General features: G+C 37.4%; 3 protein-coding genes and 1 long non-coding RNA gene across 14 annotated transcripts; 3 read left to right on the forward strand and 1 right to left on the reverse strand.

Moving 5' to 3' along the window:
- The first annotated feature begins 40,730 nt into the window (after positions 1-40,730).
- Positions 40,731-109,385, forward strand: Cmc1 (C-X9-C motif containing 1). Of its 5 annotated transcripts, none has more exons than XR_007211268.1 (5): positions 40,731-40,928; positions 66,499-66,588; positions 100,477-100,599; positions 100,631-100,742; positions 101,557-101,647. XR_007211268.1 is itself a non-coding variant. In XM_048348589.1 (5 exons), exons 1-5 carry the CDS (start codon positions 40,757-40,759, stop codon positions 109,132-109,134), a joined length of 456 nt encoding a protein of 151 aa, XP_048204546.1. In that variant the 5' UTR covers positions 40,731-40,756; the 3' UTR covers positions 109,135-109,270. The 5 variants fall into 5 exon arrangements, 4 of the variants coding, with proteins under 4 accessions (XP_048204546.1, XP_048204545.1, XP_048204547.1 ...); XM_048348589.1 differs by lacking the exon at positions 100,631-100,742 and adding an exon at positions 109,129-109,270 and having other exon boundaries at positions 100,477-100,573; XM_048348588.1 differs by lacking the exons at positions 100,477-100,599; positions 100,631-100,742 and adding an exon at positions 109,129-109,385.
- Positions 109,386-112,745: 3,360 nt separating this feature from the next.
- On the reverse strand, positions 112,746-139,791 carry Azi2 (5-azacytidine induced 2). 2 transcript variants are annotated; one of them, XM_048348581.1, is made up of 9 exons: positions 139,432-139,791; positions 136,973-137,052; positions 131,457-131,677; positions 129,857-129,982; positions 129,313-129,412; positions 128,145-128,293; positions 123,427-123,485; positions 116,250-116,368; positions 112,746-113,981 (listed from the first exon to the last, which is right to left on the reverse strand). In XM_048348581.1, exons 3-9 carry the CDS (start codon positions 131,670-131,672, stop codon positions 113,569-113,571), a joined length of 1,182 nt encoding a protein of 393 aa, XP_048204538.1. In that variant the 5' UTR covers positions 131,673-131,677; positions 136,973-137,052; positions 139,432-139,791; the 3' UTR covers positions 112,746-113,568. The 2 variants fall into 2 exon arrangements, with proteins under 2 accessions (XP_048204538.1, XP_048204537.1); XM_048348580.1 differs by lacking the exon at positions 136,973-137,052.
- A 41-nt stretch (positions 139,792-139,832) lies between these two features.
- Positions 139,833-219,046, forward strand: Zcwpw2 (zinc finger CW-type and PWWP domain containing 2). 6 transcript variants are annotated; one of them, XM_048348584.1, is made up of 10 exons: positions 139,833-139,997; positions 142,284-142,352; positions 155,520-155,864; positions 160,053-160,212; positions 185,270-185,384; positions 191,566-191,612; positions 198,892-198,950; positions 201,276-201,343; positions 213,196-213,317; positions 217,635-219,046. In XM_048348584.1, exons 3-10 carry the CDS (start codon positions 155,578-155,580, stop codon positions 217,794-217,796), a joined length of 1,020 nt encoding a protein of 339 aa, XP_048204541.1. In that variant the 5' UTR covers positions 139,833-139,997; positions 142,284-142,352; positions 155,520-155,577; the 3' UTR covers positions 217,797-219,046. The 6 variants fall into 6 exon arrangements, with proteins under 6 accessions (XP_048204541.1, XP_048204540.1, XP_048204542.1 ...); XM_048348583.1 differs by lacking the exons at positions 139,833-139,997; positions 142,284-142,352 and adding exons at positions 140,004-140,676; positions 144,193-144,318; XM_048348585.1 differs by lacking the exons at positions 139,833-139,997; positions 142,284-142,352 and adding an exon at positions 140,025-140,050.
- A 26,675-nt stretch (positions 219,047-245,721) lies between these two features.
- On the forward strand, positions 245,722-255,936 carry LOC125352287. Its single transcript, XR_007211157.1, has 3 exons — positions 245,722-245,731; positions 255,632-255,638; positions 255,801-255,936. It is a non-coding gene; the product is annotated as an uncharacterized LOC125352287 (long non-coding RNA).
- Positions 255,937-288,358: the final 32,422 nt, after the last annotated feature.

Here is a 288,358-nt window from a genome sequence, read left to right on the forward strand (position 1 = left end):
TCTGACAGCTTTTAGGATACTGACTGTCCTTGGTCTCTATTGATCCTGTATGAATTATAATGTGGCAGTAGGATTTTCTGTTCTGATCTGGCCTATTGGGTGTCCTAAATGCCTCTGAATAGGCCTTTTTTTTTTAGATATTTGGGAAATTCTCTACTAGGATTCTGTAAAATGTGTTTCCTATCCTCTTGAATATCTCCTCTTCCCCTTCCTGGATATCTACCAGCCTTAAATTAGGTCTTTGGACTGAGTCTTTAGCTCCTGAAGACTTCTTTCTTGCTTCTCAGGTATGTTCTGTCATTCAATTTGATCTGCTCTGTCTTCCAGATCTAAGACTCTGTCTTCTGCTTTGTTTATCTAGCCACTGAGGCTTTCCACTTTATTGCTGCTTAATTTTGTGTTTTCTTTTTTGAAGTCTTGTTTTAGTATTTCTAAGGACCTCTTTATATCACTGATTTGTTTGTATTTTCTTTCATCTCTTGTAACTGGATGGCTGCTTTTTCACTAGACTCCTTTATCAATTATTGAACTTCAATTAGCTTCTTATTTGTGGTCTCCATGAATTCTTCTATTATTCTTTGGTAGTCTCATCACACTCATGAATTGACTTGTTTATAATTTCAATCTTTTCATTAATCAAATTTATCAGCAATGCTTTTAGTGCATTTTGTGAAATATTATCTAGGTTCCTATTTTCCTGCCTGTTGTCTGGTTGTTTTCTTATCATCATTGTTATTTCCTTGGATTTTCGTATTTCTATTATTTCTGTGATGTGTTCTGCCCACTTGAAGCCCCTTTTGGTTTTCTTTTGGGAATCTGTGAACTTCTAAATAAGTTGTTTCTTGTTTTTTGGTTGACTAGGCAACTGGTGCTCTTTCCCTTTGTTGAGATTTGCTTATCTGGGTTCAGGTCTTGTAAGGACCATTGAGTGGAGATGTAGGGTTCTGTCATGCTGTGGAATTGTTAGACTCCCAAGCTGGTGTTGAGCTGGTCAGTAGAGTCCTAGTGAGGAGTCTCTGTGTCTAAATATGGTGCTCTCCAACTCCCCTTCCTGGTTGTTTCCCCTGGGTAGTATGGCACTTCAGGTGTCTCTTTTTCCTCCCCTGGGGTGCATGGAAGTGGCAGCAGGCTCTCAGTAGGGGTTGACACACTGATCCTTGTGTTCCTGTATATCTGGTGCTGTTTTATTCCTTCAGTATTAGAGTGTACCTCTGTTTAAAGTTTGATTGGTGGTGCTTCATCATTGTCTTATTGACACTATTCATGACGAGTTAACACTATACTTTGCCTTTCTATATAAAATGAAGTATAATTGACATGATATATAAAGCTTTGTAAAATTTAACATGGTATTAGTATATGGTAATTTTCCAAATACATGCTAGCCCTATCAATACATTAAAATGTTGGTTGTCTAAAAGTATATATTCATGGCTAGAAAGTCTGGTGGCTTATTTAAATTTTATCAAGGGAAATATAGACTATGTTATAGTGTTCACAGCCTTGATATACTAAGCAGTGGCTAGGTTGCTGAGGGACAGAAGAAAATATCCAGAGGTGGTATGTGAAATGTAAACTTTATTTGGATTTATGAATGAGAAGCTATTAGGGAAGTGAGCTTACTAACAGGAAGACCCTTCAAGTAGCCTGACCAATTTCAGCCAAATAGAAAAAAACATTTATTCTGGCTATTGTGCTCTTACCTGGCAGAGGTTAGACAGTGCTTGCTCACTCCACAGTGCTCTTTACTGCTCTCTTACTCAGAGAGTGGGGCTTTTCAAGTCAGACTACATAAGTAATGACATTTTAAATTAACTTGCTTATCCTTGTAATTCCAGTGTTCCAATAAATAGTTGACTTAATCCATGTGCAGGAGGAAGGTTCCCTCTCCAGAAGATGCTGTCTTTCTGAGTTCCCAGTATTCTTCAGAGACACTAACCTTATCTGAACATTTCCTTCAGGCCCACCTGACCAGCCTTCTCCTACTCCCTTGGATGAGCTCCAGCCTTGGGAAGTAGGAGGTGGCATTTAAGAAAAAGACAGTTGATTCTGATTGTCTGTCTTTGTCAGGGATCATACGTATGCCCACAACCTGATAACCATTTTTGACAAGCCAGGACCCAATGGTTCACAGCTGTAATCCTAGATACTGAGACCTGGAGGATCCCAGTTTGAAGCAAACCTGGGTAAGCAGCATTGCTAGATTCTATCTCCCATTAATCAGCACAAATGCCAGAATTGATACATGACTCAAGTAGAACACAAGCTATGAGCAAAATGAAAAGAGGTCAAGGATCCAGTAAATATTTTATTACTATCAAGATTTAAAGGAGTCAATGTCACAAGATACTATATGTATTCTTAAAAACATACTTCTCTGCCATTGCAATGTCATAACAAGCATGCCTTCTTTTTATAATTAATTTTAAAAACTAAGTCAAAAATTAATGCACAGATGGAATTCACATATAGACCATGGACTATTTCTATGTTTCATTTTTTATTTAAAAAAATTGAAGGCATTAACTTGAAGATTAATAGACACCAGTGTTCACTGATGGATCTGTTTTATTAAGAAGTGAAGAAAATAGGAAAACATAATCCTTTTTAGAAGAATGAGGAATAACTCAGTAAAGGATTCATTGCATTTTATTATCATCATATTAGTGTCTAAATCTATAGGCACAAAGTGAAATAGCTAAATTATCTGAACCAAATCTCAGTCAAGAGTTTGATCCTGACTAAACTATAAAGAGCATACTATAAAAGAATATACTAATTGCACAACCACATTTTTATTACTCTAGTCACAAAGAGTTGTGTATGTAGACCAACAGTTATTGTTCCACCCTTTTTAGACCCCTCTTGAAGTATTTCTTCTGAAAAGCGGCTGTTTTGATGGTATCAGCCGTGGTGGGAAAAGCCTCTTCCTTCAGTCCCTTCCTGTTTTGTCAGTTTTCTATCTAGGTGTCAGGTTTAAATTTGGAACATGCAATAAGCAGTGAATTTACCTCAGGCAAAAAAAGAAAAAGAAGAAAGAAAACCTCAGGCCACCATTTTAAAAACAAAATATAATTTGGAGTACAAAGTAATGTTACTTTTTTCTAGTTATAAGAATTATAAATGAATGGAATTTTATGCCTCTATCAGAAAGAATGACATTGCCCCATTCATAAGGAAATGGAAGAACTTGGAAAAAATTATACTAAGTGAAGTGAGCCAGAAACAAAGAAACATGGACTCTATGGTTTCCCTCATAGGAAATAATTAGCCCAAGTTTAGGCTAGTCACAGCAGAGGATCACAAGAGCCCAATAGCTACCCCCTTATGAACACATAAGATGATGCTAAGTGAAATGAACTCCAAACGAGTGTTATATCACTGTTGTAATTATTTTCAACATGCCATGTGAAACCATAGCTTCTTTTGTTGGTGATCCTCTTGTATCCCTATCCCCTTCCTGTGGTTGTCCCTGCCCTATCACTGTATCTCATCTGAGTACCCTGGATACTGTATATACTGGTATTAGAACTAGGGAAGGGAAAGGGAATATAAAAATTGAGAGACAAAGGATAAAATGACAAACAACTCCAAAAGCAATTCTTGCAAAACCATTTGGTGTAAACCAACTGAACAACTCGTGGGGGTGGGGGAGAGAACAGGCGAGAGGGGAGGGGGGAATGAAGGTAACAAATAGTACAAGAAGTGTACCCATAGCCTAATGTATGAAACTGTAACCCCTCTGTACCTCACTTTGACAATAAATAAGTAATTTTTAAAAGAGCTATATATAAAGTTAGTTTGCATAATGCCAATAAGTGTCATAAGTAAATGTTGCTCTGCTTGTATATGAATTACTAGACTGTGATTTGAAGCTTTATTTGGAAAATATTGAAACCAAAAGATTATAAAGTAAGAGTAATAATGAAAAGTGGTAGATTTTACAATGAAAGTCTGAAGTGAATTATCAACAGCAGAAACAATGCAAGAAGCTCCAAAGGAGTCATAAGAATGAAAAAGTATTCTATACAAAACAAGCACTTGTTGAAAAATGTGATTTATAATAGGATTCACGATTATAAAAATGCAATTCCTTCATAGATAAAGAAAAAGACTGATTAGACTTTCCTAATAACTGGTTCTAAGAATAGAGAAACCCTGGGAGATAGCCCTCTATGACTATGCATAGCAGCCTAAATCATAGGTTATATTACCACACTTATATTTCCAGTACAATGCCAACTTGTTTTTTATTATAATGTAACTGGCAGAGTAAAATGTGCAAACCTTTAGTGTATAGTATAATTAAACTTTGTACATTTGTGTAACCTTCAGCCAAATCAAGATATGAAACAATTCTAACAGCTTAGATCATTTTCTACCCTTTTCTTTATAAGTACTCAGGCACAATGCAACTCCTGCTATCATAATTTGGCTTGCATCATCTTGAATTTAACACCAACAGAGTGATGCAATATGTAATCTTTTGTGTTCTTTTGTTGTTTCGACATTTGCATTGTTCCTCTTTGGAGACTATTAGGAAGCTGCTACTTTAATTACTATTCCCAGGCTGTTTCTATCATGTCCTTTTCAAGTTACCAACTAATGATGAAAATTAAAAGTAGGCAGGAGACAAGCACCAATGACTCATACCTGAAATCTTAGCTACTCAAGAGGCTGAGATCTGAGAATTGCAGTTTAAAGTCAGCCTGGGCAGGAAAGTCCATGAAATTCTTATCTTCAATTACCTACCAAAAAATCCAGAAGTATATATTTGGCTCAAGTGGTATAGTGCAAGCCTTGAGCAAAAGTAGCTCCAAGACTGTACCTAGGCCCCTGAGATCAAGACCAGGACTGGCAAAAGAAGAAAGAAAGAAAAATGGAAGGAAGAAAGGAAGGGAGGGAGAGAGGAAGGAAGAAAAGGAAGGAAGGAAGGAAGGAAGGAAGGAAGGAAGGAAGGAAGGAAGGAAGGAAGGAAGGAAGGAAGGAAGGAAGGAAGGAAGGAAAAAAATGTAGTCAGGAGCCCCACTGGCTTAACTCTGTAAACCTAGGTAGCTCAAGAGGTTAAGATGTAGAAGATCGTGATTCAAAGCAAGCTCAGGCAGAAAAATCACATGAGATTTTTTTCTCCAACGTAGCCAGCAAAAAGCAGAATGGGAATCATGGCATAATTGGTACAGTACCAACAAAGAAAGCAAACTAAGCAAGCATGTGTTCCTGACTTTAAACCTCGGTGCCAAAACAAAAAAAGTAAACACTATTCACAATAACTAAGTTATATAACTAACCTAGGTGCCCAACAATGGATGACTAGATATAGAAAGTGTGGCATAAATATACTGTACAGTATTATTCAATCATAAAGAACAAAATTATGTCATTTTTCAGGAAAATGAATGGACATGAAGAACAGATATGTGAAATAAGTCAGGCTCAAAAAGACAAACATTGCAAGTTTTCCTTCATATGCAGAATCTAGATTTTTTTCCATACATGAAGGTAAAAGGAAGATTATTTGGGAACAGGAAGAGTACTAGCAGGGAAGGGGAGGGTTGTAGTGATGGTAATGCTGTAATAACCTGGGGAGGGGGAAGAAGCCCCGCTCCATGTTGTCATCATTGCCACACCCCACTGCAAAGCGTAAAAGGGGATCCTGCCCCATGTTGCAAGGACAAGAACCACCACCCCCAGCCTGCAGGCAGCCTAGGGATATAAGAGGGTGGGATTTCCGAGAGAAGGAATAAGAGGCGTGGGGAAAGCAAGGCGCCCAGAGGTGCCTCGTGGAGCTGAGCAGTGCCTGGGTTCCCCCAGGCCTGCGGACAGGAGAGACCAAGCCTGGGCCTGTGCACGGAGGAGGCCCAAGCCCAGACCAGCAGCGGAGGGAGGCCCAAGCCCTGCGCCTGCAGAGAATGGAGACCAGAGCAGCCTAGCTCTGGGCCGGAAGGGAGGAGAGGCTTGCAGAGCCGAGGCCTGCTGAGAGACAGAGGCCAGAGGAGAGCAGACAGAGGAGCAGAGAGGAGGGGAGAAGGGCCTGAGGCCTTCTTAGGAGTCTGGAGCCTGAGGCCTACAGAGGAGCCCGAAGCCTGAGGCCTGTGAGAAAATCCGAAGGCTGGTGCCTTGGTGCCTGTCAAAGCCAGAGTGGACGCAGAGAACTGAGGCCCATGGAGAGCCACGTGGAAAGTGGAGTACCTCGGACAGGGGAGAGGCCTATAAAGAACAGAGGCCTGTGGAGAACGAAAGGCCTGTGGACAGGAGAAGCCTGTGGAAAGGAAGAAAGGGAAGAAACTTGCCCCCTGGAAGCTGCAACTGTTTCTAGCTCTGAGGTAGCCCGAGGCAAGGCAGTTGCAAACTGACTAATAAAACTCATTTTTCACCTTTAACAGTGCTCAGTGGATTTTCTCGCTCTCCAGAATACAACAATGCAAGGGTCAATATTATGAACATACATTATATATGTTTATGAAAATGTCATAATGAATTGTTGGACAATTAAAATGCACTAAAGAAGAAAATTTGCATCTGTAATTTTAACAACAAAGTGGGCATTAAAAAGAATAGAGCAGGGCTGGGTGTGAGGTTCATGGTTTGGAATGCTTGTCTAGACAGCTCAAGGCCCTGAGTTCGCTGTTCAGTACTTCAAGAAGGGATAAAACAATAGAGTGATGTCTGCATATCCCTGAGGGAAAAAGTATTATGAATCTCCAATTCTATGTTAAGCCAGACTCAAATGGGAATGGGGGAAAAAATCATTTTGGAAGTGCATGGATTTTTTTTAAAAAAAGAAGAGTATTAAAGGTATTAGGATAGCAAGAGACCAGATCTGTGGGTTTCTTGAGTATAAACTAATTGCACACGGCATCCAGGTCCAGGAAGGGTCAATCTCATTAGATAAATACTCCTAAGGATTGGGGGTGGAAGAGAGTATTCTATTATTGCAGCTACAGTCTGTCACAGAAGACAGCTAGAAAAGCAGGAAGAGTTTCCTATAAGATAGCACTAAAACATAATAAAATAGGTTTTAAGCATACTCTCCAAGGCAAAGTAAAGTTGTATGAATGACTACAAGAGAACTAATGAGGCTCCATCTTCATAAGCCAATTCTAAGTTCTCAACTGATCTCACTATTTGAGAACAAGCTTTTATGCTTTCCCCAACCTCTCAATTTTTATTTTAAAATACAACAGTCCTAGTTCTGTCAATGTCTCGTATACAAGATTGTTTTCAAAACCCTCAATACTGACTCTTCTCTTCATAACCTTCTGAAAATATAGTGTCTCTAATATTAGGAAAGTTTCTGAATGAAGTCTGATTTGAAAAAAATTACAACAAACCTCCTCCTTGCTCTAGTCACGTTTTTCCCTTTAGTACAATCTAATGTCACATTAGATTTTTAATAGCATTGGAACAGCACAAAGTGACTTGGATTGCCTTAACAGTCAATTAATTTCAGTTGCTATTTTTCCACATAAATTACTTTTATACTTTTGTAAAAGAATGTGAGAAAAGACCAATTGAGACAGGTGTTTGATAGATGTAACATTACAACACAAGAGACCAGCACAGGATATGGGAAACCACAGGAGTGTGTCTCCCAGGTGACCTGAAAAGTGAGCCCCTGCTGCTGCTTACTTGTATAGCCAGAGAAGGGATGTGGCAAGGGTGTCTCCACCAATAAGACCTCTGTATCAACCACAGGATTGTGATCTACAATAATCACAAGTCTTCTGCTGAGCCACAAGGGGAAAAAATCTCCATCTAGCCTGGGTAAAAATGGCCACAGGGTTATCTAGGTTTCATGAATTGCTTACTCTGCTGCTTTCCAAGGCTTGTACAAACTGTCTGGAGTTGTTATGGAAATGGTCCTTTGAAGTTGCTGGAGTGTCTTCAGAGTGATTGCAAAGTGCTCAAAACAGCCCGACTGTTACAAGAGCAGTTCAGCCAGTTGCCAGTAAATGGGCTCAATAACAGCTCCTTACATAAGGCTTACAGGTACAAGAGAAGGGCTTACCCTATTCTCAACAGTTTTGATCATTGATAAGAATCATTATATGTATGTTTACAATAAGAATATAACCAATGCAGAACTTTGAATTCTGAAAGCATTTAACAGTGTCTAATAATGGTAAATAGTGCTTAACTCCTGCCTCAGGACTTCAGGGAGAGATGTTTCCACATAACCTGTCTTGCATGCATGTTTGCAAATTTATGACTTGTGGCATGTTTTCTGTTTTCCTTATTTCTGGGACTATTTTCTTGCTGTGTACTTAATTTCACTCTAATATTTTTGTATTTATTTTGCCTCACTCTTTTTAATCAATAAAAGAGATAAAACTCAGCTTTATATTTGTTAAAGTCTGCAAATTTATTCTGTATATGCTTTTGCTCATGAAGCAAGACATAAGCAGAGATGCTAATGAACTATGTTTACCTCACTCTTTATCATGACCAGTGATAAAATTCTATCTCTGGGAATTTCCAGAGATGACCAATGATTCAGTAATGAATTGTTGATCCATATTATCCATATTCTATCCATGTTATGATGTTCTATCCTTATATAGCAAATTGCTCTAAATTTTAAATGCTTGAAAGAACAAAAATTGCTTGTTGTTGTGTGTGTTTTGTTTTTAATGTGGTCCAGTGGCAATTGCATATCTATGTCATGTGCAGCATATTGGGTTACCCAACAGGCTAGTGGATTCACTTTCAAGGTGACTTCTTCACATGGTTAACAGGTTGGCACTTATTTGGGGACAGGTACACAGTTGAAGCTGTCAGCAAGGAGCCTTGTGTGGTCTTCTTCATGGGCTGCTTGGTCTTTACATCATGGCAACTAGCTTATAAGAGTAAAAAGTGCAAATCCTAATTTCTTAAAGCCCGGGCCTAGAATGGACCAAAGAACATCCTCTTTTATTTTCCTCGTTATGCTGTTGATCAAAGTATTCAGAAAGCCTGTCTAGATTCAAGATGAAGGAACATGGTTGCCTATTGCTTCGAAGAATGAAAAGCAATGACTTTTTGAGCAAGGATCACAGTTGTAACCCTAATTACTTGGAAACAGAATGGGAAGATTGCCACTTGAAACCAATCCAGGGGGAAAACGGTGAGACTCTTTCTTATATAATAAAAAGCTGGAGATGGTGGTTCATGACTATCAGTCCAGCTGTGCAGGAAGCATAAATAGGAGGATTGTGGTTCAGTCTAACCTGGACAAAAAGTGAGAACTTATTTTTAAATAACAGAGTCTTAAGGAACTAGAAGCATGTCTCAAGTGGTAGCATTCTAGGCTTAACAAACAAGTTTGTTACTTACAGTTTGGGAGCATGTGAAGTACAAGACTGAAATCCAGTGGCACATGGCTTCTGGTGAGGGACAGCTTCCAGGCCTGCAGGTAGCCACCATCTGGCTGTGTCCTCATGTGGAGAGAAAAGGGAAAAAGTTGAGAGGAAAAATCTGCTTAGAACTATGACTTGCCCACTCCCCCTCTTCTTATAAATCCATAGTCCAATTGACTTAGGTCTGCATACTTATTACATCATTACCACCAAATGATTCTATCTTCAGATGAAGTCATATTGGGGTTATAGCTTCAACATATAATTTAGAAGGACATAATTCAGCCCAAATTTATGAGCATTTTAAAACAATGCCTTTTCTATTTTTCAAGGTTGCTAGAAGTAGTAGTGTTGCCAAGATGTGTGCCACAAATAACATAGGTTTACTTTATGTTGTCCCTCAAATAGCACTTTGCTCACATTTACTGGAGGCTTCATCAATGGCTTCATGGATCCCTTTGAAATTTCATTCACACAATCTTTGAGGCTTCCGCAGCATCACCTGCTTCCCAGTCTGATGGCAACATCACATGTATAAGAAGCATCCTCTTTCTGGGTATCACTGTTGTGCAAAACAATTACACCAAAACCTACTGGCTTCTAAAATTAGTAAATTATACCTCCTTATGTTATAGGCCAGGAATTTAGGCAGAGTCCAGTACATGAGGACTTCCAGAAAGTGTGTTCTAGGGAACCAGAGATCCTATGAGGCTTCTTCTAACCTAGTCTTGAAAACCTATAGTGTCTCACTCCTACTACATTCTACTAGCCATGGGTGAACCACAAGATCAAGAGGTAAAGAAGGTAGGAGGGAACAAAGAAATATCATTCTTTGGGAATGATCTTTAGAAACTTGATGCTGTATATTGTGCACAATTAATGTGACACAAAGAAGCATCTTGATATTACCATCCTTTATTCATCAAAAAATTAAGACTATTTCACTTTTGGGGCTGGGGATATGGCCTAGTGGCAAGAGTGCTTGCCTTGTATACATGAAGCCCTGGGTTCGATTCCCCAGCACCACATATACAGAAAATGGCCAGAGGTGGCGCTGTGGCTCAAGTGGCAGAGTGCTAGCCTTGAGCAAGAAGAAGCCAGGGACAGTGCTCAGGCCCTGAGTCCAAGCCCCAGGACTGGCCAAAAAAAAAAAAAAAAAAAAAAAAAAAAAAAAAAAGAATATTTCACTTTTATCTACCCTGAACAATTTTTGTGTTAAGCAAATTATTTAAACTTTTGCATTTCATTTCCTCTCATCTGTTAGGTGAAGATAGTACTATGGCACAAGTTTGATGGAATAACTAAATTTGTATTACAAAGCACTTAGTTAAATGTCCAGCACATAGTAAATGTAAAATATAATAATACCTGTGTAATATTGCTAGTTCTTATTTCTATTATAGTCCTGTCAAAAGAATTTATAGTAGATGAGAGAATAGGAAGAGAAAAGGAACTAAGATCTAACAATTAAAATGATTTTACCTTATTGTTGAACTTTAGATGCAGTGATATGTATTTAATAAATAAAGTATGTTCTGGAGAAAGGTATAATTGGGTGATTTCATTATTGTGAGAGCATCTTATAATGTACTTATATCAATTAAGATAGCTATGACCATTAGATGATATAATTTTATGAAATCACCATCATACACACAGTTTGCTGTTGATTGAAAATCTCTAGGTAGCAAATGACTATATTTATAAATGGTATTTGTAAATGGTGAGAAGGAAATGGAAAGGGCATTGATGTGTATGAGCTCACTATAGGGCAATACTTAGCTAACTTTTTCAATCTCTAGATGTCTCATGTCAATTTTATTCTGGAAAATGTTTTCAAACACAAGAATAGAACGAAGACTCATATCATCTGCAAAGACTTATCTGGCTCACACCACTGTAAAGATGAAGGCCAGCTGTGGTGGTGCTGTGGTAACCAATGAACTGAAGAGGGTAAGGCTTGAGAATCACAAGTGCAAGGCTAGCTGGCCTATACTTTTAGGCTCAGTGCTAAGAGAACTGGCCTGACCTTTGAAAGGCATTACATTTGATCACCAGCATCCACTTTGCAGGGATGTCTAATAACTATTCCACTTTACAATTAATTCAGAATTTAAGAGAAACTTCAGAATTATTGTATTTTTTGCCCCACATTAGAAGGTCAGAATCAGTGATGCACACGTTTTTAATGAGCACATTTTCAAATCTGTGTGGTGTTCTTATAGTTACATGTTCTCCTCTTGATACTTCTCAAAACATTCAAAATATTATACTTTAAGATGTGCTCCATGAAAAGACATCTTATTTTTCTATATGCTGTACTCACATCTTTTCAACCATTTGTGCTTGTTTTTTCATAGGTCTTCTGCAAGACAGTTAGAAAGGTTGAATAACCCCTTTCCCGTATGGCACTCTCCTTTCTCAGGAGCTATCCCTAGAGTAGATAAAGGTTATTTTTCTTAGAGTCTCTTTTACAAGAACAAGTCTCTGGCCCTGGTCACATTGCATGGTCTTCTTTTCAACTAATCTCCCACACATTGCTTTTCTGAGGTTGCAAACATGTAGTACTGTTACTGTTAAGCATTCTCAGGTGTATCTGATTAACTCAGAAAATCCTTCTAGGAAGGTCAGAATAGGCCTGAAAGTTAAGTATACCAAATCAAAGAGTGGCCATGTTAATAAGTGAAGACTATTCTTATTCAAAGATTGGAGAATGCACACGTGTCAAGTTGAAAATTGAGATTAGAGAAAGGTTAAGTAAATATGAATTGATTAGACCATTTATAATGATGAAAAACAGTACCTGATAGACTTTTTAGAAATATTAGAATGTTGTGTTCTTTCTTTCAACTACTTGGTTCCTATCTCATTGTCCTGCCACCCCCAAATATAATGGCATTCTCTTAAGTGTAATACTCAAACCCAGAAAGAGTAGCATTTGAAGCCATTCACTTATACCAGGAGACATGAAAACTTTTCCTTCTAGATCTTCAAACTTATCTGAGTTCTATATAGAGCCACCCTGGGGGTAATACTTGTACCATATATCTTCAGATATATGGAGAGAAAAAATATGAAAAGTAAGTTTTAAATGAGAAAAGTAAAATAGCTCATTTCAATGTTTGGCTAACATTTTAAAGACTAGTAGGATTTTCATGATCAATTGCACAACTAGCATAGGACCAAAGCTAATACTGATGCAGGAATTCTTTTGCATGATGAATTAAAGCTTGAGCTTATCTTTACTTGAAAAGTGAAGCTAGTAAAGAGATCAAGTTCTACTTCTCAGTCCCTTTTTGCAGTAATGAACTCTACACATCAAAGCTAACTACTGAGATAGAAAAATCAGATCCCCCAAGACTTAGCAAGCCAGATTCTAAATTAACACACCTCATCACGAGGGAAATCAAAAGCCAATCAGAAAGCTTATGGTTTTATTGTAATTATATAATGTAATTAGTTACAATAGTAATAATAATAAGATCAATGATTATTATGATAATGATGATGATTTGATAACTGTTCAGAATGCTCACTATATTTAGTTAACATTTCAGAGGACCAGTCTAAAATTTCTGACTTTGCCCTATTGAAGTTAAAGTGATGGTTAAAATCTGATATACAAAGACTTTGTAGAAGACTAATTCATTTGTAAAATACTTCAATCATTAAAAAAAAAATTAAGCAGGAGGGGGGGCTGGGAATATTGCCTAGTGGCAAGAGTGCTTGCCTCCTACACATGAAGCCCTCGGTTCGATTCCCAAGCACCACATATATGGAAAACGGCCAGAAGGGGCACTGTGGCTCAGGTGGCAGAGTGCTAGCCTTGAGCAGGAAGAAGCCAGGGAAGGTGCTCAGGCCCTGAGTCCAAGGCCCAGGACTGGCCAAAAAAAAAATTAAGCGGGGAGGTGGTAGCTCACCCTTGTAATCCTAGCTATTCAGGAGGTTGATATCTGAGGACTGCAGTTTGAAGACAGTTGGGACAGCAAAGTCCTATGAGACTCTTATCTCCAATTAATCAGAATAGAGCTGAGGCTCAAAGTAGCAGAGCAAGAGCCTTGAGCAGAAAAGCTCAAGAATAGCACCTAGGCCCTGAGTTCAAGCCCCATGACCCACAAAATAAATTATTTTTGTTATCTTTAAGTAATTGTACAAAGGAATGCCAATTAACAAAGGAGTTTATAAATACAATGCATCTTGATCAATGTCACTCCTATTCACCATTCTTACCCATCTCTCCCCTAGCCACCCCAGTCTTCACTCTTGTTAATTTTGTAGGATATGCATTGAATCCTTTTTTTTTTTTTTTGCCAGTCCTGGGACTTAGCACTGTCCCTGGCTTCTTTCTGCTCAAGGCTAGCACTCTGCCACTTGAGCCACAGCGTCCTTTCTGGTCGTTTTCTGTATACGTGGTGCTGGGGAATCGAACCTAGGGCTTCATGTATGGGAGGCAAGCTCTCTTGCCACTAGGCCATATCCCCAGCCCCTGAATTCTTGACTATATTCTCCCCCTCCTCCTCTCCCACTCTTCATTTGTTTACCCCTTTCCACTTGGGCCCACCCCACCCTTTTCAAAAACAAGCTTCTTAGTGTTTATTTTCTTGAACTTGGACTTTGCCGTTCCAAGGAATTACACTATTTGAGTTATCTCTTGATTCTACCATATTTCCATTAGTACATTTGTATATATTTGCAATACCACCCAACGTATTCACTTGTAAGTTAATCAGTGAAATCCAGCTTTCACATATAAGGAAAAATATGCATCTTTTGTCTCTCTGGGCCTGACTTCACTTAACATAATTTTTTCTAGGTCTTCCCATTTCCTTACAAATTTTTATAAATGGAGATGTGCATCAATCTACTCAATTGTTTTCTGAAATAAAAATCAAAGTGCAAATGTGGTTAACATTTTAAATATGTCAATTGGAAGTACTCCTTGAACTCGTTTGACCAAGTATTTTTCCCCACTTTTAAAAATCACACCTGTGTTAAGACACGCACTCTTTTCCTCTATCTGGTAAGCACAAGGTGTGGGAACTTGTGCAATGGATAATTAATCTCTATTGCTATCTATAGTTTCATAGTTAACACTGTCTTAGCAGAAGTGTGAAAACACATTCACACCTTTGGAAATGGATGATTAACTAATCAAATGACAATATGAATGTTAGACAGAATTACAGAAATGACTGCAAGGCAGAGCTATTTATGATTATAACATTCTATTTAATTTTTAAGGGTGGATTATTCAATGTAATCTGTGCTCCTCAAACATCTGAGCAGAGTCTCAACTTTTAATTGTGTAACTCCTTGCAAAAGAATGAAGACAATTTAAGATTCTCCCTAATTAAACATTTTTAAATTCAAATGGTTTAAAAGAAAAAGAGTTCAAGATCACAAGCAAGAGTCAGGAAAGAAGAACTACATTTGAGTGAATAGTCAGTTATTTTTACCTCTGGACTCTGTCATTTCTGTTTAAAACACAAACTAATCTAATAGATAAGTGCACATTTAGTCTATCACATGAAGTTCTCCTTTGTTTGTCCGATGTATAAAATTCAAAATCATTGTTTTATTAATTTTCTGGGTTTATCTGTGTGTTCTAAAAATGCTCACTGGCAAAAAAAATGGAATTGCTGGGTTAATGCAGATCTAGTAATTGAAGGTTTAAAACTATTATCATATGTATATTGGATTAAAAGTTTTAGAATGAAAATATTTACTAACACTTACATTTTAAAGTCAAAGTGATACAGGCACCAATGGCTCACTTATATATAATCCTGGCTACTTCAGAGGCTGAAGATTTCAGTTCAAAACCAGCCCAGGTACAGAATGAGCATTCGCAATAAATTGCGTATCTATATTTTATCTTAGATACAATTTTACCTCTGACTGTAACTGTAAGTTTTGGGAACATTTGGTACCACAACCAATCATATGGGCCACGAAAGGATTATATTACAGCAATTTTACAGTCATTTCTTTAAACTCTAGGTAATGCACCAAAAGTAATAAAATATATTATAAAAATTATTTTAAAATATCTATCAGAAATTTGCTTAAATCCTCTTCCAATTTTAATAAAAGAAAGCAAACAATTGAACCACATCTATTTCGTAAGAATCCCCTTTGCTAATAATTACTGTTACTTGTTTGGTTAATGTCCACAAAAGATATATATTTAGCAAAACATATCACGGTGTTTTTACTTTTTTATTTATAGGAATTTATTTATGAATGTAAAAGCAGCCCAAACTAATTATCTCTCTGTCTATGTATAATATATAATACATATTGTAGATAGATGATAGATAGATAAATAGATAGATAGATAGGTTATATATCATATACGTATATGAAGAGGGGAAGATTCAGGTGATAGGATAAACTCCTTGATAGGTACTTAACAAGAAGCTTTTACATTTGTGCCAAAGTTCATTTTTCTAGGTAATTTCAAAATACTTTAAAAGGCATATCAAGCCAACAGAAAGATAGACTCTTGAGAATTATTACTTATAAATACTATAAATGCCATTTCATGATGAAAACAAATATAGAATCAAATAAATGTACCTACATTAAGGGCAGTAGAATTAGTTACAGTAAACTAATGCTGACTATAGTTTCAAGGCATTAGATTAGTGCATTTTGCAAAAAAAAAAAAACCAAAAAACTAGCAACAGAAGAGGAGGCACTGTTCTGCATAATAAGTGCAGTTCCTTGCATTATTTGTAATAGAATCTCCAGCATATTTCTTTTAAGTTAATCTTGCTGTAAGTAAAACTTTGACAGACATAAAAAATTACAGAAGATAGGTTATGAGTGACAGAGAAAAGAAAAGAAAATTGATTTAATATGTGTTTATAGTATTCAAAAGTTTCTAGATAAAGTAATGAAATAATTTTCACCACCCAAATAAATGCATAAAATGCAAACTTACCTTTGTTACTTGTTCCTTGCAGTAAAGCTATAAAATATCTTGAAAATAAACTATTTTCTACATATATTTTTTATGTCAGGCGAATTATTCGATGGAAACACAGGTAATTACAAGATTTTTTTTTACTGGTATTGGTGTAGGTTATTCTCCTCTAGTAAAGAAAATGAAACTGGGCTGGGAATATGGCCTACTCGTAGAGTGTTTGCCTCGTATACAGGAAGCCCTGGGTTTGATTCCTCAGTACCACATATATAGAAAAAGCCAGAAGTGGAGCTGTGGCTCAAGTGGTAGAGTGCTAACCTTGAACAAAAAGAAGCCAGGGACAGTGCTTAGGCCCTTGAGTTCAAGCCCCAGGACTGGCAAAAATAATAAATATATAAATAAATAAACTGTCTGGAGGGCATGAGTTGTAGGGGATTGTAATTCACATTCTGCAATTTGGAACGTTTCATTTCTCAAACAGATAAAGTAAGAAATTTTGCCTTGATTTATTACCTGTTTGGAATAAGATGTTATCATTGCTTTTGATCAAAATACTTTGTTTTCAGGAAGTTTCTTTGGGTGTTTGGTTTGTTTGGTATACATACTTGCTTTTGAACTCAGAGAATGGACTCTGCTCTTAAGCTTTTCACTCAAGAATAGTGCCCTATTCTTAGAGCCACACCTCCACTTCCAGCTGGAAAACTTTCTCTGGTAAATTGGAGATAGGAATCTCATAGACTTTCCTGCATTGGGTGCTTTTGAACTTCAGATCTCAGCATCTTGAATTACAGGCATGAGCCTCTGGTACCTAGCCGCAACCCATTTAAAAATTAAAGGGGTAAGTAGTAAAAGATGTCACTGCTCTATTATGTGGGCTAATACATGATTCCAAAACATTGTTAACACCTTATTTACTTCTGATATTAATTTACCCTTAATAAACTGTCTTCTAATTAAGGGAGAATTTCAACACCTTCAAGTGGTTTTGTTGTACCTCTATTACAAGTGTCTTCATCAATACCACTAAATCTTTTTTGAATGGTTTATATTCTGATGCCCTTTGATGGTCACCAAAATAAGATGCTGAATGGCTTAGTGGTATGGTGGTATGGCTCTTTGGTGCTATAGGTTTGTTTTTTCTGTAAAGCACAAAAAGGTAATCATAAAAGAGTAGGAGGAAAAGGAAAGAGACATGATGGCTTTTCCATGAACCTGTGTTTTCTTAAGAATGTAGAAAGAAGTGGAGTACTTTAAAATTCACTGTTTATTGTCCAAGAAGAAATGTACTATTTTCCTGACTTTTGTCACTGTAACACCTCTGTATATCACCTTTATAATAGCAATATTTTTTTTCAAAAAGTTCACTGTTCAAAATTTTTCATGCTTGAAATCTCTTGGGCCCCATTAAATAAATCCACCTTGTTTGAAGTCCTGCTGGTAATTTATGTAACAATTAAGTATCCTCTGTTCCCTGTCTGAATCAAGGATAACTCTGTCAATGTTACATATAAAGAAGGCCCCATCAGTGTCTGTCTACATCTGCAACTTCCCCTCTTATCCTTGTATTTAAGAGTTAGCCAGATTGAGCTTTCTTTGATTTATTTAACCTACTGGGACCTCATTCTTTCAAACATTGTTCATTTTCTTCAGTCTGGAGTATTTTTCTCTGTTCTCCTTTTCTCTGTTACTCCCTTTGATCCACATTTTCAATGGTTCTCTCTCTCTCTCTCTCTCTCTCTCTCTCTCTCTCTCTCTCTCTCTCTCTCTCTCTCCTTCTCTCTCTCTTTCCCTTTCTCTCTACTGGTCCTGGAACTTGAACTCAAGACCTAGGCCATGTCACTGAGTTATATTTTTGCTCAAGGGTAGCACAGCTTCATTTTTGGCCTATTGGTAGTTTATTGGAGATAAGAATCTCAGGAACTTTTGTGACCTGGCTGGCTTGGAACTGCAATCCTCAGATCTTGGCCTCTTGAGTAGCTAGGATTACAGGTGTAAGCCACCAGTTCCTGGCTTCAATCTCTCCTAAAAGCCCTTTGAGACTGCTCAACACCTCAGCCAGGGAGGGTTAAGGCATTTTTCCATTGTAGTATGTGCTATTCCTGCTACCTAGTTTCAAAAAGCCATACTCATCTATCAACTTCATTAACTAATAAAAATCTTGCTTGTAGATATAACCATTGTTAGGGCCACCAGCACTTTACTCACCAATCAGATATATTCAATAGTGAGCATGAGGTTTTTTTTTTTTTTTCATTTAATTAGAATGTCACAAAGGGGTTTCATTCTGATGTTTCTATATACGCATATAATGTTCCCCCCAAACTCCCAGCCCCTCTATCACTCAATTTTCATATTAGTATAAAGTACTGCAATCATATTTACCTCTGCTCATACTCTTTTTGTTCTCCCCTCACTTGTACCCACTTCCAAAGAGAATTTGCTTTATATTCCTGCTTATTTACAAGGAGTAGGTTACTCATGTGATAGAGAAAATGCAAACTTGGCTTTCTTAGTCTGGATCTATAATTCCACCTATTTCCCCACAAATGGCATAATTTCACTCTTAATGGCTGAATAATGCTCCAGTATGTCTATATATTACATATTCTTTGTCAATTGATTATCCGATTTTCTATTTTGGCTATTGTGAAAAGTGCCATTATAAACATATATAAGCAGTTTTATTGACTGTGTGTTGATTTCCATCCTTTGCTAGATCCCGATGAGTGGTGGAGCAGGATCATGTGGTGGTTCAGTTTTTAGTATTTTAAAGGAAAATTCATAATGATTTCCAAAAAAGCCTCATGAATTAATGTTCTGTAAAAAAGTGTGTGTTTTTCACACATCTTCATCATTTGTTGTTTGTTTTCAGCTCCTTGGTGGTCTTTGGGGACCCCGAAATCTGGGCATAACAGTTTGAGGTATTATTGGCCCCTTGTGTAAGTAAGGTCCTCTCCCTGAGGGCTACATGCAGATGCCCCCACCTAATTAAGTCTCCACCCAGTTACCTGGGTAACCTGCAGACCTGGAGGCAGTTACCTCCCCTTTCCCTGAGGTCACATCCTAATCCACCTGGCCACACCCCTTGCCCCTGCCGTAGATATAAGGCAGGGCTGGGTGGGGGTCTCTCTCTCTCTCCCTTCTCTCCTGCCATGGATCACCTCAGCTACAGGCTAGCGGTTCGGTAATAAACTTTCTCTCCTGCCTGAATACCGCATGTTGTTCTCCTTTACCGGCTACCTACTTTAAAAACTTAACAGTGTAAATCCAGAAAAGGCCTCGTCTCTCCTCCTATTCTCTCTCCCTCAACCTGCCCTGAGACTCTTGATCTCCAGGCAGGAGGTTCTTCTCTTGTTAGAATATACTAAACATTGCCAGAAACCACGCAGACATTCAGGTACAGAAGAACAAAGGAAAAGTTTATTGCCGGCAAAGGGGGCCAGCAAGACCCCTTCTCACCAGGAGAAGTGAGAAGAAGTATGGTCTACTGCTGGGGTGATATCTAAAACCCAGGAGGTCTTGAAGGCAGGGACCTAGGTGTGGACGTGCAGACCAGGGGCTTCATCATGTTGGCCTAGGATTTATGGCTGCTGTCCAAATGGTAGATAAGGGGCCTTGCAGCTGCCCAGGCCTGAAGGTCACTCTAAGGGGATCTTGTTGCCTTATATGGTCATAATTGCCCTAAAGGAGTGCCATCTCAAGAAAGAGGGGGTGGAGGCTAATTGTTTACTGCCCTTACTAGATGGGCCTAGTGTTGCTTAAGAAGGGAGCATGCTAAAGCTATATGGGAGAGGAGGTTATCAGGCTTACATTCTCTGTTTGACCAATTCCAACCACTACTTAAAAGCCTTCAGGACAAGATAACAAGCTCGGTCCATGGCAGAGGTGCCCTGACTTAGACCCTGGGACTCCAGGAGTCCCCCTACTTCCTCACCTGGAACAGCAGGACAGGCCTTGTAGTCCTACCAATTTTCCAAATTGTCTCCTAGAGACATCCCATTGGCTTGCCTAGAGTCTAACCTTAAGACTCTCAGGCTGACTGATTTACAATCAAAGAAAACTGATTTGTTTGTCGTCCACAATCTGGCCTCATTAACAATGGCCGCCATTGGCCTTAGTTTTGAACCTTCAATTTTACTCTTACTGATTTAAACACTTCTCCAATGAAATGGTAAGGGGTCTGATGTTTCCTATACCCAAGCCCTCCTCTTCCTCCACTCCAGAAACCCCCTCTGCTCATCCTATTCTGCCCACCAAGTCCTTCTCTGACATCTGCTCAAATCTGCCCCCTCTGCTCTCCAGCCTTGCTCACCAAGTCTTTGCTGTAAGCCTCCCACCTCTCTCCTCTAGAAAGAGAACTTTATTTGCCATGTAGCAATCTCCATTTCCTCCCTCCTTTCTCTCTATTTCTGCCTCTACCCCCACCCCCCCATGACCTTCAGACAAGATATCATTTACCATTGCATCATCTCCATTCCCACTGATAGCCCTTCGACTTGGCCCTTGAGAGTGAGATGCAGGCAGGGTTCCCTCTTAAAGGCTAGCCATTCTAAATCAGAGGTTCCATAAGCCCAAGTCTTATCTCCCTCCTGGCTCTTGTAACTAAGTTCTTTTTCTTTTTAGCTGGTTTGGATGCTCTAAGTAAAACTGTCTGCTCCAAGCAAACTTTTGTTGACCTTTGCCCTTTCTTCTCACTCCTTTTCCTCCACCCCAAAACCTCATAGCATACCCCAAACAAACCTATCTTTCTTGCTTTCGGAGGCTCAAATACTAATCCATTCCTTTCTCTTTTCTGAGACTACTCCAAAATCTGGATTCTTAATTTCTCTATTAAGACAAACACCTCTTGGAGGTTGCAGAAGGAGAAATTCCTCCCTCTCACATCTTCCTTATGGAATAGCTCTACCCAACTGCTCAAACATTCACTTTCAATACCATCATTGTGCCACATCCTCCCCTTTAAATGTCTACAGGTTAAAAGTGCTGCCCCCTCTCCTTAAAAACATGTTCAGCCACCCCTTCATCAAATTCTCTCTACAGGTCTTGAAGATTGACACAAAGGTCATGTGGTGGGATTTCACGTGACCTCCACTCTCCCTCCAAGCTTTGCCAAAATTGTTTTAAAGGTTTTCTTTTTTTTTTTTTTCTTTTCTTGCCAGTCCTGGGACTTGGACATAGGGCCTGAGCACTGCCCCTGGCTTCTTTTTGCTCAAGGCTAGCACTCTGCCACCACTTCTGGCCATTTTCAGTATATGTGGTGCTAGGGAATTGAACCCAGGGCTTCATGCATGGGAGGCAAGCACACTTGCCACTAGGCCATATTCCCCGCCCCTTAAAGGTTTTTTTGCTGTCAATGTTTATGCATGGAGATTCTCTTAAATTCTGTTTGTGTTTGCCTAATGCTTAAGTTTTGCCTTGTATTTTGTTTGGCATTGTCTGTTTTTCTAGCATTGACCATGTGGTTTTGTCATATTGGGCAAAATAATATCATTTTGCCATTGGAATTTCAGAAAACTTACACACCCAATTTTTCCTTTTTTTAAACCTAAGTGTGCTCCACTGAGCCAGCCGGCAGTGAAAAGGGAAATCCTGAATGGGGGGGGGGGGGCGAGGATTAAAGAAAAGGAAAAATACAAGATAACAGAAAAAAGACAAGAGGCAAAGATGGGGTACGGGAGGTCTGCATCTTGAGACTGTAACTCAAGACTGCAGCCAGGTTTATTCTTAACTTCCAGGATAAATGCAGTTTGAAAACCAGGAAACAGCATAGGCTTAAAATTCCAGAACATAAAAAGGCTTGAAGTTAGCAATACCCGGCATAGCTAAGACAGGGTGAGGTTGGTTAACATAAGAATGGACTCCAGAGCAATACCTGATGGTAGTTAAGACAGTATGAGTTTGGTTTACATAAGAATGGACTCATGGCAGACAAAGTAAAGCATTTCCGATTTTCCATTAAGCCATGTCCTTGCATGTCCTTGAAAACACAGCCAGAGGTCAGGAAGAATTTAGCTGCAAGTTTGGCTCCTGACATCTCCCCTGTCTTTGTTTAAAGAAGCAAGCCCACCTGTCTTAGGTGGGGTGGGTACCCCAGCCTGCCTTACCTGTCCTGGGGATCTTCTTCAAAGCAATGCTGAAGGCCCTTGTCTTAGGTCAGTCAAGCTGGCCCCGCCCTCAAACCCGTCTCTGGCTGCAGTTCCCCTCGGGGGAAAATTCATTCACTTGGAGCTTGACCTTATGCAGCTTACTGGCTAAACTCATGAAAGAATTTTGCAATATGTGTACAATGCAAGGAAGGCATAGGAAAACCATCAGCAAAAGTATCCCTGGGCCGAACAATGTCATTAGCAGCCCCTTAACATTAGTCAAAGAAGGGATATACTGTTGAAGTTGTTCAAACAGTTCTTTTGTTTCTGCCACTTTAGAGTCCAGAGGCAGAGCTTGCTCTAGTCCAGCTATTTGCCTATGGAGTTGAAAGAGATCTAAGGACAAATTATTATGGTGCCAAATACCTTTTAGATGTGCCACAACTTGTTCCCAAGGATAGCTTGACCATTATATTTATGGAGGGTCACACAAATAAAGTCAAACCCAGCATGACAGAGCACCCATTGCAAAGTTTGTAAAGCACAGATTTGTTCTCCCAGAGACAACACAGATTCATACAATGCTTCTAATTTTTGTTCTACCTTATCATTAATCCTGCCTTGAAAGTGCCGGGCTTGCGTATTATGAACAAGCTGATTAACATAGTGAGCTGTCTGCACACTTTGTGTAAAAGCCATAGTAGCTGCTGCAGCAGAAGCAGCTAAGGAAATAAAGGCTACAATGCCTGCTATCAATAGCCCTACAAATCGTCTAGGGTACATGAGCTCTTTTAAATGTTTTAACACTTGAATACCTGTTTCTTTATACCAAGCTTCAGATATGCTTACAGGAAGCATGATAAATGGGGGCCGCTTAATACCAATTACAGAATGAGTAAGACCACTATACAAGCAATTTGTAAAAGAACAGTACAAGTAACATTGAAATACATGGCTCCTATAGAAATATTAAAAGGTCCATACATAAAGGCATAAGGAGGTGTTACACAACTCATAATATTTTTAAAAGAAGAAGTGGGCCTATTTAGGGCAGCCCCTAACATCCAGACATGGCGTTGAGGGTGTCCATTCATCCACCATAGACCTGGGTTGTACTTGTTGGTGAGATTGGCTCCAGACCAGTCCATCAATTGAGAATTAGTTCCTGAAATATTGGTTATAAAAGGGTGTTCATGTCTACACTTTATGGGGTGCAGTTCTCCTGTGGATTCTACAATTTGAGAAGAGTTGATGCAGCGAGGTTTCATGAAGGACAATGTAGAATTAGCATGTACAGGAAACCCAGTAGGCAATGAAGTCATTCATATATTATATACTTGACTATTATCAGGAATCCAAATTCTATGATTTATGGATTGCATTACAGTACAGCCTGGAATATAACTGTTGGAGTCAGTTGTAAAACATAAAGGGGTTCCAATGCCAGAAGCTGCAAAGTCTCTCATTTTAACATGTTGGACAAAAGGATCTGGAGCTATACCGTATGCTGATCTGTTGACATGGACGAACACCTCAGCTCCTTCTCAAGTCACAGTGTGCACAATCGGTGGATCTGGCATGTAAGCCCAGTGGGTCAGCGCTTGTACCATTCTGATGAGTTTCCACAATCCGAACGCAACGCTCAGGTAGCCAGCGGGCATCATTTTCATCCTGTGAAAAACAGACATGTCCTTGACCCCATGTCAATATTGGATCAGGCCAGTGCCAAGCACTTGTTAATGGATCTTTCCACTTAACTTGGGCAAAAGCTCTTTTCTCTCTCTTTTCCCAGAACCGCTGTGCTGCAGAGTGGCCATTGCAGTCCAAATTTTAAAAATTTAGTATGAACAAGGCATGAGAAAGAATATTAACAGGAGAGAAGGGGTATAATTCCCCCCCCCCTTTTAATTTAGAAATTTGGTGTTTTAACAAACCGTTGGCCTGTTCAACAATTCCTTGACCTTGAGGATTATAGGGAATTCCTGTAGAATGAACAATTTGGTAAGATTTGCAAAAAGTTTGAAAAGCTTGTCCAACATATCCTGGACCATTATCAGTTTTAATATGTTTAGGAAGTCCCATAGTAGCAAAGCAGCGTAAGGCATGGGAAATACAATGTTTGCTAGCTTCCCTGACAAGAGGAGTAGCCATAATAAAATTTAGAGTAAGTGTCTATGGTAACATGGACAAAGCGGAGCCATCCAAAAGAAGGAATGTGGGTAACATCCATTTGCCAAACATGGTTGGCCACTAAGCCTCGAGGGTTAATGCCATTGGAGGGCACAGGTTGGAAGGTAGTACAATTGGGACAAGTTTTTACAATTTGACAAGCTGCCTCACGTGTGATATGAAATTGCTGATGTAAGGCACGACTGTTTTGATGGTGGGCAGCATGTGATTGCTTTGCTAAGTCAATTTGAGTGAGAAAAATTTGAGTAGCCTCATCCGTAATAGCATTGCCCTCATTTAATGGTAAGAAGAGGCAAAGTGAAGTAATTTGTTGGAGGGACAATGATGTGAAATTATGCCCATAAAATTGTCCCAAGCAATGGCCCAGAAATCACAATGAATATAAAGCCATTCTTGCTGTTGTAAAGTATAGGGTATGTAAATAACCTGTGGATCTCATCCAAGATACTTACAAGATTCCACACGGCACACATGGAACTAAGGTGGCTACCAGTTTATAATAGGGAGTTAACACTTTTGAAGGAGTAGGAGGCAAGGAAAGCCATAAAAGGGGTCCCTTATCCCAGAGGACCGCTGTTGGAGAAGGAGGTGTAGTTAAAATATATGTTTCCCAAGGGGCTGAGTAATCAATATAATTTACATGTTGGGAAGAAATGGCAGAATTTACTTTGCTTAAGGCTTTGGCTGCTTCAGTTGTCATTTCTCTGAGAGATGTAGGGCCAGGGTCCCCCTTTAATAGATCAAATGAGGGTTTTAATTCAGCTGTGAATAATTTAAGATAAGGGCGAAGCCAATTAATATCTCCCAGAAATTTTTTGAAAATCATTTAAAGTATGCGAAAGAGAAGTTTTAATCTATAATTTATGACTAGTAAAATAATAAGGACCTCAAATATGACCAAGACAGCCTGGGCTGGCTTTGAACTGTGCAAGGAGTCTTAGCCATAAAAGCCCTTTTTATTTCCAATTAAAGCAACAGGAGAACAAAAGGAGTAGAGTTTACTTACGAATGAATAACAATAAAAGTCTCAGCTTCAGTGGATCTGAAGTGGCTGTGTCTTCCATCCAAAATTAGCAGGCCAGCAGGAGAGATGGCTTGGATCTGGATAAGGCTGTAGTAGCATCTCAGAGTTCCCTGGATAGGCTGTCACACCTCCTGCTTGTTGCCTGTAAATTTCTACACAGACTGGTTAAGGGCATTTTTAAACAGATTTTAGAAGGCTTGGGCCTTTAACCATCTTTCTAGTTACAAAATCCACACAGATTGAAGGCCAACCAAGTCTGCTCTCTGTAGCAGCCAGGACAGTTTGTGAGTCATGGAGGGAAAAGACACCAAAGCTACCCCAATGCAACCCTGTGGTCGCCAAACACAACTCTGATGCTTTTAACCTTGGAATAAGTCTCGGTTGCATCTCTGTCATGATAGGCCTGCTATAAATCCAACTCTAATCTTGGGGCAGGCAGAGCCAGGGTAGTAGCCTTTGACAGCCTGGGCCTGTCAAAATCCTCACAGGACTCCTAGATGCCTGAGCAAACCAGGCAGTTTGGGAGCTGACTGTGGAGGCAGCTTTCTGTAGCCACAGACTGCCACGGTCCACTCAGCTAGCACACATGTCAACCTGTATCCTATAAAGCAAAATGTTAATTTTGAGTCAGGAAAATTTAGGTTAATAGTCACATTTGTGCAGTTGTTCCAAAATGACTCTGGTTCCTTGATCTTAAAGAGTTTATGAGAGCACAGTGAAAAAAGAAGAAAAAAAATGGAGAAGCAAAATCTTGGTCTACACTAAAGAATTGTCAGGACTAGATGTACACTTGACTCTTAGCATAGATAGACATAAAGAATAACACATTGGTTTTACATCACTGTACTTATATAACGTGCTGTATATTAGAACCTTTTGGAGTTTTTCTTAGACACATTTGCTTGAACCCAAACATATCAGTTTGGGTTTAAAACCTGTTTTTAGTTTTGTTTTTAAGTTTTACCAACAGACAGACATAGACAGACATACATACACATACAGACAGTGTGCACAAGCTTTGGGGCACGCTTAGAATTGTTCTTTAATTGGCCACGTAACATCAATAACAAGAACAGAAAACCTTTCTCTGAGTCTTTCAAAGCAGATGTTAAACAAATATCGATACCCATCCTATGTCACAGGCAGGCAGGCAGAGTTTAGAGGGAGGCAGAAAAAGAGAGAGAGAACTTCATCTGCCTGAGCGCTCATAGAAGTTAGGTATGTCCTGCAAAATATTTCAAATATGTAAGATTGGGCTCAAACTTGAGCAGCTTTCCTGAAGCAATTTAGACTGTCCCCCACTTGATGAGTGACCAGCGGAGCTGAACTAGAGATCAGTTGACTCCAAACACCCACAATTGCTGGTCTCCTTGACCTAGCCCAGTGGCTTTATGGAAAATCCAAGCTCCAGGCTAATGGTCACTCAGCCTGGTTGGGGTTTCAAATCTGTCGTTGTCATGGTGGATGGAAGTAAAGCGCTTGGTCAGGAGAAGTTACCTCGGTGGTGTTAGCATTTCCCTAGCCTCAGGTCCCTCCCCTCTGCATCTAGGAGAGCTGTAAGTCTTCCAGGACTGTCGGTGGGGGCTCACCAGTATCTACCTTCAAAGGAGTTTGTTGTTCTGGATGAAGCTGTGACAATAGAGCTATAACTGATATAAACATATTCTCAACATGGATCAATCTATCTTTAGTAGGCTCATTGCATAATTTCTCCTCAGTGTCTGAGCCATCTGAGTCTTCCTTAATATCTAGCCCATTGGGTTCAGGTCTTACTAATTTTCTCAGCTCTTCCTGGGCAGCAGCATACACTCCCGGGGCTGGGCAACACTCATCAGGTCCCTGTTCAGTTTCCCCAATCGACTGATCGAATTTAATCTGTTTATGTCTAGGATCTAAGTAATCTCGAATCTCGGACCAGATACCAAAGAAGAATAGCATCCACTGGGGTTTTCTCAGGGCCATTTGCATCATAATGTTCCTGAATCTTTTTCTTTTTTTTTTCTTTTTTTTTTTTTTTTGTTTTTCAATTTTCTGCCAAGTTTCTAAGTTATTGGTTCCTTCCTCCAGGAACTGGGGGCATGCTTCCTCAATAAAGTGAAAGAGACGTTTTAAGTGACTTTGGCCAACTTTCACTGCCCGGACATGAAGCATGCCTTTGGGGGCCCGCACGTATAGCATGCAGCCTATACTTTGTCCCATAATTTCTTACTCCCGACAATACTCTCTCTCTCCCGCTCTCCTTCCCAAGTGATTGGATGTCCTTACATGAGCGGGGGTCCTCTGCCGTCATCCCAGGAGTTCAGGTCCCTGTTCAAACGCCACATCCGCCAGGCCAGCCGGCAGTGAAAAGGGAAATCCTGAATGGGGGGGGGGGGGCGAGGATTAAAGAAAAGGAAAAATACAAGATAACAGAAAAAAGACAAGAGGCAAAGATGGGGTACGGGAGGTCTGCATCTTGAGATTGTAACTCAAGACTGCAGCCAGGTTTATTCTTAACTTCCAGGATAAATGCAGTTTGAAAACCAGGAAACAGCATAGGCTTAAAATTCCAGAACACAAAAAGGCTTGAAGTTAGCAATACCCGGCATAGCTAAGACAGGGTGAGGTTAGTTAACATAAGAATGGTCTCCAGAGCAATACCTGATGGTAGTTAAGACAGGATGAGTTTGGTTAACATAAGAATGGACTCATGGCAGACAAAGTAAAGCATTTCTGATTTTCCATTAAGCCATGTCCTTGCATGTCCTTGAAAACACAGCCAGAGGTCAGGAAGAATTTAGCTGCAAGTTTGGCTCCTGACAGTGTGCCTTAAAACATATATGAATATGTGTGCATGTGTGTGTAAACATGTTCAAAATTATCTCATTGTAGTACATAAAAACTATCATAATGATGTAAAAAGTAATATTTTTCTATTTTTGGTACTGATGTTTCCTGAAAGTATTTGTTCCTTGACTGCAATTATAAATCTTGTATCAAAGGAGTTAATCATCAAGGGTGCTGTTTGTTAAAGGGAAACATTATTTTATCAAGGTAAGTAGTAAAAGGAATGAGACCCAGCTCCTCCCTTAGACAGCAGTGATGAAGAAAACCAGTAAGGAGAAATGTAAATCAAAAGGAAAGTTAGGAAAGGGAAATTGAGGAAACAAGAAATGGTTTCCTCTGGATAAGAAGGGATTTGGAAAGTAACAATTATCTTAAAGATGTGTTCCATGTTAAAAGGTAGAAATTAAGACAAACCCTAGAAAGTTTAAGTATGTAACAGATGGTATGAATATGTCTTGAAAGACAGAGCTTTGGTAAAGTTGGTATGTAATTAACTTGGCTATGATTTACACTAAAAACTAGCATCTCATTCTTTATGTCCCATCTGTGTGAGCAATTGTTTGTGTAAACCAAAGTTCATTTCAGTGTTTGTTTATGTCAAAGTCCTTTAAATGAACACCTTTTAACTCAAGTGCCATTTTATCCCTGTTTAATATGTAAGCTGCCTTGCATACAGAGCCAAAAGAACACCAGCGCCTGCATTTTTTGTTGTAATCACGAAGGTTTAGTGACACCTACAATGTCTTAACCTCAATTAGTATCCTAAAGTATTATATGCAATTAAGAATAACTATATTTCTATTTGATCTCCTTGCTGTTTTAATTAGAAATTTTTTAAAAGTTTTTTTTGTGGCAAAGATTGCAGTTCAAAGCCAGCAGGGCTGAAAAATCCCTCTGAGACTCCATCTCCCAACTAACCAGCAAAGAGCCAGTCTGGAAGAATGGCTCAAAAGACATTTATCTCTAATTAACCAGCCAATCGCTCGAAGTGGTACTGTGACTCAAAGTGGTAGAGTGCTAGCCTTGAGCAGAAGTGCTTAGGGACAGTACCCTGGCCTTGAGTTCAAGCCCTTTAAATGCCAGCTGGGAGGGGCCATCCCAGCAACAAGCACCTGGACCTTCAGGCCAGTCCTGAAAACAAGGGACCGAGAGGAGTAAGAGGAGATGATGTTTTGTCCTAAATGGTGCCACTCTACATTTGCTTTTCCAAAATTAATCAGAGCCAGGAGATTAAGAAAAATATTTAAGAAGCTTGCCCATCTAATGTCCATGCCTGTCTACCTTCTAACTGGACAAGAACTTACTTTCTTGCCTTTGTTACCTGCTATTTCTATTTCCCATCCACACTAGGTAGCCTAGAAATCTATAGTCCAGTAATATGATAATTCCTCCTTTCCTGTAATAGGCCAAACTGGGATTACACTCCAAATGGAGCTTTTCTGGCATGTGCCGAGGGTATATTTTCCTGTGTCATTTATATCAATTAGTCCTGCCACCTTGTCAGCTTTTTGCCTGATCTCATCTTTTCCAATTTTTTTCTTTAACAGAATAACAGCCCTCACTCAGGACACTACCTGGGATCATGTCAAGTCACTGCAGGCAAACAACCAGAGGCTTTGCTTACACTTCCCTGCCCCCATGTCAGCAGGAAGTAGCCAGAAAAGACCATGATGTCCCTCAACTTTTTATACTCCTTCAGGGTTTCAAATGATGGGAATATGCTTTGTTCTCATAACTCCTGTTGCTTCCCTCTCAGCCCATTCATTTTACATATCCAGAGACCCTATATGAAGGACTTTTCTCTCCCTTTTAGGCCCATTCTTTCTATGTACCCAAAGGTGGAATATGAAGGACGACCCCCCCCCAACACTCAGTTTTCCCAGGCATATAAAGACACACCTTGCAAAAACCCGGGTATGCTCAGACCTGCTTTGATGTGCAGGCAGGGCAGTTCACCTAAGCCCAGCTGTAAATAGCCCATTGTGGGTCCAAGGAAAAGCCACCAACTTCCTAAACCTAAGGGCTTTTTCATTAATCTCTGCCTTCTTGCTTAGGCTCCGAATAAATCTGATCCTAAATTCACAACCTCACACTGTCTCCAAGCCCATGGGAAGACTGTGTCCCTTGCTGCTCTATCTCAATAAACAGTCCTCACCTGTGGAGGATTGAATTTAGACTGCTTCCTGCCTTTCTCCTCCATTTTTGTAACATAACAGAGATCCTCAGATCTCATCCTTCTGGACAGCTAGGATTAAAGATGTGAGTCAGTCACCAGCACCCAGCTGTTACTCCTTGTCTTATCTCTTGGAAGTAAACCTTCTAGTCAATGTGACTGTATACTTCAGAGTGGAAAATGGATATTCTTCAGGACTGAGAACTTGTCCACTTAATCTCCTAGAATTCCACATTGGGCACTTATTTACTCCATTTCAGTGTTCTTTGGCCCACTCAAAGGAGACATTCACTTCATTTAACTGAAAGATATCACTGCTTAATACCACTTTTATTTCTGAAGTGTAATCCACAGATTCCTAAGGGGATTCATAGATCACAAATAACTACTATTGGATATCTAGTATGTATTGGCCACCAGTTGTGTGCCATGTGCTTCTTGTATTTAAATTTTTTCTCTTTAAAAAGTCAATGAAAATACCCAACTGTTAGTGGCTCACTCATACAATCCTAACTACTCAGGAGGCTAAGATCTAAGCATCACAGTTGCATGCTAGCCTGGGAAGAAAAGTCCATGAGACACTTATCTCCAATCAACCACCAAGGAAAATAAAAGGCCAGAGCTGTGGCTTAAAGGATAAAGCACTAGCTTTGATTGTAAAAGCTTAGGGACAACGCTCATGCTGCCCTGGATTCAAGCCCCAAGACTAGTCTAAAAAGTATTTTCTTGATTAGTATTAGGGAAAATATTCCAAATTTACAATTATCATTCTAATTTTTTAAAAGAAAGTATCTCTAAATTGTTTCCCTGTAGTGGAAAACAAAACATATACACTTTTTTTTTTGCCAGTCCTGGGGCTTGAACTCATGGCCTGAGCACTGTCCCAGGCTTCTTTTTGCTCATGGCTAGCACTCAGCCACTTGAGCCACAGTGACACTTCTGGCTGTTTTCTATATATGTGGTGCTGAGGAATCGAACCCAGGGCTTCATGTATACAAGGCAAGCACTCTTGCCACTAGGCCATATTTCCAGTCCATATACACTTTTAAAAAGCTGAAACAATGGTTTATTCTGGGGCAAAGAGGGGCAAAGAATCAAAATCAAAATAGTATTACTTTATGCTGCCATTCACTCTTTTCTGTGTTGTTACCAGCAAATACTTGAAATGACAAATTGTATTATTTACATTGAGCTACTTATATAAATAAGAAATGTTATAATTATTAGTTATTAATTAATTATCAACAAATAAGAATAATTATAGTCCAAGTGTAAAGAATATCTCTCTTTGGTCCATGTACAGTTAAACTTTAATTTAAAACCTGGCATGTTGGTTTAGTGGTCATTACATATATCTGGTACAATAGGTTTTCTTTCTTGTTTTTAACCTGTTTGAGGACATAGAGCAGACTATCACTTATACTTAAACTCAGCCTGCAAACTAAAAATAATCTACAAATCCAGAAAGGTATATTTAATCATAAAACTAAATAGTATATGCAATCTTCTATGTCTAATAATGTTCATAATTGGATAGTTGCAGTATAATTAGTGAAGAGTTGGCTTATTTATCTTTTCTGAAGATCCAGCTAATGTTGCCCTCTTATTGGCAAGTTGACGAGGCTGTCATTAGTAACATTTCACAGATGAATTGTGATTGAAATCTTTTATTTGTTTTCCCACTCAGACTTTTTTTTTCCATTTTATGATTTCAGAGTTTGAAACAGAAATAGAATAAATTCTTTCCTTTTCTTTGTCTCCCAAAAGTTGTAGCAAATTAATGAACTGAAGATTAAAAAAAAAAATCAAAGCAAGTGAAGAAGGGATGACCAGTGAGTACTAGGAGGTAGAGAAAGGAGGGAAGGAGGTCCAGACAGAGACTTGACTCCAGATTACAGCATCTGTAGCTGAAGTAGCCATTCATATAGTGGCAGCCAGTTTCCCAATCCAGGAGTCAGTGAACAATTTAGAGCAAACAAAATGCTTGTACTATTCTCCGTGTGTGTGTGTGTGCTCATGCTCACGTGCACACACACATGCGCACATGCACACATGCGCCCACAGGAGTCCTAGAGCTTGAACTCAGGTCCTGGGCACTGTCCCTGAGGATTTTTGCTCAAGATAAGCAATCTACCAATTGTGTTACCACTGCATGTCTTGCTTTTTGGTGGTTATTTGGAGATAAGAGTCCCTAAAGATTTTCTTGCCCAGGCTGGCTTCAAACCATGCTAATCAGATCTCAGCCTCCTCAGTAACCAGGATTATAGATATGAGCAACCAGCACCCAGTGGGTAGTAAAATTCTTGAAAAAACTAGAAGCCAGGAATACAAATGAGTGGAGAGCTAGCGGCTTAGTCTAAATGGCAAGAAGCCAAAGAAGGGTGAAAGGAGCAAGGTGAGAGCATTAATATGGAAACCTAGAACAAAGCTGGCTACATGGACTTTTGAATATATGGGCTATGGACTAAGAAATGAGGCTAATGAAAATGCTCCCTGGGAGTGTTTTGTTTCATATTTTTGGCAAGTTTAAACAGAGTAAAAGGAACTTAGTAAGATTTGAGAGTGATCATATATCCCCCACCATAGCTTCCTTTTGCTTTTCAAGTTTAATTTTCAGATTAGGTCTTGTGCTTTTGTCTGGGCAAGTCTCAGATCACAACCCTTTCACCGCTCCCTCCTGAGTAGGAGGAATTACATGCTACCAGGCCTGGCTTTGTATCAATCACTTATGATTCCAGATGGCACATCCTGCAAGAATGACCATGGCTGCAATGGCTCATAGACATAGTCCCTCAGAGACCTGAGAGTTTCGTGACTTAGCCATAGGACTGTTTCATTTGTCATTCATGCCTTAGGACCCCTGGCTCTATAACATAGAATGAACATAGTGGAATACTAATGTGAACACGTCTTTACAAAAAGTCAACGCATGTTTGGGGGAAACACTTATTTTGAGTCTGACTGATAAAGAAAGCAAGATACTTTGGGATTGCTTTCTTTAAGAATACCACTAATAAGAAAGCATCAAAATTTGATAGCAGTTCTTTAGGTTTTTTTACCCACTGGACAATCTATTTTAACCATATTTATGGATTGTGACCATTACCTCACATCTACTTAATGCAATCAAGCTTTATAAATGAAAACGTCCTATGTCAATGTCTAGTTGGTAACTTGATGATTTTTTAAGGTACACTTTAAACATAAGCATTCATATAAAATCTCCTGGAAGTTGAATTGATTTCTCTCCCTTCTAGGCTCACCCATATCTTATACCATGTTGTATCAAAATTGTGTATTTGTTTCTCTGAGTATTTGAGACACTGTATGAGTTCCTTAAGAGGACATAATAAGTTCTCTGACTCAGGGGGAGAAGTCAATGTTGAATTTAGGTTGTCTTCTTTCAGATTAATAGTGCAAATTTCTAAAGTTGCCATTGACCACTGACTTTATTTTCTATACTGTAGCAAAGAGTCCACAAGCTATTTTTCAATACAGTTAGCTATCTAAATAGCATATTACTGGGCTGGGAATGTGGCTTAGTGGTAGAGTGCTTGCCTAGCAAGCGTTAGCTCTGGGTTCAATTCCTCAATACCACATAAACAGAAAAAAACAGACGTGGCCCTGTGGCTCAAGTAGTAGAGTGCTAGCCTTGAGTGAAAAGAAGCTGAAGGACAGTGCTCAGGCCCTGAGTTCAAGCCCCAGGACTGGCAGATAGATAGATAGATAGATAGATAGATAGATAGATAGATAGATGATAGTTGGTATAATGCCAATTATAATATATCTTATACTATAGTATTAACCTTTTAGCTTTTTGAGAGAGAAAATCTATCTTCAGAGAAAATTTTTGTCAGTTTTAAAGAAGGCCACCCAGAAAACAATACTCAGTAAAAACAAAACATAAAAATATAGAAAGCATTCTACAGAGGTGAGAAATGATTTTTTTTCACACTTTTTTTTCTCACTTGGTAAGTGATAGGGCACACTGCTAAATCTCCTCTGTTCATTTGAAGGGTGTCTCACATAATAATATGTTGAACATATGATTATCGGGATTTCAGTCCTGAGGGCAATTTAGTTCTTTCTAATCAGTTTTTGAATATCTGTGTGCAATATAATATCTAGTTCAAATGAACAAATATAAAACGTAATTTTCATAGTAACAATAGGTATAATTCATGAATGGCTTACTGAGTACCAGATCCCACTAAATGTTTGTAATAGGTTCTCTCTAAGGCTCAAATAAAGGGTGTGGTCTATTTTTACAGGTGAGAAACTAAGGCTTCTGAAGATACATGCTTGAGCAAATGTTACCTTTGACATAGGAAAGTAGATACAAAGATATACACAAGATGGGTGGTAGTGGCTCATTCTTGTAATCCTAGCTACTCAGGAGGCTGAGATCTAAGGTCTTGGTCTTGGAGCAGGAAAGTCCCTGAGACTCTCCAATTAACCAGCAGATAATGGGAAGTGGCACTGTGGCTCAAAGTGGTAGATTGCTAGCCTTGAGCATAAAGAGCTCAGGAATAGTGCCTAGGCCCTAAATTCAAGCCCTTCCACTGACATAAATAAATAAATAAATAAATAAATAAATAAATAAACAAACAAACAAATAAATAAATAAAGATAGAAAGGAAGGAAGAAATATACAATATTAATAAATCTCATAGTTATGAAGATAGCATAAAAAGCCAGACATGAAGGTTTCACACAATATATTACATTGTTATAAGGTTTTAAGACAGGCAAATCTAATCAATACGCATAGAAACTAGGAGAATGACCTAGTACTGGTCACTCATGCCTTTAATCTTATCCATTCAGGAGGCTGAGATCTGAAAATTATAGTTTGAAACAAGATTGAGCAGAAGCATGAGACTCTCATCTAGCTAAAAGAAGTAGAGTGGTAGAGTGCAAGTTTTGAACCAAAGCCAAGTAAAAGCACCCAGACCCTTCACTCAAGTCCTAGTACTGTCACAAAAAGAAAAGAAAAGAGTGGTTACTTTTGTGATGTACTTTTCTGATGTGGGATTTTACTAAGATGGACTGTCAGAAGTATTCTCTTAACATGAATGGCAGTATATAAGTGTATACATACTTAACAACTCATTCAGTTGCACAAAGATGTATGTTATTTACTATAAATGTGCTATAGCTCAGCAAAAGTATTGCTAAAAAAAATGAATTTAGCTCTGTTTTGCAGCAAAGGCTTTTCCATTAGACACTGTGTGCAATCAGATCAAGCAGTAGTTTATTTTTGTACTTGGCTTATTTCACTTAGCATAATGACTTGCATGGTTTTGAGAATGATAGGTTTTCATTCTGTTTTTGTGACTCAATAATGTTAAGGCTTGTCTACATACCACATTTTCTTTATCCATTCACTCATTTATGGAGCCTTAGGTTGCTTCTGTATCTGGGAGATTGTGAATAATGCTGTAATAAATATGGAAAGACATGTCTCTGACATGGTCATTTCTTACCCTTTGAATTGCTAGATATGATAGTTTTTTCAGTTTTTGAGAATCAAAAATGTCTTCTCTGATCAATAAGATGTGGAGAATAAGGGATGGACAGGAGCTCATTGAAATGAGTAAGCGGGTTAATCCAGAGAGAAGCAGTCCTTATTGAACAATGAAGAAAAAAGAATAAGTGTGCTACTGGCTTTCAATGGTGATTTGGGATTCAGAGAAGGATTTTAGGCTTCCTAAAGAACTAGTGTTGCTATGCGCTGAATTGTGTTACATAAAACTCATATATTGAAGTCCTTATCCCCAGTACCTCAGAAATTGAACTGCATATTTAAAAAATGTCTTTAAATAGATCATTTAAAATAGAATAAGATCATTAAAATGGTCACTAGGGTGGGTCCTTACATCGGCTGTTCTTACAATAAAAGATTAAGACATTATGGATGGATACAGAAAGGAACATGACAGAAGAAGAGAATGTGACATTTTTCAAGTCAAGGAAAAAGACCATAAGAGAAAACAACCATGCTGACACTTGATCTCAGATTTTAGTTATTAATTGTGAAATCATGTGTCACTAAAACTGCTGTTGCAGTAGTTTATTAGGCAGGATCTGAAAAGAACCTGAACTAAAATACATAGAAATAGTAATGTAAAGAATTGGATAAAACACTGGAGAAAATCCCCAAACTCATAATTAAGTCTGTTTCATCAGTAGAAGTTCATCTAGGATCTGAAAAATGCTCCACTTATGGAGATATATGTGGAGGCAGAACCACAGTCTGTCAAGCAGATCATTCAGTTGCTTTCAAGAAAGAAGTCATGACCAAATTAAGACATTTTGGGGAATGTGTCAATGGCTATCTTAACAGTTTAAAAAATGTAAGTTTTAGTAGAGTTCAGCTTTTGAAAATACTGTATTATCTGGAATTTTATATTAGGGTGACATGAGCTATGGCAACTATACATTTCTAGTGGTAACCATTATAATGCATCTGATGACTGAAAGCAAGAATTTTCTCTAAGTAGGAGGTCCTGTCCCTATGGCCTTCCAGAGTTTCATCCCACTGACAGCTTTAGAGACAGGAGGGTGTAACAAACATGACAAGAAATGTACTCACTACCTTATTATGTAACTATACCCTCTCTGCACATCATCTTATCAATAAAATTTAATTTAAAAAAAAGCCAGAAGTGGAGGTGTGGTTCAAGTGGTAGACCAGCAGCCTTGAGTAAAAGAGCCAAGGAAGAGTGTGAGACTCTTAGGATAAAGTTCCAGTACTGACACAAGAGAAAAAAAACAAAAACAAAAGCAAAACCAAAAACTGAGTGGAGGCACTTGAAAGATTTGACATGGGCCAAAGAAGTGCTAGAACAAATCATGTGTTAAACTGGCAAATCCAATAAATACAGGATCTCCAGGTGATTAGATAAAATTTATATAAACTTGGATAATTAAAAACTCAATTGGGTCAAATAATATTTTTTAAATTGTCAAAGTAATGTACATGGTTGTGGCCTAGTGCCTTGAGTTTTACAAATTTTTCCTTTTAAATGCAAGACGTTTTCAACAAAATAGTGTTTGTCATCAGTATGGTACTAAACATTTATAATTACTGTGTAATTATAAACAAAAATACATAAAGCTTTGAATATAATTATGTAGTATAAAAGTTAAGGTTGTTCACTATGATGGCATCTTAGAATTAAAACTATTACTAGGGCTGAAAAGAGAAAAAAAAGGTAAAAAAGTAATGTACAGAGGGGTTACAGTTACATAAGTAGGACAGTGAGTACCTTTGTTATCAGACTTTTTACCTCCTCTTTCATTTTTCTCCCACCTTTCCCCCTCCCCAATTCCTTACACACCTTCTCCCGAGTTGTACAATTAGTTTAATTTACAGCATATTGTTTTGTAAGTATTGCTGTTGCATTGGTTCACCTTTTTACCCTGTCTCTCCATTTTGGTGTTCCCCTTCCCTAGTTTTGATAAACACACATACATTACCCAGAGTACCAAAGTCAGTTACAGTGACATCAGGGTAAAACCTTGGGGAAGAAAGACAAAAGAAAAAGGCATAATATCATAGGGTACACTGAGAATAACAACAACAAAGATAAAGTACTTATTTCCAAATCTTGTAGCTCAGTTCACTTAGGAGCACCTTATGGGATCATATCCAAATCATTTTGTAAAGGAGTTTTCTGCATAGTTAAAAATGAATTGATGGAGCAGGACTATTATAAATATCACCAGAGCACATGAAACCTCTAAAGTTTGTAAGAAAACTTCATGAGTTTGGGTGCTGTCCCTGAGCTCTAAGGCTCAAGGTTAGCACTCTTATCACTTTAAGCCACAGATTCTCTTCTGGCTTTTTTGGTAGTTTACTGAACATAAGAGTCTCACAGACTTTCCTGCCCATTCTGGCTTTGAACTGTGATCCTCAGATCTCAGCCTCTTGAGTAGCTAGGATCACAGGTGTGAGACACCAGCATGCAGTTAATGAATACTTTTTTAAACTTAAGTTTAAAAAAATGAAAAAAATATAAAATTACATAGTAGATAATAATGTTGCAAATTATAGTTAAGACAAAACTAGAGAAGAGGTACTTCAATGTGTAGATGCATTTCCAAGAATATCCTTAAATTTATAAAGTGAAGTCCAGAAAAATGTTAGAACTTGTTTAAGTCATAAAACAATAGGTTAATCTTCAGGATTCAAGAGACGGTATCCAGACCGCTTTGACTGAAGTTCTTCAGAGTTCCCCAATAGGATTTTGCATGAAGATATATTCTAATCATTTGAGTTTAGATGATTGATATACCTTTAAACAACTACTTTACTTCCCAATTGCCAGGAGGTAGCAGGCTAGGCTTTACAGAAAAATCCCTCTAGACTTTCAACAATTCTGGCAGTTCTAGCCCATTTGACACATTGGCTCTTGTCTTGGTGGGAGCATGGACAGCTTGTCTTTCTTGAAAGCTGGAACTCTCATTCTCCCCCCCCCCCCCCCCACACACACACCATGATGGAAAGGGAGTTGTGGCCATCGTGCTGAACTGAACCAAGGGAGTGTCTACAGCCGGGCACTAGACCAGATGAAAGAAGAGACTGGAAATGTCCCACAGAGAGAGGAAGCTGACCCTTTAAAAAAGGGACTAAGGGCACCTGAAATGAAGTGATTTTTTTTTTTGTGTGTGTGTCTTTGTTTTTGGTCCTAGTTCTGGGGCTTGCACTTGAGCCACACCCACATTTCCTGACCCACCTTTTATAGACTGTGTCATTGCATTTAGATTTGCTTTTGCTTTCTAAAATTAAACTCTGGACCTCCAAAAAATAAATAAAATGGGCATCAAAGTGAATTTTAGGTTTCTAGGACCAAATTTCCTGTCTAGATATGTAAAACCTTAATTCTTCACTGTGGTATCTCAGTCTACAGATGCAGCTCTAGGCCCCCAAAGGCTCTTCAACAGAAGACCGGCTGAATTGAGACCCACTTTCCAGGCCCCTTTCCTCTGAATGAGCAGGTGCTGGCAGGGGTGGGGAGGAGGGACTGAGTATGGGTCAGGGGAGGGGACCGTTTTGGAAATACAAACCCCCTGCAGGGGCGAAGCAGCTGCTTCTTGTTTTCACACACATCTGCTCTCTTTCTAGACTTGAGCTAGTTAAACGTGGATTTGACAAGAACTCACTTCTGAAGGCTGTTTGGAAAGTGGAAGTAGACCTCAATGCCATCCAAAAGTTCCTTCTACTAAGAACAGCATAAGTGGGGTTTCTACGTGTTATGTGGTTGGAGGGAAGAGATTCCACAGCCCTCCAAGAGTCCACCACTCAGAGACAGTCTCAAGCAGAAAGATGGATTTATTGGGTAAGCAAAAAACGAACTGACCAGCCAGGGAAGCAGCACAGACTCGGGAGTTGAAAGTGCAACAGTTAAAAGTGGGCTGACTGGCCAGGGACACAGTGCAGACTTGGGAGCTGCCACCGTGACCCCCCGAGCGGCCCTCAAATTGAGGTTTATAAAGGTAAAAGCATAGCACAGATGTAGGGGGTTGACACAGGGGGTAGAGCAAGCAACAAACAAGTCAAGCAAGCCATTTACAGAAGCAGAATCCTGGGGCCAGACCGACCCAATCTATTCCCCCCAACATTTCCTACCAGGCTTCCCTAGTCAAGACAGAGTCAGCAGTACTCTCTACAACACAAAGAAGCTAGATGCTATTTTAGTCTACAAAGCCTACCGGTTTGGTATGTGACACAGGGCTGTGTGCCCTGGAACAGGGCTGTACAGAACAGAAGCCCCATTGGTGCCTTCGTTTAGTTTTAACTTCTAGGAGGGAGAGATCTGAAGCCTTCGTGACGCACTGTCTCCTGACTTCTCTATTTCGTTTGACAGAGTACTGCTTTGTATTTTGCCTTGCTAATACCTGAGGACAAAACTTTTCATTTTGTTCAGTTACTTTCCCCTACCTAGCGCTCAACTGTAGTCTGGAAAGCATGAAAGAGAGTTCTGGATGAATGAGAAAGTTAGAGAAGGAACAGTATCTTTCTTTGGTGAGCTGGTGAACCTAACCAGAATGCCAGGTCCTCACTGTAGCAGAGGCCAGGCTGCGCGCGACCGCGGACCCTCCGCAGCGCGCACGCGTTGCCGCGCCCCCTCCACGACGTGAGCCACGCCTCTTCCGGGCTTTCCCAGACTTGGGGAGGCGGAAGGGGGAATGGAAGTAGGGCTTGGACCGGTTCGTCCGGGGTCGCCCTGCTCTTCCTCCTTCTTTACCCTTGGGGAGCCGCCGGCAGCCGGCTCACGCCCCAGTCCTCCCCTCCCTGCTGGGCCGGTGGCTGCCGAGGGTCTGCCTCCTCCGTCGGCTGTGATGGCGCTGGACCCCGCAGGTACGAGGCGGGCCGCGTGGCGTGTGAGGTCGGGCGCGGGCCTTGCGCGGCGGCTGCGGCCTGGCCGAACCGCCTCTGCAAGGTACTTCGCTCCCGCCGCCGCCCTGGGGTTTCCGGCCGGCCCAGAGGGCTGCGGCCCAGCCTGTTTCTCGGCAGCAGCCTCCGACCTCGGCTGCGGCCCAGCCTCTCCCTCGGCGGCAGCCTCTGCCCTCGACTCCAGGCCGTCGCCCTCCGGCTCTCGGGGTGAAGGTCGGGTGAGGGGGATCGGGCGCGTGCGTTGCTGGTTCTGAAGATCTTCACCCTCTTCGCCCAGTCCTCGGGGACCGACCGGTTAAATGGTGCCCTTGCTCAGCGCTCTCACTGCAGGGAAAAAGTCCGTCTTCACGCCGGCGCGCTGGTCTATGTTCCTCCGGAGTAATTTCCGGAACGCCTTGTACATTCCTCGTAACCCGCTTTAACAGTGCCCAAGTTCTGTAACTCTTAAAAGAGTCAGCTTCTTTGGAAAAGATCAACAGTCTTTTGACATTAACTCAGGTGCCTTCACACTCATTGGAATTTGCAGTAGGGTTTCAGTTTCTTAATTCTTCCTACAGCCCTGCGGTACTTTTCTTGAGGCGTTTATAGAAAATACAGAACTTCATTTTGCCAGGAACAGTTGTGGGTTTTAAGTCTATTCTTCATGGTTTGAAGAACTTACTGGTATTATCAAGCTACATTTTCTAATTATCCAAAAAGAATATGAAATATGATAGGTTCTCTTACCCCATTGTTACAAATTAGGAAACAGGCTTAGGAAAGTTACTCATCCAGTTGGATGGTGCCAAGATCAGTGAGTTCTGTAATTTCAAGGGCAAAGGAGTTCTAGAACACCTCATGATCATCAATTTGGGACTAGGTGACTGGATTGGTCTCTGAAGCACTTAGCAGTGGACCAAGGGTTTTAATTTTCAGTGGTTTGAGTGGGGGCCTGAATAAGATATTGATAGTGAAGTGTACCATCTATGCTATCCAATGCTTGGTTTTAGAATGAAATCCTTGATTTGAGTTAATGGTGGATTTGAAAGACTCAGGTAAGATACCTATAATTCTGTGTTTTTGTTTTTGACCAGGAAGTGATCTTCAAAGTAATACTAGGTTTTCATAGGTCTGTTGACTTAGAGAAATCTAGAAAACAAAAAAACAAACCAAAAAAATCTTGAGGCTTGCGGTTTCTACCTTCTCCCCACCACCCCTTTTCCTATTTTTGGTAGTACTGTACTTGGGTTTAAACTCAGGGTCTCCTGTTTGTAACACAGTACTCCCCTACTTCAGTCTTACACTCAGCCATACTTGGTTTTAGTTTTGTAAAGATAGGATCTTGTATTTTTTTGCCCTGAAGGTCTTGGGGACCCAGTCCTCCTACCTGTGAGTCTTCTGTTTTTATGAGAATAGCCGGGATCACAGGTATTCTGCCCTCCTACTTTATTTGTCTTGATGGGATCCGATCTATCTTCCCCCCAATCGCTAGGATTACAGGTGTGAGTCACCACTTTTGGCTCTTACCATTCTTATGTTCTAATTACTCCTGATGCATTCTGTGCTTGTAACAAGCCCACACTCACATAACTAATTGTTATAGTCAAATCTGATTAGAAGCTAGGTCATTTTCTCAGTTTAGGGCCACCATTTAAGTATTGGTAAAATAAATACTGAGTATCAAATATGTGCCATATTTTTTTTTCCAGGTCCAAGAAACAGTAGTATATGTGGTAAACAGGGCTCCTGTTCCCAGGTAGGATAACAGGCATGAGCCATCGGTGCTGGAAAAGGCTGTAAGACTTTTTGTAAAAGAGTACAGTGACTTTTTCTTTTTTTTGGCCAGTCCTGGGCCTTGGACTCAGGGCCTGAGCACTGTCTCTGGCTCCCCCGCCCCCCCCCCCCCCCCCCAAGGCTAGCACTCTGCCACCTGAGCCACAGCGCCCCTTCTGGCCGTTTTCCCTATATGTGGTGCTGGGGAATCAAACCAAGAGCTTCATGTGTAGGAGGCAAGCACTCTTGCCACTAGGCCATATTCACAGCCCCAGTACAGTGACTTTTTTTTTAACTAAATTTCATTGGTAGCATGCATTGTGACAGGGTCATAGGGGAAACTGGGAGAGGGATGGTATGGGATAGGAGCAGTAGTCTAGGCCAAGATGGCATTAAAAAAGACTTAAGAAATATAAAGCACTAGTGTACATTTTGGAGGAGAAATTGGTAAGACTGTTGCATTAGAGAGAGAAAGGGAGGAATTAGGATATCCTTAGCTTTTACTTCAACAATTGAGTGGATGATGATGGTCAAATCGAAGATTATTGTGAAGTCTGACAGAAGTGGTGTTGGAAGCAAGTATAGTCAACAGATAGGAAGATTTCATAATATGTTATATTGAAATCAGCTCTTTTAAAATACAGTATTTAGTTCATAAGTTGAAGCTGAGGTTAATATTTTGCTATGTTTTGCAGTCCAAGTAGTGTCTGTATGGAGTAAATGAATAGATAATTATATCAAATGAGGTTTGTAAAGCAAAGTCTGTTTTTCCATTCCTTTATATAGCACTTAATGAGCTTTTTATACAAGTTTGATTTTTATTTCACAATAGCTTTTAACTTGGTAGTTAAAAAAATAAATCTGAGCCAGGTGCCAGTGGCTTATGCCTGTAATCCTAGCTACTCAGGATGCTGAGATCTGAGGATCACTATTCAAAGCCAGCCCGGATGGGGCAGGAAAGTCCATGAGATGCTTATCTCCAATTAACCACCAGGAAACCTGAAGTAGTGCTGTGGCTGAAGTGGTAGACCGTTAGTTAGCCTTGAGCTGAAGAGCTCAGATACATGGCCCAGGCCCAGAGTTCAAGCCCCATGACCAACCAAAAAACAAAACCGAAAAACCTGAACCCAACAATGAAATACAGGATACATCAATATTCTTATGGGTAACATTTTTTCCTTTTTCAAAAGAAAAATATAGCAGCACTTTCTGTAAGATTATCATCCATAATTATATTCAGTATGTTCTATTATAATTTGCAGTGAGAAAAAGCTGGAGAAAGTCCAAAATACCTAGGAAAACAGGTTGTGAGGAGATTCAACTTTTAAAAATACTAATGCCTAAGTTGCACACTTAGATGCTGAGATATAATTTGTCAGACATTTAAAATAACAGCAGTCTAATGTATAAATAGGATGGACTCCTCCCTTTTCTTTACAACTGCTACTATGAGCTGTCATATTTATTGACTGGATTGTCATTCAGCTTTCTGTCAGTCTAGTCCTTTTTCTTAGAGGATATTCTTCCTACAAGAATGAACTTTGATCTTTAGATTTTTTAAAATTGTTATTATAAAGGTGATTACCTGAAGAGTTACAGTTACATAAGTCAGGTTAAGAGTACATTTCTTTTGGTGCAATGTGTCCTTTACCTCGCTCTCTCCTAGTTTTTCCCTCACATCCCCACCCACAAGTTGTATAGTTCATTTTCAACATCGTGACCTTTGATCTTAGAGTAATGATACAAGAATTTGCAGTATAGCTTATTGTCCTGTTATCAAGAACTTAAGCAGGGCCTGGAATATGGCCTAGTGGTAGAGTGCTTGCCTTGCATACATGAAGCCCTGGGTTTGATTCCTTAGCACCACATATGTAGAAAAAGCCGGAAGTGACGCTTTGGCTCAAGTGGTAGAGTGCTAGCCTTGAGCAAAAAGAAGCCAGGGATAGTGCTCAGGCCCTCAGTTCAAGCCCAAGGACTGGCAAAAAAACAAAAAACAAAAAAAACCTTAAGCATTTTCTTACTTCAAGTACAATTTTTTTTTGCCAGTTTTATAATGCTTTATTCCAAGTATTGCATAATTGAGAAATCGAGTCTAACTTAGTGATTAACACTTTTAAAGTTTAAAAAAAAGGTGCAGCCCATGATGACTTATAGAAATGTGTTTAAGTATAGTTTTGAAAAAATAAATTAATGACATATATAAATAGAAAATGGGTATTTGTTAAAGATTTTCTTCAACTCATTGGTTAGTGAGGGAACCAGTAAGATGTAATTAATCAGTCCACAAAGCAATTGAGAAGCTAAATATGTAGACAGTTTCACAAATTACTGTCATCAAGCCCATCTTTGGAGATATCTTTTCCTCTAATCCAGAATTATCACTGTTCATACATGACAGAATTCTAGAAGTTAGCGTTGGCCCCTAACAAGTTTTGAAATAGTCCCGTAATTAAAACTACTGTAAGAACACCAACTTAGGCCTTTGCCAATTCTGATGTTCTATGAAAATTCTTTGTCATGATTGTGTTCCTACATGACTGCCAGTAGGAAACTGGTTTTAATTTTGGTGTTTTATTTTCTGTTACATAGAAGTGATTGCTTTTTTGCCTTTATTCTCCTTTTTTAGCAAAATAAGAGCTTTCTCTTCCCTCTGCTAGTTAGTGGAGCTTCCTTTTCTACTTTCGCAGGCTGCAAGATGGGTTAGTGGCAGCACAAAGGACATTTTTTTTTTTTAACTGTATGTGTATGTGTGTCTGTCCCTGGGTGCCTGACCATGTCCACTTATTTTCTGTTTCATTGACTGTTCAGCAATCTGATAAAGGGAATTGCCAGTGGCAGCTCTTTTGACTATTTGGTTTGCTGGGATTTTTCTTTTTATTTCTGTGGGGCTTATGATAGATTAGTTTTCTGGGTACTAGCATTTAGTATTACTTAATATATAGGAACATTTTTACTTTTTTTGTAGGCCTATTGATTTTACCTCATATAAATTCATTTGTTGTTAGATTTCTAGTTCCCTATGATATAAGCATGAGTCAACAGCTGATCTTGAGGTTTGCCTAGCATTTAATTGTACCTTTGCAGCTGTGTGGTAGTAGTATACTTACTTGAAAAAATTTAAGTACACAGTGTGGGCCTGAATTCGAAAGAGTGGCATTCCAGTGTCCTTTAGAATCAGTGATGTAGTTAAAGATATTTAGATATAATCTTAGAACTGAGATGAGAAGCTTGATTTTGAAGTCTGAGGAATGTATGAACAAACTGGTAATCTTCAAGGGTATATTTGCTAAAAGTTTGAATTTGTGGGGATTTGCTAATAAAAATGTTAAAATAATATCTTAGGAATGAAATTTCAATGTGTGTCAAATATATATATTTTAAAATTGAATATATTCAAATTCAGACTTTTATTTTTTTAAATTAAATTTTATTGACAAGGTGATGTACAGAGGGTGTACAATTACATAATAAGGTAGTGAGTACATTTCTTGTCTTATTTGTTACACCCTCTCTCATTTTTCTTTCAGGTAAGCATATATACAATATCCAGTGTACCAAAATCATATATAGTGACTACGGGGTACGCCAAAGGAAATTCACCTAGTACATTAAACATAACAACAGCAATAAAATCCTCCTCTTTCCATCTCTTTGAGTTCATTTTGCTTAGCCTCATCTTATATAATCATATGTATATAGCTGTTGAGCTATTGTGATCCTCTAATAGGTCTATCCTAGACCTTTATATGTTTATTTAGTAATTGTTTGGTTTTAGAGACATACTGTAAAGTCGCTGACCAAAACATGAGGAAATACCATTTGAAAAGAAGTTTGTTATTTTATAGATATGATCTCTATTGTTCTTTCCCCCCCCAACAACCACATATCAGGGAGACCATGTGCCTTTCTTCTCTGTGTTCTAGGCTTGTCTGGCTCAACATTATCAAATTCAGACTTTTATAACACTCAGAACCTTTTATTTCCTTCTTACCTATTACAGCTTCACTTATTCTTTGCAGTGTTAAGGATTAAACCCAGGGCCGTGCACATCCCAGGCAAGTGTTGTACCACTGAACTCCATTCCCAGCCTTTATAAATGATGAAATGGAGGCCTACATTTGGGGGAGGGGAGTGAGTGATTTCCAAAGCTCACTCTCAAAGTTACTGGGAAAACTGAGAGGAGAGTCCCAGAGTTGCTTTATGCTTCTGTAACCAGTTTTGTGTTTTTTTAAAATTAGGACACTTACGTGCCAGCCTACTGTTAACTTTGTGTATGTTTGAGGATACATGAATGTATTCTTCAGTGTACCTAATCTCAACATGTTGAGAGACTGAAAGGTGAAGGCATGATGATTAAAAGCCCTTAGCCTAAGGCTATGCTTCCTGGTGGTATAATTTGTTCTAGAATTTATCCTGTCACCTTTTATTACATAGAAACTTAACCTATTCAGGTCTTATTTTCTATTGCTATTATTAAGGAGTGGCACAAAGGGGTTACAATTCCATAAGTCTGATTATGAGTACAGTGTTTCTTGGACAGTGTTATCTCTTTGTTGATTTCACCCACTTACCCCTCCTATCTCTACCCACAAGTTCCATAGTTCACTTTTTACATAGTGTATATTGAATACAGTTATTATGTTTGTGTACCCTTCCTCCTTCCATTCCTGTTTTCCCTTTTACTCCCTCCCCCCTCAAAAAAAAGGTTTCCATTTCCTGCAGTTTATTTTGATTAACAGTAAACAACTGTTTTTTAGTACCTTGGTTATTCAGTACTTTGTTTAGAGGAGTTCTAGCTTTGAAATTTCCCCAAATATACTCTCCTTTAGTCAGTTTGTATGTAAATGCATAGAGCCCTGTGTATGTTACCATGCTTAGTTGTATTTTAGATCTGGCTTCCATGTTTGAGAGAAAGCGTGAGCCTTGTGTCTCTGTGAACTTGGATTATTTCACTTAACAAATGACATAATCTAATAGATGAGTAAAATTCCATTGTATATATGTACCATATTGTCTTGATTCACTCATCTGTTGCATGGCATCTAGGCTGTTTCCATAACTTGGCTATTGTGAAATAGTACAGCAATGAACATGGATGTGCGAGTGTCTATACTGTATGCCGACTTGTATTGTTCTGGGTAATGCCCAATAGTATGGATGGATCATAGTGTAGTTCTGTGTTTAGTTTTTTGAAGAATATCCAAACTGCCTTCCAGAATGGTTGTACTAGTTTACATTCCTACTAACAGTGTAACAGGGTTGCTTTTTCCCCCATGTTCCTGCCAGCATTTGTTACTGTTCCAATTCTCCATGTTGGTCAGTTTTATAGCGGTGTGATGCAATTTCAGAGTTGTTTTGATTTGTATTTCCTTCATGGACAGAGATGTTGAGCATTTCCTCCTATGTTTATTGGCCGTTCTTCTGAGAAGTCTATTTAGCTCCTTTGCCCATTTATTGATTGAATTATTAGTTTTGGGGAGTTAATTTTTTGAGCTACTTGAATATTTTGGGTATCAGGCTCTTGTTTGATGTATAGTTGGTAGAGATATTCTCCAAATCTGTTGGCTGTCTTTAGTAATTGTTCCTTGCTGTGCAGAAATTTTTTGGTTTGATATAATCTCATTGTCAAGTCTCTCTGCTATGCCTCTGAGACTCTCTTCAAAAATTTTTGCCTATGCTGGTAAGTTCTAATGTTTCTCAAGTTTCAGATCTGATTTTGAGGTCTTTGATCCTTTTTAAGTTGATATTGGTGAAAGGTGACAAACAAGGATTCAGTTTTAAAACTATTTTGTATATATGGATGTCCAGTTTTACCAACACCAATTATGAAAGAGGCTTTTTCTAACATATATTTTTGGCTCCCTTGTCAAGTATCAGAGGACTATAGGTAGCTTTGATCTTCTGTTCTATTCCATTGGTCTTTAGGCTGGATTTTGTGCCATTATCAAGTTTTTGTTACACTTCTGTAGTAAAGTTTGAGGTCTAGAATTGTGATACCACCAGCATTGCTTTTTTTTTTTTTTTAAGCCTAAACTTGTTGGCTATTCTGGGTCTTTTGTTGTTCCATATGAGTTTTTTGGATTGTTTTCTCTTTCTTGATGAACATTATTGGAATTTTGATGGAACTTGCATTGAATTTGTAAATTGCCTTTGACACTATGGCCATTTTCATAATATTCTTTTTTTTCTTTTGCCAGTCCTGGGGCTTGAACTCAGGGCCTGAGCACTGTCCCTGGCTTCTTCTTCTTCTTCTTTTTTTTTTTTTGGCTCAAGACTAGCACTCTGTCACATGAGCCACAGCGCCACTTCTGGCCGTTTCTGTGTATGTGGTGCTGGGGAATTGAACCCAGGGCTTCATGTACATGAGGCAAGAACGCTACCACTAGGCCATATCCCCAGCCCCATAGTATTAATTCTTAAACATGGGAGGTCTTTCCATTTCTTGCTGTTGTGTTTTATTTCTTCAGTTTTTAAATAGTTTTCTCTATAAAGATCTTTTTCTTCATTGGTTAGGTTTATTCCTGTTTTTTTTTTTCCAGGCTATTGCACATTGAGTTGTTTTCCTGATTTTCCTCTGTGTCTGCATTTTGTTGATGTACAGAAAAGCTACTGCTTTTTGTGGGTTGACTTTTGTATCCTGCTTTTTCATTGTTACTTATCAACTTTAGAAGTTTGGGGGTGAAGTCTCTAGGAACTTTTAGATATATAGTATTATCATATACAAAAGTTTACTTTTTATTTTTGTTGTTTAAGCACATTTAAAGCATCTTTTTCTGAGTATTATGTGCTTAATTATGTAAAAGATTATGGAGTTGATTGCAAGACATTGATTTTTTTATTATCTATGTATCTCTAGGTATCTTTGAAGTCATGAATTATATTGATAGTCCTGAATTAAAATAAAAGAAACAGAAGCATTTAACTTCTGCATTTTGTATATTTTTAAAGTAAAAGTATATTTTTCATAGGAAGTTTTTTACTAGGTTAATTCAGATCATGGTTCTGACTGGTGGTTCTATGCAATTAGACAAACACTGGCATAAGCAAATAACAGAGATGAGATCAAAGCATATGCCATGGCAGTGCAAAGCTTAATAGTTCATGAAATGTCCTAAACACCATTTCAAATCCTGTGAATTCTATACTAAGAACAATGAGAAGTTACTGTACATTTTTGGTTGGTGCAATGCTTAACAAATAAAAATGTGTCTGTTTCTTATTGATCTTAATTAGCTGGGATTATGCATTCTTAGACACATTACCACTTGTCTTTCCCAGTTATTACATCTGAAGGTACATAGGTGATGTTAATTTTCACCACACATTGAGGATTTTCTTCCATTTTCCACTATATTGCTTCCTTTTTAAATTATGTATTTTTGCTCCTAAAATTAATAAGGCCATTTCAGATAATGTAAACATCTGCCTTCATCAGAAATTCCCCTTGTTTCAGCACCAGTTGATTTTTACTTGATTCATTATTTCTGATGATGGTTAAAAAATGATAATTTTCTGTCCCCTGCAATCTGTACAAGACTTCCACAATTACTAGGTGAATTGTCAACATTTTTCAAGAGACCACCTTGTTTCCTATTTGTTTATGGGTTTATACTGTTATTAGTAAGAACTCCGTAACTCCATTTATTTCAATGGTTTATACTGGTTTTGTTTTGTTGTTGTTGTGTATGTTTTGTACTACCCTGGGGCTTGAACTGAAGGATTGGGCACTGCCTCTAGCTTTTTTTCCTCAAGACTGGTGCTCTGTCACTTGAATCACTGTAGTACTTCTGGCTTTTTGGAGAAAGAGTCCTTTGGTTTGTTTTTCCCAGGCTCATGTTGAACAGTGATCCTTAGATCTCACTCTCCTGAGCAGCTAGATTACAGGTGTGAGCTACCAGTACCTGGAATTTGCTCTATCCTAAAAAAGTTTTCTGAAACTATTGGTAATACTGGTTCTTGATAATGACAGGAAATGGAGTACTTGCACACTTGTAATGTCTCTGAAATGAAAAGTATCACATGGGTGCTCAAAAACCTTGAGTAATTCTGGCTTAAGATGTATCCGAAAAAGGCCAAATTACTTTTCTTTTTCTTTTTGGCTTCTGGAACTATGAACATAAAGTTCTTTTTCTCTAGAATTTTCTCTTTCCTATCCCTAAATCTGTTTAATTTTTGCTCATTTCTTCTTTTTTTTCCCTTTGTTTATTTCTTTAAAGAACAGTTTCATGGGGGCCTTTTTCTGACTATTATCACTACTCAGTCTTTCAAAAACTTTAAATCCCCATAAAAAAGAAAAAACCAAGAGGCCCTCAACCCCCAACCCATATAAATTATAGTGTTTATTTCATTTTGAAATATAAGTATTTTTTCTAGAAATGAAATGCCACATGTATTTATAGTTTTTGATGTGTCCATATATATAACAAAATAATTAATAGTAAAGAAAAGTATTATTTGTAGAATGAGATTATATCTGTGTAGTAAATAGTATGTTTCTCTGAAAATAGATGACAAGAATGTACCAGATTGTAAGAGATTACCTACCTACCAAAGAGGGAATGGGTTATTGTAGTCTCAGCTTGAAATTTGGAAGATAGTTGGACATACTTTTTGTGTCAACGTTTGTCATTAGTGTAATAAATGAATATTATTAGTTGAGTTAGTGGAATATTGAATATTCTGAGGTTTGAGGATGAAAAATGAGGAGAGTAAGGTTCATTGTATTTCTTCAAGACTAAAACTTTTTGTTGTTGTTGTTGGTCGTGGGGCTTGAATTTGGGACCTGGGTGCTGTCCCTGAGCAATTTTTGCTCCAGATAGCACTCTACCACTTCAAGCCACAGTGCCACTTACAAGCCTTAATTTTTATTATTCTGAAAACTTGTCATTGATTTGTAGAGGTTCTTGATAAGTACTGGAAGGTTGCCACAGAAAAAAATAACTTGTTGATTGAGTATAGTTATGTTTTGAGTAAGGTTTTAATAACATTTTTGTAGTAGTCTCTGTGCGTGTAGATGTCAAAAGAATTTTACCTAGTGCTTAATGTAAGTGAACCATACAAACTTATGCACAAATAAGAACATTGATAAAAAGTTAACTTTATCACGGTTTATTATAGTTTCACATTTTAAAGGAGGATGATGGGTTGAAATCCTGATTTTACTAATAAAGAACTGTTGAGAAATTTTTACAGATTAAAAGTTAGTTACCGGGCTGGGGATATAGCCTAGTGGCAAGAGTGCCTGCCTCGGATACATGAGGCCCTAGGTTCGATTCCCCAGAACCACATATACAGAAAACGGCCAGAAGTGGTGCTGTGGCTCAAGTGGCAGAGTGCTAGCCTTGAGCGGGAAGAAGCCAGGGACAGTGCTCAGGCCCTGAGTCCAAGGCCCAGGACTGGCCAAAAAAAAAAAAAAAAAAAAAAAAAAAAAAGTTAGTTACCTAAACTGAATTGAGCACATAGTTTCAAAGGCTGCTACAGAATAAAGGGAGCTTTCCTGTAGTATTCATTGTATATGAAATCCCTAATATGGTGGATGGTATACATAATTGGTGCCTAATAAGTAATAACAGAACAGATACCTATGACTATTTGATGAATGAAATTCTGTTAAATATGCATGTCATTTGTAGCAGAAAACAACTGTGTAGATAGTGTGATGTGGTGCTGTAAATCCAGATGTGAATAGAATAGCAATAGAATAGGTGCTGGTGAAATCTCATGGATAAACAAAGTAGAATTCACTGTTATGTATTGTGAAAAGAAGGAGTCAAAGATACTGAGTTGGATTAGAAAAAAGTAAACTTTGATAATAAAAAAAAAGAACGCAAAAGATGAAAAGGTAACTGAACTAGAGTTTGGTTTTACCATTTTTTTTTTAACATCTCTTAGGCCATGAGTTCATAGGGAATAGGTGCCAATAGCTCAGCCTCCTTTTCGTTGGTTGTCACAAAGTGTGCTTCTCTGGGTGGAGTAGGCTAGCACTTCAGTTGAATCTGTGTTCCTTTCTCTTTGGCTTCCTTCTTTTTCTGATCATTTTCCTTCATTTCAGGAAGCTATCATGGCTCTTAAGAGTGCTTACTATGCTCAATACGCACATTAATCCTCTTGGCAAGGATCTTGCCCTCAACTTGCTTGCTCATAACAATGCCAACAACATGCTGGGTAACATTGTAGACTCTTCCAGTTTGCCATAGTAACATTTGTGGGGCATTCCTTTCTGAACAGTACCCATCGTCTTGATGTCTACTATCACTCTTTCTTGTAGATTCTCATGTATGTGGACAAAGGAACAACTCCATGTTTCATGAAGGGCCTAGAGAACATGCATGGGGTACCCATCCTCTTTGCCTTTGTGTTTGTTATTTTGGCAGATTACTGAAAGATGGTGGTTTCTGCCAAAAGGTTACCAGTAATTTGTTATATCTGCTTTTAATTGAGGTGATGTTTGTAAAACAATTCTTTCTACCACTCATTCCTTCCTCTTAGAAGTACTGCACTCCTTTGCAGAACATAAGGTGATTTCTCAGTTAAGATAACATAACAATTGGATGTCAAAATGAAGAAAATTGTAGAAAATTTAAACCAGAATTGTGTTGATAGGACTTGGAAATTACCAATATGTAGTTTGAAATGTGGTCAGATTATACTTGAAGATAGAGGTAAGCACTAATACTCATAACACCTTCAAAAATATATCTTGTGGGATTATGTCACAAGAATAAGAACATTTAATTATCATGACAACATTTCTTTTTCTGGTATTGTTACACTGTTCAGGATAGTTTTGAGACTTAATGTTAAAATTTGTCATCAGTTTCTTATATAATACAATATGTTTAATGTTATATTTTGGCAAATTCTTGTTATGAAAGTGAATTTAATGTGAGGCAGGTGGTAGATGAACACGTTGGGAAATGTTATCATGTTCCCTTTTCCCCCAGTAGTTGTATTATGGATTTAGTTTGCATATCCAAGTAAACTGGTTCTGAGAGTCATACCAATACTGAGGATGTGAGTGAGCAAAGCAAAGCCTAGGGTTTTGGAAATATGTGAATAATTGCTCAATATAAAAATAATTCCCTGGGGCTGGGACTATGGCCTAGTGGCAAGAGTGCTTGCTTCCTTCACATGAAGCTCTCGGTTCGATTCCCCAGCACCACATATATGGAAAACGGCCAGAAGGGGCGCTGTGGCTCAGGTGGCAGAGTGCTAGCCTTGAGCGGGAAGAAGCCAGGGATGGTGCTCAGGCCCTGAGTCCAAGGCCCAGGACTGGCCAAAAAATAAAAAAATAAATAATAATAATAATTACCTACACCTCATTACCAAAACAATACATGTTTTTAACAGGAATTTTATGAAAAGGTGAGGAAGAAGAGTCAAGTGAAAGTATGGAGAAAGGAATGGAACTCTACATTTGTAGAGTTGAGAATATCTTATTATCTTCTAGATGTATGTGAGAGAAACAGTAAGCTGTTTAGTTTATATTACTAAGTAAGCCACAGGCACACTGCTTTTTAAAAAACCTCACTAGGAAATTGTATATGTAGGATAAGGTAGTGTTCAAAAAAGTAAATGAAGGGCTGGGGATATAGCCTAGTGGCAAGAGCGCTTGCCTCGCATACATGAAGCCCTGGGTTTGATTCCCCAGCACCACATATACAGAAAATGGCCAGAAGTGGCACTGTGACTGAAGTGGCAGAGTGCTAGCCTTGAGCAAAAAGCACCCAGGGACAGTGCTCAGGCCCTGAGTCCAAGGCCCAGGACTGGCAAAAAAAAAAAAAAGTAAATGAAGTGTGTACATTTACTTAAGAAAATATGGTTACAGTGAAGATTGCAGTACATTTCCGAATTTGGCATGTCTTATTGAGTATGTTGGTTTCCTGCTTTAGTGTACCTTTAGATTTGCTGTCCCTTCTAGTCTCATGCTTGTTAAAGTAATATGGATAAAGAAGAAATTTTCACTCCTAACTATCTATAGAATCTGAGGTCCAGAAATTAGGTGTGGTTGGAATGTAAGGTGTATTTGGGAAATAGGCACATCTATTCTGGATTATGGAGTTATTAAAAGCTCATGGTTCAGAGACTTTCAGATAAAGCATATTACTGTGGGACATGGATAGTATTTAACTCAGAAGCTAAGCCTAATTAATCATATCTAGCTAATATTTAGTGTGCTCTCTGTACGTGATAAATGTAAAGTTTGCTTTTACCAAACTGTGTTTTGAAATAATAAGGATTGTTTTCATGCTTCAGTATGCCTGCAGAGCTCATTTCCATGTGTATGTTTTTGTCACAGAATGTTTGGGACCAGGGGTACATGATCTTACCATTGACATCTGATCAGAGGTTTCATCTTTGTGACCTTGACCTTATCTGCAAATGGAGCCAGTATGTTTACAGACAGAAGGGAGGGCCATAGGAAGACTGAGGAAGACTGACATTCATAGCTCTCTACTCCTTTGTATCACAGCTGGAGATAAGCTAGAGTATGGGTGGTACTGGTAATCTCTCTTACTATTGACTCCCCCCCCCCCATTTTTTTTGGCCAGTCTTGGGGCTTGAACTCAGGGATTGAGCACTCTCCCTTGCTTCTTTCTGCTCAAGGCTAGCACTGTACCTTGAGCCACAGTGCCCCTTCTGGCTTTTTTTCATGTATATGAGGCAAGTACTCTACCACTAGGCCATATTCCCAGCAATGGCCGCCCCCCTTTTGTCTTATTATTTCTAATGGCTTTCTTAAGGGAAGCAAATATGAGGAACACTGATTACTCTTGTTTTCAATTTCACACTTTTCTTATAGTTCATACCCCTTTTTTCATACCCTCATACTGTAATACAGCATTTTAGTATGAGAATAATACTATAATACAGTAATACTATAATACAGTATTACAATATATGGATGGGTATATACTGCTTTTAAGAATGTAAAAATCTGGTTCTAAGCATCCATATCCGTGCTGGAGAGAACTGGTAACAACTGAGAACTGTGATCTTACTGTATTGTCTTCTGTCTGGGGCTCTTCCCTTTGAGGAATTAGTAAAGGAGTGGGACCTAAAGATAAACTGCTGCTTATGAGAACACTTTTGCAGACCTATTACAAACGTGTTTCCTCTGAATCATCAATAGCATGGAAATGTCATCTGAAGCAAATAAATGTAACAGTGAAAATTTTTAAAAAGTGTCATTAATCTAAATAAGAACCCAGTTAGTTAAATTAGAACATTTCATTACCACAGAGTTATACCTTACTTTTTGTGTGTCACATTCTTTCCTGTGACAGATTTGTTATTATTCTGATTTGCTTCTGTCTTATCTTCGTAGATTCATAGCTAGTGCTGTTGTTAGTAGCCTTATAATCTAGTTACTTCCATATTGCGAAAACACATGAGCCCCAAAGCAATATCTGAGCTAACTAATTCAACCAAAGGAAAAGGTGAAAATTGACTTTCAGGTGATGATAGACTATTAGAGCTTTGGAAATTGTCCCTCGTGGTGTTATATTCTGATTCATCTTTGTATAAATTTATTTGCCTGTATAGGAGCAATCCTTCAAAATTTGGTTCTTTGCAGGCTTTTGTACAAATATGCGATGTGCACTGACCGCATTGATATTAATGAAAACCAATTTACAATATGAGTAAAGTAGTAGCATATAGCATTTGTAGTGTCGAAAGTAACTTTGAAATACGTATAAAATTATCATTAGTAATTGCCATTTAGTGTTCGGTAAAAGCTTGAGAACAATATACATTTTAACAGTGTCATTAAAAATTTTAATATACAAATTTGGAAATGAACTTAGTATTCATGCGGTTGTATAATGTTTTCTTTGTCTTATGGGTTTTTAATACAATGTACAGAAAAGTTTTGCAAGGCATTTAAAAATGTATTTGGTAGGAACTTGTAGAAGTAGTAATGATCATAAATGCTTAGTATAGTTTATTTTGAGTCAGCCTGCTTTCCCAGTTCCTATAGACTCTACCACTGGTTTTGTATGCTTTCCTTTTCAATCTGACTCATTCTCTCCATCCACATTTCTAGCTTTTTCTATAAGTTTAGCAGTTTTGTCTGATCTTACAGCAGTTTGGGGCAAAAATAAGGGAAAAAAAAGCATAAATAAATAGTACAATGTTCAGCAAACTGCTCTTGTGAGCCAAATCTGATAAAGTTTATATGCTGGGAATAGTTAGTAACATGTTTATAAAGGTTGTATTTATATGACAAAGTGGTATGTTGCCTGCAAAGTTTAAAATATTTCACACTGGTCTTTCAGAGAAAAATTTTTATCTCTTACATAGTAAGTGAAAATTGAAGCATAGTTGTGGGTGTGGTAAAGAGGAAAAGAAATCATGAGCATATCTGTCTTCATACAATTGCTTTGAAATCTTAGATAAGATGCATCGTGTTCTTGAGGAATTTATACATACTGAAATTTCATCTGATCTGAGAATAAGTAAAAAAAAAAAAACCTTACCAGGTGCACTCAGTAGTTAAAATTTCCCTTTGGTCTGCCTTTTCTGCCTCACACATCTCAAAAACAATCTGCAAACTACGTTTACAACACCTAGACTAGTGATTGCTTGAATGACTGGGAAGTATAGTCCATAAGAGGATGATCACAGGTCACTTCTACCAAATTTTGAACGACCTGGTAATCTTTTATAGGTGAGCATTCCTAATCTGAAAAGTTTCAAGCAGTTTCAACAAGGGATTCTCAGTCTGTACATAGTGTTTCTGAAGAACATAAAGGGTGAATTCCCTAATTTGTTTCTTAAATAATGTAAACATTGGTAATCCATACAACACAAAGAGAGGAGATGAAAATTACTGAAAAAATTGTGAACCAAATCTGAGCACCTAAGTCAATGGTCCTTCCCAGTAACTTCCTCCCTCCCCCATTTTTCTAAATGGCATAGACAGAATTTAAAAAGATATTGAGACTGCCCCATTGAAAACGAATTATCTACTGTCAGATTACTGAAGCAATGGGAGTTAGCAAATTGGTTGTAAGAGCAGTATAAAAATGAATTTCTATACCAGCAATAACTAACTATAGCAGGATCAAAAGAAATTAATAAAAAATAAACAGTATCTTTAAAGACAAAATTGTGATAGTGTGTTTACTTAATTATTGAATCTAATATCTGAATTAATAGTTATGAACTTGCACTGAGTGTAAATATGTTTTTAAGCTCAATTTAAATTTAGATAAATGGCTAGTGAAATTCACTATAAATTTAATGTGTATCTCAGTCAAGACATCTGCCTTCAATTCCTTATAAACAAATATTCTGTTGGCTGATTTTTGCATGTTCTTGGATCAGGTAATGTGTACTTTTATATGTAAAAATCATTCATATTAAGTGTATGAGGAGTATGTGATGCTACTGTTTATAGTATGCTAGTAATCATTCTTTTTTGTTGGGAAATAATTTTTGGCTATTACAAGTAATGCTTGTAACAGTTGTTTGAAGGTATATTTTTCGTTTATTTTTGGCAAATAAGTAAGTACCTAAGGATGAAACATGGGTTGAGAGTATGCTTTTGTATTTATAGCTCACCAGCAGTGTTCTAAAGTATTTACATTCCTATTAGCAGTATATGAAAGTTCCAGTTGCTTCACATTTACTGCATCATTTAGAGTTGCCACTATTTTAAATTTATTCATTCTGGTGTAAAGTAATATTTGCAATTTTGTAATGATTTCCATGCATATGCTTAAAAGTTTTGTTCTGAACTCAGAGTATGCTGTCTCTTATCCATCAGTCATCTGTTCACCTACCTACCTTCTTACTTATATATTGCCTATCTAGTGAAATTTATTGTTTTTTTTCTATTTTATGGGCACTCATATTAAGTGTACATAGGTTTATGAAATTTTCTTTTCTTTGTGTAGTTCTGGAGATTTAACCCAGGGCCTCATGCATGCTAGGGACATGTGCCACTGACCTATGTCTGAGCTAGTTCTGTGCAGTCATTGAGTCCACATTCTGGTGATAGAGCTAACATTAAATATTTTATTACTCAATAAGATGGAAGCTATAGGTTTTTAATTTCCTTTTCACTGGATTAAAGTAAGTTCATTTCTAGTTTTGGTTTACATTTTTATAAATTTATATTGATTCTTTTCAGGGGTTTTACTATATCATTCACTATGATTATATTGAATTTTAAATTGGCAAACCAGCCTTGTATTGCTAAAATGAGGCCAAACTTAATTGTAGTATAGTTTTTATAAATTGACAGGTTCAATCTACTGATGTTTTGTTGAGGATGTTTACATCTGTGTTCATGAGGGATATTGTTATTGTGTGTATGTGTGTTTGTTTTATAAATACTGTCTGCTTTTGGTAAAAGGTTAAAATACCGGAATTCTAAAATGATTTGGGAAGAGACTATACAATTATGTTATTTGTTCTTTAAATATTTGAGAGTTTGATATTGAAGATAACCTGGCTAATTAGCACATTTATATTGCTGCTATTAATTTTGTTGCTTCTGCTCCAGTTAATGTATTTTTCATGGTTTTCTGTTGGAGGAGGGGCTTTTTTGACCTGTGGATTATTTAGAAATGTACTATTAAATTAGTGAATGTTTTAAGAATGTTTTATGTTTTCTTTCTGCTACCAGTTTCTAGTTGATATCATAACGGTCAGAGGGAATATATATACCAGATACCCAGGTGGGCCTCAACCTACAATAGTCACCAGCACTCAGTCAATTGGGCTAGGAGTCTTTATTTAGCTGTGCACAGCATCTGCTCATCACCACCGGTATGGTGACTAACAGCACTGGGGCCAAATAGGTCTGGGCTTTTAAGGGCATGTATCACATGTACCACTCGCAGGTGGTCTTAGGATTACATTCACCTCACACAGGTGGTCTGGCAAGTTAGGCTAAGCAAGCAGGCAGACATTCAGAAGCACAATTGCGGTTAGTGATTACAATTCCATAAACAACTCCATAAACAAAGCAATATAATTCTTAGTTCTGGGTTTGACTGGTCTTAATTAGCCTTAAATTTTTCTCTTCTTGGAACTTCCCCTAAACTGAATGGTGTTCTTCATTCCTTTCTTTTGCCAAGGTCAAGCTGCTTTGGGCTCCTGTTATTTGGCTTAGGTTTGCCCCTTCCCAGGCCCACTATATTGTCTAAGCCTGCTGTTTCTAGGGACTCAAAAAGGGGTTTTCCCTACACTTTTCACTTGGTTTCCACAAAAATAGTTTGCTTTTCGTTTTTAGTATTTTTACTTACCTAATAGTGTGTTTTAGTTTAAATCTTGGTTTTGCATAGCTTTATTGTGATTTGCTGTCAACATTTTTATCATTCAGATGGCTTTAGATACCTTAATTACAACCAAATTTATTTTACTCTATTACTATGATCTAGTTATTTCCTGTTTGTTTGTTTTTTTTTTTTATGTGTGCTGGCACTGGGGTTTGGACTCAGGGCCTCTTGCTTATTAGCTTTTTTGCTCAAAGCTGAACATTCTCACTTGAGCCACACCTTCAATTCTGGCTTTTGCTAGTTTTACCTGCTCTAGCTGCCATCAAACTGCAAATCCTAAAATGTCAGTCTCTCAATTACCTGGGACTGCAGGCTTGAGCAGTTGGTACATGATCTAGTTATATTTTAATGTAATCTCTGTATGTGTTATAATGCTATAAATTTTGCTTCTGTTAAAAACAGAAGCTAGATACAGCTTTTGTTTTCATACCTATAACTCAACCTACCTGTAATATGGAGGTCAGATCTGGCCAGTGCCATCATTGGCTGTTGAGGGGTGTCAGGTTGATTCTATCTCAGATTAGTTAAAGAGAGCAGAAGCTGACTACATCTTCGCTAAGATCTCCCCGGCCCTATCCAGGGAAGTTTCCCTATTGTGTAAACTGCCACCTGGGTAGTGGAATGCTCATGGTTAAACCTGTGCCCTCCCATGAGTAGGCTTATCCACCTGCATCATGTGAGCCCCGCCAAATCCATGCGCGAATTCTAACTAGAATGATAGGTTGGTTCAAACAGTTACTCTGAGGCGATTGTAACTCCATTGACCACCTGCGTGTGACCGGCATGCTTTGTAAGTGTTGTAACCTCATTGGCTACCTGTGTGTGGCAAGCTTGACCATGTGGTATTTGTCTTTATAACCCGACCCCAAGGGTGGCCCAGGGCCCTGGCTTGCCAGCCTGCTTTTTATGGTAGCAGTTTCAGCTCCTGAGTCTGGGCCATGACCCTGTCTGGTCAATATGCTTTTTACTTCCCCAATAAATACATCTTTTTACTTGAGACTGTCTCTGAGTGGTGGACTCTTGGAGGGATGGGGGATTCCCTCCCCCTCAGACCCCATTACATTGTGGTCCCCTCCTTGGAGGGACTTTATTACACTACCTAAGTGGAGATTGGGAAGATTGTGGTTTGAAGCCATCCAGGCCAAGTTTAGGGAGACATCATCTCAGTCAGTATATTAGGTTTGATCATCTACCTCTGTGATCCCATCTAGGATAAAGTTGAGTAGAAATAGTGAGATCAGTGTTTTTGAATGTTCAGTTAACCTACTTGGTTATTAAGTATCTTTTTACAAATGTTACTAAATTCAATTTGTAATCATTTGTTAAGATCTTTACATATATAATACATCTTTTTCATCTTTAAAGAACATTATTAGGGGGTTGGTATTTCTGTTAACTTGACTGGTTTTGGTATCAGGGCAATACTTTCCTGAGAGCAATTTTGTGGAAGAAGTTGTGTGGAATTAAATATTTTTTCTTAATTATTCCATTTGTTTCCCTTAAATAGGAATATTTGAGAAACATTTTGCATATCCTTAAATACCAGGGAGACTGTCTGACTGTGGACTGTGATGCAGTTATTGTCTTTAAGTAGTTATACATAGGAGTTGCCCATTCAGCAAAGCAGTTCATGAGTACAATGCCCTTTGATTGATACCTTCCCTTCCAACATTCTCACCCATCCTGCCTAACCAAGCCTTCCTTCACTTCTCTTAATTTTGTAGGATATACATTGAATTTTGACTGCATTCTCCCCTTCCCCTTTTTTTCTTTCCAATTGTTTTCTCCCTCCCCTTGACCTTATCCCCTCCCCCTTTCAAGTACTTGTTTCGTGATGTTTATTTTGTTGAACTATGGTTTTGTCTTTCTAAGGAATTACAGTTTTAAGTTTTCCCCTGAATCTACTGTATTTCTGTTAATACATTTGTATACCACCCAAATTATTTACTTTTATATTTATAAACTAATTCTAGCTTCCACATATGAGAGAAAACATGTAACCTTTGTCTTTCTGGGTCTAACTTCACTTAATGTAATTTTTTCCAGGTTCTTCCATTTTTGCAAATGTTGCAATATCGCTTTCTCTAATGGATGAGTAAAATTCCCTTGATCCATTTGTCCATCTGGGCTGATTGTGTACCTTGGTTATGGTAAATAGTGCTTCTATGAGCATAGTTGTGCTAGCAGTCTTACTGTATCCTAGTTTTGTTATGCCCAGATTTTGGGGACCCCAAAGACCACCAAGGAGCCGAAAGCCAATGTAATCACACGTTTGGGGGAACAGTCCATGCGTCACATCATCACACAGCAAATCATGTCACACCACAGGAAAAATCATAAAACAGCATAGCAACTGGCAGCAAATCGTTTTGTATTGTGGGAAAGTTATAAAAGAAAGTTACAAAATACTTCTTAAGAATGATTGGCCTAATCAATGGCAGGAACGGGCCTGGTGAAGGTGATTGGCTAGCTTATGGGGTTTGAAATGATTGGTTTAGACAAATGATGTGGGTGGCAAGGGTGTCGCCTGAGTCAACCTTAACTTGAGGGGGCATCTGGAACTTCAGGTATTTCCTGTTATGTCTTGATCTGGGTTGGGTTGCAAGGGTGTTGCTGGAGTCATCATTAGCTCTGGTCAAATGAAGTCTCTCTGCCTACCTTCATTATTTTAGACTGCATTTTCACATTGACATGTTCTGCAGTTATTCCAGGAAGCTTCAGGGCTCGGTCAGTCCCAAGCTACAATATGGAGGTGAAACGGCTGCTCGGGTTTTTTCAGTTTGTAATTTTTTGGATAGATGTTTAGGAACGGGATTGCTGTATCATAGTTTTGTTTTTTGTTTGTTTATTTGTTTTAAAGCACCTCCATACTGCTTTCTAGTGTGTTCAAGTTTATATTCCCAGCAACAGTGTATTAGCGTTTGTTCCCTTTTGGCCACATCTATGTCAGCATCTGCTACTGTTTCTATTGTTTTAAAACTTTAAAAATTGTTTTTATAAAGCTAATGTAGAGAGGGATTACAGTTACATAAGTCAGGCAAAGAGTACATTTCTTTTTGGACCGTGTCACCCAAACCTATTGTGTTCTTGATTTTTGGTCCTTCTTACTGGGTGAGGTGAAATCTCAGTGCTTTTTTTAAAAATTGCATTTCCTTTAGGACCAGAGATATTGAACAGTTCTTCATGTATCTTTTACTTCTGAGAAGTTTCTCTAGTTCATTAGCTCATTTAGGATTAGAGTATCTGGATTTCCTGAGTGAGGGTTTTGTTTTTTTTTGAATTTTTAAAGGAATTTGTCCATTTCATTTTAGTTGTTACATTTATTAGATTTTACTATTCCTTATCATTTAAATATATCAGCCATTTTTTAATGTTTGAAATTGTAATTTTTTTCCTGGTCAGTTTGGTTACATTTTAGGCATCTCAAAGAACCAGTTTTTGTTCCATTGATTGTATGTCTATTTTTTTTTTTTGCTTGACTGTGTATTTTGTTTATTTCTACTTTGACCTGTATTATTTCCTTTCTTTTACTTGCTTTGTGTTAATTTTCCTTTTTGGGGGGTGTGGGAGAGGAAAGTGTATTTCAGTACAGAAGCATAAGTTGATTAGGCTTCCAGTGCTACAAATTTCTATGTAAGTTGTTTGGACTGTAGGACTGTATTGTACAACTTTGTTGTAGCACTTTTTTTTTTTGGCTGTTCTGAGGTTGAGTCTCATTTTCCAGCCCAGGCTGGCTTTGAACTCAAAGTCCTCTTACCTTTTCAACTATTAGGATTGCAGACCTTCTACCATACCTGGCTAGTTATCACACAACTTTTGATGTGTTTTCATTCAAAAACGTTTTCTTACTCGCTTTTTGATACTGTATTAGATCCATGGGTTATTTCAAAGTATGTTATTTAGCCTAGAAATATTTCATATCCAAATATCTTTTTTTTTGTTGATTTTTAATTCAAATTGGTGTCAGCTGTATAGCTTGAATTCCTTCACTTTTAGGGGAGATTTGTATTATAGTATGGTTTATATTAGTAAATATTCTGCTGTTATTTGAATGTAATATTCTGGAAATATTTATTAGGTCAGGTTAATCTTTCAAATACTTTAACATTTGAAAATGTAAAATTAAAGGTATATTTATCTGATAGGCTTGTGTGCATCATGATCCTTTTATTAGCATATCTTCTCTGTTGTGGTGGCTTTTATTTTTTACAAAGAAGAAGATGGCATTAGCTTCCTTACCCCTCATGATCTTTGTGAAGTGGTCTGGACACAAAGAATGGGGCCTATTGTATTTCCCACTTAAATTTGGGCTATTCTTTCTAACCTGAAGTCATATAATGTAGTGGGAATGATGCCTGCTTCCATGTCAATGTCAAAAAGTCAGTTTAGGGCTGGGAATATGGCCTAGTGGTAAAGTGCCCGCCTCGTAAACATGAAGCCCTGGGTTCGATTCCTCAGAATCACATAAACAGGAAAAGCCAGAAGTGGTGCCATGTCTCAAATGGTAGAGAGCTAGCCTTGAGCAAAAAGAAGCCAGGGACAGTGCTCAGGCCCTGAGTTCAAGCCCCAGGACTGGCAAAAAACAAAACAAGTCAATTTAGCTTTCACCTGGTTGTCCTGAAGTCTTACTCTTCCAGACTTTCATTCATAGCTTATCCTTTCTTCAAACCCAGTTGCTATATTGCGAGAAAGGAACCAAATGGAGAGGTGGTCTGTTTTACAGTCATAACTGAGCTACTTCCTTTGGCCATTCCAGCCCAGATGTCAGGCACATACATGAAGAAAGAAGTAATTTTGGAAGTAAATCCTCCAGATGCAGCTTTTGCAGCTGTTGAAATCAACACCAGTTGTTGAGTCTTCCCAGATGAGGCCTTTTTGACCTGTTGGGTGCCTATGCATAGTAAAATGTTTATTGCGTTCCATTGATGGTTATTGCACAGCAGGGGTACTAAGGTACTTAGTACTTGTTTTTCTTTCTGGCTTAAAGGAGGTAAACATTTTAATTTCTTTGTATCTGAAGAAGTGTCTTTAAACAAGCATTATTAGATAAAACATAATTATTACTCAGAACTTTGAAGTTATTTCTCTGTTGACTTGTGCTAGTGGGATGAGATGTTTATTTCATTCTCATTCCTTTGTGCATTTTTTTCTCTGTGTTTAGAAGCTTTTAGATTTTTGGGGATTCAGACATTTCATCAAAGTGCTTTCAGATAATCCACGGTCCCTTTCGTTCTAGAGATTTTTTTTATCTGCCTCAGTAAATTTATTATATGTACATTAAGAGTTTTAATATGTATATTAATATTATTTCTGTGTTCTTGAACTGCCTTCAGAGTTGGCTTATTTTTTTATTAATTCAGATTGGTTAGTATGTTTCATTGTGTTGTTCTTTGCCAAACAAAGACGATTCTTGGATATGTTGCTATTAATTTTGTTTTGTGAGATGCCCTGATGTAGCTGTCTGTATTCAGAGGCTCTTGGAAGGAGCACATTGCCAGAAAGATTTTAGGGGTTCCTAGTTTCCCTAGATACCTCTGGATGATGGGAAATCTTCCAGATAACTCTTTGGCTCCTGCTGAGGTACTTCAACTAACAATAAGTGAGTTTTCTCCAGGGAAGTTTATTATTGGTACGCTATGGAAATCTCCTTTAGTTTGACTTTACCCATTATATCTTTCAAATATTTCTTAGCATTTTATTTTTTATGAAGGACACTTTTTCTTTTTTTTCCAGGGTGCTTAGAATTTAATAAACAAGTGGGAGGCAGAAACATTGCATATTTTGCTCTTTTAATCTCATGTCAGAAACTGTGTTTTAAATGCAAAGGAATTTGTTGTGTGTTTTTTCTTCTGCAAAGTCTTTGTTTCTTAGACTTCCTTTATTGGGACTAACTACTCATATGCAGCCTTGTACTCAAGGGTAGAGAGACCTTCATCTACCCTTGGGGTCTCAGTGTGGATGGAAGTCCTACATGAGCTCCATGAGACCAATCTACCTGGAATATACTATCCAAGGAAGTGTTGCAAAAACGTAGACATTTGGGGCTGGGGATATAGCCTAGTGGCAAGAGTGCCTGCCTCGGATACACGAGGCCCCAGGTTCGATTCCCCAGCACCACATATACAGAAAACGGCCAGAAGCGGCGCTGTGGCTCAAGTGGCAGAGTACTAGCCTTGAGCGGGAAGAAGCCAGGGACAGTGCTCAGGCCCTGAGTCCAAGGCCCAGGACTGGCAAAAAAAAAAAAAAACCAAAAAAAAAAAACGTAGACATTTGTAGAGTGATGTCTATAACCTAAAACCTAATCCTCTCATTTTGACATCAAAAAAGACATTTTGAACCATTTTAAGTGACTAAGATAATCACAGTTTTATCAAGTGGTAAAAGAGCCATTTAAAATCATATTTTTATAGTCTGTTATTCTAAATAAACAGTGCTTATTTTTCTCCTAGTGATTTACTTGAGACTTTACTATAACATACTTTTTTTTGTAGAGCAGCATCTCAGACATGTTGAAAAAGATGTTCTGATTCCTAAAATAATGAGAGAAAAGGCCAAAGAGAGATGTTCTGGACAAGTTGAAGGTAAGATTAAAATATTCATGTAAAGATCAAATTCAAATATGTTCTGAATTTAATCCCTAGCCCCAGAGTCAAGTAGTCAGTGCATTAATATGTATGAATTGCTTTTCATCCTTCACTGAGATATTGGTATTTCAGCTTTCTGAACTTTCAGATGGTGTTCAGTTCATTTACAATTGAAAAAAAATCCAAATTACTAGCAAAACCCTCCTTTTATTCACAGAAGTATAATTATATATTAGAAAAAGTCTTGATAGGAGTATTCTAGAGAAACTAGTTTTTCTGGTAATTTTGATAGGGAAAGAACAAACATCAAATCTCATATCTACCTGTTAATTAATCGATCTACCTACTCATATACAGCTATATGTACATTCAAAGATGATTTCTTTTAGTCTTTAGTATGTTTCAAATCGTTAATAGGACTTAGGAACCTGGAGTTCTTTTATGTATGTGTGCGTTTTGTTTTATATTTCTCACTGGAAGATATTTGTATAAATTTGTGCACTAAGTGCCCATGCATGCATCATTTCCTTGAAAATGTTTTTAGCATTAATATTCCTCATACTAAAAGTCCAGACACTATTTTTGGTTACTATGTAGGATTCCAATGAAAATTTAAACAAATTAGTGAAAGATTAAAGAAAAATAAGGCCATAATACATTTGAAAATGATAAGAAAAGGAGGCAGCAATATTACTGTAGAAATATGTTTTAAAAACATTCTACCTTTTGACATGGGCATCAAAAAGATTAGTAAAATAGTTCTGCTGTGGTTACTGTCCTAGCTCCCTTCTTTATGCTGTACTCACCTTTGCTGAGATGACCACAGTGATTTTGGTGAGGATAATGGACTGCAGCACCTTCACAGGAAGCCAGACTGTGTCAGCTCTGGTTTTGGGACTAATTAACCCCTTTGGCACCTATAGATAGGGTGCAGTGCCACATCTGGCATTGGCAGGTGTCATGCTAATCGTCTCAAGAGGCAATCTTCTCCATGACTCATAGAACTTTTAAAAAATATAACCTGATCCATGTGAGGTAGGATAAACTTAAAGATGGATATAAAGTTCTTGGGTTACTTTTCACTACTTGAAAAATATATTTGTTACTTATCTATCGATCTAAAGTTATATGTTAATAAACTAATAATAGAGTGAAAGAAAATGATGACATAATTTAATACATTGAGTGAAAAAAGCTTATTTCATTAGAAATTTATATTTTCCTGATAGGATTCGGATGAAAAAGAAAAAATGGCTTTGGGTTTCAGAACTGCCTTTGCTTACTTATAGACAGTACAAATTTGCTTTTGTAATGAAAGAATAAAATCTAACTTAAAAATACTTATTTATGTTGTACCACTACTTCAGTACAGAAAGGAAAATGCTTAATTTTCATATTTTTAATAAAAAAGTTCTTTAGAATATTGACATGGTTACTTTTCTGAAATATGTTTAGAGACATCTGAAAATGAAAATATCTTAAAATATTTGTTTAGATTAGTTTAATTGTAATTATTTATTAGAATTATGCTACTAGAATAATGTTGCGTATTTAAATTATAGATTACCATGTATTGGTTTTATGGACCAGATGGTTCAGAATAGTGTTTTAGAATGTAAAACTGATGATTTTGTAAAATAATAATGAAGCCTTAATATTTTCCCTGTTTATGTTAATTAGGAAAGAATATACATTAGTATTGTTCAGACAGCGGAAGAAAGCTAGCTGCATTTAAGCGGAATAACAGGACATAATTTAGATCCAGGATACTTCTTTTATTTTTAAACTGAGTATAGCCTTTGCTTCATTAAATTATTACAGGATTTTAGATATAAATATTATGTATGCTAATTGTACAAATTGCATATAGTTCTTGGATAAAGATATAGAAATTTTAATAAGTGATCTGACTTAGTGCTAAATGCCTTGAACATGATTATGTAGGAAAGCTTTTCTGTTTAATTTTTTTTTATGTCATCTCAACCTAGCTGATCATAAGAATTAGGTCAGACTGCCAGCAACAAAGGTTTGTGAAGGGCAGGGAACAGCTTTTCCAGGGACAAAGAGAAATGAAATCACTTTCAGTGAAAGAAAGATGTCTCATTATAGTCACCAAACAGCAGTTATTGACAGCAATACTTCCTCTTAACAAGGAGCATTTAACTAAGAGTTTGGCTGTTGGATCTTTGGACTTGATCTAATTTGGTAGCATTAATTAGTTTCTTTTGAGCACAGACACTTGGTACTCACAGCTATAGATTTGGAGGGCTAATTAGGATAGAAAATTGAACAGAATGGGGGTGAGGCATTAACCTTCAGCCATTACCATCTGGGACACTGATAAAGACCACAGAGTCCAAATGCTTCCTATTGAAGTGAAGAGTACCCTAATGAATATCAGTTTCAGCCAGGTTGCTATATTCTTACCAGTTCTTTCATCATTATAATTTTTAACCACTTTTCTGTGATGCCTTCATTATCTATACACTATTGGTTTTACATTGATTTAGTCTGAGTTGCCCATTTCACTGAATGTTTAAATACAATTAAAGTTTGTTATAAGCAACATATACCATTAAAGATGTTTCATTGTTATATGCAATAGTACTTCTGGAGTTTTTAACTTTAATCTACCGTTGTATGATTTTAATTCTGCAGCAACGTTGTTCATGTTATAACAGCTGTTTCAATATAATAAAATGATGACTTAGTAACTGGAAAGTCTTGATAGGGAACAAGTGGTATTTGTAGTATTTTACAAGTTCAATTTGACAATCTTCGTCTTTATAAAATATGTTTTAAAAATATGAGATAAACATGAAGCATGTTTCTTTTTGAAGAGAAAATTAATGCTTACTATCTCTCTCTCTTTTGCAACCTAATTTTGATTTTATTAGTGAGGGGGCTTAATGTAGAGATAAGATGTGTACAACATGAAGAATCCTAATCTTACTATTGTGGAAACTTCACCAAGGTGGTATTTTAGTATCAAAGGCAATGTTACTGATTTAAATTCAGCATGTTTCTTTGCCAGGGAAGTTATAGATAGTCAGTACAGCCCTTGGGATAAAAGAGTGAAGTAGAGAGGTAGCCCTCATCACTGAACACACAGGGAATGGAACTGTTGTTTAAATCTTTCTGACTCTTCCTCACCTCCCCAAAGCTAACCTTGAAGTCTTCTGCCAGTGGTGTTGATTCCATAGTTGCTTTTTCTTGGATTTGAGAATTTACAAATTGTGTTTTAGAAAGAATTTTCACAAGTGTGGTGCTTTCGTTGATTTCTGCCTTTTTCCAGATGTTTTACTGCACCAATTTAATTGTTTATGTGTTTTCTGTTGGGGATATTTTCTTAAATATAGTTTTGTCAAATAGTATTTGTTCTGGTATCATAAAATTCTCATTTGGAAATAGAACTTCTATAAGTAGTTGTAAGTAGAAGAGTCGATGAATTGTCGAGCTTTGAAAACAATCTTACTATCTTTGTTTATTTATGTATGTATGTATGTATGTATTTATTATTTTTTGGCAGTACTGGCTTTAACTTCCAGGCTTTGTATTTACTAGGCAGGTACTTTACCACTGAAATCATGTCCAGCCTTTTTTGCTTTCATTATTTTTCAAACAGGGTGTTGTTTTTGATCAGGTGCACCTAAACCATAATACTACTGTATAGCTGGAAAGACAAACGTCTAGCATTGAACCTAGATTTTTATTGGTTGATGAGATGGGATCTTGTCAAACTTTTTGTGCTTGGGCTTCTCTGCATCCACAGTTTCCCAAACTCGGGCCCTCAAGTAGCCAGGATTACATTGACTTATCATCCTGCCTTCTATTATTCCATGTAACTAAAGTATGCTACCTTTGACCAGATTCCAAAGAGAGCCTGCCAAAAAGTTATTTATGCTTTTAGGTGTACTATTATTATCATTTCAAAATTCCAGAGGGAAGCAAGTATTCAGCATAAACCATATTTGCTCATTCAAGCAGTTTGGGCCCAGTGAGTGAGTCTTACCAATTATGTTATAGTGAGAGCATCCCCCAAATCCAAGTTCTCAGATGCCAGCTCAGAGACAGTCTTGTAAGCAGAACTTTTAAAAGATAATGGTGTTATATGATTGTTTTATTAACACTTTTCTAAACAAGGATATATAAAAAAGATGAGCACTGAGCACTGGTAGCTCACACCTATAATCCTAGCTCCTCAAGAGACTTCCATCTGAGGATCAAGGTTCAGCAGTAGCCCAATTAATCTTAGCACCAATTAATCACCAAAACCCAGAAGTGTAGCTGTAGGTAAAATGGCAGAGAACTCGCTTTGAGCAAAGCAGCTTAGGAATAGTATCCAGTCCCTGAGTTCAAGCACCACTGGCCAGCAAAGTTAGAAGGGTTGAAATGTTGTCACAGGATTGCAAATCTCTTATAATCAAAGCTTTGTTTTTTTGTTTTTTTTTGTTTTTTTTGGCCAGTTCTGGGCCTTGGACTCAGGGCCTGAGCACTGTCCCTGGCTTCTTCCCGCTCAAGGCTAGCACTCTGCCACTTGAGCCACAGCGCCGCTTCTGGCCGTTTTCTGTATATGTGGTGCTGGGGAATCGAACCTAGGGCCTCGTGTATCCGAGGCAGGCACTCTTGCCACTAGGCTATATCCCCAGCCCCAAAGCTTTGTTTTTACCTTGAAAGGGTGTCCTCCAGACCGCCGCCCCCTCTTTGTATTTCATCATATCTGACTTGACATGAACTGATCGGAGCAGCTGAACAAGACCTTGGAATTCGTATTTTGAGGGCTAGGCATGTAGCTCAGTGGTACTTTTCTTGCCCAAGATGACTTTTTGATTTCCCTGCTCTGCTAAAATGAAAGGGATTTTGAATTTTTGGAGCACATGATCCTAGAATCCAGAAGTTGTCTGAGACTTTTGGAGGAATTTGGCATATGGGCAGTGTGGGCTTAGAGGTTTGGAATGGAGTATGGCTTTAGTTGGAATAAATTTGCTCCAAGGAAACCTTTCTGTAGTAGAGACCTGACCTCTGACTGAACTGGAAGCAGCCAGAGGGGGCCCTGCCAACAGCATGTGGTTTTTGGACACGAATAGAAATCATGAGAATCAAGTGTCCTTGTGGTGGTTTGGAATGGTTGGAGAATTAGGTGGGACATGGCTGAAGGGTCATCATCTTCACCTTGCTCCTGTAGTTCCTCACTTGCTAGTGGTGTGCCCACTTATACATCTGAACCTATGCTTGTTTCATTTTATCCCTGGCTTCAGGTGGCTCAATCTGGGCTATCACATCCTACATCTGCTGTGTAGCTGCTAGCCTATAATGATTATCCTTTAAAGATGCTGCAGGAAATTGGAGGCACTGACTGCAGCTCTCAAGTTGGCAATGGATATGATCCAGGGCTGAATTGTTTTCTGGGTACAGATGGGTATGCTTCCTGGAGCTTGTGAAGCAGGGCAGTCTGGGAGCCTCCTATAAACAACTGCATAATTTTTAAAACAAATGAACAAAGTACATGTTAGTATTCATTCACTGGTGGAGTACTTATATTTGTTTACTCATACTCTGTTATCAGGCTTAAAGCTTATTGTGATTGCCTTACACAGATAGAAATAAATACTTGTGAAGAAAATTACTTACTCTTTTTCTCTCAGAGCAATATACAGAGTATTACTGTTTCTGAAATACATGAATTGTTTTAATGCCAAGTATTTAAACGAGAAAATTAGCAGGAAATTTTGTCAGGGTAGATGAATATAATATTCTAAATAACTAATTTATGCAAGTAATCCTTGAAGATATAATTCTGAAAAGTCTACATTTGAACACAAAAGCAAAGATTCTCATGATTTGAAACTTAAAAATGTTGGTAGAATGAGTAAACATAAAATAAGATTTAATTTTGATGATAGTACTTCATTAACAAGTTACTATTATCCTAGTGTTTCTAAACATCAGCTTTCAATTATTTTCTTATAATAGCCCTAAATCCTTTCATCTTATGAGAAGTTAATCCAAAATTACTTATAGTCTTTAAACAGTACCATGCCTCTGTATTAAAAAGCTGAGTGCAGATCACACTGCTTAAGCTACCTGATGATCTTCTAGTTGTAATTACATTCTAGGCAATCAGACCCTGACACTAGTAAATTTTTTACTAATGCACAAAATAATTATATTTTGACTGAATATATTTGAATTAGGATCTTGTTTTAGCTATAAGAAAAATAATAAAGGAAGCAGTTTGATTTGTATCTCACTTTGGTAGATTTGTATCTTACCTGGTAGATAGCCACTTACTAGTTTTTCTTGGGGAGGGGGATGAAACAAGAATTTGCTTTGAGCTTTAATTGTTTACTGTCTAAAACAGATAAAACTTTTTTCTTGTAGAGTTAATTTTATTGTATTTACAATCAGTGTGTAAAAACAGTGTTGTATTTATGAAGCAGAATTTAAATTAGAAGTTGAAACTACAGTTGCAGACAATTGCGTTCCATTTCCAATTTATTTTGTAGGTTTTTTTTTTTCTCTCAGGATGGGGAGTTGCAAAGTATACAGTAAATTCTAAATCCACATATACAAGTAGTGCTGTCTGTGCATGCCAGTGAAATCCTACAATTCTAGCATACAATTGATAGTGGCAAGAGGAACCTGAATTCAAAGCCATTGAAGTTCAAGGCCAGCTTACACTACATAGTGAGACCCTATGTCATAAAACAAAGAGCTGGGAATACGCACAGCAGAAAAACTTGTTTATCCTATTTACACAGTCCTTGTCTTTGATTCCCAGCATGAAATGAAAAAATCCCCCAAACAATAAATTAAATAATAATTACTTATTTGCTTAAATTCCTAGAATGTTGTTCATCTGAGTAGAGAAATGAATTTTAAAAATTCTGTCTTTAATTGTACAAAGCATTTACCATTCAACAAGTTCATAAGCATAATACTTCTTGGTTGCTATTACTCCTTGAGATGATATTTTTTTCTCAATCTGTAAGCAGATTTACCTGGCATCTTACTGGTTGTCTTCTTTGTGGTAGCATGTGATAATACTATTTGCATATGCACATACACAAATTATTCGAACTGAGAGCATGTGCTTTTGGCTTGATTATTTTGCTTATTTTGGTTGCTCTACCACTTGAGCCATACCTCCAGTCAAGCATTTTTGCTGGTTAATTGGAGATGGAGTCTTGTGGACTTTTATTCCCAGGCTGGTGTCAAACCAAGATTCTTAAGTCTTAGCCCATTTATACTAGGATAGCAGTCATGAATCACTGGTACCCAGCTATTTGCATATATTTTCACATTAGTCAATTAGATCAGTTAGTTGTGTCTGCCATGAGTGGTGGATGTGTCAAATTGTGCTGTATTTTGCCTTGTACTTTCTATTTCTGGCTTGTTGCTGGTTTTTTAGTTTTTGAGTTATGTTGTTACATGATATTTATATAAACTTAACAAGATATAAGAATTACTGTCTTCCTGTAGTTTAAACAATGTTTAGTTTTTATTCCATTTTTCTTGTGTTTGTAACCTAACATTACAAACTACAACACACTTAAAATGACTTCATCCAAATGAAATGAAGTCATTATGTTGAAAAGATAAGTAGCATCCCTATGTTCATTTCATTACTGTTTAACAATAGCCAGGAAACAAAAGTGTCTTATCAGCTGATAAGTGGATAAAGATACTGTGGTATACATACACACCATGGAATACTCTTCAGCCATAAACAAATGAAGTCTTGTCACTTGCAGCAACATGGTTGGAATAGCTACCATTGTGTTAAGTGAAATGAACCAGGCACAGAAAGCAACTCCTACCACATGTGTGTAATCACATAGGTATACTCTCATATGAGACATTGTTCTTATATGAAGAAGTTTAGAATAAAGTAATAAAATGGTGGTCATCAGAGGCTGGAGCTCTGGCAGAACGGGGACAGATTAATCAGTGGGTATAATGGTTATTTGATTGGAACAAGAAATTCTGGTATAATAATGTGTATGTTTCAGAAAGCTAGAAGAAAGAATTTTGAAAGGGTTTATCATGCAGAACAGTAAGTTTTTGAAGGAGAGATGTTTAATGTGATTTAAACATTATATACATCATATCAAAACATGATGTTTAGCCATTAAAATGTACACTTTTGATGTTTTCTGAACCAATTAAAAACAAATTTAGTGAAAAATATATTCATATCCACATAGCTGCTCTATATGTAGAGCTACTTATTTTATAGATCATACTTAGGAAGTTATTGTAATTCTTTGATGCTTTTTTTTTTTTTACTAAAATTGACTTTTATTTTTATTACTGAAAATTTTATGAGACATAACCAAATAAAATCATAACTTATACTTAATTTTATAAAGACTCATTAAGAAATGAGAAGATACTCAAGTGCTTTAACAAAAGTGTGATTGGGGCTAGGATGTAACTTAGTTATATGCATTATATATGTTAGAGCTTTTGATTCTCATATACACACACCTCATGCTTTTGTATAATAAATACAATATAATTCTAATTATGATTAATGGTGATTGATTATATGATATAAATTTATGTAGGAAAAAAGAAATATATCCACAGTTTAATATAAATGTCTGGAAAAAGGAAAGGTGAATTACAGATTATCTTTGTTCTGTGCAAGGTTTTCATATTCCTCAAAATAAAAGCACAGTACTTTTTTTAAACAAACCTGAATGGACAAATTATAAGAGGTAATCTTCAGGAATTTTGACAGTGACCACACCATTGTGGTTAATATTAGGGCCAAGAAATAGATATTATCAGAAGCCTGACCTCTTTGTGCTCCCTCAAATCTGTATTCTATTCCCTCTTGCCAGAAGTCATCACCATTTTGACTGCAACCATACATTCATTCTTCTGTTTTAAAAAATAAGTTAGATTCCAGGGCTTGCTTGCTTTTTTAAAAGTCTGGCTTATTTTTACTTCCATATGCTTCTTCACTTTTACTGCTATATAGTACCATTGTATGAAAATGCAATAATCTGTTAAGTATGATGGATGTTTGGATTATCTCTAGTTTTTATACAAATAATGCCCATACAGATATTCTTATTTTTTTTTTTACAGGTTGAAAGTTTGATTTTATTTCGAAATGTTAAATAAACTGAGGCATAGTTCTGACCATGTAGTATTTCAGAAAAGCTTGTGGAAGTTAAGAGAAACCATGGTTGCACTGTTAGTGGTACTGATTGGAAAGGACATCAAAGGGATTCCTAGAATGATTTTGTTGCTCTATATTTTGTTGGTGGTTGCTATTGTACTGAGGTATAATTTTGTTTTATCAAATTGTATCATTTCACTGTTATATCACTATTACTGCATTAAAATACAATCAGTTATTTAACTCCATATACACGAAGTATTTGTGGGTAAGACTATATATCATGTATAATGTTGACAGGAATATAGATTAGTACAATATTATGAGAAGTTTGTGAGTTTACAAATTAATAAAGTTCAAGTGTTACTGGTTAGAATTTTATCTTAAGGCAGTTATTAGGTATGAATCATATTATGTTAAGATATTCAACATAGAATCATATGTATAGATAATGCTAATTGTTTAGATGTTAACAGTCTGCGTGTTTATATTACTGATTGTAATAATACTGCCATTTGCTTTGGTTGGTTATGAGAGACTAATCGCAGTATATTGTTTTCATTCAGGACTTGGCAAACTACACAGATTGATGGTCAGATCTGGTCTGCTGCCACCTGTGAATGAGGTTTTAGAATATGATATACTTATTTCTACAATGCCTTCAGCTGCTTTTATACTGCACTGGTGGATTTGAGGATTTGCAGCAGAGAGTAAATGGCCTGCCTACAAAGTCTAAAATATTTACTATATGACTCCTAACTAAAAAAAATTCTGACTCCTGTGTTAAAGTAATTTATAAATTAAAAATACAGGAACATAATCCTGTCTACTCAAGAGGATTATGGTTTAAAGCTAGCCTCGGCAGGAATGTTGGTGAGATTCTTATCTCCAAAAAACTACCAAAAATGAAAGAGCCAGAAATGGAACTATGGCTCAAGAGGTAGAGTGCCACTCTTGAGCAAAAGAAGCTCAGGGACAATGCCCAGGCCCTCAGTTCATGCCCCAGGCACATGTGTGCCTCCCCACCTCCCCACCCCCAGGAAGAGATTAATAAAATTAGCTAATAGTATTTATGAATGCTCAGCATGTCTCAACTCTGTGACAGAGAGAATCAATCTTTATTTTCATGTAATTTACCTGTGGCAGGAGAGGTGGTTATCAATAAATGCCTCAAATTATGATAAATACTGTGAAGAAGGAATGCCAGTAGGAAATGCTAAAAGCAGTCATTACTAAGCATTGGTAGTAGTGATAATTTGAAAACTTACTGGTGTTTTTAGAAAGATTTTTAGATTTGTCAGTTGGTTTTCATTGAAAAAAGGTAATGAAGACTGAGTAGATGAGTTGATACTTGTGTCTTCATAAAAATTTAAAACTTGTTGCTTTTAATTTACAGAATAAATACAGAATTTACTAAACATAATTTAATAGCACTGTTATTAAATACTTATTTCATGCCTTTCCCCCTGTGCAATATAATGAAAAGTGCTGAAGTCTTTAGTGGACATCTGAGACTTGCTTCTAAGTACCTTACTGTAAGGTCCAACAGAGACAAACCAGGCACATAAAATAGAAATATACCACAGAAAAAAATTTCTAATAAAATAAGAGCAAGTAAGTTTTGTGCTATTTTGAGTAGCATGTAGTAGAGAGTTATCACCAGAACCTTAAGACCTAATAATTTGATAAATATAGGGATCTCAAAACAGCAGTTCAGATAGTAGATTTAATCTCTAAAACACATGCTCATGTGCTTCACAGGTGAGAATGGCCATAGTTTTTGGCAAGGATAACAAAAGACTGACAATCAAGGCTGATTTGGAGTGCCTTAAAAATCCTAAAACAGAAGTTTGCCTTCTTAGTAGAAATCAAGTATGTCCTTTCTACCTTATTTTCTCCCCTCCTCCTTTTCCAGGAAAAGTCTTATTTTTTTTTATTGTAAAGGTGATATAAGTAGAGATTACAGTTTCATAAATAAGGTAATAAGTACATTTCTTTTTGAACAGTTGTTACCCTATGCCTTGTTTTCTCCTGTGTTCCCTCTCTCCCAGCTCCCCTCTTCCCCCAAGTTGTAAAGTTCATTTCTAGCACAGTGTCTTGTGAGTATCACTGTTGCATTGGTTCACCCTTTGTCCCACAGTTTCTTTGATTCTCCTTCCCTTCCCTAAATCAGAATAAACCTACGGTACTGAAATCAGAAACAGTAACCAAGGGGAGTAAACCAGAGGAGGAAAAAAATGAAAGACAAAAGAAATAACTGCAAATAATACACTAAAAAAAAAAAAAGAAAGAAAAGAAAAAACAACCATGAAAAAACACCTCTTGTTTCCATATTATTGAGATCATTTTGATTAGCATCATTTCATGTGGTCATATGTACTTACCTATTGAGCTATTGTGATCCTCTGCTAGAATTATCCTAGGCCTATACTAATTATTACAAATGAGCCTATGTTTCTTTGGGTCTGGCTTACTTCACTTAATATGATTTTAGGAAAAGACTTTATATAAAATCAAATAGAAAGAAGATTAACAGTTACAAGACAGATTGTTATGTTTTCTTTCTAAATTTTAGCCCTTTGTATATTCCTTTAAAACTAGAACTTGTGTTTATTAACAGTGATGGGCAATCCTACTTGTTTGCTAGAGCTAAAGGGTCATTCCTGTCTCAGGTGCTGTAGTGCAACTCTTGGCATTTTTGAAAGTGGTAGGTTGCTCTGTGAGGAAGAGCACTGTTTACAAGGAAACATGTATACAGAATTAGTTGTGGGATGGTCTTTTTTCCTTTTTATAGGTGTCTTTATATATTGTTCCTTATCTTTTCTAGAGAAACTGATTTGTCAAGAGTTAAAGTTAAAGCAAAAGCTATCTTTGGACTAGGAATGGCTAGCTAAGTAGCTAACCATTAACTTATAGTAGTCCTTCCTTATTTGGGGTTTCACTTTGTAAGGTTTGTTACCAGCAATTAACCACATAATGTTATAATTATCACAGTGCTTATGTTCAAGTAATGCTTTTAATATTAACTCTTAAGTGCGAAAATGGTGAAACGATGTATCTGAGGATTTGGGGGTAGGGGGAGCAGTACTGAAGTTTGAACTCAAGACCTTGGGCTTGCTGGTCAGACACTCTACCTCTTGAGCCCAGTTGCTTTTTGTTATTTTTGAATAAGAGCTCATATTTTTTTTTTCCTGTATTGACTGGTCTGCAGACCTCTTATTTATGTTTTCTTCATAGCTGGGATGTTAGGTATGTACTACCATATGAGATTTTTATTGGTTGAGATGGGGTGGGATGTTTTAATTATAACTTTAAGACTTTTAATTATAACTTTAATGTCAGCTAAACTAAAAAATGCACAGCAGATTTAACTCTGACTGTACAGTATTAGATATATTTCATCATGTTAGCCATTTCTATTGGCTGTGAAAATCTTAACGTGACTTGATCTAGTAGTTGTGTATAATTAATCATGTCCCAGTGTATCTTGCTTCAACATATGAGAGAAAAGAATGCAGTTTATCTCTCTGAGCTTGTCTTACCTCAGCATGAGTTGGTCCATCTACCACATATTTTATGACTAACTCATAACACCAGTTTTTGAATATGAGAATATGAAGATTTATGTAAGTACACTTTGTGTTCTAGTACAAAAAAAATTGACTTGTTCTTTTTGTTTTAGTATTAGGAAATTATAATAAGATCGACCTATATGTGAATTTATAAAGGGACTCTAATTTCATTAGTATTTCATGATTTTCAATTCTATTTATTCACTGTCCTGGGAAGTAAGGTTTAATACAGATTAAAAAAAATTTCCTTCCACATCTTTCAGGTTAAGTGTATTCATTTACTCAAATTGTCTTTTTGGTAGTAGAACTTTGTCCACATGACTCAATGACATTAGGTTTTCCTCTTCATTCCCAGAGTGATGTGCTGTGGAAAACTGACTAGGCAAAGGAACAGTATTTCTTTCTGAAGCAGACAGAACAGGCTGTGTAGATTTTGCCCATTTTATCCTTTTTTTTTTTTTGCCAGTGGGGCTTGAACTCAGAGCTTGAGCACTGTCCCTGGCTTCTTTCTGCTCAAGGCCAGCACTCTACCACTTGAGCCACAGCACCACTTCTGGCCTTTTCTATATATGTGGTGCTGAGGAATCGAACCCAGGGCTTTATGTATACGAGGCAAGCACTCTACCACTAGGCCATTTCCCCAGCCCTCATTTTATCCATTTTAAAGTTACAATGATACTCTAGAGTACATTTTTCTGTATCAGCACCTAAGTTTTAGGTTGTTTTTTTTTTTTGTTACTGTTACTATACTTTTCTGTATAAATTCTAAGTTTTAGTTGTTTTCTTATTGTTTCTATTGTTGTGTGTAGGGTTTTTTTTTAGTTGTTTTTGTTTCTTGCCCTTTACTTCCCTTATTTTTATTATGAAGGCCATTCCAGATTATTGCCAGCCTTCAGATTCTTTTCCAGTGGGCCAAGGATTCTCAGAAATTTCTTAGGAAATGATGAATCCAACAGTATGCTTAGAAACTTAAATCTTAACTTTTTTTAACCTTAAAATTATATGACTACTTCCTTTACTATTTATTAAACGTTCCATCCATCCATTCTTTAGTTTATCCACTTTCACATGTACATACCAATGCAAATGAGCAGAAATTGATTTATGATCATTTTAGAGCATTTTAGATCATTTTATACACAGGACACAATGTAAATAATACATGAGCTTAGTGAAGAGAATCTTTGTGGTGTGGAGAAACTAAGGTGATAGTTCTGAGCCCAAAGGACAAGGAGAAATTGGTAGCCTTCCCTTCAAGGAAGGAAAGACTTGTGTAATGATCCCATATATACATCTAAAAACTGTTTATCATTTGAGTTATATCTATGTTCTTATCAGTGAGTACACATTGTAGAATATGTATGTTTGTACACACATAGGTAGAGTTTACTCAAAACTTGTTACGTGAATCTCAAAAACTATGACTTGCAAACCTATGTTGGCACATGCGTACAATCACAACACATTGGAGGTCAGCCTGTACTATGTTAGGTGAATTAAAGGCTAATTCATGTAAATCTGTCTCAAAGATTCAAGGGCTGGGGATATAGCTCAGTAGTACATTCCTTCTTTAATAAGGCAATGCCTGCTTTTGATCCCCAGCACTGCAGAAAGACATACAAATCTTGTGTGTGTGCGCGCTTAAACTAAGTTAATTACTTTTCTGTTTTTTCAGTTAAATTCCCAGCTTGTTTTTTCATGCCACCTTGTTGGTGTATGTCTGGTGTGTGTATGCATGCATGTACATACACACATACATATGACATATGCCCAATTTCAGGGTATCACTAAAAAATACCGAGTACCTAACATAACATTTGTTAAGTTGTCTAGGTTGATGGACTTGTTAAAATATTTTTTTTTAACATTAGTATTTGGAATGTCAAACCAAGTTAGCTTAATAGACTTAATTAGGAAATTTGTTGATACTTGGACTTTGCAGAAACACAATGTTTTCCTAGATTACGGGTAGTTTATATAGGATTACTATTGAAATTAAAAGTGGATCCCTCTCTGCCTTTTTCTATAAAATTTTAACATGTTATTTAATAATGTAAAATGCAAAGCATTTATTTAAATAACTTAAGTATGACTTCCCTGTCTGCTACCCAATTCCTACTGAGTGTTAACATTCAGGTATTTGATTATGACATTTATTATTCAGTAATCTGCTGATATGTTCCAGAATTTTCAGTTTTGAAATACCAGTGTTAAAGAATGCATTCCATAATATTTTTCATTAGCAAATGGAATATGCCAGTTAACTTTACATTTTGTTTCTGTTTCAAAGGTTAAGTTCCAAGGAAAAGGAAAAATAGGTCATGGTATTTTTGAGGAACATTAGTGAAAAACTGAAGTTCAGTTGCCCTCTAGGGGTTCAGTTTTAGCACAGCACATGGAGAAATAAATTTAGTTGGATCTTGGAGGAAAGGTTTCTGCTGAACAGAGAGGAAGTCTCTTGTTTTCTGTGAGAATGTGACTTAGATACATGAAAAGCTGGTTTTGAGTTATTATTACAAATGAGAACATAATCTCATTTTTTTTAACCCACAGGCTGTGTGTGTGTGTGTGTGTGTGTGTGTGTGTGTGTGTGAGTGAGTGTACGCACGCATGCATGCATACATGCAAACATGCTGTTTCTTGGGTTTGGTTGGGTTCAGGGCTTGAGTCCCTGAGCTGTTTTGCTCAAGGATAGCACACTTACCTCTTGAGCTACAGCTCCACTTCTGGCTTTTTTGGTTAATTGGGAGATAAGGCTCTTGGACTTTCCTGCTTGGGCTGGCTTTGAACCACGATAACAATCTACCCATCAACAGATTTTCAAGAAATATTTGTTGACCAATCCATGATTCTCTGCTAGTACTCTTGATCCTTTCAGTGTTACCTATTTAGAAGTTTTGGGTTTACACCCTCTGCTACTCTTCGTAAACCCAACAGCCCCGGATGATGTGGCTTTATCATGAACCTTCAGTGTTTGTAAGATGTGAACATTATGAAAGCTTTTTCCTTTTTATTTCAGCAACCTCGATTGGCATTTTACCTCCCTTAGAGGTTTCCAGTTTGAAAGATAGACTGTTAGTTCTGTAGTTCAAATGGCACCCCAGCTTTGCATTGCTTGGGGTCTGAGTAACACAGGTTGGAATCTGTCAGTGGTGCAGGATGTTTTGCTATCTTATTGCAGTTAAGCTTTTGTGGTTTTGGTAAGAGGAAACAGTTTCTTTTTCCAGTATTGAAATGTTAGCTAAAGGTTGGCTGGCTTAAATGGTAAACATGGAGATTTTTTTATCTGCTGATACTTAAATATTTTTAAAATTTAAGTATGTTTCCATATCATGTATAAGATTTACATGGCTATTAAGATATTTGCAAAACATTTGCATGTGTCTTAATATACATGGATGCTATAAAATTCTACTTCTTTTAATGTATATGTTTTTACTTTTGTAGTCATATTGAGCTATTTATTTTTTCCCCTCATGATTATGGAAGAGGCCTCCATTGCTGATTAGAATTCTTATTTCTTATCAACAGTCCAGACTAGTTTTGTTTTTAAATCTTAGGTTTTCTGTATTTTTCTATTGAAAATACCCACTGGATTTTTATATTTACTAGCATATTAAATTGATTCCATTATACATCTTGTGTCCAGTGTAGTAGCCAGTAGTTAAAATGGATTTTTAATTTTAAATTTAAGTGTAAACACATTTGACATTTAGTTTGTGATTTCAATGTTCTTAGCTGTGTGAGCTGATAGCCACCCAAATGATAGAAACACCGTCACTTTTACCTTTGCAGAAGCTTCTGTTAGGTGGTCATGGTGCAGTATATGAATTGTTTTCTCCAGCCTGTCTTTAAAGATATCTCAGTGCTGCTAGTTTTCTGAGTACAATGCCTTTTAATATTATCATTGATCAAAACAATATTTTAGAAATAACTAGAGTTGTTCACATATGAAGTGCTTTTATTTTTATGTTCAATATTGCTATGTATTTCTGATTATGCACTAAGTGATATCAAATATTTTAATAAATACTTTGTAATAGATGAATATATTTTCTTTATCTCCATCTTGGGGTAAAAATATGTGGAAATTGTGTTCTTAAGAAAAAAGTTAAAGCAATTTATCTTTGCATTGACTTGCCCCCTCCTTTTCATGTTACTCTAAGTTTGGTGTGGCATTACAAATTTGTTTGCAAAATTTTAAAGACTTACTGAAGAAGCCACTTATACTTATGATTTTAGATTTTATAGAGAGGCCATTGCCACATTCTAAATATTTGTTGGTATTTTAAAAAGAATATAAACATTTAAATCTTGAGAGGAAAAACAAAAGAAAAAGATTATGGTTTTTTTTTTTTTTTTACTCAAGGCACTCTACCATCTCTACCACTTGAACTGCAGCTTCATTTCAGGGTTTTTATTTTTGTTTCTTGTCAGTTGTGGGGCTTGAACTCTGGGCCTCAGTATTTTCCTTGAGCTCTTTAGCTCAAGGCTGGTGCTCTATCACTTGAGTCACAGTGCCACTTCTGGTTTTCTGGTCGTTAATTGGAGATAAGAGCCTCAGGAACTTTCTGTCTGGGCTGGCTTTGAACATCGAGACTCAGATCTCAGCCTCCTGAGTAGCTAAGATTGCAAGCGCAAGCTGGCTTTTTTTTTTTTTTTAAATTTGTAGTAGTAGTTAATTGGAGATAAGAGATAAGACTTTGCTTCCTAAGTTGGCTTTGAACCATCTTCAGATTTCAGCCTCCTGCAGAGCTAGGATTATAGGTACAGCTATAACTTTACTTAAAAAAATGTAGTGCAAAATACTTGATTGAGAGGAACAACTGAAGAATTAGATTGTGTGTGTGTGCGTGCACGCTTGGATGCATGCATGCCTGCACGTGTTCTGCTCTCACGTCCTGGGTGCTGTTCCTGAGCATTTTTGCTCAAAGCTTGCACTCTACCACTTGAGCCACAGCTCCATTTCTGGCTTTTAAAATGTTTAATTGGAGATGAGCGTCTCAAAGACTTTTCCTGCCAGGGCTGGCTTTGAGTCCTCAGATATCAACCTCTTGAATAGCTAGAATCATAGGCATGAGTTACCAGCAACTGGCTAGATTATGTTTTCTTTTTAACTATTGATGAATATGTTTTTTCAATATATGATTATTTTGTATTTTTTAAATTAAATTTTATTGACAAGGTGTTATGCAAAGGGGGTACAGTTACATAATAAGGCAGTGAATACATTTCTTGTGATAGCTTACACCCTCATTTTTCTTTCCCTTCCCTAGGTCAGGTAGGCATATGTATATAATATCTAGTGTACCAAAATCATATACAATAACCATGTAGGGTATGCCACAGGAAATTCATCTAGAACTTTAAAGATAATGTCAACAATAGAATCCTCCTGTGTTCTCTTGGAGTTGTTTTTGCTTATCCTTGTCTTATATGATCATGTATACATAGCTGTTGAGTTATTGTGATTCACTTGTAATTAATTTTTTTCAAAGCTCACGATTGCTAGGCAGACATTTTATGACTTGAACCATACCACTAGTTCTGTTTTATTCATTGTTTATTTTGCATAGCTGGTTCTAACTTTGCCCTGGCCAGCATAGGCCACTCTATGTGTCTATGTGTCCCAAGTAGCAGCTTTGATTTTATGTGTGTTTCCCTATGTCCTGGCTCCCTTTTGTATACTTTATGGGTGTTTTACTGAATGCTTTTTGTTTTTGTTTTTCTTTTTTTTATTATAGGCACTCTACCATCTCTACCACTTGTGCTGCAGCTTCATGTCAGGCTTTTTTGATCAGTTGTGGGGCTTGAACTCCAGGCCTGGGCGTTTTCCTTGAGTTCTTTAGCTCAAGGCTAGTTAGTGCTCTACCACTTGAGCCACAGTGCCATTTCTGGTTTTCTGGTGGTTGATGTTTTTGCCTTAAAACTAATAAAAGCAGTAATAATTTGAGTTAAATTTTGGCTATAAAAGTTTGAGTGGACTAAGAATTCTGAGAGTATTTTAAAGTTTATGGATGTCTAGATTAAAGATGTGTCACTTGCTTCTATCATTGAAATATCCTGGAAGCCACTAGGAAGTTGGTGTCATAAAGCCTTTTCAATGTCTGCCTTCTAATTGTGAGCATTATTGATTAATTACTACTGCAAAAGTACAGTTACACCTCTTCATTTATCCTAACACTGTGTATTTACATTGTCAAAATTTACAATCTGTGTTCATTTTTGAAACTCATAAATTACAGTGTTCTTTATGTTCAGTTTTTCTCTAGTTTGCTTAAACAGTTGACAATTAAAGATATCAAGAATATCAAGAATTCTTGATATCTTTACTGGTTAGAAATGATTGCTCCTTGTCTTATAGGTTTGTGTCAGTATAGAGTAGATACATTGTCAAATATGTTTTTTACTTTAGAGATTTGTTACATTGAATCAGTATTTTATGACATTGAATATTCCTCTGAGAAAAGAGAGACCCAGCCTGACAATCACTTCCACCTCAACTTGCAAATACTCTGGTTGGATGATTTTTTTTTCCTCCTGTTTGGATGCTAGAAGGATACATTGTTTAAGGAGTTCGGTAACTCAGCAAGTATATTTTATCAATACTTTTGGGGACAAAATTTGTTCTTTTCATTATGTGAGAGGTTGTTTGTTTGGGGTTATCATGCTGTTACTGTTACTTAGCTTTATTGCTTATGGCTGGTGCTCTACTACTACCGGAGCCACATCTCCAGCCTAGAAGTTTTCTAAAATTGTAATTTGTTATTTTTTAGAATTTTTAAATGATCATCTTTGGAACTTAAGAGCAAATATTGCCGCTTAATACTATTTAGTGTGTAACTATATTACCTGAAAAATCTGTGGCTTAAAATGGTATACATTTAGTTATCTCAGTTTCAGTAGTACAGACCCTATCTAGGCATGGCTTAGCTTGGTGGTTTTCTTTGCTCTCTTAAAAGCTAAAGTAATATTGGCTCCAGATCTGGATCAGACCCTCTTTCTCACTGGTTGTTAGCAGCCTCATCCCCCTTTGCTTACCACTGGAGATTTTTTTTACATAGCTGTTTACTTCATCGAAGCCTGCAAAAATATCTGTTAGGAAGAGAATATCTGCTAGGAAGACAAGTTGTAGTAGTTGGTTAGCAAATCATGATATACTATTCATAGTTGCCATATCTTTGGTTAGAAGAAAATCAGGTATATACTTTCCAAGGGGCACAAGTGGTACAGCAGTAGACTGCAATCATTACAGACATCTTGATTTTCCTTATGTTGCCTTGAGCTGTGTTTTTTAAAAAAAAGTTAGGGTATATTTTTTATCTGATTGAATAAAATCTCTTCCTTGAATTTTAATTGTGTCTGTACTATTCCTTTTATATTTCAAATGTATTTATTAGCAATATTAAGAGTTTTGTTTTGATTTCTGTTCTCTATGCTCTCATCTCTTTTATTTATGTTTTCATTAAATTCTTATATAGTATGACATTTGAGCTTGCATCTTCTTTTCTTTAGGCATATTTGCAGAGTCCTTCTGTTTCCTCTGAAATATTGTGGTTGAATGCTTTTTAACACTTCTGCCACCTTTTTCTGATGTTCGCCTTCCCCTGTGGGCTATATTGTGAGGACTATGGTGTTCTGTTTTCTTTCCTGAAACCTGGAATGGGGAAGTGGGGGGCGGGGGAAGGTTCAGGTGCAGTGGTTTGTTTTAATTTTGTAGTAGTTTTTACCATTTTCCCTCTCCTTAATGTGGATCCATGAAAGTTGACATACGGTGTTTCTTTGTTGTTGTTATTTTTAGTTTTGTTTTTTTTTAAACCACCAGTGAAACATTGAAATCTTGAAGGTGGGTATATTCTTATATTTGCTGCTTTTGCTTTGTTCCATTCTACTTTTCTCTAGGCATCTTATTCATCCCTCAGTTTGCTTCTGTTAAGAATGAAGTGAAATTACTGGGAATTCTCAGATATTTTAGCTTGTTTTGTTTCCCCAGTATGTCCAGAGGTAGAATTGAGGTTAAGATTCAAGCTGTTCAGAGCCTTGCTGGAATGTTCTCTTTATTTAATTGATTCTGTTTTTTCAAGTTTATTGTGTAAGACTCTCCTTGTTTAGTACAGTATCAATCAGCCAAGTTTTGCCATTTTAAAAATCTTATTTCTGAGATTATAATATGCTTCACTTTTAAACCAGAATTGTTCTGAATATCTTTTGCCTGAACTATTTTATTAGCATATAGACTACCTTTTCCTATCTTGAAAATTTCTTTTTCTTCCTTTCCCCTGATTTGGTAAAGACATTACTGCTAGCTAAAACTTTTTGAAGTGTGTGGTTTAGTTCATATCATTCTCCACTGTCTGTAGGATCAAGCTTAAACTTAATTACTTACTTTATTGATTTGCCAGTTTTGGGGCTTGGACTTAGGGCCTGAGCACTGTCCCTGGCTTCTTTTTGCTGTTTATATGTTGCTGAGGAATTGAACCCAGGGCTTCATGCATGCAAGGCAAGCACTCTACCACTAAGCCATATTCCCAGCCCCTAAACTTACTTTACTTAAAGCCACTAATAAATTTCAGTCCCGTTCTCTCTCCTTATTTTCTCACCAAATACTTTTTATTTTTCTTATTTGGTTTTAAGTAACTTTTATGTAGATTTAATTTTTGTATGAATAAGCTTTGCTTTCATTTTAGTGATACCTTAAAACAAGACACTGCCTGACCAACAGAAGAGTAACATTGACATTAGTAACTGTGCCTAATTTTGAATGGTTGTTTAGGAATCTAGTAATCTCATCTATTATTTCTTCATTCCCATTTTCTTTGTATTTTTTGTTTATCATCTATAGAATTAGACATTTAAATATTCTGTTATCAGATAGAAGCATTGTTTTGTTGATTTCTTCAGTCTTTAAATTTTTCAAGGGGCCCACACTGATGACCTACTTTAAAAGGCATCATTTCCTTCTTGATAATCATTTCCCCTCTTTCCACAGCTTACTATATTCTAACATATTCTGAAGTATTATGGTTTTTGTCTGTCTTTTTCTTTCAGAATAAGCTTCCTTAGGTCACAGATCTGATTGTTTGGTTCATGTATTACAAATACTTAGAAAGTGGCTTGATGCATAGAAAATGCTCAGTAATTGCTTAACAAAAGAGTGAATTAAGAATTCCTTTTTTAAGAAATGCAAATCAAAACAACATTGAGATTCCATCTTACCCCAATAAGAATGTCATATATCAAGAAAACTTAACAATAACAATTGTTGGAGGGAATGTGGCCAAAAGGGAACCCTACTTCATTGTTGGTGGGAATGTAAACTGGTTCAGCCACTCTGGCAAGCAGTATGGAGATTCCTCAGAAGGCTAAATATAGAACTCCCCTATGACCCAGCAGCCCCACTTTTGGGTATCTATCCAAAAGACCACAAAATCACGGTAATGCCACCAGCACAACAGTGTTCATCGCAGCACAATTTGTCATAGCTAGAATCTGGAACCAACCCAGATGCCCCTCAGTAGACGAATGGATCAGGAAAATGTGGTACATATACACAATGGAATTTTATGCCTCTATCAGAAAGAATGACATTGCCCCATTTGTAAGGAAATGGAAGGACTTGGAAAAAATAGTGAAGTGAGCCAGACCCAAAGAAACATGGACTCTGTGGTCTCCCTTATTGGGAATAATTAGTACAGGTTTAGGCAAGTCATAGAGCATCACAAGAGCCCAATAGCTATACCCTTATGAACACATAAGATGATGCTAAGTGAAATGAACTCCATGTTATGGAAACGATTGTTATATCACAGTTGTAACTACTTTCAACGTCCCATCTGTATCTGTAGCTTCTATTATTGATAATGTTCTTGTATCACCTTCCTGTGGTTGTACCTACACTATCTCTGTAACCTTATTTGAGTATATTGGAAACCGTGTATACTGGTATTAGAAGTAGGAAATTGAAAGGGAATACCAAAATTGAGAGCCACAGGGTAAAAAAAGACAAAGAACTACAAAAGCAATACTTGCAAAACTGTTTGGTGTAAGTGAACTGAACACCTGGGGGGGGGGGAGGGAAAGGGGGAGGAGGGAGGGGGGTATGAGGGACAAGGTAACAAACAGTACAAGAAATGTATCCAATGCCTAACGTATGAAACTGTAACCTCTCTGTACATCAGTTTGATAATAACAATTAAAAAAAAAAAAGAATTCCTTTTTTGAGTTCTTTTTCTATTAAAGAAGATAAATAGGTCCTGGGCCTGGGCCCATGGGTTTCAAGCTCTTGGCTAATGTCACTGTAGGAAATGCATTTTAAAATATAGCTCATTGTACACATACAGAGGTAAGTATTTTTGTATGTATCCATCCATCTATACAAAAAATACAGCGTGCTTGATATTTTGTATTTCCTTTTTTTTTTTTTTGCCAGTCCTGGGCCTTGGACTCAGGGCCTGAGCACCTTCCCTGGCTTCTTCCCGCTCAAGGCTAGCACTCTGCCACCTGAGCCACAACGCCCCTTCTGGCTGTTTTCCATATATGTGGTGCTGGGGAATCAAACCGAGAGCTTCATGTGTAGGAGGCAAGCACTCTTGCCATGAGGCCATATTCCCAGCCCTGTATTTCCTTTTAACATGAGTGCTGTTAACTGGACATGTGTAGCCAGCACATACATGTAAGTAAACCATTTCAGAGGCTAAGCTACATATTGGGAGCCTGTCTCAGAAAACCAAAGATTCAAAGAATAAAAAGCTGTTACACAGTAGATAGTAATGGTGTATTCTATGTTTGAAAAGCTAGAAAAAGGATTTAAAAAGTTTTCATCACAAAGAAAACTGAAGAAATGTGTCTAACTCTGTATACATTGAAACTCCTAATTTGTATAAGCTTATTATTTACAAGCTAATAATTATGAGAAAACAATGCTGCTTACTGTATTTTTATGATCCACTAAATAGTTGGATTTATTTGTTTGCAGAAGGCAACTGGTAAGCTCGAAACAAAAGTTATGTAAATTTTTTTTTTGTCTTATGAATGGCTATTTAGAAGTGTTTCATCCTAATTTCAGATTGTTCTTTGAGGTTGTAAAAATTTATATTCACCTCTTAGTTATTAGTAGTATATTATGAAACTATTACAGGAACTAGGGATATATTAGTAAAAAATGAACTGAGACTGAAATTTGTTCATTTTTTTCTCATGTTTATTAAAAATTTCTTCTTGAAGGAGGAATACTTCCTTGTTAACAGGAGAGTAGGATTCATTTCGCAATCTGCATAAAATCCAGGACAAAAGGGTTAGGAACATATTGTTATAAATCTGATAAGATTTAATGGGGCAAGAATTATGCATATATTCTAGTAACTAGAACATGATAGATTCCTGCATTGAAAAATAAAGTTGTTGCGACTCCTTAAATGATTAGTTGTTTAGTATAGTAACCACTTAATATTTTATGGTAAAATCAGAAGACCTTCTTCTAAGACTTTTTCAGTTTGACATTTAAAAAATATGATGATTCCCTAGTTTTCAAGTTAGTATATTTTGAGAAAGCCCTTTTTAGCTTAATGTCAGCAAAGCAGCTGCTGCTTGATTTTACTTTGTAAACACTGCATTATTCATTTCCATAAACAAAACTTCCTTAGTAATTATTTAGCATTAATTTATTTCTCTTTCAATCAACCCTGTTGGCATTTTATTCTAAATTTAAAAATATTATTTTTAGAATCTAACAAGATTGTGACAACCACTTCCTCTATTCTGGATCTTGATATAAACTTATATTTTTTAATGTTAATAAAATTTACTAATAACAGATAGAACAAAAATATAATGCACATATCAAGCTGCTTCTTGAGATCAAGCTCTTCTACTTTCACTTGTTAGATTTTACAATAATAATTTATGTATGAGTATGTTCAGCAAATACCTTGAATTCTAACAATGTAAATTTGTTGGAAATAATTTATCATTTGTCATCAGATTGTTTAATTGACTAGTAGGAAAAACAGGAAAGATTATTGTTTTATAGTATTTGTACCTCCATCCAACTTAGCAAATGTGAGAATAATTCCTTAGATTGTATGCAGTCATTGCTTGTGGTTTCCTTGAGTCATCGGTATTTTACTGCTATGAAGCATTTCTTGTTACTTTTACTATTGCTAGAATGTTCGTAGTTTTATATTTTGTCTTTAATTTTTGTTTAGTTTTAAGTATGTCATTGCTTCTTTATAAAGAAGGACAGTTTGTATTAGCTTAATGAGTAAACTGGTAATTGAATAGAGTAGGCAAGCATTCCTTTACAAAGTATCATTCATTCAAATGAAGCATTCTTTCCTTAAATTACTCTTGGAACACACAACTAGACAACCTGTACAACTGATAATCTGTGGGTTTGAGGAAAGTGCAAACTTAACTAAAGAGGTATAAAGTACTTGGGTCATATTCACCCATCTCCACCCTCTCTATAAGCCCTCCCTTTCTCCTACTGGTACCTACTACTCAACCAAACTTGTTTTACATTCTTGTCATTCATGTTTTTACAGTGTATATTAATTGTATAAAGGGATTTCCCTGTGGAAAATAACACAATATAAGGCTTTTATATAACTAATATATGCTAAAATAAGATATAAAGTCTTTTGTTATGTGGAAAGTAGATTTAAGATATGAATTTTGAAAATTTTTTTAGATTGCATAATTGTTGGTTCCTCATAGTCTTTTCTATGAAGGATAAGTATGTGACACACTAGGTAAAGCACGTCAAAGTAATACTTATAATCATTTAACACTTGACTAACAATCTAATTATTAAGGTTTACAAATAGGAAATATGTTAACATATTTTAATTTATGAATTTTATGTGAATATTTTCATATGCTATATGTATTACATAGTTATATAAAGTTTTATGTTGGAGATTACTTAGTACTCAATAAACGTATTATTTTCAGTTCCAGTAAACTATCTGTCCAGCTATTTTATGCTTAAAAATATTGTTGGTAATCTTAATATTTTCATCTGATTTTTTGAGGCTTGCTAACAGGCAAATAGTCATAGGTTTAATATATCCAGCAAACAATTTGGCTTACTAGTCTTCACCTTCAATTTAAAGATAATTAAAGAATCAAAGAAGAGTAAAATCTATTCGTCTTTTCCTTACTACAAAATTACACATATGTAAGCACTTTATTTTTGAATTTTCTAATTTCCCAGCTTAACAAGTATGAATCAATTTGTTTTGCTTCTTCTGGGAAAGTTATAGAAATTGTTTTTAGGTTTGTGTATTTCTTTGGGAGACTATAGTGGTTGAAAAATTGTGGCATAAAAAAAAGAGGTGTTTCAACTGGGCACTGGTGGCTCATACCTATAATCCTATCTGCTTAGGTGGCTGAGGTCTGAGGATCGTGATTCAAAGCCAGCATGAGAGTCCATGATATTCTTTATCTCCAATTAACTACCAGAAAACTGGAAGTGGTGCTGTGGCTCAAAGTGGCAGAGCACTAGCTCAGGGAACAATGCCCAGGCCTAAAGTTCAAGCCCCACACCTGACTGGGGAGAAGGGGGTATTTCTTTACATACCTTAGGAATATCTGTGCCTTAACATAAGCCTGTTTTTTTTTCTGAGAGTAATCAATGTATAATAAACTATGTTCATAACTACTTGAGCTGCTAAATAGTGAGGTTTGTTTTAAAGAAGTCAAACTTACATTGTCAATTTTCTATTTGCCCCGTGTAAGATGTTTTTAATTACTTTGCTCCATCTCTGTGTTCAAATTAATCAGATTCTGATATATACTGGTGCTCAAATTAGAATAAACTTTAATCAACTGTGTTATCCCAGCCATGCTAGACTAGAAAAGCTACTCCTGGCATACTGAAGATGCATGCATTTTACTTTCTATTGTAATTTAAAAGTAAAATCAGAAATATTGATTTCTACTTGACTGGAGGGATGATTTAGTTTGAATATCAGCCTGATCTTAATCAGGTGAGAATTAATTGAGTTGGCAGTATTAGATATTCAGTGAAGTTAACTGAACCGTGATCAATCCAGAGAGAAGCTTTCTGTTGGACAGTGTTAGAATTATCAAATAGCTCGTACAATACAATGTAAAATAATCTTTTCATGTTTATCCATCTTCTTGTCTCATTAAATGCACCACTAAATTCATCTTGTACATAGACTAATCTTTAAAGTAGAATACTAATAATCCACAATTTAATAGAAAATTAAGAGCATAATAATTTTGTTACAAAATACTATTATCAGAATTTTTGATATATTTTCTAGAGCCTAATTTTAAAACTAAGTGATTAACGATGTACTTTTCAAATATACTTGGGATATATAAACAAAAATGATAATTTTATGTTTGTAAATAAGTGTGCAAAATAGAATTAATTTGATGTTTATATCCAGAAGTAAAGATACAGAGCATACAATTATATTGGTCCAAAATGTGGCATGGGCTTTTCATTTATTTTAAGAGTGTGATAACAATATCATAAGTGTTGTGAAAATATAAATGGTGAGATAACACCTCCTAGGATTTGCTTTGAAGTAGTAAAATTGCAAAACTCTAACTACTGCAATCAGAACTAAACAGATCAATTTGTCTTATTAACCAGAGATACTTATTAAATGTTTAATTACATTTAGCTTACTCTGACTTTTAGTGCTCTTTTTCCTCCCCTTTAAGCATGAGAATTTGGACTTATTTACTAGCCTATATGTTATTGCTAGAGTTCTTCTATTTTGGCAGTAGGTATGACTTTGTGTTAAGTGAAAGAAAAACCAGTGATGTGACTTTTGATGTATAAAGGAACTAGTAGGATCTATAAAGGTGTTTTGTAAAAAGGAATGTCCATATATGTATTGGAGAAGAATTAGTATTTAATGAAGCCAAAGTGTAAATGTAAAAGCATTCCTAGGTTGTTGTTGGTACACTGTTTTGGGGGGTGGGGTGGAGAGGGAAGAGAGAGAGATTGCTGGCTTTTTTACTCCTCTCATTAAGTTCTCTTATCTGGAATCTACTCCTCACTCTCCTGACCTGAAACTTGTCTTCTTTCCCTCCTCCTGCCCCTCCTCTCACTCTTTTCCTCTCAGCCTAGACAAAAAGATGTTCATGAGGGCTCATTTCAAACAGTAAGTAGTAGGGCATAGTGGCACTTTGCTATCCTCCTCAGTAACACCAGGAAGCACAGGTGGGAGAATCAGCCGTGGCTAGAAGTGTTCCTCAGTTGGTAGAATGCTTGCCTCCAGTAAATGAAGGCCAAATCCTCCTGCTCTACTCTCTTACCTATCTACATAAATTGAAGGACAAAGAACCAAGGGCAGAGGTTGGTCATCATCTCAGTTATGACTTTGTCTTGAGTTCCTAAGAAGTGGTGATTGCCATCACTTGAAGGTGGAACAATCTGGTTCCCATGAGATGCTCGAGACAGTTTCATTATGACAGGTAATTGTCCTATTTACACACTGGTCTGTGCTTCCAAGCTCCTAATGTTCCTTAGTGGCAGCTTTGTTATACTGTGACTGCAAAGTAAAGAGCATAAAGTAAGGACAGATAAACTTTTCAGGAAAACCAGCTGTTACTCTTACTATTTTGAACTATTCCTGATAACCTAAGATAATTTCTCTATTTCAAGGTCAACCAATTACCTGTCTTAATTCCATCTGCAGTCTTAATTTCCCTTTGTCTAACATTAGCGACTATATTCTATTTAACATAGGCAGAAAATGGCAAAAAAATACCTCAGCTATCTAATGTTGAATAAAAGAAAAGAATAACTAATTTTTTTTATATTACCACATGTGACAGTATAATATGTTCAGTGGCAGAATAAGAAAAGTGACATAGTAATTGAAATTTAGCTGGTTGTGTCCTGGGCAAATACTCTTTATTATATCACTGTTAACTATTCTGTTATTAAGTCATTTTTAGCATAGTTGAAGGTAACTCACAATTTAAGAAAGTAACTGACAAGTCATGATGAAATTATTCCTAGAATGAAATAATAAACTGTTAGGAGATACAGGAAGAATAGGAAAACCACTGACACCATTTTGTTAGCTTTACACAGGGATCCAGTGCATCTATTTGATAATTGCAAGAATAAAATTTTAATCTATTTTATTTTTTTACAAAGCACCTGCATTTAATGAAGTCTAAACTTCTGTATGTAGTACAGAAAATATACATTACAGAATGTAAGTTATACAGAAAAATACTAAGTACAGTGAAGACATTTTAATGGTTCTTTGAAAACAGTACAGAAATATAAAGACATATTCTATATAACATTGTTATTCAGAGTTGAAACAACTTAATAAGTTTTTAATTGCATTAAAAATGTTAGGCAGGATACACAGGCCACATTGTAACTCCAGCAGAAGTAACTCTTGATACCTGAGAAAAAGTCTTTTTAAAATTGGGGACACTTCAAAGAAACAGCTCAAAGTTTATCTGTCTGCAGGATTTGGGTCCAGGTATTTGGAGTAATGACTAAACTCCTATGTGAAGCAACCTAGGACCAGATTTTAACAAGCTGGAGTGAACTGGGCAACATCAACAAAAAGGAGCTCAAAACTTAAAAGTTTATTGGTACCTTCCCTAGCCCTGGAAATTGCCAATTTAGGTAGACCATTGATTCTGTATGTAGCTAAACGGTAGGGCATGAGATTAAAAGGTGGTAAAAATTCCATAGATTTATGCTGCCATATCCAAGGGCATGAACTTGTAAAGAGAGAATTGATAGGCATGTCTGGGAAAGGGAAGTTCTAAAATCATCTACTGTATTGTTCCTGTGTTTTGAGAAGGTATAGATTGTATCACCTTAAACTTAAAATAGTATATACCTTAAAGTAGTATCTACCCCTAACCATTGTTGAAAAATTAAATTCTCTTAGGTTTGAAATTATAAAAGCCACAAATAAAACAGCATTTTGAGTCTTTTACTCCAGTTTCTATAATGAGGAGAAGGGAAATATTTCTTCTTTTTTCATTTCTACTGTTAAAATAAATCTTTGCTAAATTTCAGAAAAGATATGGGCTATGTATAGTTCAGTGGTGGGGCACTTAATCATGATTAAGGTACTATGTTCAATTCCAAGCATAGGTCAACAACAAAAAGAAAAAGAAAAAAGGGAAAAAAGTGTCCATTTCCTTTTGAGGCCTGGAAAGACCACAAGCAGTCTTTAAAACTACTCCTGGAAGAGGTTTTAGTAAAGTAAAAATTACCAGTGGACAATAATTACATACTCAGGGTGAAATACATGGCTTTCCTGAAATGTGTGATGCTACATACTTTTCCGTGTGGTAGATCTTATGTATTGGTGCTTATGTGTGGCTGCCCAAGTTCTTCTCAGACGCAGCTTCAGACACACACAAGTCCTTCTGCACCCGTCCACTAGATGTTTCACAGGTCCCTTGTCTTAAAATGATCATTTTCCATCTTCCCTGGCTCCCACCAAAACAGAGCAAGATTATATGCAGTTCATTTTTTAGTGTGGGTGTGTTTTTTATGTCAAAGTGTTTTTATTTGTTTTTCTGATGTTTATTATAAAGTCATTAAGCTCTGCCATCCTGTACGCAACAAATGTTAGGTGTTATCCATGACTCCTTTATCAATTAACATAATTATATTGGTTAACCAATTAGATTTCTAGACCTTAGTTCTCTTGAGTTTCAATTACATTCACCCACTTCTGTCCACTTGTACTCCTCTGCCTTTTTATCCCCTTTCCATCTTTTCTTTCAATTACCACACACATTTTCTTATGTCCTGGGTACCCCTGCTTCCTCTTCAGTTTTTTGTAGAGGAAGTATGATTATGCTATTCCATCTTTCTAATTAGTCTGTCTCCCTGATTCTCTTTCTGGATTTCTCTTTCTGAACTCAGGGCCTGGGAACCTCCCCTGAGCCTTTTCTTTACTTCTTGAGTCACAGTTCCACTTCCCAGTTTTTAAAGAAATTATTGTTGTTGTTTAATGATTAATTGAAGAAAAAAGTCTCACAGACTTTTGGGCTGGCTTTGAGCCATTGATCCTCAGATCTTTTGAGTAGTAGTATAGTTGTGAGCCACTGGCACCAAGCTTGCTCTCCTGCCGGCCCTTCCTCCTTCCTTTTTCCCTCTTCCTTTCCCTCCTTCCCTCCTTCCCTCCTTCCCTCCCTCCCTCCCTCCCTCCCTCCCTCCCTTTGGACTGTTTGTTGTCTTGAGCTCTTGCTGGGCTTTTTTGCCTCACAGTTGGTACTCTTAGCACTTGTTCCATGCCTCCAATCCAACATTTTGTTAATTGGATAGCTTTTTATTTGTTTATTTGTTTTGTTTTTGTTGCCAATCCTATGGCATGGACTCAGGGCCTGAGCACTGTCCCTGGCTTCTTTTTGCTCAAGGGTAGCACTCTACCACTTGAGCCACAGTGCCACTTCTGGCTTTTATCTATATATGTGGTGGTGAGGAATCGAACCCAGGGCTTTCATGTACACGAGGCGAGCACTCTACCACTAGGCCAAATTCCCAGCCCCGAGATAGCTTTTTAGACATTTCTGCCCAGGCTAGCTTTGAGCTGAGATCCAACCTCTTGAGTAATTAGGTTACAGCATGAATCACTAGCTTTTGGCTAGAATGTTTTTAGCCAATAAATAAGCCCATGGTGAATTATTATATATTAGTAGTTTCTTTGATACGTATACATAGGGTAAATGAGGAAAATATATATTTTTGATATTTTAAAGAACAGTTGAAGGCACATTTTATCAAGTTTTATAATTTAACAATCTTTCCATCAGCACGGTTTACTGATGTTTCTTTGTATTACTTTGATATGTTTAATTGATCGCATTTTACTTTCATTATCCTTACTGATTCAATTTACTGATGGAATCAGGTATATACATCTTAAAAACTGCTGTTGCTGGGACTTGAACTCAGGGCTTGGACAATATCCCTGAGCTTTTGTGCTCAAAGCTACTACACTACCACTTGAACCATATCTCTACTTCTGGCTTTTTGCTGGTTAATTGAAGATAGAGTCTTGTGGACTTTTCTGCCTGGACTGATATGTAGGTAGGTGTTGGGGATTCAGCTTGGCTTTGAGGGGGAGAGGGCGGTCCTGAGTAGCTGCCTTCCCTCCCACCCAGGGGCAGTGTGGAAGGTAGCCACTCCCACTTTCTGGCTTCAACCAGAAGAGAAGCAAAGCAGACCCCGCCTCTCTGCTGGGCCACGTGTGTAATGGCGGAGATCCCAGAGACCCGGTCCTTGGGGGGCTGTGGTCTCCGCCAATATACGAAGTTCCATGACATCACCGTGATGGACAGTCCATTAGCTAATCGTTAATAGCCCCTCTCCGCGTGCTTCTGAGGGTATAACTGTTAGCCCCTCCCTTGAATAAACCAGAACATCCTTTGAGAGTTCTCCATGACACCCATGAGCCCGTGTCTTCCTTGGCGGGTATGGGGTGTCTCGCGACCATGCGCCAACCGAGGCTACTCCCCTCCCGCAGTTAATTCCCTACTGGCCAGGGGGATGTGAGAGAGTGGCAGAGGACCACACATGGAAGAGGCAGAGAAGCCCATGACCCCCACATGGATGGGGGGTAGAGCGAAGCCTGGTAGGTAGGATTCTCTGATCTCAACCTTCTAAGTAGCTAGGATTACAGGATTACCTGGGAGGTAGATACATTTTTTTTTAACATAAAACAAAAATGGAAGCAATTTAAAGATTTGTTTCAGAATACCATTTTAGAAATCATTTTGTAATATTAGCAACATCATTGTATATACATGTATGTACATGCTAATGTACAATGAAACAAAGATTCACATTAACATCTTTAGGCCAGCCACAGTCATGTTTACTTCTGAAGAGACTTGGACAAGTGTGAAAATATACAGACCATCCCTTTAGTGTGATCAGAACACATAGCTGCTGTTTTCCATCAGTTTTCTATTAAGGGCATTTTCATAAATTAATCTTAAATGCAATGCCAGAGCATTCTGTATTGAAATTCTCAGCTCAGTAAATTCATAAAATAGACTTTGATAAAAAGTCATTTATTGCATTTTTATTTTCCAAAAATTACTGTAGATTAGTCAACTGGCATAGTTTCATTAGACAAAATTCATGATGCCATTTTCCTGTATTCTAGACAATGTCTTAGTGAAACAGTTTGGTGTAGGTGTAATGAGGTGGTAGTTAACAGTAAGGAGTAGGGCTGGTTGCCACTGAACTTGGCAAATGTGTTAAAAAAAAAAAACCAACAAAACTAGCCAGTTGAGTCAATTCTGGATTAATCTTATATATTGTACATTGCCTTCGAGGATTACCCATGTCCTAATTTTTTATTTGAGATCATAAACTTTTAATATCTTAACATGGTATGCTAAGTACAAAAACTAACTTATAGGAATAAATAGGCATCCCAGAGTGTAGGGTAATGGGTTTAGAGCTGCTTTCAAGTCTGCCTTGTGTTTGAAGTTGTAGGGAGACCTTGGCCAAAGGACACAGCATTTCCATTCATTTGACTTGGCCTTGGTCTGTCTTCAAGGAGAACAGAAATATTTGTAGTTGGAATGAAGATATCTGATGAGGTTCAGTGTTAACAGGCTGATTTGGGAAGGAGCGATATATAATGATGGGAGTGCTGAGCTACAGGGAACCAGTCTGTGTCCTTGTTTGATTGATTCTATTTAGTGTAAACCTTGATGCTACAGTAGCTAAAGATAAGGGCACTTGTACTGGGAAAGCCACCTTAGTGAGTTTTTCATACTTTTTTTTTTTTTTTTTGGTCATATGAACTGAACCTGGTGCTTAAATACCATTTGAACCATACCTCCAGTCCTTAAGTTTTTGAGATAAATCTCATTGATTTTGCTACAGTGGCTTTGAACTTGTGATATCATTTTTTAAAAAACATTTAACATTTCTTAATTTTGCTTGATGTGGCACACAATACTTTTGGTATATTTCATAGGTATTCTGTATTCTGTTTTATAGACATTTTAATCTTTATGGAGAGTCCTGAAATTACTACTTATTTTAAGCTAATTATAAATAATTTAAATTTCTTAGTAAATGGAAGGATAATGCATAAGCAAAGAAGAGGATCTTGATTATTTATTTGTTTGTTAATTTGCTTCTTTGGAAGGCTGACTGATAACCATGTTTTAGAGGCTTAGATGCAAGTGGCCAGTTATTTGATAGACCACAGCTAGGAGCTATGGAACCAGTGGTCAAAAGGAGGTTCCAGAACAGACAGAAGGATAGCCTCAAAAGGTATAGAGGAAGCACACCGTCCTGTGGAATGGGTAAAGGCATGTGTAATGGGTAAAGGCAAAGCAAACACAAGGCAGAGTGCTATGTGACACAGTTAGATGCAGAACTTACAAGACCTTTCTGTGTTCATGGTCCTGAAAAGGCAGATACAGGGGCCAATGTATAAAAGGTAAGCAACTGGAATGGAAATTGAACAGAAAATTATTTGAAAATTTTGGGGTACCTAAACTTGACTTGGGATAGAAATGGGTTCCCTTGGCTGGGGATATGGCCTAGTGGCAAGAGTGCTTGCCTCGTGTACATGAGGCCCTGGGTTCGATTTCCCAGCACCACATATACAGAAAATAGCCAGAAGTGGCGAGGTGGCTCAAGTGTCAGGGTGCAAGTCTTAAGCAAAGAGAAGCCAGGGACAGTGCTCAGGCTCTGAGTCCAAGCCCCAGGACTGGCCAAAGAAAAAGCTGAAATCAGCCCCAGGGCTAGCAAATAAATAAAGAAAAGAAAAGAAATGGGTTCCCTTTTACAAGAAAGTAAGGTATCCATGTTCTTTTAGCTAGATTCATTGCAGGGTTCTCTTAAAGTGGTGGAGGCCATACTGTGAGCACTGTCTCATATGGAGAGGATGCACTGGGATGAACACCAGATACTCATGTTTAGAAATAGTTTTGACTGTTCTTGTTTCTCCTAGAATATACACTTTATCTACCAGAATGCTGCTTAGCCTTGAATTTGTATGTTTCTTCAGGAAGCTTTTTTTTTTTTTTAATGTCAACAGTCCTGTTCTGCCTTTTTAAGTCTTCTCTAGTTCTACAAAGTTAATGATGGTCTTATTCTGCTTTTGCTAATATGCATGCCTCTCATTGAACATGCATGTGTGCAAAGAGCTATCTAGTGCATGCTAAGTGACTGTTTTGGAGCTATTAAACATTGAGTTCATATGATTACAAGCTATTTTTCCCCTTTCACCTTTTTTTTTTAAATTTCAGATTTTACGAAATGTTGCAAGGATACTGGAATTCTTATGGTAGTCAAATGTCAAAAAGAAAACTCTGCATTGAAAGAATGTCTCACTACTTAGTAAGTAGTTAACCAAGTCTTTATGATTTTGTGTGTGTGTGTGTGTGTGTGTATGTATATATAGCAAGAATATGTTACTCATTCATTATATGTAATATGTTCTGTGCTTCCCTAATGAGGTTCTTCATGTTTTGTATACATCTGAAACTTTTAATATGTTAGGGATTAGTCAAAAAGAAATTTTTTTTTCAGGTACAGCATTGATTAAAACTGTGAAGTCAGGGGCTGGGGTTATGGCCTAGTGGCAAGAGTGCCTGCCTCGTATACATGAGGCCCTGGGTTCGATTCCCCAGCACCACATATACAGAAAACGGCCAGAAGTGGCGCTGTGGCTCAAGTGGCAGAGTGCTAGCCTTGAGCAAAAAGGAAGCAAGGGACAGTGCTCAGGCCCTGAGTCCAAGGCCCTGGACTGGCAAAAAAACCCAAAACTGTGAAGTCAGCAAAATATATGACTTAGTAAATCTCTTCGTGAAGAGATAGATTTGTAAAATATATACTAGTTTTATTTCTTGTAATTTAAAGAAAGTGAATTTTTTTCCCCTGCTTGTCAGTCATAGGGCTTGAACTCTGGGCCTGGGCCTGAGCTCTTTTGCTCTAGGCTAGTGCTCTACTACTTTAAACAACAGCTCCATGTTGAGTTTTCTGGTGGTTAATTGGAGATGAGAGTCTCATGGAGTTTCTTGCTTTCGCTGGCTTCAAACCATGACCCTCAGATCTTAGCCTCCTGAGTAGCTGGGATTATGGGTGTGAGCTACCAGCACCTGGCTTAGAATATCTTTTTATTGAGTGTGTTTGTGTGTGCACGCACACACATACACTGGGGCTGAAACTCAGAGCGTGTCTCTTAGCATTTTCACTCAAGATGGGCACTCTATCACTTGAGTTGCAGTTTCCCTTCTGCGTTTTCAGGGGCTAATTGGAGAAAAGTCTCATAGGCTTTCTTGCCTGGGATGGCTTTGAACCTCTGTTCTTAAATCTCAGCCTCCTGAGTAGCTATGTTTGATTATTGGCATGAGCAACTGTGCCTGGCTGAATTAGAATTTTTTTAAAGAACTTTTTCCAGTCTTGTAATTTGTTGTGTTATTATAGTCTTAACTCCTAGGAAAGTTGCAGCAAATAATTTGAAAGCTGTAAAATATATAATATATTCAAATTGATTTTTGAAGTTAATCAAATTTATTGTTAAAATATTTTAGTACTACATTTACTAATACTTCCTTTAGTTTCTCATCTTTAAGTAAATGTATATGAAATTGAATAAAAGTTTTTGCTTTATCTACTTAAATCTGATTATTCACATTATTGACCAGGTATCTTACAGAATATGTAGTATTATTAATTACTAGCCATGAGATGTTAACTTTGGCAAGACCCTCTTTCCTTTTGTATTATTTTCTAGCCTATGAACACATATGTCAATATGATATGCCTTTTTTTCAGGAAACTAAAAAAAAATGACTATCTGAGCCCTGTATTTCTTTCAAATACCAAATTATAGGTACATAAACTTATAGGTTAGAATGCTGGCATTGGAAGGGACGTTAGTGGTTATACAGACTCATCTGTTGGAACATAAGAAAACACATGGAGTGTCCATACAGTTTGGTCATTATCAACAGCAGGTTTTATTTAAGGACTAGGGCCTGTACCAGTTTACTATAAAAGAGTGAATTCATTCTCTGATGGACTGTTCTCTATTTTATAAGATGGCAAACATGTTTTAGAGAAGCAGAAATGAGCATAGTTTTAGAAAACCCAAAAAGTGATTTTGGCCAGTCTTGGGCCTGAGGCTTGAACTTTGGGCCTGGGTTCTGTCCCTGAGCTTCACTTGCTTAAGGCTGTCACTCTACCACTTGAGCCATAGTGCCACTTCTGGCCTTTTCTGAGTAGTTTTTTGTAGGTAAGCATCTCATAGACTTCCTGTCTGTGCTGGCTTCAAACTGTAATCCTCAGATTTCAGCCTCCTAAATAGCTAGGATTACAAGAGTGAACCACCAGTACCCAGCTAAATTACATTTTTTGTAGTGAAAGAGCATTACATATATTTCGTGGGCCTGTGGTCAGATATTCCATGAATATGGTTGTCTAAAATAGGGTCACATGAAAACTACCAAATCAAGCTGCTTTAGCTAGAGGTTTGAGTCACATAAAACCCAAAAGAGTGTGGAGAAGGTTTCAGAGAAAAGATGCCTGCTCCTACTGTCTAGTAGATAAATACACCATGAAATTCCCAGTTCTTGGGTGGGAGAATCTTAAGTTTGAGGTCAGCTTGGGTCACATAGTGAGTTTCAGGCTATCCTGGGCCCTACAGGAGGCCATTGTTTCATAGTAAAACTTACCTGATGTTATGAGTCCAACCTGTCCTGAGTCAAACTCTTCCAGGTGAAGTATATGAATTTGTGTAGAATTCCGGTGATTCTCTGAAGTTAAAAAATCTATAGGCTAAAGGTTGAGTTTAAGCTCTGCCACTGCTTCATTTATTTATTTTTTAAATTTATGTATACTTATTTTTGGAGACTGGGTTTTACTATGTAGGCCAAGATGACTTTGAACCTGAGCTCCTCTTGCCTTAGTATCATAAATACTGGCATTATAGGCTAATCCACCATGGCCTATCCTGACATTGCTGTATAATGCAAACTATATAAATTGAAGAATCAAGTCAAAATGGTATGTAAGCAGAGTACAATCCTTTTGTTGAATTCTAAGTTCTAAAACATTTGGTGAGAAACACCTACTATAGAAGATTCTACGCACTGCTCTCACCCAGGTCCCCAGACTGATGTTATATGAGCTTTGAACAAGCATTGGTGCTTGATTCTTGTCTTACCTGCATCCTGATGATAGCTCAGCCAAGTGAAGCAGGTAGCAGAGTGGCAAGTATTGGCTTTTACACATTCTGAAGGCCCTATGTATAACTAAAAGGGAGACTGAAAAAACACAGTCCATATTATTCTTGTCTCAAAAAACAGTATAGTTGGTCTGCATATGAGTGAAAACAAGCAAAAGAAACTCAAGAGTATCAACCAGCCCTATGTAAGTAATGTAGATTCTATCGAAGTAAAATGTAAATCCAGAGGGATCTAGAAGTGATTTAGGCTATACAGGAGTTTTTTTTTTTAACACACATTTCTTTCTACCATCTTTACCAGGAATATGTACTAAGTTTCTTTTTCTTTTTTTAAATTGTCAATATGATGTTCAGAAGGGTTACAGTTACATGCTTAAGGTAGTATATACTTATACATTTCATGTGATACATGTTACCCCTTCTTCATTTTACTTCCTTCTTCCCTCACCTCTGGCCCCTCACCCCACCCCCTTGCTTTCTTAATTATCTTTTCAAAAACAAAATAAAATAATGTAAAAAGAAATGTACATTGTCACTCTAGTCTACAGTGCTTATGTCCTCTATGATTAGTAACTGTAAAACAATTCCTTCCATATTGGGTAATATATATATATATTATATAATACATACATACATATACAATATATATACACACTATATATATATATACATACACACTACATACACACATCTCTTTCTTTTGCTACGTGTAATCTGTTCCTTCTTTTTCTCTAAATTTTCCCCTCCCTGCTGTCCTTGAGTTGCTTAGTTTGTTCTCCCTTTCTACTGTATTTTACCCCCTATTTTCCATTTATTCTGTGTCCTCCTTCCAGCTTCTTTCAGATGTGTACCTGTGTACATCTTGTGTGGGATACAGGGTGTAGGGTCCTTTAGTTTCTCCAAGATTGATTACGAAGAAGACTTTTGCTTCTTTGCACTGTTTCTTTAACATAGGATCTGATTCCTGACATTGTGTAAGTATTTATTCCAATTGGTGATTTGTATTTGATCATAGAGATCAGATATCTGCCAACTGAGCCAGGGCACTGAAGGACAGCATGACATAAAAGGAGTACTGCCCATGGACCAAGAGAATGTTGACATCAGCATATCCATTAATGCCATCTGTAATGAGGTATAATAGGTTTCTCATTGCTCAGACACCCCATGAGAGCATAATTATGGGCAACAGCCTAACAGGAAGTGATTGCTCATAGTGATTATTTGTCCTGTCCCCTTTGTACCATCACTTGAGAAAGTTCTCTCTGCACATGCCTGACTTTTGCAGATTGAAGAAATACAAGTGGGAAAAGGAATGGGGAACTGGTACTCATGATAGTGTGTTATCAGGCCACATTCAAAGCAAAACAGTTCTCTGGGAAAGATACGTAGCCCTTTTTCTTTAGAAAACTTGTAAATTAGTTTTCTGCCTTCTTGTAAAAGATGCAGACTAAGCAAAACTCTGGGCAGGTTTTATAATAAAGAATGGACAAGAACCATGGACATAGCCCTCTAGCTTTGAATGTTGAGAGCTGGGCCTCATTAGTACTTGAACATGAGGAATGGATGAGGACCTGGCAGCAGAAATGTTTTGGCTTTCTGAAAACTAGGGAGCTTGTGAAAGTCAGAGGTAAAGCATATCACAAGCAATGGTCAGAATGCCCATGAAGCTAGAGAAGAAAAACTTGGGATATGAACAAGAGAAGGGACACAGTACAACAGGAATGTACAACCACTCAGCAAACGTGGCAGCATTTTCTGTCGCTCACATAACTATACTACTCTGCAGTATAAGATGGTGACAGCCAACTACCTTCCTGGTCATTTTGATAGGCCTAAGGCTGTGAATGGAAAAAGCTGATACAGCACAGCTTTCACCGGTACATAAGCCCATTGGTCACTGGGGAAATGGAAATTAAGGAACTGCCACCATTATAAATGCCTCAGCTTTGCAAGAGGGCCCATGTTTCTTCAACCCTACTGCCCTTCATACCTAGTCTTTTGAGCTAGAACTACCTATTTTCCCCTCATACTATGGAGCAGGCTCGTAATCCTGCTGTAACTTTGTAGGATACCTGAGATAAACCACCGAGCCATTCTTCCCTCACACTGAAGCTCCACTTTTCCCTGTCACATTTCAGTGGTGTAGACCTCCACAAGCTGCTAAAATCTCTCACTGCTGGATCTTCTACAACCTATCTTAGAAAGTACATCAGAGTCTCTCTGAGGCAGGGCACACATCACTCTGAGATGACCAAGGGGCAGGTGGATCCACACATGGAACACATGACATCTGTACCTACAAGTCTTTTTCTTCCCTCCACTTTGCAAAACTGAAATAAAAAGTGCCGGGAAAACCAGTCACGAAATCAATTTAATTCAAGATGTGTTCTATTTTGTGATGGGCATTTTCATTGATAATTATTTCTATTACTGCAAAATATCCAGTAATAGCTGGGTAAACTATAGGACAAAAGGTATAGCCAGAGATTAGTGGCTCGTGCCTTTACTTCTAGCTAACAAGAGGCTGAAATTTGAGCACTTTGGTTCAAAGCAGCCTGGTAGAAAAGTCTGAGAGACTCTTAACCACCAATAACCATCAAAAACCCAGAAGTGGAGGTGTGGCTCAAATGGTAGAGTGAAGCTAAACAGGAGTTAGAGGTCCTGAGTTAAGCACCAAAAAGGAAGGGAGGAAAGAAGGAATGAAGGAAGGAAATGGGGGAGGAAAGAAAGAAGTAAAAAGAACAAAACAATTGAAAGACAATGGAGAAGGTAGATTGGGGGCAATTTTGCTTTCTCAAGAACAAAGCTACCATTTGTTTCTGTTGACATTACAGAGAAATTTAAACTTTGTGTCCAAATTCTTTTTTATATATTGATAAGGAGTTTTTGTCACTGATGTAGTTTTTAGAATAACATACTCTTAGTTCCACTTAGTATCCCTTCCTGCATCCTGGGAAGTTCTAGAGCAGAGGGGACAGGAGCACCTGGGTCGTCAGAAGAGCTTAGCTCTAGCCTTGTGAGCTTGGGTAGGTTCCTTATGAACAATTCTGTCTGGAGCGATAGGAGGTACTGTGCATGTAAACACGTTTACCTTGGTGCCTAAAGCAGAGTAGGCAGGCTCTTTTTTTTTTTTTTTTTTTTTTTTTGCCAGTCCTGGGGCTTGGACTCAGGGACTGAGCACTGTCCCTGGCTTCTTTTTGCTCAAGGCTAGCACTCTGCCACTTGGGCCACAGCGCCACTTCTGGCCATTTTCTGTATATGTGGTGCTGGGGAATTCCCAGGGCCTCATGTATACGAGGCAAGCACTCTTGCCACTAGGCCATATCCCCAGCCCCGGCAGGCTTTTTGAAATGCACTAATTAGATCTGTACTTTATCTTCAAATAAAATGTTCAGCTTTGTTTTACTTTACAATTGAAAATAATCACACCTCCTCTTCCCTTGATTGTAACATTTTGAGATGTTAATGATGTTTACTCCTTTACTTCTACCTCTTGCTTCTACATACTATGATCTGATTTCTGGATGGACAGAAACATTCCTAAGGGCTCTAATGGGCTCATAATCAGATTCATCAAAATCCTTCCTCTTCTACAAGGCTTTTTTTCAGCAATCCTGGGGCATCTTCTGACTTCCCTGGTGATGCCTTCCTGTTTCCCATATACTTCACCATAGTTCTTCATACTTTTTCTCTAGGCTGCTTAAATTTAGGCATTTCCCTGGCCTCTCTTCTTATTCTTAAAATTAAGAAAGTTTACTTGGCATTCATGGATTAAGTTATCTACTATAAGTCCTGTGTGTCTTTCTAGTCCCAAACCGAACTTGGCAGCTTTTTGTTTCTCTCAAGTCTTTGTGAATTATATAGTGGTCTAGAATCTACGGTCTTATCTCTTAATTATAATTGGTGATTTCCTAAATCTCAAATATTTCCTTTCATTTGTATTAACTCCTCCATTGGCCTAAACATTATTTCTTCTGTGGAGTACTTAATAGTTGACTGAGCATCCTAACCTTGCTGCCCCCTCTAGCTTACCTGCAATGTGACCAAACTGATCTTAAATTTGCTGTTGATCATGTTCTGTCAGGTTAGTATAGCATGAAATGGAACACTATATGCATTCCATATTGTGTGCATGACATGGCAACTTCAGACCCCTCCTGCTGTATGCACAGTCCTCTATATAGTGGTACTAATCCATGTAACAGTTCCTCATGAATCTGCTTTTCTTTTTATGTGAATTTCTGTTGGTGCAACTCAAGCCTTTTCTCCGTTTTCATGATGTACAAGGCCTTGTATATTCCTGTACTGTATTTGGTACACTTCCATTGTAGAATAGTATTTACTTGCCTGGCATATATACCATGGGCTCCTTAGGACAGATGTTTGTTTCTCACTGATCTATTATAGGATGGTATTGTTTGTATATGTAGATTGATTAGATACGTAGAATTTGTGTCTGTTAAAAAGTCTATAGTGCTTTATTATTTACACTAGTTTGGTAGTGAGTATCTATAAACTACTTCTGAAGATAAAATCTCATGGACTAGATGTCTGAATAGTATTTTAAAGCTTATGTTGATTGTTATTTCCTTCTTTAGCTTATGTTGACTTTCATTTCCTTCTTTAGCTATAATGATCCTGCCTTTTATGAAGAATGCAAAATGGAGTATCTGAAGGAAAGGGAAAAATACAGAAACACTGGCATTCCTACCAAGAAAAGGCTGCAGAAGCTTCCCACAAGCATGTAGGCCAAATGTTCAATGAATCAGCAACTCTCATATTTACAGAGATCATTTATAAGTCATGTGAAATAATGAATTTCAGAATTTGCTTTGTTCCAATTATGGAAATAATTTTATATGAAATAAAGACCTTTATTTCAGAGTTTTGGTTTATTAAATATGGCATAAGAGTAAGCACTGATGGTTTTTCTGGGATTCTGGATTTTTCCTACAATTATAGTTGTAATAGCTCTAATGATTTTCAGAGTTATGTACAGATACTACCATCTTCCAATGTATATAAGATATTCATGTATTAAAGGGAAAAGTAGAAATAAACAGCCTTCAAAGGTATTAATAATTAGGCAGTATAGCAAGATGCTTATGAGTCAGAATCTTTCCTAGTTCTGCCACTTATAAACTATACAAATGTGGAATAATGTCCTGAAGGTTTGTGTGGTACTGTAAGTATAACATAGAATATACAGGACAGAGCTTCAGACATGGTACAAATACTCTATGTATGGTATTTATTACTAATAGTAAAAGCTTAATTGGAAACCTAAGTTTGCAAAAAAGATTTTGCTTGCTTACTAACTTATTTTAATCTTTGGTGGTACTGGAGACTGAACTTGGGGCCAGCAACTACCACTTGAGTGACAACCCTATTAGCCCTAAATAAGTACTGCCACCTTTGATGGAAATTTTATGTCATTAAAAAAAGTTATCCTTAAGGTCTGGAAGTATGGTTCACATGGTACAGCACCTGCCTTGCAAGCATGAGGCCCTGAGTCCAATCCTCAATACTGCCAACAAGTTATTTATATAAACGTGAATTCGCATTTTGTAATGTAGTAGTAGACTCAGCAGGTGATATGGCAAATTTGTGTGCCAATGCAATAACTTGGTCCTAGTGTGAGCTTTTATATTGTTATCTTTTTCCAAACTCTTAAGCATGTATAACTAACTTTAAAGTATTATCAGCTATTATTTAATTTTGGCCCTGATTCTATAAAGAACTTGAAATTGGAACCTGAAGAAGCAATAGACGGTCAATTTCCATGCTTTTATGCTTGTATTGAGATGTTTTACTCTCCTTGGAATGAAATTGGAACCTAAGGAAGCAATAGATGGTAAGGTTCCATGCTTTTGGTGTATACTCAGATGTTTTGCTATCATTTGAAATATAAAAAACCATGTCTTCCAAGGGCACAGATCAAAAGGAGGATTACCAGCAGATAAAAGCAAGAATGGATTGCACAGCAACAGGGAGAGCCTGTTGCTCCATTGTCCCACCGATACTAACATTTCCTAAAATACGTTTTTTGTTTTGTTTTTATTTTTCTTTTCTTGGTGGTATTGGAGATTGAAATCAGTGTCTCACAGTGGCTTGGCTTGGTTGCTCTGTTGGCACTCTTACTTGAGTCATGCTTCCAGCCCTAATTTTGCTGGTTATTTTGGGAGGCGGCAAGCACTCTTGCCACAAGGCCATATTCTCAGCCCTTGCTGGTTATTTTGGAAATACAGAGTCTGGTAAATTTCTCTGCCTGTCTAGCTTTAACCCATTTTCCTTTAGGTTATCAGGAGGATACATAAGCCACTCTGGCCCCAAACAGTTCTCATTTTTAATTACTCAAATTAGGAAAAGGTAAGGAAGTTACTTTAAGAAGCTAGTGAAAACAAAATCTGTGACTATTTTAACTCTTAAGACAAAGTATCCAACTTCAGTTATGTACAAAATATACTTGTTTAGATGTCATGTAAGCCATAGGTACTAGAACAAATTATACTTACATCTTTTCTTCTAGCGGGTACCAAAGCACCCATTATATAGCTTTGGGGAATATTCATGCTTTACTATTTGTCTATTTGTCTACCCATCTGATATGACTGGCTTGTGACAACCTAGGTTTTTATTTGTTTTGTCTTTTAAAAGACTTAACCTTTTATAGAGTAAGTAGTTTTCTGTAGCTCATTACTTTGTCTCTTGATTCAATTTAGTCCTTTTTAAGTCTGTTTAGTCCTGTTAAAGTCTGAATTTTCCCCTATTTGGTTTTTTTTCCTAATGTTTCACATGTAGAAAAGGTACATGCCAGCCCTATATATGAATTCCATTGCACTTTGGAAGCAGCTCAATAAAGGAATCTCAGATATGTGTTACCTCAGGCTTATAAAGGATCAAGAGGAAGGTGACTTTAATTTCTGTTATGTGTTTGTTTGTATTGCTGAATTGGATTATCTTAAAAGTTATCTCAAGATTAAATAAATTTTCACGGGAAGCTCTGTGGAATAAGTTGCAGCTAATATGAGAGAGATCAACATTGCATTTCTAATTTTAAATCATTAGGATTAATTTTGAATCTTACTGCGAACAGAAATGATCATTTACAAAAATTCTGGCTTGGTAACAATTTTGAGTTAATCTTTTTAACTATGGAATCTTATCTCATTTAACATTTTAAAAACTCAATAAGGGCTGGGGATATGGCCTAGTGGCAAGAGTGCCTGCCTCATATACATGAGGCCCTGGGTTCGATTCCCCAGCACCACATATACAGAAAATGGCCAGAAGTGGCGCTGTGGCTCAAGTGGCAGAATACTAGCCTTGAGCAAAAAGAAGCCAGGGACAGTGCTCAGGCTCTGAGTCCAAGCCCCACGACTGGCAAAAAGAAAAAAAAAAAACACAAAAAACCAACTCAATAACATTCAGTTATGTTTGATAAGTATCATTACTGTTGAGAGGGAATTTGCTCCTAAACAGTAATAAGACAGATGTTTCTCATAGGAATCAAATTAAAAATTTAGTATACAAACGTTATACATAGGCCAGGATAATATTTTACATACATTTCTATTTCAAAGAAAAATAATTTTAATTAAGTGTTTCTTAGCACTGATTAAAACATCAGTCAGGCTATTCCGTAAATTTCCAATCTTGGTTGTTAAAAAGGCAAACCAACAACTAGCTTAGCTACATTAGAGATTAGAGATAATGCACAGCAGCCTATGCAGCCACATGAGAAATAGTTTTTGCGGCTTTTTTACACAGGTGTTTGCTTCCTTCAGCTGATGCCTAGAATCTGTTACTTATTTTATGCATATTAGGTTTTGTTCTTTTACTTGGCAGTAGACTGTACTCCCCAGAGTCAGCTTGTTCATTGGTCAGAATAAGTTCTGGCACCTGGTATCAACTCAGTTAATCACAGACAAGCCTGAATAGGTGAAGATAACAGACAACAGTATCTGGTGAACAGTAAACTTGGCCTATGTATGCTTTTCAGTAATATGATAAATCACTCGAGTTGAAACTATACGAGCTCTATATTAAACACTACATTCCAGGAATATCCCAAATGTGTGAATCAAATAATTACTGATACTCTTAATATGTCTACTCTGAAGGAATTTGTGAAAGGTTCCATTTGAAGCCATCCTATGTTATTTCCTTATTTACAGATGATTTGCTAGTTAGAATGAATTTTAGGACATTTCATGATTGTAACAGTATCAATACAGTACAAAATAGTTTTACAAGTAAGTTTATTAAAAATAGCTTTCTCAAATATTACATTCAGTTATCTGTTCTACATAACAAGTGGCTGTATTCTCTTTGTAGAAAATTATGTATTCCATTACACACATTTATTCATTATAGACCACTGAAAGACTATATACTGTGACCTGTGATATACTACTTCTAATTGAGTGGTGGGTTATATATTACTTTATCCACATGTCACACTGTATCATCTTTTTAATTTTAGGACTTGAACGAATGGGGACTAAGTTGGCTTCAGTGGTTATTTCAAATCTAAGTTCAAATTGTAATTCTGAAATTTTTTCCACTTTGTGACTAAGAGAAATTTGAAACAGATGTGGAGAGATATAACCTGTTTTATCTACTATACATCTGTATGTATTATAAACAACAGAAATAGAACCTATTCACAGTACCATTTGCTTGTTTATGAGATCTCATCTGGCATGCAGCTTTTCTTCTAAAAAGCTTCATTTTAGTATTTAGCATTTCACATACTTCATAAAACTGTCTAGAAATTTGTATTTGACATTTTTATCAGAGAAGCAAAATTTTAGAACTGCTACTAAAGGCAGATGTGTCTTTCTGAAGCACCTAGGTTTATTACTTTATACAGTATCATACTTTGATTCTTGAATATGGAGCTAAAGTACAGGAAAATCAGCTACATTTTATCATACAGTATGTCCAAATATACATATTGAAGAATGTTGCAAAATTTTAGTCAAAATCCATTTTGTCTGTTAAGTAATCTCTTGAAAGAACTACTGAAAGTGGCTTTGTGATCAAATTATGAATCTCTTCAGAATTAATTCTTATAAAGGCAGTTTTGGTTATGTTGATCCAGGTAATGCAATGGTGGAAGGTTGGGTAAAGGCAAAGTTTTATTTTTCATGTCCCCAAATGTTGTCTCACTTGATTTAGGTGGGCTTGGGAAAACCCAAGAATTATCTTCTAGAGAATTTCTGCCATAAGAGTTGTGCTCCTGAAATTCTGTATCACCATTAGGAATGGATCTCTCATTATCTGTCCATGATTGGAGAACTGCTTTCTCTGATAAGACTTTTATATCTCCTGGTAAAGGTGATAGTACAGTATGACCAATAGATTTGCCATTTGGTGAGAGAGGGGGATGTCTTTTGTATGTTGCAGTGAAATTCGTCACAAATAATTTAGTGCTATCTTTCCCAAGGTCTTCAGCACATCCCACTGGAGTACAGGCTAAACCACAGAAAGAAAAGAAAGGCTAATGTCAGTTTGCATAGCACTGATGACTATAAAATATGACAGCATTCCACTGATAATTTAAGTAACCCTTACAAATCAGTATGTTCAATGGGGGCACTGTGGCTTATAGGTAAGTGGCAGATGATCTGAGTGCTATTCAGGTATTTACTAACATTGAATTACGTACGCTCAGTCTCTCAAAGTGTTCCAGGTGATATTTGTCTGTTAAGTGGATGTGCAAATCCTATCTTATGTCATAGAACTGCTATAACATGAAGAATCACACATTTAAATAAGTTGTAAACCAGTAAACTATCAGATCTTGTTCCCCTACACTACAGGTGGCTTATGGAAGCTTACAGATCATTTATATGCCAGTGGGGATAAAGTTAAGATTTTAGCATATTTTCATTAAAAATACTACATATACACTATTTTTTAAAGTTCAAACCATCTATAAGAGGGTCTATGAAAGTAAAAATTTTCAGAAATGATCATGTTTGCGACAACAGTCAAAGGCTTTTACAGATGAGGTAGCTTAAAATAAGTTGTAAATTTTATTTCCTGTAAAATACCTAGAATAGCAAATGTAAATTCTGCTGTGGTCATAATATAGATCAAAGAAAAGTGACAGTGTTTATGATAGTGCTTCATACACAATGGCTTAGAATACAGATTGCCAGCTGTAAAGCTGCTGTTTGTTTAGCTGCAGCCGGCACATTGCTAATATGGGTGTGTCTCCTTTGCACTTCTAACTCAACCTACCAGGGAAGAAAGGGAGTTTTTATTGTTAGTCCAAGGATAGCTAAGTAAAAGGCTTGCCTGTAGAATTTTAGAAGAAAGAAATACAACTATAAAATAAAATAGTGTGGTTTTATTTTGTTTGCTTTTTTCTTTGGGAGAGTCCATAAGGGTAGGGAAAACTGGAAGTAATGTGTAGCCTGATATGGACAAAAGTAATTTATAGATCAGGGAAAACTGATCTACTCAAAAAAAGGAGTCCTGGGTAAGGAATGAATTTGTACTTGTCACTATCAAAGGAAATGTTCTGTTGGATTTATTATCCAAAGCATCATAAGATACATTATTATATTAACCAGCTAAAAAGGAACATAAAGGCAAACCACTTCTGTTTATTGGAAAAGCTTTTCTTTTTTTCACTTCTGTTTATTGGAAAAGCTTTTCTTTTGTTCCTTGTAGTGCTCCAAAATAGCTTAGCTGTCCCTTCATCTCTACCATCCATGTATATATAAAAATATATTTTATATGTATATGTAAATATATTTGATATGTGTATGTAAGTAAGAGTAATAGGTATATACATATATATTCATATGTAATTCTGACTTCTGGAAAACTCAAGGACAAAGTTTATATGTTAAGCTACGCTTGCTAAACACAACTCTCCAGAAACTGAAAGGAATTCTGAATTCACATTTCCTACCCAATGTACAACTTTTTCTAGTCCTGAGAAGAACTTAAAAAAAAAAATGATTCCCTGGTGCTCTCTATAAAATGATATGAAGTGCTAGTAACCATTAACTTTTAAAAAAAAAGTCATGTTTCATTTTAATTCTTCAGTAAATGTTAGGACATTCAAATTTATGGTACACATTATTAGAAAGAAACATATTATGTTATACTAGGTACAAATGCCCTGATTATTCTCCAAGGCATAAATATAGCTTTGCCAAGTCTCCACTATTAGAAAACACAAAATATAAAAAGTTTAGTCAGTTAAGCAGTAAAACATAAAAGTCAAAGCAATGAAAATTTTTGTTTGGTTGAAAGGTAGAAGAGGAATGCACCTTGCCTGTCTTCTAAATCAGCTATCGTTTTTAGAAAAAAATTTACAAAAATTCAAATAACTAAATGAATCACAGTTATTGTTTTGGAAACCAGCTGAAAAGTTACTTCTTTGGTGTATTCTATAGCACTGAGATGAAACAATTGCTTTTGGCATTTCTTTTTAAAAACATACAGAGCAGTTGTGGTAAAAGGTCAACTAGAACAAACAACACCTCAGTCTTACACACATAAGCAACACTTGGCTGAGAAAAGCCACAAGGGAAAAAGAATACAGTATTGAAGAAAAAACACATCAGCAACACCTTTACGTGTGAAGTTGACCAGCATGAGACTGAAGCTAGAGCAGAGGATAGGAAGGCTGTGAACATACTGTATACACACTTCCACTAATGAAAACTCATTTGATGAGATTTTGTTAAGATAGCTAGTTGCTCTTTCAACAGTTTGACTTGCCTTTCTTGATTCCACTTGGGGTTCTCAGTTTTCTTAGTATCTCAGCTTGTACTTGAGTCACCAGATGTAAATTAGACATTTCTTTCTTCAATTCCCAGTATGTATGTTGCATATTATCACTAAAATAGAATGTTTTTGTTTTAAAAAGTTAATGCTTATCCTCTTAAGGATAAACTGGAGCAACTTTAAAATAGAAATAAGCAGATTTATATTTCTGTTGCAATTAGTTTCATGATGATGTAAATTAAACAACTGAAAGATAATTACGTTAAGTGAAAAGACCTAAGAACATTGTCCTGATTTCAAGCAATTAACTACATTAGATTATAATGAATATATTCTTGCTTAGTTTCTTACAGGTCCCTTCTCAGAACCAAGATTAAAGTCTGTAATGTACAGTGGTGTCAATATAACTTAAGCAGAAAGGAATATGTTCTTTCTTTGCAAATCTGATCCAAAATAAAATTACATTCATATATGGATTAAATTTTTTCTATTTATCTTTTTGATTATTTTGATATTGTGAACTGAAATGATGTATCAGTTTGCTGAATATATATGCCAAGTCTACATTAAAGTAAAATTTAGGTTTCATATATTACATTCTTTATGTTTGACTGGGCTGTCTCATATTGTTGGTTCTAAACAATGTGATATGACAGACAGCACAAGACATGGAGAGCCAGATGATTTCCTCATAAGGAGAAAAAAAGCTATAGCAGGAGGATTATATGAAACAAATGAAAATTTCAAAAATATGCCTCTCAGATTTTTAATTAAAAGCATTTTACCTCACTAAGGAATTCTGTTATTTCTACACTTTTAAAGGTTGTATTTTCCAACAGCATTCTTATATTCATGGTTTTCTTATGTTCTTAATTGCCAATTAAATGAATTTTCAGCATATATTCTCAGATTGTTTTGCACAAATAAAAGATTAAACATTAAAATTTTATTTCTTTTTATTTATTTATTTATTTGCCAGTCCTGGGCCTTGGACTCAGGGCCTGAGCACTGTCCCTGGCTTCTTTTTGCTCAAAGCTAGCACTCTGCCACTTGAGCCACAGCGCAACTTCTGGACGTTGTATATATATGTGGTGCTGGGGAATCGAACCCAGGGCTTCATGTATATGAGGCAAGCACTCTTGCCACTAGGCCATATTCCCAGCAAACATTAACATTTTAAACTGATCATAGAACACTGAACAACCATTACTGCCTATCAGAGAATTTTAGTTTTATAGAAATGGAAGGGCCTGAACGTGCTAGTTTTTGTGAAAACAGTACATTTGAGCTATGTTCCCAGCCCTCCAATTTTAAAAATAAAATAAAAATTCTGGGGTGATGGGGCTTAAACTCTGGGTCTGAGTACTGTCCCTGAGCTCTTCAGTTAAAGGCTAGCGCTTTACCACTTGAGCCACCACGTGCTGTTTTCTGGTGGTTAATTGGATATAAAAGTCTCATGGACTTTCCTGCCCAGTCTGGCTTTGAACTACAATCCTCAGATCTGAACCTCCTGAGTAGCTAGGATTATAGGCATGAGCCACTGGAGTCTGTCCCTTCAATTTTTTTTTTTAAAACTTTATTGCAGAGGGGTTACAGGTACATAACTAATGTAGAGTACATTTCATTTTGAAGTGTTACTCCCACTCTCTTCTATTCACAGCCCCCCCATCACCTACCACAAGTACAACTCTAAAGTTCATTTCCAACAATGTTCATTTCCACATTGCTATTGACCCACTGTGATCCACTTCTAAGAATATCATAGACATATTCTATTACAAATGAGTGAAACCATGGAGCCTATGTTTCTATGTGTCTGGCTTACTTCACTTAATATGATTTTTTCCCCAAGTCTTCCCGTTTCTTTACGAATGGAGCAATGCCATTCTTTCTGATAGAAGCATAGAATTCCACTGTGTGTGTGTGTGTGTATGTGTGTGTGTGTGTGTGTGTGTGTGTATTTCATTTTCTTGATCCATTCATCTACTGAGGGGCATCTGGGCTGATTCCATATCTTAGCTATGGTAATTAATGCTGCAGTGAACATACTTGTGTGGGTAGCTTTAATGTGGCCTTGTCTGTGGTCATTTGGGTAAAAGCCCTTCAATTTTTGTCTCGGTATAAACAAAATACCTCAAAGGGATAACTCTTGCAAGTCTGAATCTAATATACTCATTATAGAAGTAATAGATGTATTTAAAAACAAATACTTGGAATTATGTAAGGTTAAAGTTCACCTTTTGTCAAAATACTGGCTCAGATTGTAATTCTTCAATGTAGTTGCACAGTCAATGTTTTAGAGAAAAATCTGCTTGTGGAAGTCTTATAAATGTCAGTTAACTTTTTGTATATTAGAAATTACAGGGCTTTTGTGGGAGTTTTGACAGGTGTGAAATAATTTCTTAACAGAAATTAGCTAACCACCACTACTTCACAAGTAAACTTCTCAGATGATTGTTAAATGAATATTTCACATTTGTCTTAATGTAAAGAATATTGTTGGTTCTTTGGTACAATGGTAAGCATGTTTAAGGAGAATGAGTATAAATTCTGTACATGTGCTAGTTCGTATACATGGTTTGTACAAATAATGCTACTTAAAAATAGTGTATTATTGGCAATTTGGAAATGGCAAAGTTGTTTTGAAAGAGTAGCCAAAAATACATTTCCAATCCAATTTAATGAAAAATGGTTTAAAAATTAGATTAAGATAAAAATGAGGTCACTGAGATTGACACAGAATCTTTCTCTTCTGCCCTTACTGTCACCTGAATTGAATAAAAAAAAATACCTAACACATTACAAAGTGTAAGTTCTCCCTCTTGTGGATAATAAAGTAACTGTAGTTAGTGCTACTTGTTGTACAGCTTCAAGTACTATGCTATTGCAAGAGTGTAAAAAGTTTAAATTTAGTCTACTTGAGTGAACTTTTGCTACCATTAATTGCGATTTGAAAAGGTAAGTTGTTACAAAATTTTTAGTGAGGTTCACCAAAACCCTGGTGAGTTACTGAGTGTTTTACCCAAGGGTTTTTGAGACAATAGATTGTAACTACGATGATAGTTGCTAGTTTACCAACTAGGACTGTGAAACTACTTCTCGAAGAACACCAGCAAAATCTTTATAATGTTTACATAAATACTAGAATAGTGCAAATTAAAAACTATAATCATAATTGAGCATTTGTTATGCGCTAGGCACTTCATCTACATGCTCACACCAACTTGACAAAGTAGGTAAACTCATTGTATACCTAGGTAGACAGTTTAGGAGTCTTCTTATCTACAAGGTCATTTTTTAAAGGTAGCTTTTATCTGTCCTGTCTAATGACTGATCACTCTCCTTGGAGAGTTTTCTTATTGTCATTGACCACTTGCCAAGCACCTATGATTATGTAGACTGCCAACAACATGAGCTTCTCAGTCCTCCAGTATAAAATTTCCCACCTCAAACTTAAACATTATGAATCTTGTTTCTCTACTTCTCAAGAAAGGTTAGTTGTCTCATTATAGAAACTAATCATGGAATTATATAGGCAACAATATATAATATATAAAATACATATATATTAGCTAATAAAACAAGCAATATCTAGATTATAGAATGTGTTATATAATTATATAATATTTCTGCAATCTATAGGTTATAGAATACAACTGTTAAAAGTCCAGTTTTTAAATGATACTACACATTCAACTCTTTATATAGGAATGAATGTTATTTGTATAATAAAAACAAATACTTGAGTTTTTACTTTATACAGAATTCTCTTCACCTTTTGGAAAGCATTGCATTCCATCCAAAGAAATAAAGGTATGGGATATTATTAGATAAGAGCTATAAAGACATCATTTTGACAACTGTGATTCCCCCAAACAAGTGTCTTTCAACTATTTTTGACTGTGTATTAAGTAATCATTTTGTATTTCAACTGAAAATAAAAAGTTACAAATACACCATACTTAGCCCTATTATGTGTAATATACTCTCTGATATATGTTATATATTGTTTTTATTCTCTCTTTTTTTTTTTTTTGGTGTGTGGTGGTCGTGGGGTTTGAACTCAGGGCTTGGGCACTGTCTCTGAGCATTGTATCACGTAATCTACAGCCCTCTTTCGGCTTTTTGGTGATTAATTGGAGATGAGAGTTTCATGGACTCTCCTCCCTGGGTTGATTTCAGACTGCAATCCTCACACCTCAGCCTCCTTAGTCGCTAGGCTTACAGATGTAAGCTCTGGAGATATGCTTTATTCTGTATTTTTAAAATGCCCATTAAACTTAGAAAATTTCTCCATCACTTACGGTAATACAAAGAAGTTAAAACACTAAGCTATCTACATAGTCTTAACTAGAAACTTACATTTTAAGATGTCCTTTACAATATAGCCCTACAGCATAAATTTGAAGATAAAAGGCAAAAGAAGTACAGTAATTCCATACCTAAATTTGTTCTAAAAATGTAACTGATCAACCTAAAGCCATTATGAAAAAACAATGCAGAACATTGGCTAGCATTTCTGATTGGGCTTATCGTGATTAACTGATTTTTTTTTTTAAACACAGACTACCATATAATTATCCACTAGTTAAAAGTATTAATCTCATTCACACCTATAATCCTTGCTACCCAGGAGGCTGACATCTGAGGATCTGATTTTGAAGGCAGTCTGGGCAGAAAAGTCCCAGTGAGACTCATCTCCAATTAACCACTCAAAAACTGGAAGTTGAGCTGTGACTCAAAGTAGTACAGCACTAGCCTTGAGCAAAAGAGCTCAGGGACAGCACCAAGGCCCTGATTAAAACCACACACCTGGCAAAAATAAAAAAACAGAAAAGGAAGATTTCTGTTAAGGAAATAATTTAGTATTATCTTGTTTGCCTGACAATATGATATAGGAAATTTTTTAGAAAGAGGAGTTTACAAATAATTCTTTAAAATACTTTCACCTTTAGTTATTAGTTTTATGGAAATACTAACATGTACTTTTTCCTAATGCAGTAAACTTTATTATTCCATTTAAAAAATGAATGAGGACTAGCCTGGTGGCTCAAACTTGCAATTCTCTGCACTTGGGAGGAGAGATTAGGGAATAAGTTTGAGGTCTACTGAAGCAAAAAGTTTACCAGCCCCTGTCTCTCAATCAATGGTTGAGCTTATGTGCCTGCCATCCCAGCTACATGGGATGGGGAGAGGCACAAACAGGAAGACTGCGGTCCAAGGCTAACCCAGGCATGAAGTGAGACCCTATCTCTGGAAATAGCTAATTTAAAAAGAGCTGGGAAAGTGGCTCATGTGGTAGAGGTGTGAAGCCCTGAGTCCAGCCACCAGTACAAAAAACAAAACCAAAACCAAAAAACAAAACAAAAAAACCCCAAAAAGATAAGGTAAATTACAAAAATTAATAAAACACAGCACTCCAAACTGAAAATAGGCATATGATAGGATGAAGGAAAACAAACAGGACTGAGGCTAAAACATTTACCAAAGACAGGCCACAAATTTGGATACAAGTTTTATACCTGATAAGGAAGTAACCTACCTAATCAGTTTTGCAGTTCTCACTGTTTACTTGAGATAAATACAAACAAATCTGTGAAAATTCACAAGAGTACATATGCACCAAGTTGGTAACTATCAGAACACGCTTTATTTGCTGTTCTTCCTAATACCAAACCCTCTGCAATAGTTTTAGCACAAACTAACTTTTAGACTCAATTTAAGGCAATTCTTTATAAAGCTGTTCTCTGTATTGTCATCTTATGTCTTCAAAGGTATTTTTTTTTTGGCCAGTCCTGGGGCTTGGACTCAGGGCCTGAGCACTGTTCCTGGCTTCTTTTTGCTCAAGGCTAGCACTCTGCCACTTGAGCCACAGCGCCACTTCTGGCCATTTTCTGTATATGTGGTGCTGGAGAATTGAACCCAGGCCTCATGTATATGAGGCAGGCACTCTTGCCACTAGGCCAAAGGTATTTTTTTAAGGCAAGCAACTTTTCAAGATACTTTCAGTAGAAATGACCTACATTAAGTAATCTGCCATCAATGAAAGCCCATTCCTATTCTACACCAGGCATAACTAATACAGTATACAGCCCATACTGTATACAGCCCCTTTATTTCAACCACTGATTCTGATTCCCTCATTCTTTGCAAAAATGACGAACTGGCTTATAAAAATGACAAGTAAAAGTAAATATAGAGAAACCTAGATTGAAAGGAGAAAAGATCACTTTAACCAAGATTATGTTTAAGAAAAAAGAAAAGGTGAATGGTTGCAACAGAGACTAAGGCCAGCCTAAATAGTTACAATTAGTACTTTATAAAAATGTTTGAACCTCATTTTAAGAGTATCTGTGTGTCAGTCCCTAAAATTGTTTTCCCTAATTGATCATTTCTCTTAAGTTTTTGGTAAAAATTGGTATTTAAGGCAATTTATACATGAACTCTTAACCCTAATTGATCATTTCTCTTAAGTTTTTAGTAAAAATTGGTATCTAAGGCAATTTATACATGAACATCTTGACAGCTAAGAAGGAAAAGTTCTCTTAAAATGCATGCTTTGCCAAAGAATAAGATTACAAAGTTTGTCTTGAAGAAAAAAAGGATATTAGTGTACAGGGAACTGGGTAATTCCCCATGTATAAAATAGGGTTTATTACAAAAAGCTTCCACTGGTTAATTCTTTAAAACTTAAAATATTACTTAATGTTTGGAAAATCTGAGACCACAATATACACCTTTCTACTACTATCTGTGGTATTATGTATCTGTTGCTTATTTTTTGAACAAATATGGTCAAAGATTATAATCAACATCCAAAGTGTACATACCCCCCCCTCAAGTTGTGGGGTTCTTACTTTGGGCCTGGGTGCTATCCCTGAGCTCTTCAACTCAAGGCTAGCACTCTACCACTTGTGCCACAGTGCCACTTTGGTTTTCTGGTGGTTCACTGGAGATGAGTCTCACTGACTTTCCTACCCCAGCTGGCTTTGAACCACGATCTTCAGATCTCCGCCTCCTGAGTAGATAGGGTTATAGGTGTGAGCCAGCAGTACCCAGCAGTAGGTACATACTTTGTTTTAAAAGTTAAATCAAAATAGCAATCTAGATACTCACAAAAAATAAACTGTTGAAGAAGAAATACTATTTTAATATTGAAGATGGTACATACCTGGAAATGCTTAGTCTTTGGAAATCTCTATTCTTCTGATTGTCTTCCTGAGATGAATCCTGCATTTGTTTTAAAAATAAAGTTTAAAATTGTAACATTACCACAGATATTTGAGCTTTTACAGAATACACATCTATGTTTAGTACAAAACTATGAATTTCAAACTCAATTTTAATGAAATATTGCCACTATCCCAAATATTTCTAAATGACATTCCGTTTTAGCATTGATGTTTTACTTTATCCATAAATTGCTCTAATGTAAAAGAACTTGTAAAGTGCTTAAGAATCTAGTTAAGAAAACACATCAACCTAATGCATATATTCAAAAATTAGAACACATTTACTATATTCATGTACATCGAATGAATTATAAAATGAATTTTTTTTGGTATTTTCAGTTTCTGTGTTACAAAACAAAAATTGAATCAGATTACAGATTTTTAATAAAAAAAAAATCACCATGAATTACTTCTTCCTCCAAATACAAAAGCAGACTTCACATTAAGATTCAACTTAGAATGTTTGACAAATTATCAAGATTTTTCCATTTCTTGGTTCATATCTTTATATTAGTTGTGGCAAGGATTTAATAAAGTCCTTATATATGTTTAAGTTTCAGTAGATTAGGTTGTAGGTATAATAGAAATAACCTTTAAAAAATGTGTTTAATGACTAACATACAAGTTAACTATGTAAAAGTTATTACAATGTATTCTCATCTAAGATGAACACTATAGGCACTATTTCTCCTGATAGGAAAGGCCAGTATAGCTAAGAAGACAGAATTTAATTTTACTATTTTGTCCTTATATAATTTAAATTATGTTTTAATGCTATAATGCTGTACTCTAAAATCCTTCATATTGTAAGAGTTAAAGTGGTTAGGGTTCTCTAATTTGCCACCCTAACAAACTGCTTCTTTGCCCTAAAGAGAAAAACTGAACTGGCCCACCCATGACTTGGAGATATTTACCACTAATAAGGAAGATACATTCTTTTCTGTTTTTCATACATTTAAAAATATTTTCAGACCACTTTTAGTTTCTCCATACCATTAATTTAACAAGCATTTTCCTTGGTGTATATATAAACATGTATATATTGGCAACTTTCCTGTTTTTTGTTGTTTTTTTTTTTGTTGTTGTTTTTGGAGTTTTGATCTCAGGGGTTCATTTCAGCTTGCTCAGCTTGTGCTCTACTACTTGAGCTATGCCTCCAGCCTGGGTTTTTGCTGATTCTTTTGGAGATAAAGTTTTATGGACTTAACTGCTAAGACTGGCCTCTAGCCATAACCCTCAAAATCTCCACCTCTTAAGTGGCTAGGATTGTAGGCACAAGCTACCAATACCAAAGCAAGAAATGTTTATTTTTTTTATGATAGTTTCAACAAGGATTTACTTTAGTATCAGGTTTACATTAGAAAGAACTAAAAAAAGAAATCATTTCCTGCTCTTCATGCAGGAAATAGAAGGTAAAGACTCAGAAATGTTCACTTTTAAAGCCAAAATATATATATATATTTTAATCTGGGAGTATGACTAGGAAAGTCTTTATCTAGCTCCTGTCTTACATTTTAGAAAATTTAATGTAAATCAGCAATAAACACAAAGGGATTGTTTATTTAAAGACTGTTCATGGCCAGTAATCAAGTTTTTGGCAAGTGCTTCCTTGTGCAATACGAGTTTCACAAATAGGGCCCATGGCTGCAAACTGATGGGAAACAATGTTCAAGTTATACAGGTTTATACTGAACTCAAATAGTACATGGTGAATCTCTACAGGGGCTAGAGACCTCAGACCCACTTTTGTACCACTGATCCAGTGAAGTGATCTACTTATTTGCTCTAGAGTTCCTAATTCTTATATTCACCTGTTCTGAATGCTGGGATATTAGAGGATACATAAAATTTATGACTTCTAGTAGAACTGCTTCTGAAACTAACCTCACTAACACCAAACATGGAGTTAGTTCATTGACATTAAAAAACAAAGGACACCAGCATTACATACAGAATGTATTATAGAGTATGTTTCACAGAAAGTAGCATCTTAAAAAACATTTATAACTATGGCTATATAAATAAGAATGTCTACCTGGCTTCCATCATATTCCTACATGCAACAGCATTCTAACCAGAAAAATTTCCAAGACAGAATTTAAAAGTACAGATTCTTTAACATCCTTGATAAATTGTCATGCCAACTCTTTATTTTATTTAGTTCATTTCTTTACATTAACTGACATTTTTTACTCCATAATCTCTCACTACTAGATATAAATGGCTCTAAAAGGCCAGATCATACTTTTTTTCCTTTCATTATTCTTCCTTTATAACATCTACAATTATTACTTTTTAAAAATGCTGGTTCTGGGCCTTGAGTTCAGGGCCTAGAGCTCTCAATCTGCTTTTTGCTCATGGCTGGCACTTTGCTACTTGAGCCATGCCTCCAGTCTGATATGCATGAATATGAGACAGAATATTGAGGACTGCTTGGGCTGGCTTCAAACCTCGGTCCTCTATGTCTCAGCTTTCTAAGTAGCTAAGAGGCTTAGTGCTAGTAGCTTGAGCCAGTGTCATGCAGCTCAGTATTAATTTTATCAGTACAGGTAAGTGCTATTAAGTGATATAAAAGCAAGCTTTGTCTACCAAGATCCAGTTGCTTACAGTAATTTAAATTAAATGCAAACTTATTCCTTAGCACCACCTAGTGGAAAAGAGAAAAAACTACCCACAACTTCCAACACAGGTATATGTAAACTACTCTAATGGAAAGTGTTTTTATTTTTTGTAAAATTATTTATATGAGAACAATATGTGAATTGGGTTACATACACAAATTTAGCCTTTATGGAAAAAGAAGTACTTAATGACCACTGAAAGTTCCCTAAAAAGCTAAATGTTACAGTTAAATAAGCAAAACAAGGATGAGCCAAATTTCCATGAGTTCATGATATTGCTTCCTACTCTACATTGAAATGTTCATGAGTGGTGTATAAAAACTGTCAAATGAATTCTTTTCAGGCAGACTGTGCATATTGATAAAATATCTAGAGCTTCATGGGGTAAATCTTCCAAACACATATTTTTCAGCTTAAAAAAATTTTTTTTTGCTAGTCCTGGGGCTTGAACTCAGGGCGTGAGCCTTGTCCTTGACTTCATTTGCTCAAGGCTAGCACTCTACCACTTCGGCTACAGTGACACTTCTGGCTTTTTCTATATATTTGGTGCTGAGGAATCGAACCCAGGGCTTCATGTATACGAGGCAAGCACTCTACCATTAAGCCACATTCCCAGCCCCCCAAGCATATACTTTTAAAGAGGCCAATTGGTGGCCGTGGCAACTGGGCTTATGGGACAAGATCTGGAAGAATGGTACTGCGTAACTGACCACAAGTTCAAAGCTGAGAAAATCAACTTTTGATATCAAATAAGAAAAAAAAAACATGTTGGCTCTATCACAAATTAACAGTTATTTTAATAGCGTTTCCCCTTTATCAGACCCACGCGGGTGCTCTATATATAGCAAGTTCTCATTGCCCAGTGCAGATGAATTAGTGTAGTTCATATACACAGCTTACTCTTATCAAGTGGTTTCCTCTGAGAAGTACAAGCTAGGAACACCTGGGGATCAGGTTCAGTCCTAGTCAGAAAGTATGGGAAGTTGTTCCTTTTTTACATGGCAACATCCAGAGGAATGTGGAATAGTGGAATGTTTGAATGTTCTGGTGTACAAAATGGTTGAGCTGAGGACTATTTAACTGTTTATACTTCTTTGAAATACGTAAGTACACAGAAATTTTATTTGTACCAGACTACTGAGCTTTTCAATTTCTTTGAACAGCTATTTCAAATCTTCGATTTGGCATACTGCTCTCATACTTCTTGCTTCTCTATCATTTTTTTTTTTTATCACAGCACTTTACAATGATATCTGAAAATTTATGTCCACGTTTATTTAGAATCAAATGTACAGTATTAGTAAATAGACTCCTGGTGAGGACCTAAGAAGCACCATGTGTTTTAAGACAATGACTTTAAGGTAATCTACAGCAGCTTGGCTGACTTTGGGATTTTGGCAATTCTTAAATTCTCAGCTGTTAAAGCTGCTCCCAAAGTATCAATCTTTTAATGTCTAATTAATCCTACTATTAAGCTATGTAAAATGAGAAATTTTAAAACCTCAACATTCTTTAAACTTAATCATTAAAAAAAAAGAGGAGAGAGGAAAGGAAGTTTGAAAGGACAATGGTAATAACTTAACGCGTGTGTGTGTTAGTCCTGGGGCTTGAACTCAGGGCCTAGGTACTGTCCTTGAGCTTTTTTGCTCAAGGCTGGCACTCTACCACTTGAGCTACAGCTCTACTTCTGGCTTTTTTTAGTGGTTAGTTGGAGATAAGAGTCTCATGGACTTTTCTGCTTGGGCTAGCTTGAACCTTGATCCCCAGATCTAGGCCAGCAAGTAACTACAAAGTATTAACCTAATAAGCCTTTTAAAAATTAGTCTTTTTAAATTATATACTTTTGAGGTCAGGCTAAAGTATCAATTTTTAGAACAAATGATTAAAGGGGAAGATCAAATGATTTTTGTTATTCAGGAAATGAGACTATTCCTTTCCTGAGTTGCTATAATTGGTGATAACTCTTTGGTTTAAGATTTAGTTATATACCCTACATATGATGCAAAAGAAAAATGAATTGCATAATTTTGTAGTACCATTTGTTTGGCTTTCTGTAGCTCTAGTTTGAGATTGTTATATTCTCTCCTCATCAATTCCAGCTCTTGTTCCAAACCATGTATCTTCAGGTCACAGCTCAACTTTTCTACCTCCCAGTTTGATGACGGTGGATTTAAATTCCTCATCACTACAAAGAGATGAACATCAAAATTATTATCTGCTTTCTACAGTGATTACAATTTGAGAAAGGTTGAAAATGATGGTAAAATGTAGATAATAGAAGAAGAAATATAAAACATGTATAACCATTAGTAGTTTTGAAAAAAGAAACAGTATTTTCAAAGACCTATGTCAATAAGAATAAGATACTTGCGATCTTTTAGGATGTATTAATCATCTCACCTCTGATTTTTTATTTAGGTAAAATTTTTCTGTCTGGAATTTTTTTAAAAAGTACTATTTTTGTCAGCACACACAAAAATTCTTGACAGACTAATAACCAATTTTTCCTAAGCTAAATGAATTGAATAAACAGCATCATCATAGTACAGAATTTGATCAATAGTCCAAAAATGTGTGCTGAAACCATTTTGTTCATAAACAATCCATTATGGAAACTCAATTTACGTGGATATTGCTTTAACTTATTACTTTGCATTTTCCATAGGCAAAAAGCCCCTGCCAATTATAGAAAGAGATCCCATATTAATTTTCTATCAAAAGGTTTCTTAGATGCCTATTCTTTACTTGTCTGGTAAGAACATTTATGAGAACAGAATATTGTCTAGTACCCCCAACTCTTTCACATCAACATGTCATCTGCACCTTTTAAGAATTTATGAAAGAAAAGGAGGAAGAACAACTGATACCACTGGGTGATAATATCTTAACTAGGCAACTGTTCAAGAGAGGTCAGCCAGAATATACCAGTGGGGCAGAAGTTTTCATAAGGATGTGATTTCACTCTGTCTATACATCATCACAAACATCACAGCCCTGAATATATCCCATTGCATTCTCTAGGAAAAGTACAATTTGGAGGGAAGGAAAGGCTAAAGGATGTTGATACTCTGTGAAAGTAGAACAGAAATATTAACACATGGCTAAAACAAAAAATAGGACTTAAAATAGGACAGTAATGGTGTAGCTATAATACACAATGGAGACAAGTATTCTGTGAGAATTGATAACAAGTGAGTGGCATACCCTGCTGAGTTTCCACCTCTGTTCTCAGCTGGAGGAGTTCTACTTCTTTAGACTGTAGCTGTTCATTCAATATTTTCAAAGATTCAGAGTTGTCTTTATTCTATTTAAGTAGGGAAAATGCCAAATTACATTCAGTAAAATCTGTAGGTTGTTGTTATATCTTCATTTTCAGGTAAACATTAAAAACAAAACCCTCATTCTAGTCTTTAAAAACAAGATATAAAAATGAGTTCCATTTCTTACTAATCTTTTTCTTTTTTCTAACGTAGGACATTAATATTCACTGGCTTTATTTTTTAACACATTTACGACTTCTAGTATGTCATGATTTTGCGAAGTAAGTTAGTGATGTTAGATGTATTTACATATCTAAACATCATTATATTTTTTGATATGGAAATGAGTTGCAAACATAATAGTGAAAATTGTGTTTTGCCTTAAATATGTAGGTTAATAAATACAACTATTATTTCCTTAATTTTAACCCTTTGTGAAGCGAAAACTCAATTAATATACAAGTCTCATTCTTTTCAAACCAACTTACCATTTTGTCCAGTTTGCTCTTCAAGTTATCTCTATCAATGCACACTTCCCGATATGCATGATAAGCCTTGTTTACTTGTTCTCGTCCCACAGAACTGGTTTCTTCATCCAGTCTAGCTCCTACAAGCTAATAGTATGAAGTTAGAAAATAAAACAAAACAAAAAACAAACTTTAGAAAGTATTTCACAAGGAAAAATATTAAATCCCCCTTTAATAAGCCAGTCCTACTTTAATTGCTGTAATGCAGGGAGAAAGCAACCTATAATTAAGTGATTACTTCAACTAATCTCTACTGATTAGCAAAGCAAGAATGTACAGAAGACTTTTAAACTATATTTATACTTTTTAATCAGTATCTTACATGCGTTCATCAGTATTTGACAAATCACTGTTATTATACCAGTTCTTTTGAAATGCTTTGGTGTTTTTCAAGTCTATAGTATCCGATTTCTATGATCAGAAAAGGTATCTGGTTACATGACACTCAACTTTTTCTTTCTTTTTTTAATTTGTGCTGGTTGGGCTTGAACTCTGGGCCTGGGTGCTCTCCCTGGGCTCTTTTGCTCAAGGCTAGTAGCACTCTAACAGTTGAGCCACAGCGGCACTTTGAGCTTTTTGATAGTTATTTGAAGATAAGGGTCTCTCAGGCTTTCTTGTCCAGGTTGACTTTGAACTGTGATCCCCAGATATCAGCTGCCTGTGTAGCTATGTATGATTTTAAGCATGAGCTACCAGTGCCTGGCCAGGCTGAACATTTTTAAGGAACAGACATGCTCAAGAATTGGTATACAACTAACTACTGGTCACAAAGTAGATAGCTAAATCCTGTTTTTCTACTACATTTTTTAAAAAAGCTTAACTAAAGCTTCAAAAAGTTACCTTCTCTCACTTTATCCAGTATATTACAAATTTCTTCTCCATATTTATTCAGTATATTCAGATCTGCTTAGTCATTATTAAAGTTCACATGAATAATAATAAATTTTGACCATTTTAAAAACCCAGTTTTACTTCTGTCCTACATTAACTGAACTCTATCAAGTTACATATTAAAGTCTTTCTTTCAATTCAGAATAATTAATTTAGTGGCAGAAAACAAGACACTAAAATTTAAGATTCAAAAGTCAATGGGGAATCAAAGAAGACTGTCCAATAAATAAAATGGAACAGCTACCTTGTACATCTGTTCCATAACATTCTCCATGAAAAAGTAAATGACATTACTAGTTAAAAAGCATCATTCCTACTATAGGTGTGAAAGAATAAAAGAGAATATGGAAGAATATGTTATTAAACATTAAATTAATCTAGAAGTATCCTCCTGTGCTAGTGTGTCATTTGTTTACAGATGCATAATTTCAGAATCAGGTACATACAGCTATAAGGGTTACATAGTTTAAAAAAGGATGTAAAATAATTGGAATATAGCTCCTTCCAAGTTATTAAACTCTATTCTACAAATATTTACCTAGCAAATCACAGAGTGATTTGTCGTTTGAAAGTTAACAAAACCATGGAAGAAGAGAGGACAGAAAATATTTGTAATTTTAGATATTTTGAACTATTCTGTCATAAAATGTAAAAGCAGAAGGAAAATTACCTTTTCTTCTAAAAACCTTATTCTTTTCTTTAAGAAAGAGTTTTCTTTCTCTGAATCCTTAAGTCGCTTTTTGATGTCTTCATATGCAGTGACCAGGGCAAAATGTGAGGCAACTGATTCATCTCCTGAATATATTGAGATTGGAGTCACTGTCTCTCTCCTATGAGCCTTTTCATGATTAAGAATGCATATATCATCTTCAACTAGTGCATCCATGACAGCTATTTAAAGGAAAAAGTGTAAAATACAAATGTCTCATTGAACAATGAACGAGAAAAAAGAAACTTTGAAAACTGTGAATATCATAACAATTAAATATTCCTGTTTTCTTTTAGATGCAGCACAGCATACTTAAGAGCAGAGTTACCTGAGTTCTTATCCAAGTTCTCTTATTACCTGTATAACTCAAAGAAAGCTGTTTAAAATCTCTACCTTACTTTATTCATAAACTTAGGAAATAATAAGATTACCTCATAGAAGCTTAAGGACTTTAAATGACTGACAGCTATAAAGTAGTCTGTGTGTCTGTCTATCCATTTTTTCATGCTAGTATTGAAGCTTGAATTCAGGGCCTGGTTCTTATGTCACTCGAGCCACACCTCCAGCAAACATTATTTACTATGAGAAAGCTCTATGAAATTTTATAAAAAGTATGATGAGAAGACTTGCCTAGAACGAACACACATACCCCCACCACCACAAGAAAACAAACACACATATATAATGGCTTCACATGAATACCCTCCTTTCCTCTGAAAGAACATCTCATGCCCATGTGTTTTCCCTTATCAAACTTAGCATTCTCATGTCTGGAAGGAGAATTAGGAGAGATTATGTAACCTTTAATGTAACTATAATCTTCCCTTAATAACTGTTTAAGTTTGTATACTCACAATAAAGGACAAATGAATGTTTGGAGATTCACTTTGTACAATATATTATAGCCCTTTAGTAAGGTAGGAATCACAATCACTTACATTTATTATGTAGGCCATAGAAAGGTAAAATAATTTGTCCAATGAAAGCTAGTAAAACCTAAGCTCCATGAGACTACTATGTCTGTTTATCTTTATGTCCCTACCTCATCACTACCTATGAGGTTCTTAATACTGACTAGTAAATGAAGAATGGAGAGTGGAATTCTAATCAAATTCTGATCACAAAACCTTAGATTTCGATTACCTTATTAGTTAATAAAAAGTATACTAGCTCTTTTTTTTTGCCAGTCCTGGGCCTTGGACTCAGGGCCTGAGCACTGTCCCTGGCTTCTTTTTGCTCAAGGCTAGCACTCTGTCACTTGAGTTACAGCGCCACTTCTGGCCATTTTCTGTATATGTGGTGCTGGGGAATCAAACCTAGGGCTTCAAGTATACGAGGCAAGCGCTCTTGCCACTAGGCCATATCCCCAGCCATTTTTTTTTTTTTTGGCCAGTCCTAGGCCGTGAACTCAGGGCTTGAGCACTGTCCCTGGCTTCTTTTTTGCTCAAGGCTAGCACTCTGCCACTTGAGCCACAGCGCCACTTCTGGCCATTTTCTGTATATGTGGTGCTGAGGAATCTAACCCAGGGCCTCATATATACGAGGCAAGCACTCTTGCCACTAGGCCATATTCCCAGCCCTCTTTTATTAATTTTTTTTAAAGAAAAAAAGTATACGTGCTCTTTACATCTGCTTTTGTTATTAAATTCAGAATTAGTTCTCCACCTTAGAGTTCCTGGAAAAAAAAATGTTATGGAAGGAGGATTAGCTGAAACCTTTTAAAATAAAATAAATAAAATAAAAATAAAGTAAGGGCTGCTGATTATATGAGACCCTAAAAATATTTCACAATATTCTTTTAGTTTAAAAGAAAACACTAATTATAACAGCCTAAATAAAGGCTATCAACAGAATTTCACATGTTAGATTAGCAATTCATGATTACTGAAAACTATTGTTTGCTTGAAATAAAAATTAATGACTCGGGCTGGGGATATAGCCTAGTGGCAAGAGTGCCTGCCTCGGATACACGAGGCCCTAGGTTCGATTCCCCAGCACCACATATACAGAAAACGGCCAGAAGCGGCGCTGTGGCTCAAGTGGCAGAGTGCTAGCCTTGAGCGGGAAGAAGCCAGGGACGGTGCTCGGGCCCTGAGTCCAAGGCGCAGGACTGGCCAAAAAAAAAAAAAGCAAAAAAAAAAAAAATTAATGACTCATTATCAGTCTTTTGAGAACTTTATAGGTGAAGAAATTGAGTTTGAAGAATTTAAGTAACTCTTCCAAAGTAAAATAGTTAGATAATTAAAATGTAAAGAGGAAATTTAATCCATATTTTACTCTGCTTCCTTTAAAAAAAAAAATTCAGCCGGGTTTACTGGATGATGCCTACAAAGTTTGTTCTGCTTTAGGTCAGGTGATATACTTAACAAAATATTTTGTTTGTAGTTTATTTGTATGGTTTATTTTCACTATATTTTTGCTTTTCTAATTCTTTTTTTCTTGTGCTGGTCCTAGGGCTTGAACTCAGGGCCTAGATGCTGTCCCTAAGTTCTTTTGCTCAAGTCTAGCACTCTACCACTTGAGCCACAGCTCGACTTCTGGCTGTTTTGGTAACAAAGTAGACATAAGAGTCTTATGAATTTTCCTGCCAGGCTAACTTTGAACCTCAATTGTCATATCTCAGCCTCCTAAGTAGCTACAATTACAGGCATGAGCCACTGGCACCTGGCTGCTTTTGTCATTTTATAGTTAAAAACTTCCAATTGCTTTCAACATAAGACAGGATGAAGTGATTTGTGTTTAAGTGACATTATAGAAAAGACAGGCTAAAATAACTGTATATTTTAAGTGTGAAGTAGATAATCCTATCATTTAATCTTTATTAACAACATTGAAAAGTTTTAAACCAAATGACAACTCTTAACCATAAATTATAGAGTATTTCCCAGTTTGTCAACAAAGCCAAGAACAAAAATGAACTATGCTATAGTCCAAATAAAGTGGCATATTTTCATGTTTTTGTAACAAACTGTACTTTCTTCTAATAATGAAGATATTTAAGACTTCTTCCTCTACAGCAATTTACTTTGCCTTCTCTGGATTCAACTCTATTGCAATATAGTAAGAATCATTCCAATTATATTCTTGCCAGTGGAAACTACCATTTCCCTTCCAAAGGAAGATATGGGCTATTCCAATAAAGCAAAATTATCAAGAAGTAGCAGCAGGTAAGGTTTACCTATACAGAGAAAATACCTTCAAAGTAGATGGCTTCTAGAGTTTTACAAGTCAGACTAGTTTAACAAGTAATATAGTCCCCATATTAGATATGATATTAATATGAATAAATGTGTACTATTACTGTATGCAAATCCAACCTCTTGAGCTTAACAGCTGCAGGGTCATGTAGAGAAAGATCTTAGAAAGTATCCAAATAATAAAAGGCAGATACCCCATTATTATTACTTTTTTGTGTTTTTTGTCAGTCCTGGGGCTTGGGACTCAGGGCCTGAGCACTGTCCCTGGCTTATTTTTGCTCAAGGCTAGCACTCTACCTCTTGAGCCACAGGGCTTTTCCTGTTTATGTGGTGCTGAGGAATCAAACCCAGGGCTTCGTGCATTCTAGGCAAGCACTCTACTAGTAAGCCACTTTCCCAGCCCCAGATACCACATTATTATGTATTAGCATACTGAAAACTGCCAGCAAAGTAATCATGTAGGCTATGTATAGCCTATGGTTTTATTACTTAAGCTTTCTTTCCTTTCTAAACTTATTTTTACAGAGAAGAAAAGGGAGCTACTGTAGCAGTAGTCCACCTCATAACAAAATAGCCATTTATATACTTTTGTTACAATAAAATGTTTCTATACAGATATCCAATCAAGTGGTCAAGATGTTTGATTTTCTGGATAAAGTGTAAAAGTATAACTGGCTATTACTATATATAACGAACTAAATCAAGGTACTCCTAATATTTTGGCATATGAAAAATCTCTTATTTACTATAATTTAAATTTTCTTAAAGTAACAAATATTTGTTTCTATTAATCTTTAAACAATGAGTGTCCCAAAATGCAGTCACTGAAAGTTACAATGCTGAAGTTGTGGCTCTGAGGTAGAGCATTTGTCTAAGATGTGCAATATGTGAAATATGGATTGGATCTCCAGATACCCGCTCCTCCCCAAATATATTTCTCTTTTCTTGTCTTTTTTTTCAGTCCTGGGGCTTGAATGAAGGGCCTGGGCACTGTCCCTGAGCTTCTTTTGCTAAAGGCTAGCGTTCTACCACTTGAGCCACAGAGCCACTTTTGGCCTTTTCTGTTAATGTGGTACTGAGATATCAAACACATGGCTCCATGCATGCAAGGTAAGCACTCTATCCACTAAGCCACATTCCCAGCCCCAAGATACAAATATTTTCTAGACAGTAACATCACAGTTATCAAAACACTGCCCAAAGACAAGCTCAAGTGAGTTTCTGTCATGAAAATTAATAAGAAATACATTTCACAGCAATGTGCCACAAAGAAATTTGGCTTTTCAAAGAATGTTCTAAAAAGCTGAAGACATCCTAATTCAGTGTTGGACAAAATTAAATGTGGACCACTGCCTCAGAATCACAGGTCTGTAATTCTAGCTACTTAGAGGCAGAAGAAAATTGCAGATTTGGGGTCAGCTGGGGTAAAGTTAACAAGCTTACAAACTAAAGGGCTTGAGGAGTGGCTCAAATGATAGCATACTTGCCTCTGGAACACTGGGTGCTGGATTAAGGAAAAACAATGAAAAGAACAAATTATGTGGTTACTTAGTTCCACTGATGATCTAAGTAAATCAGAATATCCAAGTGCATAAAGTAATTTTAAGTTCCTTATCTACATAATTACAATTAGAATTCTTTTATCATCTACAAACGAGCATAAATTGTTAAATAAGTTGGTGAGAAAAGACAACATTAATACCTGAAAATAAGGGGAGACATAAATAAGTTTTTTAAAAAGTTCAAAAATTATTAACTAAAAGTTGTGGGGTTTTTTTTGTCATTCCTGGGGCTTGGACTCAGGGCCTGAGTAATAGCACTGTCCCTGGCTTCTTTTTGCTTAAGGCTAACACTCTACCACTTGGGTTACAGGGCCACTAATGGCTTTTTCTTTTTATGTGGTGCTGAGGAATCAAGCCCAGAGCTTCATTCAAGCAAGGCAAGCACTCTACCACTAAGCCATATTCCCAGCCCAACTAAAAGTATTTAAAAATGTCCTAAGTTTGAGTCTTCACTGTGACCAGCACTAAGGAGGCTCACATCTTCACGTTATATATACTGGGGGTTTGGTACACTAGATATCTTTTGATACCAGATTGGTCTTTTTTCCTAGGAATAGGACTCTCTTAGATTTTTCAACATCATTTTATTTGCCTTTAATTGATCACTTGACAAATACCAACCACTAATATTTTTACAGGCATTTTCCTATTTCTTAGGTGTGTAGTACTACCCTAATTTACAAATTCTTTTAAAAAGATGAATATCTTAATATCTTACCAACTGCTACACAATAAACAGTGGCGAAGCTGTGATGTGAATAAGCTGTCTTCTAAATCTATCTTCCTTATACAATGGTTCTGAAAAACAACACAAAATGAATTGTGATTTTCCTAACTATTAGAGCAAGGTAGAACTAACTCTACGGTAGCACTGGTCTGGGATTCAGAAACGCAGACTGTAATCTAGCAACTTTAATGTGCTTCAAGATAACGTGCTTCAAGATTACTTCATGTCACATCTATGGACATAAATTCTCCACCTTTAAATGAGAGTTGAACTGTATCATTCAAATGTGGTGAAGGAAAATTGTAATCCCAATACAGATCAGCATCCTGAACAAACAGGAGGGATTTCTCAATTTTATCAGAAAGTGACAAGGTAAAATATACACATTATCACATCTACTAAAGTAGGCAAGAAAATTATTATTACTACAGTTAACAGAACTGAGGCTCAAAAGTAAAGTAATTTTGCCTATTATCACAGCTCTATATGACAGCTGGAGACTGAATCAAGGCTGATACAGTAGGCTCTTTCCTTTATTCTGCATTGCCCCAAAAGTGAATCTTTTTCAGAATTCCCATCAAGTTTTTACCTTTTAGAGACTAGAATATTTTTTAACCTACTTCATCCACTTGTAATACAATGGAAAAAGGATTAAGTTTAGGAAAGTAAACAAGTATTTATTTCTCTTTCCTTGCTTCATGATAATAAAATAAAATAGAGGAAAGAATAGACTTTAAGTTTATAAAGAAATTATCACATGCAGTTTTTTCAAGACACTATCACCTATTCTATGCATCTTAGCAATACAATGCTCTGTAATAAGTATGCAAAAATGTACTCAAACATGCCATATGAAAGTGCCACTTTCATTTTTATGATCTCGAATCACTACCTGCCTTCGTCCAGAAATGCATTTTTGTGGTAGAAAATCACTAAGACTCTCAGTGATAGCGGAGTATGAACAGTAGTGTATTTTTAATTCTGCTCTTAAAGTAATATATCGCTGGACAACTGAGCACTTATTACACATTAAATGTTGCTAGTGTTATCAAGATTCTAGTTACATTGGTTCTATTACTTTATGACTATTAAAAATACTTCAACTTATTTTTACTAATAATCTTGACAGTGTTCTGTGTTTTTAATGTTAATCAAATATTTTACGCAGTGTGCTTCACTTTGTGGGGGAACTAGTTCATTTGCTCTTCAGAAAAATTCCATCTGTAAAACCTCTAAGGTGGGCAAGAACCTTCCTAATTTGTAGGTGGGATAACTGAGACATGCAGTCAGGTAGCTGATCTTAGATCTATCACAGTTCTTAGGTTCCTCAGAAAGTAAGTAGCCTTATTTTAGAGAAAGGTAATTAGTCTCTCTCAAACAGTGTGAGTTCCTAGTGCTCATATCGAATCCAGTGCTATTTCCCATTACACTAGGATTTTGCTTTGATAGTAAAACCTTTCATCTGAATAAAACTTTTATCACTTACTAGTAATATGGTATTACTATTCTGTAACCATCCAGTGTGAATGACCCACCTTTACAATTTAAGAAAGATGGCATAACCACAATAGACTGGGCAATTAGTGTCTTGAAAGAAATGGAGCGGAATTATAATAATGCCTTCAGACATTGCTCAATCCAACTTAAAATTCTACCAATAAAAAAGTGTGTTCTGCTTGCTGGGTGCTAGTGGCTTATACCTTGAGGGCTGAGATCTGCACTGCAGGAGGCTGGAAGTTAGCTGGGGAAGGGGAAGGAAAGTCCTGGAGACTCATATCTTCAATTAACCAGCAAAAAAGCGCTGGAAGTGAAGCTGGCTCAAGTAGTGGAGGACTAGCCTTGGGAATGTGGGACGCTCAGGTACAGCGCCCAGGCCAGATTTCAAGCCCCTAGACTGGTCCACATGCGCATGCACACACACAGTGCTCCTTATGTTTAAGGGTCAATGTCTTTGAATACCTCAGGGTACTGGGGCAATTTAGGTTTGTATGGGTATATGATCTCACTTCCCAGTATTTTGGTTCCTTGTGTGTAGAGGATAAAGGTGTTACCCTTCCTTGAAAGAAAAAGAAAGGAAAGAAAACCTCAAATAGAGGCCTGGGAAACACGGCTTAGCCAGTGGAGCAAGGGTGAGTACACATTGCCATTCCTAAAAAAAGTACCGGGGATTGAGACTCAGCATTCCAGGCAAGTACTGCCCTGGTCCTGAGTCCCTCTTTTCTGTTCGTGCGTCTCTTCAGTGGATGGAAAAACTAATGACGCCCCGGGAAATCAGAGCGCAGAGAGAAGCAGAGGTGAAAAGTGAAGAGGAAGGCAGGAAGGGCTGGTAACAGGTGGGTGTGGGGTGCACAGGGCAGGGGCGCCCAGGGCGAGACGGGCTGGGCAGGGGGGCGGCAGGCCGTGAGGCCTGCAGCGGGAACGCCTGCTCCGCGGCTGGGCGAGGTACTCACCCGGAGGCCAGGTGCCGCGCAGCCCAGAGGCCCGAGGTCGAGTCCCAGGGTTTAGAAACGGACCGAACGCAAGCCGGGTCGCCGGAGGTCACCACGGGCTTCCGGTCTCCTGCCAGACACCGCGGCTTCCCCAGCGTAGGCAGCCGCTCCCGGCGCGCCGCGGAAGGATTCCCATGTCGGTGGCGGCGACGACCAGGGCGTGGCCCGGCCCGCGGGCGGCGGCCCCGGAGATTCACCAGAGGGCCGGGCAGCCGACCGGAGGAGCCGGGCTGCCGCAGAGGAGGGCCCGCTACCCAGGTCCAGGCCCGCCGGCGCTAGCCAGTCCGGAGCGGGGCAAACTGAGCGCCGCGGAAGGGGCGATGCCAGGCGGGGACCGGAAGGGTGGAGCAGCGTCTCACGGCTGGAATGTCACTCACGGCGGACGGAGGTTGGGGATGCTCCAGGGAACCGGAAGTCAGCCCTGAGGGAACCGCGAGGGCGCTGCGAAGCCAGGCTGAAGGAGAGGCTGCGCGGAGGACGTAACTACATGTCCCGGGAGCCTCCGCGGCAGGGCGGGTCGACTACGTGTCCTGTCAGCCTCCGCGGCCGGAAGGTGAGGCCCGAGGCGGCTTGGAGCTGGGTAAGCGTTTTCCTTCGCGGTGGTGTGGGACTGAGGGCCGCCTTCAGATACGCCCTCTTAGCGCGACCGCGAGGAGCAGCTCCTAGGCAAGGTTCACAGGGGATGCCTGCGGACCAGACAGTGCGGTTTCACATGGACGGAACCTGGGAGGCTGACCTCTGGCGCTCCTCTCGCCGGAGGGGCCGAGGCCACCCGCCTCGCGTAGCCCGCAGCTTCCCGGGGCGCGGCCCGATGCCGTGACGTCACGTGGGGTGACCCCGCGTCTGGTGACAACCCTGGGGGTCACGTGAGGTGAGCTCCGCAGCAGCGGGGCGTTGCGCTCCCAAGGGCCGTGCGAGCGAACGAAAGCTGTGAGCTCGCTCTTTCGCGGCCGGCCGGCGGCTGGGCTGAGACGCTGGCGCACCGGCGAGTCGCTGTTTTCCTGTTGGAAGGGCCTTGTGTGACCCTGCGGCAGAGCCGCACGGAACGGACCGACTCGAGGGCTTGCTTGAAAGGGTTTTGCCGGGCGCGCCGTCAGTCCCCACTCCTGGGAGGCTGAGATTTGAGCCCGCCGGGCAGGGGTCCAGACTCTCAGCTCCAGGTAACTGGCGGAAGAGCTGGTGGGGACGGAGGCACTGCGCCAGGCGGTGAGTTCAAGCCCCACCTCTGGCACACACACACAAGCTGTGTGCATTGTGCATCCTCATTGTTGCTAAGCTTCCCATTGGGTTTAAAGCGAAAACTCACGGCCCTTGTAAACAAAGGCCACAGTTTACCACTAGTGTAACGACTGTAACAACAACAAAAAGCCTATTCACATCAGTGTACCCGAGGGAGAGATGGAAGACAGCAAGTGTTTTTAATTTTTAAAATTGCTCACTTTTATCTCTTTTGTCAAGGTAAAAAGAGAAAATGGCATTACAGTATTTTAAGGTCTTATGAGGAGGGTCTACTTTTAAGAATATACATCTGGATTATAACTACTTTAAAGTTGGTTTTTATTCACAAAAGTATTTGCTTAATCAAAATGTATGAGCTCACTTTAGTCAAAACATGCTAGTTTTTCATTTGGAGGCTATAACAAAATAGAATCCAATCCTTTATTTGCATTTAACTAGAACAGGCACACTTACCACTAATATGTATCTGCTTTAACTTTAGCGAATAAGATAAATTTTTAGAAAAAAATTGTCACACAGTTCATATTTACACTTTTACAAAGGAGAGTAGTGAATAGTTATTAATCATTGTTAAACTAGAATTATGACTTGTATTATCTAGAAAGTTCTCGCTCAGGCCAGGTTTGTGACAGTTTTTGTGTGTTTTTAAACTATCATGTTTTCTGTAGCTATGAATTCAGTCTGAAAAATTTTAAATTCACTGCTTTTAGAAAAGTACTTCTTACAGAATGAGAATCAACTACTTGGTTGTTAATTTCATCCCTGTATAAACACTACCAAGATTTAGATCAGATTTAAAGGCATTGCTTTATTTGTAGAGAGAGAAAGAAAATTACTTATGAGGAAAGTAGAACGATGCATAGCATAATTCCAAGCCATATGAAATCTATAGGCAAAACTGTATTAAGTTGACTACCTGAGAATTAAGACTTGAACTCTTTTTAACTATTCCCCCTGGAGAGAACTCTACTTAATTATTACTCCTGTATAGCCTTTTTATAAAGGTTACCTGAAGGTTAAGGGATATGTGTTGTCTTAATTCTCAGGTAGTTGATTCTTTCTCAAGCTCAGTGATACACATTTGCATTGAGAAATACTTTAGGAGGATCAAATTGAATTATCAGCTAATCATAAAAAATATGTTATTTGTGTGTGCCAGACCTGGGGCATGAACTCGAGGCCTGGGCACTTGTTCCAGGCTATGAACTTGATGCCTGGGCACTGCTCAAGGCTAGCGTTCTACCATTTAGGCCACAGCTCTACTTGTCTTATTGGTAGTTAATTGTAGATAAAAAATCTCACAAACTTTCTGTCTGGGCTGGCTTTGAACTGCAATTAGCCTCCTGAGTATCTAGGATTACAAGGGAGAGTCACAGGTTAGTCACAGGCTAAAAATAATTGTTGATGATAGGGCCCTAGGCAGTTTTGTCTATGTAACAAGTTCAGTGATAGTTATCACTATAACCAGAAAGCTTTCCACTCCCAAATAACATACAATAAAAGAATGCAAAATAGTACAATGAACCTTGTTTTTCCAGTAATAAGTATACCTATTTCTAGGTACCCATTTCTAGGACATAATTGGGAGGAAGATCTGGCTGTGTGCCTTACCGAGTTCTTTATGTAATGTGCTTATAATGAAGGTTTGATTTTGGTACTTTATAATAATAGTGATTTGTAATTGTTTACTATTTGATTTAGTTTTATTGAAATTTGATGGTAACCGTTTTAAGGAAATTGTATATTCTTAGTAATTACCTTTTGTAGAGTGATAGTTTAAATATTTTTAGACACTAAAATAAATTACATTAAAATGAGCTTATGTGAGAAAATGAGATGAAAATAGTAATTTAGGGACAAGAAGAATGATAGTCATGCTAATTGTCAAAGAAGGGTTGATTCTTGCACATTCTAAAGCTGGGTTATGATAGATATCAAACTACTATGTTATTTATACTCCATAAATTACAGACTTATATCTTTAGCAGCTAGTATTTTATTGGACATACAGGCTGAACTTAAAATAAATATAAGAACAACCAGAAGGAAAACCAAACAGTAGCAGAGAATGTAGTTGGAATTGGTAGGTTGCATACAGAAAAACAGAACAAGAAGAAAAATTCCTATACTTTTTATTAAATGATGAGCAACTTTCTGGGGCTTTACAGTTGTACTCTTTTACCATTTAAGATATGAATTTATCCATTGAATTGATAGACACCGTTTTTTGTTGATATTTTCCAAAATTTAAAAATTTACAGAGAATTAGAGGACACCAGGAAAATCTGGAAAAACTAATTTGAGAATTATGGGTCTAATGATTATTTATCTTACATGACAACATATGTACCCCAGTGTCCATAACTTTGGGGTATGCACATAATACATTGAGACCTAATTTTATTTATAAATTGTCTGTGGAATATGTATGAATAAGATGTCACTATTTAATAAAACACCAAATACTGCATCATAGAATTCACAGCCATACATTCATTTTGCTCTTAACATGCAATGATTATTTCCTAAAGACTACTTATAACAAACATCACATCTCAGTTTTTCTCTGAAAACTTCATAAACAGAACAGGTATCTGAATATGATCAATATTGCAAATGAAGTTCTATTTTTCCATTCCCTCCAATCCTCTTTCTGGAATAACCCATACTTTCAATTTGTAAAAATAGTATCTTTGGTTTTCCTGGCTAGACACTTTGATATACTTTTTATTTATTTTATTTTTATTTTTATTTTCAAACTGATGTACAGAGAGGTTACAGTTTCCTATGTTAGGCATTGGATACATTTCTTTTACTGTTTGTTACCTCCTCCCTTTGGTATACTTTTTAAATGTAATAAATGAGATATTTTTAATACTATAGTAGATAATGAATTTTAAAGATCAGGAAGAAGAGCTATTACTAAATTACATTGAGAAAAACATTGGGATATTAAGTTTTATAACTGAGTTGATTGTTCAAGACTAAAAGGAGAAGGTGGTGAGATAGCAAGTGGATTAGAGACATGTAGTACTTTTCCATGACTCTACAAATTGAAACAAAATTTCAGGTATATATGTGGCTTTAGGGAGAGGGTAGTGGTAGTGGAAAGGCAAGAGTAGAGAAGAAATACAGAAATATGGAACTTCAGGTTTATAAAAGGAAAGGTCTAATAAACATTACTAAGCAAAATAGTAGGACATAGACTGTCTCTTGGGATACTCTGTTTTGCTTTAGGCAAAAGAGAAAAGGAGGTCCTTTTTTAGATACTTCACAGACAGACTGGGTACGTAAAACTGGTTCTGGAAAAATGCAGTTTTTAAAGGGGAAATCTGTGTTCAGCATAGCAAACATAGCCTGGAAAGGAAGACCCAAGCACTTCCCAACTTACTCACTGGCATTCATCCCAGGAGAAGTCTTAAAGACAAATTCCTCAGCCAGGGACAGTAGAAGACTGCAGTATTCTGTTTCCAACCCTTACAGTTGTCTAAGCAGATAACCTCCTTGAGAACCTGTGTGGACCAACAATGCAAGTTGAGAATGGGACTCAAATTCAGACACAGAACTACTTGGAGAGAGCACAAATTGCAAGCTAGAGCTGTCTTGCTGGTAAGTTACTGCCAGTGAATTGGAATGGAAGGCCAATATGCCATCTGTTTTTTTATAATGATGGCAAAAACATTTGTTGCCCATTCTTCAATAAGTGGTCATGGGAAAATTGAATACACAGAGAAGAAAAACTTACTCTCTTTGATCCATTCTAAATGTATCAAAGACCTTAACATAAGACCTGTAGCTTTTAAATTGGAAGAAAAATTTTTCCAGTTATAGGCATAAGCAGTAGCTCTAAATAGGAAATAAAAGAATTGGACACAATGGTTTGGTATAAATAAAAAGGCTGCTGAGATTTGGGTGTAGTTCAACTATTTACCTAGTAGTGTTCGATCTCAAGTTTCATAACAAAAGTATAATTAATGTAAGTTAATAGTAATACAAAATAAAAACCTGCATATCAAAGAAAATAATCTCAAAGAAGATATAGCCCACAGAATGGATGAAAATCTTTACTAATTATCTGAAAAGGGATTAATATACAAAATGTATAAATAAAGAGCAAACAATCTAAAGAACCAATACTACAGTTAACAAATGGGCAATTTATTAAACAGTTGTCAAAAGGCGTTCAAGTGGAAACTGACATTCTACATTCATAGCCATCACAAAAGTACAAGTCAAAACAAAATTGGGATTCCATTCACTCCAAAGGGTATCATCAAGAAGGAACTTCCATACACTGTTGGTGGGAATGTAAAAGAGGGTAGCCACTATCTAAATCAACATAAAAGTTCATCAAAATCTAAAAATAGAGCTCCCATAGGATCTTGCTATACCACAGCTGGAAATGTATAAAATGGAATGAATATAATCCAGCAATTGGATAATAATTGACCACCAAACCAAACCATACAAATTCAATTGGAATATAAAGCTAATTCTGATATGTAAAAGAGATTCATGGGGGCAATACTATAGTAGTATATCTTTATGACTTTATAATAGTATATCTTTTAACATGAAATTTATTAATCACAAAGCACTAACTGGAAAATATAGTATTAATAAGTTGTATTTATGTTATTAAAAACTTTGTTAATGAAAAACATCTAAGGACCTAAGAGTCATATGTATATTAGCTAAATACATATTCTACTCAGGAGCACATCAGCATTCTCCAAGATAAATCAAATTTTAAGCTATAGTGAATTTTATACCAATCTTTACACCAATTCTACCAATTCTATTTTCTAATCAAAATTGAATGAAAGTAAAAAATAGTAGAAGAAAAACTGGAAAATTCACTAAGAAGTGGAAATTATACATATCACACTTGGAAAAACCAATGTGTCAAAAAAGAAAGTAAGAGATATCCTAAGACAAAAAACAAATACTGTTCAAGTATAATTCAAGTAGTTGAGTCCTTGTCTAGCATATGTGTATTCATTTCTAACTGCCTGTACATGAACACACACATTGTCTCTTCCTTTGTCTCCACAACAACTACAGAATATACCAAAAATTATGGGATGCAGAAAAGAAAGCCTTTATACTAATTAGGTAAAAAGAAAACTGTTCTATGTAAGCAGGCAAAGGTATGTAAGCTGAAATAAAATAAAGAAAAAATGAACAAAATTTAAAAAACATCACTAAAGTCAACAAACCTTTCAGGGATAGGGGACTGTTCTTACTTTGGCAAAGGGCCATCTGGATATTCATAACATCAATAACAGACAAAAACTTGTTAAAGCAAGAAGTTGGGTTGTGGACAGCCAATAAGAAGTGACCAAGAATACATGTCTGTACTGTCATATACCAAATAATTCTACAGGCCTTGTATGGCCCATGGGCCAGACTTTCCCTACTGTAGACATAAACATAAATAAAGGCATAAGTAAAAACAATTATCAAAGGAGATAGAACTCACATCATAGAAATTAGTGTTTAGTAATGATAGTGATGAGAATAATTAGCAGTTGCATAACCATGAGAAATAGATAAATTCCTAGAAAAACTGAATCTATCAAGATAATTCATGAAGAAGCAAAAACCAGAGTAGTAATATGTAGAGAGTGAATCAATAATGACCTCTCCAAACAAGAAATATCTAGGACCAGATGGCTTCTCTAAAGAATTCAACTAAACATTTAACAAGGCTTAACTCTTAATACTTCTCAAATGCTTCAGAAACATTAAAAAAGGAAGGGCATATCTAGGTTAGTTTTTTGAGGAAAGCATTACTTGATACTAAAACCATACAATGGCAATATAAGAAAACTTCTATGTCATAGTAATACACACCCATTAACAAACACTCCCCTCACAATTATAGAAAAGTAAGTAGTTTTAACAAGCGTAGATAGTAAAATCTTCAGCAAAGTAGATTTTTTAACAACACCATTAAGTATAATTCAAAAGGATTAAACAAGAGCAAGGATGTAGCTTAGTGGTTGAACATTAATTAGTGTATGCAAGTCCCTGGGTTTGATCCTCAGTATTATTAGCAGAAAAGTTAAATAACATGACCAAGTGGATTTTATTTTTGGAATATTAGAATGGTTCTACAAAGTCAATTGGTCAATGTGGTATGCCACACACCAAACATCATATCAATAGAGGCATAAGCCAAATGATAGGACCTTATATAGCTAAACAGTTCATGCATAAAAATCTTGTTACAGTAAACCAGAAAGTTTGCAGCATTACAAAATCATTGTGCTTTTGTAAAAAACAAAAAAACCTCGAAAAGAAAATAACTCTATTTTAAATAGTTTCAAATGAAATAACTACTTAAGAATTAACAAAGGAAGCAAAATATTTGTAAACTGACAACTGCAAAAAAATTCTGAAATAAGGCTCCAATTGATATCCTGAATTTGTGCATTTCAGAATTATGTTCAAGTATTCGTATAAAAAAGTCTTCTACACATACAGCTTAATGTCTATCCAAGTACTGATTGCATTTTTTCACAGAAATGGAAATTGCTTCTAAGGTTCATGTGGAATCATAGAACCCTATTTATTTGTGATCAAGAAGCTAAAAGTATTTTACTTTCTGATATTAAGCCATATTACAAATATTCAGTAATGCCAAAAGATTATCTTAAGCCTATTGGATTTAAAAATAATCAAAATAGATTAAAGACCGAAATGTAGTATATGAAACTACAAAACTCTAAAAAACATAAAGGAGCTGGGCACTGGTGGCTCATGCCTAGAATCCTTGCTACTCAGGAAACTGAGATAAGAAAATGGCAGTTCAAAGCCAACTCAGGCAGATAAAGCTGTGAGAAGCCAGAGTAGAGGTGCAGCCTTGAGTGAAAAAAAAATTAAGTGAAGTGAGGCCCTGAGTTCAAGCACTTGTACTGGCACAAATAACAAAAGAACATTGAAGAGAATGGCCAAGAGACATATGAAAAAATGCTCTACATCACTGGCCATAAAAGAAATGCAAATCAAAACAACATTGAGATTCCATCTCACCCCAGTAAGAATGTCATATATCAAGAAAACTAACAATAACAGTTGTTGGAGGGGATGTGGCCAAAAGGGAACCCTACTTCATTGTTGGTGGGAATATAAACTGTTTCAGCCACTCTGGCAAGCAGTATGGAGATTCCTCAGAAGGCTAAATATAGAACTCCCTATGACCCAGCAGCCCCACTTTTGGGTATCTATCCAAAAGACCACAAACAAAATCACAGTAATGCCACCAGCACAACAATGTTCATCGCAGCACAATTTGTCATAGCGAGAATCTGGAACCAACCCAGATGCCCCTCAGTAGACGAATGGATCAGGAAAATGTGGTACATATACACAATGGAATTTTATGCCTCTATCAGAAAGAATGACATTGTCCCATTTGTAAGGAAATGGAAGGACTTGGAAAAAGTTATACTAAGTGAAGTGAGCCAGACCCAAAGAAACATGGACTCTATGGTCTCCCTTATTGGGAATAATTAGTACAGGTTTAGGCAAATCATAGCAGAGCATCACAAGGCCCAATAGCTATACCCTTATGAACACATAAGATGATGCTAAGAGAAATGAACTCCATGTTATGGAAACAATTGTTATATCACAGTTGTAACTACTTTCAATGTCCCACGTGTATATGTAGCTTCTATTATTGATGATGTTCTTGTATCACCTTCCTGTGTTTGTACCTACACTATCTCTGTAATCTTATCTGAGTATGTTGGAAACCATGTATACTGGTATTGGATGCAGGAAATTGAAAGGGAATACCAAATTTGAGAGACACAGGGTAAAAAAAGAGAAACAACTACAAAAGCAATACTTGCAAAACTGTTTGGTGTAAGTGAACTGAACACCTGGGGGGCGGAGAAGGGAAAGGGGGAGGAGGGAGGGGGGTATGAGGGACAAGGTAACAAACAGTACAAGAAATGTATCCAATGCCTAACGTATGAAACTGTAACCTCTCTGTACATCAGTTTGATAATAAAAATTTGAAAAAAAAATAAAACAAAATGTAAAAAACAACAACAAAAGAACATTGAAGTAAAGCCTTTCAACAATGAGTTTGGCAGTAATTTCTAGTTTATGACACCAAAAATACAGCTAAAAGAAGACAAACAAGCACATTTAGCTCAAGCTACAGTGTATGAGCAAAACAAAGGAAATAATCAACAGAGTGTACAGGCAGTCTCTAGAATGGAAGAAAGTATTTGCAAATCATAGAGCTAATACAGCAAATATCCCAAAATATAAGGATTTCACACAGCTTCATAAACAAAACAAAGTACTTGAGCTGACATTTCTCTAAAAAAGTTTTACAGACATACAAATGGCAAGACATAAAAAAAGATCTTCAGCGAAACTAATCATTGTATAAATGCAAATTAGAAACAATGAAATATCAGCTCATACCTTGTTAGGATGATCATTATCAAGAGTATATAAAGTAATAAATTAGCAGAAATGTAGATAATTTCACATCCTTTTCTGCTAGTGGAAATGTAAAATGGCTATCAAAAACTATGGAGTTTCCCAAAACAACTGAAAGTAGAGCTGAAAATGTTCCAGCCTGCAATCCTAGTATTAGGAGGGAGGAGGATCAAGAGTTTAAGACCATCTGGGCACCGGTTACTTGTACTCATAATGATATGAGGCTCTTGGTTTGAGACTAACCAGGCAGACAAATGTGAAATATTCCAATTTCCAATTACCCAAGAAATATTTCCAGTTACCGAAGTCAAAAAAGAACTGGAGGAGTATCACAAGTGATAGAGTGCCAGCATGAGCAAAAAAGCCAAGAGAGTACTAGCATCCCAGGACTAGCATACAAAAATAAATTTAAATAAATAATAATTAAAAACTAGCTTGGGCTACATAATGAGTTTTAGGCCAGCATGGGCTAAGTAACAAAAGGAATAGAACTGCTACATATGACTCAACAAAATTATTTCAGGCCTTTTCCAAAATAATTGGAAATAGTATCTGGAAGAGGTATTATCACTACCAAGATTCAAAAGTTTAGTGCATCAGCATTGTAATGTGAATTTAGTAGTGAATGTGCAAAGAAAATGTGGAATATTATTTAGGTTTTAAAATGAACAATCCTTGTCATATATGATAAAAATGATGAAACTGAAGAATGTTAGCCTACATAAGTCAGAGGCTGAAAGACAAATGCTGAATGATTTCATTTATGTACAGTATCTTAAGTAATCAATTCATATGCCAGAATTAGAATGATGTTTTCAAGGACTGATGTTTGGGGAAATTCTGAGTTGTTATTTAGTACACATAGAGAATACTGTATAAATTATAACTGCATAGCTCAATTATAGTATATGAACATATACATTTTGTCTATATTCAGTCTAAGAATTAGGATATAAACAACAGATTAGTGTTGGGTCTTCTGTTTCCTTCTGAGTTATTAACTTCCTTTTATTTACTAAAGTAACAATTACTGTGACTTCTAACAATTTCATATGCCTACTTTTGCTTTTTATAAAAATAAGAAATGGGGTTGGAAAAATGGCCTAGTGGTAAAGTGCTTGCCTCGTATACATGAAACCCTGGGTTTGATTCCTCATCACCACATATATTGAAAAAGCCAGAAGTGGAGCTGTGGCTCAATGGGTAGAATGCTAGCCTTGAGCAAAAAAAGAAGCCAGGGATAGTGCCCCTGCCCTGAGTTCAAGCCCCAGACTGGCAAAAATAAATAATTTAAAAAAAAAAAAAGAAATGTATCCCTCCTTGCCTGAAGGAGACTCAGCCATACTGTTGCATGGATATTACTTTAGTGACTGGCCTGAAAACCAAGGGCATTGTTTGCTTCACTGTGTAATAATAATAATACAGATGAAGAGTGATAGGGTTTCCAACTTGGGTCACTTTGTTTTCAACTTCTGTGGAGAAGGTGCTCCCATTTTGTGCTTTGATATGGAAACCTTTTAATTGCCTGTCTTGATGAGATGGGAAGACAGAAAAGAGAGGGTAGAAAACTGAGGCAATAGTTTCATAACAGACTTCCTAAAATCTGTAATCATCAAATCAATTTTGGGCCTTTGGAGGCCACAATCCTAAACACAAAACTTCACCTTGCTCTTTCAAGTCCCACTCTGGACGTCTCGGCCATATATTCTGCATTGAACCTCCTGAGCTTCATTTCACTTCATATCCAGTTTCAGAATGTATATTTAACCCTTTATCCACTGATGACTTCCTAATCTTCTTTTTCACTGTTGAATGTGTATTCTCTTTATATACATATATACATCATAAGCATGAATATATTCTCTACATTATATATATGTATAATATATTGCCCTGAGCTCTTTTGCTCAAGGTTAGCACTTAGCACTGCATTGCTTTGAGCCACAGCCCCACTTCTGCTTTTCTTGGAGATAAGAGTCTCAGGGACTTTCTTGCTCAGGCTGTCTTTAAAGTGTGATTCTCAAGTAGGATTCTCAGCTAGGATTATAGGTATGGGTCACCAGCACCAGACCTCTTTTTATATTTGAACTGTAATTTAAAATGAAGGGAAATATATATCGATGAGTTTATAATCATGAACAGATACAGAATACTTGCTCTCTTTCACAGTATATTGTGACCTGTTTTCCATATCATTAAATGCCTACCCTAATCATAAAAATGGTTTACATTTGAGGCTGAAATTATGCTCTTGAGTTATTCTTCAATTATGTGGAGATCTAATAAAATTAAAATTCAAAGAGATCATGGTATTCTTCCAATATTGGTATCACTGTGATTTTTCTCTCCTTTATTTGTGATATGTTTAGACTTTTAATTTTTTCTCAGGGGGAGGATTCTGAGATATTACAATTTTTTTGGCATTTCATTTTGTTGTTGTTGTTTGTTTTTGTTTTTTTGCCAGTCCTGGGTTTTGGACTCAGGGCCTGAGCAGTGTCCCCGGCTATTCTTTGCTCAAAGCTAGCACTCTGCCATGAGCCATAGTGCCACTTCTGGCCATTTTCTATATATTTGGTGCTGGGAAATTGAACCCAGGGCTTCCTGTGTATGAGGCAAGCACTCTTGCCACAAGGCCATATTCCCAGTCCCGGCATTTCATGTTTATAAGAAATATACATCAATTGAAGAAACAAACTTACAAGACAAAGTAAAACAAAAACATCAACAAAGAAAAGAAACCCTTTTGTTTCCATTTCTTGGATTTCATTATTTCATTTTGATAACTTATCATATGCATATAGCTATTGAGCCTTTGTGATCATCTTAAGAATATCCTCCTTTGGTCTCACTGTGTGGGTGTCTCGAGACCTGTATAATTTATCATGTCCCAATGTATTTTTTTCTATAACAAAACTTGAAGAACAGAATATTTCTATCACTTTGTAGCTCATATCAAGAAGTTCCATAAAAGATAGCTTTCTCTTTAGGTATTGTGAAAAACACATTATTATAATAGAGTATTCCTAATTGTTTGCCAAATTTATAAAGTGAGTTAATATATATACTGGGCTTCCTTCCTGTTCTGACCATACCTTTTTCTTTTTCTTTTTTTTTTTTTTTGGCCAGTCCTGGGCTTGGATTCAGGGCCTGAGCACTGTCCCTGGCTTCTTCCCGTTCAAGGCTAGTACTCTGCCACTTGAGCCACAGCACCGCTTCTGGCTGTTTTCTGTATATGTGGTACTGGGGAATCGAACCTAGGGCCTCGTGTATCCGAGGCAGGCACTCTTGCCACTAGGCTATATCCCCAGCCCCCTGACCATACCTTTTTCTATCTTGCTCTTTACTTTGGACTCCTACCTATTCGCTGAAACAAGCATAAACAAACTACGAAAAGAATTCTGTAAAATCCTTCCTTCCTTTCCTTATCCTTTCAGCTTGCTCCAGTCAGGAGCAATAAGGAAGCTGGATTTGCCCCATAATGAAGCTGGAATTGTTTTTACCAGGTTAACAGTGACTTCCACGTTAAATTCCAGTATTCCAATTCTAATTTCTTTGTCCTTATTGAAGTTCTAAGCACCGTCCACTACAATCAACCACTCCATCCTTCTGTGAACATAAATGTCATCAACTTTGATCTGAATGTTTAGGCTGAAAATTTAGTAGTCATATTTGATTCATCTCTTTTCCTTTTTCCCCCATCAGAGAACTCTGCTTATTTTACCTCTAAAATATATACAGAAGCTGTTTCTTTTATTCAGAGCACTATTTCCACCCCAGATATAAACTTCTGAAATCTCTTTACACAATAATGTAATATATTTTCAGAAAGCTTTTTGGACTATTCCATATAGAGAGAGAGCGAGCCACACCTCCAGACCTTTATATTTTTAATTTAATCATTGTCCTCTTCAAATAGTTGTAGCAAGTATTTTCAATTCATCATGCCTATTTACGTACACACTGCATTTTGATCAGGTAATTCTTCTCACTGCATTTATCTTCTCCCTAACCTTCTTATCAAGTTTATTAGCTTGATTATTTTTGTGTGTTTGCCAGTCCTGAGATGTCAGTTCAAGGCTAGGCCTCTGTCCCTGAGCTTTTATGCTAAAGGCTAGTGTTCTACCACTTGAGACAAAGTTGTACTTCTGGCTTTTTTTTTTTTTTGCCAGCACTCTGCCACTTGAGCCACAGTGCCACTTCTGGCTGTTTTCTGTATATGTGGTGCTGGGGAATTGAACCCAGGGCTTCCTGTATAGGAGGTAAGCACTCTTTGCCTCTAGGCCATATCCCCACCCCTACTTCTGGCTTTTTGACAGTTAATTGGAGATAAGAGTGTCATGGACTTGCCAGGCTGGCTTAGAATGAAATCCTCAGATCTCAGCCTTCTAAGTAGCTAGGATTACAGATATGAGCCACAAGTTCCTGGCTCCTAGCTCAATTTCCACAAATCTACATCGAGTATTATTACTGTGTTCAATCACCATTCCTTTCTTCATTTACTCCTTCCTTTTAAGCCCACCCCCTCAGTTCAAGATGTGTTTCAACTTCCTATACTTTTTGTTGAATTTTCTATTAATGTTCAAAGGAGTCACAGTAGGAAATCATACTCCTCAGTATATCATCCCTTAGTCAGTTTGATTATGCATATGTTCATAGGGCCCTGTGTGTGTTTCTAAACATATCTAATGCTGTCATATAAGAGAAAACATATGTCCTTTGCCTCTTTGAGTCTGTCTTAGTCTAATTTTTTTTTAGGTCCACCTTTCTACAAATAACATATTATTCTTCCTGTTAGATGGATAAAATTCCATCTTATGTTTCTATACCTATGATATAAAAATTGTGTTTGCATATGACATGATTTTGTATATTGGAAATCTGAAGGATTTCCACCAAAAGGATATCCACCAAGAGGAGACAGTAAATGTTTTCAGTGAGTTTGTAAGATAGTCAATTTACAGTAATTTTTCTATAAATTAACATTTAATTGCTTATAAAAAGAAAGTAAGAAAATTCCACTGACAATAACATAAAAAAATACAGAAATTCAAATACCATACTGTGAGAAAATAAGATGATGATGGAATGATGTCCCTTGTCATTCTTCCTTGCATGCACATCTTATTGAACAACTCTACACCTAGTTCTGTGGAGATCTACTAAGAAAATTAGGAGTACTGATTAGGTCATTTGGATCCCATTAATAACCCATCACTGTGCCAGTAATTGCAGGCAACATGGATCCACATGTTTTATGTATTAGGTCCATGCATGGTTCATGCCAGTAGAGAAACTATTAAGTAGACAATAGGTAGCAGACTGATCTAAATACATATCCCACCAAGACAAAAGATATTATTTCTGGATAGGCACTACTAACAAGCACAACTCTATCTTATAATTAAGCTCCAGCTTATAATTAGCATTACCATTGCATTAATAATACTTTCTACTTAATATTTTAGAGTACCCTTAATAGTGCCCATCTGTTTTACAGTGTTTAAATTAAGTTACACATAATATTAATCAACCCAATATGGTAGATGCAATGGTAAGTCCTAATCTAGACCTTATATTGTAACAGTATACAACAACAGTATAAAATTTGTAATCAGATTTTAAATGGCAGGAAACCTTTCCTCCTCACTATTCTGATACTTGTAGCACTACCTAAGAAGTCTGCCATTACTACATCCCAGATGTTATCTGGGATGCAGAAATAGCTTCTGATTTTAACAAAACACCTATTAATTTTGCTATTTCAGGATTATCTGTAGAGACATTTAGAAAATATCTTCCCTGGCAAACATCTATGCAGGGCTTGATAAGCAGCTTCTGAGAAGCTGGAAGACCAGAAAGGGAACAAAAACTTTAAAAATTTTCAACAAGAAAGTGACTAGGAGTGACTTTATTTTGATAACCAAGAAACATAGCATTAAGGAAGGTGAGGTGAGATGATGGAGAAATTGATGCTAGACTGTGTTGAACAAAGAATGGTATACCTGATGCATACCTAGTAGCTACTAAGGCTCAGTTGCTAAAATAAAGTACTGCATATCTACAAGATATACAAGTGCTTCAGTAGTAGGTTAATAAAAATTAACTACCTCTATGCATATCACATTACATTTTTTTCTTAATTTAAATTTTGGACCATTTTTAGAACTCAAGTGATATTTCTATTTTGTTCCTTTCTTTCTGGGTAGTAAAAAGATAATGTGGTTATCATATATCCTCTGCAAGATATTGAAAAGGTAGGTAAAAGATATGAAGGAAGTATCTGTCTGATTTTAGTTTGAATTTTATACTACTGAATTGTTAGGATACCTTTTCCTATTTTTCAGATTAAAGAAAATTATTAAAATTGGACAACAAAATACATGAGTATATTTTAACTGTACAATGGACTCCACAGTGGCAAATGATATGTTCATAAACAAAGTATGGGTTCAATGTGAGAATGACAGTTGTTTGAAATGGAGATTGTTGTCAAATGAGGATGCAATCAAAGTTAATCAAAATGAACCATGGTATTGCTTCATGAACAATGATTCAAGGTACAATAAGTGCTCAGTTTCAGAAGAAGACTTTCCTGAAGAGTCTCAACTTCATAAAAGTGGATATAAAATTGTCTACTCACAGCTCCCTGTAGGCAGCCTGGTTTTGGTAAAATTACAGAAGTGGCCGAGGTAAGGTTTGTGATATTTTGTGTTAAGCTTTTGAGGTGTGTGTAGTCTTACTGGTTGTATGTATGTATTCTCCGAATATTTTCAAGGATGAAATTATTTGTTTCTAATTTCACTTTCAAACCTTATTTCTAATCACTTGGTTTTATTTTTTTCTATTTCTAATTTATATTACTCTTTTCGTGGTGTTGCCTATAATTTCTATTTCACTTATTACAACTTGAGATCTAAGGCACAGTTTTTATTTCTTTTAAAGCTTTGTGTCTGCGCAAGCTTTTATTATTTTGTGAGGGAGCAAGGAGTATTAATCATTTTTCCCCTAATACATTTTTATTAGATTTTTCTATGATCCTGTCTTTCTATGTACTTTTACATGAAATATGTTACCATTCTTTGAGAAAGGTAGAGAAAGTTGAGAGTAGACTTTTTATTAGTCTATTTCTTTGTTATTCATATAGACCAATCTGTCGCTCTATCTTAATTTCAGTTACACTGTCCTCTGCTACTGCATTTTGAGTTACAAATATTCACCCATATCTTCTACTTATTTTCCATACTTTATGTTCATTTTGGGCATTATTTAACTCCGTTTAGTACTCTGCTTTTACTAGTTCATCAGAGGGATTAGCAATGGAAGTCCAACTTCTGTTGACTCCCACAGAGGGCCTTTGTATAGTGAAACATAGGTGAGGATTTAGACTCCTTACGAACATGGATGGAAGCTTCAGGATACCTAAGTACTACTCTCAGGTAACCACACTGATACCATGGGGAGAAAATCTTCCTGTTTGAACTCCTCAGCCAAACTGGGGACGATAGGTGTCAGAGAAAGTGCTTCAGTATTGCTGAATGCCTTGAATTCCAGTATCATCAATGGTCTTTTCCTGGTGTGTATCTGGGGTAGAGAAGATAGCATGTATTTTTTTTTTTATCTTACTGAGCTGCTCCTCTGTTGGTCTCTTGGCATAAAAAGATAGTTTTTTTTATTATGCTTTTCTGTTTGAGGGTTTGTTTTCAACCATTGGGCTTCTATTTCTGGGCTTCTATGTCCTTAACACTCAGTTTGAGAATATATAAGGCAAAGAGAAAGCCCAGGGGATATAGTGAATGGGAGGTGAGACAATAGAAGATTTTTCAGTTAGACTTTGTAAATGAGAAAAGGAAAGAAGAAAGATATATTAGAAAATTATATTGTAAATTTTTAAAGTGAGGAACTGTATTGGGAACCATAGGAAATAAGACAGCTGACAAGTGTTGCAAAGCAAAATGCAGTGAAAACAATGAGAATTAACACACAATTTGTAGCTGTAGTCCCAACTTCTGTAGTGAGAGGCAGAGGAAGGTGAGGCCTCTACTACAATGTAAATGTAGTATCCTCTGTGACCGAGTGGCAGATCTAGCTCTGGAATAAATCCACACGCTTTACATACCTCAAACCTCAATGCAGGCTTTTTTGGGGGGTCAGTAACTTCCCAAGAATGACAGGTGAGCATTAGAAAAGGGAATGTTCACTCCCATATGCCACAAGGTAGTAGGGAGTTGCCATCTTGTAGAGAGCCTCCTGTCCCAATGTGAGGTACTCAAGGTTAAAGCAGTTTCATTGTCTCTGGATCATCTCCAGGAAAAGCACCTCATATACACTGGTACATTGCTAAGATTGTAGGAGGAACCAAAGGAATCAGGTTGTTAAAGCTTCTTGTAAACAGCTTACAGCCTGGCAAGTTCTAGTCTGAGCTTTGCCTGATGCACTGTACTTAAAATTGAAAGAACAACTGAGAGGAAAAGATACATGTGGAAATACCCTAACTTGGTCAAGCTGACAGCATGCTTAGGAAGCAAAAAAAAAAGTTCAAAGATAACTGGCTCCCCTTAGCCAAGTAAGAGCAGTACTGTTATCTGAGAGCCATTTTAAGAAAAGCATTCACAAGAAAAGAGCTCAGATTATTGGACATTTTATGATTATTAGGGAGTTTTAGCTGCTTGCAGTGGCCATACCAGCTCCCATAATATAAATGCGGCAAGAGTGATCATTAGCTGTGGATACAAAGGATAATAAAGAGGAGGAAAGACCAAAGAACCAAAAGAATGATATAAGAATGATCAATAAATTGATGAATGAATTCACAGAGGATAAACAGCTAACACAATTCAAAGAAAATGCAAATAAACTACCGAATAAAGAAGAAATGCAAGATATTAAAGAGGACCTCAAACACAGATACCCTGAAAAAGACTCAAATTTCACTTCTAGAAATGGAAAGCTCATCAGTGATTTTGATACCATTACCTTTTTGTTCAAGATGGCATTTCTATTCAAGATTTTTTTATGCTTCTATATGAATTTTTGGACTGATTTTTTTCTATTCATGTGAAGAATGACATTTGCATTTTGATGAGAATTGTATTGATTGTTTTTAAGAATATAGCTATTTTCAAAGTATTCTGCTAATCTGTGAATGAGGGAGGCTTTTATATCTTTTAGTGTCTTCAATTATTTTCAGCTTTTTATAGGTTTTACTGTGGAAGTCTTTCCTACAGTTCTTTTTGTTTTGTTTTTTGTTTTTAGGTTATAAATAGAGCTGTTTATCTGATTTCTTTCTCAGAAATCAGAAATCATTGTTGGTATATACTCATTTTTGTGTTTATTTTATTTTTATTTGTTTCCTAAACTGTTGACCAGATATTGAAATGTTGAAATCTGTAGGTATTTTAAATATAAGATCATTCCGTTTTTAAATGGAAATAATTTGACTTCTTCTTTTATTACTTAAATATCTTCATTTTCTTATGGTTCTGACTCAGAAATTCAGTACTCAATTGAACAAGATTAGGGCAAGTAGATAACTTTACCTCATTCTGACTTTAGATGAAATGGTATGGTTTTTCTTAGTTGGTATGATGTTGGCCATAGGTTTGTTATGTACAACCTGTCTTATATTGAAATACGTTCATTCTACTTCTAATGTCTTTAAAGCTTTTAAATAGAAAAAGAAGGAACCTTACAGAATTCATTCTATGAAGCCAAATTACTACAATGCCAAAACCAGACAAGGATGCAACTCTAAAAGAAAACTATAAACCAGTTTCTTCGAACATTGACTCAACTATTCCCCCCCCACTTTTTTTTTTGGCACTGAGACCTGATGCTTTTGTGCAGTGTCTAGTGCTTTACCAACTGAGCCATGCCTCCAATCCCAACAGCTTTTAATAAGACATTTACAAGCAGAATTCAACAGCACATGAAAAAGATCATACACCTTTCATTGTAGAGCTGTGAGGATGGTTCAGTATACAAGTCTATAAATGTAAAATAGCATGCAAACAGAATCAAAGACAAATTTATATGATTACCTCAATAGAGGCAGACAATAGCCTTTAAAATAACTAGTTTTTAATAAAAGAGACATTTTAGAGCTGAGTATTTTAAACAAACTGATGTTTGCCTATGGAATAAGAAGTAAAAAGGATAATATATAACTGTGGAGCTCAATATTTGCTTTTCCCTTTATAGTTTTACTCCAAAGTGTTACTATAGTTTGAACTGTAAGTATATTGTGGCAGTCCAAATTCAGAGAATATCAACTTTCTCTTAGTTTGGTAGAAGCCATGCAAAGGGCTGACATCTTGGAACTTAAACATTTGCATTTCTAAAAATAGGTAATACATTTTATTAGCATAAATGAGGTACATAAAGAGTTTTCATTTTAACATACACCTCTTGATCAGAGTCACTTCCTTGGTCAATACTTTCTTTTTCACTTTCCTACTTTCCAAACTAGTCTATCAAGCTTCACTGTTTCATTTTCCTGTTTGTGCATAAAGTATGTTAACCATATTCTCCCTTCCACCTTGTGTTCAAATCTTTGATAAACCTTTATATGGTAGTCTTATCTTTTCTCCTGTCAATGCTGAAATATCACTGATTCTGGAGCCTCTTTAGAGTTTATTTTTTCATATTTTATTTATGCCTTAATTTTTTCTGTCTCAAAATTTTTATAGTTACAATAGTGCAATTTATTTTTATATCAAATGAATATCACATTACTTAAAGATGCAATTAAATATATTATATATTTTATGAAATAGTCATTAAAATTCAGAGGAAAAAGATTATTATGTGATTTTTTCCATATGTGTTGATATTTGCCTTTTTGAAGCATTAAAGTAATTTTTAAAATGTATATTTTAAAGTTGGCCAGGGGTACTTTGTCCTGATTCACTTCAAGGAAATTATGTCAACTATGACTTGGATGGAAACGTTGAACAATATCACATTGAATTCCTGGGAGATCCCCACTCAAAATCATGGATAAATGCAAGATTTGTTGAACATTATAGTATCACATCAAAGGTCAGTATGGTTGCAACAAAAGTTTTTGAGGTTTGCATTTGTTTTTACTAATGACTATTTTATTTCAGTTCCTAAAAGATATATAATCACTTAAATTTAATAATATATACCACTTATTAAATTCAAACATTTTTGTTTCAAAGCGGTTTATATTTCCCAAAGAAATTATGGATATAAAGTTACCTGTGGAATTTTATTTTATTATTTTAAACATTTTTTATTTTATTATTTTTGGTTTTTTGATATGCTACTTATATGGTGTGATTTTATGCAACTCAAGGAAGAATAAACAATTTTGAATGAAAAGGATTATATATTACATGTCAAAACAGTTCAATATTGAATGAACTTAATATTTATGAAAAATGATTTAATGTAACAAATTAGTAAGTATGTCAGGAGCAAAATCGAGGCACCAGATGCAGAAAAGTCTGAGCCTTCCCTGCTGCTGGGAAGTGCAACTCCTCACGAAGCTAGTTCTTATCTCATCAAGACTGTGTAGAAGTCTGAGCAGATTAGTATATTACCTGTGGGAATTTTAAATTTTACTTATAAAATGGAAATACAGTAAAAATAAACTGAAAACTTTACATAATTGATTTTTAGACATTTAACATTTTTGGTGATTTTTAAAAAGCAAGCATTTTTACTCCTCTTATTTTGAGTTACATATTATAGTTAATTAACAGATCGGATTTCGAGGCTGGTAAAAATAGGTAAATTAGACTTTTTCCTTAAGGTTTATTATAATTAATAAAAATCAGTTCAATTACCTGTGTTTACATTCTTCTACTCAGATTTTTCTTTCATTAAAAACCTAGGAAAAAGTAAATGCCATAAATGTGGATACTTTTGCCTGTATTTTTCTGTATTATAGTGAAAAGTATATATATTCAGATATACCTCTTGGTGTATATGTAATTAAAACATGAAATTCAGTCCATAGTAAGATTAAATCCGTTGAAATTTGAGACACTTTAAAATGGGTTTACTTTTTCCTTGACATCCATAGAACTTTTGTATAATTTAATCAGCTAGAAGGAAATACGTTTTTAGTAAAACTATACAAATATAGAATCCCACCACATACATCTACTTTATATAGGTTATTATCTATTCACCTCAATGTGAGGTTCTTACTCTGTTTTCATATTTTGGTTGTGTTTCTAAGCATGTCTTCTGGCAGTCAGAGAAGCCTGGTAAGAATGTTTCTTCTCTGCCCTCTCCATCTTTCTAAATCATCATAAAGATAATTTAGAGTCTTAGATAGTTTAAAATGTGGTAAATAAAAGGCAAGTGATTCTTTTTTTTTGTTTTTATTATAAAACTGATGTACAGAGAGGTTACAGTTTCATACGTTAGGCATTGGATACATTTCTTGTACTGTTTGTTACCTTGTCCTTTATACCCCCCTCCCTCCTCCCCCTTTCCCCCCCTGACGTGTTCAGTTCACTTACACCATATAGTTTTGCAAGTATTGATTTGTTGTTGTTTCTCTTATTTTACCCTTTGTCTCTCAATTTTGGTATTCCCTTTCAATTTCCTAATTTTAATACCAGTATACACGGTTTCCAATATACTCAGATAAGATTACAGAGATAGTGTAGATACAATCACAAGAAGGTGATACAAGAACATCATCAACAGTATAAACTACAGATACACATGGGATGTTGAAAGTAGTTACAATTCTGATATAACAATCATTTCCATAAAATGGAGTTCATTTCACTTAGCATCATCTTATGTGATCATAAGGGTATAGCTATTGGGCTCTTGTGATCCTCTGCTGTGGCTTGCCTAAACCTGTGCTAATTATTCCCAATAAGGGAGACCATCGAGTCCATGTTTCTTTGGGTCTGGCTCACTTCACTTAGTATAATTTTTTCCAAGTCCTTCCATTTCCTTACAAATGGGGCAATGTCATTCTTTCTGATAGAGGCATAAAATTCCATTGTGTATATGTACCACATTTTCCTGATCCATTCGTCTACGGAGGGAAGGCAAGTGATTCTTAAGAAATTATATTTAAATATAAGTTCCAAAATCAAAGTTTATTTCTAAATTATTTGTGTATTGTTCTCCAGAAATAAACTTTTTCATGTTAGCATAGGTAGTCTGATTTCAACAAGCCTGGGACAGATAAAATGTCAAATTCAGAAGAAAGTCTAACTCAGGACTTAGAAGCCATCCTTGTATAAAGACCAGAAATCCAGGGTTGTTAAAATATATCTTGAGGCACAAGAATGAAAGCATGGTGAGAAAAGTGTTTTGTTTTGTTTTTTTCTTTTCACTTCCTTATTTCCTCAAAATGCCAGTTGTTTTGGGTAGATAAATTGCTGGGTACTCAGTCTCTGCAACAGACACTCCTCTGTCATGCAGGATGTTTCCTATGGGCACTGCTTCTGTCCAACATTTTTCTTGTGTATATGTTTTTATTCTTGTTACCCTGTTGTTATTATGGGGATACCTTGTTCTCTTAGTCATTCAAGGCAGACATTTTAATTCTCTTTATCTCAAATTTGTATGGGACATGCCAACTCTCTTACTGTGTTCAGATTTTTTGGCGATTTGAGGATCACTACAGGCCAGACTAAAGAAATGCATGATCAAAGCTTTATTACTTCAATAATTCAAGAAAATATCCAAAGAGTTTGGTTCAAGAAATCCTGATAACCAATGTAGAAAAATAGTCAAAAGAAATATATATTGAAATTTGTTTAATAAAAAAGAATGCTTTTAAACTAAAAATAATTTTTTATCCTTAAAAAAGAATATGTGGTACAAAATGTAGACTTTATCGTTTCTTCTACAGGAAGTATATAATTTGCACAAGTTGTTTAGTCACTTTTTATTTTACTTTTTGTTGGTCATGGGGCTTGACTTTTGAGCCACAGCACCACAGCATCTCCTGGTGGTTAATTGGAGATAAGAATCTCATTGATGTTCCTGCCTGGGCTGGCTTTGAACTGTGATCCTCAGATCTCACCGTCATCCAGCTTAGTCACTTTTTGTAATAACCAAATGAAGAACAATAGGCATTTATAATTATCACTGTCAATTGATGGCTAAATCTTTCTTCATATATTATTCAAGATCATTTTATTGTAATCTATTATAATCTTATTTAAATAATATTTCAGAGTTCTCAGTAAGTATAACAGTAATGCATAAACACTGTAGTCTGTAAACACTGTAAGATGTGAGGGAAATAAGTTTGCCTAAAAATCAGATCGTTATTATATACACTTATGAGAAAATTTAAATAATTTCCTTTTATTTTATGAAAGTAGTTATTCTCTCTTTTAGTAAATCATGTCAAATTTTGAACTTGTTGGAATAGTCATGCTTGGTCGACCTGTTTATAAATATTCTGACTTTACTTTCTATTCATACAGGTGATGGATTTCCCCCCACAAATAGAACTACTTACTAATACATTAAGATAGACTACATGAAATTATAGACAATATTTAGTTCATAGCTTTATAATTTATATTATTTTATTCCTATCTTATATTCTTAGTTAATAGTCATGGTAGTAGCCAAAATCTAACTCTCCCCATTTGAAAGAAAAGTTGACTTTCCTGAAAGTATTTAGAGAGAGGATTTTAAGAAGATAGTATAGGAAGTACTGTGACATGTAATTTAACTAATTTGAATATCTAGATTCTATTAAAAGTTTTAACTTCCAGATAAAGGTTCTTAACTTTCAGAGGAGGACTTGGGCTGAAGGCTCTATTACTGGTAGCTGTGCAATACACATCCCAATGTATGAGTTCCTGGAGCATCTTGCAAACAGCATGCAAAAGCCAAAGTGGACCAAAAGGACCCTTGCCTCCAAATTATAGAAATGTGTGTTGATTATTGCTTATGATCACAGGACTGCAGATAAAACAAAGATGATAACCATTATTGTTGTACGTTCCCCTTCTATTTTATAAGCTTTACCGTTTAGCTGACATGTTTTCCATTAGCATAAAGGAATAGAACTCTTTATTATTATTATTATTACTCTTTTGGGAGACAGACATTAAAAGCTGAGATACTAGAAAGCAATTGCATAAACAAGGGGATTGTTAAGTGACTATGAATTTCATGAGATCATGGATGTTTAGAAAACTCCTAAGAAGACCTAAAATGCCAACCAGGATGTACCTTGTTGCAAAGACATCCTATACCTTTTGTACTCCAACACTACAATTGGGCTCTTTCCTCTCTTTTCTGAAGCAGAAAAGTGCAATAACAAATAAAATCTTTAATCTGTTGAGAGACAGATTTCAGCAGATGTAAGAAGGATCCATAAGCGTCAAACTTCAAATTAGAGCAGTAGATAGTAAGAATTACCTAGTCTGAGACAATAGGAGCTACCTAGTCTGAGAAAGAGAAAGTTGAAAGATTAAGTGAATAGACAGAAAAGTTAACAGAGCCTAAGGGCCCTAAGGAATGTCATTAATTAAATCAGTTTTAATAGAGATATAGGAAGAGCAAAGGTGAGCCAGAAAGAGAATATATAAATTTAGTGAAACAAAACTGAATATAAAAATATTTAATTTAGGTATTTAGGAATTCATTCAGGAAACTTAGCAAACTTTCAGTAGAATGAACTCCAAGAATCCCATATTAGACATTATAATCAAACTTTAAAATGACAAAAAATTCTTAGAAGCAACAAAAGTGACCCCTTATATTGTTATTATTATTCGTAGTAGTAGTTGTAATGTCACTGTCATCATCATCGTCACCATCATCATCATTATTTTGGGGTCTCTCCTTGGTCTTGGACTCAGGGCATTGATGCTGTCCTTAAGCTTTTGTGCTCGAGGCTAGAGATCTCTGAGTTGAGCCACAGCTCCACTTGTAGAGCTTTTCTTGGTGCTTAATTGAAGATAAGAATCTTTTGAATTTACCTGCCTCTTGCTGGCTTTGAACCAGGATCGTCAGATCTCAGCCTCCACAATAGCTAGGATTACAGGCATAAGCTTCCACCCCTCAGCTGTTTTTAAGTATTCTGGATAAGAATATCAATATATTTCTTATGGAATCCTTGGAAGCAAGAAGACAGTGGGACAATATATTAAAATTACTGGAAAAATAAAAGTTATCTCAGTGAGGAATCCTATATGGCAAAATTGTTTGTTTACATTCTTAGGAAAATATTATAAAATGTGCTATCAACAGTAGAAAGAGTTGAGATGGTCCTGCTAAAGGAACAAAGGTTTTGTATGGGGGCTGGGGATATGGCCTAGTGGCAAGAGTGCTTGCCTCATATACATGAAGCCCTGGGTTTGATTCCTTAGCACCACATGTACAGAAAACGGCCAGAAGTGGTGCTGTGGCTCAAGTGGCAGAATGCTAACCTTGAGCAAAAAGAAGACAGGGACAGTGCTCAGGCCCTGAACTGGCCAAAAAACAAACAAACCCCAGTACTCATACCAAATAAAGGCTCACACTTAAAAAAAAAAGTTTTTGTATGTTGTTGAAGCCAAATTCTACTGTTTTAGCTTTAGCATTCTGAATACATTTTCCATGTTAATATATGACAGATCAACAAAAACAAGTGATTTGGGCTACTAGCCAGACATGATGTCATGTACCTATGGTCCTAGATACTTGGAAGCTGAGAGAGAAAGCTTAAGCCAGAGAGTTCAAGGCCAGCCTGGGCACCACAGTGAGACTTCATTTCCAAAAATCCACACAAAATAAAAGCAACAGCAAACCAAACAAAATAAAAACAAGAATAAAGCCAAAAGATTCCAAAATAAAGGGAGAAAACAGAGTACTGAAATATTTTTTTGTGTTGTCAAGGTGATATACAGAGGGGTTACAGTTACATATGTAAGATAGTGAGTACATTTCTTGTCAAACTTATTACCAGTCCTATGAAACCAAAAGTGGTCCTTTGAAAAGATCAACAAATTGATGAAATTTAACAACATAGATTAAGAGAAACAACTGAGATCAAAATCAGAAATCTTGAAATATAGCTACGAAATCTAATTAAAATGCGAAAATGTATGCTAGCTCTACCTAGGAGGAAAAAAGGGAAAATACTCTAACAAGGAAACTTTTACTCTAATATTATCATACTAATTATAAGTTGGTATAAAGTTTGCTGTACTTTTAGAATTAATGAATTAAGACTGTTTACTTTGTAAACAGCCTTTAGTTTTTGTTTTTTTTTTTGTTTTGTTTTTTGTTTTTTTTTTTTTTTTGGCCAGTCCTGGGCCTTGCACTCAGGGCCTGAGCACTGTCCCTGGCTTCTTCCCGCTCAAGGCTAGCACTCTGCCACTTGAGCCACAGCGCCGCTTCTGGCCGTTTTCTGTATATGTGGTGCTGGGGAATCGAACCTAGGGCCTCGTGTATCCGAGGCAGGCACTCTTGCCACTAGGCTATATCCCCAGCCCCGCCTTTAGTTTTTTGACTTGAAGAATTATTGTGATAATTAGAGCATGTCTCTAGAACTGTAACCTGTTGATAAATAATATGCTAAGAACCTTAAGAAAAGAACAGAATTTCATAGAGGTTCATAAAATGGCTAAGCAGGGCTGGGGATATAGCCTAGTGGCAAGAGTGCCTGCCTCAGATACACGAAGCCCTAGGTTCGATTCCCCAGCACCACATATACAGAAAACGGCCAGAAGCGGCGCTGTGGCTCAAGTGGCAGAGTGCTAGCCTGAGTGGGAAGAAGCCAGGGACAGTGCTCAGGCCCTGAGTCCAAGGCCCAGGACTGGCCAAAAAAAAAAAAAAAAAAAATGGCTAAGCACTCTGGCAAGCAGTATGGAGATTCCTCAGAAGGCTAAATATAGAACTCCCCTATGACCCAGCAGCCCCACTTTTGGGTATCTATCCAAAAGACCACAAACAAAATCACAGTAATGCCACCAGCACAACAATGTTCATCGCAGCACAATTTGTCATAGCGAGAATCCGGAACCAACCCAGATGCCCCTCAGTAGACGAATGGATCAGGAAAATGTGGTACATATACACAATGGAATTTTATGCCTCTATCAGAAAGAATGACATTGCCCCATTTGTAAGGAAATGGAAGGACTTGGAAAAAATTATACTAAGTGAAATGAGCCAGACCCAAAGAAACATGGACTCATGGTCTCCCTTATTGGGAATAATTAGTACAGGTTTAGGCAATTCATAACAGAGCATCACAAGGCCCAATAGCTATACCCTTATGAACACATAAGATGATGCTAAGAGAAATGAACTCCATGTTGTGGAAACAATTGTTATATCACAGTTGTATCTACTTTCAACGTCCTATGTTTATCTGTAGCTTCTATTATTGATGATGTTCTTGTATCACCTTCCTGTGGTTGTACCTACACTATCGCTGTAATCTTATCTGAGTATATTGGAAACAATGTTTATGGGTATTGGAAGTAGGAAATTCAAAGGGAATACCAAATTTGAGAGACACAGGGTAAAAAAAGAGAAACAACTACAAAAGCAATACTTGCAAAACTGTTTGGTGTAAGTGAACTGAACACCTCGGGGGGGGGGGGAGGGGGGGAGGGAAAGGGGGGGAGGGAGGGGGGTATGAGGAACAAGGTAACAAACAGTACAAGAAATGTATCCAATGCCTAACGTATGAAACTGTAACCTCTATGTACATCAGTTTTATAATAAAAACTTAAAAAAAAATAAAATGGCTAAGGAAACAATCCCTAGAGTTGGCTTTTTAGATTTAAAGACTGGCTTTAGATAACTCACTTAACCTTTATAAACCCAGATGCCTCATCTGTGAAATAAAAGTTATAATAGTATCTGCTTGTGTTAGCCAGACTCTTCATTGCAGAAATTAACAAGACAAAGTAACTAATATAAATAACTTAAAGGGAGGAATCATTTATTTTGAGTCACAGTTTCCGAGGTTTTAGTTCACAGTCTACTGTTTACATTCTTGTCAACATGCTAGCTCCCACCAGAGTTATCCAAAGATTAATTCTCTACTTGTGTCATTCTAAGGAGTCTCTAGGATGCATCTCTAAACTCTTCTAAGTTCTTTTTACCAAACAATTCCCATGAGCCTCACTGTCATGTAGTCACATCATTAACTCTCAGCTCTTATACTAATTTTATGTAGTTGCTGTGAGAATTTATCTGGCATAAACAGCTTAATGAATAACTCCTTAAGAGAGGAATTATTTATTTTAATTCATAGTTTCATTCCATTGATTCTGTGCCTATGGTTAGAACATGACAGCAGGAACGTTTGACTTACTTCATGGAAGGCAGAAAGCAGAGAAAGAATTCCTTTTCTGTCTGGCTTTCTCCTATTTGCCCCTCTGATTCCATCTAAGCCCCTAACCTATGGAATGATACCATTCACATTCAAGGTGAATCATCACTCTTAGATGTTCCGCTTGGCAAATGCCCTAGTAGATACACCCATAAATGGGCTTTACCAGTCCAAATGTTTCTTTTTTTTTTTTTTTTTTTTGCCAGTCCTGGGCCTTGGACTCAGGGCCTGAGCACTGTCCCTGGCTTCTTCCCGCTCAAGGCTAGCACTCTGCCGCTTGAGCCACAGCACCGCTTCTGGCCGTTTTCTGTATATGTGGTGCTGGGGAATCGAACCTAGGGCCTCGTGTATCCGAGGCAGGCACTCTTGCCACTAGGCCATATCCCCAGCCCCCAAATGTTTCTTAATCCAAGTTCAAAATCAAGATTAACCATCACATTGCTTCATAAATTTGTAAGAGTTAAGTAAGCATTTAGTTCAGTACTTGATCCTATGCTAAACACTCAATAAATATTATTGTTATATATTCATAATAAACTAACTTCAAATTGTTATGCAGTTATTTGCTTATGACCTTCTTACAGCATCCCACATTTGTAAGAAGTACTAATCAGTACTTAAAGCAGACAAATGGGGAATAGCCTTTGTTATATATTGAGACTAACTAGTTGATCCATCTTATTCCTTGGTACTTCAATCCATAAATGAAATGAGGCTCTTGTTGCAATGCAAGTGCTAAGAACTTCTGAAATCAGGGAGATAAGTTAGGGCCTTTTTAATCTGACTCTTTGGTGGAAGAATAAGCCAAAATTTCAGCAATGCCTCAATAACACTTTAGATTTAGGTAATGGAATTTGTGAGGGGAATAGAAAAATACTATCTTTAGTGTTTTTTGAGATTGAATTAAACTGGCTTCTTTTTTATTATCATTATGATGAAGATTTGGTCTTTTTGTTTGTTAGTTTTGTTTTTTGCCAGTCCTGGGGCTTGAACTCAGGGCCTGAGCCCTGTCCCTGGCTTATTTGTGCTCAAGGCTAGCACTCTGCCACTTGAGCCACAGCATCACTTCTGGCTTTTTCTATATATGTGGTGCTGAGGAATAGAACCCAGGGCTTCATGTATACAAGGCAAGCACTTTAACACTAGGCCATATTCCCAGCCCAAATTTGGTCTTTTTATTATTTATTTATTTTAATATTTATTTATTTATTTATTTATTTTGGTGCCAGTCCTGGGGCTTCAACTCAGAGTCTAGGCATTGTCCCTGAGCTTTTGCTCAAGGCCAACACTTTACACTTGAGCCACAGCACTACTTCTGTCCTTTTCTGTTTATGTGGTCCTGAGGAACTGAAGCCAGGGCTTTATGCATGTGAGGTAAGCACTCTACAACTAAGCCACATTCCCAGCCCTATGTTTTATTTTATTTTTATTGTCTAGGTGATGTACAGAGGGGGTATAGTTATATACCTAAGGTAGTGAGTACATTTGTTGTCAAACTTCCCTCCTTTTTCTCCTGCCTCTCTTCCTCCCCAATCCCTCCTGCCTGAGTTGTACAGTTGGTTTATAACATATTATTTCTAAGTATTGCTGTTGCATTGATTCACCTTTTACCTTTTGTCTTGCCCTTTTGATGTTCCCCTTCCCCTCCCTAATTCAGATAAGTGTATATACAATAACCAGGGTACCAAAATAAAATACAGTGTCATCAGAGGTAAAACCATAGGGAAGAAAAACAAAAGAAAAGGGCATAATTTCACATATTATGTTGCAAATAATAACATCAGTGATAAACCACTTGTTTCCATATTTTGAAGATCATTTCTCTTAGTATCACCTTATGTAATTATATGTACACAGCTATTGAGCTATTGTGGTCATCTGCTAGGATTATCCTAGACATATAGTAATTATTACCAATAAAGGAGACCATAGAGTTTATGTTCCTTTGAGTCTGGCTCACTTCACTTAGTATGATATTTTCTAGTCTTTCCATTTTCTTATGACGGGAAATTTCATTCTTTGTGGTGGAAGCATAGAATTCCATTGTACATGTATACCACATCTTCTTGATCTAGTCATCTACTGAGGGGCATCTGGGTTGTTTTCATATTTTAGTTATGGTAAAAATAATGCTTCAATGAGCATTGTTGTGCTGGTAGCTTTAGTTTGGCCTTGTTTGTGATCCTATGGGTAAATGCCCAGAAGTAGGATTGCTTGGTCATAGGGGAGCTCTATGTTTATAGTCTTTTGAGGAAACGCCATACTCCTTTCCAGTGTGGTTGAACAAGTTTACACTTCCACCAGCAGGGTAGTAGGGTTCCCTTTTGGCCACATCACTGCTAGCAACTGTTAATAGTTTTCTTGATAATGGCCATTCTGACTGGGGTGTGGTGGAATCTCAATGTTGTTTTGACTTGCATTTCTTTTATGGCAAGAAATGTTCAGCACTTCTTCACCTGTGTCTTAGCCATTCTCATTTCCTCTTCAGAGAAGTTTCTCTTTAAGTCTTTAGCCCACTTACTTATGGGACAGTTGTTTCTTTAAGTCTTTTTTTGGGGGGGGGGACTTAGTTTTTGTAATTCTAAGTATATTTTAGATATGAGTCCTTTCTCTGTTGTATTGCCAGTAAAGATCTTCTCTGGGCTTTCTATGTATCTTGCTAGCTATGTCCTTTACATTGCAGAAGCTCTGCAGTTTAATGCAATCCCATTTGTCCAACCTTTCTTTGATTTGTTGTGTTTCTGGATCTTTATTAAGAGAGTTTCATCCTGTTCCAAGGAGCCCTAGTGTTTTTCATATTCCTTCCTACAATATTTTCAGGGTATCTGCTTTTACTTCAAAGTCTTTGATCCATTTGGAATTGATTCTGGTGCAGGGTGATAGATAAGGATCTAGTTTTAATGTTTTACAAGTGTTTAACCATTTTAGCCAACACCCTTTGTCGAAGAATCTGTCTTCCATCCTACTTTTTAGCTCCTTTATCAAAGATTAACTGGCCATACATCTGTGGGTTCATTTCTGGGTCTTCCATTGGTTCTCAGGCCTGTTCTTGTGCCAGTACCAAGCTGTTTTTATTACTGTAGCTTTGTAATAGAGTTGAAGTTTTAAACCAGCTTCTTTTCCTGTATTGCTTCTGCTTTTCTCATTTATTCATGTTGATATATGCTGACCTTGTTGCTGAAAATGTATTTTGAACTCACCTTTGTCCTCTGTCTACTAAATCTCTAATGAATTTAGATAGCTGAAAACCTATAGTGCTTAAAAATCTGAATGAAATTAATTTGACCAACTTCACTCTGTTTAAGAAGGATGAAACAGGTGGCTAACTTTTGCAGTATCAAATACAAGAAAAATATATTAAGTATCAACTAGAATTCTCATATTGACCCTTTGGTAGAATGGCAGGTGTTTTTTTTCTAAGAAATTGCAACATGCAGTTTTCTCAGTTTCCTACAATGCTTGCTTTCTCTTTGAAAAATTAGTCACATCATTTTTTTATAAGCAAATAATCAAGACTCACTAAATTGACTTCAGAATCATACCACTTATGAATGAAGTACAGATGCCTTACAATTAGTTTTTTTTTTCCTTTTGGTGGAGGCGGGGCTTGTTCTTTGGGCTAGAACTCAGGGCCTTGGTGCTGTTCCTGAATTGTTTTTGTGCAAGACTAGCACTTGAGCCCCAACTCATTTTCCAGCTTTCTGGGTACTTATTTGGAAATAAGAATCTCATATCTTTCCTGCTCAGGCTGGCTTTGATTTGTAATCCTTACATGTCAGTCTCTGAGTAGCTAGGATTATAGGCATGAGCCATTGGTGTGAGGCTGGAATTCTTTTTTTTTTTTTTGAGTTATTTTATTTTATTTTATTTATTTATTTATTGTCAGTCTGGGGCTGAACTCAGAGCCTGAGCACTATCCCTGGCTTCTTTTTGCTCAAGGCTAGCACTCTGCCAACTTGAGCCACAGTGCCTCTTCTGGCCTTTTTTATATATGTGGTGCTGAGGAATTGAACCTAGGGCTACATGTATAGGAGGCAAGCACTCTTGCCACTAGGCCATATTCCCAGCCCGAGGCTGGAATTCTTTTTTTTTTTTTTTTTGCCAGTCCTGGGCCTTGGACTCAGGGCCTGAGCACTGTCCCTGGCTTCTTCCCGCTCAAGGCTAGCACTCTGCCACTTGAGCCACAGCGCCGCTTCTGGCCGTTTTCTGTATATGTGGTGCTGGGGAATCGAACCTAGGGCCTCGTGTATCCGAGGCAGGCACTCTTGCCGCTAGGCTATATCCCCAGCCCTGGAATTCTTAAGTTAGTAAATATGTGCAAAGACACTACTAGATGCATTCTTCATCAAGGAATGGTGAACTGCAAAACCCATGTAACTGAAAAGTCTGTATATGAATATGTGTTTTTTTCACTCTTTTTTTTTGTTGTTGTTGTTCCTTTTCTACCCTTATTTTTGAAGTATCTTTTAGGAGAAGGTTGGACAAATACATGAACTCAGCAAGAACCTCATTTCCTAAATGCCAAACAATTCTGGTTAAAGTAGTGTTTAAATAAATTTCAGAATTATGACCTCTTTACCCTTCTGTTTGACCTACAGAATATGTACTGCTTCTGCATCAGATTTTTTTTTTGTCTTTTCTTTTTTGGTACTGGGGGTCTAACCCAGGATGTTGCACTTACTAGGCAAGTGCTTTGCCACTGAGCTACATCCCAACCCCTGTATCACATATTAAACCATCTTTTCCTTATGATTCTACCATGAAACATAGAATCTGAGCATCTGTCTATATAAATACAATCAATGTTTACCTATAAATACATTGTCCATTAAAAGTAAGCAAGTATGGATTTGAAAATAACAGGCAATGTGCAGATTTTCTTCTAGGTTCAGATCTTTATAGCCACTAATACTGTTGCTTTAAGTGCTTTGGACCAAACTTGACTTTTTAAAGATTCGAAGCAAATGAGCACATGCCTATTTTCATGGCTGATTTTAATCTGTACATTTTTCCTAGCTGTTCTTAACATCCTTCATAACACAGCCAGCCAGACTGAGCAGCAGGAGATAGCAACATTTCAAATAAGTGCTGACCTTAAAAATTATCTCTTGACTTAGTGTTCATTTCTTTCCTTTTTATTCATGAGTATATTACGAATACTTCACTATCATTTTACATAGCAGTATTTACAATTGTTTTCTTTCTATGTCAGTTCAGTTTTGTAAAGTAAAAATTTTGCAACTTGAAACACAATTTTTGAAATGGTTATATATAACTAAGTTTTAAATTTTCAAATTATTTTTAAAAATTGTTTTTAAAATAAATAATATTTACCATTTTAATTTTTCTTAAATGTACAGTTCAATGATTATTTAAATTTTAAACTGCTATTTAATAGTGCTAGAAAAAAATTAATGTACAATTTAAAATTGACTTTATATGAAAAGTGCCACATGACAGGTTCTAATCTTTTTAAACCCCATCTAATTTTTATTATATGGACTAGGAGCTTTTTTTTTTGGCCAGTCCTGGGCCTTGGACTCAGGGCCTGAGCACTGTCCCTGGCTTCTTCCCGCTCAAGGCTAGCACTCTGCCACTTGAGCCACAGCGCCACTTCTGGCCATTTTCTGTATATGTGGTGCTGGGGAATCGAACCTAGGGCCTTGTGTATCTGAGGCAGGCACTCTTGCCACTAGGCTATATCCCCAGCCCGACTAGGAGCTTTTTATCATACCATCTTCTAGATTGTACAACAAAACTGCTTGTAGTAAAATGTTACCGTTTTGTAGTTATTGAGCACAGAATCTCTGGAGCTATGCTGCCTATGTGTGAATTCAAGCCTATCTTAATAGCTATGTAAATCTGTGCAAGTTTTAAACTCAGTGTGTCACCTTTCTGATGTGTAAAGCAAACATAATACTACTACCTTATAAGCTTATTAGGGAGTGAAAACAGGCACTAGATAAATCAGTAAGCTAAAAATAATAATGAAGTTCCTATATAAATAAAATATAATTTATTTAACTCCTTTGTAGTGTGAATAGAGTTACTATCTCATTTTCTTAGACTGCAGAAACCAGAGGATAATGTCTTGTTTACTTGAGGTCATACAGCATCAGAATTGGAACTCAAGCCCAGAGTATGTTTCCAAACTCCAGGTTTTGATATTCCACTTCAATTTGCTTGAAATAAACTGTGTGTGTGTGTGTGTGTGTGTGTGTGTGTGTGTATGTCTTCCTACCTCTAGCCTTCATAAGCATATCAAATTCATACTAAGCCATTATGTATAAACTGGAAAACTACAAGGCCTCTTTTTTTAAAATTTCTTAGTTTTACAAAATATGACATTCATATGTCATTTTTACTCACACGCACATTTATACTTTGATTACATTCACCTCTCCATTATGTTGTATCCTGGTAACCCAGGATTTGAACTCATGACAATCAAATCACCAGCACTCAGTCAATTGGGCTAGGAGTCTTTATTTAGCTGTGTGCACTGTCCGCTCTCCACCATCGGGATGGTAAAGAACAGAATGAGCCACCAAGTGCTTGGTTTTTAAAGGTAGAAGCTATGCATTCTACAGCAGGTGGTCATGTAGCACAAGATGCATGGGGTCAGAGCAAGTCACAAACCAGTTAAGCAAGCCATTTACAGAAGCCAGGATTTTGCAGTCAGCTGACCTACTATCAACTTTATTTTAACAGTTGTTACCATGTTTCTCTAATATCAACCAAGCAAGCATGAGTGGGCTAAAACAATCTACTACTCAATCATAAGTGGACCAACATGACAGTCACCATGGCACTTCTGTAACTACTACTATGCTTATTTCTGTTATTACTATGATCATTTTTACAATCCATTACTATAGTTGCCACCTAGATACAGAGAGGAACAAGGGCAACATATATTTTTAAATGAAGGAACTAGTCTCACAGGTGGGGATGCAACCCTCTTAGCATGGAATCACCAAAATGGAGTTATAGAAGCCAAGAGTAAACTATTAAGACAGTGAAATTTTACAAGACTTATTGTTTCTAGGAACTGGGGGTTTGGGCGGGGGTGCTACACTCTTCCTTGCTTTTCACACATTATCCTCACCTGTCCCTCTTATCCTCCTGTTGATCCCTTACTCTTCCCACGTAGTTCTTTCATGGCTGGGGATATGGCCTAGTGGCAAGAGTGCTTGCCTCATATACATGAGGCCCTGGGTTTAGTTCCCCAGCACCACATATACAGAAAATGGCCAGAAGTGGCGCTGTGGCTCAAGTGGCAGAGTGCTAGCCTTGAGCAAAAAGAAGCCAGGGACAGTGCTCAGGCCCTGAGTCCAAGCCCAGGACTGGCGAAAAAAGAAAAAAAAAAAAAAGAAAAAAAAAATCTAAGTTCTGCATATGAGAGAAATGTGACATTTGTCTTTCTAATTCTGGATTTCTTTGCTTAATATGATGATCTCCAATCAATTTTCCTACAAATGACATAATTTTATTTTTCTTTGTAGATGATTAAACTATCATGAAGGCTATAGGTATGGCACAAGTAGTAGAGCACTTGTCTAGCAATTGGAAGGCCTTGAACTTAAATACCTGTGCCACCAAAACAAGCAAACAAACAAGTAAAATATGTACCATATATTCTTTATCCATTCATGGATGGGTACCTAAGCAATGCTGTAAGCTGGCTATTGTAAACTGTGCCACAATAAACATGGATATTACAGGTATCTCAGTTGTGTGCTGACTTTGATTCCTTCAAGTATAGTCATAGCAGTGGTATAGCTGGATGATAAGGTAGATATATTTTTAGTTTTTTGAGAAACCTCCATATTGTTTTCTCTAGTCTCTGCACTACTTTATATCCCATTCCCACTAATAGTGTATAAGGATTCATTTTCTCCTGTACTTCTTCACCAGAATTTTGTTTGTTCGTTTGTTCTTAGCAGGATTGGAGTTTAAACTCAGGACCTTGCTCTTGCTAGGCAAGCCCCATCTCACTTGAGACATACTTCTAGACCTCTTTGTTTTCTTCATGATAGCCATTTTGACTGGGTGGGGTCGTTGTGTTTTTTTTAAATTTAATTTTATTTTCACATGATGGACAGAGGGGTTACAGTTATATATGTAAGGTAGTGAGTACATTTTTTGGCAAACATTGTTATCCCCTCCCTCATATTTCTCCCAGGTTCTTCCCCCAACTCCTCCCCCCCCCCCGTTGTAAAGTTCATTTCCAACATATTCTTTTGTGAGTTGTATTGGTTTGCGCTTCATGCTTTGTCTCATCATTTTTCTGTTTCTCTCCCCTAATTCAGATAAATGTATATACCATATATAGGGTACCAAAATAAAGTACTGTGACAACAGGGAAAAAAAAAGAAAAATACCTTCACATACTACTTTAAAAACAACCACCACAACAAAGAAAAACCTTTTGTTTCCATATCTTAGAGTTCATTTCGCGTAGTATCATTTTATATGGTCATATGTACAAAGCTTTTGAGCTAGTATGATCTAGGTATGAGCTAGGACTATGCTAGACATACATCAATTGTTACAAATAAAGGAAACTATGGAGCCTATGTTTATTTGGGTCTGGCTTACTTCACTTAATATGATTTTTTCCAGGTCTTTCCACTTCCTTACTATTGGGGCAATGCCATTCTTTCTGATGGAAGCATAGAACTCCATTGTGTATGTATACCACATCTTCTTGATCTAGTCATCTACTGAGGGGCATCTGGGTTGGTTCCTTATCTTAGCTATAGTAAATAATGCTGCAATGAGCATGCTGGAAGCTTTAGTGTGGCCTTTTTGGGGTCATTTGGGTGAATGGCCAGGGATTTCTGGGTTATAGGGGGCTCTGTGTTTAGTCTTCTGAGGAAACTCCATACTACTTTACAGAGTGGTTGGACAAGTTGGCACTCCCACCAGCAGTGTATGAAATTATGTAGACTGTCATGTTATCTTCTCCATACTAATAGCATAATTAAGTTTTATTATGTAGTTGCCATATATGTATGTGTGCATGTGTGCTTTTAGTTATCAGAGTAGAGCCTAAAGTTTAAAGATGTTAAATGATTCGGTCAAGTCACATAAGTAGCAATGAGGATATTTCAGAAATTCTTTTTTTTTTTTTTTTGGCCAGTCCTGGGGCTTTGGACTCAGGGCCTGAGCACTGTCCCTGGCTTCTTCTTGCTCAAGGCTAGCACTCTGCCACTTGAGCCACAGCGCCACTTCTGGCCATTTTCTGTGTATGTGGTGCTGAGGAATCGAACCCAGGGCCTCATGTATACGAGGCAAGCTCTCTCGCCACTAGGCCATATCCCCAGCCCCGTTTCAGAAATTCTTGACGTCTAAAACAATTTGTATCTAAGTCTGTGTAAATGAAACATGTGGTCCTGGCCCCACAGTTGTGCAGATATTTGTCCCAGGAGGCTACTTTTTTTTTTTTTTTACTGAAGAGACTATTTATTGTTACTAATGTTAGTAGTACATTAGTTGTGACATTTACACACATGCAAACAATGTATCCTGATCAACGTCTTCCTCTCTTATTCTCCTCCCTGCTCTCAAAGCCATTTCAATGAGTACATTGTGTTTTCATATATGCAAGTAAACTTAATGAACAATATTCTTTGTTAGCTTTCTCTACTCTGGTTGCTGCTCACCACACAATCTGAGCCTGTTTTAAGAGTTCTTTTTTAAGAAATGGATTTACATTCACAAGGCTTTTATCCTGTTTGGGTTCTCCAATGCAAACTGAGTTTTCTTCCAGGTGAAAGACATTCCACATCTATTACATTCCTAACGTGTAAATTCTCTTAGGCCTGCTAAAGTGTGAATTTTGGTTTAAAGACTTTCTATGTTTACAAGGTTTCTCACCTGTGTGAATTCTATTATGCATGTCAAGGTCTGTCCACATTTGTTGTATTCATAAGGTTTCTCTCCTGTGTGTTTTCTGATGAACATGAAGGTCTGTCCGACTTCTGGGTGAAAGAATTTCCTCATTTGTTACATTCAAACTTGCCGCTCTTTGCGGCAGTGTGGAAAATCTAAACATCCTGGTCCATCGTTCCTCCTCCAGGCTGGGAATCGGCTGAAATGATCCTAGGGTATCACAGACACCGAAAATCTAGGCCATACCAGTAAGGTTAATATTCTCCCATGAGCTCCGTGTGCACCTTGGGCACGCCATAGATGGTCCTGGGTCTCTGAATACTTTTTGAGTTCTAAGTGTACTTAAGATGTGAGTCCTTTGTCTATTGTATGGCCAGTGAATCTCTTCTCCCAATCTGTGGGCTTTCTATTTATCTTGCTAGCTATGTCCTTTGCCATGCCGAAGCTGTGCAGTTTCCTGTGATTGCAGTTGTCCAACCTTTCTTTGATTTGTTGTGTTTCTGGGTATTTATTCAAAAAGTTTCAACCTGTGTCAGGGAGTCCTAGTGTTTCTTCTATTCTGTGCTCTTGGAGTAGATCTTAGTGAAGTTTTCATTAGCATTCCCCTTAGAATTTAAGATGTTGGCCCCCTTTTCCATGTACTTGACATTTGTGTTGCCTTTTTTTTTTTTTTTTGAGGATTGTCCAGTTCACTTGCCAATATATTTAATTAGATTATTTGCTCTTTTGATGTTAATTTTTGAGTGCTTTGTATAGTTTGGATATTAATATTTTGCCAGATGTATAGCTGGTAAAGGTTTTCTCCCACTTTATAGGTTTGGTCTTCTCTCTGTTAGTTGTTTCCTTTATTTTGTTGAATCTTTTTCATTTGATAAAGTGCTATCAGTTCTGGTTATTTTTTCCTGAACTCTTACGTCCTTATTCAGGAAGTCATTAGCTAGTGTCTATCTAGATTAGAAATTGAACTATTTCCTCTGAATTTCTCTAATTTTTAGAGTTTTTGGTCATATATTAAGGTCTCTTATCTAATTTGGAATGATTTGTCTATCGAGTGAGTGATAGGGATCTGCTTTTGGTCATCTACATGTGATAACCAGTTGTCCGAGTACTATTTGTTGAAGAAGCTATCTTCTTTCCATAACTCTGTCGGGAATGAGATGGCTGCTAGCCATGTAGGTTTATTTCTGAGTCTTCTAGTCATCTATCCTGTTTTTGTGCCAGTTCCCACTGTGGCAGTTACTATAGCTCTGTAGTGTAATTTGTAATGAAGTATTGAGTTACAAAGGCCTTCTTATCTACTATTTTTAATTCAGCTAATTTGATTAAGTTAATCTTACCTATGGGTTTTTCACAGGTGAACAAAACTGTGAAAGGCTTCTAAACCACCTTTAGCACATTGATTCCTTTCCAGGCATTTGGATGCTTTTCATGAGATCATTAAACTGTAGAATTTCATTCTTTTGTAATAATAGCAGTAATGATTATTGTTATTACAAAGTGGGCATATACTGATGTTGTATTATCTTTACTATTGGCTGTACAACTTGGCTGGTCATCAAGTTCCACTACAAATATCCTTAAAATAGGTATTCCTGAGCCTGTCACCAGGTGAACATGAAGGTCTTCTTTAAAATAGGAACTTATCACTTAGGGTCTCTGACTTTGGTCACAGAATAAGAACTTCTGGAAAAGTCATGATGGTAAGAAAGCTTGGCAGAGATTTATTTAGTAAACAAAGGAGCAGACAAACAGGCAAACAGGCCGAGACACAGAGTGTGAGTGTTCTAGAGGAGAGACACAGCTCCTTGATTGTTAGGGATATTTATATGATAAAGGCATGGGGTCTGACTTCAAAGTTATGTGAAGATCGGTGTTTGATCTTTGCTCTTATCACTCCAGGTGTTGCACTTTCTGAGTTTCTGGATGTTTGGGACATTTTTTCTGGGTAAGAATGCATCGTGCCACAAAACAGATGTTTATCCTTGAGATAAGAAAGGTGTTCTGTTGTCTGCATTTTGGTAGGGTTTGCTTAAATTTTAGGGGAGCATTTTTCTCAGGAAGGCATACATCCTGACAGACAAATGTTAGTTCTTGGGGTGAGAAATGCAGCTCTCAGGAAGGAAGGAATTCGCTTGTCTCTTTGAAGCAGAGATAGTGCTTCTGTGTTTCTAAATACCATGTTTCTGAGTTGCCTTCACTAGGCCTCATTTTCCTCCATTTATCCTGCCTCATTTTTCCTTAAATGACTTCGGTTTCTTAATCTTAATGGAAGGAAATGAATGACTATTTCCTATTTTTGCTGTAAGCTTACCATACTTCATTTTTCCCCTAGTCTTTGCTGCTTCATTCCTACTCACTAAAGAGTATTTAACCAATCTATCCACCTTATAGCCAACCTGGTTAAAATACAGATTCTAAGTGAATCTCAAGAACAACTATATAGCAGGTATTAATGCCTCATGCTTATAATCCTCACAACTTAGGCTGAGTGGTAAAAATTTCAATTCAAAGACAATAAGGACATATAAATCCTTGAAATTCTTATAACCAGCAAAAAGCCAGAAGTAGAGCTGTGGCTCAAGTGGTACAGCACCAGCCTTGAATGAAAAAACTAATGAACAGCATCCAGGCCCATATTTGAACAAAAGAGACAACATTCAGTGGGCTAATAGAACTTTAATTAGAAAAATAAAACACATAGTAAACAAATAAGAAAAAGATATTGCATGTTAGTTGTGATTATTATAGAGAAAATCAGGGTTGAGCAAAGGTGTAGCCTATCTGTTTGAATTTTCAAGCCCCATGACAAGGGCATTGTTCCTTATAACCAAATAGCAGTGATTTAGTTGGTTATAATTTTGCTTTGTTTATATTTTTCCTCTACTTTATTCCAAAAAGCAACTGAGCATTTTGTATGTCTGAGCAGGGAAATTTTTTGTTGTTATGGTCAGAAGCAGGGCATTTCTGTTTTCTTAGTCTGAATTTCTTGAGAGTGGGCAGGGTAGACTTCAAACAGAGAGGCTAGTAACTCCAAGAAGGAGAAGCAAGAACAGCAAGGCAGAGAATACATTCTCCCCCATCTGGAGGATTACAAAAGTCTGTCATGGGCAAGAATCAGTGCCCTGGAGAAGAATGGCATAGTGGGATACTTAGAAAAGATAAATGCCATTAAGACATAAAAACTGTGCATGCCTTTGCAATTTATGTAAACTTATAGTACCCCCAAAGCACTGCAATAATTTCCTATCCCAATTTGAAAAGTATATCACAGGGCTGGGGATATAGCCTAGTGGCAAGAGTGCCTGCCTCGGATACACGAGGCCCTAGGTTCGATTCCCCAGCACCATATATACAGAAAACGGCCAGAAGCGGCGCTGTGGCTCAAGTGGCAGAGTGCTAGCCTTGAGCGGGAAGAAGCCAGGGACAGTGCTCAGGCCCTGAGTTCAAGGCCCAGGACTGGCCAAAAAAAAAAAAAAAAGTATATCACAATCAGTTTGATTTAGTAATAGAAATAGCTAATTAATGGCATGCTAACACAGTCCCATTTGATGAATAAGATTTACTTTGTTACAACCCCAGCTACTCTAATATCTGTAGTGTTTCTTAGATAGAGAAAATGTCTCGATAAAAAGAAACAAACATGAATTGTTGCCAGATTGAAGAAATGTCTCCACTCACCTTCCTGGTAAATAAATGTTGTCCTCAAATTTACCACCAATTAGTATGCAGCAATGTCAGAAACCATAATCAGAGTCAGAAGTTACCGAGAAGGAATATTCAGCTTCTTCCTCAAGCTATGAGGAATAGAAAAATATATTAGAGCTTTCAGTTGGCCAATAATACCTGATGGAAACAGGACAGTGATTTACAAACTTCAGTTTTTAACATAGCTGGGAATTTTCACAAATGCAGGACATTATCTTTTCTTGTTTAGCTATTTGTTTAGCCTCAGACCTCATCCTGATCCAGAATATTTCCAGTTTATTTTTCATTTATCAGAAATAAACTTATTTTAATATTACTTACATTCATAAGTTTACACAAATGTTCAGATCAGCTGGATGCAGGTGGCTTAATCCTAGTTATTTAGGAGGCTGAGACTTGAGGACAGCAATGAAAAGCCATCCTGGAAAGAAAAGTCTTTTCTTCCCTGTTTTATTTAATATGCCAGATAAGCTAATATGAAAATTCTAAAATTATTACCTTCTAATAACCACCAAAAAGCCAGAAGTGGAATTGTGGCTCAAATGGCATAGTATTAGCTTTAAATAAAAAAGCTTAAGGATAGCACCCAGGCCTTGCGTTCAAGCCTTAGGCCTGGCACAGAAATAAATGCATGAATGTGCCTAAGGCCCCAAGTTGCTTGCTTATGACTAGTGCTTTACTACTTTAGTGATGTTTCCTGTATGGCTATTTCTTTCTTTCTTTCTTTCTTTCTTTCTTTCTTTCTTTCTTTCTTTTTTTTTTTTTTGCCAGTCCTGAGGCTTGAACTCAGGGCCTGAGCACTGTCTCTGGCTTCTTTTTGCTCAAGGCTAGCACTCTACCACTTGAGCTACAGCACCACTTCTGCCTTTTTCTATGTCTATGTATGTGGTGCCGAGGAATTGAATCCTGGGCTTCTTCATGTATGTGAGGCAAGCACTCTACCACTATGCCATATTCACAGCCTACAACTATTTCTTAAAGAGAAAATTTTATGGTTTTAAAATATGAAAATTTGTTCATAACTGAACTTAGGGTCTCGAGTTTTCACTTTCTTACTCATGCTACTGCTCTACCACTTGATCCATGCCTCCAGTCTGACATTTTTGCCAGAGATGGAGCTCTCAGACTTTTTTTTACCTGGACTGGTATCAAACTTGATACTCCAGATTTCAGACTTCTAGGTAGCTAGGATTGTAAATTTGCTGGACCCTAGCTACAACTGAACTCTCGATCTTTGTCCAAATCTCATGTTCTCTTTTCTTGTGGTATTGGAGATGGAACCTAGACCATGGCACACCATAGCCAAATGCTCTCTTGAGTAATATCCCCAGGCCAAAGTCTCACTTTCTTGATAACCTGACCTATCTTAGTAAATATCAAATACTATCCTTTTGCTCACTTTGTAAAGGCTAAAGTCTTTATGTGTGATAGAACTTAAGTGTATCACTTCTTGAATTTAAAAACCTTAAGAAAAAAACACAATAGAGTTGTCTAATTCTGAAAATCAAAATTCTTTACAAAATTGAAGCGATGGGATGACATTATCCAAGATGAAATGTACTCCTTACCATACTTGGGTAACTGTAACCACTGCTGTTTTAGTATTTTCAAATAAAATTATAAAAATAAAAATTCTTTATAAAATTGACTTTCCTGTGAAAGTGTTAATTCATATTACCACTAGGTGGCACAGATCTACCAGTAACTTCTTAAAGATTCAGACAAGTATTTTCTATAGAGCTTTTCAATTCTTTTAAACCACTAAAGTTCCTCCCCTCACCCATAACACATTAGTTTTTCACAAGAATTAACAAAAAAAACAAAACTATTCCCTTGTGTATTCCTAAGGAATAGTACAGAAACTATTACACAAGCTTTTTTCAGTTTGTCTTTTTCTTTTATTGCTAGAGATTAAACTTAAATCACACATACTAGGCAAGCACTCTTGCTGAATTACATGCATACCCAGCCTTAGTGCTATACAAACTTTTAGGTGATTTTCCATGATAGTTTCTTCATATCAGGATGATTAGAGTTGAAGAGATGTCTTAAATATACAAAGTCTTTAGCTACTCAGGAGTAAAGTATGTGAGATTCTTATCTCCAACTACCACCAAAAAGCTGCAAGTTGAACTGTGTCTTAAGTGACAGAGAATTAGCTATGAGGAGAAAAAGCTAAGGGACAGTGCCTAGGCTTTGAGTTTAATCTCCAGTATACACACACACACACACACACACACACACACACACACACACACACAAATGTAAAGGCTATATACTCAAAAATAACACATTTTATGGTAATTAAACAACCTATATTTTCATCTTTTTATTTTCCCTAAGGAGTAATTTAATGATGCAATGTTCAAAAATGCATCATTACATGAAACCATAGCTTCTTTTGTTGATGATCCTCTTGTATCCCTTTCCTGTGGTTTTACCTGCACTATCACTGTATTTCATCTGACTACCCTGGATACTGTATATACTGGTATTAGAAAGGGAATATCAAAATCAAGAGACAAAGGATAAAAAGACAAATGACTCCAAAAGCAACAATTGCAAAGCCATTTGGTGTAAACCAACTGAACAAACTCATGGGCGGGAGGGGGAATGAGGGAGGAGGTAACAAACAGTACAAGAAATGTACCCATGGCCTAACATATGTAACTGTAACCCCTCTGTACATCACTTTGACAATAAATAAATAATTATTAATTTAAAAATACATCATTACTTAATTGTATTACCAAACCAATGCTTAAGACTACAATTACCGGGGCTGGAGATATAGCCTAGTGGCAAGAGTGCCTGCCTCGGATACACGAGGCCCTAGGTTCGATTCCCCAGCACCACATATACAGAAAACGGCCAGAGGCGGCGCTGTGGCTCAAGTGGCAGAGTGCTAGCCTTGAGCGGGAAGAGGCCAGGGACAGTGCTCAGGCCCTGAGTCCAAGGCCCAGAACTGGCCAAAAAAAAAAAAAAAAAAGACTACAATTACCAATTAACCAATGTTTAACAATCACTTCCTGCATGCTTGAATAATAGACAACAAGGTGTTAGACAAATACAGAGTTCTGGAAGATACAAAGATGAAATATTTATTGACTCTTGTCTTTATACACCTTTCAATTAGTTCCAGCTCAATACTTAAATATTTATAAGTAAGTCTTGCTTTTTTCTGTATTTATATAGCCAGGAAAATGTACAAATAAAAAGAAGTGGCATAAAAGTGCTCTAGAAGAAGCTTACCTACTCTATGGATATTCTTATGAGAAAAGACTGGAAACATGCTACCTATCAAAACATGGTATATGAGTTTTTCATTTCTTCTCACCACCAAATGAGGATTTCTTCCAGTGTATGTACTCTAAAATGTTTATACACCTAAAGCTCTTTTTCTCTTCATAGGGAAATATTGTGTCTGTGTCCATTGCAAAATAATTTTACATGTATTAATAGCATGCATTTTATTCTTGTGTATGTGTGTCCACCATGCATATGTGTGCGTGTATGAGTACATGCTAGTCCTGAGGCTTGAACTTGGGGCCTAGACACTGTTCCTGAACTTTTGTGCTTAAAGCTAGAGTTCTTTCACTTGAGCCACAACTTCACTTTTGGCTTTTTTTTTCAGTTGTGGTTAATTGGAAGTAAGAGTCAGAGACTTTGATGTTTGAGGCTCGTTTTGAAGGGCAATCCTCAGATCTCAGTCTTTTGAGTAACTAGGATTACAGCCACTGGCACCTAGCTGTAAAACTATTATTCTTGACTAAAAATATACTGCTTTAAATCCAGGGATTGTAATTAGTGCTTCCTGTTACTTTTCTTACTCTTAGATTATGTGATCATCTTGTGTATTCAAAAACACACAAGGATTTCAGTAGATTTAAAATGAATTGAGAGTATGATCATTTAAGTTAGATAATGCTGTACTTTTTCAGAGTACAATATTTCTAAAATATTTTATCTTCCAATGTAGGACAAAATATAAGCTTAATATTAAGTAAAATATAGCAATATTTTAGATAATTTTCAGAGACAATTCTCTGGAATTGTGTTTTATAGATACTTTTAACTTAATTCATTTGAAAGACTATAATAGATACAGCACACATTTAAATCTAAAGAGGTTATGATAAGCCCATAAAATGATCATTTTAAATGAGCTTAAATATGGTTAAGTTTTTTCTACTTAATGTTCATAATCATTATATTTGGGGGTACATTATTTATTGTAGCAAGAAAAGAATTTTTTTATTCTGTGCATTTCTCAATAATGCATGAAAAAGATGCTACATTAGAAATCTGATTTGCTATACAAATCCAATGAGGTCAACTACCAGCGTGGACCTTTGAAAACTCATATAGTTTGGCCTGGGTTTCAATGATGGGTGAAAACATTGCTTCCTACACTGGCTTGTCACTAAAATATCATGCATAATTTTTAAAATTGTTAAACTATTTTTCAGAGCAATTTTGGAGGGCATAGAAAAGTTGAGTGAAAGTGCAGAGTTCCCACATACCCACTGGCCCTGTCCACATACAGCCTTCCCATTTATCAGCATCTTATACCAAAAATGTCCCTCCTTCCCTCCCTCCCTCCCTTCCTCCCTCCCTCCCTTCCTCCCTCCCTTCCATTCCTTCCTCCCTTCCTTCCTTCCTTTTCTCTTTCTCTTTTCCTTCCTTATTTTCTTTTCCCTCTTCTATCTTCTTTTTTCTTTTTTTTCTTTATTGTCAACATGAAGTACAGAGGGGTTACAGATTCATATGTAAGACAGTGAGTACATTTCTTGTGCAACTTGTTGCCTCCTCCCTCATTTCCCCCTCCCCTTCCCCCTTTCCCTCTCTCCCCATGAGTTGTACAGTTGGTTTACACCAATCATTTTATATTTTATTTGATCTTTTTATTACCTTTAGTTCTAAAACTTATTGCTATGTTCAGTTCTTAGACTGGATATTGTTTTTTGGAAATGTCCATGTATATTTTCAGTAATCTTGTAAAAACATTTTATTTGGGAAAAAGTTCAAATATTGTCGTAATTAAGTTTCAGTGTTAAAGCAAATAAACAGCCTTGAAAGTGTTAAGATTGAACGACAAATATATCATTTCTGATCACTCTGAGCTCAGGAAAAGAGACTTTATTTGTATTTTTTTTTACCACAACGTATTTATATTTCTTGTATTCAAAATCAGTCTGTATTCCCAAAAGTATATTTAGGGCTCTGTTTTTTCCCAAATCAGTGCCAGCATCTGTTCATCCATACCTGATGCTTTTACACTTGATCCACACCTCCAATTATGGCTTATTTGCTGGTTAATTGGAGTAAAGAGTCTCAAGGACTTTTCTGTTTCAAGTGGCTCTGAACCACAATTCTCAGTTATCAGCCTTGATTGGTTAGTATTGTAGGCATGAGTCACTAGTTCCTGGCTCAGGTCTACTTTCCACCAGCAGGAGGCTTGCTTTATTGATGACTATGAACTATGTCTTTTCTATTTTGTGTAGAAGCTATTGTGCCTCGTGTCCTTTTCATCCCTATCCAGAGTTCTTGGAGAGTGGTTATTTTCTGATGGTTTTAATATAGTAGTTCATTTTCTTGCTAAAAGAAAATACATAGAATTTGATGTAGTCCAGCTTATCATTGAGAGCTATGCTCTTAAGTACTTTTTGTCTTGAGATAGCTAGAGTAATGGGACATGAACAGATTCTCCCTAGTTATATCTTTGTCGAAATAGGGTCAGTCTCTTCATTGTTTTTAAAATAGTTGTAGTAGTTCTTACATTTGCTTAACAACCAATGTAGAGTCTGGTATAGTAACAAGTTTCTTACCATATTTTAAAAATGAGACCATTATGCAGATATTTCACAAAAAATTAAATACTTTATAATAATCCACTTATTCACAGCTATTTTGAGTATTTCTTCACTTATTATATTTTTATTGCAAGCTAGAAATAATTGCTCCAATATTAAGCCCATATTCTTTTGACTTTGCATGAATTTACACATTATTGTTTAATACAACTCTTTCATTGTTAAAATGTGCTTCATTATTAAATGATATATAATAAAACACAATGAGATTACAACAATCTGATTTACTTAATCAGATTACAATAAGTCCCAAAGTTCTGTCCACATGATTTAGTTGCTCTGTTTTTGTCTTATTAACTATGGCTCCAATTTAGCAACAATTCTACTGGTACTTAAAGCTTTTTTAAAATTTTTATTTTATTTTTTTCCATTCATAAATTACTTTTATTTCTCATTAAATGAGCAGTCATTAGCATATTAATAACAGATATGTTTATTATCACATATCTATCAGTGTGGCTTTCAATACCACTTGAAACATGCATATCATCCCAGAGATGATCAGTTTTCCAGTGCTCCTTATTTGATACACATTACTGCAAAACCATTATAAATTACTGAGGAGGTATTTGGTTAAAAAAACAATAAATCATACTGCTAATACAAATCAAGAGCTTAATAATATTTCTGGTAATTCCTATGTTAACTGGAAAACATGGATGTATTGCTATAATTAAAGCTTTTGATCATACAGAAATACTCATTTTCTGAAAAGAAAGCTGAAAAGAAAGGGGACAGGGTTCACAATACCCTTTGGTGCTATGACTCTACTTCCCTAAGGATCTCCCATAAAGTCTCACATGCCAAAACTCCATGGTCCCTCCAAAGACCTACCTGGGAACAAAACACATGGACCTTTAAAAGACATTCCCATTCAAACTATAGCATTTACTTCTAGAATTTAAGTAGTCTTATAATTTATGTTTTTATTCCATAACCACTGTCATTGTCTTTGCTTCATTATAACAGATCCATTAAATATATTTATGTTGGTTTGTGGCTGAGATCTCTATTCTGTGTCATTAATTAGTCTGTTCTTTCACAATATCACATTATTTTGATTACTTTAGCTTTATAGTAGGTTTTTATATTGGGTAAGTCAATTTTACATCTTTTTTCATTACAAAATTATTACTTTATTTAAACTGTAGAATCAGCTTGAAGATTTTCTCAGAATAACCTGATGAAATTTGAATTGGGATTGTGTTTTATCTATAGATCAATTTGGGAAGAATTAGCATCCTGAAACTATTGAATCGTCCTAGCCGTAAACATAGAATATTTCCACATTTAATATTATTTATTTTCTACTTGTCTCTTTGGAGATTTGTAGTTTTCCTTTAGATTTTAAACATGGTCTGTTACATTTATTTCTAGGTATAAAATGTTTAGAGGAAAAAAGTAAATAAAAATGTGTTTCATCTTCAAATTCCATTTCATAATTTATCATGAAAGAATAGTTTCCCGCAATTTTCTTCTAACTAGTTTCAGAAGTTTTCTTATGCATTAATACTTTTGGGTTTTCTATATAAGTAATTACGGCTTCTGAGAATAAACACAATTTTTTTATTCCTTCCAAACTTCATACTTTTTATTTCTTTTTTATTACAATAGTTATAAATTCCAACATAGCTGAAAAGGGTGGTTTATCCCCATTAAGTATTTTACCATAGATTGTTGGGATATTCTTCATAAAATTGATTAAGTTTCTATTTCTTTTTTGGTTTGCTGAGAGGTTTGTTTTTTTTTTAAATCATGAATAAGTGTTGGATTTTTGCCAAATTCTTCTCTAAGTAGGAGCAGGTCATTTTTTTTCTCTTATATAGTCATTTTATGTGAAAGATTATTTTAATCTAATTGTTGAGAGACCTTACATCCTTGGTTAAGTCTCACTTTATCATTGTATAGAATTTCCTTTTTACATTATTGTATTTCATTTGTTAATATTTTCTTTTGTTAACAATGTTTGCATCTCTGTTTATAAATAAGAGATATTTATCTAAACTTTTATTTTCATGTTATATATATTGTTTTATATATATATATATGTTTGAGTACTAGGGAAGTGCTGGTCTTGATAAATGAGGTAGCAGACATTTCTTCGGCTTCTGTCTTTTGGAAGACTGTATAAAATTGGTATAATTTTATTGTTAAATCTTTGGTGGAACCAATCTGGGCCTGGAGATTTAGTTTAAAAGATTATTGAGGGGCTGGGGATATAGCCTAGTGGCAAGAGTGCCTGCCTCGGATACACGAGGCCCTAGGTTCGATTCCCCAGCACCACATATACAGAAAACGGCCAGAAGCGGCGCTGTGGCTCAAGTGGCAGAGTGCTAGCCTTGAGCGGGAAGAAGCCAGGGACAGTGCTCAGGCCCTGAGTCCAAGGCCCAGGACTGGCCAAAAAAAAAAAAAAAAGATTATTGACTCAATTTCTTTAGTAGATTTAGTCCTCTTCACATTACTGGTTCTTCTTGTGAGTGTTTACAGATTATGTATTTCAAGACTGATGATTTCCTATAGATTATGAAGTTTATGGGCATAGTGCACAGTGTATTTTATTATCCTTTTAAAGACTATGGGTTGTGTAATGATGACTCCACTTTCTTTTCTGATATTAGTAATCTATTCTTTCTTTTTTTTTTCTTCTTCATGCTTGCTTGCTTTTATAGTTAATCTTATTATTGGGAGTTTCAAGTGGGGTCCTTGTGGCTTCTCCTCAACTCTGCTAACTTGGCTTGCCAAAAATATGTCATTGGACCCAGGAGCCAGAAAGTTCTTATCTAATTGGAGAAAGTATTTAAGGATGGTCATAGAGGACACTTAAGCAAGAGTAGTTTTATTAGTGCCAAGCAAAAGTACATCCTTTAGTTCAGGTTTCCAGACAAAAAGGGTGATCACTCCTAGAAAAGCTCATGCTTCTAATCCTAGCTCTAGAGGAGGCTGAGATCTGAGGATTGAGGTGGGAAGCCAGCCTGGGTAGAAAAAGTCTGAGACATTCTTATCTCCAATTAACCACAAAAAGCCAGAAGTGGTTCAGCTGGTAGAGTGCTAGCCTTGAGCACAAAAGCTCAGAGAGAGTGCCCAGGCCCAGAGTCCTAGCACCAGGACTAGCAAAAATAAATAGATATAAATAAATAAATAAATGAATAAAAAAGCAAGCCAAATGTATTAGTGGCATGGCTCAAGTAGGAGAGTGCCTGACTAACAAGCCCAAAGCTCCAGTTCAGCACTCTTTCCCCCCAAGTTCTTATTCAAAACCCTGCATATAGTAATTGTGCATAATGTGTCATAATATTCTGTATTTAATTCCAGACACAATATATTCAAGAACACTATGAGCTGACAAGAACCTACAAAACAGGTGTTATTGATACTATCTTAAGGAAGTGCAATTAACCAATGAAAGTTAGGGGAAGTTTTTCAAACACATATGTTGATTTCCTGGTAGTTTTAGTTTGGGTTGGTTAGCTCTATTCAACTCCAAGGTACTGAATTTATTAGAATTTTAACTAAAAGGACCACTGGAAACGAAGTACTGTAAGTAATTATTTAATTATGCCTTTATTTGAATGGGATTACAGACATTTTTGAAACTTCTTTTATTTGATTATTTTGTAGATAAAGCCAAAGCAGCTACCAAAGTTGCTATGACGGCCAAGAAAAGGGTAAGGTCATGTGGTTTAAAAAATTATAAAATAAATAAGCTTCAAGTTCTATTTGTGTGATGCTATTTTACAAAGAAAATAAAATTATTTTAAAATAAGATGACAAGTTATTTTTTAAATGTTATGTGAGTATATATTTGTTTTCTTAGGCTGACTCTACAAAATCAACATTTATAATTACTTATGTCAGTATTACAGAAAGTCATTTTGGAGCTTCTATAATTTCTCTAGTCTCTTTGACTCTCTTCACTTTTCTTTAGTTTTTCTTTTTCTTTATCTACCTGGTATAATTTCCAATTAGAAAAGGACTTCTTTTCCAGTTTGTTCTTTCTTTCTGTCTGCCTGTCTGTCTTACATATAGAAATTATGTGTCTATGTCTTTTTCCTAATACTTATTAATGTCAAGAATTTAGTTAATGCTATTTAAAAGATAAAACATTATGACCACTGTCTTGATTTATACATTTATGAACAAACAATTTAGGATATTATACTTTCTGATGAAATAATTTCTCTAGAGTTAATGAAAAATTCTTCATAGCAAGCAGAAAATTTTCATTAGCTTGGTTAGTAGGATAAGTTGTTTACATTTTATGACTGAATGAATGTATAGATGTTCCTGTTAATTGCTAAGCTCACAATTCAAATCACTTAATTTACTTAGCTTCATATACATATTTTCTCAAGGATAAATATTCTAACAGATCCCTATGGTTGGCTTCTAATCCTAGGCAGAAAGAAAGCTCCGAAAAGACTAGAAAGCTCCAAACCCTTCAGAAACGTCGCACTTTGACTTAAAACTCATTTAGTTTCCTTTTGGATTGTACTTTTTTGGGCCTCATTCTCTTTTCAGTAGGTCAGTGTTTTCCAAAGTAATCATTGAGATGTTCTGTTACAAGTATGGCATTTTGTATATTGTTAGTTTTCTTTCAGTTGTCAAAGAATGAAACTTCAACAAGTGAATTTAAAGATCTAGTTGACTTTTATTAGCAATTCATAAGTCAGCCATTATGAATATGACAGAATGATCGTATCAGCTTTTGTAAGCAGCCCCAGCAGTACAGAGATAATGTAATATAAAAGGCAGATTGCTTAATATCAGACTACTTAAGCTGTTTTCCTTGTGTGGGTTAAGGTAGAGGAAATTTCTTTCTCATGCTGGCTCAGGTTAACTGGACCCCTTTAGACTGGTTATGTTAAGTATTATTATTATTATTAATTTTTTAAAATATCTGTAAATAGTTGTACAAAGAAGGTGCTGTATATAACAAAGCAGTTCATGAATATAATGCCTCTTGACCAGTATCACCCCTTCAACATTCTTACCCCCTTCTACCCACACCTGCCCTCACTTTTCTTAGTGTTATGACATATACAGTGAATTCTTGACTCCATTCTACCCCTTTCTTGTCTTCACTTATCTTCTCCTCTTCCCTTGGACTCATCACCCCCTCACACCCCCCATTTAGATGTACCCATTTCCTGGTGTTGATTTTGTTGGGCTTTGACTTAATCTTTCTCTAAGATTATACTATTTGAACTCTTCATTGAGTCTGCTATACCTCAGTTAATCCATTTGTAAACACTTGTATTCCACCCAGTGTGTTTACTTAGAGATGATGCATAGGCCAACTCCAGTTAGGGTGTGGTAAGCCTTCTGCTTCTGGGAAAACTGGCTAGTTATAAGTTCAGTGTGGTTAATTTGGCACCTAGAAAAAGCAACTCTGTCCCTGTTTGGTCTGGTCTGTTGCAGGAGCTCAGTCCACAACAGTGGCCTCCCATACATTTTATTTTTATTTATTTGTCAGTTGTGGGGCTTAAACTCAGGGCCAGAGTGCTGTCCCTTAGCCTCTTTGTGCTCAAGGCTAGCACTCTACAGTTTGAGCCATAGTGCCGCTCTGGTTTTTGAGTGGTTAAATGGAAATAAGAATCTCACAGGGACTTTTCTGCCCAGCCTGGCTTTGAACTGTGAGCCTCAGATCTCAGCCTCCTGAGTAGCTAGGATTACAGGCATGAGCCACTGACACCTGGCTTTCCATACATTTTATTTGACACCCTTGATTTGTCCTGATAGATATTAGTGAAATGTATTAAAATAATTTTTTTTGAGGGTTCAATTTTTTAAGTTCTCTGTATATTCTGGATATCAGGCCATTGTCTGATGGCAAAAACATTCTCCCATTCTATGGCCTATCTTTTTAGCTTGCTGGCTATGTTCTTTGCCATGCAGAATCTTTTTTAGTTTGATGCAGTCTCATTTATGGAGTCTTTCTTTGATTTGCTGTACTTCTTGATCTTTGTTCAGAAAATTTCTATCTATGCCCATCCACGAGCCCTACTCTTTTCTGTAATAATGTCTGTCATGTTTCAGGTCTTACATTGAGGTTTAGTTCATTTTGAATTGATGCTAGTGCAGGGTGATATGTAAGAATCTAGTTTCAGTTTTCTGTATGTGGGTATCCAGTTTTGCCAACACCATTTGTTGAAGAGGCAGTCTTTCTTCCAGCCTAAATTTTTGACTCCCTTATTGAATATTAAATGGTTGCAGGTCTGTGGGTTTATTTCTGGGTCTTCCATTTTGTTCCATTGGTCTTTAGGGCGGTTTCTGTGCTAGTACCAAGCTGTTTTTTTCTTCTTTTTAATTATTATTGTTACTATAGCTCTATAAAAGAGTTTGAATTTGGGATTCAAAAGAGATCACAAATAATGCAGTGTCTTAGAAAGTCAAAATCCAAGTTCAGCAAAATAAGACAAGGAATCAGACTCTCAAAAAGGGTGTGGTGGGGCCAAGGGGAAAAGGATAGATGAATAAATGGAAGATGAGGGGTAAAATGAAGACAAGAGTCTAATTTATATCCTACAAAATTTAAAAGAATGAGGGAAGTGGTGTTTAAGGGTGGGATGGATGAGAATGTTGGAAGGGATGACATTAATGAAGACATATTATATTCATAAGCTACTTTGTTTGTTAAATTTCAACTCCTCTTTACAACTGCTTTAACATAATAATAATAAAAAATCAAAATAGTGATAATAAAAATAAAAACTGCCCAGAAAAAGAAGATAGCAACCTGAATTTTTAAAGTTTTATCCTAGGTATAGATATTCAAAGATCATTAAAACTTGAGAACTATTGATACAAATTTATTTTTCTGTTTGTGTTGGGCTTCCAAAACGCTATGGCATCACGACCCTTCTGGTTCTGTAGCCGACAGAGGCATAGAGTTGCAGCCTTATAGCAAGCATTGCTGGCTTAGGATTGCAGCTTTGCATCACACAATGCCTGACAGTGTTGCAATTCCACTGCAGACTGCTGCAGCTATAGCATTCCTGGATTCTTATCTCAGGAATTCAACAATAAAGTCCACTGGTGAGAGAAGGTAAGTGCAGAGAAATTTACTCAGAAGAGAAGCATCTCATTCAAAAACCATAGCTTCTCTCTGTGTGTCTGTGAAAAGCCTTGTGCACTCTGTGGTTTTGAGTCTAGGGGTTTTTATACCCTGGGGTGTGCTCTGATTGTTTGCTCCTATTATGATTAGGTGTTTAGGAATATGACTTTTCATTAGTCAGTTCCCACAAAATTCTGATTAATTTCTAATCTGGTCCCTTCTGCAAATCTTTTTCCCAAGATCATGGAAAGGTTATTGGAACTACAAAGAGCTAGATAGGGACAGAAGCATAGTTGAAACAGTGTCTGTTTTGCAACTGATTTCTGTTTGTTAGATCAAGATGCTGTCCAGGGGCCTTGAGTCCTAACTAATCCACCCTTTCATTATAAGTAAAGCACCTGGAGTGAAGCACTTTTTACTATCAAAAACTCTTTGAAGTTTCCTGTTACTCCTTTCTTCTGCCGCAATTATAGGTGTTACAAGAAAATCTTTTGGGCTGGGAATATGGCTTAGTGGCAAGAGTGCTTGCCTCATATACATGAAGCCCTGGATTCAATTCCCCAGCACCACATATATAGAAAATGACAGAGGTGGCACTGTGTCTCAAGTGGCAGAGTGCTAGCCTTGAGCAAAAAGAAGCCACAGACAGTGCGCAGGCCGAGTCCAAGCCCCAGGATTAGCCAAAAAAAAAAAAAAAAGAAAAAGAAAATCCTTTATGCCTCTTATTCAAGGTGAGCCTAGTGACCAACTTCTATTTTTAGAGAAAAATCTCCCCTCTCTTTCAGCTCACTTCTTGAATGTACATTATAGTGTTTTTTTCTTCTTCTGAAAAAAAGCTGAGAAATCTACAGTGCAGTATCAAGTCAGAGTACATAAATCTGATATGAACATAATTTTTAAGTATTGTCTATGTTTTTAACTTAAAGTTTTTTCTAGTAAATGGTCCTAATTAAAATTAAATGAATCTTTTTCATTCCAGATACTTTCTATTCACATATGCTTCCATATTTTTTCTATCCCAGTAGGAGAATAATTAATAACCTGATGACTAAAATCAATGGTATTTATAGCCTATTATATTTGTTCCATGGGTGGAAGTACCAGACCAGTGTCTCATGAGCTTCACTTTGCCTAAGAAGCTTATTTAAACACACATATCAAGGATCATTCTGGAATTTCTGATTCAGCAAACCTATAGTGCACATGAGAATTTGCATTTCAAACATGCTCTCAGATGTTGACGACTGGGTCATATTGTGGCTTTTATTGTGAACAACACTGGGCTAGACAATAGGAAAATCATCTGTACAATCATGGGAAAAGAAGTGGAAATGACATGATAAGATAGTGAGTTAGTAGTATCCCCTCCAAAGTCTTCTCAGAGTCTAAGACCGTCACCTCATTTGAGATAAAGGCATTTGTGGATGAAACTGCAGTGAGGACATTGTGATGATATAATGTGGGATTAGGTCGGCCCTCAGTGTAATAATTATTCTCATAAGATAGAGCCAACTGAACTACATAACTGTAAGATGCTGCATTTCTGCCATCACCAGTTTTGTTCTAATTTGTTACAACAAATGCTAGTATGGAAATTAGCATACCCCAAGACCAACCATGTTAAAATGTTGAGTATTCTCACTTATATGCTATAAAGGAAAAAATGACTTCAGACTGTTGCCCAGTGTTAAGTAATAACTAAACAAATGCAAATGGAAGAACATGCAAATAAGTAGTATCTGATATGATTTAATCTTCACCCAGTTGGATTCAGATAGTTCCTTTTATACAATCTGTGGAAGAGGACCTGAGGGAAAAACTGAGAGAGAGCAAAGAAAGGGGGACATTGTTTAAAAAGAAATATACACTTTACTTGACTTATATAACTCTGTATACCACATTACCTTTATAATAACAATAAAAATGCTTGAAGAAAAAATAAAACTAAAAAAGAATTACTTTTACAAAGTAAGAACCTGAAATTCAGAGTGGCTATTTCAGGAGCATTTTTTAAGTATTTAATTTGTGTCAGATTCTTAATAGATAATTGGAGTGAATTGGCAAGGATTTGTTAAGTGCCAGGACTGGCATTCAACTTAGAATCCTGTCATGCCAAATCTTTTCTCTTTTTCATCAAACATTGTTGAAGGCTTGGATCAGGAGAATACAGAGCATTTTGGCAAATACTGACCAATTTGCTTAGGTTACTATAGAATATTTAACAAAATAGAAAGTGAATTTATTGTGTACAACATAAATCTACCAATAAATTAGTTTTCACTTTGTTACATTATTCATTTTCCTCATTACAACCTTTTTTACTTCACAGTAAAAAATAGAGACAAATTAAGCTGGTACTTAAAAATGACATAGAAGGGGCTGGGGATATAGCCTAGTGGCAAGAGTGCCTGCCTCGGATACACGAGGCCCTAGGTTCGATTCCCCAGCACCACATATACAGAAAACGGCCAGAAGCGGCGCTGTGGCTCAAGTGGCAGAGTGCTAGCCTTGAGCAGGAAGAAGCCAGGGACAGTGCTCAGGCCCTGAGTCCAAGGCCCAGGACTGGCCAAAAAAAAAAAAAACAAAACAAAAATGACATAGAAGAAAGGTGCCAGTGGCCATACACCTGAAATCCTTGCTACTTAGATTATGAGATCTGAGTTCAAAGCTAGCATGGAGTTCAAAGCCAGTGCAGGAAAATACATGAGATTCTTATTCAAATAACTACCCCCCCCCCTAAAAAAAAGCCCAAAGTGTAGCTGTGGCTCATGGAGTGCTAGCCTTGAATACAAAAGTTCAGGGACAGTGCCTAGGTCTTAAATTCAAGCTCAACTTCTGGTACATTGAGAAAATAGCTTTACATTATTTTAGAAGTACAGATTAATGATTTAGACAATAGTATACTTTTTTAACCAGGTGTATATATACAGAGAAAGATATTTACTTACCTTGAGTGTAATGACACAAAAATAAAACCAATTAGTCTTTAGCATTATAATCATTATAATATGAATTCCTGAGTGTCTTAAACCTCTCTTGAGTAATCATTAAAGCATTTTAGATATCTAATACTTTTTTGAGACTTATTAAATTTACATTTTTAATGAGTATAGTATTTCTAGCTGCTCAAACATTTGTATACCTTAAGCAGTTGTTCCTACCCTTGTGTTTGGTTTAATATCGGTATAGTCAAGATCAAGGAAACAGAGTCAACTAGACAATATGAACCAAGAAACTGATCATACTGACAAGTTAAAGAGAAAAGACAAGAAATAAAGAAGTTAACAAGCATTTGGAATAGAAAATTGCTTTGAAGATCTGGTCTAACAGTTCAGAGGAAATTTTATGGATCCATCCAACGTCTAAATAAAAACTGATACTGCTAAAATCCAGACAGCAACAATAATGACACTTCTTTTCCTTGTGGTGTTGTTTGTGTTGCCTGATCTTTCTTCCATGTTACTATCTATCCACTTTTCTTTGCATTAATTGGATATATGATTACATGCTTCTGGGAAGTGAATGTCTTTCATTCCTGAAAGGTTAAATATGTTTATGAAAGTTAAAAGTCATTTTATTCGGTATTTTTGTGTGTTTGTGAAGGTGAATAAGGGAAGAAGGTATACAATATAGAAGATGTGTGTCCATATCAGAGCATACCAACATTCCAGGAAGCTGAGGAGATTGGTACAGTTACAGTGATTATGAGGTAGATGACAAGACTTTTTAGATGAAGTGTATGAGTGTAAACCAGTTGTTCATCGCTAAATTGTTTGAGTTACTTAAGATTATGATTTCATAGGGCATATTACGCTTATAGTGTACAACACATTATACTTAGCAGATATAATTCTACATGAACTAACTCAATTTTTGCTCTTCTTTCATAGATACTTGTTTCCAAAAATATTACTGAAAAGAAAAAACCCAAATTTAGAAAAAATAAAAGGTATACCCTATAAAATTAAATATATCACAATAAATTAAAATGTACATAATATGCTCAATTATTATTTATTTCTTCATACTTCTGATTCTGTTTAATTAAGAAGGAGTGTTTGAAATTACTGATAATTTAGCTCACACATGTAATTCTAACTATTTGGGAGGCTCAAATGGGATTGTGGATTGAAGCCAGATTTGGCATACTCTTCAGACCTTTTTTTCAATCAGTAGCTGGGCACAGTGGCTTGTACCTATCATATGAGATGCATAAGAGGCTGAAACTGGGATGATTGCAGCTCTAGGCCAGACTAGGCAGAAAAGTTTATGAGATTCCATGTTTAAGGGAAAAAAATCTGGGTGTGGTGGTGCAGGTATGTCATCCTGGCTACATTAAGCCTAAAATAGACAGATTGTGGCCCAGTCACACACAATCTCAAATATAACAGTCAAAATGGGTAGAGGCATATCTTAGCAGTAGAGTGGTTTGGCCTGAATTCAATCCCAACTATCACCAAATTAAAAAATAAAGTAAATAAAGCATTAGTCTTAGAAGTATGAAGTAGAGGCATATCTTAGCAGTAGAGTGGTTTGGCCTGAGTTCAGTCCCAACTATTACCAAATAAAAAATAAAGTTAATAAAGCATTAGTCTTAGAAGTATGAAAGGCGGGTGCCAGTGGCTCATACTTACAATGCTAAATACTCAGGACTGAGACATGAAAGTCCCAGTTTGAAGCCAGCCTTACAAGAAAAATCAGTGAGATTATTATCTGCAACTAACTAACAAAAAGCTAGAAATAGAGGTGTGGCTCAAATGGTAGAATGCATGCTGTGAACAAAAAAGCTAAACAAGAGCTCAGGATCCCAAAGTCAGCTGGACATGGGTGGCTCATACCTATAATCCTACTACTCTGGAGGCTGAGATCTCATGATCAAGTTTGGATGCAAAGCCAGCTAACCACAGAAAAGCCCAAAGGAGCTCTGTGACTGAAGTGGTGGAGCACTAGCCTTGAGCACAAAGGAGCTCAGAGACAGTGTCCAGGCCCAGAGTTCAAGCTCCAGGACAGAAAATAAAAAATTTAAAAATGATGCTGAATTCAAGCCCAAGTAACTACACATGCACACACACGCGCACATACTACAAGTACGTTGTACTTTTTCAGAAGATAACTAAACCTTAAAAAAACAAACTTTCAGTATTTATCTTGGTTATACATTGCAATAACCTCATCAATAGGTGCAGAGTATATAATTATTATAATTATCTCTATTTAAAAGATGGAGATTTCCAGTTTGGTGAAGTTACATGATTTTCTTAAGATCTTCTAGTTAGAGAAAATCCATTTGCACAAATATTTTCTGGCACAGTAGGAAAAACATGACTGCAGTTTGACTAAACCTGTGTTGCCAGGTTTCCCATTTCTTCTGATTTCTCAAGCTCCTTAATTTCTTTACATAATGAGAAAAATAACTACTACATGTTTGAATGAAAATTACATGAACCTGTAGAGCGTGCTTAGTAGATTATTAGTACTTTGTACCTAGTGAGAGCTCAAGCTAAAACAGTTTAAGCCTGAGGCCCACAGTCCAGGAGTCCCAAATTAGGTCTGGCATTCTCCTTCATATGCCAAATAAAAAGACAGGATGATGGGCAGAGAATGGAAATTTATTACATCACAGCAATAGGAAGCCAGCACTTCAGTACATCTTATGTCTTCTTCAGAGACATACACATTGGCTTCAGATTAAATAAAGAGATTGGGGCAGAGGGTAAGAAAGGTATGTATAATCAAAATAATCCAAGTTGCAGGTCTAGCCTGGCTCAATCTTTATCCCAGGAGGAATTCCAGAGAGGTTGTTATTACTTTGTTATAGTAGTAAGGTAGCCTGAATTTTTGGCAGTTTTCTTTAAGATGGTATGAAGAAGACATTGCTCGTTTCAGAGGGTTAGTTTGCCTTCCACGAAAGATGTTTATCACTGATCTTCTCTTTTCTCTTGCAAACAGGGAGATTATGATAAAGGGGCTGTAGCAGAGAGTAGCTTATATCAAAGGGCATAGATACAAAATTAGGAACTTTTAAATTCACAGGACCTGACAAAAGCATCTTTTAGGTGGACTCATAAGATTTATATTAGTTCTCTTTGCTTATTTCACTGCATTGTACTTATGATATAAGACAGGCAAGAAAAATAACCTTAGATTATATTCCTGGTCTATTATTGATGAATAATGAACACACATGAATGACCATTTTTATATTTGCAATATATATATATATATAATATATCATTAATCTTTAGAAACTAAATCTGTTAAACTCTCTGTCTAGGGAAGCCATTTTAAAATGCTCCATTGAAAATGTTTGCTCTGATGATGCCTTATCAAAGGAAAACATGGGTATGTTGCTTACATTGAAAAGCTTGTAAACTGTCTTTATGTTTCTCTTTCCTTGAATTAAATTTTCTGATATTGTCATATGTTTTATTTTTAAAATACCAAAGCACCAATGGCTGTATTATCTGTTGTTAGGATACAACATTTAAAATTAGGACACTACCGCAAGTGCAGCCAAAGAACCACAAAGCAGAATTGTATCTTAATCAAGAGGTGAGGTTGTAGCAGTTGAGGTCATGATTGACTGGTTATTCCTGTTATCACCTATAGTGGTTATGACCTATAGAGATGAGGTGGGCTGATAAGGAACTACTTCATTAAAACTTCTGGGACTTGTCCTTTTACTATCTGTTTTTGAAGGGTTAGTACATGCCAAGGAACCAGGCCTTCCTCTTGTGGCCTCAAGTGGTTTGACAACTGTACAGTGGCTGCTATTTATGAGAAGGCATGTGCCTGACATTTAATCATCTTTGCCCTTCCCAATTTAGTACTTCCAGTGGAAGGTCATGTATCAGTCATTATAACCTCAAGGCCAGGTATTGATTTGGAGAGTAGACTCCATAAAGAGATACAGTACCATTAACTTAAGAACTGGCCCAGGATATTGGTTCTATGGAGTTTTAGGAAGTAGATTTTTGTAGCCTCAGGCACTTCCTTGTTCCTGCTCTACTAGCAGTTATGGGAGAAAATGCCAGCAACCCTTTACACAAATCTAGACTTTTCCATTCCAAACTTTAGTCCAAAGGGAGAGAAGGAAATGAAGTACTAGCCTGAAACCAACAGATGAATCAATTCTTGTTGAGAATATAACATAGCAAGGTAAATTTGGAAAGAAAATTTAATGTCTCAAAATTGATTTACTCTTCCTATATTTTCATTAGTATTGAAATTTGGGCAAAGGCGTATTTGCAAGAAAAAACAGGTAGTCATATTCAAAGCCAATTAAATCAAAAGTGTTATCAATAACATAGTCCTTCTCCCTTGAAGTCAGTCACTATGGCATTACGTTTAAGTTGGATAATAGGCCACTCATCTAGAGTCACATTAAAAGAAACCACAACTGGCTGAGAACGGATGGAATGTTTACTTTCTCTCTGTTGTGTACAGGTTCTGGGACTTAACTTAGGGCCTGGACACTGTCCCTGAGCTTTTCTGTGCTCAAGGCTAGTACTCTTCCACTTGAACCACAGTACTACTTCTGCCTTTTTGGTGGTTATGGGAGGTAAGAGTATCATGGGCTTTCCTACCTGGGGTTTGCTTCAAACAAGGATCCTCAGATCTCAGGTTCCTGAGTAGCTAGGACTACAGGCCTGAGCCACAGGCAGGTAGCAGAATAGTTATTTTTTTATGACATTGTTCCTCTCCTAAGCCAAAACAAAATATTTGTCTCTTTTCAAATGTAATCTGCTGTTGTTTTATCACCAATCAAGAAGTTTATTCTTGGTTACTTTTTCCCTTTGCCTCACATAATCAGTTCATGTCTTCCTGTATTAAGGCAAGGGTGTTTGCCCTTGAACTGATTTCCCAGGAACCAAGACCTGTACCTGAGGCCTTCAGAACAAGGATCCCTCTCCTCTGCCTCTTAGAGATTTATTCATTATCACCTCAGTTCCTCTTTATTTCTGAATTCTATTTTTGTTTATAGAGAGACCTTTCCCCAGGTTTCACTGAGCTAGCTGCATAAGATTGAAATCTATTATAATCTGCCTGCCTTGACCTGCATATTCCTTTTCATCAAGACTATCCATTAGGAAAGTCTCTAGTTTCACTTTCACTTAGTACTAAGACTCAAGACAGTTGTCGTGATATTTAGAATGGAGGTCCCCAGGTGGTGAAAGAATTTACCAAGAAAGGTGAGTAGGGAAAACAAAGAGATTTGTATTAGTATGTATGTAGGTACAAGAGACACATGCTCGCAGACAGGGTCAGAAGTAGGGCTGATGTCTTAGGCAACTATTGGTTAGCTATTCCTGTTGTATGGAACATATTGATTGAGTGTCTCCTTTTCTCAACATAGTTTAAATTTCTCCAATGTGGGAATGTCTTGAGCCCTTGGTTTTCTTATCTGTTTTCCACCTGGCCCATCCTGGCTTAACTTGATTCCTAATTGCACCCGGGCCTTGGTATTTCTCTGTCTACTATGTCACCTTAAATGAGGACTCCTCCCAGACACTTCACCCCACTCATGGAAATTATATAATTTTACTGAGGCAAAACCTATATTTAAATAGTAAATGTAAAAGTGTACAGGAGTGACTTATTTCATTTATTAGGAAATCAGGTTGAGACAGGTTGGGGACTTACTTCTTCCTAGCAGAATTTGGGATAGGCATAAGGGTAGTAAAGGTTTGTAAGAAGGAAACTGTTAGGAACTGTTAAGAATGTTAGTTTCATGTTAATTACTTATTTGAGCTGCTTCCCTTTGCTTTTCTCTACCAGTGTCAGTCAAGCAGGAGGTTGCAAGTAACTACACTGCTTCTAAGATAGCTTGACTATTTTAAACCTTCCCCCATCATTGCTGCAGGTAAATCAGGCTCATCCAGAGTTCAACTGAAACTTCTCTTGGAGAAAGCTAATACAGACAGCTAGTTACTACAGGCAATTAGTCAAGATTCTGTTAACCTAGTTTTATAGCTTTTGAGACACAATTGTATATTAGAACACAGAGCTAGCTCAAAGTACAGTGCTGGTTCCAGTTGCTGATATGAATAGGTAGTGATTTGATGATTGAGTGAGTCACAACAAGCACAACAGGAGGATCAAGCTGAGCTGAGCTCTTGTAAAAAGTCAGTTCATTGCTTGGCTGGTTGGCTTGTACCCCAGTGTTAGGTGTCCTTTCTTTTATACAGTCCAGATTGAAGGTTTACATTACTCAGTGATCTGATGTGCTTGATAAGTTGATTCCAAGTAATTTTAATAACAATGCTTATGGAGGTATGCTGCATTGATACTTGGTCTAGACCTACTTTAAATTAAATTGTTGCCTATCATATTTTCCCTAACTTATTTTTTTTTTTTTTGCCAGTGCTGGGGCTTGAACTCAGGGCCTGAGCACTGTCCTGGCACTGGCTTCAAAAAGAAGCACTGGCTTCTTTTTGCTCAAGGCTAGTACCCTGCCACTTGAGCCACAGCGCCACTTCCAGCTTTCTCTATATATGTGGTGCTGAGGAATCAAACCCAAGGCTTCATGTATATGAGATGTGCACTTTACCACTAGGCCATATTCCCAGCCCCCTAACTTATTTTTATTTCCTTTAGTTTTTGGAGTTTTGTTTTATTGTTTCATTGTTTTTTTGTTGGTAAATATTTTGTTCCTGTTTTGGGAAATAGACAGTTTATACAATGTTTGAATAAAAATTGCCTTATGACCCACCATCAATAACTTGTTAGCATTCATTATTAAATTAGCAAAATATATGTTTTTCAGCCATCTGAGACACACAAGCTTGGAAGAAAATAATTATTACAAGAAAGATTTGGCTTCTGGAATGAGTCTTAGTGGGAACATGAAGATCTATCTGAAAGCTTGGGTCTAGGAATAGGAAGGATGAAATGTTTTATCTTGCTACTCAAAAGAAAAATAAACTATGCCTACAAACTCTTGGTTTGACATTTTCTTTAGCTTCCAGGGTAAAAAGTTGTCTTGATCTTCATTTCTTCTTCACTTTATCCAGTTTTCCCGAAGCACTATTTTTCCTTATTCCTGTTTGTGTCTTTAAGAAGAGTGGCCTTTATTGCATCTCAACATGTATTTTTCTTATCTCTTCATTTATATTTAAAGCACACAATAAGAACCTCTTCTTTCCATATTTTGGAGTTCATATTGATATACTTCACTACATATGGTCCAGTGTATTAAGCAATTGGGTTCTTGAGATTCCCTGTTAATAATATCCTAGACATATTCTAGTTCTTACAAATGAGGGAAACCGTGCAAGCTACTTTTCTTTGGATTTGGCTGAGTTCATTTAATATAAATGTTTTCCAGGTCTTTCCATTTCCTTACAAATGGGACAGTGTCATTCTTTCTGACAGAGGCATAGAAGTCCATTGTGCATATATACCACATCTTCTTGATCCAGTCATCTATGACATATGGATTGGTTCAGTATCTTAGCTATGGTAAATAGTGCTGCAATGAGCAAGGTTTTGCTGGTAAATTTAGTATAGTCTTGTTTGTGGTCATTTGGGTAGATTTTCACAAGTGGGATTGCTGAGTCATAGGGGAGTTCTATGTTTTCTTGAGGAACCTCCATACTGCTTTCTAGAGAGGTTGAACAAGTTTGCATTCCCACCAACAGTGTAGTATTGGTCCCTTTTGGCCACATCCCCGCCAGCAACTGTTGTTAATAGATTTCTTTGTAATGGCCATCCTAACTGATATAAGGTGGAATCTCAATGTTGTTTTGATTTGCATTTCTTCTATGGCCAAAGATCTTGAGCATTTCTTCATGTATCTCTTAGCTATTCATATTTCCTTTTCTGAAAAGTCCTTAGCCCACTTGTTAATGAATTGGATGTTTCTTTGGGGATTTGTTTTGGGGGAGTTCAATTTCTTGAGATGTAGGTATATTTTAGATTTGAGGCCCTGGTGTATTAGATGGCCAGTGAAGATTTTCTCCTAGTCTGTGGGCTTTCTATTTATCTTTTTAAAAAAAATATGTGTATTTATTTATTGGCAAAGTGATGTATGGAGGGGTTATAGTTTCAAACATAAGGCAGTGAGTACATTTCTTACCAAACTTGTTTTCTCCTCCCTCATTTTTCTCCCACGTTCCGCTCTTCCCAGTTCCCTCCCACTGCCCCTTTGAGTTGTATAGTTGCTTTACAGCATATTGCCTTGTAAGTATTGCTGTTACATTGGTTCACATTTTACTTTTTGTCTCCATTTTGATGTTCCCCTTCCCTTTCCTAGTTCCGATAAACATAAGTACAATACCCATGGTACCAAATCAATTTACAGTGATAGCAGGGGTAAAACCAGGGGGAAGAAAGACAAAGGAAAAAGACATAATTTCACATGGCACCTTGAACATAACAACAAAGATAAATCACTTATTTCCATAACTTGGAGTTCATTTAGTTTAGCATCATCTTACATGTTCATATGTACTAGCTATTGAGCTATTGTGATCTTCTGCTGGGACTATCCTAGACATGTACTAATTATTACCAGTGAAGGAAACCATAGAGTCTATGTTTCTTTGAGTCTGGCTCACTTCACTTAATGTGAATTTTCCAAGTCTTTCCTTTTCCTTACATATGGGGCAATGTCATTCTTTCTGATGGAAGCATAGTATTCAATTGTGTATATGTATCACATTTTCTTGACCCATTCACGTACTGAGGGGCATCTAGCTTGGTTCCATATTTTAGCAATGGTAAATTGTGCTGCAGTAAACATAGTTGTGCTGGTAGCTTTAGTGTGGTCTTACTTATAATCCTTTGGGTAAATGCCCCAAAGCAGGGTTTCTAGGTCATGAGGGAGCTCTAGGTTTAGTCTTTGGAGGAACCTTTACACTGCTTTTAAGGGTGGTTGGACACGTTTACACTCCTACCCACAGTGTAGTAGGGTTCCCTTTGGGCCACATCCCCTCCAGCATCTGTTGTTATTAGTTTTCTTGATAATGGACATTCTTACTGTAGTGAGGTGGAATCTCAATGATGTCTTGATTTGCATTTCTTTCATGGCCAGTGATATTGAGCACTTCTTCATGTGTCTCTTGGCCATTCTCATTTCCTCTTCAGAGAAGTCTCTTTAGTCTTTAGGCCATTTATTAAGGGGCCAGTTGTTTCTTTCAGGATTTGTTTTGGGGGACTTAATTTTTTTTTTTTTTTGCCAGTCCTAGGCCTTGGACTCAGGGCCTGAGCACTGTCCCTGGCTTCTTTTTGCTCAAGGCTAATACTCTGCCATTTGAGCCACAGCGCCACCTCTGGCCATTTTCTATATATGTGGTGCTGGGGAATCGAACCCAGGGCTTCATGCCCTGGGCACTCTTGCCACTAGGCCATATTCCCAGCCCCAGGGGGACTTAATTTTTTGTGTTTTAAGTGTATTTTAGATATGAAGTCCTTGTCTCAACCTGTGCCAAGGAACCCAAGTGTTTCTCCTATTCCTTTCTGCAGTGTTTTCAGGGTATTCTTTTACCTTAAGGTCTCTGATCCATTTTGAATTGATTCTGGTGCAGGGTGATATATAAGGATCTAGCTTTAGTTTGTTAGAGGTGTTTAACCAGTTTTCCCTGTATAACCTTTATCTCCAAACCAGACAGCAACTCATCAAAGTAAGAACCATAGGCCCATTTCTTTGATGAACATCGATACAAAACTTCTCAACAAAATTGTGGCCAATTGACTTCAACAAGTCATCAAAAAAATTCTACACTATGACCAAACCAGATTCATTCCAGGGATGCAAAGCTGGTTTAATATATGCAAGTCAATTAATGTAGTTCACTGCATCAATAGGATCAAGGGCAAGAATCACATGATTATTTCTATAGATGGGGAAAAAAACATTTGACAAAATCTAACTCCCAGTTATGATGAAAGCTTTGGAGAAACTGGGAATCCAGGGAACATTCCTGAATATAATAAAGACTGTGTCTGACAAACCTACAGCTAGAATTATACTTAATGGCAAAAGTAAAGGCCATTTTCTTTAAAATAAGGAGCAAGATAAGGATGTCCACTTACTCTGTTCCTCTTCAACAGAGTATTAGAATTTCTATTTATATTGCTCACTATGTTCTTTGCCATGCATAAGCTTTGCAGTTTAATTCAATCCCATTTGCCCAACCTTTCTTTGATTTGTTGTGTTTCTGGATCTTTGCTAAGAAAGTTTGTACCTGTGCAAAGGAGCCCTAGTGTTTTTCCTATTCCTTCCTGAAATATTTTCAGGGTATCTGCTTTTATCTTAAGGTCTTTAATCCATTTGGAATTCTGATGTAACAGGATATAACTTTAGTTTTCTACATGTGTGTAGTCAATTCTGCAAGCATCACCATTTGTTGAAGAAGCTGTCTTTATTCTATCCTATATTTTGGCTCCCTTGTCAAAGATTAGGTGGCCATAGATCTGCAGGTTAATTTCTGGGTCTTCAGTTCTATTCCATTGGTCTTCTGGCCTGCTTTTGTGCCCGTACCAGGCTTTTGTTATTATAGCTTTGTAATAGAATTTGAAGTTTGGTATTGATATTTCTCCAGCACTGTTATTCCTGCTATTTTGGATTACTTCTTCTATTTTATTAGAGAAACAAGTTGAGATATTGATGGGTATTGCATGGGTTTTGTACATAACCTTTTTTCTTTCATTCATCTTAATTTTCTGTACCTTATATCTTGTTTATAAGATTATTCAACCAGGAGAAGGGAAAGGGAATCACAGAAACAGCAGGTCAAATGATGAATTAATGCAACAATGAAATATACTTGACACCAGTTTGGATATCAACCTTAAAACCTGTGGGGAGGGGAGTCGGGGAGGGATAAATGGGAGAAAATGGAGGATGGTGTTTAAAAACAAATATAATATAATCATTACCTTACTGTAACCTCCCCCCCCCCCACTGCTCATCACCTTTTCAATAAAGATGAAAAAAATAAACCACCCAGTAGACTGGTTGCTTAAAAGCAAATGCTGTTCTTCCTCTTCAACTTCCTCTTCCTCTTCCAGAATTTCAGCAATGAAATTGCCCTGCAGTGTTTGTTTTTCAAAGGCAACTTGGGGGTAATGAAACTCATAGATGCTAAATAGGGGAAGAAATATTTTAAATGTTTTTTATACGGAAGCAAAAAATGAAAAACAACCCATACATACTTATTTGATTATTATTAAGTAGTTCATAATTACTGAGACATACAGTTGTTTCTTACCAGTAGTGGAAAAACAACACTGAATCACTGATTTTACATTCATTGCCTTTATAAGCTAGATATGATGGACTTCAGTATTAGGGATTCTGTTTCTCTGTCTCTTTCTCGTTGCCTGTCTCTATCTCTATCTGGTTCTCTTTCTATCTCTCTGTCTGTCTATCTGTCTGTCTGTCTCTCTCTCTCTCACACACACACACAACAGTGGTAACTGTAATGGTACCACTTTATTCTCAACAAAAAATGGAAACAGGTCAGGGAACCTATTGAATAATCATTATTGACACAAGATGATTGGTCATATAATGGCCAAAGGGATTCATTTTGTCTTTCATTGGAGGATAACATTGAGAAATTTTGATAACCTAGTTTACAGGTTATAATAACTGCTATTTCTTGAAAATTATTTTGGAACTTCAGTTTACAGCACAGACATACCTATTTAGAAAACAAGTCCCTCATTGCTTTGGAAGCAGAATTTAAGATCAACTTGACATCAAATTGTTATGAACCCTGGTTCAGTTATGAGGTGCTCCATTACTTCAGGTACCTTCTAATCAGAAAGTACTGTAGGCATTTTTCAAACCACTTAAAAATAAGAGCTTACAATGCCATTTGTTACCAAAAGTTGGTTATATTTTTGCTTAACATTTAAAATAAAGATGTTTCTTTGATACTTTTCCTTTATAGTATGACTCAAAATGCATCTTTTCAACAGTGTCAGTATGAAGCAGGAGAACTCACTTTTGAGTAAGACAGGAAAATCATTATGAGCATAACCATAGTACTTATATATTAGTAGTTTACTAGTAAGAAATCTACCCAAAATGGGAAATTCATTGCATTAAAAGTACTTCAGTGAAAACATACATTCTTCTAGAAAATTCTGATTCAGTAGACATGTACTTTTGTCTATCTTGTTACATAAATTCCCCAGGAAATTCTTATACCCATCACATTTTTTTATGTGGTGCTGAGAAATCAAACCCAGGGCTTCGTGCATGCTAGGCAAGCACTCTACCACTAAGCCACATTCCCAGCCCTTCACATTTTTAATCTCACCATCCTATATGTAAATATTCTGTGTTCTTTGGCTTTAGCAACCTATTATTTTTGTAGAAACACTATAGTTTTTGTGTTTGTTTTTTTAGCTTGAGAAATTATTCCAGAGTATGCAATGATCTATCAGAAAGCATCTTCCAAATTATGACTTTTTGTAGTCATTTTCATTTCCTTCCTTCCTTCCTTCCTTCCTTCCTTCCTTCCTTCCTTCCTTCCTTCCTTCCTTCCTTCCTTCCTTCCTTCCTTCCTTCCTTCCTTCCTTCCTTCCCCCCTCTCACTTTTAGATAAGGTCTCACTAAGTAGCTCAGGGTGACCTCCAGCTGACATCCTCATACTTCAGCCTACTGAGTGCTGGGATTACATGCATGTGCCACCCGATCCAGCTCAGATTTTTTTGAAAGAAGTTTGATTAAAACTGACTATAAAGAGATTATGGCCTGGAAAGCTTATTAGTCTATACTTATACTCTTGATTTTGTGATTCATAATAGATCCTAATATGGTAATAATTTGTTGATTGAAAGTGCTTAGCAAAAATAGTAAATAGTGACAAAAATAATTTTGTAGACAAAATTACAAAATAAGCTGAAATATTTTCTTAGTACTATAGCAACAAGAAGTAAAATGAAATTATTAAGATATTTTATTAGTATATATCGACTATACAATCTATTCTTTTCATTGTCACATTCCACATATGCACCTAATGTGCTTTGTTCATCTCTATTCCTTCTGTTACACCCCAAGAAGAAAGCTTTCTGCCTTATAACCTGCCACAATTTTATTTAACAGTATCATTAATAACTGTCTTAGCATGACTAAATTTTTTCTGTTATGTCTTTTCTATATACATTTACTTTGTTTTTTGTTTTTGTGGCCAGCCCTGGGGCTTGAACTCAGGGCCTGACCACTGTCCCTTGCTTCTTTTTGTTCAAGGCTAGTACTCTGCCAACTTGAGCCACAGCACCACTTCTGGCCTTTTCTGTATATGTGGTGCTGAGGAATCGAACCTAGGCCTTCATGTATAGGAAGCAAGCACTCTTGCCACTAGGCCATATTCCCAGCCTATATACATTTTAATGTTCCATGAATTTTCAGCTGCTGTACTTGATTTTTTTTTTTTTTTTTTTTTTTTTTTTTGGCCAGTCCTGGGGCTTGGACTCAGGGCCCGAGCACTATCCCTGGCTTCTTCTTGCTCAAGGCTAGCGCTCTGCCACTTGAGCCACAGCGCCACTTCTGGCCATTTTCTGTATATGTGGTGCTGGGGAATCGAACCCAGGGCCTCATGTATACGAGGCAAGCACTCTTGCCACTAGGCCATATCCCCAGCCCCTGTACTTGATTTTTGATGGCCTGCCAAAGTGGCAGATAGTAGGAGGTGGTATGTTAGTTTTTAGCAATCAAAGTAGAAGATGAAGGGGTATAGACTCATGGTGGTTCCCTCCAAATTATATTCTTGTTGGAAAGGCTTTTTTGATTCTCCATCTGTCTCTGGTGCAGTACAGCAGGCTACACATGGCCTATTTTCTGTGATCTTTACATCAACAAGACCCTATATCAAATAAAGATATGAGTCAAGAATACAGGCATTTATTTGTTTGTATAGGAAATTATTTTTGACTCAAGTTTAATGCTATTATTATTTTTTGCCTAAAATTATGTCAGAGTAATGCAAAATATACTTTATAAGTGCAGTAGTTTTTTTTTTACAACCCATTTGGAGAATTGAGATATTTTTCTGTTTAAATTAGGAATAAACAGCTTGGCCTCTCTCTCTCCCTCCCTCCCCACCTCTGTGTGTGTGTGTGTGTGTATGTGTGTGTGTGTGTCTGTCTGTCTGTCTGTCTCCCCTCCACACACTTGAGCTTGTACTTTCTAGATAGGTGCCCTATCAATAAGCCACACCTACAGTGCCTTTCCCCCCTTGTTATTTTTTAAAATTATTTGATTTTTTGAATTGATGTACTTTTTTAGTATGAGAGGTTGTCATTGTGATATTTCCATAAATGCATATAGTGCACTTTGAACAAACTCACATCATCCATCATATGCCTATTATACTCTCTCTCCTTCCTTCTTTGTGTGGGTTATTTTTGTGTGAATGCTTCACTTCCTGTCCAAGTGCACATCTGGGCTGTGATTATTTTTCACTTCACACCTACCTCTCTTTATTTCGGTTAGAATCTCATGGAAATTTCTTCCCTGGGCTAGCCTGGAACTATAACCTCTTTAGCTTCCTACCTGGGTAGAATGACAGGCATGCATCATTGGGCCCAGCTATTGTTTGAGAAAGGGGGTGGTCTCAAGAATTTTCTGTATGGGCTAGCCTTAAACTGCAGTTTTCCTGATCTCAGCCTTCTAAGTAGCTAGGATTACAGAATTTGGTTTTCCATTTAAGCAATAGTTTTCGTAGCCTATAGAATGGGTTGGCAAACTGGCCCACAGGCCACCAGCTGCTACTTGTTTGTGTAAGATAAATTTTATTCAAACAGCCATTCTTGTTTATTTTTGTGCAGGTATTTAGTTTTTATTACAACAGCAGAACTGAACTCTCATAGGGATCATCCAGATCATAAACTTCAAAAACTTACTTCCTGTTCCTTTCTAGAAAAAAAGGCTATACCCTGGAATCACAATTTAAAAAGACACACAACGTTTCTAGTAGGATTTTGATATTTCAAAGTTATTTTTAGTGTTTGCATAACAAGAATATTATCCATTCTTATTCTTTCCATATAATTACAGGGGATTCACCTGGAGATAAAAATGTAATTCTTTGTAAACAAGGATCATGTTTTTAAAAACCCACATGACATTAATATTTTCTCCTGTAACATTTGGAAGGTTTCTTTCTGGATGACAAAGGTTTTGAGTTAGATGAAATTAATTAAAGGATGTTCTATGTTAAATTATTTTCCTATAGTTGTCGTGGAGACAGAAATTTTACTGAAAGAGCTGGAAAAAATGTTGCAGCAAGCACTTGAGCCCACAACAACGCCTGATGAATCTAGAGCAGAACGAGAAGAAATAAATACAGGAGGCAAGGTAGGGTTATTATTATGCGGTATATATTTTATACATCTGAAATTTGAGCCTTGTTTATCATGTTGTGAGTAATACACTAGTTATAAAATCAGAAATACATCAGTTTCAGCAGAATTGTTCTTTTAATTTTAAATGTTTGGGATAAAGAAGATGCAGGGGGCTCATGGTTGGTGAAGTAGTATACTACAGAGAAACCTCTTTCCTGCTCTGACCTTTTCAGTCAGGTGAAAGGGCCAGGACAACAAAGACAGTCAAGGGTATTGGCTGTCTGGAAAATCTGGTCTGGTCTCTATAAAACTTCATCACTCACATAAAGTTCACCATTTATATCTGGTTTATCTTTGCTATCCTTCTTTGTCCAATTATATTATTGGACTTAGGAAGGCTGTATGTGCTTCCTTTATTCAGTGTCTTTGGAAACAAAATGAGGGTTTGTGAAACAAGACTCAGATCATTAATGCAAAGACCCAGTCTTACAGATGTGAGAAAAATAAGTTGCACAGCTGATACTGTATCAAGTACTACAGTTATTTCTTAAATAGTTAGAAAATTGGCATGCTTAAGACTTCATTCATGCATGCATTCATTCTGATATATACTGTGAATACCATCCAGAGAACATATTAACCTAACTTAAATATAATATCTGTGTCCCAAGTCCTGGACCTACCACCAAGGATATGTATAATTTAGTGTAGTTATTCATCACCTTCCTTGGACAATCATTTTAAGGACTAAGTAAGGTAAACTAGAATAAATGCTTGGCTTATAATCAGGTATCTTTATAGATGAGAGTAGGCAATGATGGTTTCTAGAGAGAATGAACACTTAGATTTTCTTCATCTCTCACCTTCCACATTTTCATTTAAACAGCTACTATCCTGAATCTGTTTTCAGATGAAAGAAAAGAATTTGTATATAGAAAGGGAAAGATGGTTTCTACATTTGGCTGACATACTGATTTCACTTTTAACTTCAGCAAGTACAAAAATAAGTCTTCTTCTTATTGTCTTATTGAAAGAGGGTCTTGCTATATAACTGAGACTGGCTTCAAACTTGAGATCCTCTTGCCTCAGCATCCTGAGTGGTGGGACTACAGGTATACACCCACTCTCCTCCCCAGCAGCCCTAGTCACTTCCCAGTTGAAGATGGAACTTTTGAACATTTGATGTATCGAGTTAGAAATTAAGGAAACAGACATAATTTTCCATCATAGAAATAAATGTATTACAAGAAAGTAAAACTAATGTGAACACCTGCTGAGTTGAAAAACATGATTAAATTTACTTAATCAGTACTAGCAATACCAACCAACTTAACCTGAGTTTACATGCATTATAAATACAATTTTCCCAATTAAGGTTCCTTTCTAAAAAGATTTGTTTTTCTGTGTGGATCTCTTGTGTAATAAGATCTGTGCTTCAGACTGATGTCATCCATCTTATATACATCGAGCTAATATACAAATTGCTATTTTCTAGGAATTGTCTTCTTTATTTAGACATCTTTTTTTTTTTTTTGGCCAGTCCTGGGGCTTGGACTCAGGGCCCGAGCACTGTCCCTGGCTTCTTTTTGCTCAAGGCTAGCACTCTGCCACTTGAGCCACAGCGCCACTTCTGGCCATTTTCTGTATATGTGGTGCTGGGGAATTGAACCCAGGGCCTCATGTATACGAGGCAAGCACTCTTGCCACTAGGCCATATCCCCAGCCCACAGGTGAATCTTTTTTTTTTTTTTTTTTTGGTAGTTCCTAGCAGAAGTTAGTTGTTTTCTTCCTTTCTTTTTTTTTTTTTTTTGGCCAGTCCTGGGGCTTGGACTCAGGGCCTGAGCACTGTCCCTGGCTTCCTTTTTGCTCAAGGCTAGCACTCTACCACTTGAGCCACAGCGCCACTTCTGGCCGTTTTCTGTATATGTGGTGCTGGGGAATCGAACCCAGGGCCTCATGTATACGAGGCAAGCTCTCTTGCCACTAGGCCATATCCCCAGCCCTATTTAGACATCTTATGTTTGGTTCATATTTTCTTTTGTCCTAACAATTTTTCTTTTCAAAACAATAGGTAGGTTGATCTTTACAGTGACAGATTCTGGAGCCTTTGTAGTCAACAAAGTTTCTTATTTTGCCATTAGAATTAGTAACCTAATAGAATAGGATATTATTTCTGATTTTTATTTCTTATGGTAAAATGCATAGTTTTATTAAGTCATTAGGCAGGAGCTTGCTTTTATTTTAAATCCTTGTGTTATGCTCTCAAAAGGTATTTAGGAATTGTAAAAAGTAATTATTTCAACTTGCTGCATGGTGAGAGTGTCACTTTCTGGCAGGCTCCTAACTATTCTGCACACTCTTGCCAAGCTGAAGATATTTAGGGACTTGTCCACTGCTCAATGAAACAGCAATGAAACCATCAAAGCTGAAGTAATTTCCAGTTTAAAAGTAAACAAATAAGCACCTCTGGGATTTCTTCTTTGTTTTCTTTTGGTTATTACAAAGAACTAATATGGCTCCCAAACACAACTCTACTTGCACTGGAAATGTGCTTCGTTTTTTTTAGAAGTATCCTCTGATAAGCTAAGTACATCAAAAGGATTTACCTGATCATTTTAAGCTTTTTCACAGCCATATATTTAATAATATTTTTCATTCATCTCACCTGTGAGAATTCCATTTGAATACCTTCAGCATTTCTACCAATGGATGAAAATAATACCATGTTAGGAACCATCACATACCACATGTTACCAGAACTCTTTCCTATTTGTCATTGAAGTGCTTCAATAGATCATATTCCTTGGTCGAGCTACTTTCTTAATTAGGCTGTCTTTTAGCTAATATTAAAACTTGTTGGGAAATACTGATTTGGTAAGCAGTAGGAGGAAATTAACCAAATTTTTATGATATGCTTTAATTATTAAGAACTGGAATTGTATACGTAAGTGTGATGGCATACTACTTAATTGTTTGAGTTTAAAAGTACATTTTATATGTTAAAGTATATAAACTACAAGCATATTCTTTTTCTCTCTTGGAATTGCGTGAGAAGTTAATCCTACCTTTAAGAAAACTAGAGGCTATAAATTTCATGCTTGTGCATATGATGAGCATACACATTTTACCAATGTTCTCCTCACTCAGCTAGAGCATATGGTTACTGTTCAATGTAAAGGAGCTTAAGAGACGATAACCTCAGAAAATATGATTACATGTTCCTAATTATAACTTTGAAAATAAACCTGTGGAGGTTGGCTAATATAAAAATATAGTGTGTCAAAATATAAAGATAGCAAAGTAATCTCACTGAAATCTGTTGAATATTACCTTAGTGAGAATAGAGAAAGTAAACAGAATAAAGGATATTAATTAAAATATAATTTAGGCATGTGCAAATACCAGGGTGAAACTCCATGGTACATTTAAGGTACACTAAAAAAATGAATGACAGATCCGATTGGAGAGGGTATCAATGGGACAGAGAAAGGCCAAAAGAGTGTGAAAGAGATGGAGGTGAATGTGGTCAAGTTACTTTAGATGCATGTATGAGAAAAGAAAAATGAATCCTATTGAAATTGTTTTAAGAAGAGTAGAGGAGGATAGGGAAAGTGATAGAGGGGGTACAGTGGTGGAGCACCTTGTTTGTATTCATGAATTGAAGTAGGTTTTACTTTGAAAGCATGAGTTGTACAACTAATATATACTAACAAAAATCTTCATAAAATCAATATAGAAGACTAATTAAAAAGGTTTACACAGTCCCAGACAATACATGTGGATCTAAAAATTGCCATTATTGAGGAATTAGAGGCAGAGCCTTAAATAATAACTCTTTTGTGGGGAACCAGTCACTGGGTTTGCACTCAACACCTTGAACCTACTAGGCAGATGTTCTACCAGTTAAGCCATGCCAATAGCTCTACTTTGTCTTACTTACTGTTCAGATAGGGTCTAATGTTTTTGCCTGCAGCCAATCTCAGACAACAGGAATTTCAATATGTTTAGCTATGACCTTCTACCTATGGTTTCCTATGTAGTAGGCATGTACTTTCCTGTCTAGCTTATTTGTTGAGATGGAGTCTTGCTAAGACCTAGAACTAGGATCCTGTCAATCTTTTCCTCATAAGTACTGGGGATTACAGGCATGAATCAGTAATAACTTCATCACACACAGGATACATTATACTATTATATATGGGGTTCATTATTTGGTCACCAGCAAAGAAAGCTTTGTATACTTTCATGGGTTTAAAAATTACTATTTTATTCTAATAATCAAGTACATTTTATATAGTTCTGATGAATTAATTATATGATTGTTTTGCAGTTATCTAAATGCAGTCCTGAAGTTCCTGAAAGCAGTCCATTTCAGATCCACCATGAAAATGATTTTCTTGTCATTGATGGAATAAAATTAAAAGCTGGAGAATGTATTGAGAAGATAACTAACAAGTTTAAAGAAATAGATGCCTTAATGTCTGAATTTTAGAGCATACATATTTTCAAAAGCTAATATGACAATAGTGGAATCTTTATATTTATCAAAGTAAAAAACTTAAAAAGCTTTCATAATATAGGTTTACAACAGGTTGGTATTTGTAATAACTTTCTACTTGCTATTTTGAGAATGTTTGCGGAATTTTGAGGGTTTGGGGAGACAATCAAATGTATCTAAATTAGGGTTAGAATTTATTTCACAAACCTTGATGTTCATATTTATGGATTATTTGTCTTAATTTTAAAATGATTTGTGAACCTTATTACCTAAATAAGTGCTTTACAATAAATATCTGTCTTTTATTCAAATGTGACTAAGAAACAAAATGGCTGCCTATGCCATTACAATTCTTAGAGATACTTAAATATAATACATTTAGAGAACATGTGTTTGTAGTAGAATTGAACTATTATACAATATAGGAAAATAGTAATGTAGAGTTATATAATAAAGTTGCAAATTTCTTAAAAGACAAAAATATTAATCACCTCATTGTACTGGAAACAGCTACCACAAACACCTTAGGTAACAAGTTGAACAAGAAATGTACTCACTGCCTTATATATGAAACTGTAACCCCTCTGCGCTTTACTTTGACAATAAAGGGAAATTTTTTTTAAAAGAATCTCTTGGAAACTTTGAACATCAGAATTGTGAACACTTATTTCCCTATTGACAGTATATCTGTAGAGCCTGAGTGTGAGGAAATACAATTGATAATGGACCAAGAGAAGTTAGTCTTATTATAAAAACTCCAACAAACCAAAAGTAAAAAGCACATCATTGCTCAAAGCTCCCATGAGCAGTTAGTTTGACTGGGTGCCCTTCTAGGCCTTGTCCTAGGTACTGCAAAATGGGTTTATGTGCATATCTGTCATGGTTCCTGCTTCTATTCTCAGTACATCTTTCTGTGGCTAGATAGGTGAGAAAGGACATTCCATGCACATAAAGACAGAAAAAAACAAAGCTTAAAGTAAGAACAGCAGCAGAAGAGAATGTGGGAACTGCTCTTGCTTGAATTATATGTGTAATGGTGATAGGATTCCTCAGGAGATCTGTGAGATGCAGCTTTAGGAATTCTATTGGGAAACTGTAGGAACTGGAATCATGGTGTTACTTCTGTGGAGAAATGTGGGAGTTGTAAGCCAAGTTGATTGCATCAATGATTTACTAAGATTTGGAGGTTGTAGGAGTGAGACAGAGTGACATGTCTGTGACAGGAGTGAGGAATCAAGGAAGACTCTAGGGGAATATGGCCTAGTGGCAAGAGTGCTTGCCTCCTACACATGAAGCTCTTGGTTCGATTCCCCAGCACCACATATATGGAAAACGACCAGAAGGGGCACTGTGGCTCAGGTGGCAGAGTGCTAGCCTTGAGCGGGAAGAAGCCAGGGACAGTGCTCAGGCCCTGAGTCCAAGGCCCAGGATTGGCCAAAAAAAAAAAAAAAGGAAGACTCTAGAGTTCTGGTATTCACAATGCTATTCACTGAGATAATACATAATACATGAGATAATACATTGAGATAATAAAATTGGTCAATTAGATAAATTTTATGACACATAGCTAATTCCTCTTGGTTGGAACAGCCATTGCTCATTAACTTCTGATTTCATAGACAGGTACTAAAATTTCCATACTGAACTAATCTCTGCCAGCATTGCAGTTGTAGAAGTCTTGCAGATTTCCACTAAAGTCACTGGGAAGATGAATAGCTTAGAATGATTCTGAGAACAAACATTTGGGTTGGCTTTGTCTACAGGGGAAATTGCAGTCTGTTTTGAACAAGAAGCTGGGGATCCTCTGTCCATGAAAAAATATAAGCTCTCCACTTTTATAAGAGACTGCCATTAAACAATATGATGAAGCTGTGGACTTAAAACTCTTTTTTCAGGGCTCACAACCTTTCTTGGCTAGCTGCCTCCCTGCTTGTACATATCCCATTTTCTAATGTAAACTGACCAGGAGATATAGGAGGGACACTGAGTTCACCAGGCCTGTCTTCACATCTTATTGTACCATCTACTATCTGATGACCCAAGACAAGTTATTTAACTTCTCTGAGCTAAAGCTTTTTTTCTAAGTGGAAAGTAGTGATGAATCAACATATATAAAGTATATATAACAGCACTAACCTTCATAAAATAATGCTGGTTATAACTAAGCCTTTCCTGAGCCTAAGAAACTAATGCACTTATTTTGCAGAACCCAAGGTGACATACCTGTGTCTGGGGGACTAGGACTGAGTATTCTGTGATTAACTTTCAGATCAAGCTCAAGTTGAGAGATACCCTGTATTTATAGCTAAATTTTCTTGTTAAACCATAGGAAATTATCATAAGAAAGTTGTATCTGCTCATCAAACAAAGTTAAATTCAAAGCTTACTAGTAGTACAAAATTTAAAATGTGCTGTAAGGCAATATTCTAGGACATTTGACTAAACATTTGATTTGGAATGAGAAATTCTTATTGTCCAGGTTTATGATTAGTTTATTGATCCTTTTTGAAATGAGGGTCTAGCCAGCTCTTTTGCTTGAAGTCTACAATAATGAGTTAATAGAAGATACTTTGAAGGGTTGAGTTAAATCTGCAGTCCTTGAGAGCTGATTGCCAAAGCTATCTCTGTTAAACCCATATTCTAAGGAGTATTAGTCCATTGATCCCATGCTGGAAGCTAAATTTTTCAGCTATTTCAGTGGTAAAATTCTAAACTTGTACACTTTGGACAGATGAGCTTTGTTGGCTACCATCAACAGTAGCATGGAGAGGAAAGTGAACTCACACATTTGCAAGTCTGTATTTGCTGCAGCCTCATTCCTCATACTGTAATGTTGGGTCTTAGATAATTCATTCTCTAAAAGACTTAAGCACAATTACAAATACCATAAACAGGACTAGAATCTATATGGAAATAACTGTTGGTCAGATCTTTCTGTAAAAGTGTTTCATGAAATTGAGGTTTTAGTGTAGTACTTTCAATGGAAGCAGACGATCCAACCATGTAATGCCTATACTAAATACCCGATAATCCAGGGCCCATAATTTACTGGGATTAACAAATAGTAGCATTCTGCCCAGTGGCCCTTCCAAAAGACTGGAATTCTCCCACTTTTCCAAAAGTGGGATTTAAAAAGTCATAATGGTTATCCAAATTTAACTTTATTACTTTTTATCTCTATGGAGCCTCAAGACAAGGTCTAGACATTGTACAACTTAAAATTCTAAGTACTTTGGGGGGAAAACAAACTGATTTTTGTTACCATGCATTATTAGTACTACAACGTGGAATTTCTAAGCCTTTCTATAAAACTGAGATGAATCCTAATGCCTTTCAGTAGAGTTGTTATTGTTTAGGGACAGTTCTTAAGAGGCTGAACTCCAGAGAATTATGATTTGAAGCCCACACAAGCCAAAAGTCCTGAGAGTCTGTCTCTAAAATAACCAGCAAAAAGCTGAGCTGGAGGCCCAAACTATAGGGTACTAAGTAGTAGGGCCCAAGTAGTAGGGTGCTAGCTGATCAAGCAAGCTTGTTAAGCTCAAGCTCCTGAGTTCAAAGCCTGATACCAGAAGAAATAAACAGAGCAAAGGCCAGTTTGTCAGCAAAATTTAGAAATAATGGAAGTTGTGAAATTGGAAAATAAAATAGTCACTGTTAACTTCTCTAGCCAGAAAAAAAAAAGAGATCCCTAAAGTATAAAGTCAACATAAGAACAAGAGAGTCAGAAGATCAGGTGGCTTTTAGGAAAATACAACCTAAGGATAAAGACTCAGTCAAGGGTGTGGCTGTAGCATCACACATTACAAGGCAACTTGAGAGGTTTCAACTAGACAAAACTCTTCAAGGCATGGTCCCTTGGCCACCTGGTATATCCTAAATATCTGTAGGTAAATTTGGCACATAGTATGAACTAGGATGAAATACATAGAAAAGTCATAGAGAAGGTCATATGGGCAAAGTATTAGAACTCACTGAGGAGGAAAACTACCTTTCCATTTTGTAAAGGAAAGTTTGTTACACGGCATGATTATCACAATAGTCATCTGAAACATTTGAGTTATTTGAGTTATCCCAACAACTCTTATGGCAGATTTTTCTCTGTATTTGGGCCTGTAGGAGTTCATGTCCCTGGGGTACTGCCACTGTCAAAATGGTTCTACATCCTGGGCCCAGCATGTGAGCTTGAAACTTGTCCAGATACCTTTCCAACTCAGCCTAATCCTGGCTTCTCAAATGCCCCTCAACTCAACCCTCTGTTCCTAGGTCACAGTGCCAAGTCTTAGTATAAACTACATTATTGTTCTTCACCAAGGAGACAGCATAAACACCAATTATACATAGATCACCAGCAAAACCAATAAATACATCACTAAGAGTTATTGAGTGGATCACTTCTCCCTTTGAGCACTTTTAGACTCCATGCAGTTAGACTCATAATGTGTAATATCTCCATTTAGTAAAGAAAAAAATGTATTTTCAACCCCTCTCTTTTCTTTAGCATTTTCCTATTGCATCAGGATAGAGTGAACAAAACCTGCATACAGATTTTTCCTACTAATTTTCCCAAGTCTAAAGAAAATAAATAGAAGGGCCAAAATTGAAGTGCATTTCTATTTCATTACTGACTATATTGTCTTGATATGTTGTTTACTAGTTTGGGTGGTGGGACAATCTAGTTTTTTCATAGGTTAAAATGGTGATATAATTGTCACAAGCAAAAGTTCTGATGAATAGATAAGATATTCTATGTGGATATAGTTTGCAAATCAAGTTGATCTTCTGTTTGCTCTTTTTGAAGAACCCCACATGTTTTAGTAGACTGAAAGTAACAGATTTCTGAGATACAATGTAACCATATGTTTAAAATGATCACTTTTCTTATACATGTTATTTGATCTACTTCATCAGTAACAAATTCTTTTCCTTGTTTTCTAAAATTAATCTTTGGAAATCATACCCAGTGGCATTATAATGTTACCTTTGATGGGCATATTAATTACAGCATCTGTAACAAGCCAGCAAAAATCCGAAAATGGGAGTGTGGCTAAAGTGGCACAGTGGCAGACTCGAGAGAAAAAAAAAATCCAAATGAAGGCACAAGGCCCTGAATTCAAGCCCCAGTACCAGCACACACACAAAAAGTACATTTATCACCTATTTCCCACCTCCCTAAACACTCAGTTAAACAGGAAGAAGTAGTTTTAATACTGATAGATAATAGAAAAGTTCCATGTCATTTTAGATACATTCTAGTATCTGGCAGGGAATCTATGCTAAGGATGCCCACTGTCATCAAGGTGGCATTTGAGCCCAAGCTCAAAATGTCTATTCAAATACAGGAAGCTCATTAAATGTTTGATTAGCATTAGTCTATTTTTTGTTGACATTTTCTTATATTGACATGCAATTAAGTTGCATGCATCTTAAATTTTATAAACTTTGAGATTTGTAGATGGAAAGAGAAGGCAGGAGAGAACTATTAAGTACAACTATGCTGCTCTGTATGTTGTTCTGTCATTATATATTTTACAGTGTAGTTGGGAGAAACCCTATTTTGGGCTGAAGGATAAAGTCACAGACAAAAGCACAGAGCTCAGAAAAGTAGGAATAGCAACTAACAGTAACTAACCTAAATAACTAGAGATCAGTTTGGATGGTAAGAGGGGAGGAATATTGTTAAGTCCAGACTGGGCAGGTGGGCCTTAACCAAGGAAGTCCTTTTATGTCACACCAAAGAAGCAAAAGTGCATTTGGCAGAAGACAATTATTATACCACAGAAGAGTAAGGACCACCAGGATAACATGAATTAAACATCCAAGGGACTGGCTTTGAATCAGACCATTCTGCAATTGGCATGCATCACAGTGCAGCAGGCAGATATTTTTGTGCCCACATGTGCCCTGTGTCTGAGCAAATCCATGCCCTGATGTAGCTTAGATTGTCAGCTTCCTCAGTGAGCACCTTAAGGTTTCCAGCAGGCAGCCAGCAACTATAAGATTATTTCCACAGTCTTATTAAAGTCTCTGCTCTTGGGGTATAAAACACCTTAGCTGCAGAGTGTTAAATGGCAAAGAGTCTCTGGTTGTCGGAAAGGCTGCAGGTAGATACTTTCATTTGTCGTCTGTGAAAGTGTAATATCATTTTCTTTTGCTCAAATCAACTTCTAGACCTCATTACTTCAAGATCATGGGGCAGCTAAAGCAGCTTTTTTTTTTTCTTTTTCATTTTAACATACTGTCACAATCATATTGGTGAAGAGCTAATGTATTTTTAACCAGCTTCAGCAACTGGCAGCTATGGGGCTATAATGGATCCACATAATTGTTGGTAGCTCATTGAGAGTAGTATCTGCGTCAAGAAGGACTCCATTTTTGGTGTGAGTTATTAAAGGTAGGAGTTCCATGTCCTTCAACTTGGTGATCTGCCCAGATCACAGCATAGTCATAGCACTTTGGATTTTTTTGCTGTTGTTGTTGGTCATGGGGCTTGAACTCTGGGCCTGGCCAGTGTCCCTGAGTTCTTCATCTCAAGACTAAGCACTCTACCACTTGACCCATACTGCCACTTCTGTTTTTTTGGTGGTTAATTGGAAATAAGAGTCTCATGGAATTTCCTGCCTTGGCGGGCTTTGAACATCGAGCCTCAGATTTCAGCCTCCAGAGTAGCTAGGATTACAGGTGTGAACCACCGGCATTAATTTTAATCTTCCTGTAAAGCATATAGTGAGTTCTATGCTTAAACACATTTGGTGTGAACCTAAGTTGTTTTATTTTCCTTCTTATTCCTCTGATCAGTATTGTAACAATGCAGGGTAGCAAGCAACTAGTATCAAACAAAAGCCTGTTTTACAGTTTCAGCAGGTCTCACTTGTGTCTGTGGGCAGCTACAGGACTACTTACATATGGTTACATCTACTTTATGGTCTTGAAGAAAGTCCACAGACACAGAGGAAGATGTAAAACAGCTAGTAGAGCTCCTGCTAAACTGGAAGGGCTCCACGGGAGGGAAATGACTAGGTGTTTCTATGAGAAAGCTACATGACTCAAGATCATGGGGAAGCCTGTGGGCCACATATCACTTTCCAGACCCAATCAGGAGTTCCACACAGCCTGCTCTAGTGGAGCTCTCCATGAGTCACTCAGCCCCTTTGACAGAATGTTTGTACTGGTGCAAACCCCTATGGCCCAATGAGCCCAATGTTCACATGCAAGTCTTCCAGGGGCAATGGGCCATGGTATGATAAACAAGGGCCTGAATGTGCTCAAGACCAGCATGAAGAATGCAGAACCTTTATGGGAGGCCCTTGCCTGATTGCCTTAGCAGGCTCTTTTTCTGCTCTCAGTGTGAAAATTCCATCTACACATGGGCCTCACTAAGGAAGAGAAAGCTTTAATATACAAATTAAATTCACCTGCAATCCCATAACGTGCAGATAAACTCATTGTTGATACTTCACAAATGCTTATAAACATATTTCCAAATAATATGTACTTAAAAAAACTATAGTGTCAGCCAAATGAAGCTCCCATTTGCTCTTTTCTCTTAACTGCATGTTGTGAGCATATTTGCATTCTACAAATATTATTTTCAACATGTTTTTCCTGATTATCTAGTATTTGCTATATTTGTATCCATGTAATAAAATACCCTCAACACACATTTGATCTGTTCCTATATTTTCACAATTATAAACCATTTTGCTTTAACAATCTTCTCATTCAATCTTTGTATTCATTCAGATTTTTTTCTTGTTATTCTTAGAAGAGGAATTGAAAAGACAGAGTATCAGCACAATTTAAGACTTCTGGTTTCTATCTACTTGTTATTGTGTAAGAGAATGTTTCTGAGTAAGGCTGTTACTTATAAAGGTTCATTCGGTTAATTTTTGTCTTAAGAGACATGGACTATAAGTGACTATGAGATGGGGAGTTTTTTATGGTTCCACAAAAAGATAAGATTAATAAATCAGGCAATTGAGTGAGAGGGAATGATATTAAACATGTCATAGGTCACAATATAGATGCTCCATGTATTTTGTGAAAAGTACTAATGGGGAGTTATTGGACAAGTAAATATTTGGTGGCCTATTAGAATATTATAATCTGTTTCTATTTTCTTCAATTGAGCTTCAGTAGGGAAATAACTGTGTTTTAGAGGATGAGATCACTTCCTGCTTGTTCCATTATTAAATTGGTGATGTGAGTTTTCTTTCTGTATTATGATTAGTGAAAATTTTGTATTAGATAACATAAGTGATATTTAAAAAAATCTACTTTTCCTGGATTAAATTGATTTTTTTTTGTAGCGTCTACATGGACAGTATTCTTTAAACCTATACAAATGCTTATTTTGTCTAACTCTAGTTTCTGCTTATAAGGCCTGAATTTAAATTGTGGCTCCTGCACCAATTCAGACAGGAATAGTAATGTCTTTTTTCATTCCTCCTGAGAGTAGTGACCAACAGTCTGATAGCTAAGCAGGTTAACAAAAGGAAAAAAAAACAACAATGTATAAAATCATGTTTCATTGATATGAGAGGCTTCAGAATGAAGAACAAAATATTCTGGCAAAAGATTCTACTTCTACACTTAGAGTTAGTGAAGAAAGAGACAGGAGGTCAGGAGAAAATCAAAGGCACAACTTTACAAAAGGGTCTGATCTAACGCTAATAGACTATAGGGGAAAACCAAGAGAGGCCACTGTTTAGATTTTTTTCAGCAACTCCAGGCAGCACTCAATCTTTCTGGATAAGACAGGATCCTTTCTAGAATGTGTGTGTGAGGGGTTGGGGGGAGTCTTGTGACCTACAGAGAAAAGTGAGCCTGAGTATTTCTCTATGGCAAGCCCTCACACAGAAAGCAGAGATCACAGCAATATTTTATGGTTAGCTTTGGGGAAAATAGGTTCTTTTTTCTATGTCCCACCTCTAGGAAGAGGAATTCTAGTTTCAGTGGCAGTTTTGTGTGCAGGAGGTCAGGAGAAGAGCTAAGAGTAACAAGTTCTGAAGCTGTTTCAAAGCCTTCTCTTGGGTATTGCTTTTTGAGCCCCAATACTCCACCCCTTCACAAAATACATATTTGTTCAAAATCATGTTGCTCCATAATTTTTATCTTGCACAACAGATTATGAGTATCTCATGGCAGGACTTCATAACAGCAGGCAAAGCCTTAAGAAAATACTTGCTTAATGAATGAAAGGAATTTGTTACTAAATTATTTGGAACAGATACCCTTGCCTAAAAAGAATTAAACTTTCCATCTAACTTAATTGTCCCAATTATGGAAGTCCAAGTTCTCTCAATGAAGCACTTATATTTGTCACTTGTGGAATACCAGTCTCCAGGGTGATTGTGATTTTCTAGTATTCATGCTGAATACCATGGACTTGTGTAACAATGACCTCCCAGGCACAATCATAAAGGACATTGCAGCTTCCACTACACTTCCCTTTCAGTGACTCTTTCTGTGGCACAGTGAAGATATTTGAGCCTTCCATAAGGGAGGGAATAAGGCTTCCTGGTAGCAGCCAACATGGTTTGCTTTTCTGAAAGTAACCAACAGTGCAGGCGGGCATTGCACCCTCATGAGCCAGAACCACCCAGTCACCCAGTTATGCTGTTCTTAGTTTTCAGACTCCCTGAAATTCTGTCAGATAATAAATGTTTATTGTCTTAAACACTGATGTTTGGGAATAACTTGTGATGCACTAATAAGTAGCTAATATAATGTGTGATACGTTTGTCACACCAAATGGATTATAAACATCTCAAAGAAAAAAAGCTTTTTTTCTTACAATGACCTTTCACTGTACTAAGATATTTGTTTCAACAACTCATGTAAATGTTTTATAATCACCTTCTAGTTCTATCAAAAAATATTTATCACGTGTCCTCCCATCTATTCTTCTAGGGGCTAATAAAAGTAGTAAGCCAAAAGGGACAAAGTAAATTCTAGTAGAGAAGAGAGATAGTAATAAGTGAAATAGATTAGGACAGTTCAATGAAGATTTCAAGCTTAGGGGAAAAAAGAGCAAGAGTGAGATGCTGGTGGCTCACACCTATAATCCTAGCTACTCAGGATGCTCAGATCTGAGCATCAGTTCAAAACAAGCCTACACATACAAATCTGCAACTCTTACCTCTGATTAAGCAGCAAAAAGTCAGAAGTGGACATGTGTCTCAACTGTTCGAGCACTAGCCTTGAATGAAAAGGCCAAGCAAGAGTGCAAAACCCTGAGTTCAAGCCCCAATACTGGCAAACAAAATGAAGGAAACAAACAAAAACAACAATAACAAAAAAAGGCTGCAAAACTTCATATACTTTCAGGTGAAATAGCAGGAAAGCCACTCTAATTCATTTGAGCAGAAAGCTAGGCAAAAATGTGGGCAAAAGAATGCCATGCAGAGAGAACTAAATTCCAAAGCCTATGAGCCGGGAAAGACATGGCATGATGGCATATTCAGTAAGGTCAAAGTGCCCAGGGCTGTGTCCATACTGTACCCGGTTTTCCTCTTCTGAGTTTCTCAAAATTGCAGCTTTGTGTTTGAATTTCTCGCTGTAATTTGGATCCTGCCTTCTCATTCTTTCTATGCCTTAATTTGAACAGGGCACTAGACATTAGTCCATGTTAAACAGATCTGTTCATGCACATTTATCATTTTATAAGGACAAACATAGCTAATCGGTCAAAATTGGTTGATCTTTATAGTTGGAGCAAAAACACTGGAAAACTTACTGATTGTGCTCAGTAAACTGACTGGTTATTTCTGCTCCTTGAAGTTTTGTAACTGCATTAAAGCTATTAGCGGGGCTGGGGATATGGCCTAGTGGCAAGAGTGCCTGCCTCATATACATGAGGCCCTGGGTTCGATTCCCCAGCACCACATATACAGAAAATGGCCAGAAGTGGCGCTGTGGCTCAAGTGGCAGAGTGCTAGCCTTGAGCAAAAAAAGAAGCCAGGGACAGTGCTCAGGCCCTGAGTCCAAGCCCCAGGACTGGCCAAAAAAAAAAAAAAAAAAAAAAAGCTATTAGCGCCCACTAATAAATCCTCCAGCTCTGTAATAAGTCAGATATGTTTGAAGGCTACTGATATTGCAGAGAGAAGTCAGACTTACTCAACTTATATATGAATTAAGACATAAGGTTCCAAATTGACCACTAATTAGTTTTCCACTCAGAGCTAGTATTTTTTTCCCTAAATGTTCTGTCATTCTACAATATGGACTTAACCTCCATTCTCTCTCTTGCTGAAAGAAACATGTCACTAGTGAATTGAATGATCAATGAATAATGAATTCTTCCCTGATTAAAAGATAGTGATCCCCAATAAATGAAACTGTTTACATTTCCCATATATCATTTAAAATTTTTATATTTTATCTCAAATAAATAAATCTTTAATAAACAGACATCCTTCTGAGATGAACAACACAGAACTTGTAGTTAAATTTAGCATCTTAAGTTATCATGTAAACAAAAGCAGGTGGTGAGTAGTCAGGTAAACCACAGAGACTATGTTGTAAACACAGGAAGAAGAAGAGCATGAAAATCATGAAGGAAGTAGGCAGTTAACCAAAAACTATAGAGAAATTGAGTCAACAAAGAAAAGCACCAAAGGGCTACAGCCTATTATTTTTTTCTTTTTATTTTTATGAGAAGGGAAAGCAAACTGATAGAATTATGTTTTATTTCAGGTTTTAAGTCCTTTAAGCAGTAAGGAATTCTTGATTGATATTGCACCACATATATTAATAAATACATTTTTCCTGCAGTAGAATTATTAATGGCCACATACCAAATTTGTTTAAGTAAGTACTTTTCTATGTATGTATTTGGTTTTTTGCCAGTCCTGAGGCGTGAACTTGGAACCTGGGCACTGTCCCTGAGCTTTGTTTGCCACAGCACTACTTCTGGCTTTTTCTATGTATGTGGTACTGAGGAATTGAACCTAGGGCTTCCTGCATGCTAGGCAAGCACTCTACCACTAAGACACATTCCCAGGCCAGTAAATACTTTTCATCTAGAATAAAAAAAAGAAGACACACACACACACACACACACACACACACACACACACACGTTTTCCCACTGAGGAACCTCAAAACCTTATTTTGTATGATCTTGAAGGGTCTTGCACATACATATAATCAATGCAAAGACCTACTTTCAAAATTACTGAATATTTGCTATATATCTAATACCCTACTAAATTTTAAGGAGCAACCTATGGTTGGCCTTCTTTCCTTCATTCCTTCCTTCCTCTTTCTTTCATGCTCTTCCTTTCTTTCTTCATTCTTCTTTCTTTCTTTCTTTCTTCTCTCTGTCTCTCTGTCTCTCTCTTCCTCCCCTGTTTCTTTCTTTCTTTTTTCTGTGGGAGAAAGGAGCAGAGAAATGGTGTCTTGGATGAACTGACTTTTGATTTTAAGAGCAGAAAGCAAAACCTGCGCAGCCTTCAAGGAAATACAGGAGACTTGAACTTTGAGGTGACTGTAGGCAATAACTGAAACCCTTGACATGTTCTTGTCATTTTATGGCCATGTTTGTGCTTGAGATGGTGGTCTTTGCACTCCAGGCCTCACAGATTTGCTTGGCAGGAGCTCTACCACTGAGCTATATCTCCATTGAATCTCAGTCCTCAGATCTCAGCATGAGTAGCTGAGATTATAGGTGTGAGTATGAGCACCTGACCTCATTCCTTATTTATTGTAGCACCATTCACAGTAGCCAAGGTTTGTGAATTAGTACTATTGGTTTTGTTTTTTGGGTTTTATTTTATTTTTGCCAAAGCTAAGAGACAATACTTAAGCCTTGCCCCCCCCAAAGATAACTATGGTTTAAATCCTTAAATACAAAGTCATAAATAGTAATAGCTCTAATTCATTAGAAATATGTTGTCAGACACTGGTTACTCATGCCTGTGAATCTAGCTGTTCAGGAAAGAGACACTGAGTAGATTGTAATTGGAAGCCAACCCATGTAAAACTTCTCAAGGTTTCATCTCAGCCAGTACCCTGGTACAGTTGTGTGACATGGCATCCCAGCTGTGGTGAGAAGTGTCACCTATGGGGATCTTAGTCCCAAACCCTTTCTCAAAGAAAGAAGAGCAAAAAAAAAGGGGGGGGGGTACAGCCTATTACAAACTTCCTGAGTGGGGGAGGAGAAATTGAAAGTTCCTATTTGGATCCCCTTTATATTTTCTTCTTCCCTAATTGCTCTGGCTAGGAATTCTAGTACTATGTTGAAGAGAAGGGGAGAGAGCAGACATCCCTGTCTTTCTCCTGATTTTAAAGGGAATGGATTTAGTTTTTCCCTATTTAGAATTATGCTTGCTGTTGGTTTGTCATAGACTGCCTTTATTATATTTAGGAGTGTTCCCTGGAATCCCAGTTTTTCCAGGGCTTTTAGCATAAATGGGTGCTGGATTTTATCGAATGCCTTTTCCGCATCCAGAGATATAACTATGTGGCTCTTTACCTTGCTCTGGTTGATGTGGTGGATTACATTAATTGACTTGCGTATGTTGAATCAACTTTGCATCCCTGGGAGGTGAAATGAACTCCACGTTATGGAAACGACTGTTGTATCACTGTTGTAATTACTTTCAACATGTGATGTGAAACTGTAACTTCTATTATTGATGATCTTCTTGTATCCCCTTCCTGTGGTTGTACCTGCACTATCTCTGTATCTTATCTGAGTACATTGGAAACCATGTATACAGGTATTAGAACTAGGAAACTGAAAGGGAATACCAAATTGAGAGACACAGGGTAAAAAAGACAAACGATTACAAAAGCAATACTTGCAAAACTCTTTAGTGTAAATCTACTGAAAACTCATGGGGGGAAAGGGAAAGGGGGAGGGGGAGGGGGGAATGAGGAAGGAGGTAACAAACAGTACAAGAAATGTATCCAATGCCTAAAGTATGAAACTGTAATAGCTCTGTATATCAGTTTGACAATAAAAATTAAAAAAAAAGAAAGTTCCATCATAAGTTGAAACATTTAGCCCTTGTGACAGGTACTAGCTACAGTGTAAATCTGCTGTGGTAGGGGAGGCAAATATTGGAGAGAAAAGACAGTCTGTTATGCCCCTTATCTTGGAGGCTGATAGCAAGACGCCATCTTAAGATAAAGACTAATGTTTAAAACTGAGATGCTTAGTCTGCACTCAGATCTCTCCAACCAAAATTCAGTGCTCAGTTTGCTACCATTACTGCTTTTTTTTGGGAAGGGGGAGGCGGGGGGTGTCAACCAAGTCTTGGATAATTGTTGCTCTGGGCACACAAAGTGAGGGAAATGTATAGCAACCCACCAAATGTAAAGAACCTGGAGATCAACACTAACTCCCAGTATAAAAGAAGAGAAGCTTCTGTTGTGAAAGGAGCAAAGGTGCAGACAAGCAACCCTTCTATGAAACATTCTGTGTAGCTTACCTTGATCTGAGAGTCCTGGAAATGAGGAAAGTGCTTCACTGCTGAGATATGTTCCCAGTTCAGTTATGAGAAATAACACCTCAATCCAGCTACACGTTATTTCAACTTTAAGAATACAGGTGACTATGCGGTTTTATTTTGGATGAAGGTAATCTTTTTAGTTCTGCATATATTTTAGATATGAGGCCTTTGTCTGTTGAATGGCAGGTAAAGATCTGCTCCCAATGTGTGGGCTTTCTGTTTATCTTGCAAGCTATGTCCTTTGCCCTGCAGAAGCTCTGCAGTTTGATGCAGTCCCATTTGTCCAACCTTTCTTTGATTTGTAGCCTTTCTGGGTCTTTGTTGAGGAAGTTCGGTCCAGTGCCAAGGAGCTCAAGTGTTTCTCCTACTCCTTCCTTTAGTGTTTTCAGGGTGTCTGTTTTGATTTCGAGATCTTTGCTCCATTTGGAATTGATTTTGGTGCAGGGTGATATATAAGGATCTAGTTTTAGTTTGTTGCATGTGTACAACCAGTTTTGCCAGCACCATTTGTTAAAGAGGCTATCTTTCTTCCAGACTATAGTTTTAGCTCCTTTATCAAAGATTAAGTGGGCGTAGTTCTGTGGGTTCATTTATGGGTCTTCAATTCTGTTCCATTGGTCTTCAGGCCTGTTCTGGTGCCAATACCAAGCTGTTTTTATTAATATAGCTTTATAATATAGCTTGAAGTTGGGTATTGTAATTCCTCCAGCACCGTTCTTTCTGCTTAGGATTGTTTTTGCTATTGGTGGTCTTTTATTGTTCCATATGAATTTCTGGATTGCTTCCTCTATTTCATTAAAAAATGGTGTTGGGATATTAATGGCTATTGCATTGAATTTGTAGATCGACTTTGGCAATATTGCCATTTTGATTATATTAATCCTCCCAATCCAGGAGCATGGGAGGTTTTTCCTTTTCCTTAGTTCTGTCTTAATTTCATTTTTCATGTTTTTAAAGTTCTCATCAAAGAGGTCTTTCACTTCTTTGGTTAAGGTTATTCCTAGGTATTTTATGTTTTTTTGAGGCTATTGCAAAAGGAGTTGCTTTCCTGATTTCAGCCTCGGTCTTCAGGTCGTTGGCATAGAGAAAGGCCGTTGATTTTTGAGGGTTTATTTTATATCCTGCAACTTTGCCAAAGTTTTGGATCAGCTCTAGTAGCTTGGGGGTAGAGTCTATGGGGTTCTTTAGGTATAGGATCATGTCATCTGCAAAGAGAGAAAGTTTAACTTCATCTTTTCCTATGTGGATCCCCTTTATATTTTCTTCTTGCCTAATTGCTAGGAATTCTAGTACTATGTTGAAGAGCAGGGGAGAGAGTGGACATCCCTGTCTTGTTCTTTATTTTAAATGGAATGGCTTTCATCCAAAACAAAACCGCAAAGAACCAATAGCCCCCTCATCAAGTGGGCTAGAGACTTAAAAAGAGACTCCTCTGATGAGGAAATGAGAATGACCAAGACACATATGAAAAAGTGCTCTACATCACTGACCATAAAGAAATGCAAATCAAAACAACATTGAGATTCCATCTCACCCCAATAAGAATGTCCTGTATCAAGAAAACTAGGGGCTGGGGATATGGCCTAGTGGCAAGAGCACTTGCCTCCTATACATGAAGCCCTTGCTTCCATTCCCCAGCACCACATATACAGAAAATGGCCAGAAGTGGCGCTGTGGCTCAAGTGGCAGAGTGCTAGCCTTGAGCAAAAAGAAGCCAGGGACAGTGCTCAGGCCCTGAGTCCAAGGCCCAGGACTGGCCAAAAAAGAAAAGAAAAGAAAACTAACAATAACAACTGTTGGAGGGGATGTGGCCAAAAGGGAACCCTACTTCATTGTTGGTGGGAATGTAAACTGGTTCAGCCACTCAGGCAAGCGGTATGGAGATTCCTCAGAAGGCTAAACATAGAACTCCCCTATAACCCAGCAGCCCCACTTTTGGGTATCTATCCAAAAGACCACAAACATAATCACACTAAAGCCACCAACACAACAATGTTCATCGCAGCACAATTTCTCATAGCGAGAATCTGGAACCAACCCAGATGCCCCTCAGTAGATGAGTGGATCAGGAAAATGTGGTACATATACACAATGGAATTTTATGTCTCTGTCAGAAAGAATGACATTGTCTCATTTGTAAGGAAATGGAAGGACTTAGAAAAAATTATACTAAGTGAAGTGAGCCAGACCCAAAGAAACATGGACTCTATGGTCTCCCTTATAGGGAATAATTAGCACAGGTTTAGGCAAGTCACAGCAGAGGATCACAGGAGCCCAATAGCTATACCCTTATGAACACATAAGGTAATGCAAAGTGAAATGAACTCCATGTTATGGAAATGATTGTTATATCACAGTTGTAAATACTTTCAACACTCCATATGTAACTGTAGCCTCTATTATTGATGATATTCCTGTATCACCCTCCTGTGGTTGTAACTACACTATCTCTGTATCTTATCTGAGTATATTGGAAACCGTGTATACTGGTATTAGAACCAGGAAATTGGAAGGGAATACCAAAATCGAGAGACACAGGGTAAAAAAAGACAAACAACTACAAAAGCAATACTTACAAACTTTGGTGAAAATGAACTGAACAACTGAACAAGTCATGGGGGGAGGGGAGAGGGAAAGGAAAGAGGAAGGGAGAGGGGGGAATGAGGGACGAGGTAACAAACAGTACAAGAAATGTATCCAATGCCTAATGTATGAAACTGTAACCTCTCTGTAATTCAGTTTGATAATTAAAAATATACATATATATATATATATATATATATATATAAAAGAGAGAATAAAGTCCCAATCAATTGTTAAAAAAAAGAAGAAGAAAGAATACAGGTGACTAAGACTTCTAACCAATACCTTGACCTCAGATACATAAATCCATCATAAAATACAAATAATATGAAAAGTAAGGCAACACATGTACTCCAAAAGGCAACAATCTCACAATAAATGATGTGGACAACAGTTAAGTAGATGGAATTTCAAACAACAAATTCAAAAGAACCATGTTAAGAATGACCAATGAAATTGAAGAACACAGGTGTAAACAATTGAACAAAGAGATGTAAACAATTGAACAAAGAGGACAAAAATAAACAGCTAAATGAAAGTAGAGATTATTCAAATAAGGAAGACATTTATGGGCTGGGGATATAGCCTAGTGGCAAGAGTGCCTGCCTCGGATACACGAGGCCCTAGGTTCGATTCCCCAGTACCACATATACAGAAAACGGCCAGAAGCGGCGCTGTGGCTCAAGTGGCAGAGTGCTAGCCTTGAGCGGGAAGAAGCCAGGGACAGTGCTCAGGCCCTGAGTCCAAGGCCCAGGACTGGCCAAAAAAAAAAAAAGGAAGACATTTATCCAAATGATCACAATCAAGGTCATACAAGGTACAACTATGTTCATTGCAGCATTATTTACCATAGCTGTGATGTGGACCCAACCCAGATGTCTCCCAGTAGATGAATCGATCAAAAAAAAAAAAGATATATATATTATATATAGTGGAATTCTATGCTTCCATCAGGAAGAATGATTTCACCCCATTCGTAAGGAAATAGAAAGCCCTGGAAAAAAAATCATATTAAGTGAAGTAAGCTAGGCTAAAAAAAAATTGGCTCCATGCTTTCTCTGATTGGTAATAATTAGTGTATGTTTAAGATAGTCCTAGCAGATGATCACAATACTTCAGTAACTATGTACACATGATCACATGAGATGACACTAGACAAAATGAACTCCAAATTATGGAACAAGCAGTTTATCATTGTTGTCATTATTTCTAATGCACTATGTGAAGTTATTTCTTTTTTCTTTTGTTTCTCTTCCCTATGGTATTTCCTGTTGTCACTGTATTTGATTATTTTGGTACCCTGTGTATTGTATATATGTTTACCTGAATTAGGGAAGGGAAGGGGAACAACAAAATGGTGAGAAAAGGACAAAGGATGAACCAATGCAATAGCGATATCTACAAGACAATATGTTGGAAATGAACTGTACACCGTGGGGAGGGGAGGGTGGGGGGAGGGTGAAGTGGGAGAAAAATGAGGGAGGGTAACAAATTTGACAAGAAATGCACTCACTATTGTATGTATGTTATTGTAACCCCTCCTTATATCACCTTGACAATAAAATTAAATTTTAAAAAAATTAAAAAAATGTTTTCTGGTTCTGGGACTCAAACTCTGGGGGTCCCTGAGTGCCTATTTTTGCTTAAAGCTAGCATTGTACCACTTGAGCAACAGCTCTACTTCTGGCTTTTTCTGTGATTAATTGGAGATAAGAGTCTCAAGGCCTTTGTTGCCTGGGCTGGCTTCCATCCTTGATCCTCAGACCTAAGCCTCCTGAGTAGCTAGGATTACAGGTGTGAGCCCTGGGTGACCTGCTGGGGTGAATATGTTAAAAATACTCATGAGTGAAAATGAAACAACAAAAATTGATTAGAATGCTTTGGGATGAAAGGGGAGTAGTGACTAGGGAGTAATATAAAGGTATCTAAAAAAGGAGGAAGGGAGGGAGGGAAGAGAAGGAGGGAAAGAAAGGAAGGGAGGGGAAGGAGAGGGTGGGGAGGAAGGAAAGGGAAGAGGAGGAGGAGAAGGAAGAGGAGGAGGAAGAGGAGGAGGAAGAGGAGGAGGAAGAGGAGGAGGAAGAGGAGGAAGAAAAGGAAGCAGTTTCTGTCGACAAAGTTGTCATGCCTATATTGACAGCATCGAGAAATTGCTGGGTCTGCTGGATAAATGGCCCAAAAGCACCCATAAAGCTTAATTTGTGTTCAATGAGAATGCAAAACAGGCTCTGCAGATTGTGAGAAGCTAAATTACAGCACAGTTCAGAATTTTTTTGGTTCATGCAAAGGCAGGGGAGAATCGCTTGCCTTCTGTGGTCAACCTCAATCTTTAATTCTCTCAGCAGAACATACAGAACATTAAAGCAGATGGCTCTCCTGGCCTATCCTTGAAAGGGACTGAGTCACCAGATGGTCTGATGTAAAATCGTGGCAGTGCTATACGATCTTTGTTATTTGAGGAATTCATGTGGATGATCAGAAGATTGATTAGGATGCCAGGTCAGGTGTAAGGATGAAAATAGCCAATTGTGCCAGTTGTGTATTATTCCAAGTTGTCTCATGCCAACTTGAGATGGCATTGTACAAAGTCACTGAAATTGGATGTAAATATTATTAGATCACTAGAACATGTGGGAAGTTATATTTTCAGAGCAAACAAATGTAAAGGAATCACCTTAAAACAGGAGGAAGCAGGTCTAAGCCATCAAACTTTCCACAGCTGTGTCATGCTCATGTATCACACATACACCAGTGCTCAAGAAGGAAATAAGGGCAGGGCTTTGATTCACTGATAAACTTCTCAGCTTGACTACAGTACTCTCTCTCCCCACCCCTCATTCCTAGGCACCATCCACATGTCAAGGTGTCATATGAAGCCATGAGAGAATAACCTACATGTTTTGTTTGTTTGTTTTTATAATTAGGAGTCCTTCCAGGAGCCTGTACTACATTTAACTATCATATGACATCTGCAAGCATGGGCAAGCATTAGACTCAGAAAGTAATCTAGAATTAGTCTTTAATAAAATAGTGGGAATTATAGGACACCAGAGTAGAGAAAGAATTCATGCGAGATGCTTATTAAAGTATGAAATATGCAGAAGTAAAAGCCCATGGAGTAACCCCAATGAACAGACAGCTTAATAAAAATGAATGCTAGGAAGGTGAAAAATCTTGAATAAGGGTGGGGGGGCAGATAATAATTGGATAATAATTGGAGTGGCAGATGAATGGAAAAGTAGTAGCGGAGAAGCTCAATCATAATACCCAATGTGCATATGTGAAAAAAGAAGTGGAAAATTTGATGTGACTGGTCAGGGGAAGGGAGGATGGGAGGCAGGAGGATCATGAGAGGGATGACTCTGATCAAGATGCAGGGCACTCATAAATGGACATGTTGAATTGTAACTCCTTCGTATGACCGTGTGAAGCTTAATTAAGGGGAGAGTATGAGAGAGAGAGAGAGAGAGAGAGAGAGAGAGAGAGAGAGAGAGAGAATAAGACAAGACACTGACCAGAAATGTTCCGTGAAAACAGAGTGCCAAGGTACACTCAAACAGGACTGCGCTGGAAAGCGACCTTCAGTTACCAAACACTCTGGAGCCTTGAGACCAGCTCTGTCCACTCAGTCTGGCTTGTAGTTAGTGGGTGGAAAGGGAAGAGAAGGGCAATAAGGAGCAGAACAGAGTCCTGCTCCCTGCCTGAGACTGAGCCTCTTGAGCACCACCTATAACAGTACCAAAAGAGGAATTTTCCATTTTAGTATGTTATTGAGCCCAGGAACTGAGGATCAGCTATGATATCCAAGCAGAACACTTTTATCTCATTTGATTTTATCTCATGCTGATTAACAATGATTTTTAAAATTTCCCTTAATTTCCTTCATAAATGAGTTGACAATGTTTGTTTCAGAACAACAGTTTGGACAAGGAATTTTTAATGTAGAGACTATTAGTTAACTTTTTGTCATCGTGACCAAAATACCTGTGAGGACAAGACAACTTACTGGGAGAAACATTTATTTAGATTCATGGTTCTCGAGGGTTTGGTCCGTGGTGGTTGGTTCCCTCTGCTTGGGCATCATGAAAGCAGGAGTGCGTGGCTGAGGAACTTCTTCACGTCATGATTCCTGATGTTTGCCAGTGTCCAGAGACACTTTTGGTTGTCATAACAGAGTTGTGATATTGGTATTCTGTGAGTATGGTGCAAGGAAAATGCTAACCATCACTCATGGGGTAGGCCCTGAACTAAAAATTATTCAGCCTGAAATTTTAGTAGAGCTGAGATTCAAGCCCCCTGTGTAGTGCAGTGCTCATGTGTCAGACCCCCATGGCCATCCCGACTTGCTGGACAAGGTAGTTTGGCAGGAAAGGGAGTTCAGTAAATATATATTCCCACCACTGTACAGCTAGAAGCGGTGGCTCATCCAGCCCGTTAACACAGAATGTGCTTCAGATGGTCAGCTCTAAGACTGACTGATAGAGCTCCTGTGTCCAATATGATAGCCACAAAGTTTAAAATTCAGCTCTTCAGGCATACCGGCCATGTCAAGTGGCTGTTAGGTGGTTACCAAATGGCACAGTGAGAGAGGATAAGGCAATAGTATCCTCCAAAGATACTATTGGACAGTGGTATTTTATTTTATTTGAGGGGAGGGGAATTTTAAAAAGTTTTTTTTCAGTACTAGGGCTTGAATTCAGAGTCTCATGTGCTTGCTTGGCGTTTATGCTCAGCACTGGCATTCTACCTCTCCCCTTCTGGGACAGTGAAATTTTAGAGCTTCTTATCTGGTTCTTAAACCTCTCTCAGTGACCCCTTTCATCCACTCCTGCAAATCACTGCAACCTTTCTTTTCCTTCAGCAAATCATAGCAGATCTGATCCCTACCAAGGCCAGATGAAGATGTAAACTCAGGTATTAGAAAAGTATATTTACTTATTTATTTTATTATTATTAAAAAGATGATGTACCTGGGGGGGGCTATGTCACCTCCTCCTTTGCTCTCTTGCAGCTTTTTTCCCCCATCCTTGGAAGTTGTATAGTTCATTTTCAAAAAACATAGTGTCTAATGACTCCCATTGCTGGAAATTGTCTCCATTTTTGTGCATGTTCTCCTCCATTCCTTTATCCTCCCAAAGCTAAATGAACAAACAAGACAGAAAGAAAAGGAAACAAAAAGAACAAAGAAAAAAATACCTCTTGTTTCCATTTCTTAGAGTGTGTTTTGATATATATTATTTGGTATGATCAGAGGCACATAGGCTTTGTACCTTTGTGTTTCTTCCCTATGAGTATCCACTTTTGGTCTCACCATATATGGGTGTCTAGAGTCATATATATTTTATCATGTTCCAGGGTATTTTGGATTTAGCTAGAAAGTATATTTAAATGCTAGGTTCATTGAAAGAAATTGTAAACAACATGAGGACTAGAATCTTCCTTTCCTTAGGATATATTGCAGGTAGCAAAGAATTGATGCATAGTTACCAATGAATAAACAGCCTTTCATTAAGTAAGAGAATCACCTCAGTTTTTAATATGTATATTAGATACTCTAGGAGTAACCATGGTTCGTCATCAAGTTGACTTCATTTATTAGAATCCACATGTCAAGAATGGAGAAATAGGTAGGAAATGATAGTTTCTTTATTAGCTAGGTTACCTTGGTCAATTATTTGGCAGATTGTTTACACTCCTGGAATGTTATTTATCTCCTTTGTAAAATGAGGATTTAATTCTTGATGTATCTATTTCCTGTGGCTTCGGTGAGTGATTAGTGAGGTAAAATAGGCAACAACTCTTTGTGAAATACCGATAACAGTTTTTAATCACTGTTATTAGTTAATAGTCCAAATTAGAAGTATCGGGAATGATACTTTTTCCTAATACAAAAATTTAGCATCCAGACTCTTGATACTATTGCTTTTCTCAGTATAGAAAAGACATTTTGTTACCTTGAGCTCATCCCTTGATCCCTTCAGTTTGTTCATTAACAAGAAATGAATTTAATTCCCTGGATTTACTGAAGGAATGGCTAATCAATTACAGATGTTGCAAATGCCAAGCAGTGCCATCAGACTCCTCTGAGGTGTACTGTTTCCACCATATCAATCTATTCTACTTTATTTTAAGCTGGCATTTAACACAACACCTATGACATGCCCATCACATCTTCAGAGGGTGGGATCACAGAAGCTAACACTTTTATCATTATCCACTGAGCTGATTGAATGTGCTCTGAAAGGTTTTCAACGCAGATATTCTGGACTCAGTCACAGCAGATATTCTAGTTGAAACATGCTTTTCTGAAATGGCTCTTGAGTCAATGTCTACATCTACACTGAAATCCACCATCAGCAGCTGCAGTTTTCCTTCCTTTGGGGCTGCAGGGGAATTCATGTCCAGAGCTTGGACTTGGTTACTGTAGACAGTACTTCTGTAGCATATTTTTCCAACTGCTTCCTCAGTGTTGATGTCTTCTTTGAACCTTGCTAGGACTACTATGAGGTGACTGTTGCAACCCATCTCTCCTTCCCTTCTTTCTTTCCCTTCTTTCCTTCCTTCCTTCCTTCCTTCCTTCCTTCCTTCCTTCCTTCCTTCCTTCCTTCCTTCCTTCCATTTTTTTTCTTTCAACTTTCTCTTTCTTTCATTTTTGTGATGGTACTGAGGCTTGAAAACAGGGTTTAGGCTCTTGCTTAGGTTTTTTTTCTCAGTTATGGTTCTTTACCATTGAGCCTTACCTCTACTTCTGGCTTTTTTGCTGATTAATTAGAGATAAGAGTCTCTTGGGTTTTAGGTCAAGCATAAAATATTTAAAACTGAGGATCTGAAATATAAGTAAGTATGTAAGGAAGATATTATTGTAGCTGTTCCTAGAATGGGTTCTTATTTACAGTGGAGCATATTTTAAAACTGGAAGCAAAGAATATGATTGGTAAAGTGTCTACAGCTATAAATGTGGCTGAGATGGGATTTAAAATTTTCACTGGGATTCAGTTATTATATGCTGGTAAGGCTCCTATGTAAACTTATTATAAAAAACACAGAGAGACAATTGACCTAATTACATAAATGTTTATTGCTCTTGATATGATTAGAATATATAGTTTAGTGAAAAAGTTTTGCCACTCAAATACGATCAATCATCTAACATATAAACTACAGTAGAGTTCCATTCTGCACTCATTAGAATGATTATGATTGAAAAGATGGAAGATAGAAGACATTGAAAGTCCTTGGATGGTTGCTGGGCATGTAAGACTTGGTCAGGTCCTCAAAAAATTTTGAATTAGAAATTACAATATCATTCATCAATTGCACATTAGAACCTATACCAAAAAGAATTGAAATTTAAAATTCAAGTATTTTTGTATATGCATAGTCATAGACATAGACCTTGAGGAAATGAATTGAAACAGTTAAATCCCATATGATTCCATTTATATTAAGTACCTGGAGAAGTCAAACTCATTGAGAAGGAAGTAAAATAGTAGCAGCCTGGACATTGTTGAAGTGAACAAAGAGTTGTTAAGGAGTACTAAAAAGAAGAGTTTTAGTGACCAAAGGTGCTGATGATTCCATGATAAGGTTCATTTAATGCCTCAGAAGTATACTCATGGGATTATTAGTATGGCACATTTTATTTTATGTAAATTCATGCACCCTTTCAAACATGAGTTACCTAGAGATCTCAGGGTCCATTGAGAACCATATACTACTCTCACTCTTCAATAATAAAGGGATTGTGATACAATTGGTTACCCATGGGATGGTTGTCAATAATGGTGAGGTCATCTAGCTGTGAGCAAGTGCAAGAGGCTGGTTCTAGCTCCAGGGGGGGAATGTACACCAAGGTGAGGTATGCTACTGTACCTAGGATCTAGAAATTCAATGAGGTAGGGCTACTTGGTAGCAAGACATGGGCTACTGAGAAAAGCTAAGTATTACAGATGCTGGAGACCCAGAGGAGCTGAATTTCAGCGGGAACTATTGAGGCAGAAAAGAAGTGGAATGGCTTACTGCCCTCTCCTGTGGTCCCCTGTGGACTTTCACTGCCAGCAGCATTGATCAGAGATAATAAGGAATGGAAATTTAGAGTCTGGAGTTGAGAACAAACACTGCATTAATAGGTAACTTGCTAGAAATAAGGAATGGCCAAGGACAGCAGATTCATTCATCCCGTGTGTCTGTAAGCTGAGTGGATTTAATGTCTGCAAACCAGACTGGCAATATCAAAACATAGCAACAAGAACAATCAAGTATATAATCAGGTATTCAGAACACAAGAGTATTTATGTAAATATCTAAGACCAGTTTCCTGTTTACTTGTATTCTCAGTGTTCTCACTTTGCTTTTAGCATATGCTTTTCCTTCACTTTCTTATTGAATGATTCTGCTATCTTGTATTTATTTCTTTTCTTTTTCTATTTTCCTTTTGTGCTGGTCCTGGGGCTTGAACTCAGGGCCTGGGTGTTGTCCCTGCAGTTTTATGCTCAAAGCTATTACTTGACACTTGAGGCACAGTGACACTTCTGGCTTTTTGGTGGTTTACTGGAGATAATAGTATCATGGACTTTCCTGCTGGAGCTGGCTTAGAATTACAATCCTCAGGTCTCAGCCTCCTAAGTAGCAAACAGTACAAGCATGATTCACTGGCACTGGGCTGCTTCCTGTTGCTCTTTCTTCATGGGTGATAAACACCTCTACTACCGTGTAGATGATTTTTCCCTCTGAGGGACTTGATTGGATTCTCACTGATGTGTACATCTCCCATATATACAATATAATTTATATATTAAAGGTAGAGGGGCACCCATTGTTTGTACTTGTAATTCTGAAGATGAGATATAGCAGGTAGAAGTTTGAAACCAAGAAAAATGGAAAAGTACTCTGAAATCACCAGCAAAACTCTGGACTAGAGGTGTTCGTCAAGTGTGAGGCCTTAGTTGAAATCCCAATATTGCCAAAATATTTTAGAAATGTATTTTTATTAAAAAAATTTTTTTTGGCCAGTCCTGGGGCTTGGACTCAGGGCCTGAGCACTGTCCCTGGCTTCTTTTTTGCTCAAGGCTAGCACTCTGCCACTTGAGCCACAGAGCCACTTCTGGCCATTTTCTGTATATGTGGTGCTGGGGAATCGAACCCAGGGCCTCATGTATATGAGGCAGGCACTCTTGCCACTAGGCCATATCCCCAGCCCCTATTTTAAAATTTTTGTTAATAGAAATTAATGAAGGGATTTCATTGTGATTTTTACAACATGAATATAATTTACTATGATGAAATTAACCAATGGATATGATTCCTTTTTAAAATGCCTCTCTTTTTCTCTCCTCATCACAGTTTTTGGTGAATTTCAATTGGTGTTTTCATACATATATAGCATCCTTCTACAACATACAAGGTTTATTATCTTCTCCTTTTTCCTGCCCTCACACACCTATTCTCTCTCCCACAATCTGTCTTTTTTTTTTTTTTTTGGCCAGTCCTGGGGCTTGGACTCAGGGCCTGAGCACTGTCCCTGGCTTCTTTTTGCTCAAGGCTAGCACTCTACCACTCTCATGAGCCACAGCGCCACTTCTGGCCATTTTCTGTATATGTGGTGCTGGGGAATCGAACCCAGGGCCTCATGTATATGAGGCAGGCACTCTTGCCACTAGGCCATATCCCCAGCCCCTCCCACAATCTCTCTTATAACCACATCATACTAATTTTTTCAGTCAGATTTCATATATGAGCAAGAAAAGGTGATATTTGTCTTAATGGGCTTAGTTTATCTTACTTAACATTATCTCAAATTCCATTCATTTCCCTGAAAATAATATAATTTCATTCTTCTTTATGTATTTCCTTCATCTAGTGATGGGTAGTTAAGTGCCTATGATGGGTCTATGTCTTGACTATTATAAATAATGCTGGTATAAGAATAGGTGTGCAGTTATCTCTCTTGTATGTTGATTTACATTCCTCAGAAAAAGGATCTTTAAAGTAATCTTTCTGTATTGAGTTTCAGTAACTACAATGTTTATTATTTTAGGTTTGATTAACTTGCAATTGATTGGACTAATATTAATCTACATGGAAATATATTTGAGCACAGGTTTGGCTTTGACTATAGTTTCGTAGTTTGGAACTTATGTGAAAACAAGTCAAATTTACTACAACCAAACTGTTTAGTATTTTTTGAGAAGGATTATATTTATTTTAAAATATAGCAAACAACCAACAGCAGCAACAACAACAAAACAAAACCAGAGGTAGGCTTTGCTACCTCATACCTCTGGCTCAATCCCAGCAAAATGGTTGGAGGTAAAGCTCTACTGGTAGAGCATCTGCTTAGGAAGTATGAAACTCAGAGTTAAAAAATCCCAGTCCTACCAAATAATTAAAAAAATATGAAACAGAGAGAGTGAACTATCATTTTTCCTAATAACATCTCTTATGGTTCAGATTATTTTAAGATAGAAATAGAAAATGACTCTTGAAATCATTTTGCTTTTGTTCCTGGTGTCATTGACTGGCCATTCAACAATATTTTTTGCAATGTTATATTTACTGTGATTACTATATAACAATTTATTACAAATTTAAAGATAAAAAGAACATTTATTGTATCATAGTTTTCAAGAATTAAATTTTAAAAATTCATTTATTTATCTATTTATTTTGATGACTGCTCAAGCAGAAAACTCCACAATGTCTCATCTCAAGAAGATGGGCAAGCTGGTCTATACCAGTCATTCCAGCCATATAAGAAGCCTAAAACAGTAAGGTCACAGTTTAGATGCATGCTTGGAAAAGGAAACAAGACCCTACCTCAAAAATAGTCCTACAAAAAAGGCTGGTGGCATGGCTCAGTGGTACAGTGCCTGCTTAGCAAATAAAAAGCCCTAAGTTCAAACCCCAGTACACACCCCCATAAAAATATGAAAACAAAAGCAATATGGTATTTCCCAGTGTACCTCTTCTGCAATCCTCTCACTTGTGTAAAATTTCTGGATTGCTTGGGAGAAATAAAAGAGACACTAATGATAGCTATCCCTAAAGGTGTTAGGTCTGGCCAGCCATGCTTAGGACCTAATTAGTTAGGTCTGCAATCGAGGACAGTGTGGCTTGTAAAAATGATGGTGGCTTAGCAATCACCCAGGACCAGTGAGCCAATAAAAAGGTAGAGAAAGGAGCTGTCCATGGTGGCCTACCCAAACTCCCTGCCATAAAAGGTGCCAGGCAGGAAATTTTGGGGCATGGGTGATGAGATCTAAAACTGAATTTGATGCAAAATTCCCTTGTGGGAAGTAACACTTTGTCTTCAGTTGTTTCTTTCTTTCTTTTTTTTAAAGAACTCTATTGTTATTATTAAGGTGTGCTACATAGGGGCTATTATTTCGTATGCCAAATAATGTGTACATTTCTTCTTTGGACAATGTTACCTCTTCTTTTAATTTCCCCATTCCCATCCTGGCCCATGAATTACATAGGTCATTCTCCACATAGTGTCTACTGACTTGCATGATTATATTTGTTCGCCCTTCCTCTCTTCCTGTCTGAGCCTCCCTTTTAGCTTTTCCCCTAGAAGAGAAAAGATAAAGCAAAAACAAACACCACCACCAACAACAACAGTAACAAAAAAACAAGAACATGTTTACATTTCCTACCTTCTGATGTTTATTTACACTTGTAAAGAGATCTACTGGCCTGGCTTCACTCCTCCTGCTCCAGGAGCATTATTTTGTCAGCTTAGTGAATTTGAGAAAAAAATGAACTGAACTTTCTGGCTTTTCCTTTACTTCTAGAAGCTAGCAAGCTCAGGGAACTTACCCACACAGCTGTAATTGTGTGGATTTGACTGCTTCTTTCTGGTGTTCAGAAATAGAAAGGCTCTAGGTTTATAGATAAAGCTTTATCTTCTAACCCAGACTTTACCAGCAATAGGAAGCATATTTTGGTAATGCATATTCTTTGGCTTTCTCAGCTTAAGAACTTGGGTGAGAATTTGGAATGGTGGGGCACACCTGTAATCTCAGCATTCAAAAGGAGAATCATGAATTTAAGGCCAACCTGAGCTGTACAGCAAAATCCTGTCTCCAAACAATACCCTGGTGTAATTGTGCTGCCTTTGTTGTTCCTTGTGCTCTCATAGTATTTTATAGCATGTTTATGAAACTGGGGTTTTCTAATCCAGACACAACTCTAGAAGTCCCACTTGCCCCTCTGTGCCACATAAAATGCTGTGGTGAAGATCAGAGAAAGGACATTTATCCATGGCAACAATAAGAAGACAGTACTTCTGTATATCTTCAGCCATCTTCCAAGGTACAGACATTTGTCTCAGGTTAAATTGGGAGAATAGCAGGGAGGACATGTGAAAAGGTATGCAAAATGAAGATGGTCCCAGATTATAGGTGTGTCTTGGTTAGCCATTACCTCAGCATCTCTGGACAATTGGTGAGTGATCTGTAGCTTTTAGAAGTTGTATTCATTTGGGGAAGTTTTGTCTTTTGCCACAAAATGATAAGAAGAAGGTATTGCCTGTCTGAGTAGGCATTTTGCCTTTTGTCACAAGATGCTTATTGGTAAATCTTGTTTTCTACTGGAGCTTGAGGTGATTAGAAAATGATTGCAGTAGAGACTGGCTCACATCAAAGGGTACAGATACAAAAAAGTTAGGATCTGAGTACCAGCTTTCATGATTGCTTTTAGCTAGTTCACAGGCCCAGCAAAAGCATCTCTTAAATTGCCAATTACACTTCCATATCTGTGCTGGTGCTGTTTGCAAAGTAAAAACCACAGTCTGCTTCATCTTTGTGACTCAAATGTCCAGCAAGGATCCTTACATATGAAACAAATGCAGAGCAAAGATGCCTAGTAAAGCAATCAGGAACCGAGGCTGGGAAGCTCAAATAATAAGAAAAGGCACAGAGATTATCAAAAGAGAGTGCAGGGATCTGGGAGCAGCAGGTGGCTCAGGGCTGTAAGCCTAGCTACTCAGAAAAATGAGATCCAAGGGTCCCGGTGCAAAACCAGCCTGGACAGAAAAGTCCCTGTGAGACTCTTATCTCCAATTAGCCATTCAAAAAACAGAAGTGTTGCTGTGGCTCAAGTGGTAGAGTACTAGACTTGAGCACAAAGAGGGACAGCACGCAGGCCATGAGTTCAAGCCCCACAACTGACAAAAAAATAGTTCAGGGGAAGGGTAATGGTGGCTTACATCTGTAATCCTAGCTAGAGACTGACATCTGGTTAAAAACAAGCCTGAGCAGAATACAAACACACACCACACACACACACACACACACACACACACACACACACACACACAGAGTGAGACAGAGACAGAGACACAGATAGACACAGAGAGAAAGAGAGACAGGCAGAGATAGAGAGGCAGAAGCAGAGAGAGATAGAGAGACAGACAGAGACAGAGAGAGACAAAAGACAGAGACAGAGAGACAGGGACAGAGATTGAGTGACAGAGGCAGAGATAGAGAGAGACACACACCAACAGAGACAGAGAGACAGGGACAGAGATAGAGGACAGAGGCAGAGATAGAGAGCCAGAGACAGGGAGACAGAGAAACTGAGACAGAGACAGAAAGAGACAGGCAGAGGTAGAGATGCAGAAAGAGACAGACAGATAGACACAGAGACAGGCAGAAAGAGATAGACAGAGACAGAAACAGAGAGATACAGAGACAGAGACAAAGCGATATAGAGGGATAGAGAGAGACACAGTGAGACACACAGAGAGACAGAGAGCACAAATACTAGAAAGGAGAGAGTGTCCTCTATCTGAGCATTTAGAAGTAACAAGTCTAGAATCTTAGCAAGACTCTTTCTGTGTAAGTTTCAGCAAGTCAAGTGATCCACTCAGGCAGAATCATTCCACTGTTTCCTAGGCAGAATATGACTGCTCTTAAAATGGAAATGCCCTGCAGATTTTACTGATGACCCAGAAATTTAATTAATTGAACACAGTTTTGGGGAGTTTTTAACCTATAAGCACAACTGTAGTTTTATTACTCATCTGTTTTAAGAAGCACACATGTATGGACAAGAAATGTATATTAAGTCCCTCAGTAATTGCCTAGAATAACTTAGGTTTGTGGCTTAAGTTTTATAAGTTGTATCGTTAGGCATGTGGTCAGTCAATCTTAGAAGAAACACTGAAGTGGGTATGGGCTGTTTATCCCATCACTGAGGAGAGCAGTCATGTCTTGTATCCTCTTCATACCCCAACCCCCCACATCCCTTTTATGTAGATTATGAAGAATCTTGCCCTTTGAGGAAAAAGAGAGCCTTGAGGGTTGGGAATATGGCCTAGCGTTAGAGTGTTTGCCTCATATACATGAAGCCCTGGGTTCAATCCTTCAGCACCATGTATACAGAAAAAGCCAGAAAGGGCGTTGTGGCTCAAGTGGTAGAGTGCTAGCCTTGAGCCAAAAGAAGCCAGGGACAGTGCTCAGGCCCTGAGTTCAAGCTCCAGGCCTGGCAATAAACAAAAAAAGAGAGAGCCTTGAGTCAGAAAGATCTTACAGTGTCTGAATTAAAGCCAGGATATTTTGAATGGTGTTTGAACAGCTCCTCACCACCTTCTTGAAGTTGCATTGAAATTCCTTGGAGTTTTCTTTCCAAAGGTCAACTGGGATCTATTTATTCATTTCAGTTGCTAGACATAACCTTGTATGAAGTGAGGCGGTTGTCTTTAGCTACAGATTTATTTTTTATTTCTTGGTGGGGATAATTGTAAATCACAACGAGGCAAGGCTGAATGCAAATGAAAATTTTCCTAGTGTTATCTCTCACCAGAAGATTAGTGTGGTTAGTTCCACTTAGAAGCAATGTGGACAATTTTTTAATCAAAGGAAAGGGCTTATTATAGTGGCTAGTCAAGGAGCTAGGAAATCTAATGACTAAGAACCATGCTTGGATATTGATAAGGAATCACATCCTAGATGGCTACAGGGGAATGATTTGTGACATACAACAGGGTCTTGCTTACTCATATCCTCCACAAGTTGAAGAAAATAATAGTACCCGTCTGACCATCCAAGGCCAAAATTTCCCCCATTCTCACATATGGACATTGATGACATATGTAACTTTATTCTCCTGAAGTTAATGACATTTAATGCAGTTTTCCAAGTTGAACCAACCCCTTGTTTACATATCCCCCAAACAAACCTTGAGGTCTTTGGATCTCTATCACAGTGTTCCTGGGTTCACTTAGCTTTGCTTTCAATTTGGTTTGCAGTAATGAACCTGTTCTGTTTAATTCTCCTCTGTGTCCACCCTTGATTTTTTTTCCTCTGAGGAACTGCTAATTTTTCTGGCTTTTGGAATGAGTGGCCCAAGTGGTAATTTATTTTGGTAAGCCAGTAGACTTGATGAGATCTATTCTCAGGAGCAGGTGATTTTATTTTTCTTTGATTCTGGTAATCCTAGCTGATTCCATATCAACATGGGTGCAATGCCTATTTTTACATTTCTGCAAAATGTTCTCAAAGATAGAAGTGTGCTTCTCCTCTGTGTCTGAGAAGAGTAATATATGTTTACCTGCAACTACAGTTAAAACATAAAGATTTTGTACTTTTTACATATTTTCTCCCCCTTCTGCCTCATTGCTTATGCTAAGGTAGTTTTGCTATTTTGTTATATTAGTGAGATCTAGTTGAATGCAATATCTTGTAACTTATACCAAAGAAAAAAGTGTCTACAAAGACCTTGTAAAATGTTCAAATGGCAACAAAGTTTGTGTAGTATCCGCAGCTTTGTGCAGATGAAAAAGATACTCAAAGGAACCAGTAAGTAGAAGATGAGATGTGAAGATTATAAGGAAGGAGGGCATTTTGGGATAAGATTTTTTTTTGTCTCAAAGCAAATGATTGTTCCAAAATGGAAAGATGCACAAAAGGACAAAACAAAAAAGGGTATATGAATATTGCAGAAAGATTGCTGGAGGATTTATAATAATATAGAACTGATAAAAATGCCATCTTGATAAGTTTATGAAATTTGAAATCCTTAAACTCCACTAAAGCTGGGACAAAATAATATGTCTTTGGTCTCCTCTTTAGATAGTTTCCCCTCCCCTATGGGGATGTAGTCTGCCTTCTCATAATAAACTGTACTATTCTGAATAAATTTTATTATTACTTTCACCATCACACTGAAGTGTAGTTTGACATCTTCTCTTGTAGGAATTTGACAACCAAGAACCTCCACCGAAACTCATGAGTAAAAGGTTAAGTTTAGCACTGTCTCCTTCCCTCTCAAGTAGTAATTTTCTTATGTTTAGTCTGCTTTTCTGAGGTGTCTTAGTCAACACAATCTCAATGTCCTGAATGATTTTTTTGAGAGATTATTCCCTCTCAGAGATGTTTCTAGGATTCCGGTAGGTGAGGTCTAAGCACACTGAATAAAAGGAGGAGGTACCGTTATTGTGATAGTGGCTGGTGTTATTCTAATTTCTGGAGAAGACTCAATGGGCTTAGTGTTTATTTTCAAATTATAGTTAAAAGGGTTTCATCCCCTCCCTCCCTCCCATCTGTGAGGCAGACCTCACAGATATTGCTGGCTAACCTTAGGCACTTAAAGGCAAAGGAAACTGGGATTGGCCCATAGGTTAATGCATTTTCATTTGTACAAAGAATTGGGTCGATAAACCGATGGTCCTACGCATCCAGTACACACCCCTCAATGTTAATAAAATGAGTGAAGGGATTGACTAGGCTGAAAGAAAAGATGAGATGTTGTAGGGAGCAGAGCTGACTCCATCTTGATTAGGGAAACATAGGAAATGTTGGAGGGGGGTTGAGATGACTTCATCTTGATTATTAGGTCAACCTGACTCCAAAATTCTGCTTCTGTAAGTGGCTTGCATAACTTTTTCGTTGCTTGCTCTACCCCCTGCATCAACCTCCTATATCTGTGCCATGCTTGCTTAGCTTGTTTTTGCTTGCTCTACCCTGTGTCAACACCCTACATCTGTGCTATGCTTTTGCCTTTATAAACCCCAATTTGATAACAGCTCAGGGTCATAGTGTTAGCTCCCAAGTCTGCACTGTGTCCCTGGCTGGTCATCCCGCTTTTCACTGTCGTGGTTTCAGCTATGGAGTCTGTGCTGCATCCCTGGCCACGTGAGTTTGCATTTTACTTCCCTAATAAATCCACCTTTTTGCTTGAGACTGTCTGAGTGGTGGACTCTTGGAGGGACATGGAATATAGTTTATCTCCTCCCTCAGATCCCATAACATTGGTGCATGGGTCAGGAAGAGTCCTTAACTACTTTCTTTTTTTGGGGGAAGATGCCTGGGTAAAGAAAAGAAACCTCTGGAGGTGTGTGTGTCTAAGCTTGGTTGACCAATTTGTTTTGTCTCAGTTTCTGTTTCTGTATCGGGATAGTGCACTGTTTGTGGGCCTGAGACAGAAGCTGGACACAGGCACTCTCTAAGGCTGGGGTGGTCAAGGGATGCCTTGATCCCCTTCTGAAGGTCCTCATAGTGGAGGAGGTGTATGTTGATCTTGTTCCTTGTTCTCTGTATGGTTGTGGTTATCTGTGTCTTTTCTCGATTCTGCTTTTGCTTGCTATTGTGACTAGACGTATTTTACAGGAAGACATGGGACAAGCGGTGTCTGCTGAGGAACTTCCCCTAGACCTGGTCTTACAACATTTTAAAGATTTCATAAAGAAAAAGAGCTAAGTTATCTGGTGATTGTGCCTTCCCAGGAAAACTGACTACTTTCCACTGGCTTGCATGGCCCACCCTTGGCACTGGGTGGGTGGCCCTTGGTCTTGAAAAAACTTCAACCACAGTTTTGGCCTTGATATCATGGCCACTGCTTCCTAAACAGCTAAAGGCTATTCTGCTTCCCCCACCAGAGAAGGCGAAGGCTATCCTTCTATGAGATTCATGTCCCCTTCTCTAGTGTTCTATTCAATTGGAAACAACAGAATCCTCCTTTCTTGGAGAAATCTCAGGCATTAACTTCGTTAGAAATGCTTTTTCTACCTAATCGACCCACCTGGGAAACTCTTAGACCTTCTCTTCACCACTGAAGAGAAAGGCCGGATTCTCTGGAAAGCCAAGAACCTGGTCCTGGGACACAACGGCAGGCCATGAGAAGACCCCCTTGAGAGAGAGGAAGCCCTCCCCTATGGAATCAGACTGGGATCCAAATTCGCAGGTAGGGAGAAGCTCCAGACTCTTGGGGGGGGGGTCTCCTGGCCTCTGGAAAGTGCCCAATTTGTCTAAGAAGAACAGAGAAGAAAGAGGAGCTTGAGCCCCATGAGAGGAAGCCAGAGAATGAAAGAGGAAGTAGCAGAAAAATGAAGTTTCCAGAGGGCCAGGAGAATATCCACAAGCCTTTTCACTTGCTCATGGAGGAAAAGACTAGGGTAGGAAAGAGCGTGCCCCTTAGGAAATTTCCAGGGCCCTGTGGTCTTTCCACCTCTCTGACAGCCAGTTTGTCAATGTCAGACATGCCATCTAAAAAAAACACCTCTCTGTCCTGTTTTGTTATGTTTTTCTGAATTCTGTGTTTGCCTTAGTCCTGAGTCTCTTGTTGTGTTCAGTCTGTGTCTCTATAGGGGAAATCAGAGCTTGCTTTGTGTGTCCCCTTCTGCAATGAGGCAGTTGGAAGTGTGGGGGCAGCTGAGGACATTGTACTAACAAGTAGCTAAAGTTAGCAAATTGAAATTGTGAAGTGCTCCTGGATAAAATTGGCCTAAGATAGTCAAGCCACCTGGTGGGCTCAGGTAACTGCCCTTCTTCCAACTGAAGGTGCTTAAAGAGTCACTTGATATGTAAAATGCTCTAGTAAATTGGGCTATGCTTTAGTAAATTGGGCTAATGTCTAGAGTCAAGTACTGGGTGGGCTGAGCCTAACTCCAGGGACCTCCCCCCACCCCCAGCTTTCTCCAGCTGAAAAGTATTTGATGCTAGAATGCCTTGCTAACACTAGCAACTCCTTGGAAAAACAGGGCCCGGTAAAGTGCTTTGTTAAAAGTTTTATCTTAAATCTTGATCACCTGCAAGTGTAAGATTGGCAAATATATCTTTTGCCACTGAAAATGTATGGCCCAATGTTCATTTTTGTGCCCTTTAAGATCTTATTGCATGAATGTATATGTGTGAGTGCGAATATGGTTAAGACTAAAACTGTCAGAATGATGTAAAAATGGGTGAGTTTCAAAAGGTTTGGGTGCTACCAAAAGTTTAAAAGGATATTGCATTGTTTGAAAGAGAAACAACAGTTAAAAAGATTTCTCTAATTTGTGATTGAAAAATTTGCTATCTAATGCATAGGCTGTTTGCACTGTAATCAAGCTATCTTGTTTAGCAAAAAGGCATTGGGAACTTAATTTATTTCCACTGTTAAAGTTTGGGACTAAATGTCAAATTTGGATGTAAAGGTTTATCACTGTTAAAGAATTGCTTGGGTTTCTCCGTCAGAGTTCAATAGGAAATGACAAGATAAACCTGGGGCAGGCCTGTGAGCTTATCTTCAGGACTGAGGGGTGATCTGGCAGAGGTGCAGCTTAGCCAGTCCACATGGTGGCACAGCCCTAGTGGGGAGTCCACGCGTGGTGGGACAGGCCATAGGGGGAGCCCATGCATGGAGGAAGAGGGTAAGCTGGCACCAAGGCAGTTCATTAAGCTCTAAGGAGTGGGATGAGTACCCATTCTGTAGGACAGGCCAATGGAGGCCTTTCTTCATCCTGTCTCTTTTGCTTTCAGATGAACACTGGAAACCTAATGGTAAAAATGAATGATTTGGTTGGTATTTCTAAAACTGCCCCTTAGGATGGATTAAAATTGGAAAATCTTAAAAGGAGTGTTAAAGTTTTATTTGTATGATGTAACTTGATTTCTGTGCTATTTTGCAATTTGGATGTATTGAAAAAGCAAAGATGCTAAGTCTGGATTCTTGTGCTTGTATGCTGGTATTTGTAATTCTTGCATTAAAGAAAACCTCAGTTGAGTTCAGATGTTCTAGGCAATAATTCAGACTGAAGAAAAAAGTGGCTGTTTTAAAACGAGCAGCCTGAAGCAATGAACTGCACCTGTGCCTCTAGGCTTCAGAGGTCTCCAAATGTAGGTGAAAGCCTAAGTTTTAAGTGTTAAAGCAGAGGGTGGTAAAAGGCTTTAGAAATCAAGAATTCATTTTTAGATATAAAATTTGGAAATTGTCCTAAATGTTTGTTTCAAATTGGATGAAGGAAAAATTAGGGCTACCAAGATGATTGTTTAATTGCTATTCCAGTTTGCCTTGCAGGTTTCCTGCAAAAATTGCAGACAGGCCCACAGGGAAGGACAGATGATTCCTACAAGTTTGTCAGATGTAGCTTTGGCCCTTAATAAGTTCCAGGTAAGATCATGCTTAAAAACTACTTCTGTGTGGACCACCTTGTTGCTTTTATTTGGAGTAAAGTGGCCTCTGTGCAGACTCATTTATCTGAAATCTGCGATTCGAAGCCAGCCTGGGCAGAGAAAGATCCCTGTTTGAGTCTTCGTCTCTAATCAGCCAGCAGAGTGCTGGGAACAGAGTTGAGTTGTGTAGAGCTCAAAGTAGCAGAGTGCTAGCCTTGAGCTGGAAAGCTGAGGGACAGCACTTAGGCCCTGAGTTCAAGTCCAGTGACCGTAAAAGTGGAAAAGTCACTGGTGGAAAAGTCACTCCTGGGACAAAAGTGATGGAGCATCCAGAGGCAGTAAGTCACTGCTTGGATAGCAGAGGGCAGGCATGGTGTCAGATCCTACAGTAACATGTGTTTGGCCCTTCAAAAGTTAATTGGAGCTGGAAGGTCCTAGGAGAATAGCTCATAAGCATGCCCTTCTGATGATCACGTCTGTCTAACTTGGCAGGAACTTGCCAGTCGTCTGTGATAGTGGATAGTAAAGTTAAGTTTGTAAAATGGGGGTATAGTTTAAAATCCCAACCCCCTGCATCTGCTCAAAGCCCCGAGTGAATTTTGAGCTTGTATATCTATTCAGGAAAGGAAGCTTGTGGACCTGATATTGTGTCTTTATTGAAATCTAAGGCCTGCAAAGGTAATTTAGGCATTGTTAGGTCATCGGAGATCAGTTTCCACAACCAGTCAGGAAAAACCTCCTGTAAACCAGAGTGCTAAAAGACTACAATGTTGTAACCCAAGAAGAGGTCTGTGCAGTTGTTAAAAGTTAACTGTTGTATGTAATTTCTAGTCTGGAGTAAAGCTCCTAATGGATTTCTGATACTGGCAACCCTTTGGGAAAGTAGAGTAAGTAAAGTTATAGGTTCCTGGCTAGGTAGGGTCAGCATCCCTGAGTCAGCCTGAAGAAGCTACAGAAGATAGATGATCTTCTCCCATTAGCTCCCCTTTAAGTTCAAGGTGCCAGAGTCATTTTGAGGAAGATGAGGCAGGATAACTTAGAGGCATGGAAAACAGTGGTAACAAGTGTACAAGAGTGGAGACTTGCACTTGTGAGAGATGGTTCTTTAACCAGTCTATACAGAAAGTTGCAGGCAACCCAGCAGAAGGTGTGACATTCTATTGGAACCACTGGGAGCCACTGCTGCCTGCTGTCACCATGTCCCCTGCCCATTCCATTTGGGTTGAGATCAAGGACAACCTGAGAGATATCTGGAAGAAACATCTTCACCCTGAGCACCCTGAGAACCTCTATCGTGGTGAAAGCAGATGGGACTCCACCACAGGTGGCTGATTCATGCTGGAAGGCTGCTTTGGATCTGCTGAAGCTAAGATTTGGGTGAGGGGGGGCATTCTTTCTGTGATTACCTCACCCCCACTCCTGAATTGACTGGAGTTGACGAGATGTATTAAGAAAATTGGATAAAGTGCATGTGGCAGGCTAGAGAGTCACTCCCAGGCAGTGCCTGGGGTGGGAGGTGTGTCCAGGTGGATTAGGGTGAGACCTCAGACAAGGGAGGGAGGTAACTGCCTCCAGATGTGATGGTTACATAGGCAACTGGATGGAGATTGAAACCGGAGAGAGCACCAGCATGGAGCCTTCCTGGAGGTATACTTCACCTTAGCCACTTAAACGCAGAGGAAACTGGATTAGCCCATATGTTAATGCATTTTCATTTGTACAAAGAATTGGGCTGATAAACCGATGGTCCTACGCATCCAGTACACACCCCTCAATGTTAATAAAATGAGTGAAGGGATTGACTAGGCTGAAAGAAAATGAGATGTTGTAGGGAGCAGAGCTGACTCCATCTTGATTAGGGAAACATAGGAAATGTTGGGGGGAGTTGAGATGCCTTCATCTTGATTATTAGGTCAACCTGACCCCAAAATTCTGCTTCTGTAAATGGCTTGCTTAACTTGTTCATTGCTTGCTCTACCTCCTGCATCAACCTCCTACATCTGTGCCATGCTTGCTTAGCTTGTTTTTGCTTGCTCTACCCTGTGTCAACACCCTACATCTGTGCTATGCTTTTGCCTTTATAAACCCCAATTTGATGACAGCTCAGGGTCACAGTGTTAGTTCCTGAGTCTGCACTGTGTCCCTGGCCAGTCAGCCACTTTTTACTTCCCCAATAAATCCATCTTTTTGCTTGAGACTGTCTCTGAGTGGTGGAGTCTTGGAGGGACATGGAATATAGGAGGGGCATGGAATATAGTTTATCTCCTCCATCAGACCCCGTAACACCACATTTTCCTGATCTACTCATCTACTGAGGGGCATCTGGGTTGGTTCCATGTTTTAGCAATGAAAAATTGTGCTGCCATAAACACAGTTGTGCTGGTGGCTTTAGTGTGGCCTTGCTTGTATTCTTTTGGGTATATACCCAAAAGTGGGGCTGATGGGTTGTAGGGGAACTCTGTTTAAACTTCTTAGGAACCTCCACACTGCTTTCCAGAGGGATTGAGCAAATTTGCATTCCCACCAACAATGTAGTAGGGTTCCCTTTTGGCCATATCCCCTCCAGTATTGTTATTAGGTTTCCTAATAATGGACATTCTTACTGGGGTGAGGTGGAATCTCAGTGTTTTAATTTGCATTTCTTTTATGGCCAATGATGTAGAGCACTTTTTCATGTGTCTCTTGGCCATTATCATTTCCTCTTCAGAGAAGTCTCTTTTTAGGTCGTCAGCCCATTTGTTGAGAGGGTTGTTGGTTCTTTGATTATTTGTTTTGGAGGAATTTAACTTTGAGTTCTGTGTATATTTTAGATGTCAGGCTTTTGTCCATTGTATGGCTGGTAAAGATCTTCTCCCAATTTGTGGGCTTTCTGTTTATCTTTCAAGCTATACCCTTTGCCCTACAGAAGCTCTGCAGTTTGACACAGTCCCACTTGTCCAGCCTTTCTTTGATTTGTTGTATTTCTGGACCATAATTGATGAAGTTTCTTCTAGTGCCAAGAAGTCCTAGAGTTTCTCCTATCTCTTCTTCCAGTGTTTTCAGGGTATCTGATTTTACTTCCAGGTTTGATCCAATTTGAATTGATTTTGGTGCAGTGTGATAAATAGGGATCAAGTTTTAATTTATTACAGGTGTTGACCCAGTTTTGCGAGCACCATTTGTTGAAGAGGCTGTCTTTGTTCCAACTTACTTTTTAGCTCCTTTGTCAATGATTAGGTAACCATAGGTCGGTGAGTTCATTTCTGGGTCTTCGGTTCTGTTCCCTTGGTCCTCAGACCTGTTCTTGTGCCAGTACCAAGCTGTTTTTATTATTATAGCTATGTAATATAACTTAAAATTTGGTATTGATGTTTTTCCAGCACTGTTCTTTCTACTTAGGATTGTTTTTGCTACTCAGGGTCTTTTATTGTTCCATATGAATTTCTGCATTGCTTCCTCTATTTCACTGAAGAATGGTGTTGGGGTATCAATGGGTATTGCACTGAATTTGTAGATAGCTTTTGGTAATATTGCCATTTTCACTATGCTAATCCTCCCAATCCAGGATCATGGGAGGTTTCTCCACTTTGTAAGTTCTGCCTTTATTTCCTTTTTCAGGTTTTTAAAGTTCTCATCATGGAGATCTCTCACTTCTTTGTTTAAGGTTATTCGTAGGTATTTTATGTTTTTTGAGGCTATTGCAAAAGGTGTTGCTTTTCTGATTTCAGCCTCACTCTTCGGGTTGTTGGCATATATAAAAGCCATTGATTTTTTTCTGAGGATTTATTTTATATCCTGTTACTTTGCCAATGTTTTGGATCAGCTCATGTAACTTGGGAGTAGAGTCTATGGGGTTCCTTAGGTATAGGATCATGTCGTCTGCAAAGAAAGTTTAACTTCAGTTAATGTTTTCTTCTTGTCTAATCACTCTGGCTAGGAATTCTAGTACTATGTTGAAGAGAGGAAGAGGGGACCTCCTTGTCTTCCTCCTGATTTTAAAGGGAATGGCTTTAGCTTTTCACTATTTAGTATTATACTTGCTGTGGGTTTGTCATAGACAACCTTTATTATATTCAGGAATACTCCCTGGAATCCCAATTTTTCCAAGGCTTTTACCATAAATGGGTGCTGGAATTTATCAAATGCTTTTTCTGCATCTAGGGATATAACCATGTGAGTCTTTACCTTGCTCCTGTTGATGTGGTGGATTACATTAACTGACTTGCATATATTGAACTAACTTTGCATCCCTGGAATGAATCCAGTTTGATCATATGATTTTTTTTTTATGACATTGAAGTTGGTTGGCCAGAATTTTGTTGAGAAAGCCTCGATGTTCATCAAGGAAATGGGTCTAAAGTTCTTTCCTTGATGCGTTCCTGCCTTGTTTTGGGATGAGTGTTATACTGTCATCATAGACTGTGTTTGGTAGTGAACTTTTACTCTCTACTTCATTCAACAGTTTGAGGAGTGTTGTTGTGAGATCTGCTTTGAAGGCCTTATAGAATTCTGCTGTGAATCCATCTGGACTTGGGCTTTTCTTGGGAGGGAGATCTTATTGCAGTTTCTATTTCATTGGTGGATATGGGTCTGGTTAGTAGGTTTAAATCTTCTTGGTTAAGTATGGGATTATCAATTTTTGTTAGGAATTTTTCCATTTCTTGCAGATTCTCAAATTTGTTAGCATATAGGTTTGTAAAATAGTCCCTTATATTCTGGATCTTTGTTGTTTCTGTGGTGATGTTTCCAATTCCATCTCTGATCTTGTACATTTGTGTGTGTGGTCTTTGTTTTTTTGGTCAGATTTGCCACAAGTCTATCTATCTTAAGTTTTTCAAAGAACCAACTCTTTGTTTTGTTTCTTTCTGTGGTGCTTTTGGACTCTAATTTAATTCTGATTTGATTTTAAATATTTGCTTCCATCTATTGGCTTCGTGTTTGGCATGTTGCTATCTTTTAAGGGACTTAAGGTGCTTTGTTAAGTTGTTGAATTGAGATTTCTCCAATTTGTTGACTAGGTACTCATAGCTATAAATTTTCCTCTGAGTACTGCCTTTTCTGTGTCCCAGAGGAGCTGGTAATTTGTGTGTTCTTCTTGGTTTAATTCCATAAACCTTTGAAATTCTGTTCTTATTTTCTCAATGATTCATTGGTGGTTCTGCAATGTATTGCATCTCCTTGAATTGTGGGGTTTTCTTTGGTGGCATTTGGAGTTGAGCTCTAGTTTTATCCCATTGTGGTCTGAGAGAATGCAAGGAATTATTTCAGTGTTTCTGGATTTGTACAGATTTTCTTTGTGCCCTAACATGTGATCTACTTTGGAGAATGTTCCATGTGCTGCTGAGAAGAATGTATATTTTGGTGTTGCTGGACGGAATATTCTGTAGATGTAGGTTAAGTCTAGATGGTCTATGCAGTTTATTTCTGAGGTTTCTTTGCTCAGTTTTTGGTGTATTGATCTGTCCAGAGGTCACAGTGGTGTGTTAAAGTCCCCAACAATCAATGTGTATGGGTCTGAGTGTTTTGAGAGTCAGTAGTGTTTGTTTGAAGTTGGGAGCTCCTGTATTTGGTGTATATATGTTTAGGATGGTTATGTCCTCCTGTAGTAGATCCCTTTATTAGTATGTAGTAAACCTTTATCTCCTTTTACTGTTTTGGCCTGCTATGGGGGCTGCTTGCTTCATAGATTTTATTCCAACCTTTCACTTTTAGAATGTTTGCTTTTGCTGGCAAGGTGCAGCAAAAAGATGTTTCTTGGTTTTTGATCCCGCTTGTCAATCTGTGTGGTTTAATTGGAGAGTTAACTCCATTAATATTGAGAGTTGGGATTGAGAGGTGATTGTTTGTTCCTTTCATTGTATTTTTGAAGGGGATATGTCTTCCCTTTTTTGCTCTAATAACCTGAAGTTTTATTTAGGGATCCTTTCTCTATCTGGATTGTGTGGTCTTGGTGGTTTTCAATGTGGAGGACATCTTTGAGGATATTCTGTAATCCTGATTTAGTGGAGATATATTGGTTCACTTTTTCCTTGCTATGGAAGACTTTTATTTGACCTTTGGCTATGAATGAGAGTTTAGGTGTGTACAGAATTCTTGGCTGACAGTTATTTTTCTTTAGGATGTGACATTCCTCATTCCAGGCTCTCCTTGCTATCATGGTCTCCGCTGAGAAATTTGGAGTAATTATGATTGGTTTTCCTTTATATGTGATTGTTCTTTTTTCCCTAGCCACTTTAAGGATTCTTTCTTTGGCCTCTATTGATCTTACTTTGACTACAGTGTGTGGATGGGAAGCCCTGTTCCAGTCTGGTCTGTTTGGGGTCCTAAATGTTTCTTGTATCTGGATGGGCCTATCCTTCTGGATGTTTCAGAAATTCTCAGCTAATAATTCTGTTAAAAAAATTGCCTATCCCATTAACTACTTTCTCTAGGTTTTCTTCAACACCTATTAGCCTTATATTGGGCTTCCTGATTATATCTTGGAGCTCCTGAAGTGATCTGTCTTGCTTTTCGGATTGATCTTGTATTTTTTGTTCTTTCTCCATAAAGTCTAGGCTGTCCTCAATTTCTGAGATTCAGTCTTCTGCATCACCCAGTCTGTTCCCTAAACTTACAACTTGGTTTCTTGTCTCCCTTCCTTCTGATTGATCTTTATGGCTTCCATGTCTCTGCTGTAATTCTCTCCTAGGTCCTGTATGGACTTCCTTACTTCATTAATTTGATTCTGGGTGCTGTCTCTAAGCTCTTTTAGCTGAGTAGCTCTTTTCATAGGTCTTTTTCCTTCTGTTGGAATTTGTATATCTTTCTGTCTGTGGAGGTCATGAAATCCTCTATTAACTTACAATTAGATTCACTGCATTCATGTATTGTTCCTTGGCTCACCTCACACTCTAGATTACTTGTCTGTAGAGACTTGAAGTTTTATTATCAAACTGAATTACAGAGAGGTTACAGTTTCATACATTAGGCATTGGATACATTTCTTGTACTGTTTGTTACCTTGTCCCTCATTCCCCCCCTCTAGCCTCCCCCTTTCCCTCCCCCACCATGAGTTCAGTTCATTTACACCAAACAGTTTTGCAAGTATTGCTTTTGCAGTTGTTTGTCTTTTTTTAACCCTGTGTCTCTTGATTTTGGTATTCCCTTTCAATTTCCTAGTTCTAATACCAGTATATACAGTTTCCAATATAAGAAAAGATACAGATAAGATACAGAGATAAGATAAGATACAGAGACAGTGTAGGTACAACCACAGGAAGGTGATACAAGAAGATCATCAATAATAGAAACTACAGTTACACATGGCACGTTGAAAGTAGTTGAAAGTAGTTACAACTGTGATATAACGATCGTTTCTAAAACATGGAGTTCATTTCACTTAGCATAATCTTATGTGTTCATAAGGGTATAGCTATTGGGCTCTAGTGATCCTCTACTGTGACTTGCCTAAACCTGTGCTAATTATTCCCAATAAGGGAGACCATAGAGTCCATGTTTCTTTGGTCTGGCTAAGACTTGGAACTTTTTGCTTATCATTTTTATCAGCAGAGTTAGTAGAGCATTTTAAGGGCTCTTCTGTAGGACTTTGATTGAATCCTTTGTTTCCTGTTTGTTTTGAGTGGGTGATGAGATTCTGTCTTGCCATACTTTTTGGGTTTCTTCTCCCCATTTGGATTTGGAATGCTAGTCTGCTAGCCCCCTTTGTCACAGTTTAGCACCTGAACCAAACCTTACCAAGTCCTGTTGTGCTATTATAAGTACACAATCCTAGAGAGGTAAATTCCCTCTTTTTCTGTATATAGCAGCAGATTTAGAATCCCCACAGGTTACAATTTGGAAGTAAAAACCAGCCCTGAGCCCTGTATTCAGTAGCTATATTATATACAGTTACAATCATGAACGTGTTTGTTCTTGTTCTTATTTCTTTTTGGGCTGATAAAACTGCTCTAAGATCCCCTGACTCACTCAGATTGACCCAAGATTCCTTCTATCTTGCCTGCTGATAACCAGGGACCAATGGAATCTGGAGGTCCTGGAAGTATATTTAGGCAGGGAAGTTGGGAGGAGTGGAGTAAAGGTAATAGGGAGGTGGGTGAAGATTTTTGTTAATTTCAGTGAGATGGAGCAGTGAAGAAGTCTAAAATAGAGAAAGCAGGATTAAAATGAAATACAGCTGAGGGTCAACAAGTAAATAGCAAAGGTAATAATCAGAGGGTTAATGTATAGAGAGCAAAAGTAAATGTGGAAACAGCGAAAATGAGAGAAAGAGAAGAAAGTGAAATAAAAAATAGAAAATGAAAGAGATTAGGAGATAATAATTTCAATGCCTATGCATCTACAGGTGAAATGAGGTCTTCCTTGTTTGGTTTTATCTCTGTCTTGTGATCCTGGGAAGGTTTCTCCCACCTGAGCGGTGGTAGCTGTATGGTTCTCCATGGATTGTGGGTAGGGTGCCCTCAGTAATTGGACCGTGGTCAGTCTGGGGAACCAGCTTATGGCTACCAAGCCGTTGGCAGCAGCTGTGTTATGTTGGAGGTGGCAGGGTGGGTGGGGCTGGGTTGGGCCCACTGAGCTCCTGGTGGCAGCGGTGGTGGTGGTAGGCCCCAGCTGGAGCCTCTGGGCTGCCAATGGCCAGGGGGGGCAGCGCAGCTGGAATTGCTGAGCTGCCTGCCGGGAAGGTCCTCCCACCTGAGTGGGGATGCCTTCTTCTGGGCGGAGCTGGCCATGTGCTTGGCTGGGGTTTGTGGGTAGAGGCTGGGTGCCCCTAGTTACTGGTGGACAATGTTTGGACTGGGGAATTAGTCTGTTGTTGCCTCAGCAGCAGCCATAGTAATAACAACCTGGAGGCGGGCCTCTTGTTTACTGTGCTAAAAGGCTGCTCTCCCCTCAAAGGGTTCCTCCGGCCTGGGCGGGGAGTCCTTCCCCTGGAGGAGCCAGTTCTCACTACTCTGTCACCTTTGCCCTTTTCAAAGATGGCCCCATTTGCCCTTGTTTTCCCCTGGTGTGCTTTATTTCTGGTCTGTTCTGGTCCATCTATGCCAGAGTCAAAGTTGGAGATTCACTATGGTGGAGGGGAGGAGAGAGGGATACTTTCCAAATGGTGTTCTGTGGGCACAGACACGAGTGAGACTGTCTTTTGTGGTGTACTCACGCTTCCTCTGTTTTTTTTGGACCTTCCAGGATCTGCTTGCTGACTGCATCTGTCTGCTGCCCATGTGGCAGATTTCTCTACTCATAGCAGGTGTGTACTGGAGGTGGGTATGGATTTGGTTCCACTGGGGCAAGCAGGGGGTGAGGAGGAGGGCTGGCGGCTCTTCCACCTGGGGTAGAAATCTGGATTCTTGGATCTGCTGCCTGTTCTTTTCCTCCTGGCTTCAATCTCTATACTGTCATAACTTACTTGGGCTAACTTTCTAGGGTTAGAAGTTTCCCTGTAGTAGTAAAACTGGGTTCTTGGGAGCTTAGATAGGGATCTACTGTTCCTCTGCAATCTTCCTCCATCTCTTCTCTAGATGTTGTTTTTGTGTCTTCTACCCTGAATCCATTTGCAGTCTTTTTTTTTTTTTTTTTTACTTTCAGGCAGTTCCTAAATGTTCTCTATCTAGGTCTGCTGACTTTTGAAAAGGCTATAAAATTAAAAGTATGTAATTATCCATACTATGAAAGTGTTTTTGACTACGTTTGGTGGCACTTAATTCAGATTAAACTCTCATTCAAACTAAGTATAATGAAACTTATGTAAATGCATTGGCAAGACAACTGTTTTCACCTTGATGACTTTAAAAGCTGAGCTGTTTTCAAACTCAGAACTTGAATAAAGGTTAAGCAAGGAGAATTACTTTGAATATGATGATTTGAAATTGTGTTGCCCAATACCAAAGTCAGTAACCACATGAAGCTATTTAAATTTAAAGTAAAATGAAATAAAATTTCAGTATCTGACAAATTCATGTGCTCAAACCCCCATGTGTCAGGTAGCCCCTTTTGGAAGGGAACAAAGAGCACTGCTATTATTGAGGAAAGTTTCATTGGACAATGATGCCAGCTCTAGAAAACTTCCAGTAGAATGAAGGATGCCTGTAGTTTTCTCTTATTAATTGGAACTTTATCCTCAAGAATTCTCAGTCACTGAATAAAGAGCCAAGAGATGAAGGAATTAGGGTAACATTTTTGATTGTTAACCTCTAGGGGTCTCAAGGATATAACAGAGCAATGCATCTCAAACTTTATACAGATATGCACACACACTAAATCTAGTAGCAGTTGCCCAAATTAGAGATATCCTTTAAAGGTGGCTAGAAAACATGAAGTGGCATTCAGTCATTGCAAGCTGGTGCCAGGGAAAATCTCACAGTCACATTGAACTCTCAGTGAAGCCAGCAGGAGGCACTGCCCTATTACCAAGAAGAAACTCTAAATAGCTTATCAGAAAGTACTGAGTACAGTAAATTGAATCTTTCATCATTTGGATCATTCTACCTATTTAGAAATTCCATTTTTTTGCGGATAATGGAAAGTTTTATAATGAAACACAAGAATCTGCTGCTCCTTGGAAATATAATTTACAGACCTAAAAACTCATTTTATAATGTTTTTCAACCTGTCTATACAACTGAATCCCCCCAAACACACTTTTAAATAATACCAAGCTAAATTTTACTCATGGATATTTTTTGTTTCATTGATTAATGGGGAAATCATGTTTTGAACCTTCCTTAGTGATCAAACATGCAGCCATGGAGAATCTTTAGTATATATACAGTGTTTCTCACACATGGCCAAGCCTGACAGTCAGGTCTGGTTAGAATAGGGATGGCTGAACTCCCTAATTAGTTTCTGATTTGAAGGAGGCTTTGGTTGAGGAATTGGAATTTACATTATCGACTACATCTCTAGAGTCAATGATAGCAATGACTCTCAAACTTGGGTACATATTGTAGTCTCCTCGAGAGGTTTAAAATTACTGGCCCTTAAGTCCCACATCCAGAGGTTCTATTTAATTTACTTGGATTTTAGTCTGGGATGGAAGAGTTTTTAAAGTTCCCCACTAAATTTTTATCACCATTGATGAAGATACAGCAGAGCAAATATTTAAATTCCAATCACCAGATGCACAGGAATCATATTGGTGTTTGTTTAGAAATGTAGATTCTCAGGCCCAGTCCAAGGCCTGCTGATGGAATTTGTATTATAGTAACAGTCTACAGGTGGTTTCATGTGTATCAAAAGTGAGAACTATTGTACCAAGTAGCTTTGTTTTGTCCAAGCAAAAAGTTTTTTTGGGGAAGTAAAAAGTATACTGGCCAGCCAGGGTCACGGCCCAGACTCGGGAGCTGGGACCGTAACTGTAAAAAGCAGGCTGGCTGGCCAGGGCCACAACCCAGACTCAGGAGCTGGGACTGTGCACCCCGGGCCACACTCAGGGTCAGGTTTCATAGGCAAACACCACATGGTCAGGCATGCCACACGCAGGTGGCCAATGAGGTTACAACACTTACAGGTCATGCCAGACTTGGCATGAGGATACACTTGGCACACGGATTTGGCAGGGCTCACATGATGAAGGCGGATATGCCTACTCATGGGAGGGTACAGGTTTAACCTTGAGTGTTCCACTACTCAGGTGGTCAAGCAGTTATCTAGGTGAGAACACCTGCAGCCCTTTTGGGGGTAGACCTCACAGATAACATGTTTCTTTCTGGGTGCAAGCTTAAGAGGAGCAGTCCCATCGGACTGGCTCTTGTCTCATCCTTGCTCTCCTCAGCAGCCCGTGGGTGGAGTCACTTTACAGTCCAGACAAGCTTAAGCCCTCCAAAAGAAAAATCGATTATCTTATTTTTATGTACAAGAAAAAAAGGGAATGTAATATGGAGGTCAGATCTGGCCAGAGCCATCATTGGCTGTGGAGGAGTGTCAGATTGACTGTATCTCAGATTAGTTAAAGAGAGCAGAAGCCGACTCCATCTTCACTAAGATCTCCCTGCCCTATCCAGGGAAGGTCCCCTTCGCCAGGTAGCTTTTAAAATATAAATTTTGTTGGGTGTCAGTAGTCTATTCCTATAGTAGTAGCTATTTGGAAGCTATTTGGAGCTGAAAATCACATTTTGAGGCCAGACTGGGCAGATAAATCCAACTCAATTAACCATGAAAAAGCTGGAAGTGGAGTGGTGGCTCAAGTGGCAGAGGGCTAGCCTTGAATAGAAAAGCTAAGGGACAGTGCCCCAGGCCTTGAGTTTTTGCCCCGTATCAGCACACACACAATTTATGTCCTTATGTCTTGAAAAAAATATTTAAGTTACAACTTCTGATATTTTATAAAACAGTCCAAACTTACCACACATTATTGAGGCTTTATTAGATTGTCATTTCACTGACAATGAGATAGCATTTGCTATATAGCATAAGATGATAATTCTAGTAGTGAGAAATGGAAACTTTTTGATATTCAGGTAGAAAGCCAAAAACAAGATTTTTACATTTTTTATGGAGTGTGAATACTTGATTTTAGATTAAATCAGGGCTTGGGCATTATACTACCCATAAGTTTCTTTTGCATTCTACCACTTAAGCCACAGGTCCACTTCCAGCAGGAAGTTTGGTAGTTTATTGAAGTTAAGAGTAGCCTGGGCTTTCTTGCTTTAGCCTTCTTTGAACCTCTATGCACAGATTTCAGCCTCTTGTGTATCAGGGCTTATAAGCATGAGCTGCTGGCACCTGGCCACTTTAGAAAATATTATATTTCTTATGTATTAGTAAAGGTGTATAACTGAGATATATTCTTTTTTAAAATTTAAAAATTAATATCTTTATGTAGTTTGCACAAAGGGGTTTCAATTTAATGTCAGTTTATGAATACAATGCATTTTAATTATTGTCATCCCTTCCATCATTCTCCCTTATCTCTCTCAATCCTGCCCATCTATACCCTCAAATTGTGTAGTTCCATTTTCACATATGTATATTACATATTATGACTGCATTCACCCTCTCTCTCCATTTGTCTGAACACTTCTCTTGACATTACCCCGCCTCAGAACCCGTGTTCTACAGTCTTGCTATTCATTTTGTTAAATCGTTTGTCAGTTGTTCAGAGCAATTTACACCACTGCAATCACCTTCTCAGTATGCTGTAGTTCATTTTTTTGTTCCTTTCCTTTCCTTTTCCCTTTCCCTTTCCCTTTCCCTTTCCCTTTCCCTTTCCCCTTCCTTCCTTCCTTCCTTCCTTCCTTCCTTCCTTCCTTCCTTCCTTCCTTCCTTCCTTCCTTCCTTCCTTCCTTCCTCTTTCTTTTCTTTCTTGGGCTTTGAACTCAGGGTCTGGGTACTGTTCCTGAACTTTTTTGCTTAAGGCTGGTGGTCTACCACTTGAGCCACAGTTTGACTGCTGGCTTTGGGGTTATTAATTGGAGAAAAGAATCTCATGGACTCCTCTACTCAGGGTGACTTTGATCCTTAGATCCTTAGATCTCAGCCTCCCGGGTAGCTAAGTATGAGCCACTAGTGTCCTGCCATATTTTAGATTCTTAAGTCAAACGTTTTTTCATTATACAATAGTAAGATTCTGGGGGCAGGAGAGTGTTGTAGAGAATAGAATATCTTGAGAATAAAGGTCGCCTGTTAGTTTCCTAATAAGTCTTTCTGGATTGTACTTGAGAAAAAAAAAGTGCACACCAAAGGTAAGTACAATGTTGAAAGTTCCAACCTTGTGTCATGTTACAGTGATTCTTTTAAAACTGAAATGTAGTGAGAATCACTTGGTGCAGGTTCTCATGAATTAGATGGATGGTGGTTCTAAGACCACATTTATTTTATTTTATTTTTATTATAAAGGTGATGCATAGAAGGGTTACAGTTACAAAAGTCAGGTAATGAGTACATCTCTGTTTGAACAGTCACCTCTTCCCTTGTTTTCTTTCTAATTTATCCCTCCCAACTCCCTCCCATACAAGTTGTATAGTTCATTTTCTTTTTTTACTAATGAACTTTATTAAGTGAAAGTAGTTTTCACATACCAGGCCTCATTTTGATTCCCACAGTCCACACTTAGTGTATCTGCTTCTGGCTGTTTTCTATATATGTGGTGCTTGGGAATCGAACCCAGGGCTTCATGTATACGAGGCAAGCACTCTTGCCACTAGGCCATATTCCCAGCCCCCATATAGTTCATTTTCATCACAATGCTGAGATATTTCTAACAAATTACTGAATGGCAAGGGTTTGATTGATTACATTCTCTTCCCTGGAAAGTACTTTGCAAAACTTCAACTCAGTGACTCAGAAAACTCTGATCTATATGGGAACTCTGATCTGATCTATATGGGAAGAAGGACACTTTTGTTAAAAAGAAAAAAAAAAGATAGTGATTTACTAATTTGAATTAGTAGAGCATGCAAAAGGTGAAAATTATTTACTGGATCATCATTAATGGAAAGTTAATGGAGATATGGAGTCATTTCAGGCAACAAGGAAACAGTAGCACAAGCACCTTAGATGACTAGTAGGGCAACATTTTCAAAATGTTGTAAGCTGTCTGCATGCTTGAAGTAGCAATTTACATGCATAATTAGGTGCAATCAACAGTTTTGAAATGCAATATATTTTCTGAGACCATATTTACTTATGGCAGATGCTAAAAAATCTACGTCCCCCCAAAAAATCCAGGGTACAAGAAAAATATTTGCATTTAATAGCAATCTTTAAAATCACATGGCTAAATTTAGAACAAACTTATTTGAAGTCTTTATATTTTTTGATTTAATCTTCATTTAAGCTTTGAATAAAGCTTACAAACACATTTTGAGCGTAACAAACATGGAAGAATAATAACTGTCAGCTATTCCAATTCCAGCTCCTGTTTGAACTGACATGTGATTTTTATTTCTCCATTACAGAAGGAAAATCTGTCAAATTCAAAACTTCATTGTATACTGTTAGTTTCTTTCTGTCCTCAGATAGGGTTTTGTTCCATGAAGATGCAAAATGTTTAGAAGATTTGAGTGAAGATTAATTGAACTGATATTTACTTTCTTCTAAATCAAGGTCTTCAGGTAATGAAGGTGAATTTGTATCATCTCACTGTTCCCAGTAATAGACAGTGCTTGCTGAATATACTATGCGATTTGCTCAGCACATTACACAGATAATCTAATTTGCCATAATAAAAATCTTATAAGGCTTGGTGGTTTATTAGCATTTGCTGAAGAGGAAATGGAGGGTAAGTAACATGTTTCAAAAGCAAATAGGACTATTTTCTGGGCTGGTACATTACTTCATACAGGGTCATAATGTTGTTTAAAAAATATAATGAATTTCAGACTAAGAAAACACATTCTATTTTTAATAAGTGCTCAAATTTAGAAAATAAACTTGAAAGTTTCTTTTTTAGAAACCTTGAAGAAAAAAGAAATTGTGTAATTCTGTCCCAAAACTTCTTTCTTTCCAAAAGCATGTTCAGATTGCCTTGTGCCAAATGCTGTCTATACTGATTAAAATGACAATTTTTACCATACTCACAGAGGTAAAGAGATTTCAGTGTCGGATAAAATGGAAGCTATGATCTTGTGTAACTGCATCTAATGAAGTACTGTTTTTTGTATGTAAAAGCTGTTTTTAGGTTAAATTAAAAGCAATCATAATGATATCATTTCCCCATTTTATTAAACCAGTATTATCTGTTTTTCATTGTGTGTTGAGAAGCTACTTTCTGCTAAGAAACATGTGACTATCTCATTTACTTGTTGATTCATTTGGGGGACATTTTAGAACTCCATATCCAGAACCATGGGTTCTTTTTTAATATTAAACAAGTTCTCTTTTTTATATGATATAGGTATATAATATTCAAATTTGTATATTTAATTAATACATATTTAAATTTCTTTAAGCACTGGTGGAAATTGTACAAGGTAGTTTCAGTGCAACATGTTAATTTATGAGTATAATACACCTTGATCAATGTCAGTTTCTTAATAGTCTTTATTTCTTTCCATGTTGAAGAGTCCCTCCAAGTGATGTTAAATTTATAAGTCATCCTAACCACCTTGAGCCAGATCAAAGGGACTCGACAGAACCTAGGGCAATTGAACACTGTTAAATGCTGCTGAGAAAGTTTTGTCTTGAGTTTTGTTAAGATATTATTGTAAATATTTTTAAGTGGGCTTTTTTGGTGTTATTTTATATATTTTCCAGTGAGTGAGAAAAACTGTTGAGATTGAAGTGTTCCATCTCTCAAATGGCAGGTGACAGATCCCTCTCTTATTCTCGGAACCTTGAGTGGAAACTGTGAGGCAAGCAGCCCCTTCCTCTGCAGCTGGCCCCACTGCCCTTATGCCTGGTTGTTTTGGGCCCTTCGCTATCACAGACTAGACATTCCAGAAGCTTCGGGAGACCATTCCAACCAAAACTGCTGCTGAAGACACAATTCTTTTAGGAAGATTTGCTCCAGTTAGAAAATATTCCAGTCAACCAGAACTGGCCTCGAAAGACATCACTACAAGGTGAAGCACGGATGAACTCTAGATGACCCTGTTCATTCTGCAGCTATTCTCACTTAGAAAGCAGGAAGCACTTCCCCTGGAGGTTCAACAGAAAGCTTAGAATGAATGCAATCCAAGGCCTGTGATTGGTCCTTAAATAAGGCCTGTGATGGGTGGAACCTGAAGCTATACTGTGATTGGTGCAAATTCCAGTGACTCATTTGCATGCCAAAGCCCTGTCTTGGCCCTTTTCTGGCTATATAATGAGGATGAATGGCTCATTTCCCTAGTTATCTAGGAGATGCCTTGTCAATGTATCTTGTATAATATTTCCTTGCTTATCTGAACTTTTTATCATAGAGTACTGAAACAATAGCATGAAGAAGATACAGTAGTGGTAAGAAGGCAGCCAGAGAGGCAGAGATAGAGGCAGCAGAGGCTGAAGGAAGGGAGAAGTAGAAGTGTGAGGGAAAATGGTAGGGTGTGAAGAAGCAGACGAGATTGCTAGGCCCCAAGTGACTGGAGAGTTACAGGAATTTGGTAAGCTCTCAGAGTAATGGTCACAGCATTTTAAGCTCAGGACTATAATACTAGCCACAATTAGGAGATATGGGTCAACTGAAGTTTGGGAGCTGTGATCTTCTATGGTGCTGAGCTCTGCTACTTCCAGAGGTAAAGGTCTAAGTAGTGGATAAATTTATAAGTGTACAGGTGGTGTATGTATTTGTATCTGTGTATTTGATTTTGTATTTTGGATGTGACAAACGTTTTAGGAGGAAAAAAACAGAATTTCCATGTCATCTCTGTCAGTCTCTATAGATGTAGCTCACTGTCTGCCCCTGGGGTCACTTTAGCATCTTAGAGACTTGCCGAGCTACCAGGAGAACTCTGAAAACTTGCCACTAAGGAAAGACCAAGGTGATTCCTTTTCGCAAGTGTGGCAACTACACATTCCCTGCTTTCCCTATGACTCTCAGAGGCAGACCTTGAAGCCAAACTGGGTGCACAGCATCCAGACTCCAGTGGGGTCCCACCCCCTCCCAGTTTTAACCCACTAAAGCAACGTTAGGTGGGCTTCCTACTTGACACTGCCAAGTCTTCCCTGCTGCTCCAGTAGTGCAGGACCGCCTTAAGGACTGCAGGTGCCAGGACAGATCTAGGCAACAGCTCTGGGGCACAAAACATCAGCCAGGGTAGGGAGCGACCGGGATCAGGAGGTGGGGGTCAGCTGGGCTCCTGTGGTCGGCAGCCACCAGCCCTCCTCATGCCACTCCCCTAGCTCACTGCTGCTACCTTGCACTGGTCAGCACCCCTTGTTTCCCTGATCTCAGTGCCTTGGGGACGGGGTTACAGCGAGGGTTGGCTGTTCGTCGGCAGGTGGGGATACTGGCTTTCACTTGACAGCCCCCATTTCCAGCAGTTTCTCCAGGCAGATCCAGGCCATCTGGTTGGTTCTTGCAGCAACTTTGTTCAGAAGGTTGCAAGGGAGGGGAGAAGCCAGGGGGGCCCCCCCGGAGACCCTAGTGAGCATCTGGGACCGGCGGCTAGGCTTGGGCAGCAAGTCGCAGAGGCTGGGCGCAAGGCTGGGAGGCTCCTGGTCGTGGCTAGGATGCGCTGGCTTAGCGGGACTGCCGGGGACGCCTGAAGGCCACCGCTACAAGGACAAGCTGCCACCTGCTCTCGCCATCCAGACGCCGCCGGCGCCAGAGCCAAGCAGGCTCCGCGAGTGCGCGGAGTGTGGCCGGAGGGAGGGCGGGAGGCGGCCCCTCCTCGGCGAGCCATGCGAGCGGTGCGTGCCACTGGCAGCTGAGGAGCCGCCAGGCGCCGCCGCCAAGTCTCTGCTCCGCTTTTGTCTTGCCTTCCAGTGAATGGGAAGATGGAGATGGATGTTGAGGGAGTTTCTCCCGGCCCCGAGCCCATCCCCCGCTCTCAGGGGGGCGGCGGAGCCTGTCAGGCGCCGCCACAGCCACCCCAGCCCCAGCCCCAGCTCCAGCTTCATCTTCAGCCACCTCCACTGCCACCGCAGCAGCTGGCTCAGGATGAACTGCCCAGCGACAGAGCCGGTGCTGAAGGCGACGATCCCAATCCTGGGAGGAGACCCAATGGCGAGAAAGGGGAGAGCAAGGTAGGTTCCCAGTGTGGCCGTGTGACATCTTTTAAACCGGTAGTGTCTGGCACTTACAACCGTCCTTACCTCGTCGGCGTGGGGGTGGGGTGGCACACGTGCAGAAGGAGGGCATGGGGTTTCAGAGATCCATGGTGATAGTGACTTTTGGAACTGCAAGGCATGTGCCAAAGTCTGTCCTGGTTTGGGTGATCAGGGATGGGCACAGAGAAAAGTCTTCTAGTCCATGCCATGCGAGGCTGCGGGCAGAGTCCTGCGCCGCCGGCGGGCGGGCAGTGTGGCGACCTTTGCTGGCTGTCACAGTGTACAGGATTATCTGGATGACATGGATCGAGGGGCATGTGTCTTCAAGAACTGTTAAGTGGCTTTGGAGACTCTTTGGAGGGAGGTGACAGAAGTTTAAGGATGGTAACAATGAGAGGAAAGTTTGGCTTTTTGGCAAAATGACTAGCCTTGCTTAACCTAGACTGAACTGGAGGTGGTCCCCCTCATCTGACATCCTCTACCTTGGAGGGCAAGGGCCGAGCGCCTGGCAAGCAGCTGATCTTGCGAAGCCCTGGCATCTCTGCAGTGTTATAGCAAACCCTAGGGATAGCTCCTTCTTACTGTGGCAGGTCATTGGGTTCCAGTTAGAAATGGCTCATATGCTACCCTCTGGTGCGGATATTTTCTTGAGTTGAGGAAACTGTAAAAAGGGGATATGGCATAGAAAATCGTGCCTTGGTAATATTCATAAGAGTACTTATTACGGCTTTGTCTAGGCAAGTCTCCTCACACACCCTGGCAGTTTAGTTTTGTGGGAACTTGGGCAGTTTAGTTTTATCTGTATAAAATGTACACATGTATTAGCTAAAATGTTTTAAAACTAGCTGCTGTGATATTGGGGAAATAAAAGTTGGTTCAGTAAATCAGAATATTGAAATCAAAGAAGCGTCAATCATTCTTTTCACTTTTGTACTTATATAAGGAAGTGTATAAAAAATAGTTCAGTTATTTAAGAGCTCTTGGAAATGGCCTTACTTTCCCTCAGACTCTTCAATTATATTAAACAAACTCCTCAAATGGAATGGAATCACAAGTTTACAAATGTTTTGCATTTTTGAGATTGGAGTAAGAATTAAAATTGTTGTTTATCTGCCAAAATCAATACTGTTTTTTAAATGGCATTCTACAAGGAGCTGGACCAGACGTGGATTTCTTACAAATGCATTAAGGTTTGCATTGTGACAACTATGATGAGTTTTAATATTGTGATATTCTCAGTCTTCTAGTCACTCCTGATTTGATGAATAGTTAAGTGTGTCATGACTGCATATTTACTACTTTAAATGACTGTGCTCAGTTTTATGAAATAACTATAACTGGGCATCATATTATCTAATTGCACTTTGAGTCTCTTTTCTAAAAAAGATGTAGGGAAGAATTAAAATATTCTGCCAATGTTTCCATTTACATATTGTTGGTTCATATGCCTAGAGCATGAAGAAATTCCTGCCATCAGCAAAAATCTGAGCTTATTTGTTTCTCTTTACTGCACTATGCAGACTGTGTAATGTTTTGCTGGTTGTAAGAAATAATCACACTAGAAATATTTCACCAGGTGAGGAGAGGACTGAAAGCAAGTTGATTACATTTAGTTAATTAGCATGTTCAGATAATTGAGTATTTCAATGATGTGATTTGCTTCATGTTTGTCTGCAATTTTTTTGAGTAGAAACAAAATATTACTTTTTTGCCTCCAGGTGTTTGCCTTAAGAATTATGTTGCTTCCTTCCTTTTAACCTAGAAATCAGCTGAGTTATCTCTATGCTTGTGTCTGGTACTCTCCTGATGGCTGCTGTAAAAGGGGATGGTTGCTATGTTTCAGATTTGTTAACTACTTTGTTTTTTAAAAGATATTAAATCAAGGTATAAATTAATTCTTTTTCTTACCATACCTTGATTATCAGTGGGAAGACCTTGGAAAGTCTGACCAAATTTATTCTACTCCAATATAAGTGCAAGAGGCAGGATCATGTGCAATGTGGTTTTATCAGGCTGTTCAGCATGAGGTAGATAGATGATCATGGTAGACTTTGGAAACAGTGAAGAAAAGATGTACTGGACCATGATGCTTTCTTCTCACTTTATGAAACGAATCAAATTTGAAATGTAAATTATTTATCTTAAATTTTCCCACATGTAAAAAGCATCATAAGGAAAGAAAGTATTTGATTAATGGATTTTTTTTCCAGATTTAGATTTATGATTAATTTCCTTAGGCATTTATCTCAGTGATCTAACTGGAAATGAAATGGAAGTTTACTGCCAGATTAGCTTGTCTCCTAAATTGTAGTCTCAGAATACTTGTGTTATAGGAAGAGGTTAGAAGAAAATGGATCAGTTAAGGGATTTTATTTTATTTTATGACTTGTGCTTCACTAACAACTCCTGTTTGAAGAGATATTACAGTGACTAAATATTATGTATGCTTTGGTTCTATGTGTTGGAGAAGACCCTAAACTGGCCATATGTTTTCCTCTGTGCTTTTCTATTAAACCTTTACAAAAAACAGCACCTCTCTTAGGAACTACCTTTGCTATCCTAGTGATATTTCCTTCTGTGCCAGTTGTGAGACTTGAATTGTGCGCCTAGAGGCTTGTCGCTTAGCTTTTTCACTGAAGGCTGGTGCTCTATCACATGAACTACACCTTTATTTCCAGCTTTTTTGGTGATTAATTGGAAGTAAGTATTTCTAGGACTTTCCTGCCAGGCTGGCTTTAAATCTCAATCCTCAGATCTCTGCCTCCTGAATAGCTGGGTTACAAGCATGAGCCACCATCATCTGGCTCCTAGTAAGATCTTTTATTATTATGTTATTTCAAGATAATTTTCTCATATAGGAAAAAAAGGATCTAAGCTAGACAAATGTCTTTTGTTCTAGTCTGAAGAATGATGAAAAATAGCACACGTTGTAAGAAAACTTTATATTATTGAAAATTTTTGATTCTGCATTTGATCACCCTCAAAACATTCTTATCAAAATTTTTGTTTGTTTGTTTTTGGCCAGTCCTGGGCCTTGGACTCAGGGCCTGAGCACTGTCCCTGGCTTCTTTTTGCTCAAGGCTAGCACTCTGCCACCTGAGTCACAGCGCCACTTCTGGCCGTTTTCTACATATGTGGTGCTGGGGAATCGAACCCAGGGCTTCATGTATAGGAGGCAAGCACTCTTGCCACTAGGCTATATTCCCAGCCCTCTTACCAAATTTTTTGTAGGCTCTGAATATTTGCTTTAGCGACTTCTAAAATTCTTCCAACATGCTTTGTTTCTACCAAACAGCTCTTGGATCTGCGTTTCTGAAATTTACTTTGGTTAAAAAAGTTTTCTGTCTAGAGGGCTATTCCAATATATTATTTGATCAATATACACAGATGGAGGAATCTTTTCCCTGATTCCAAATGAGTAAAACGTATGACTCTTGAGTGCTTCCATTTCATCCTGGCCATAATTTCTCCTCTCTTTTTCCCCGTTCACTCCCTGTAACTTCTCCACCTCCTCCTCCCTACTCCCCTCCATACATCTTAATCTTTTACTATGTCATTTTGCATAAAGGAACACATTTTCATGGACCACTGTGAAGGATTATGATGAAGCTTTCTGGTTGTTGTTCAGCTCTTACTAAGTAAAGCCTTGATTTGAAGGATACATTATTCTTTCATGTGGCTCTGGACTAGAGACACTTGGAATTGTTGCTACCAATGATACTTCATTGAGGAAAATAACTCAAGATTCTCACTTAAACTACATCCCATCAGAAATACTGCCATGAATCATCAGTCTTAAGATGCCTTTGCCAATCTCTTGTCCCATCTGTCCATTGCATTCAAAAATATTTTATAATCTTTCGTTGTATACAATAGGGCTTCATTTCAACAGTCTATAAATACTATACATCCTGATCAATGTCATCTACATTGAATTTTTTAGTTTTTCATTCTGAAATAATTTTAGATTTGTGGAAATGATGCAAAAGTGAGACAGAGATCTGTATACTCATATTCAACTTCCCCTAGCACATCTATATATCTATTTCTATATCTATAGCAATATACATGTATCAAGGCATATGTAGCATATAACCTTTGCAAAGTATTATTGGCTGAACTTGTCCAGTAATGTCTGTTGTGAGCATGCAGAAATCTCAATGATTTCCATTCTACTTTTGTGGTATTAAAGGCCTTGTTTTTTACTAAGAGAACTTTATAAATTCTCTATGAAGGAAAGCTCTCTCAGACTTCATGGTGAATATCTGCTCCTCTGATTTTTTTTCTGGTGGGTTGGAGTGGCTTGAAAACTATGAGGATTGAGGCTTCTCAACCTATCTGGTAGAGCCAGAAGTCTTGGCTACTGTTCACTTATGAAGAGACAGAGTCTTCTTTTTTAAACTGTATTGGTGCCAGTACTGGGGCTTTAACTCAGGACTTGATGCTCTCATTTGCCTTTTTCACTCAAGGCTGCCACTCTAGCACTTGAATTACAGCTCTACTTCCAGCTTTTACTAGTTAACTGGAAATAATAGTCTCACAGACATCTGTGTGAGCTGGCTTTGAATCATGATTCTCAAATCTCAGCCACTCAAGTAGCTAGGATTACAAGTGTGAGCCACTAGCACTCAGTTCTTTTTAAATTTTAACCTGAAAAATTTTCCTGCTTCACCTAATGTAGTTTTGCTGTGTAGAAGACTGTAGTATCAGCAGCAAGCAGAGGAGAACAGGCAATTGATGGAATTGAGACCATCCACTCAGATGCCTAAAACTCCTTGATTGTTCATGGCATGAAATATAATGGAATCTCTCCCTTCCATTTTTGCATCATGAGCCAAGTGGACTCTCATTTCCTACCCAGAAGTAGAAATGTGCTCCCATTAGGTAGGATGTCACAGTGATTATAACATCAGAAAAACCCAAGTTTGAGCTTGGCTATCTTTTACTCACTCTGGAGTGAGTGAAGGTCACTTCAGACAAGGTCTTACTCTTCTTCTAAGTACCAGTCTTTTCTTTGGTAAGGTAGCAATAATTCTAGTGCCAACTACCTATGGTTATTATATGACTTGTATAAGATAGAAACTATAACAGTGTGTGTGTGTGTGTGTGTGTGTGTGTGTGTGTGTGTGTGTGTGCATATGTATGTGTGTATTTGTAGTACTGGGGTTTGAATTCAAAGTGCCTCATACTTGATTCACACTTCCATCCTGTTTTGGGCTTTATTTTTGAGATAGGGTTTTGTGTTTTTTTCTTGGGGTTGATCTCAGACCTTGATCCTCTAACCTGTGTGTCCTACAAATTTGAGCTCACAAATGTGTACTACCATGCCATGCTTATTGATTGAGATGGCTAATTCTGCTTGGGCTGGCCTGGAACAATGATCTACCTGGTGACTATCTGTCAGCTGTAATTAAAGCTACCTACCTAATAGCCTGAATTCAGCACTTCCTAGGTAGTGAGTGTCAATATTACTAATAACAATTGATTATTAATATTGAAGTCAAAGGTCATGAAAAGGAGAATAGAATATTCCCTTGGAATTTTCAGTTTATCTCAAAGCATCCTGGAGCTGGAAATAACATAGATGTATCACTCTATAATCTGGCTAAATTGGGGCCCAGTGGTCTGGTTTTTGTCATGAGGGTCTTAACTTGTTTTCCAGGTCTTTTTCTGGTGAATAAGAAGTTAGCAAAATGTTATCCTGGCTTGCCAAGATTCTTCATTCCTCAATAGGAAAGGTGAGGAAGGTCATGTGGGAAGTCCCATGCCTCATCTCAGCCTGAGTGCTATGTGTAAGATGCTGATGAGGCAGGTGGATTGTCCTGCCTTGGGTTTAAAATAGGTGCCCAAAGTTAGTGAGATAGGTGGCAAACTGTGTAACAGTGCTATACATCATTAGCTTAAACCTTTTTCCTTATCAGTTAGGACTCTTTGATTATAAGCAAGAGAAATGGACTTTGAGTTTTGTTGTAATTACAAAATCAGAAGAAAATGGTAACACAGCTTTTTGTTTGTTTGGGGAAATGCTGAGAGAAGGGAATTCAAGATATTTGAAGCAGAAAAAACAAGGAAATGTGTCACAGACTCACATAAGAATAGTTCCAGTCATTTCTTGCTTTTGTGCTAGTCTGCTCAAGACCCAGACTGAGGAGAAGTAATACTTTTGCTCTCACTCCATCAGATATTTGCTTCAGGGTGGGGGTAGGGAGTAAGGTATCCACCTTGAAGGTTTGGGATAGTGATATCCACTGGAGGGGTTTTATCGTTCCTGGAAAACAAATCAGAGTGTTCTCTGATCAAAGGAAACGTATGTTATTGGCTTAAAAAGCCTTCATCACTCTTCTCTTATACAAGAAGGAAGAAACACAGAGAAAAAGGAGCACCACTGAAGGAGAGGTAGAGAAAGAGGAATTTATACAATAATACAATGTGTTCAATGACATTGTATTAAAAAAGAATATTGAGAAAATTGTGGGGGTTACTGCTTATATATAGAAAGATAGAGAATTTTGTGCTTACTTCCTTTTTTAAAAGCAATATTTTCCTTTTGTGTTATTTGGCTTTGAATCTAGAGTCACACACATGTGTGTACATTCTATCACCTGAGCTACAACCTAGTTCATTTGAAAAATATTTTACTTTTGGATAGGAACTCACTTACTCTGCATAGGAACTCACTTACTTTGGACTGACCAGAAATTCAAGACTTTCTACTTGTGCCTCCTGAGTATTAGGAATTACTGGTATGTACCTCTAGCCATGTCCATTTCTTGTTCCTTAAGTCTATGTGCAACAGGAGGACTTCTGAAGTGAGGAAAATAGATGATAAAGTATGGCTCACCAGGTCTGGTGTGTTTCCCTGTCACACTCCACTTTCACAGATGAGAACTGTAAAGCTACATTACTAGTGATTTAACCAAAGATAGAGTGACATTTGAAGACAGTTTGGCCCAGGAGATGTATCCAGGTGGCATAAAGCAAGATCCCTTCCTCTTCTTTTAAAACCCTTATCTTCTGAGTTCTGATATGATTGTGTGAAGTACCTAACATATGCTTAAGATTTTTCAGAATTCTTAGTTTCTTACAAAATGAGAGTCGTTATTGGGTATCAGTGGCTTACATCTGTAATCCTAGCTACCCAAGAGGCTGAGCTCTGAGGATTGTGGTTCAAAGCTAGCATGCACAGGAAAGTCTGTGTGACTTACCACCAGTTAATCACCAAAATAGCTGGAAGTTGAGCCATGGTTCAAGTGGTAGAGCCCTGACCTTGAGCAAAAAGCTCAGGGGCAGCACCCAGGCACTAAGTTCAAGCCTCACCTATGGCACAATAAACAAACAAACAAATAAATACAATGAACTCAACAGAACTAATTTGATGAGTAGATATCTAAGTATGAATAGAGTTTGTTCCTGATGTAAAATATAGACCTTTTATGATACTAATGTTCATTAAATTAAATATATTGAATATATAGTATATAGAATATATACAATACAGAATAGAACATATGGTGTGAGTACCATACTTGGGATGTAGAGATAGGGAGGACTGCAGATCCAAGCCAGCTTGGGCAAAAAGTTCACTAATAAATGGGCACAGTGGTACCCACCTGTGATCCCAGATATTCAGGAAGCTGAGATCAGGAGATTTGTGGTTCCAAGTAGCCTAATTAAAAGAGTAAATAGACTTCATCTCAAATAGTAGCTTGGCATGGTGGCACATACTTATCATCCCAACTATGATGATAATCATAGAATGAAAGACTGAGATCCAGGCCAGCCTGGGTAAAAAGTAAGATTAAATAGGGCTGATGGACTCAAGCAGTAAAGCAACTGCCTAGGAAATAGGAGGCCCTGAGTTCAAACCTCATAATGGCCACAAAAATGACTTTTTTGTGTTTCCATAGATGAAAGCTTTTGATTTCCCAGTCTAGTACTCATAGGTCACTGACCTATGAGTTTCCATGTTTCACAGTTTGGGCTTCCCTTATGCAGAGAGGTTCCTGCAGATAAAAGCCATGAACAACATAAGTTTCTCATTTTGGAGCAGCAAGTGTGGGATAAGGCGCTCACTACCTGACACCAGCACCTGCCTGATGCCATGTCTGGCACATAGTGGACACTCGGGTCACAGGTCTGTACTGTTGTGTTCAGTCAACGCATAATAGCACTTCCTGTAGATGTTAGGAATGCACACTCTGTGTTCTTGTGACTCACACAAAGATTGTAGTGTTGTACAGAGAGCAGAGTCAATAAGAGTGGAGAATATGACTTTGTAGAGAAAGGAGCAATTGCTCTATCTGCATGAAGGCTGCATGAGGAGCTACCATTTCACCACCCCAGAGGAGCAGGACAGTAGAGCAAGAGCTTTGGAGGCATAGGGGGTATGTCAAAGTTTAGAGTGACTGAGAATGACTGTGGAGATTATTGTAGGATCAAGTGGAGACAGTGGTTGGAGGTGTTTAATTATGAAGGCCTGGTGATGGCACGGTGGAATCTGACTCTGTATCTTATTAACAGGGATGAGTGTAGAGCTCACAATGCCCAGTATGGCCCCCAGACTTGGGAAGTCTATGAAAAAACCAATAAAGTGAATTGTAGTTGCTGTTTGACAAATGAGAAAACTGCATCATTTCATGTTTTTCACATATAAATGGCTTTTGATATATCAAACAGAATAAATTTATCTTTAGAGCAGCTCTTTGTGAGTTGGAATAGATAGCCTCCTTTTCCCCCCAACCATGTTCCATCTCATCCCTCCAATGAGACACAGGTGTGAGAAATGCATGGAGACAGGTAGCCAGAGGAACAGCATTTGCTGCTATTGCTTCTGCTTCTGCTGCTGCCCTACTATTGATCTGTATGGGGTTGGGAGGGCTTCATGGGGTCAACAAAGACTTTCTGGGGTCTATTGACTGACTGTTTTGAAATCATGGTTCAAAGTCTAGGGAAGGACTTGAGTACTTAGTTTTTATATCTGTATTATGTCTGGTCCATTTCCTTAGCTTTGACCACCTACACTTCACCTGGACCTTGGCATTTCTCTGTCTTTCATGTGCCCTTAAATGAGGGACTTCTCCATGGATTGAGCTGAATTATTTTATTGGACCTATCTTTACTTCCTCATGGGTCCCACCTGGACAGATTTGAAATTGATGGGAAAAGATGACTCTGTTATTAGAAGAGCACATGTCTTTACTTGTTGAAGTTACTTATAAAAATTCTTGAGCTCCATCAGAAACACAACAGAAGACAGCAGGAGCAAAGTTCTTCCTAATAACACATTCTTTTAAATTTAATTAATTAATTAACTGTGCTACTAGTGCGGCTTGAACTCAGGGCATGAGTGGTTCCCTTACCTTATTGCTCAAGATTGGCACTCTACCACTTGAGCCATAGCTCAACTTCTGATTCTTCACTGGTTAACCGCAGACAAGAATCTCCCAGTATTTGTAGCAGAGGTTGGCTTTGAACTGTGTTCTTCAGAATCCCAGCTTCCCAAGTAGCTAAGAATGGAGAAATGATTGACCAGTGCCCAGCCTGGATGGCAATCTATTCCTAAAACATTCTTAGATGCTATGCAAAGTATTTAATTTTTTACCCTAGGGATTATATCTAGAGCTTAGTGTTTGGTAGGAAAACACTCTATCACTTGAGCCATGCCCCCAGCCCTTATGTTTGTATTTTGCTTTTGAAATAGGGTCTCCCTGACTTTGCTGGCTAGCTTCAAACCCTTTATCTTCTTATTTCTGCCTCCTAAGAGACAGTAGCTGTGGCCTATGTGACAGACTTCCCAAGATCAAGTATTGACATGACATTAGCAGTGCCCCAGTAATATGGGACTTTGGGACACATCAAGACACTGTACAGTGAGTGACTCTCATTAGCTTTTCTTGGTTCCCTAACTAATCAAGGGCACAGATCACTGTTTATTTGTTGGAATGAGTGGCTGATTGTGTCCTTGCACCATCCCATATTCCAGTCTGACACCATCATCTCAGTTCTCACTCAGTTCTTATAATCTATCTTTCTTAAGTCAGAACTAGACATATGTAATTTATATCAGTAACACTAACCCTTCTCATAAATATAGTTCAATGAGTTTTGACAAGTATGTATACCTATGTAACTACTACACAGAGAATAAAGTTTCTGTCACTCACAAAGAGCTCCATTGTTTTCTTCTAAATATTAGCATCTGTATTCTCTCAGCTTTTTCCAAAATTTCATTAATATAATAGGAAGCCATGTACTCTTTTATTTAATATATATTATTTTATATTTAATTGGAGGAAAAATAAAAGCACCATGTGCGCAGAGAAAACATCACAAAAATTCAATGGATACAGAGAAACTGAAAAACACAGTTATCCAAAGTAGTTTGCAAATATTTTCCCTCCCTCCCTCCCTCCCTCCCTCCCTCCCTCCCTTCCCACCCTTCCTTCCTTCCTTCCTCCCTCCCTCCCCCTCCCTCCCTCCCTTCCTTCCTTCCTTCCTTCCTTCCTTCCTTCCTTCCTTCCTTCCTTCCTTCCTTCCTCCCTCCCTTCTTCCTCCCTCCCTCCCTCCCTCCCTCCCTCTCTCCCTCCCTCCCTCCCTCCCTCCTTTCCTTCCTTCCTTCCTTCCTTCCTTCCTTCCTTCCTTCCTTCCTTCCTTCCTTCCTTCCTTCCTTCCTTCCTTTTTCTTATCTTCTTTCCATTTCTTCCTTCTCCCCCATCCCACTCCCTCTAGTACTAGGGCTTGGGCACAGTTGGGGCACAGTTCCTTAGCTTTTCACTCAAGGCTAATACCCTACCATTTGAACCACTCTTCTACTTCTAGTTTACAACTTATGAATTGGAGATAAATTGTGGCACATATACACAATGGAACTCTATGCTTCTATTAGAAAGAATGACTTAGCCCTATTGTTGAGGAAATGGAAAGACTTGGAAAAAATCATACTAAGCGAAGTGAGCCAGACACAAAGAAATATAAATTTTATGCTTTCACTTATTGGAAACAATTAGTGCTTGTCTAGGATAGTCCTAGCAGAGGAGCACAATAGCTCAATAGCAATGTACATATGATCACATAAGCTGATCCTAAGTGAAATGAAATACACGATTTGGAAATAAGTTGTTTATCTTTGTTGTTGTTATTTTCAACATACCATGTGAAATTATGCCTTTTTCTTTTGTCTTTCTTCCCCATGGTTTTACCTTTGATGTAACTATAACTGACTGTGGTACACCGTGTATTGTATTTACGTTTATCGGAACTAGGAAAGGTAAGGGGAACATCAGATTGGAGAGACAAGGTAAAATGTGAACCAATGCAACAGCAATACTTACAAGACAATGTGCTGTAAACTAACTGTACTTCTCAGGGGAAGGTGGGGAGGGAACTGGGGAGGGTGGAAGGTGAGAGAAAAATGAAGGAGGTAACAAATTTGATAAGAAATGTACCCTAATGTAACTGTAACCCCTCTGTACATTACTTTGACAATAAACAAATAAATTATTTTTTAAGAAGTCTCACAGATTTGTCTGCCTAGGCTGGCTTAGAACCATGATTCTCTGGTCTCAACCTCCTGAGTTGCTAGGATTACAGGCATGAGCCATCAGTGCCCTACTTGAATTTCTTAGACAACTCACCTTAATTTACTTTTTAATAGCCTTACTAATTTTTCAGCTGGAAACAGCAGTAGTTTTCAAAGAATAAACCCAAGGAACAAACCTGCTTTCAAGATAATGAAGAAGATATTAGGTCTCCCAATATGGCCAAGGCTACCTAAAAACTCATGACTGTGATTTAATAGTCTACATATATCAGAACATGAGGGAAGAATCAGAACACATTGCTGATCTAATATGGAGAGAGGGTAAACAAAATTACTGCATTTACTTATTAGATGGACTTGTACAAAGTAATCCTGGAGAAGCTAGGAAGATACAGGCAATGGTTGCTCCAGAAGATGTAGGGAGGAATTCTAAATATTATACAGAATTGCACAAGTATGCAAGCTTTTACAATTAGAGACAGGGAAGTTTATATAATATATAATACTCTACATAATAATATTTAGGCCTGACCGTATGTCTTTCAGAATTCAAGAAAAAAAGAGTGAATGTAAGTCCGAGGTACCATGTTAAAGGTTAGCACCTAGGCACTTTTCCTAATGGTTCCCTTTTGGTAAGGAAATAGGCTGCTGAAAAGAGAAACCCACAAAAGTTTCAATTTTTAAAGAAAGCAGCAGCAAAGTTCCTGAATCATTTTTTCCCCAAATTTTTATTATCAAACTGATGTACAGAGAGGTTACAGTTTCATACGTTAGGCATTGGATACATTTCTTATACTGTTTGTTACATCATCGCTCATTCCCCCCTTCCTCCTCCCCCTTTCCCTTTCTCCCTATGAGGTGTTCAGTTCACTTACACCAAACAGTTTTGCAAGTATTGCTTTTGTAGTTGTTTGTCTTTTTTTACCCTGTGTCTCTGGATTTTGGTATTCCCTTTCAATTTCCTAGTACTAATACCAGTATACATGGTTTCCAATATACGCAGATAAGATTACAGAGATAGTGTAGATATAACCACAGGAAGGTGATACAAGAACATCAACAATAGTAGAAGCTACAGATACACATGGGACGTTGAAAGTAGTTAAAACTGTGATATAACAATCGTTTCCATAACATGGAGTTCATTTCACTTAGCATCATCTTATGTGATCATAAGGGTATAGCTATTGGGCCTTGTGATCCTCTGCTGTAACTTGTCTAAACCTGTGCTAATTATTCCCAATAAGGGAGACCATAGAGTCCATGTTTCTTTGGGTCTGGCTCACTTCACTTAATATAATTTTTTCCAAGTCCTTCCATTTCCTTACAAATGGGGCAATGTCATTCTTTCTGATAGAGGCATAAAATTCCATTGTGTATACATACCACAATTTCCTGATCCATTCATCTACTGAGGGGCATCTGGGTTGGTTCCATATTCTAGCTATGACAAATTGTGCTGCGATGAACATTGTTGTGCTGGCGGCTTTACTGTGATTTTGTTTGTGGTTTTTTGGATACCCAAAAGTGGGGTTGCTGGGTCATAGGGGAGTTCTATATTTAGTCTTCTGAGGAATCTCCATACTGCTTTCCAGAGTGGCTGAACCAGTTTAGATTCCCACCAACAATGAAGTAGGGTTCCCTTTTGGCCACATCCCCTCCAACAATTGTTATAGTTTTCTTGATATAGGACATTCTTACTGGGATGAGATGGAATCTCAATGTTGTTTTGATTTGCATTTCTTTTATGGCCAGTGATGTAGAGCACTTTTTCAAATGTCTCTTGGCCATTCTCATTTCCTCATCAGAGAAGTCTCTTTAAAAGTCTTTAGCCCACTTGATGAGGGGGCTATTGACACTTTGCGGTTTTGTTTTGGAGGAAGGTAATTTTTTTAGTTCTGCATATATTTTAGAGATGAGGCCTTTGTCCGTTGAGTGGCTGGTAAAGATCTTCTCCCAGTCTGTGGGCTTTCTGTTTATCTAGTGAGCTATGTCCTTTGCCATACAGAAGCGCTGCAGTTTGATGCAGTCTCATTTGTCCAACCTTTCTTTGATTTGTAGCCTTTCTGGGTCTTTGTTAAGGAAGTTCCATCCTGCGCCAAGGAGCCCAAGTGTTTCTCCTACTCCTTCCTTTAGTGTTTTCAGGGTGTCTGTTTTGATTTCTAGGTCTTTGATCCATTTGGAATTGATTTTGGTGCAGGGTGATATATAAGGATCTAGTTTTAGTTTGTTGCATGTGTACAACCAGTTTTGCCAGCACCATTTGTTAAAGAGACTATCTTTCTTCCAAACTATTGTTTTAGGTCCTTTATCAAAGATTAAGTAGGCATAGTTCTGTGGGTTCATTTCTGGGTCTTCACTTCTGTTCCATTGGTCTTCAGGCCTGTTCTGGTGCCAATACCAAGCTGTTTTTATTACTATAGCTTTATAATACAGCTTGAAGTTGGGTATTGTAATTCCTCCAGCACTGTTCTTTCTGCTTAGGATCGTTTTTGCTATTCTAGGTCTTTTATTGTTCCATATGAATTTCTGGATTGCTTTCTCTATTTCATTAAAAAATGGTGTTGGGATATTAATGGCTATTGCATTGAATTTGTAGATAGCCTTTGGCAATATTGCCAGTTTGATTATATTAATCCTCCCAATCCAGGAGCATGGGAGGTTTTTCCATTTCCTTAGTTCTGACTTAATTTCGTTTTTCAAGCTTTTAAAGTTCTCATCAAAGAGGTCTTTCACTTCTTTGGTTAAGGTTATTCCTAGGTATTTTATGTTTTCTGGGGCTATTGCAAAAGGAGTTGCTTTCCTGATTTCAGCCTCAGTCTTCAGGTCATTGGCATAGAGAAAGGCCGTTGATTTTTGAGGGTTTATTTTATATCCTGCAACTTTGCCAAAGTTTTGGATCAGCTCTAGTAGCTTGAGGGTAGAGTCTATGGGGTTCATTAGTTATAGGATCATGTCATCTGCGAAGAGAGAAAGTTTAACTTCATCTTTTCCTATTTGGATCCCCTTTAT

The sequence above is a fragment of the Perognathus longimembris genome, chromosome 6 (assembly GCF_023159225.1).
Source record: "Perognathus longimembris pacificus isolate PPM17 chromosome 6, ASM2315922v1, whole genome shotgun sequence".
Taxonomy (NCBI): domain Eukaryota; kingdom Metazoa; phylum Chordata; class Mammalia; order Rodentia; family Heteromyidae; genus Perognathus; species Perognathus longimembris.

What these genes read in the sequence shown, in the direction of transcription:
- Azi2 (XM_048348580.1), bottom strand. Translation starts at nt 131,672, where the DNA reads ATGGATGCACTAGTTGAAGATGATATATGCATTCTTAATCATGAAAAG. An exon ending in AGAGGTGGAAACTCAGCAGG is followed by an intron (nt 128,294 to 129,312) that starts GTATGCCACTCA and finishes ATCTCTTTGTAG; the next exon opens with TGATGAGGAATTTAAATCCA. An exon ending in TACAGAAAGCCAAACAAATG is followed by an intron (nt 123,486 to 128,144) that starts GTACTACAAAAT and finishes AAACAAATGCAG; the next exon opens with GATTCATCTCAGGAAGACAA.
- Cmc1 (XM_048348588.1), top strand. Translation starts at nt 40,757, where the DNA reads ATGGAAGTAGGGCTTGGACCGGTTCGTCCGGGGTCGCCCTGCTCTTCC. An exon ending in ATGTTCTGGACAAGTTGAAG is followed by an intron (nt 66,589 to 101,556) that starts GTAAGATTAAAA and finishes TTTAAATTTCAG; the next exon opens with ATTTTACGAAATGTTGCAAG. An exon ending in AAAGAATGTCTCACTACTTA is followed by an intron (nt 101,648 to 109,128) that starts GTAAGTAGTTAA and finishes TTCCTTCTTTAG; the next exon opens with CTATAATGATCCTGCCTTTT.
- Zcwpw2 (XM_048348584.1), top strand. Translation starts at nt 155,578, where the DNA reads ATGGACTCCACAGTGGCAAATGATATGTTCATAAACAAAGTATGGGTT. An exon ending in AAATTACAGAAGTGGCCGAG is followed by an intron (nt 155,865 to 160,052) that starts GTAAGGTTTGTG and finishes TATATTTTAAAG; the next exon opens with TTGGCCAGGGGTACTTTGTC. An exon ending in AAATAAATACAGGAGGCAAG is followed by an intron (nt 213,318 to 217,634) that starts GTAGGGTTATTA and finishes ATTGTTTTGCAG; the next exon opens with TTATCTAAATGCAGTCCTGA.